Below are 243,793 nucleotides of genomic sequence, written 5' to 3'. Positions count from 1 at the left end.
AGGTTGCACTATTGTCTTATCATCTCAGTTGGCCTCTTCTCGAGTTAGCTTACTTTACAAAGTCAACCACAGTATAACTTGTGCAGTGGCTATATTTTTTTCTAAAAATCTTTTATCAAGTTATTAATGCATGTGATCAATTTAACAGGTGAACAAGAAAAGAAGGAAACCAGAAAAGAACCCAGAGAGAAAAGAAAGAGTTGGCAGAGAAAGAATAGCACATTTAACACTTCCAGGGTGAAAATGCTTTGAAATAGAGTACATATTTGACTGCTTATTTTGAACAAATATTTGAACTGCTTAGTTTCTAAAATAAGCTCTGTTTGGCCTTTGGGATTCCATACTGGTATTTTCCTGTTTCACTGACATGAAAAATTAAGAACATTTATTTCACTACATAATCATTCACTGGTTACTCTTTTTTTTTTTTCCATTGGTTACTCTTTAACACACCCTTTCTTTCCACTTGATTATTCGATACTGCTGGAGTATTCCTTGCTCCCTTGACTCAGGAAAAGCAACAGTATGCTAACGATGCATCCGTGTGGGCGGTGAACAAATGATTTTAAATCCTACACACCATGATGTCATTTAAGTAATACCAGCCAGAAACCACTCTGTGATTGGGGGCCGAATTATGTAATGGATGGGCAAGATGTTGTTAAATGGGCAATATGCTTGTAAAATCTCTCCCAGGAGCTTGTGCTGTTTGGAGTCTACTTACCACCCTGACTCCGCATAAAGGCAAGACACACATCATTCAGTAACATTCTGCTCAGTTTAAAAACACATCACTAATTACCCACTGTGGTCTGAAATACTTTCAATTTACATATACAGAAATACAGGTTGCCCTTAATCTGTGTCATAATCTGTCCTGTTCCCCACCCCGTTAAAAAAGAAAAACTACATAAACACACTACTATATATAAAATAGGTAACTAATAAGGACCAACTGTTATAGTACAGGAAGCTCTACTCAATACTCTGTAATGGACTATATGGGAAAAGAATCTAAATAAGAGTAGATATATGTATATGTATAATAGATTCACTTTGCTGTACACCTGAAATTAACACAACATTGTAAATCAACTATACTCCAATAAAAATTAAAAGCAAAAAGACTAAAACGTTATGTAATCCCAAATTCACAATTAGTACATCCAGATACTCTACAACTTGTTTAAAGACTGACCTCACCAGAGATACCCGCTTTCAGCAGCCCAGACCACATCCGGATCCTCACTGCCTCCAGTCCCACCTAAAAATCGGCCAGACGCACTTCCTTGCCCCGCCCCTTCCCTCACAGCCAATGGGACGCGCGGCACAACCGATCTGCAACAACTCCAGGGAACCGCCCCTCCATCGTTTCAGACTGGGGCTGGGCGTCTGCCCCTTAGCTTTTCCAACACTTGCGCATGCGTACCCTCACAGGGCCTTGGCAAGGCGCTTAGGGAACGATTTTCTCTGCTTTCTTCAGTCGCGCGACTCTCCAAAACCCTTCCACCGTACTGTTACTGAGGAGCCCTGTCCTAATCCCTCAGACAACGTGCTGCTGCGGCCTTCGGTGCGCCAGTACCCGGATGTGGCGCCGCTCTCGCCCGGCGGAGACTCTGTTGCTGGGCGGAGCGCGGCGGCGTGCGCGGGGGCAGAGAGAAGGGGGCCCCTGGGCCCGGGCGCTCGCCGGGCGCCGGCAGGTACCATCACTGCCCACGGGGGAGGAGGCGGCGCCGGCGCTCGGGCGTCCACCCCGGAGCGAGGGCCCAGGGGAGAAAATAGGCCGGCAGTTAAGCTTGCTGCCCGCCGCCCGCGCCGTCTCCCCGGGGTTAACCTCCCCCGGCCCCCTGTGCTCCCCGCGCTCCCGGTCGGGGGAGAGCGTGGTCTCCTGGCGGCCGTCGCTGTAGCCCGGCCGGGGAGCCCGGAGGAAGCGGGGGAGTCCCCGCCCACGGCCCCATCCTCTCTGCCCGCCCGCCGCCGCCGCCGCCTCTGAGCTGCTGCAGTCCGGCCTTCAGTCCGAGCGGGGGGCGCGGCGGCGACGGCTGGGGAGCGGCTTTGGGCTCGGAGGGGACCGCGCCGCCGCCCCCGTGAGTTATTCTCACGTCCCCCGGGGCTCGCTGCCGCCCCCGCCGGCGCCGAGAGTCCGGCCCGGGCCCAACTCCCTCACGGGTCCCCCGGCGGCGGCGGCGGCGGCGGCGGCGGAGCCCACCGCTCGGGCCCCGATGAGTAACTCCAGGAATAACCGGGTGATGGTGGAAGGGGTCGGGGCCCGAGTCGTGCGCGGCCCGGACTGGAAGTGGGGGAAGCAGGATGGTGGCGAGGGCCATGTGGGCACGGTCCGGAGCTTCGAAAGTCCCGAGGAGGTGGTGGTGGTGTGGGACAACGGCACCGCCGCCAACTACCGCTGCTCCGGGGCCTACGACCTGCGTATCCTGGACAGCGCGCCCACGGGTAAGCGGCGGCCACCTGGCCCGGGGCCTGCGCGCGTGGGGCAGGGGCGAGGCGGGGTGCGGGGGCGTCGGGAGGCCTGGGAGAAGCCCGTGGTGGAACGCCTACCGTGCAGCGCCTGGCTGGAGGGAGCGGGGAAGGAGTCAAAGGGAATTTTAGGTTCAATACCTGGTAAACAAAAACTTACAAAAAAGACCCCTCTTCTCTTCCCTCCGTCCCATCCCCAAGGGGAATGATGGCTGCACCATCATGGGGATGCTTTCAAGCCTGGAAGGCACAAAGCACCGGGAAGACCGCAGACACTTCCCCTCCTCTTTCTCCTCTAGGGAAGGGGTCTAGAGAGGCCTGTCTAATAAGCCATTGAAATTAATCAGCCACCGAGTGATGAGTGTCTGAAGGGAGGCTTGCCTTGCCATATGGTGTTTAGTTGACCGGTTACAATTGCCGAGGGGCCGTTGGTACCTCGGATTTGTTGCGATAGCCTTTTTTCCTCCTCATCTAACACATAGAAAGACTTGGAGTTCAGTAGCTGAATGCTGCTACTTAGTACCCTGTGGAATGATTTTTCATTTTGTTTCGTTGTGTATCTTTATACCAATAGAGGGAAAAACAGCCCAAGCTGTTGAACCCTTTCTTTGTGTTAAATACTCTTTTCAAGTGGAAGATAGGTATAGGGGACACCTGATATCTTTTAACGTCTCAGTTCATTTGTAAGGTTATATCAGAGACTTATCCATTAACACAGCAATGAGTCAGTGTCCTTCTTGATTCACCAAATTTCAGGGCACTGTTTGTTATTGACTCTAGGATTTTTATATAATATGATAAACTGAAAGCTTGCTCTCAAAATAATTTAATCGAGTTCATTTTCACATAGATTTATCCTTGGTACTCTGTTCAGTAGGAAATAGTTTCAAATTTAAAATTTGATAATTTTCAGAATGCTTAAATAAACTATTTTTAAAGCTTTATGATTGAGTTTGGCAAAACCTAACAAATCCTGAAATAGGTACATAGTTACTGTTAGCACCAATAAAAAGGAAATTAACACAAGGCAGTTCAGGTTTTGAATAGATAATTCATAAAATTGTGTTTCTTTGCTGGCTTTTTAAACATTGCAGAGGATTTATGTGCAGGACCAGTTTCTTGTGTGTTCTTACAGAATACTCATGGCAAGCATATGTATTAACGTATTGTAAATCTGCAACCCTTTTAAGGCCCAGTGGTAATACACTATATTCTTTTCTGTACTTTTGCTTCTTAACTTAATAGTACCTATTAGTGATTGTTCCATGTTAGCACATAGATGTCTGCCTTATTCTTTCATAGCTGCATAATATTACAGTGATTGGATGCAGTAATTTATTTAACCAGTGCTTTGTTGATGGGCATTTGTATTCTTTCAGGTTTTCTTATTTACGGTGATGCATTGAATGACTCTTTGTACATATATCCTGTGCATGTGTACTGAGTACTTTGGAAGTGGAATTGCTGCATCAAAAAGTGCACATATTTAATATTTTGAGAGATGTTGACTAAATGCCTTGGGAAGACATTTTCCCTATTTACCCTCCTACAACACTGTATGGGGCATATTCCTGTTTCTGCACACTCTTAAAATTTTATCCTGCTAGCTCAAGCTAAAGTTTGAGCTCAATAATTTGGAGGCATCTTGGGATCAGTAATTGTAGGTTTATGGGGAATTTTAAATATCTTTCCAGGGTAAAAGTAAAGTGTAACAAATCCTGTACTACAGCAAATTCTGAAGGGATATTCATGTTGTCTGTATGTTTTCTAGTATGGAGTATATCTGTCGTGTAAATAGTTTCGTTATCTTATGTAAAAACAGGTATTTTTCAGAGGTTTAAAAATCTTAGTTTACAGGATAATTTTACACATTAATTTGTTGGTATGTATCAATTCATCTTGTTCCTCTGATTCTGTTAGCAAACATTTTAAAAACACTTCTGGAGAAAATTAATGTTAAGCAAATAAAGCAAGAAAGTAAAGTTTCTTTAAAAAGAAAATGTATGGTATGTTAAAATGTAGAACAGTACTATTTGTTGTTTAGGACAAGGTTTCTCAGTTTTGGTAATATTGCTGTTTTGGACTGATTAGATAATTCTTTGCTGGAGGGGACTGTCCTGTGCACTGTGGCCAGCATCCCTGGCCTCTACTCATTGGTTGCAGTTATGATAACCCAACATTTTTCAGACATTGCCAGGTATGATTGCTGCGGGTTGGTACTCACTGGTTTGGGAATATGTACATATGTGGTAAAAGTGTACCAAAAAATAATAATAAATGCCAAGTTCAAGGGAGTGACTCTCTTTAAACTGAAGGAAGTGGAGTGTAGTAATTTTTTGGGTAAGTTTTATGTCTTAAACTGGGTGGCGGTACATAGGTGTGTGTTATATTTTTATGCCTTTTGTGTTCTTAAATTTCATAGTTAGTTTTTAAAAGTCTTCTAATATTTACCAGGACAACTGAGATTGTCTTTGCTTATCCGTTCTTTGTTCCTTACTTGTTACCCACATTATATGAACAGAAAATTTATTGCAGTCTGTTTGGGAATTAAGAAATGGGTAGCTTTTAAAATAAAATTCTGTGAAACTTTCCTGAGAATTAAGGATTCTGGAATGGTTGAGTCATTTTGAATCTTTCTGATATTTCTTTACTGTGTGTTGGAGATTTGGTCTGAGGGTTGTATGTGGGGTCTGTAACATTTTGGCACAGAAGCTTTGTTTTTTTTTTCTTTCAGGTGACACATGATAAATTTGAATTTATGGTCTAAGATAGTAAAACCTTGAGAAGAGGAGCATTTAGTGTATATTTGAATGATATAACTTCTATTTTGTATCCAGATATATTTGGTTAATTTGTCGTGAGCAAGAAGATCGTGAAAATATATATGTTATTGGTGAATTAAGTTTGGAGTTAATTTTGTGAAGTCTGTAATCAAGTAGGTATAGTTGACCTTTTATCATTTAGGTACTGATTTTATAGGATTTGGGGAGAAATGTGTTTTTACTTAATGCTTGTTTTTTGGTCACTTGACTACAGTGTTGTATTGTTACCAGAGAAAGAGTGGAGAAAATAAATGTGGGTTTCCTATTAAAGTTCTTTCTACTCTCCTGGGTATGGATAACGAAAGTTAGGAGTATAGATGATTAGGTTTATTTAAAACTAGTTTCTGGTATTTTTGGTCCAGGCTGTTTGGGGGGCAGTTCTTTGTAGTTTTCTTCCACCCCTAGCAAAGAGTGCTTCTTAGGTCATTTGTGGACCAGCTCCTTAGACGTCATTATTCAATTGAAGGTCTAGAAGTGCTGACCCTGGATAAAAAGTGAAATGGCTTAATAACCCTCAGCGTTGCCTTTCTGAGGCCTCCTCTTTCTCTTCTGATCTGTTTCTAGAACTACAGGAGAAAAGAGTGTTATCAGGGGACAGAGTCTTAGGAAAAAACAGGGCTTGTGTGAACAATGTTTGGGGAATAGGATGCCAGACCTGGAAAGGATGAGATTTTGTGAGAGGTTTTTTACTAATGGCATCTGTAAGGAAAACTTGATTTTCCTATAGATCCTATCTATTTTAAATACTATGTAAAATGTCTTCTTTTTTTATCTTCATCTGCTAAAACAATGTTTTAAGTGATGAAAGTCCATCTAGTTTTAATACTCCTTGTAAATTGCAGCAACTGAGGACCTCAAGAAATCAACTTGGAGATCTCAAGAAATAGTTATCCCTCTGTCAGTACTTCTCAAACGGACAGTAAGCATGCAGATTAACTGGGAACCTTTAAAAATGGACATTCTCATTCAGTAGGTATGGGATTCAGCAAGAGTAGTTTAAAAGTGCCCAGGTGATGCAGATGATGCTGGCTCATGGACACACTTTGAATAGCAGGATGCTAAGTGACTGCTTGTCTTTTGAGATGTCCAGGCTCTTTGTTGTTTCCTTTTCCCTTCAGCTGATTCCAAGCCTTCATTATTTGTCAGTAATATATGTCTTCAGTTTTGGAGACTGACATTATTGGGCAGGAAGAAGGGGAGGAAATAAAGGAACATGAAACAGCTTTCTTTTTTTTAAAAAAAAACAAAAAACACTACTCTTTTTTAAAAATTTATTTATTTTATTTTATTTATTTTTGGCTGTGTTGGGTCCTAGTTGCTGCGTGCAGGTTTTCTCTAGTTTCCGCGAGAGGGGGCTACTCTTCGTTGTGGTGCACGGGCTTATTGCGGTGGCTTCTCTTGTTGCGGAGCACAGGCTCTAGGTGCGTGGGCTTCAGTAGTTGTGGCACCCAGGCTTGCAGGCTCTAGAGCGCAGGCTCAGTCGTTGGGATGCACAGGCTTAGTTGCTCCGCGGCATGTGGGATCTTCCCGGACCAGGGCTCAAACCCGAGTCCCCCTGCATTGGTAGGCGGATTCTTAACCACTGTGCCACCAGGGAAGTCCCGAAACAGCTTTCTAATATATGTATTTGTTTGCAAATATAATGCTGTCTTAATATATATTCTCGTTCTAAACTTTACAGCCTTATCTCTCTGGATTAGGTATTGCTTTTGGATGTATTTCCCGGTAGCTGCCCACCAGGTTCTCTCTTCCACCTTCCTTAATTGCTAGGCAGTGTGATCACAGTGCACTCTGTGCTTCTGTCTACTGCCACAGGTATGCTGTGTTGTAACTGTCTTTTGCATGAGTTTATTAGTTTGAGAGGAAGGAGTGTGTGTGTGTTCCTTGTATCTCCGTTTTCTAGCAAAGCCATAGCTCTGGATGAATATTTTCTGAATAAAATGCTCTTTTCAAAGAACTTTGGACTCATTTGATCTGCGGTTAGATAGATATTAGCCTAACACAGATAAAAGGGAAGGCTTGGAGAGATGAAGAGACTTGTCCAGTCACAAAGCTGGTGAATGGCAGATGTAGGGATGAAAACCCAGTTCATTGCTTTTCCTCATCATTCTCTCTTCCATTTATAGTATAGTAGTTCAGAAATGATCACCATTTGTATTACTTTTCCTGAGGGAAAATTGATTAGGAAATTTAAATAATTTATTCTAGTCTGTGATATGGTTATTTGATTAACTTAATGTAACATTGTTGGAGATTAATGGTTTTTCTGTGTGTATCCAACATGACAGGTAGTTTATTACATGTAATTATCTTTAGCCTCCTTTAAGAAAACATATCAGTCCTGTGAAAGAGTTTTTGCAAAGTAATTGCTCTCAAAGCAAGTAATTGAGCTGCACATGAGGCTGTCAGATTCTCCAGCTCAGCTGGTTAGCCTTTACTATATGGTATTGTTTTTTTACTTTATTGGGGTTCTTCATCTTTTATGTTTTCTTTGTTCCAAACAGTGGCCCAAAGTCCCAGTCATCCTGCACTCTTGAAGCCAAGCTCTGCTCTTGGCAGAAGATGTGACATGGTCATATCTCTAAACTATCAGATCTTACTGAAACTCACCTTGTTCATAAAGCTTCTTTTGTTTTATGAGAAAAATTGGCTTATTAATATTTATGTTTGTATGTGTGTGCTCAGGGGCAACATAGATACTTACATTACCTGGTGTGGGAGAAAATTTTCATTTAGAAGTTAGAAGCCAGCTAGCTAGCTTTTTCGTTTAGCAATGAAATAAATGGATTATATCAATTTAAATATAAATTTCCCTCTACCTTTCAAAATTTGATTTAATGTTAATAGTAAAGAGCTAATATCTATTCATACAGCTAAATCACAGCTAACCTGGGAAATACAAATTAAAAAAAGAGACTTCACCCCATTTAGATTGATTAAAAGTCTAAAAATAGTATGCATTGATAAAGAATATGGGGAAATCAGAACTCTCAAGTTACTGGTGGGATTGTAAATTAGTACAACTACTTTGAGAAGCAGTTTGGCAACATCTTGTAAATTAAAAAAAAAAATTCATGTATCCTGCAACTGAGAAAATTTACTTCTAAATGTTATGTCACGAGATTCTCAAGCACACATCCATAAAGAGATATATATAAAGAAATTCACTGCAGTCTTGTTTATAAAAGCAGTAATTTGAAGTGACTGAAAATTTATATGTAGAGTATATTATGTTGCATGAGTCTACAATACAATATTGTATTGTATTGTATTATTGTATTGTATACAATAAAATATTATCAGTTAAAATGAAAGAATTAGCCTATATTTATCAGATATATGGTGAGTGAAAAAGTAGATTTCAAGGAGATACTGGAGATAATACTGTGTTTTTTATGTAAGTTTGAAAAAAGACTAAAAGTTCTTTTTATGGAAAAATATATGTAGAAAAAGGATAAAGACTTAGACTGAAAGGATCTAACCTCAGGGTGGTATTTTGGTATTTTTCTTTTCATCTCATCAAATTATTATTTTTCTTTTTAATGAGAGCAATGTGATTTTTCTTCATTGTTTTTGGAAATCTTGGTTTAGTATGTTAGTAAATCAAGTCTAAATTGAGTTTGTTTCCATTCTTGATTTTGTTGGACGCATTAGCTCTCAGGAGACCTCACGAAGATAGACGATAGATCCAAAGGGAAGAAGTGCATTTCTGATGTGTCCTTGCTGGTTATGAAGCTGTTGTCTCTTGCCTTCAGTTCACCCTCTGCGCTCCTGCCCCTGAGGCTGGGCTGGGGGTGGGGAGGGATATACTCTTTCTTGTTTTGCTTGCTCTTCCTTCAGGTATCATTTCACTGAGCAGGATTTCAGTGCCAGTATTTGATTCCAGTTTGCTTATTTCCAACACCATCAGAAGTAGCCTGATGTGCACCCCCCGCCCCGTGATGCTAGCACCTGCCAGTTGCAACCCCTCTTTAAAAGTCTGGATCCCAGCCCTATGAGACCCCTCCTTTAAGCCTCTTCCTTTTTTTTTAATACGCCATGATTTATTTCTTTTTTAAAATTTATTTACTTATTTTTATTTGTGGCTGCATTGGGTCTTTGTTGCTGCGCACGGGCTTTCTCTAGTTGTGGCGAGCGGGGGCTACTCTTTGTTGCGGTGTGCCTGCTTCTTATTGCAGTGGCTTTTCTTGTTGTGGAGCACAGGCTGTAGGCGCGTGGGCTTCAGTAGTTGCGGCTCGCGGGCTGTAGAGCACAGGCTCAGTAGTTGTGGCACATGGGCTTAGTTGCTCTGGGCATGTGGGATCTTCCCAGACCAGGGCTCAAACCCATGTCCCCTGCCTTAGCAGGCAGATTCTTAACCACTGCACCATGTAAGTCCCTGCCTCTTATATTTTAATAATACTATTTTTCATTGTTTCCCCATTTTTAGAAGTGGTGTGGTTTCCTGTCTCCTGACTGGACCCTGATTAATACAATGTGTTTACCAAATCTCAATCTTATTTTTCTATCCCATTTACCAGTTAAGTAAACATTTTTATTGAAATTTAGCTAGTAATTTTCCATCTTTTCTGATGCTGATCATTTCTAACAAACGAATTGGACAGTGTTTCACTTTTACATTGTGAATAAATAAATTCAAAATCCACTGAATTTAAAATGAAATAAAAGTGATTTTCCTTTATGGATGCAGATATTAGAGTTTATTGGTGATACACATTGTTTCAGCATTAAAGACCATATAATGATGGAAGAATCTCCAAATGTCAGTTTTCACGGTGCTTACTCTAGTTTCTTTTGGACTGCGTTTATTTTTTTATTTATTGTCAGACATCACCTTTACCTGGAAGGGATAGATTAAATGGTGTAATTTAAAAATATATGTATCTTCTAGGGAGCACACCGTTAACAACCACTTTTCATTCCAGAAAAGGTGTGCAATTTGGGAATACTTATTTTATTTAAAAAAAATGGAACTATTCTTAATTTTGACCCTCAAGCACTTTGTTGCAAGATAATCAACATGCTGTTTTGTATCATTAGGAGGGGCTCCACAAGACTGCTTAACTAGGCACAAAATAGGTGCAGCCTGTCTTAATGTGCAAGAAGTGAGCAACAGTGTTAGACCCTCAGGCTGTCAAACTCCCACTCACCTTTAGTACACCTTGTATTCCGTGTGTGATTTTTTTTTCTTTTTTTTGTGGAGACCCACTGAGGGTGCTAGTATCAGCTGAATAATGTACAATTAATAACCTAATTTCATTCATAGATTTTTAGCAAAATAGTAAATATAGGGAATTCCCTGGCAGTCCAGTGGTTGAGACTCCGAGCTTTCACTGCTGAGGGCCTGGGTTCAATCCCTGGTCAGGACCTAAGATCCCACAAGCTGTGTGGTGTGGCCAAAAAAAAAAAAAAGAAGAAAAGAAAAAAGAAAAATAGTAAATATAAAAGTATTAATGGAGGTCCACAACCCTTTATTCAGAATGCTTGGGACTGAATTTATAAACTTTTGTTAATGCCCACTTCCAGGTCCACAGCAGCACCCTGTCATCAGATACACCAATATTTCTGCAGGAAGCATATGAATGGTTATACTAAGGGGGTAAATAAAGACTACACAGCCTCTTGTTTGTTCAGATCAGGATTTACCACTAAATGAGTTTCCTGCTCATTTACAAAAAACTTAAGAGTTTTGGGATTTTGGACAGATAAGAGATTGTGGGCTTATCTCTTTAATTTCAGAGGATCATCTTTTATATTTCCTGGGTCATGTACTTCACTTTGAAAACCATTGCACTGTCACCAAGCAGGAGCTTATGCATTTTAAGTATCTGTAGGGAAATGGCTTTTTTAGAACACTCCTCATTCTCCTAAGCCCGTTTCTTTACTCATATACTTTCATATGTCCCCATACCAATTTAGCTTGCCTTTTTTTATCATCATGTTTGCATTACAGCGATTAAACCACCTCCTCAGATGGAACTAGGAACACAGGAACAATTTTGATCTTTGCCCATAGATTAGCTCTATGTAAATAAGTTCTTGTGAAATAGTCTGGTACCTAAGTTATCTTTAAAACTTTGTTTCTGAGGGAAAATGGTTCTGAATTCTAAACAGCGGGCTTTTAAATGAACTTGTAGGACACAACTAAGATAAGGTGGGGTTTAAATTAATGGAGGAGATAATGGAATGCAGCAGGTAGTCCAGACATTCATTTCTGGCTTTGGATTGCCTTTGGGAGCATATTTACTTTTGTAGATGCTTGCTGTGGTTAGGGTTAGTTTATATTCTCTAAGCACACTCATGATAAGAGTATATAGCTTTCTCCTGGGATGGATTTATCTTCTTGATGATAATTTTGTTCTGAAAAAATCAAGAAATGGGGTAGAAACGTTTTGATGTTAAAAATCATTATTTGAATTTTGGGAGTTTTGCAGGGCTAGTGATAATAAATCATAAAAGCTTGAGATTGTAATATTTTACATTGTGGTGCCTTGCTCGCCCCTCTTTCCCAGTCTCTTATCATGGAGTAGTGAAAAATGCACGAGCTTAGTAGGGAAGTCAAGGTATTTGTTCATTCTAGATTTTCTCACGTGGCCTCGTTAACTAGGGGAATGGACTAACATTTACTGAGCTCCCATCATGTGTCAGGAACTATGCTAAGCTTTTTATATACTTTATCTCATTTAAACTTCATAAAAGTGTTGTTCGATAACCTTCATTTTACTTATGAGAAAACAGGCTGTGAGAAATGAACTGATTTGCCCAAGATTTCATAAGTAATTGGTTGATGGCTGAGATTCAAATCTAGGTTTGTCAGTCTTTTTTTTTCCCCCTGCCTTATAACATTAGTCTCTTTAAAACTTTAATTCTTCACCTGTAAAATGAAGTTGGAGTAGGTCAAGGTACACAGGTGTTTTGCTTGTAAAATGAAAAAATGAATTTTTATCTGTTAGGAAAAAAATAAAATGGATAAAATTCTTCTTTTTGACCTTATTAATTTTCTACTCTTGTGTAACAAGTGCTAAAAATAACAAATATATTACTAAAATTGCCAGTTGTATGCCTAATTTGACACCTTGTTTCCTTTGTTTGGACTGTGTAAAGCATGATTGTAATTTTATTATGCAAGCTTATAATAATGTGGAGTAGCAGAGGCTGCAAAAATAGATGAGGGAATAACTTGTCCAACAGAAAAGATATGATGAAAGAGTTGTAGATTTTGGGTGAGGCACTTTCAAAGACATCTCCTTAACTCATAACAGGAGTTGGTTGGAAGTAGATGGTGTTTCACTCTACAACACTTTTGAAATTAACTAAGAAGTAGATAATGTTTTCAATTTTAAAAATGTATCTCTTTGAGATTTATTTGAATATTAGAATAGGATTTAATAACTTATATTTTTAGTGCAGAGGTTGAATGGGGAACATGATGCCCTAGATATGTAATTATTCTTCAAATAAAATCAGAGCTAAGGGCTTCCCTGGTGGCGCAGTGGTTGAGAGTCCGCCTGCTGATGCAGGGGACCCGGGTTCGTGCCCCGGTCCGGGAGGATCCCACGTGCCACGGAGCGGCTGGGCCCATGAGCCATGGCCGCTGAACCTGCGCGTCCGGAGCCTGTGCTCCGCAACGGGAGAGACCACAACAGTGAGAGGCTTGCATACCGAAAGAAAAAAAAAAAAAAAAATCAGAGCTAAGTAGAGGGAAAAACCCTGGTAGGGTAAAAGCGTAAGAGGCCAAGCTTTGTAATCAGCCTCCTCACATGGGTTTGAATTTGAGCCCACCACTTACTAAGGTGTGCCTTCATATGGTCAATTTCTTCATCTATAAATGAGGATAATAATGCCTACCTTTTAGTATTGCTGGGAAAGTTAATAAAATATATGTGAAGCACCTAGCTTGGTACTGATTTAAGTAGTGGTTAGTATTATTAATAATAACAATACTATTTTCACTAATTTACTGTTTCTCAAGAGTAAGGAATGTGGAGTACACCAACCAGCTGGCAGGTCACAAAGGCCTCACCCTCAGTAGCAATTTTAATTACATTTCAGCCAGTTTCTAAACCATAAGTACTTTGATGGTTCAGGGAGAATAAAATGCATACTCAAGTTGGTTAACCCTCTTTAATCTCTGTAAACTTGTCACATTGATTTGGGGTTAAAATTGAATGAATCCATAAATCAGAAATAGGAATTCTTGGTTGGCTGAGTGACATCAGCAAACGGTTATGCCACAGCAAGTAATTGCTTTTAAACACTGTTTAATGACTTGTAAATTATTTTTTGAGGTTAGGTGAAATCTTTTAATTAGGGCAAAAGATTAGAGGATTAGCTAGGCACTATACTAGTCTACTAGGAATGCTTATTTTTTATTTTAAAAAAGTTTTTAAATTTATTACATAGTATTTAAGATATCCAAGTGGATAAGTGATTAATAAATGTGAACCTATCTAGAAATAAAGCATTTCTAATGTTTAAAACACTCTCTGTACTTCTTCCCAATTTCATTCCCTTCCTCTCCTAAAGTAACCACTGTGTAGAAATTAGTAATTCCCATGGGTTTCTTTACGTTTATGCTGTGTTGTATATATCTGTAAACAGTGCATAGTACTTTATTTGCAACATTCTGTATTCTTGAACAATTTTAAAATTCAACATTATGGTTGAAGGATTCATCCATGTTGAATTGTGTGGCTCTTGAGTGTTCATTTTAGGTATTCCATTGTATACCTAATACATATCTTCACTCTCTTGTTAATGAACATTTACATTGTTTACTTTTTCTTTTGCTCTTACACAAAGTGATAATTCACATATTCTTGTTCCATGTTTAAGTGCTTCACATAATGAACTGCTTGTAGTAAGAACCTTCTCTCTTTCAATCATTTTTTTCTCTCTAGAAATTTAACATTTTACTTAAATCAGTGCTTTATGAATTTGAGCTGTTTTTCTTGGCTCTTTTAAGAAACTTGTGGTTATTGATCTCGACCATAGTGTTTTACTGGTCTCATAAAATTTGCCAGCAAAAAGACTTAAGCTATGTAAATACTCTAAGTTATTGAATTTAGGCGAGATGTCATTAAAATGTAGAGCAGATGGTCATTTGAGTATTAGAATGAGTCAAAAGCTATCATCAGGTGGTTCATTTAACGGCGGCAGATGTCTTCATAAAGCTTAGCAAAGGGGAAGAGTGTTAACTCTCTAGGGTGGTATGGTATTCTTTAGGAGGGAGAAAAAGCATTCATGAGTTTAGTTAGGGAATTAAATTTTATTGAATTTTTAAGGAATAACTCTTGGAGGTTCTAAGGAGGTTCAGAGTGGAAGGGAGTGCTTGAGAATGAATTGGGTGGATGAAGTAAGGGGAAACAAAAAAGCTGCCAGAGTAAGAGACCAGTAAAATGTTGGCCTTGTTCATTTAATTCTTTTTCCTTTTTTATGTTTTCTTTAAATGTCATCTTTTGTTTTAAAGTCAATTAATTGCATTCTCATTAAAAATTCTGTACTGCTCATTTTGGTAGTGGAGTGGGTTGCTTTGTTTACTTTTTCCAATTCTCAGTATTAGTCTGTTTCACAGCTGTTCAGTAGCTTTGTTGGCATTTGAACTGTGGGAACCAAGAAAGGATTTGGATGTGCTTTTGTGTGCATTAGTGGTTTTCCTGAAGTATTCTTTAAAACCGTGAATTGTAGAAGTTTTTTTTTTTTTTAACCAGTTATCATTGTATGTTTAAATGGCTGCTTTTAAAGAAAGCCTGTACTCAGATTATGAGCTCATGAATGTTATTGTATTTTGGAGAAAATGAACGTAGAGATGAAAAATATGTAAATAGGGGAACAGCTGAAAACTGGGCTTTTCCTTTTCTGGTCAAGTGAGGAGGTTGGGATACATTTTCCCTATGCCTTTCATCAGTCAGCACTCATTTGAAGAGCTGTGCAGATAAATTAGGATATACCTCTTAGTGTGTATTGGATACCCATTTGTTTAGTGTATTTGACTTTTTGTGATGGCATAGGAGACCTATTTTAGACCTGTTCAGAAACTTAACTACTGTGTGGACATTTACTGTTACTGCTATTTAATGTTAATTAGGATGTTTTTGGTCATGATGCTTTCCTGTGGTAAGACAAATTAGACTCTTAAGGCACGTGGCAATAAGGAGTGTACTTATTAGCTATATATTTTCTTTTCATAAGCACAGAATAGCTCAAGTTAGGGTAAGGGTTAAAAGACGTAAAAACTTCTGAGTAGCAGTGTACCACATTGCTGAAGTAACTATTTGAACGTTGGTTTCTGTAAATACTTGGAGTTCCTCATGTTTTTGTTTATTTTTAGCTTTTATTTAGAAGTGACATATACCAGCATTTCTGATGCTTATACTGCATATTAAATGCCCCTTCTCGCCCAGCTGCTTCCTAGAATTAATACATACCCAGTGTAGAAAACTTGGAAAACCCCAAAGGGCGATCCCGTCAAGCACATTTTGGGGGTTATCTTTCTAGTTTTTCTGGGCACATGTGTTATATGTATAATGTAATTTATGTACCAAAGTGCTCTATTGTAATTCTTTGCATACTGCTTTATAAAATAATAATATAGTTTACCATCTCAGTACCATTTCTTCTACAACATGGTTTAATAACTGCATAGAATTTCTATGGATTACCTTAGTTTACACATAAATAGCTGCATCCCCATCTTTTCAATATGTTATGTTAAATTTTTATTTACTGCAAACAATTTAGTATCATGAGATGTACCTTTTAAAAAATTTGAAGACAGGGTCAAAATCTTTTAAAGCATTTGAAACATTTTGCAAGTACCTTCCATAGAGATTGTATCAATTTCTGTTTCCCTCTCAGCAGTATGACTGGCTCCCTTGACACCATCTTCACGTACACGGACATATTATTTTTAATCTGTTCCAATTTAAGAGGATAAAGTTGATATCTCTTGTTTTGTATTTTCTTTTTAAAATTATGAAATTAATACTTATAATAAAACTAAACAATTGAAAATTGTATGTAATGAAGCTAAACAACTGAAAAGTGTATACAGAAAAAATGTGAAGGTGCCTTCTCCTTCCTCATCTGTGTATCCTCAACCACTGTCAGCAGTTTGGAGGAGTTTCCAGGTTTTCTCTATTTATACACTTCCTATATGTGTGTGTGACTTCTAGGTTTTGTGTCATGCTTAGAGAGACTTTACTCAGAATTGTAAAAGATGCTGTTCAACAATTTTTTCTAGCACTTTAATGGTTTTCTTTTTTTCATATTTAGCTCTTTAATTTATCCACATTTTTGCTACGCTGTACTGCAGGGAACTGTAATTTAATAAAGATTGTAACTTATTTTTAACTTGCTTTGTTCTAGTTGCAATGGTTACACAACAAATACCCCCAAACTTAGTGGTGTGAAACAGTTTATATGCTCAGGGCTTCTACCCCTCAGGGATTTGGAGAGGCTCAGTGGGGAATGGCTTGCCTCTGCTCCACAGTATCTAGGGCCCCAGCTAGGAGAGTCAAACAGTGGAGGGGGCTGCACAGCCAGGCTTCCTCGGGCATCTCTTTATACCTCTTTATGGCCTCGCCAAGTGGTCTCCTCTCTGTGGCAGCTTCAGGGTAGCCAGACTTAGTATGAAAGAACTGCCAAGGCATGTGGGGGCATGAATCCTGAGGGGCAGAGAGAGACAAGGACAGACAGGTGGCACAGAAGTCATATGGTGTCACTTCTGCCACCTTCTATTAACCAAGGCAGTTGCAGATGTCCCCCCAGGATCAGTGGGGAGGAAAACAGACCCGCCTCTTGATGGCCACTTGTCATTCATTGTCCTCTTGTCAGAAGAGCACTTGGGGTGGATATAGATCGGTGAGGCTTTCTTTGGAAAATACAATCTGCCACGTCTTTCCTCCATTTTAAGTATACACTCAGTTTTCCAGGAATGTGCCTGATATAAAATGCATAAATAAAGCAGGGGTGTACCTGTATTTCAGTATTTAAATTGATGAATTTTTTAAAAAACCTCATATTGTGATTCTTGCCATTTCTTATTAAGAAGTGCAATTTTATGAAAATTTAAAATTCATTTTTAGGCTTGCATCAGACAATTATGACAGTTCTTCAAAATCTTTGTTGATAGGTTTTAGAATTTACCTTAAAAAATATCTTTATGTGAGCTAGGATAATTTCTTTCTTAACTTTGTAGACTTTTGCTATTTGTGTTGGGAGATAATATCAGGAATAATTACAAAATTATGTTTTCAAAGTGAACATTGTAAGGAATGGTTATATATTGGTTTAAAGCAAAATATAGCAAATTCTTAGTAACCCATGGGACGATTAGCCAGGTTATGGATTATTTGGTACTTAAAAAAAAAATCCTTCTGTGATTGAAAAACACCAAACAAATCCTTCTCTGTGTATTCATTTATACACCCCAAAAGGAAGAATAGATTTGGCCTTTTGATTTATATTGTGAAAGACTGAAGCATGCAGTACTTGTGAACGCTGGTAGCTCTGAGTTGTGCAGCTATAAATTTGGTGGGTTTTTTTTTTAACTTGGTTTTTAATTTTAGTTTACAGTCTGTTAGACTAGAGTATAATTTCTTTTGGGCCTATGGCTGATGATAATTTTCATGATTGATGCAGTCAGAATTAGCCATAGGCTAGAATGAGAAGTGGTGGATGAACTACTCTTGTGTAGGACTGTGTCACACGGCGGTTGTGTCCTCTGTTGCTGTTCTGGAGTGAAAACAATTAAAGGAACAGAGAGGATAGGTACAGCTGCAGGGAAGCCACAAACTTTGGGGGAAAACCTGAGATAAAAGAGTAATTAGCAAATGGAGAGGGCAGATAATTTGCTAAAATAAAATGGGGGTAATCCACACATGAATAATTGAATATTTTCTATATGCAGTCTCTGGGAAATTGAGAAATTTATTGAGTTCTTTAATTTTTGTATAAGTATTGCTGAATTTGCCTGGGGTATGTGATGACTTTGATCATTAAATTATTTAAATAGATGACTAGTACATTTAATATATCTATATTAAGATTAAATTAATTGCAGTATAATTCTTTATACTTACCTTTTATTGTAACGCCTTTCAGAGTATGTTTACCTCTATTATATCACTTTAGCTTCACAGTGTCCCTTTCCATATTGTCTTAGTCTGCTTGGGATGCCATAACAATCTACCACAGACTGGGTGATTTAAACAATAGGAATTTATTTCTCACAGTTCTAGAGGCTGGGTAGTCCAAGTTCAGGGGGGTGGCCACTTCGGTTCCCTATTGAGGGCTCTCTCCTTGGCTTGCAGATAGCTGCCTTCTTGCTTTGTTTTCACATGACAGAAAAAGAAAGAGAGAGAGACACTTTGGTCTCTCTTCCTCTCCTTAGAAAGACACTAATCCCATCATGGGAGTCCCACCCTCATTGCCTCATCTAAACCTAATTACCTCCCAAAGGCCTTACTTCCAAATATCATCACGTTGGAGGTTAGGGATTGTGGGGGAACCTCCCAGTCCATAACATCTATGAAAGGAAGTATTTTCTCAATTTATAGATGAGAATATTGGTCCCAGAGTAGTTTAAAAAGCTTGATTCTGAACATTACCTAGCCAGTAAGTTTATGTGAGTAGTTTCTGAAATCGCATACCTTTGTTTTCCCCATTTAATGCAACAATTTAAATATACAGATCAGAGATTATGTTTTATCTTATTATCTCCCAGCATGACTCTATAAAGTTTATCTCTAAGTCTCTGACTATATTTCATAATCCTGCCAAACAAATAAAGCTGCTCCTGGTTCATTGAACACACTCTGTGCTCTTCTGAGGTTTCTTTCTTCCTTTGAAAGGTCTACTCATCCACCATTTCTAAAAAACGTTTCCTGATTCTTTTTTTTTTTTTTTGATTTAGTTTTTTGAATGAGTTTCTCAGTGGAGCCCTGAGCTTGTATTATTTGATAAGCATGTGCTTATTTATGTTTTTGTTGGTGGCTCCCTTTCTGTTTTTTAAGGGAGCAGTTCTAGGTTTCAGTTTATTGTGCTGTTTGTTCCTAAATATCTCTAATACTTATCCATTTGTATTCTCTTTAATGATCTTATTTATACTTTTTTTGTTTTTTTGTTACCTTCTACATCTTTTATTTTCTAACTCATAGCCACCAAGACCTAAATCTCTCTTGACTCTTTTTCTCTCCACTTCCACTATCATCACCCTGGCTTAAACTACCATTATCTTACCTGGACTACTGTGTAAGCTTCTTAGTACTTGACTTTGTTTCTCTAGCCCCTTTTATTTTCTTCCTTTCTGTTCTTCCTACCATAGCAAGAGTGATATTTGAAAGCAGCAGAGGGCCTGCCCACAGTAGCAGTAAAGAAATAGTTACTGAATGAATCAGTAGGTACTGATGTCTGCTGTCTTCTCTGTCTCTACAGCCAGGCATTTGTGTGGTAGGAGACTGCAGAAGGATTGCACATAAAACATATTTGGTGTTGGTGTCATGCTCTTTTGTAGTTTACTAGACATCCCAGCTTCCTTTCAGTGTTCATTCTTCCTCCTTCCCTCCCCCCCTTTTTTCTTCTTAACCATCTCAGCTAGGGTACTTTATTTAGAATCTGGTTTCCTTACTCATAGGGATTTTAAACTGGGATATAGGAAATGAATTATGTAGGATTTTTTCCCCTTACCAGGAAGTAGCAATATGTATTAGTTCTTGCAGAGTTTAGCTACAGTATTACTACTGTTGTATTCTAGTTCTTGCGTGTACTTCACATTCTCATTTTATTCTTAGAACATACCTTTCCTTTAAAGAACATATTACCTCCTCCAAAGGAAGTTGAGGTTCTAAAGGAAGTTGAGAACTAAAATGACTCATTTCTTTTAATTATTGAACATCTCTAAACTTATACAAAATAGAGAATAGTATAAGGAACCCCCATGTTACCTGTTACCCAACTTCAACACGAGCAATCTTGTTTCATCTAAACGCACCTTACTTCCCCTCCCTCTCCACCAAATATTTTGAAATAAATACTGTTGTTTTATATGTAAGTACTTCAGTTAAAATGACTTTTTCATGGACACAGAGATAGCTATTGACAGAGCCAGAACTTGATCTAGGGGAGTGTCAGTATTGTACAGACAACTTAGCCCTTGTTTGTAGTTCAACATTGGGCATGACCATACAGCATGTGTCATGAAACAGTGACACTGATGTTCACAGGCCACACATTGTTTTAAAAAACTCCTAGTTTTAATTTATTGAACAAGTGATCTTAGTAGAATAGTAAAGGAACATTATTCCCCAAACTTATTACCCTACAATGTCAGTTATTTTCATTGATTTATAGTGGAACTTTTATAGTTCTAACATGTATCTCATCTATCCATGTGAACATTTTTAGTATAGGTTATATTACCAAGTGCTTGTTTTCTTTTTCTAGTGTTAATTTCTTCTAGTTCTTTAAGGAAAAAAGAAAACCCACGACAAACACAAACGCAAGTTTGTTTCCCAAACTGGGAAACTTGCTTGCTAATCATTGTCTAAAGTTTACTGTTGATGGGGAAAAGGTTGTCAATACATAGGGATAAATGCTAAAGTTAATTGATAGTTTGTTTCTGATATCATGAGGATAAAACTGTCTTTTCTTTTGGAAATTTTACCTGGAGAATAGGTTCACATTCCTCAAAAGATTTTTGTGTGTTTGAAGTCTGAAACATCTACTTGGTGATAAAGGATTCTTCTTTCTTTCTCTGGATTGAACCTAAATTTCAGTTTGTGGATGAGAGCAAGGAAAGTGCTACTGAGAAGTGTTCTTACTAGTGAAAAAAGAAGGGATAGAAAATATTTAGTCTATAATTTGTACTGGTTAAAATATTTGCAATATGTTATCTTGCAACTATATATGGTACATTTGAAATATTATTTCTTGTTTTATTGAACTATTTTGTAAAATGCTGTGTTCTTATTTTTTCCCTTAGGGAATAATATTCAAATAAATAATACTTGTAATTAATGTAAGCGTGTATCCTTGTTTTAATAGGCATCAAGCATGATGGAACCATGTGTGATACCTGCCGCCAGCAACCAATCATTGGCATTCGATGGAAATGTGCGGAGTGTACAAATTATGATTTGTGCACAGTTTGTTATCATGGAGATAAACATCATTTAAGGCATCGCTTTTATAGAATTACTACACCAGGAAGTGAGCGGTATGGCAATCCATTTTTTTTTTTCAATTGCAATTCCTTGTTTCTATTGAATTTTTTATACCATTCAGCATTAAAAATAGGATCAGGAAATAGCTTCTGACAGCTGGTTTCGTCAAGAAGTAGCAATTACCAGGCTAGATGTGGACCAGGCCTACCACATAGCGAGAAAAGAGCTCTGTGAAGATAGAGATACATGTATTTTTCCAGGATAATCTGAGCTGTTCTTTCTCTAGTGTAGAGACTTGGCACTGCTCAGTGTTTGGAAATGAAAGGGTGGCCCAAAGGAGGCTGATTGTTTTCTCTGTATGCATTCTATCTTGGGAACACTAGAGCCCATTTATTGAATCAAGAGACATTTATTAAGACTACAGAGCATTAAGACTATACTTGTGTAAATTTGAAGATTAATAAGACGTTATTCTTAAGGAGTTTACGAATTAAGGTATTATTTGATTAACAGTGATTATCATGTGATGTTTCAGGCTGTATATAGTGATGTATATTAAGTGTCTTAGGAGCAAAGAGAGAAGGCTGTTAATTGTGAATGGGTGCAGAGTGTCAGGTGATTGAGTATTCTCATGTAGCTATGACTAATGCATAGGCGCAAGAATCAAGTCAGTGACGAGGAGGCAGCAGGAGTAATAGGAAAATGGATTTTTGTGTCAGACTGTCCTGGTTCAGATCCTGGTCCTGCCATTTATTGAGTGAGTAACTTCCAACAGATTATTTATTTTTGTCTTTTGCTTACAATTTTTAAAGTTAGGGTATAGTAAAGATATTCTGAAAATGAACAGAATAATGAGATAAAAGCAGAGCAGAAGAAAAAACCCCAAATCTTTTTGATTTTTAGGAATGAGAAGGATGTAGAAGAATAAGGGATAGAAGGCCTTGGAAAACCATGCTTGTCTAGATAGTTGAGTATAGCATCTTTTTCAAGGTCTGTAGTCTCTTGTAGGTATACACTACTTTAGAGACAGTTTAGTGTAGGTCAAATCCAGGCCACAGATGTATTTTACTTGACTTACACAGTGATCTAAAATTCTGAACAATTGCTAACCTTTTAAAATCGGGTGATTTCACAGAAAAATCAGGTTCATGAATTCTAACCCTATTCTGTTCCCCCACGCTCCAAAGACTGTCAACACAGGTTCTGCATTTTTTCCTGGCAGCAGTTGGCTGAAGCACAGGAACACCTGTACCCTTTAGACAAATCATACTCTGGAGTTCACCAAAGTCCCTACCACTCCCTATTGTTTTCCCCAGCCTGAGGTCAAGTGCCATTTGCCATTTGTCATTGCTGTGGTGCTGTCTTTCTTAGGCCCTCATTTGTAGTACTTGCCTGACAGTTGTAGGGATTTGAATTTGCCATCTCTAAAGTTTTGAAGAGTGTGGTGATACTCTGAAGTGGTTAGACTGGATTCATGTGTTGATTCCATTCCAATTTAACTTTTGTGACCTTGGGCAAATTACTTACCTCTTTGGGACTTAGTTTCCTCATTGGTAAAATGAATAATAATACCTTCATCTTAGGGACTGTAACAGACTTTATACCTCTGTAAGTGCTTTTATGTATAGGAAAAGCTAAGTAAATGTTAGCCGTTATTATTATTATTCCAACTACTAATGTCTTCATCATCATAACCTGTGTAACGTGGAAAGTGTTCCTGTACCGTGCTGTTATGGTATTAACCAGAACAAAGAAAAATCTTTTATATTTTCAGAATAACCTTTTTTATAATCTTATTTTAAAAAATAAACTGCTGTTACCTATTTTTATATAAATTTGAAAGTAAATACTTTTTTTAGGGTTCTGTTAGAGTCTCGTAGAAAATCTAAGAAGATTACAGCCAGAGGGATCTTTGCAGGTGCCAGAGTGGTACGAGGAGTGGACTGGCAGTGGGAAGATCAGGATGGAGGAAATGGACGTAGGGGAAAGGTAAAAATTGTTTTTGATTCATCATGTTATTCTAGAATATTGTATATTCAGTAGATTTTATAACTACTGTAGTTGAATTTCTTGGCCCATTTTTTTAATGCCAATAACAGTTTCTTAAGTTTTCATTTTTTTCCCCCCGGAAGAAAAAAGATTGTTCCTGCTCTGTCGTACATATTGGCGTTCCGTGAGAAGGTTGTAGGGTAGATTTTACCTTTCCACTTTTAGGCTTCATGTGGCCGTTTTGTTGCCCAGAATGCCTTTCTGAACATCCTGTTTGGGCTAGTCCTCCCTAAGCGGTATCTCATGCTCTTGATTTTCTTGTTATTAAAACTTCATTTGAATGTACTTGTTTTATATTCCATTCCCCCAAAGGTCTGTTTCTGAGGGGTAATAGGCAGCTACTTTGTTATTCAGTCCACTTAACTTACCCTTCTCAGGAGGCGTGTAGAGCTGTCTAGGGGTCAGTTATAGCAGTTATTCTGAAGGGAATTTTGTACAGCCTCTTTAACGGGCTGGGGTAGCCAGAGATATTAGGGTGAATGGGTTGTTGGTTTTACTTATTTGGATTTCCTGTTGCTTTTGCTGATGATGCATTCGTTGATTCAGTCAGTCACGTGTTAAATGTGTATTCTCTGTGTTTTGCTAGATGTACTGAAATGAACAGCATTTCACGTTTGAGATTTTGAAGTCAATTAATATCAGTTCTGTTACCTTCTTTAAGATATTGTTTTTAGCATTAAGGAATGATGATTTTAGAGTCTCTGTCGTCTGAGGAACTCTTCCTAGGAACTCGAAAGCCTCTTCTGTACAACTTGGTGCTATATAGATTCTTTTGAATTTGAGATTTTTAAACATTTTGTCAAATAGATGTTTTCTAAATTCAGAGTATTGTTATATTGATTTAATTTCAAGTAATAAGGTCTAATTTTAACGTTTGGAAGTCGGACAGAAATATTTTGGCCTATATGTTTTAAGTACTTTGATTTTTATTAAGGAAGCAATTTTTTTTTTAATTTAGTAAATATTTATTGAACACTTAGGTGAAGGATTCTGTTCCAAGCATGAGGGTTATGGGAATAAACAAAAGAGGCAAAATTCCTACTCTTCTGAAACCTATATTCTAATTAGGGGAGATGGACAACCAGAAATATAAATCTAAATTCTGTGACTATAGTGTGGCCTGTTGACCAGCAGCATTGGTGTCACCTGAAAGCTTGTTAGAAGTATAATAGGTAATAGGTCCCTTTCCTCCTAGACTTTCTAAATTAGGATCTTCATTTTTTTTTTTTTTGCGATATGCGGGCCTCTCACTGTTGCGGCCTTTCTCGTTGTGGAGCACAGGCTCCGGACGCACAGGCCCAGCGGCCATGGCTCATGGGCCTAGCCGCTCTGCGGCATGTGGGATCTTCCCGGACTGGGGCATGAACCCGTGTCCCTTGCATCGGCAGGCGGACTCTCAACCACTGTGCCACCAGGGAAGCCCCAGGATCTTCATTTTAACAAGAGCCCTAAGTCATTCAGATGTACATTAAAGTTTGAGAAGCACATTTCTAAAAAGAAAAATAGACCAGTGTGAATTTGGGAAAGGCACCACCTCTGGATGGATGGAGTGATGTGGGGACATGCTTGGCAAGCCAGTGGTAGAGAAAAGGTACCCTTTTGAGCGTGGACACAGGAACAGCCTTGTCCCCGTGCATAAGGTCTTGGTAAGTGGAGCTCAGGCTGGAGGTCAGCCTCTGTTCTCCTCCTTGGCAAGGCCCTTTGTGCAGTTAACAACTTCTGTAATCATAGCAATACTGTGTCACATAGGATGTATAAAATGTATGTTAAAGCTTAAAGAATAGTAATAAAATTTTAAAAAGCAAACTTTTTTTCCTACTCTACAGATTAAAAAATAGAATGTTATGAATACCTTTAAAAGTCTTCTGTTTACCCTTTCCCAATTGCAAGCTCTGCAAGAACTCATTAGTGAGTCCTGGGAAACACAGGGATCAGCACGGTCAGGACATCAGGCAAGGCAGAAGTATGGGCCAAGTGCAGGACACTGGACAGGAATATGGTCAGAGGACATGAGTTACTATGCATGTTTTGCTTCTAAGCTTACCATGGTCCACCTCAAAGTTTTAGGAGTGGGTCAAAGCAGAATATTCTGTGGGGTAAGATGAGAGACCTCAGTTGATTTAGGTGGCAGAGAATGGGGGGTGGAGGGGAGAGTGGGAACCTCATCATTACATAGTCCAACAAGCCAAGTACAGTGGAGAATTTGGGTCAGGCTCACTCAGGCAGTGTGACCTTAGGTTGATAAAATGGTGCAATGGCAGTGGGCATCTGGGTGATAAGAGCCTTCAGCATGTCTGGCCTGTGAATCACATGGCTACAGTTCAGACAGATTGCCCTTGATGCCTGGTACCCAGCAGTCATCCTGGCAGCTCCCTTTGATGGATGCCCTTGCCTCTTTCCTGGCTGGATCCCATGTTTTCTTTTTTTTTTTTTTTTTAAGCATTTAAAAAAATTTTATTTATTTAATTTATTTATTTTTGGCTGCATTGGGTCTTCGTTGTTGCATGCGCACTTTCTCTAGTTGTGGCAAGTGGGGGCTACTCTTCGTTGTGGTGCACAGGCTTCTCATCGTGGTGGCCTCTCTTGTTGTGGAGCTCGGGCTCTAGGCACATGGGCTTCAGTAGTTGTGGCACACGGGCTTAGTAGTTGTGGCACACAGGCTCAGTAGTTGTGGGTAGTGGGCTCTAGAGCACAGGCTCAGTAGTTGTGGTGCACGGGCTTAGTTGCTCCACGGCATGTAGGATCTTCCTGGACCAGGGCTGAAACCCGTGTCCCCTGCATTGGCAGGTGGATTCTTAACCACTGTGCCACCAGGGAAACCCGGATCCCATGTTTTCTGTATCCCATTACATCATCTTACTTAGCTTACTCTTTCCTTTGGTGGTGTACACGTTCTAGTAATGTCTTTTGCAAGAGTGCACAAGAAGTAAATTTTTTAATACTTTCATTCTAAAATTGTTTTCAACTTTATATTCTTCCTCACGCTTAATTTTATGGTCAGAGGGTTGGAAAAAATTTTTTTCATCAGCTTTTCAAAAGCAGTTGCAGCTAAAGTCTGAAGCCACATAAATGGAACTTTCTGGATTTTTGTTATATTGGCACTTCTTAGGGGGATGAAAAGTAGGCATTCTTGAAGCTTTGAGTCATCAGTATTACATTTTTGGTTTATTATGATTTAATACTTGTTACATTTTAAGAACAAAATGAAAAGTAAATGAAACCATCTTACACATGTGACTCTAAGTGAGTGAACTTAATATAATAGGAAGTCTTCAGGGTAACATTATTTAAGCACATGTTTGAGATGAAATGTAATTTTTGTCTGACTCTTTTTGACCATGTGTGTGAATGAAGAAAGTTTTTAAGCCTTCCTGTGCTGCCCAGTCTTCAGTGCTGGCTGCTCTGTCCCAATCCTCTTTCCTTATCTTTTTTTTCCCTTGAGGGTTCAAGATTCCCACCCCATTCTCATCACTACATGTTCTCAACAATATGGCTAGTATGAGCCATATTAAGGGGTATAAACCAACCTAGGCTGATGTTGTAATACTGATACAATCTGTGGCCTACCATGTGCCAACATGTACCATGGTTTTTTGCTTTGCACCATGGCTTTGGCAAGCATGATGTAAGGTCATCATGGAAGTGTGTAGTGTATTCTTAACTACCTAAGTTAGTATTTCAAGACTGTTTTCATTTTGCAAATGCTTTCGAATATATGTTGATTATTTCATACAGGTACACTAGATATATTTTCTTCTTTTTAAAAAACTTTATTATGGAGAATTTCAAACATACACCAGAATAGAAAGAGTAGTATAACAAATTCCCATGCACCCAACATCCAACTTCAAAAATTATCAACATTTTAAAAAATGCCATTTATTTGTTGAAGAAATCAAGGTTCTTTGGATTTGGCTGATTGATTCTTTATGATGTTCTTGAACTTCTTCCTCTGAGCCTTGTATTCTTATAAACTAGGTGTTAGGTGTAGAGAAATGATTAGATTCAGGTTCAGGTTCAGGTTTTTTTGTCAAGAGTACCTCATCAGTTGTGTGTGTACTTTCATTGCATCACATCAGGAGGCATATAAAGTTTGATTATCCTACTATTGGTGACGTTAAGATTGATCAGTACAGGTATTGTCAGTTTGATCCTTTACAGAGTTTCTCAGCAACCTTTTACCTAATGGTTTTAGCAGCCATTCCGCACATAATTCTTAATCAGAATTGAAAGTATGAAATTAATGTAGTTATTTTCTTATGCCTTCCACTTTCTCCTTGATTAACCAAATCATTAACAAATGAAGGAATTTCATTTAGTGATTCAGAGCTTGAGTAATGAATTTGCTTATATCCCAAGTAATTTGAAATTTAGGATGAATTTGATTTAAAGTTTGTAGTCTTTGTCTTTTAGTTGGTCACATACTTTTTTGTCCCTCTCATAAAAACACAGAGTTATTTAATCTAGCATTGTATTTTTAAAAATGAATGAAATAGAACCTGACTATATTAGAATTAGAAGGGATTTTTTTTTGCTAAAAGTTGCATGTTTCACTTTACTAGTTAGAAACTCTTGCTTTGGAAGGTTATACAGTGGTTGTGAAAATCAGAAAGCAAAGCATGGCAGTGATGGACTCTGCATTCAGGATGGTAGTTACCTCTGTTGGAAGGCAGGAGGGTGGGATTGATGAGAGGCATGCAGGGGAATTGAAGAGTACTGGTAATATTCTTTTTCTTAGTCTGATGTTCATTTTGTTTTTTTATTATTCTTTAAAATTTACATATGATATATTTTTATAATGTATAATTCATTTTAAAATTAAAAAGAATAGGGACTCTCTGGCAGCCCAGTGGTTAAGACTCTACGCTCCCAGTGCAGGGGGTATGGGTTTGATCCCTGGTCGGGGAACTAAGATCCTGCATGCTGCGCCGTTTGGCCTTTAAAAAAAAAAAAAATTAAAGAGAATAGATAGACTCATTTACTAACAATTTGAAATGTTGCTCAAATATTTGATTAAATTTTAAGCATAAGAACTTTTTATCTCTACAAAAACACCATAAAATACATAGCTTGCAAAACTATTTCTTTAGTACAGGGTGAAAATTAAATGGTCATTATGTATCTTATTTGAAATAGTCTGTTTTTTTTTTTTGTTTTTTTTTTTTTTGAAATAGTCTGTTTTTAAGGGCATGCCTTAAAAGTTACATTTAACATCAGCCTGGCATTCTAAGTAACTATGTAGCGTGGTTGATTATAAGTGTCAGGGTGGAGAAGAGTAATGAGTTGCTCATGTGCGACTTCCCATACTGAGCTGTAGACTGGTTCACTTGAGAATACCCAAGTTTAGTGCTCGTTGTGCGTCAGTTTTGTGTAGTTGATTCTTGGCCCTTAAGCAATAGCAACTCCAGTATTTTTTTTTTTTAAGTATTAAACGCTCTTACTAATCAGCCTGCTGGTGTGTGGGGCCTAGAGATTGTGTCTGGGTCTCCACTGCAGTCACAGTGTTTCAGCTTAGAAGGCCTGCTTTTTGGGGCAACTGAGGGGTGCTGCTGGAGGAGCCAAGTCACTCAAGTCTTCTTTAAACTTGGCCTTTGAGCCTCATGCTTATCAGCGTTTAGCTGACCAGAGAGTGGGTTTACCTTGAATTTTTCAGGGTATTTGGTCAAAGATTTTAAATTTTGTATCAAAGAATAGGTTTAAAAGAATACACTGTTGTTAGAGGGAATCCTTTAAGAGTGAAGATTTTAAATTTTGTATTGAATTATGTATTTTCTGATAATCCATCACTGTAATAATCACTAAGCTTCTGTATTTACAATTTCTACAGTGGTTTTAGAAATTAGCTTATAATATTCTGGAAAATTGTATAATTCAGTTATATGTTAGAAGTGACATATATTTGGTAAATAAGTATTTTTCATGATCCTGTTACACAGGATTGTAGCTGAAATATTTTTATTGATTTAAATATAATTAAAAGAACCAACCTCTCCTCTCCTCTTTCAAAATTTTTTTTTTCCTCAAAAATTTCCCTTAGGTAACAGAAATCCAAGACTGGAGTGCATCAAGCCCACATAGTGCAGCCTACGTTCTCTGGGACAATGGTGCTAAGAACCTTTACAGAGTTGGCTTTGAGGGCATGGTAAGTGTAAGAACCACAAAAGCTGAAAATATTGGACGGGTGAAAGAAGGGAAGTAAAAATAGCCCTTATTGTATTCTTCCATTTTTTCTTTTGTCATCTCCTTTTGTCAGGATACAGCCATCTGAATCATGAGTATGCAATTGGAGGGAACATCTGTAAAGTGAGAATTTAATACAATAGGTGTTAAAATTATTTTTTAAGGAGTTTTTTTCCTCTGTATTTTTATTTATTTTTATTATTATTATTTTTTGCGGTACGCGGGCCTCTCACTGTTGTGGTCTCTCCCGTTGCGGAGCACAGGCTCCGGACGCGCAGGCTCAGCGGCCATGGCTCACGGGCCAGCTGCTCTGCGGCATGTGGGATCTTCCCGGACCAGGGCACGAACCCGTGTCCCCTGCATCGGCAGGCGGACTCTCAACCACTGCGCCACCAGGGAAGCCCTCCTCTGTATTTTTAAAGTGTAGTGTTGATGATTGAAAATGACTGACCTAGAAGCACTTTGAATTACTTAAGTGCTTAAGGAGCATAATGGTAGTTTTTATTCAATGGATTGTCCTATATTTCTGCATGTCATGGATCATTATTCAAATGTTGACCTCAGCTATTTAATTTATAGAGTGTAATTAAATATTATATTAATGCTAAAATATTAATGCCTTTTATATCCTTTCCACCTTGAATACATTTTTCATTCAAAGAATTCTAAAATTTCATTTTTTTCCAACTCTTATGCTCATTAGGAGAGGAAAAAATATCCCACTGTCCCTTTGCCTTAATCTATTCCTTTTATACATAAAAGCGAGCCTTGTGAATCTAGACAGGTAGTTTACTCGCCACTTTTTACAGTTGTATACAGCATTGGTCATTAGTTTTTCATTATTATCTTCATGCCTCTCCCTGTTTTTAAATTGGGAATTTTTGTAGAATTCCAACTGATTATTAACTTGCTTCAAACGAAGCTTTACATGCTGTGTGCGCTCAGGTACTTATTGAGTAGTATACATACAGATTGATCCCATTCTTTTTTGATGGCTGAGTAGTATTCCATTATATGGTTATGCCATTGTTTATATAATGAGATTTCTGTTGATGGGTGTCTGGGGTTTTTTTTGTTTTTTTCATTGTTGCAAGCAGTGTTTCAGAAAGCATCCTTGTGCATATGTCTTTATACATTTATGGGTATATTTCCTTAAGATAGATTCCTAGAAGTGGAACCACTGGGTTAAAGTATCATATTAAAACTGCTTGACCCATGTCTCCTTGGCTAGGATTGAATTAAATGTGAGCTATAGTGGCAAAGGAGGCTGTAAAAGAGAGTTGGGTTGGGGTGTGTTTGTGTGTGTATGTGTCTGTATAAAGGAGCTCCTTTCCTTAATATAGTATGTATGTACTGATCACTTTATACATGTATATGGTACTGTTAGGCACTTTTAGGTAATCTGTTTCTGAATTTTCAGTCACCCTAAAGGTTGCTCTTCTAAGTTCACATTTCCTGTACTTTTCATTATATCACAACTGCCTCCCCATTCAAATACTTAAATACTTTCTTATAAAAGCTAAGTGGGAAGGAACTTGAGTTAACGAAGTTATGGTAAAGTAAGGACTAAAAGTGATATAAATAGGAAATTAACTGGACAAGGAATCAAAAGACTGGATTTGGTTTTTTCCTTTTCTACTTTCTGACTTTAGTTTTGGCTGATTTCCTTTATACAATACCTGCCTTGTATATCTCATAAAATTGATTAGAAAGATCAAATGAGTTGAGCTCTTTTTCGGTAAAAATATCTTTAAAATGGAATATGTTATGTACTTTTGAAATACGAGATTTTTGTTTTAGTTCTTTTTTTCCAGCATGTGTTTTTGAAAGTATGGTAATGGTAAAGATCCAGGCATTTTAATGTTGAAGTTTAAAAGAAATCTTAAAGTATGACCTATCTGAAGGTCAAGTTTATAGTTTTTGATGGGTGTTTTTGAAAGCAATGTTTAGTGTGACTGTTAACCGAGAGCTACTCTTCATTTCTGCTGAGGATATGTTCTAAATGAACATTTTTGTGTATTTTAGGTTTTATGCTGTAGTTGAAGTTTTCAAGGGTGATTTTTCTGCTTTCTTTTCCTTTTCTTAGTCTGACCTGAAGTGTGTCCAGGATGCCAAAGGAGGTTCTTTCTACAGAGATCATTGTCCTGTGCTAGGTGAGTTAACAGGCTAGAGAAAATTTCTAAATAATGGGGTCAGAGTTCATGGAATCGGAAAAGTGTTTAAATTGGGCTTTAAAAAAATTAGTTACCATTAAAGCTTTTTAAACACATACTCTTTTGGTTTTATTTTGTTTTAAAGCATTTGTTCTTTTTAATTTATTTAAACTCTGAAAGAATTGTCATGACTTGATAATTGATATACCATTTATATGGCATACTATATTTGAAACTTTTGTCTTTTAACCATAAACTTATATTGTTGAAAAATTTTGGGTTATATGATCAATGTTATATCTCTTATAGTAAGGAGAATAGGACCTAACAATTTAATGCTTATAAATTCCTTAGAATTTCTGTAAAATTTCTTTGAAAATATAAGAACAGCTCTAAGATTAAGATAATATGATAAATATAATTTCATGTATCATTAAAATAAAAAAAGAACAAGAAAACCAAAACTAGTTTGATTTTATAGATTCTTCATTGTTGGCAAGATGAATATTTACCACATTCTTCTGATTAAACCTTTAGTCTCTGAATGCTTTCCTTTCTCATGTGAATGCTCTGTTCCTTTTTCCAAATCATTTGATTTGCCTTATTGCCCAAAAACGCTGTTCTCTTCCAGCATACCTAATTTTTTTAAAAAGGAGAATGTAGAAGAAAATCTTACGGTTTTGAGGAGATAATCTCTTTCTCTTGCTTTCAGAAACTTTGTTTTGTATCTGGGTTTTACAAGGAAAGTGTAGAATCAGCATACCCATTTCAGATCCCTCAGCATAGTGTTTTATGATCATGAATCCTGTATCCCATAAGTAGTTTTGAAAATAATCTCAGAAATGGGCTTTGAAATATTTGAAAATGCTCTTTAGGCAAAAATCACAAGAACTATTTGGTAACTAATAACAGTAAGCACTTCAGAGGAAAAAAAATTCCAGGGTTCTCTTTCATATACTTTAGTTAGTTATGTTGGCTCTTCAGCAAGTCATCCAGGCAGAAAAGTGAATGTTGTCAATGCTCAGAACTTTGTGTTCTGATAGATGGTTGCCTAGTCTTCTGTAGATTCTGCCCCTGTTAGTCATTGTTGTAAATCATTACATTATTTCTGGTTTTGAGTCTGTTTTCTTTTCTTTCTTTTTTTAAAGCTCTCTAATTCTAGAATTTGATACTCATAGTATATTCTCAAAACATTTTAAGATTAGATAGTAACTAAAACTCAAATATCTTGGGCTTTTTCTTATTTAAAACAGTGCAGTTGCCTGTTGTTGCTGTGATTTTCCTTCTCCTTTGTCAACTCCCTCTGCAATTATAGGTGAGCAGAATGGCAACAGGAATCCTGGTGGATTGCAGATTGGTGACCTGGTCAATATAGATCTTGACCTAGAAATTGTACAGTCTTTGCAGCACGGTCATGGAGGATGGACTGATGGCATGTTTGAGACTTTAACTACAACTGGAACTGTTTGTGGCATTGATGAAGATCATGACATTGTAGTACAGTATCCAAGTGGCAATAGGTTGGTTATATTTTTTAATTTTCAGTAATGGCAAATAAAGTTAGTATATAGAGGAAAGAGCCTTAAAGAAAGCAAATAATGTGATATAATAAAACTTCTTACAGCTAACTCTTCAATAATAGATGAAAATCCGGAATATGTTGGTAAAGTGGAGGGAAACAAGTAAGAACAGTGTATGTGTGTGTGTGTGTATGTGTATATATTTATATGAATATATTTATGATTCAATGTTCTGTGCACTTTTTTTTTTCCTTTAGGGGGCAGAATACATTGTATCAGTATTAGGTCCAAGTATAGCTAAAAAGTTCTGTGTTCTGTTGGACTGCATCAGTCTACCCTGAATGAACGGGATAACAGTAAAACTCCTCTGGCCCATATCTCCAGCGTCATCTCATGGTAACACAGCTCTGCCTTGCCACAGACACCTGTGCACACACTAATGCTTATCAGCCACACAGCACTGCGTGTGTTTCCTCACTTCTGTAACCTTTGCACACACCACTCCTTCCATGCAGAATACCCTTTCCTCCTTGTCTCCCTCCTTCTCTGGATTAACTCCTTTGCCTCCTATAAATATTGAACTTTTATGCTTACTTCCTCTCTTCTTCCCCCCTCCCTGGTACATGCATACGCTATTTATCTGTTTAGGTCTCCTATTATCTACTAAAATGGTTATTTATTTGGTCTCTGGGTTTCGTGTTTCTTGGAGACTGGGCCTGTGCCTTTTATTTATTTGTCCCTAGGGGCCAAAATATATCCAGTTTACTAGTATGTCTACAGTATTTTAAAGAAAAAATTCGGTAGTTTAATTGAATAGTTGTCAAAGCTTTATTACTGACATGTACATAAAGAAACTAACTCTCTGAGATTCTTTAGGGGAAGGATTATATATGAAATAAGAAAAATTAACATTAAGTTGCTAACCACATTATAGAATTAGCTCTAATTGTGTTTAAATCTTAAGGATACACATGATAATATCAAGAGATACACAAAAAGCATTCGCCAAAATCCAACATCCTTCATGATAAAAATACTAGATAAACTAGGAACAGAAGGGAACTTCAGCTTGATAAAGGACATCGATGAAAGACCCACAGCTAACAGCATACTCAGTGGGAAAGACTGAATGCTTTCTCCTTTAAGATCAGGAACAAAACAAGAATGTCTGCTCTCCTCACTTTTATTCCATATTGTCCTAGAGGGTCTAGCTGGGGCAATTAGGCAAGAAAAAGAAATAAGAGAAAGGAAGAAGTTAAACCCTCTCTGTTCACAGGTGACATGATCTTGTGTATAGAAAAATCTAAAGAATCCACAAAAAAACCTGTTAGAACTAATAAATGAATTCAGCATAGTCACAGGATACAAGATCAATATAGAAAAATCAGGGCTTCCCTGGTGGCGCAGTGGTTGAGAGTCTGCCTGCCAGTGCAGGGGACACGGGTTCGTGCCCCAGTCCGGGAAGATCCCACATGCCGTGGAGCGGCTGGGCGCGTGAGCCGTGGCCGCTGAACCTGCGCATCTGGAGCCTGTAGCTCTGCAGCGGGAGAGGCCACAACCGTGAGAGGCCCGCGTACCAGAAAAAAAAAAAGAAAAAGAAAAAGAAAAATCAGTTGTATTTCTGTATACTAGCAATGAACAATCTGAAAATGAAATTAAAAAACAATTCCATTTTCAATAGCATCACAAAGAATAAAATACTTAAGAATAAATTTAGCCCAAATAAGTAAGATTTGTATACCAAAAACTATATAACATTGTTGAAGGAAATTAAAGATGACCTAAATGGAAAGACGTTTCATGTTTATGCATCAGAAGATTTAATGTTGTTTAGATGGTGTATTAGTTTCCTAGGGTTGCCATAACAAATTACCGCAAACAGCAGCTTTACAACAGAAACTTATTCTTTCAAATTCTGGAGGCTAGAAGTCCAAAGTGAAGATGTTGGCAAGACTGTTTTCTTCTGGAGATCTGAGGGAGGATCTCTTCTGTGCCTCTCTCCTGCTTCTGGTGGCTGTTGGCAGTCCTTGGCTTTCCTTGGCTTGTCAATGCATCACTCATTTCTCTGCCTCTGTCTTCACATGGTCTTGTCCCCTGTGAGTCTCTGTGCCCCTCTGTTGTCACATGACCTTCTTTTTTTTCTTCTGGGTACATAGTTTATTTTCAAATTCATTCAAGTCAGTCTCTGATTAGTCAAGTTCAGACAGTTGTAGGGAGATTATTTAATACCGAGAGCCACGTCAACAGTCCTCCAGCCCGCTATTTTAGTTTCGTCAGGCCAACATTTGTACCTTAGCCATCCATAAGGAAAGAACCCTAAGGAGGCATAGAAGAAAGTTAATTGAGCTCATGGAACTTCTAGAGTCTTTTACATAGACAATGATCAAAAGATGATTTTACGTGACCTTATAAGGACACCAGTCATTGGATTTAGGGCCCATCCTAATCTGATATGACCTCATTTTAACTTGATTACATCTGCAAACACCCTGTTTCTAAATATGCTCACATTCAGAGGTGTTGGGGATTAGCATTTCAGCATACCTTTTGGGGGGAATAATTCAACATTTAACATGTGACAGTATTCCTCAAACTAATCAACAGATTCAGTGCAATCCCTATCAAAATCCTTGCTTTTTTTTTTTTTTTTTGGTACAGAAATTGGCAAACTGAACCTTAAATTCATATGGAAACTCAAGGGACCCAGAATAGCCAAAACAGTTTAAAAAATGAAGAACAAATTTGGAGGCCTCACACTTCCCAATTTGAAAATTTACCACAAAGCTATAGTAATCAAGACAGTCTATTATAAAAATAAGCATGTAGATTGATGGAGTAGAACTGAGTCCAGAAATAAGCCCTTGCATTTAAAGTCAGTTGATTTTTGACAGGGGTTCAGCACAGTTCAATGGGGAAAGAATAGTCTTTTCAACAAACGGTGCCGACAGTATTTACAGATATTCAGTCATTGTGGTGTACATCTAATTTAATGTTAATTAATTTAATGTTATATGTCAAGTATACAACAATCTAAAAAATAAAGCTACAATTACAAAACAAAACAAATGATGCTGAGTCAATTGGGTATTGACATGCAAAAGAATGAAATTGGACCCCTGCTACACACCATGTACAAATATTAAGTTAAAATGGATCACAGGGCTTCCCTGGTGGCGCAGTGGTTGAGAGTCTGCCTGCTGATGCAGGGGACATGGGTTCGTGCCCCAGTCCGGGAAGATCCCACATGCCGCAGAGTGGCTGGGCCCGTGAGCCATGGCCGCTGAGCCTGCGCGTCTGGAGCCTGTGCTCCGCAACGAGAGAGGCCACAACAGTGAGAGGTCCACGTACCGCCAAAAAAAAAGGATCACAGATCTAAATGCAAGAGCTAAAACTATAGAAGTCTTAAAACATAGGCATAAATCTTCATGACCTTGAATTAGACAGTGGTTTCTTAGATATAACCCCCAAAGTAGAAGCAACCAAAGAAAGAGTGAATAGACTTCATCAAAATTAAAACTTTTGTGTTTCGAAGGAAACTATCAAGAAAGTGAAGAGACAACCCATGGAATGGGAGAAGATATTTGCAAATCATATGTCTGATTAGGGACTTATATCTAGAATATAGTATAAAGAACTCTTAAAATTCAACAATAAAAGATAAATAACCTAATTGAAAAATGGGCAAAGGATTTGAACAGACAGTTTTCCACAGAAGATATAGAGATGGCCAATAAACTCATTGCATTAGTCTGCTAGGGCTGCCTTAACAAAATCCCACAGACTGGGTGGCTTAAACAACAGAGGTTTATTTTTTTACAGTCCTGGAGGCTGGAAGTCCAAGAACAAGGTGCCATCAGGGTTGGTTTCTGGTGAGACCTCTTCCTGGCTTGTAGAGGATTGCCTTCTCACATGGCACCCTACCTTCATGACATCATTTAACCGTACTTATGTCCCTAAAGGCCCAGTCTCCAAATACAGTTACATTAAGAGCTAGAGAGCTTTAACGTATGAAATTTGGAGGGGCACAATTCATTTTATATCACCCTTGAAGAGATGCAGGACATTATTAGTTATTAGGGAAATGCAATTCAAAACCATGATGAGATACCACTTCACATGCTAGAATGGCTAGAATAAAAAGGTAGGATAATTACAAGTGTTGCTGAGGGTATAGAGAAATTAGAACCAAACCTTCATACATTGATGGTAAGTACGAGAAGTGGTCTAGATGGTTTGGAAAACAGTTCAGTAGTTCCTCAAAATGCTATGTATAGAGTTACCATATGACCCAGCATGTCTACTTCCAGGTTCGTACCCAAGAGAATTAAACCATGTGCCCATACGAAAATCTGTACATGTATGTTTGTAGAAGTATTATTCATAACAGCCAAAGTGTGGAAATAACCCAAATGTCTATCAACTGTTGAATGGATAAAATGTGATATATCCATCCAATGGAATATTATATTTGGCCATAAAAAGGGATGGAGTACTGACATATGCTGCAACATAGATAAATCTTGAAAACATTATGTTGAGTGAAAGAAGCCAGTCACAAAAGGTCACATATTATCTGATTTTATTTATACAGAATGTCCATAATAAGAAAATCCATAGAAACAGAAAGTATATTACTGGTTGTTACGGGCTGGGGAGAGAGGGGTGAATTCAGAATGACTGCTAATCGTTAAGGGGGTATCTTTTTGTGGTAATGAAAATGAAATTAGGTAGTGGTGGTTGGTTTATACAACTGAATATACTAAAACCACCGAATTACATGCTTTAAATGAGCGAATTGTATGATATGTGAGCTACATCTCAATAAAGCTCTTAATAAAAAAGAAGGAAGAAATCAACACAATTTAAGTTCAGAGTAGCACGTACTAGCATATTTTGTTTTAAATAGTATCTTGTTTGTTATTTGGAAATGTTAGGTTAACACAGATTAGGATTATTACTTGTAGAATTCTTCCTCCGTCAAAATTCTTTCTTGGGCAGTAGCGTTATTAGTAACATGACATTTGACTTCTAGAAAATAATCTTTTTTTATTCTTTACTCAACACCAATTTATTAAATACTTATCCTGTATTAGGCCCTGTGATTAGTGTTAGAATTACAAAGACAAACAAGACATGGTCCTCTGCTTTGAAGGAGTTTCTCTATTAATTTGGATAGACAAAGTCAGAAATAGCTGTATTAAAATGTTTTAAGTAGTTATGATAGGTGAGTATTCAGGCTATTCTGAAGGTACAGAAGAAGAGTGGTCATTTCAGCTGGGCAAATCCGAGAAAACTTAAGCGAGCATATTACATTAAGTAAAGTTGAAAGATTTGGTTTTCACCTGGGCAAGGAAGTGCTGTAGGCAGAAGGAACAACTTGAGTAAATACTACTGTTCGGACACTACACAGGTTTGGTAGATTTTGGAACTTTGGGAGTGAGGTAAATAAAGGGCACCATGACTCATAAGACTGAAAAGAAAACTTTTTGTATTTGAGTTTTATTCTTAACTGATCAGAGGCACTTCTTTCTCTTTGTGGTTGTTTTAGAAAGAAAGTTTACATGGTTATAGGAATTTAGTAAGCAGGGTTTTGTGTGTTGTGACCTCTCAGAGCCTTTTATATGCTAAGGACCATTATAATAAGGAAAGGAGAGTATAATATGCCATATTATAAAAGTTTATTTGACTAGGGAAGCTTTTTTCCCTTGGAGTACCATATGGGACTAGGAGAAATGTGTTATACACTGTGGTATGACTTTTCGATGGGATATTAAGTAGTCAATAAAATGGTGGTTGTGCAGATGGTAGCAGCATAGAAAAATGCTTATGTATAGGAAGGAAGAAATCCGAGTCCAAGTTTGTTTTGATACAGTGATTACAAGGATGTAAGATACCCATACATGGCAATTTAAAACTAGATAATATTTTTATCCATGAGATTGCAATGGTATGGGAAAATAGTGTACTCTTTGTAGAGCAGTTTGGCTCTATCAGAATTGTAAACAAATATATACTTTGATTAGGTGGTTCCTTTAAGAATCTCTAATGAAATACTGACCCCCATGTGCACGAAGTTGTACATACAGTGATGTTCTTTATAGTATTGTTCGTAATAATAGTGAAAATGTGGAATTACTTTAAATGATAGTCAATAGGAGAATCGCTAAGTACATTTGTGTATATCGATGCTATGGAATACTCTGTAGCCATTAAATCAAAATAAATAGATCTATATCTGTCACATTGAAAAATAAATGTTCCAAGATGCATCCTCTGAGAAAAAAGAAGTCACAGAATAACATATATATATATTATGATACCATTTATGGAAAACAAAACAACTCTCTTATAACCATCACTCTGCATATTAATAGAAGATCTGCAGGGCTACTCAATGGAGTATTAACTGTGGTGTCTAGTGGGGTGGGGAATGGTGATCCAGGTGTGTTTGTGTGAAATGGAACTTTCACTTTTACTTTACATGTTTATGAAATGTTTTAATTTTTAACGACTGTGTATTACTTGTTTTTTTGAGTGTGTTACTTTTTTAATAACAATTTTATAAGACATGCAAGTGCAAATAAATCTAGACAGAAGTGCTAGACAGAAGTGTATCATATTCGGGTGGTGAGATTATGGATAACTCTTTTCCCAAATCTGTATAATAAAATCATAAAAAGAAATACAAATCATTCAGGATGTAATTGTAAAGGATTGCTTTACACTCTTGATGAGTTATAAAGCTTTTTTCCCTGTAATGGTTAACTAAGAATTTGTGCTAAAATTAAGTAAACTTACCCATGTTGAATTTTGGCTTTGATTTTTAGGTGGACCTTCAATCCTGCTGTTCTCACTAAAGCGAACATTGTCCGAAGTGGGGATGCCGCTCAGGGTGCAGAAGGAGGCCCCTCACAGTTCCAAGTGGGTGATCTTGTACAAGTTTGTTATGACCTGGAAAGAATTAAACTTCTACAGAGAGGACATGGAGAATGGGCTGAAGCTATGCTCCCAGTAAGTACATATAAAATAATTTGGGACTAGGAAATATACCACGTTCATGTAGTTTTTAAAAGTTTTTAAAACTTTGATTTTAGAAAGTAAATTAGCATAATCCTTTGAGAATTGTAATCTTCATTGGCAGCTTAACATATATATGCCTTTTATTTTCTAACTTATTTCAGTTAGATTAGCCTGGGAAGGTCCAAAGAAGAGCTATAGTTAATATTTTTCGATAGAGCTTTTAGTGGAGAATGTACTGTTGGCGTAAGGCAAAGAGGCTTCCTGATACTTCACCCCGGAATGAGAGCGACGTGCTCATCCAGTCACCAGCAGTGCTGGACCACCGCTCCTCTCCTCACCTGGGGCCATGCCACTCTAAAACTTAAGACTGCAAGAGCAGCTCAGAACTTCTGCCTTCTGAGATAGCTTTGCTCCCAAAGAGCTACAGTTTAATTTTTTATTTAGTCATTCAATACATTTTTCGTCAAATGTTCAGCAGTAACAAAATAATTTGTTTGTCCTGCCCTCTTTTCATTCATCTTTCTCTTTCTCCATCTTTTCCTTGCTTCTGTCCTCCTGTCTCTTTCCTTAGGTACTACCTGTTCCATCCTGCCAACTGCCCTTACTGCCTTGCCCTGTATCCCATTCCTTTCCACCTTGCTATATCCTCCTCTTCAGCTCTCCACTTTGCCCACTCCCTGCTCCTGTCTCATCCTGTTCCAAATCCTGTCTTCCCAAATCCCATCCCATTTAAGCACCTCCTTCCTGTCCCATGTATACCTCCCCTCCCACCCCCTTCATATGACATCCAACCCACCCTGGTGTGTTGTCCAGTCTCCTGTCCTGGTCAACACCTTTTTCTCTTCCTGTCCAGCCCCAGCTCCTGCCCCATTTGCCCTCTGCCCCCACCTATCCTGTCCAGTCCCCCTTTCCTATCCTTCATGATGTCCTGTCCCTCCATCAGTCCATTCCTCCTTCCTGCCTTAGTCCTTCAGCAGATGTTTTAGCAGAAGCAGTGTGCCTGTTAGCCTTCAGGGATGTACTAGTGAACACAACAGAAAAAAAAGATCTCTGTTGTTGTGGTGCTTTCATTCAAAGACATTTCATAGTTTGCACATGATGCTGACATTTTTTATTGCTTTAGTTAGGTATTGAATAAGTGATAGTTGTATTTCAGGACTATATTTTAGAATCATTATTTTTCTCCAAAAAGTTGAGTTCTATATAATCCCTCTTTGTTTTGTTTGCTTTTGGTATTAAAGTTGGTTAAAAAAATGTATTAATATACTTCAGGCCTCACTGTAGTGTGGTGTTACTTAAAATGTCATTTTTTGACGTATTTTATAGGAGCTATATATACTATTTAAAATTATTTTATAGTCAAGATGTTTTTGTTTTTTCCCCTTATCAGTGACACCTTATAGCATCTTCCATCTGTTGAGTGCCCAGTTATACTGAGCACTGTGCTGAATGATGTATACGTACATATGCAGCACATACTATATATATGTTTACACATATATACATAAACATACAAACTTTATTTGTCTTAGGAATATTATAAATAGGTGGTGGTATGACATCCTTATTTTAAATATGAGGAAATCAGAACTAAGATAATGAACTGGAATTTGAACCCAAATCTATATTACTTCAAAGCCTGTCTCCCATATTAAGCTGCTGTATAAGCAAAACCTCTAGGTAATTTCTGGAGGGCAGTACTGGGATTCCAGTAGTGACGACGTAGATTTGAATCTTCTCAAATCCTCATGATAAAAACAGTCAACAACTAGATTAGTTAGCATAACCGAAAAAGCTACAAACATCTGTAACAAAGCCAGGTGATAGAATAGTCTTTTGAATCTTAAAATGTGAACGAGTAAAGATAAACCATTGACAGCTACAGGGTCTGCATCTGTGTGGCAGCAGAGAGAATTAATGGAGCATCAGGTGGACCTGAGAAGGGGGAAACTCCAGAATAGCTAATGAGTATTCATTGGTTAGTTGTGGTAGATTAATGTGATAACAACAGCCGAACCTGGGAGGGCTCTTGTAGACCCCAGTTTGGGGTGAGAGCAATAAGTCCATGCTAAAGTCTGAAGGGACTGGAGTAGCCTGGGGCTATAAACTCTCCAAAGCAACCAGCCAAATCTCCCTTCCAGGGCAGAGCCCTCCATTGAGGAGAAAATGCTGGGAATAGAAGCCAGATTGAGTAGGGTGGAGACAGTAGGCACAAAGGAAAGAGTAAATCCAGGCAAAAGTTGGAAGGGATCATGGTCGAATCCCTATGCACTGTTATTATTGAAAAAGGAGAATAAGGAATAGAATAACTTCTCCACAGACAGATGAAAGTACATCAGAAAGATATGCACAGAAAACTAAAATCTAATAATTCAAAATGAGCTAAAAAATTAAGAAGATGATAAAAGACATGAAAGGATGAAATAAGTCATAATTAGAAATGAGGTAGAACTGAGGAAAGAATTTTAAAAAATTCATTTCAGAAATGAAATAAGCTAGAAGCAACATAGAGCAAATAAATACAACAGATAATGCCTTAAGAGAAACAGAAGGTAAAAAGGAGGGAAAATTTTAAAATCAAAAAGATAAAATGTATTTGAGAGAAAGTGACAAATATAGAATATCTAATATATGTGTATTAGGGAATCCTTGCAAAAAGGAAAAAACAGAAACCAAAGTAATGGAATATAACAAATGCTAAAATTTGTAATTCCAGGAAAGTTTACCTGAAATTGAAAGATTTGAAATTAAATATTAAAAGGGCACGTTGCATACCTGGGAAAACTAACCCAGAACACCAAACACAGAGTCATATTCTGGTAAAATAATAGAATCTTCAAGAAAAGAAAAATTTCTTTGTGTATCTAGGAAAAAAGACCAAGTTACTTATAAAGGAAAGAAAATCAGATTGTTGTTAAGAAAAAAATGTGATCTCAATGTTTTATGCCAGAAAACAATGAAATAACATTTATTTAAGGTGCTCAAGGAAAGAAAACGTAAGCTAAGGATTTTATATATAACCAAACCGACTTTCAAGTACTGTAAAGGCTATAGACTGCTGTGAAATGTAAGAATCCAGAGAATTGAGTCCCCATGAGCCTTTTCTGAGTAATCTATTAGAGAATTAGTTTTAGACAACCAAAATGACTGAAGAAATGTCAACTGAAGGACTGGTAGTGATCATTAAATAAATATTTATTTATTGAACTAAGATTAAATGATAGTTATAAAGGAAACGGTAGAGTTTATAATGGTTATATGCTCTAACAAGATAAAGTATGACTGTCAGAAAATGGGCTGGGAATGCAGAGAGGATATGGTAAGTTTAATGAGCTGTTTGATTGCATTTTAGTTATTAATTGGGACTATATAAAGTTTAATATAAACTTTATATTTAAAAAAGGAAACAATGGAAGGATTAACCATAAAGTTAAAAAAAAGTTTTCATGTATAGCAAGGTAATATGATATGGGGGACAAAGGTAGAAGGGAAACATCTTTGAATATGTCTTATTTTATAGATTTGATTTGAAATCACATGTATTTTATACAATTAGAAAACAAAATTAAGTTCAAAAAGGAAACTCCCCAAAGTGGAGAATAAAATGAAACAAATGAACCTAAGTGTGTTTCCTGTTGGCATAATCATACAGAGAGGAAATTCCAAGTGGTTTCCAAATGAGCAGTTATATGATAATTCTAATTCTGTTATTCCCAGTGACCCTGAGGACCAGAATTATCAGAGAGGTAAAAAGGAGACGCAGATGTAGTATAGAAGAGGTTAAGTAAAGACCCTGTAGTCTGGAATTTGAATTGGAAGAGTGTTTAAACTCACGATTTATTTTATCTTTGTTTTAAAACACACTGCGCCCCCCTCCATTTCCTAGCTCTGTCCATGTAAAGACGTGGAAACAGTGACCATTCCTGTAACAATAACCAACCTTAGTGCCTAGATTATGGTCTCGAAATAGCCTTTCCCTCTGTGAAGAATCAGGGCTCTTTGGAGAAATGGCTAATTCTAGTTCTTTGGCAGGAAGTGAACAAGATGAACCTCATACCAGATAGCAAGGAAGCTATCAAAGATTTCTAGGTGATGTTAAAATGATCTGGCAGCCAATTTGAAGGGTTTCTCACCAAATACTAAGACAGATGAATCTATTAAACTGCACCAATTAGTAAAATTAGGATTGGATGAATCTTTATAAGACAACCCTGTTTCTTCAACAAGTAATTTGCAAAGAAAAAAAATGTGTAGGTTTCGTTAGGAACTTGATTTAAACAAACTAAAAAAAATTGTCATTTGTGAGGCAATCAGAAATTTGAACACTGACTAGTAGTTTATTTTATTATAGTTATTGATAATTTGGGATAGTTTGATAATAGTATTGAAGTTATATTAAAAAAAAAGAGTTTACATGACAAAATAATACAGGAGGGGAGAATGGATAGGGAAAACAAGATTGGCCATGAGCTGACAATTGTTAAAACTGGTTGATGGGTACATGAGGATTCAATATACAATTGTCTATTTTTGTGTGTTTGAGATTTTCTGTAAAGAACAGTTAAGGAGGGAAAAAAAAAAAAAAGAATGCAGCCTCAAAGAGTTTGAGATGATGGTGGAAAATCCCAGGTGAAAATGTCTAACGAGAAGTTAAAATTAGTGTGTGTTTTGGGGCGAGGAGAGGGGTAAACAGGGCTGGAGTAGTATATTTTGAAGTCTTTGGAAGTAAGATGATAGTTGTCAAGTGGATTACATTTCCAAGAAAGTAGAGTAAAAAACAAGGAATAAAGTTTGGGAGAATGAACAGACTTAGGAATCTGAAGAAGGAAAAGGAGCCAGTGAGTGGAAAAAGGGAAGGAACAGGCAGAAAGATTAGGCTGTCATCCAGAAATCAAGGGAATATTTTCAAGAGTTGGAGTCAGATGCTGTGGAGAGGTCAAAATAGAAAACAAGTTTAAGGGCAGTCTCCTCTGTGTTAGGAAATAGATATTATCAGTATCACCAGTTTTCTAGTGTTGTTATTGGCTATTCTGTTGTGCATAAGAGAATGGGTTTTGGACCTGAGTTTGAAATGGGGCTAATAAGATTACATAGCTTTCAGGATTTTATGTATTAGGTGAGTCAATACGTATAAAGCTCTTAGAACAGTACCTACCACGTGAGGGCTGCTGCTTCTGGTTGTGTTCCGTACCTAATTGCTCTTCTTACTCCATATATTTAATAAGCATGTTACTTCTACATACTCCTGTTTTGAAATCAGGCTTGATTCCAAAAAGGATTTAAACATAGATGTAAGCTTTGAGCGCTTTTTGGTTTAAATTGCTTTTTTTAGAAATCAGATTTTCTTTTTTTAGGCTAGATTGATGATGGTTTTGGACCACTTGCGTTACAAGTTCTCAGGAAGTATCTTATGAGGTTAAAAAAGGATTGGGGACTTCCCTGGTGGTGCAGTGGTTAAGAATCCTCCTGCCAATGCAGGGGACACAAGATCCCACATGCGTGGAGCAGCTAAGCCCATGTGCCACAACTACTGAGCCTGTCTGTGCTCTAGTAGCCCCTGCTTGCCACAACTAGAGAAAGCCCGTGCGCAGCAGTGAAGACCCAGCGCAGCCAACAATCAATCAGTCAATAAATTTACAAAATAAATTTACAAAAGAAAGGATTGAATATCAGAAACCAAGATTTTGTGAACTTTTATGAATAAAATAGATTGTCATGATTGTTTTATATTATTGTGGAAATGTAGTTTTATTAAAATATTTTTTAAAGATACTCTTTAAAGTTTGTCGCTAATAAACAACCTATTTGAATATGATTATCCTTTAAAGGTTTTTTTTATTAGAAGTGAAGTAAAATTAGTACTTTAAATATGTAAAAACTGGTGGTTGATTTTTACGGTATATACTTCAGACTTGAAACATGAATCTAATTTTTTTTAAGACTTTAGGTAAAGTTGGCCGAGTACAACAAATTTATTCAGACAGTGATTTAAAGGTGGAAGTCTGTGGAACATCTTGGACGTATAATCCAGCAGCAGTTTCCAAGGTGGCATCTGCAGGATCAGCCATTAGCAATGCATCTGGTGGTATGTTTTGTTTCATGTTTCTCTAAAAGTAATATGGTTTACATTAGAACCTTTCCCAATTCCCCAATTCTTGTATACAGATAATGTCGTATGTGTTCTTGATTTTCTCCTAGATCACATAACCTCACTTGAATATTAACTACATTTTAAACTTTCGCTAAAGGTTTTTTGTTTTTTTCTGCTTTTTTCATATGATGAACAATCTTTGTTCTGGCTGAGGTATGCCCTGGAAAAGTTCCATAAATATGTGCTTTTTCTTGGATCTATCAAGGGCTTCTCCACATGAAATCTGAGATACCTGAAATTCAACATTCTTACTCCTAGTCGGAAGTTATGTTTTCTGCTAAAGAACCATCACTTTCTTAGACTACTTTATTTTCTTTTTATTTCCAATATTATTGCTAGCCGATGGCTTTCTTTCTGGATATTTTTACATATCAGCTATACTTTTTCTCTTGTCATTTAATAGGAGTTATATACATGCCACAATGAGTAGAAAGCTGTGTTGAGATGTGAGTATGCTGGATGCTTGGGTAGACTCATGCCCAAAATCTTTCCTTCTTATGCTCCCGCTTTATATACACACTCACTTCATTCAACAGCAAATTACAGCTTACTGTATGTGTATTGTTGTCATCCAGAAAAGAAGATAGAACCGTAACTGTGAACAGTAAGAAAGTAAAGGAAAACATTGGGTGACCTCCAGTTTTATTTTGTACTGCTTTCTACTTCTTTGCTTCTGTCTTGTCTTTCCTGCTGTAATTTGCTAATGTATTTGAAGTTTAAATCATGTGGTGTTATTTTTACCTTGAGGTTAGATGGCATCACAGTAGGCTGACTTTTAACAAATTGAAAGAGTGAAGGATGGTTAATATCCTTCTCTCAAGTAATGTGGACTAGGTGTTGGGCCTCTGCCCCACTTTGTGACTTCTTTCCTTTCCAGTAAGTAGATCCAAGAGTTAAGGAGTAGAACTGGGTAGATTTGCTACTGATAAATGCTATTTAGAAAAAAAATTGAAAGGGTTTATGTAAACACATCTCTGGTTCTTTCTTGTTTTAGTCAAAACCAGTCAATTGGCACCTTTGAAGTATGTTATTAACCCTTAGAGATCCATTTTTACTGAAAATTGGTTTGTTCCTAAAATATTTCCCCAGACATTATAGAGATTATATTGCTTTTGAATCATAACCATTGATCTGTTGATCTAGTCTAAGATCTGTAACATTGAGCTCTGAGTGTCCATATGATATATTTAAGACCTGAAAGACAATTTGTATCATTATGATACTCCCATTGTAGTGTGTTCATTTATAATATCTTTGGTATGACTCCTAAATCTTGAATTATAGTTTGTATGTAGCTTTTCTTTTTCTGAAATGTTAACTTGAAGTACATGAATTGGAGTAAACTGGGAATAACTGTGGGCTCGAATTTAATGCAGCTTTCTATGGTAGTAATTATAATGTGCATGGGTAATATCTGTAACATAGTACAAAAATAATATTAGTGATAGAAATAATAAAAAAGGAAAAGTATGTATTATAGGCATATGGGTAATGCTTGTCTGTTAGTAGTTAAGGTTTGAGATCCTCCTATATTAACAGCTTTATTTGATGCTTTACAGAAAGACTCTCCCAACTCTTGAAGAAATTATTTGAAACCCAAGAATCTGGTGACCTCAATGAAGAATTAGTTAAGGCTGCTGCCAATGGAGATGTTGCTAAAGTGGAAGATTTGCTAAAAAGACCAGATGTGGATGTGAGCATTTTAAAAATTATTTTGAAGCATACACAAGAATGGAATAGTTATAACGAACCTTATACTTCAACAGTTATTATATTTTGCCACATGTGCTTCATCTATTCCTTCTTGCTTGTTTTTCTAAGGTATTTTAAAGAAGACACTGGGCATCATTTCTTCATTGTGCATTTCTAAAAGATATTGACATTTTAATACTGACTTTTTAAATTTTATGATTGACAAAATTTACTTTTAGGTTTTTAAGTAGTAAGTGTCCTTTTGGGAAATTCAGTGAAATTTTCTCATGTAAATGTTAGCTTATTATGTTTAAATAATATATTTTAGTAAATTTTATAAGCAATTTTCCATCTCTCTTTTCAAAACATTTAATTTAAACTTTTTCCCTCCCCTCCTTATGAAAATTGACTGTTTCATAGTTTATAATGCAGGTGAATTAGGGTTCATGCATTTTGTGAATCTTAATAGTTTATGTTGTATTTTACCATTTACAAAAGCCATATTTTAAACGGGTTCAAAATTTAAATTTTGGTTCTCGCTTAGTCATCCATTGGCTTTGTCATTGCTACTATTGTGGCACCAGTATGATGTCAGTACCAGCCAAGAGACTGTAGGTTGAGTGTCAATTTGGATCATTGTCACTGTGTAGTGAGGGCTTTTGTTGCCACATTTTTGTGTGCAAGTATGCTGGATAGTTTGACAAAGATCAGATCTGTAATTATAAGGTGTAAACATCTTATTTCTATGATCTCATGTGGCATTTTAGGTTTGTTAGAGATCAGTTGCAGCAGCATGACACAGTGGTTTCTTGATTGGTTATGAGCTATGTCACAAATAATTTGTTTCAGATATTCACGTTTTTTGTGTTTGGAAAGTAGAGTCAGACTTCTTTTATATTCAGTCAAGCAGATTTACATGTTATTGTACTTAATTTTTTCCTTTATTTAATTACTAATTTATTTTAGTTGTTTTTTAGAATGTCATACATTCTAAAAATTTCAAGGGAAAAACAGTTCTACAAGGTTTGTTATGAAAAACAGCATCTCTTTTTCAATCTTATTTTACTTTTCTTCAGAGGCAGCTATTTTCACCTCTTTCAGCTGATTTTCTTCATATACTTACCTCCACATCTTTCAATAACATATTTCTATTGTTATTTCTTGATTTTTATGTTTTAGGAGTTATCTTTTGATACCTCTCTGTGAAGGTGAGGATTCAGCTTTCTTTTGCCACCTCCAGCCCATCCCCGCTACACACATACACACCTCTTCCAGGTTCTTAATGTGGTATTATATTGTATTGTAATTTTGTTAAGATTAAAATTAATTGTACATGTTACTATTCAAATGACATTCATATCTAAGCTGTGGAGGATACTAGATTGTGTTTTCTTACACAACTTTCTGTTTTCCTTGGTGTTCATAATTGTTCTTTAAAAAAAAAACTGAGGTGTAATTTACATACAGTGAAATACATGGATCAGTTTTGACAAATGCATATACCCACATAATCCACAGCCTTATTAAGATGTAGAACATTTCCTTCGTTCCAAAGAGTTCACTTGTAGTTTTTCCCAGTCTCTCTTATTCCCAAGAGATAATCTAAAATTGTTTTCACTTATTAGCAATCTATAATGTTATAATTAATTCTTCTCCAGAATTCTCTCTAATTGTGTAATCTGTCAAGAAATTCAGGCACATCAGGTATGTATTCATTTTATCTTCTGAGAGAGATTTCTCTCAGTGCCTTCTGACCTCTTCCATTTGGCCAGGTTGCTCTCTATGCCTGATGCCTGTTTGGAATGTCTCTCACACATCATCCTGGAGGTGCCCTTCCCCTCTCTGCTGTGTTGGATTTTTTGTTTTCTGTATCCTCTGTCCTTCTGTTTCAAAGTTTATTCCCTCTTTTGTGAAGTATGGCTTTTAGTAGCTTCTTGAGAAAAAGAGTGCATGGGAAATAGACCTTCAATATATATATTTTTTAACCTTACTATTAGGTTTTAGATGGGAATAGAATTCAAGGTTAGATATTATTTTCCTTCAGAATAATCCCATTTTCTTCCAGCATTCAGAATTGCTGTTGAGAAGACTTACTAAGCCATTCTGATTGCTGATCGATACTGCATGTGAGCTGTTTTTTCTTTTTTTCTTTCAAGCATGAACATCTCTTTTTGTCACCACAGTCTGAACTTGTACAATGTTGTGCTTTGCTGTGGATCCGTTTTCATCCATTACTTTTAATGCTTGATCTTTATATTCTGGAAATCATGTCTTTCATATTTGGGAATTTTTGATCATTTTTTATTTTAGATTTTATCTTTAGAGCAGTTTTACAAACTAAAATTGAGAGAGGTACAGAGATTTCCCATGTATTCCCAGTCTATCCAAATGCATAGCCTCCCCCGTTACCAACATCACTTGCTAGAATGGTACATTATTTTACTAAGGATGACCTATATTGACACATCATAATCACCCAAAGTCCATACTTTACCTTAGAGTTCACTCTTGGTGTTGTACCTTCTGTGGGTTTGTACTAAGGTATAATGATATGTATCCATCATTATAATATCATACAGAGTATTTTTACTGCCCTAAAAATCTTCTGTGGTCTGCGTATTCACCTCTTTTCCCCACCCCATCTCTGGCAACCACTGATCTTTTTATTGTATTCATAGTTTTGCCTTTTCCAGAATGTCATATAGTTGGAATCATACAGTATGTAACCTTTTCAGCTTGGCTTCTTTAACTTAGTAATAGGCATTCAAGTTTCTTCCATGTCTTTCTGTGTCTTGATAGCTTGTTTCTTTTTAGTGCTGATTAATATTCCATTGTCTGGTTGCATCAGGGTTTATCCATTCACCTATGTAGGACATACTGGTTGCTTCCAAGTTTTGTTAGTTATGAATAAAGCTGCTATAAATGTCTGTATGCAGGTTTTTGTGTGGACGTAAGTTTTCATCTTTCTTTAGATTAGTACTAAGGAATGTGATTGCTGGATCATATAGTAAGAATGTGTTTCCCTGATGATATATATTGTGGAGCATCTTTTCATATGCTTATTTGCTATTTGCATGTCTTCTTTGGTGAGGTGTTTGTTCAGGTCTTTGGCCCATTTTTTAATTGGGCTATTTTCTTTTTTCTTTTTTTTTTTTTTTTGTGGTACGTGGGCCTCTCACTGCCGTGGCCTCTCCCGCCGCGGAGCACAGGCTTCGGCCGCGCAGGCTCAGCGGCCATGGCTCACGGGCCCAGCTGCTCCGCGGCATGTGGGATCCTCCCGGACCGGGGCACGAACCCGTGTCCCCTGCATCGGCAGGCGGACTCTCAACCACTGCGCCACCAGGGAAGCCCGGGGCTATTTTCTTAATGTTGAGTTTTAAGAGTTCTTTGTATATTTTGGATAACAGTACTTTATTAGATATGTCTTTTGCAAATATTTTTTCCCAGTCCATGGCTTGTCTTCTCATTACCTTGATATTTTGTTTTGCAGAGCAGGAAATCTTAATTTTAGTGAAGTTCATCTTATCAACTATTTCTTTCATAGATCATGTCTTTGGTGTTGCATCTTAAAAAAAAAAGTCATCACCATACCCAAGGTCATCTAGGGTTTCTCCTGTGTTATCTTTTAGAAGTTTTATAGTTTTGTGTTTTACATTTAGGTCTGTGATCCATTTTGTTAATTTTTGTGAAAAGTATAAGGTCTGTATCTAGATTCATTTTTTGCAGGTGGTTCCAGCACCATTTGTTAAAAAGATTATCTTTGCTCCGTTGTATTGCCTTTGCTTCTTTGTTAAAAATCACTTGACTATATTTATGAGAGGCTATTTCTGGGCTTTCTGTTCTTTTCCTTTGTTCCGTTTGTCTATTCTTTGGCCAGTACCACACTGTCTTGATTACTGTAGCTTTGTAGTAAGTCTTGGAGTCAGGTAGTGTCAGTCCTCCAGATTTGTTCTTCTTCAGTATTAAGTTGGCTATTCTGGGTCTTTTGCCTTTCAATATAAACTTTAGAATCAGTTTGTCAGTATCCATAAAATAACTTGCTGGGATTTTGATAGGGATTGCATTGAATTTATGGGTCAAGTTGGGAAGAACTGTTAGTCTTTCTATCCATGAACATGGAGTATACTCCATTTATTTAGTTCCTTGATTTCATTCATCAGAGTTTTGTAGTTCTCCTCATGTAGATCTTATACATATTTTGTTAGATTTATACTTTAGTGTTTGATTTTGGGGGGTGTAATGGTAATGTGATGGTATTGTGGTTTTTTTATACATTTCCTTGATTATTAGTAATGTTGAGCATCTTTCTGTGTACCTGTTGGCCATCTGTATGTTTTCGTTGGAAAAATGTCCATTCAGATCCTCTGCTCATGCTTTAATCAAATTGTTTTTCTTGCTTTTGAGTTGTATGGGTTCTTTATGTATTTTGGATATTAACTTATCAGGTATATGATTTGCGCATATTTTCTCCTATTCAGCAGGTTGCCTTTTCATTTTGTTGATGATTTCCTTTGCTGTGCTGTGATACTATGTTTTCAGTTTCATATTCTACTTGTTTGTTAGTATATAGGAATGCAATTGACACTTGTGTATTAACCTTGTATCCTGCAGCCTAGCTATAATTGCTTATTAGTTCCAGGAGTTTTTTGGTCTCTTTCAGATTTTCTACGTAGATGATCATGTCATCTGTGGACAAGGACAGTTTCCTGTCTTCCTTCTCAATCTGTATACCTTTTATTTTCTTTTCTTGCCTTACTGTATTAGCAAGGATTTCTAGTATGATGTTGAAAAGGAGTGGTGGGAGTGGACCTGCTTGCCTTGTACCCAATTTTAATAGGAAAGTTAGGAGTTTCTCACCATTAAATATGATGCTAGCTGTAATTTTTTTGTACCTAGTCTTTTTCAAATTGAGAAAGTTCCCCTTTATTCCTTGTTTACTGAGAGTTTTTATGATGGGTGTTGGATTTTTTCACGCGCTTTTTCTGCATCTATTGATACAATCATGTGATTTTTCTTCTTAACTCTGTTCATGTGATGGATTACGTTAATTGAGTTTTGAATGTTGAACCAGCCTTCCATACCTGGGATAAATTCTACTTGGTTGTGGTGTATAATTCTTTATGTACTTTTTGGGATTTGATTTGCTAACATTTTGTTGAGGATTTTTGTATCTGTGTTCATGAGAGATATTGGTCTGTAGTTTTCCTTTCTTGTAGTGTCTTTGTCCAGTTTTCGTATTAGGGTAATCTGCCCTCATAGAATGACTTAGGAAGTTTTCCTTCAGCTTCTAGCCTCTGAAAGAGATCGTAGAGAATTGGTATAATTCTTCCTTAAATGTTTGGTAGAATTCACTGGTAAACCCATATGGGCCTGGTGCTTTTGGTTTTTGAAGTTAATTATTGATTCAGTTTCTTTATTGGACAGAGGCCTTTCACGTGGTCTGTTTCTTCTTGTGTGAGTTTTGGCAGATTGTGTCTTTCAAGAAATTGGTCCATTTCATCTAGCCTATCAAATTTGTGGGCAGTTTCCAGAATATTCCATATTATCCTTTTAATGTCCATGGTATCTGTAATGATATCCCCCTTTTCTTATATTAGTAATTGGTGTCCTTAGCCAGTTTTTATAAAAGGTTTTATGGATGGGAGTGAATGTAGTGGGATTAAGGAATTACACTTAGACTTGGGTGTATCCATGAATAAGTAATGCATTTACACAACATCTGAAGTGAAGAAAAGGTTGGTTGAAAATTACTGCTTTATATTAGAACAGTTGTGTATAGCTACCCTGGTAACTCATTTATGTATGCTTCATGGTAGTTTGCATTTGTCAAACTACCATTAGCATTTGGCTATATTGGCTGAATTGAATTTCTTTATACTGTAGCAGACAGTATCTTTTCTAAAGGTTTTTCCATTCACCTCATTGCTTTTTCTTCATTGAAACAGACTCTGAGATTTAATAATTCAAGTAGATATATACATGCAAAACGAATGTAACTTACTTCCCTTCGTCCCTTCTTCCCCTCCTTCTTTTCTATTTTCACCTTTGCAGACTGCCTAAAAGTTTTCATAACTCTTTGAACAATGGAAATTTCAAGGTTCCTGTATCCCTCCCTGAATTAGAGAAACCAGTTTCTGGTGATCTATGCTAGGATATATAGAACACCAACCTAAATTGTTTTCATAGAATCATACAATTTGCTGGCTTTAAACCTACACTGTATGTATATATTGGCTCTTTCTGATTTGTGACATTCCTTCATCCTTTCTTTTTTTATTTAGGTGAATGGACAGTGTGCTGGTCACACAGCCATGCAAGCTGCTAGTCAGAATGGACATGTTGACATTTTGAAGTTACTTTTGAAGCAAAATGTGGATGTAGAAGCAGAGGTAATTAAAACTAAGCTTAAAGAATATTTTAAGTAAAAATTAATGTCCTAGAAATGGTACTTCTTATCATGAGATGGATTTTTTTCATTTTGAAATTTAATATTAACCTAAGGCTCTTCTGATTGAAAAGAAAAATTTGACAAAAGACAGCTTGAAGCATTTCGTGTTTTTCTGTGATGGCTCAATATTCTAGGCATAACCCTAAGTGAAGATAGTTGAGTTTCCCTTTGCTATGGTAGAAGCACCATGTTGTTGGGAGCCCAGTTGGATTTACCCATGAGTCATGCTGGGGAAATTGAGGGAATAGGAATATAAATCATGTGCGGCAAGATTTTTCCTGATATGTGACACTCAGAGGCCTTTTGTTGTTGTTGTTGTTGTTTGTCTCCTGAGGGAAAAAGTAAACTAGAATTTGTTTAGTCTTTTTGTTTCCTGATCTTTATATGGGTTTTTGAAGATTTTTATAATGCATGTTTATCGCTCTGTGTGTGTATATGTGCTTAATTTAGAGTATATTCTTATTAAAGGAGAAATAAATGATTTTTACTATCATTGGAATTTCATTGTATGGCTGGTATGAGGGATGGCTCCCTTTGTTGTAGCTAACTATAACCTCATCGCTTAAAGAGTATATTAGAATTACATTTGTTTTAGTCCAGTATAAGATTATTTAGGAATAAGCCAAATTCTATCAAAGTTTAACTAGGCAAAAGGTTGCAATTTTGTCCAAATGACACTCTCATCTGAGGAAGCTATTTAATATGGATTTGAATTTCTGAGGGCTAAATTTGTTGACCAGTCTGTTCTTACTAATTATAAAATTTTAATGACATATATTTCAAAAGAGAAGTCTTACATTATTTTTGCTTTTTTTCCCCAGTTGTATATATCTTGAGTTGTTGGACAGCTACTAAAGAGCCATTGGTTTTGTAGCTGTAAATAAGTCATCTTTGATGTTGGAATTTTTCTTTTGCCTAGAGCTTGAATTTTAAATTAGTATATTATACGTTTGTAAACTATATGAGACGTTGTGTAGAATAGGGATGTAGCTGTGGGGTGGGGAACGAAGTTAGCACTATTTCTCAAGAGTAGGTTTTTTTTTTTTTCCGTAATTGAAGTCAGATACAAAGCAAATGGTTAGTTATTACCGTACACATAAGCTTGGAGTTGGAGTGAAGCTCAGTAGGCTAGGTGTTTGTAAATAATTTATCTTTCACTTTGGAAACCACATCCCTTACTAAAGCAGTAAGGTACAGGTGGACTTGTACCATACCTCCTCCTTTGGATTTCCATTCTGTGCATTTTCTGTTTCAAAAACCATTGTAGGCAGATGTAATTTGTAGAAATAGTGTGAAAAAGGAATATTTACACATCAGGTTAAATTAATAACACAGTGTCCCAACTGGTAGAGGAAAAACTACATTTAAAAATTGGATTGAAATATAAATATAACTCATTGCCTAAGATTAAAACAAAAATTTATCAAAGTTTCATTTTTCTAGAATGTAAAAATTAACATTGTCTGTCATAAACAGCAATATAGTTTGTTTAAAACAGTGATTCTTAATTGGGGCACATTTTTGTCCCATGGGGGCATTTTGTGGAGACATTTTTGATTGTCACAACTGGTTGCTGGGGAGCAGGGGAGTATTACTGGCATCTAATGGGTAGAAACTAAGGATGCTACTAAATATCCTGCAGTGTACAGGACAGCTCTCACAACAAAGAGTTATCTGGTCCAAAATGTCGGTAGTGCTGAGGTTGGGAAATCCTGGTTTAAAAGTTGGAGAAAATAGCTAATTTTACGAATGCACTTAAAATTGTGATTCATCATGCACTAGCTTGTTTGTAAGTTGATTGGTTGCTATTAATTTTTTTATTATTGGAAATTTTAAACATGTATAGAAATAGAATAGTATAATGAATCCTGTGTAACCATTATTCTACTTCAGTTATTTTTCCTGGTCAATTTTGTCTTATCTGTACCCTCTTGCCTCCCATTTCCTCCACTGACTTACTTTGAAGCAGATCCAGATATCATATTATTTAATCGGTAAATATTTTAGTATGTATCCTAGAAGATAAGTACTCTTTTCTAAAAACTTTATTGTACCTTTAGCACATGTAGGCACAATAATTTAACAATGATTTTTTAAAAATCTAATTTTATTAAAAGTTTGGAGGTTAGCTGAAGAATAAAGAGAATAATATATTTTGTTGTCTAGTTATCTCATTCTGTATCTGTATTAATTTTTTTCATCTCCATCAGGAAGTGAGCTCAAGATAGTACAGATTACATGTTGCAAACTATAGCCCGCAGGCCAAGTCCAGCCCTTCATTTGTATTTTAAAGTATTATTGGAACACAACACACCCATTACTTAATTTTATTGTGTATGGCTGCTTTTGTGCTACAACTGCAGAATTGAGTAGTTGTGTAGTTGTGATGAGAGATCATATAACCTGCAAAACCTAAAATATTTACTTTCTGGCCCTTCACAGAAAAGTTTGCTGGCCCCTAATATAGATGACTGTTACAGATTTTAGTTGATTTAAGCTGTTAGTAAGCTAAATTATTTGCTATATATTATACCTTTCAAATATGTGATAAGGTTACATTTTTTCCCTATTTCTTTTTCTTAGGGAAAACTCAGAGCTATTTTGGAAAGTTGGTTGTCTCTATGTATGACCTACTGAGTACAGTAGGATTACATTCTATTTCCTTCTTAATGTGTAGTCAAAGGCACTGAGGACTGTGAGATCTTAGGTATGTTGATATGGGTGAGCTAATGTTTGATCCGGGACTCAGTTGTTTTTTCTTCCCCCCTACTGATGAATATAATAGGTAAAGGTGTGGAGGATTTATTTTAATGGAAAGGAAGCCCACTTTTAAAAAGTGTGTTCTTTACAGTAAGTTTTTCAAATATAGTACAAATATATACTGAAGATATCAGTAAACTTTAGGTGGTTTCATTATTTAAGGTTAATGAAAACTCTTTTAATGGAGAATATTAATAGTAGGGAACAGTACTCGACATTGTCAGAAAACCCAAGTTTTAATGGTATTGTTGCTGTCTAAAATGATATTGGGCAAAAAGTTTAATTGGTATAAGCTTCAGTTTCCTCATCTATGAAAATAACTGAAAGGGTTGGGGAATAGAGTAAGGGAAATAATTAAGATACCATTTATAATGTAGAACACAATGGGAATTTAAAGTGTTATTATTACCTGTGTTCTTTTTTTTTAAATTGATTTATTTGTTTCATTTTTGGCTGCGTTGGGTCTTCGTTGCTGCGCATGGGCTTTCTCTAGTTGCAGCAAGCGGGAGCTACTCTTCGTTGCAGTGCGCGGGCTTCTCATTGCGATGGATTCTCTTGTTGCAGAACACAGGCTCTAGGCACACGGGCTTCAGTAGTTGTGGCTCGCGGGCTGTAGAGCGCAGGCTCAGTATTTGTGGCGCATGGACTTAGTTGCTCCGCAGCATGTAGGATCTTCCCGGACCAGGGCTTGAACCCATGTCCCCTGCGTTGGCACGTGGATTCTTAACCACTGTGCCGCCAGGGAAGTCCCTGTTCTTATTAAAGATTTCTTTCCAACTAGTGGGAGTTAGCAGAGTTTCTCAAAAAAAAAACCCAGATGCTAATTCTGTCTGATTCTGCTTATCTAGTTAATGAAAACAAAACTGTATAAACTTTTTATTTAACTGTAATCTGAAAAGGAACAGGCAAGTGGACTTTAAGACTGGTCAGTTTAAGGAAATTCTTTCCTTAAAAACAAGTCAGAACTCAGAATAATAACATCCAGAATGGCTCTAGGAATTGGTATATGTGGTTCCTGGGGATCCATGTTAATTCAGGTTGTGACTAGAGGCTTTCCCACCTCCCTACATGCCCCCCCCCCGAAATACTGGCACTATTAAAAACATGGGATGTCAAGAGAAAGATTTGATTTATAAGACCCAGAAAACAGTCGTTAAGGTGCCTTTTACAGGAAGGCAGACTGCAATCTAAGATTGCCCAAATAAAAAAGGTCAGGTTTTCAAAGGGGACATATCATAGTTTTATAGTTCTCCCTTATCAGTAAATTTAGTTGTGCAGGTTGGGTCTTAAGAATCGTCATTCGTTGATTCCTCTTTATTTTCCCCATATTCCTCATTTGGTCTATCACTAAATTCTGTTGGCTCTTTAAAATATATCCAGAATTTAAACAGTTTTCATCTTTTCTGCTGCCACTGTGCTTGTCTCCTCACACTGCTCTTCTCCCAGATATCTTCATGGCCTTCTCTTTCACTTCTTTCAGGTATTTACTCAAACCTTCCTTGGGAGGGGCCATCCCTTGGCTGTCTTATCTAATCTTTTTTCCCTGCTGTTTTTTTCTCCTTGGCACTTTCTACTACCTAACATTTACATTTTATTTACTTATTTCATTTATAATATTCTGTCTTCCCTACTAGAATGTAAACTCCATGAAGGTGAACTTTATCTTGCCCATTGTTGTTCCCCAGTGTCCAGAACAGTATTGAGCTCATAGTAGGCACCTAGTAAATACTCATTGAAGGAATGAATAAATGAATGAACGAACAAACCAGAATACACCATTTCCAGACAATCTAAATGTTTTAATATGATCACAATACCAGCATCTTGATTAACTGAACAAGTTTTAAGGAAAGTAAGATGAAGTATAATATTATATTTGAGAATAATAAAATATTGACATAATAATATAATAGTTGACCTAATTTACTGAAAATATCAGTGAGTTCAGGAAATACTTAATTTCATTGATGGCAAAAATCATGGGGACTTCCCTGGTGGTGCAGTGGTTAAGAATCTGCCTGCCAATGCAGGGGACATGGGTTCAAGCCCTTGTCCGGGAAGATCCTACATGCCGCGGAGCAGCTAAGCTCGTGTGCCACAACTACTCAGCCTGCGAGCCACAACTCCTGAGCCTGTGAGCCACAACTACTGAAGCCTGTGTGCCTAGAGCCTGTGCTCTGCAACAAGAGAAGCCACAGCAATGAGAAGCCCACGCGCTGCAATGAAGAGTAACCCCTGCTCACTGCAACTAGAGAAAGCCAGCGCGCAGCAGCAAAGACGCAGTGCAGCCAAAAAAAAAGAAAAAAGTCATGATGGTTACCAAGAGGATTCTGGGACGGTGGTGGAGTAGGAAGTACTAGGAATCCATCTCCCCATCTAGACAACAACTGCAATGGCAGAATCTTTCTGATGTAACTATTTTAGAACTCTGGCTTCTGTTGAAGGCTTGCTACTTCCAAGGGAAGGCTTGGGGGTTAATTTTGGTCAATTTCAGCTCTTAGCTCAGCAGGAGCTACACATACCCCACCCTCCAGCCCAGTGACAGGCAGCCAGGTATGTGTTCTTAGATCAGCTTGCAAGGTGTCCTAATCCTTGATTGCTGCCTCTGATTATGGAGGTGCAGGCACAGAGGTGGGTAGCCATTGTTGCACCCTCCCATTGTTGCAAACCCTTCCTCATTGGCTGAAGTTACTTCCAGAGGATTTAATGGTCTGTGCTTTTTTCTGCTTCCCCTCCCATTTTTCTTTTTCTCCTTTTGGGAGCCTGGCATTAAAGACTACGACATTCAAAAGCAACTGCATATATGAGGGAAATTAGAAAGGCATTGCACATACCTGAGGAAAGGTGCAGGCTCAGAAAAGACCCAAGGAGACCTTAAGTTTACACCTCAGGCTGTAAGCATGAAGACAGGCTAAAACAGTCAAAACCAAACCAAAACCAAAACCAAACCCTGCAGAAGGAGAAGGCTCCTGATTTCCAGACTTATGGCATTATTAGATTCAAATGTCCAGTTTTCAACAGAAAAATCACAAGGTAAACAGCGAAATAGGAAAGTATGGCCCATTCAAAGGAAAAAAAAAAAACCAACAAGTAAATGTACCTGAGAAGAACCAGATGGCAATCTACTAGACAATGACTCTAAAACAGTTGTCTTAAAGATTCTCAAAGAACTAAATGAAGATGTGTAGAAAGTCAAGAAAATGATGTGTGAACAAAATGGAAATATCAATGAAGACATAGATCACCTAAAAAGAAACTAAAAACAAATTCCAAAGCTGAAAAGTATAAGAACTTAAATGAAAAATTCATAGGGGAATTCAAAGAGAGATTTAACCAGGCAGAAGAAAGAACCAGTGAACTGGAAGATAGGACAATGGGAATTATCAAGTCTGAGAAACAGAAAGAAAAAAGACTGAAGAAAAATGAAGAGAGCCTAAGGGACCTGTGGGGCATCATCAAGCGGACCACCATATGCATTGTGAGAATCCTAGAAAGAGAAGGCAGAAAGAGAGAAAGGGGCAGAGAGGTTATTTGAAGAAACAATGGCTAGAAACTCCCCAGATTTGATGAAAGATGTAAACATCCAAAAAGCAGAATGAATTCCAAATAGGATGAACTCAGCCCCACATTGAGATACATTATAATCAAACTTTCAAAAGACAAAGAGAGAATCTTGAAAGCAGTAAGAGAGAAGCGACGTGTCACTTATAAGAGATCCTTTTAAGATTTTCAACAGATTTCTCATCAAAAACTTTGGAGGCCAGAAGATAGTGGGCTGATATCTTCGAAGTGCTAAAAAGGAAGAAACAAAAAACAAAAAAAGGGGCTTCCCTGGTGGCGCAGTGGTTGAAAGTCTGCCTGCCGATGCAGGGGACACGGGTTCGTGCCCCGGTCAGGGAGGATCCCACATGGCGCGGAGCGGCTGGGCCCATGAGCAATGGCTGCTGGGCCTGCACGTCCGGAGCCTGTGCTCCGCAGCGGGAGAGGCCACAACAGTGAGAGGCCCGCGTATGGCCAAAAAACCCCCAAAAAACCAAAAAAAAAAAAAAAAACAAACCAAAAAACCTGTCAACCAAGAATCATATATCTAGCAAAACTGTACTTCAAAAATGAGGGAGAAATTAAGACACTCCCAGACAAAAGCTGAGGGAGTTTGTTGCCACTGGACCTGCCTTGTAATAATCCCAAAAGGGAGTCCTGCAGGTTGAAATGAAAGGATATTAGACAGTAACCCGGAGCCATATGAAGAAATAAAATCTCAGTAAAGGCAAATACAAGGGCAATTATAAAAGAAAGCATTATTTTAACAACAGTGTGTAACTCCACATCTTATTTTCTACATAATTTAAGAGACTGATGGATTTTTAAAAAACAGTTATTAGCTTGTGTTTTGGGGCATACCGTGTACAAAGAAGTAATTTTGTGACATCAGTAACTTGAAAGGGGTGGGGATGGAGCTGTAAACAAGTAGAGTTTTTGTATGTTGTTGAAGTTAAGCTGGTATAAATTCAAATTAGATTGTTATAACTTTAGGAAGTTAAATGTAATCCCTGTGATGACCACAAAGAAAACAGTTATAGCATAAAGGAAATGAGAAGGAAATTAAAACATTTCACTACAAAAGAGCAACTAAATACAAAAGAGACAGTAATGTAGGAAATGAGGGGGAAAAAAGGCTGTATGGCATATGGAAAACAAATAGCAAAGTTATGGAAGTTTTTCCTTCTCAGTAATTACTTTAAATGGATTAAACTCCAAAAGACAGAGACAGCAGAATGGATTAAAAAGAATATTCTAACTGTGCACAGTCTATAGGAGACATTTTAGATGCAGAGACACAGGTATGTTATTTGTATTTTACCACAATAAAAAATCATTAAAAAAAAGATTGAGAAAAAAATGCATGATTGTTATTAAGGCATATTAAGGATTCAATTCAACACGCATTTTGGTTCTTACTAGTAGTAGGTACTATGATACGTATTGGGAGTAAAGATGATTAAGATGCAGTCATAGCCCGCACGAAGCTCACAGTCAAATAAAAATGACAGACTTGCAAACAAATTATTATTCTGTAGTGTGATAAGTGATATGACAGAAGAAGAGTTAAAATAATTTTGTGAGAGGCAGGGCAAGTTTCATAGGAGAGGAGTTACCTGAGCTGAGTTTTAAAGAATGTGTATTTTCAAACCAAAAAGGTAATGAATAAGAGCATTGAAGTCTGAGAGCAGCACATGAACATATGGGGTGAAGTAAGTTGGTAAGTTAGTTTTATATATGAGGGAACATGGCAGCAGATGAGTCTGGAATGGTCCACAGAAGTAGGCTTTAAAAGAGGTTTGTTCTTTATATAATGGAGTTACATTAAAGAGTTTTAAACATAAATTCTGTGTTTTACAAAGAGAATTCTGTTTTTTGTGTGAAGAATAGATTGGGGTAAGAATGCTGGGTGAGCTGTGGCAGTAGGTCAAGTGAATGAGAATGAAGGAAGGTCTGAATTAATTAGCTGTAGAACTGGACAAGAGAGAATAGATAGCCATAGAATTTGGTGTTTGACCTAGGGGTTCAGGGAAAGGAAGTAGGTGAGTATGACCTACAGATCCTGATTTTGTTGACTGTAGTCTGTGGATATATCAGCTAAGGGAAGAGTGGAGCAAGAGGAGGTTTTGGAGGCTGAGAGGAAACAGAGGAGCAGGAGGATAGATAGAACCAAGATCAGTTTAAGATTTAATTTGAGGCCCCTTTGCAGATCTTTTTAGGTAACCATTTGGAAGTGAGCTACTGTGTTGTCCCTCAACATCTCGTTTGTTGGCAGTATCAAAGACAGGATAATGACCTCAATGTTTGAGGTTTTTTGGAATATTTAAGATAAATTCGGAAGAAAGCAACAAAACCTGTAAGTTAAGGTCTTTGTTCAACTGAGATTTTCTAATTTAGAATAAAAATCTGGAAATGAATTGTTGTTTTCTAGTGTGTATATGTATTTTACAAAATCTTTAAACTTTCCTTGTGTATTTCCCTTTGAAATATATTTGGATTTTAAGGTTTTTTTTTTAATGTAAACAAATTGTTGACGGAACCTGCATAAAAGTGTTTCGGTAGCAGTTTTCTAACAATCATAAATATATGGTACACTTCATAAATAGCTCCTGTTTTTATTCAGTGAGTGTTAGTGGATTCCCATTTTTAATGGTACGAGTACCACTAGATAGGCTTAAAAATTTTAACAGAAAAGAAATCCAGATTGGAGGTTAGGAAGATCTTACATCTAAGATTCTGAATACTGAAATGTGTTACTAGAGAGGTTAACAATACGTACACACAAACATATTTTTTTTTGTAAGAAGCTTGTTTTTCTGGAATGTTTAAATATAATGCTACTCAGAACAAGAGTTGAATCTTAAATCTTTCCTGTGGTAGTTTGCCAGTTCCTTTATGCTTAATGTTAAGAGGTAACAAAAACTCCTAACCTTGTTTAGCTGGAATGTTAGTAAGGTAGAAGTACTCCTGAGTCTTGGATTCCTACCTTTTCAAGAATGGTTGTCAAGTCGTCATGGACTTCTACTTGAGCGGTTTTACTTTTAGTATCTGTTTGAGAAAATATGCAAAGACCATAAACTGTTTTGAATTCAGCAACTGTTTTGTTTATTTGTTTTAAATATATTTAACCACAGTGGTATTTATCTGTGTTATCTTTGAAAAGTAGTTCAGATAAGCTCGAGTGCCATGTGGAGTTTCAAACCACTTGCAAAAACTAGAGTCCACCAGGGGCTACCATGGGTTGGAGAAAGTCTGAGAGTATGCTTACATCTGGGTGTTAAAATTTGAGATGTGTATGGAATAAAGACAATACCCTTATAATATCCTTCTCCATCTGCATCTAGCAAGGTAATGAGACTCTTTTTGGTATGGACTGTGTTTATTATCTTTATGGTGTAGTACAAGCATTTTTTTTTTTAAGCAGTTTCTTGCATTTGAAAAAAATTAAAGCAGTTGGGTCTTTTTCTACCTCTCGTCTCCTCAGAAATATGCCAGCAGAAGGTGAGGCATTGCTACTGGATTCCTCTGAAATAGTTTTGGAATTTTGGATGTATAGAATTGTACTTGTTTATGTTTCATTTTTATCTTTAAATGAAATACTTAATTTTTTTCTGTTCTTAAATATACAGAAAAGTGTATGCTCACCAGCCAGAGATAACCAATGTTAACATGTTGATATATTTCTCTCCCTTAAAGCTAGTTGAGATCAGGGCTTCCCTGGTGGCGCAGTGATTGAGAGTCCGCCTGCCGATGCAGGGGACGCAGGTTCGTGCCCCGGTCTGGGAGGATCCCACATGCCGCGGAGTGGCTGGGCCCGTGGGCCATGGCTGCTGAGCCTGCGCGCTCCGCAGCGGGAAAGGCCACAGCAGTGAGAGGCCCACGTACCGCAAAAAAAAAAGAAAGAAAGAAATTTAGTTGAGATCATACTGTTTGGCATTCATTCTTTTTTTTTTGAATTACTCAATCGCTAGCGTAATTTTTATGTTATTAAAAAATCTGTAACATTTTTTTAAATGAAAAAAACTTCATATAGTTGTGTTGTGATTTAACATTTTCTAATGTTGGTTTACCATCATGGCTGATAAATTAGGAGTACTGAAGAATCAAGCTACTTCTGATATAACTATTGGTCTGGTATATGTGTGCATGATATAATGATCCAGATCATCATTTATCTTTGGAGTTAATCACGATTCAAGCGAATTTCTAGTTATTTTGTTGGCTCCATTCTGTTTTCTGTTTCCTTTTCTCACATTAATATGGTTCTTAATGAATTATTATAGCTTCGAGTTTTATTTTTCTTTCTAAAATATTCACTGACTCAGATTTAAATGCTGCTGTTTAGGATAAAGATGGAGATAGAGCCGTTCACCATGCAGCTTTTGGAGATGAAGGTGCTGTTATAGAAGTGCTGCACCGAGGCAGCGCTGATCTGAATGCACGAAACAAGCGCCGGCAGACACCACTTCATATTGCTGTCAATAAAGGTCACCTTCAAGTGGTGAAGACTTTATTGGACTTTGGCTGTCATCCCAGTCTTCAGGTAAAACCTTTAAAGGAATATATTCTGCAGGTATTGCTAGGATTCTGTTAAATGGAAGTGTACTAGGTTTTGTGGTAAGCATTCTTTTGTTTTCAGTTCTTTTTTGTATGATCGATCATAGTAAATGATACTGAAGGTATAGACTGTCATGAAATTGGCAGTTATTCCTTCTTAGAAAAGCCTTTTTTAAGAAAGTGTCAGTAAATCGATTTTGTTTGGGGGAGTTGGGGATGGGGACTTGTGAAAATATCAGCTCTGAGTTGATTTGATTTAACTTTATTGATCATGATAGTGAGCTTCACCATTTCATTATAGTTACTTCAGAGGTATCAAAAGTATTTTAATTGTAGCTTAATTTATCTTAGAGTCTGGGTCTAGTCATTAATCCAGTCTTGGAAGATTTTCTGATTTGGAAAAAATATATAGGGTTTTAGGATTGATTTGTAGTAGGACCTAATTTTTGAAGAGTCACCTAAGGAATGATTCTTCCCATCTAAAGTTTTGGCAACCAGGTGAATTAAATTGGATAGATCTCAGAGAAGTAATGAAGAAGAAGAACCAGAGTAATGGGACTGAGGGTTTGAGAAGAACTGAAAGAATCAGAGATTTTGTTTAGCTAGATGGTTACTACGGACTGATATTTCAGAGGTATATCCATTTTGGAACTGATGGAGTCGGGAACCGACAGCTTCTGAGTGGATGGCTGGATTGGAGGATAGGGGGAGGAATTGAGGGGAGTTAATCTGTTGAAGGAGTGGGAATTTATACCTGCTAACTTTTTTTGTCTTGGATGGGAGGCAGACTTATCTGTTGAGAGTGAGTGGGGATTGGTAGGTGTAGAAAGGGTGATTGAGAAGAATGATGAAGGTTTGGAATAGCTACTGTGGGGAACAGAAGGCAGGATAGATGAGGACCTGTAGAAGCTTATGCCAGCCATGTTAAGAGCCCATCTCAAGTTGGAGACTGTGAATTTTTAGTGCCACCAGATAGGCGGATAGAAGTTGGATTGTTGGATTGAACTTGTATTGGGAATTTTTTATGTGTGTGGATGAATATATCACCTGAGATTGGCAAACTTTTTATGTAATGGGCCGGATGATATTTTAGGCTTTCATATGATTTCTATCACAACTGTCCAGCACTGCCATTGTAGCCTGAAAGCTGCTGTAGATAGTACATAAATGGATGTGTGTGGCTGTGTTCCAGTAAAACTATTTACAAAAATAGGTGGAAGACTGGATTTGGCATCTGTGGTATATGCCGTAGGATAGGCTATATATGGCTTTACTGAGAATAGTGTTTATGACTGTGATATGAAAAAGGTCTAAATTACCCATTTATCCAAATGACTGATAGTGAATAACAACTTATTGCTAAATCATTGATTAATGAAAAAAGTACCTTGAGAAATAGGTAGACTGAGACCGTCAGATTTTCTTTTTCATTTGTCTTCACTTTGAGTTAACTAGCCACTTTCCTGCCCTTTGAAAACATTTGGATTAATGATTTTCAACTGTGACTGCACAACATAATCATCTGGGGAGCTCTGAAAAACTATTGATGCCTGACTTTCACCCCCAGAGATTCTGGCTTAGTTGGTCTGAAGAACAGCCTGGGTATTGGGATTTTTTAAGAACTCCCCACAGATTCTAAAGTGCAGCCAAGATTGATAACCACTGACTTTAAATTCATTACTATGGGACTCCCAAGACTGGTGTAGGTTTGGTGTGGAATTTTAGAGTATAACAATTAATGGTAGGAATGTGGTATAGCAGGCCATTGTAAGCTAATGAATTGCGGTGGGGGGCAGCTTTTCCACCTCATTTAATTTTGTTATTTGCTAAATTATATTTGAGGGTACTTCTTTGATTTTCTTTTTTATTTTCTTTGGAAAGCTACAGCATGTTTATTGTCTTTTCCATCTAGACTGAGTAGGAATTTCTTTACTATAATGAGGCTAATATTTCTTGCCTGCATTTTAAAATTTAACACACAGCATGTTTTATTAACGTGTTGTTGGATACGGCTTCTGCTTTTGTTTCTTTGTTCAGTAGTTCATTATAAGTATTAACATTACATATAATGATTAATTGAAAAAGAACTAATGAAAGTCTCTTTAAACTTTTTTTTTAAAAAAAGGATTCTGAAGGTGATACCCCTCTTCATGATGCAATAAGTAAGAAACGTGATGATATCCTGGCAGTTCTTCTGGAAGCTGGAGCAGATGTTACCATTACAAATAATAATGGATTTAATGCTCTACACCATGCTGCACTAAGAGGAAATCCCAGGTAAAGATGTCACGTTTTACTATTTTATATGCAATTTAAAAATATTTTCCTGTTGCTGGTTCTCTTTTTCTGATACTTATGAGGAAATAATTTTGGTTTACTTTAATGTTGTAAATTGTTCTAAGGTCTGTGGACGTTATGAACTTCATTAAATAGATCAGTTTTATATGGTTTTTTTTTTGGTTAAACTAATACAAGTATTATGAAATGACTATTTAAATATATATTAAATATGGATATAAAGTATCAGGAATACTTGCTTATATTCTAAAGATTTAATTAAAATACATTCCATTTGGAGATTTATGTTTCTTCAAGATCATTCTCAGGTGTCCTCTAGCCCCATGTTATTTATTTGCATGGTAATTATTTTTTTAAACTTGTGGCTAAATAACATTTATTAAGTTACCTGATTTCTTTTTAATAATATAATTACCTATAAACTTCTAGTATAGAGGTCCTCCAATCATTGTTATAGTAATAGGTGGTCTACTGAAAAAAGTGCTTGCTGGTTAAAGCTCGAGAAAGACTTCTGGGAAGTCATAGAATTCATAAAGGATCTGTGAAGTCTCACAGAAAAGGAAAATGGTTATTAGCTTTGCTTAACCTAGAACTTTCTATGAGTGAATTTTTTGGAAAAACTTTACCTTGAGAAGCATTTTAGAAAATTCTACATTAGATGTCTTCTGTTTATAGTTGAATCAAGCCCATGTATATTGACTGAGGGAGATATTTACTTAGAAGTTTATTTTCATAATTTAATCTACCCTAAATTTAAAAAAAATGAGATATAGTTGACATATAACATTATATTAGTATCAGGTGTTACAAAATAACGATTTGATATTTGTATATATTGTGAAGTGATCGCCACAGTAAGTCTAGTTAACATCCATCACCACGCATAGTTCCAATTTTTTTTCCTTGTGGTGACGACTTTTAAGACCTATTCTCTTAGCAGCTTTCAAATGTACAATGCAGTATTATTAACTATAAACACCATGAATTCTTATTCATGATGTATATTGCATTTTTACATCATGTTTCCTTTTACTTTTTTTTTGCTCTTTTTTAGCTTCTTAGGATCACCACTAGAGGGTGAGCACAGAGAACAAAAGGATTTTATTGTGATTGGTAGCTGTAACAATTGGTGTATAATCTAGGATGAAATAAATGACAGTGTTTTAGGTTATATCTTGATTTGTTTTTTCAAATTACAAATATTTGAACACTTCATACGTTGGCACTGTAAAGGAGACACAGTAGTATTATATGTTCCCTGCCTTTCAAATAAAAGATGATAATGACAGCATTTACATGCCTGGCCACTAGTAGTATACATGCATTATCTCATTTCAGTCCTTTGAACAGCTTTTTGAAGCAGGTGTTAATATCCTCATTTTATAGATGAAGCATATGGGGCTTATAAAGAGATGAATTTACTTATTCAAGATCATGCAGCCGACTAGTGGAACAGTTGGAACTTGAGCAAGGTCTATTTGACTTTAGATTCACTGATCTTAGCCACTTTATATTATTTTCTGTGTATTACGGTCTGTATGTGAGGCAAGACTGGAACACGTGGACAGTGAATGACTTAACTAAGAATGTATTAATATATCAAGTTCACTTCTTGTGCTTCATGAGCCTGTCTTTCTAACTTTATCTCCTGCTGATTAAAATCCCTCTGCCCAACTTGCCCTTCAGCTACATTATACTACTCTCTCTCCCTAAAATTGTCTGCTCTCTTCCTTCATTTATTAAGCATTTTCTTTCACTAAGATGCCCTTATCCCTTCTTTTTCTTAACCAGCTCTCTTCCAGAGCTCCTATGTATCATCACTGAAGTTATTTTCTGTTTGCTCTATACTTCCTTGTTCTGTGTTTTTGTTTTGTTGCACTTATAATCTGCTTTGTGCTGTCGCTTAGTATGTGCATTTTTATGTTTCTTTCTGTTAAAATTGTGGGCACAAATATTTATCTGTGTATCTCCTGTAATGCCTTGACTATACTGGGGACTCAATACATGTTAGCCTTAATTTGACAGCCAGGACAGTGTTAGATATCACAGGAGTATATGATCAATTAAAATATAAATTCTGTAGAGAAACGGTCAAGAGTTGAAACAAAGCAATTATTTCAAATTAGGATGGTCAAAAAGAGATTTTATTGAGGGAATTTAATTTAGGTTATAATATTTTTAAGTTATAAAGTTTAAGATAGACTGAAAATTAAAGTGTTTAGGAAGTAACTTTTAAATATTTTGAATTGTTTAACTTTATTGAGAATAGGCATAGTATATTTAATAATGTTGAGCCTATACAAGGAGGAAAAAAAATACTACTTCTGTTTCTTTAATTCTTGAGAATTCCTCTGGAAATTTATAACAGTGACTCCTCCAAACAGATAATTGGTGTCAGGTGACACAAAAAAGAAAGGAAAAAAAGCTTCCATTCTACAACAAAGTGGTGCTTTAGTTAAAGGTACACACTTCTTTATTCCTATTTCCTTAAGACATTTTATGCAGTTTTGACTGTACATTGCCCAATAAAGTGTGATTTTAATTGGACACAAAAGAATATCAGAAGATAACACAAGTTATATATTGGTTGTAATTGTAACTTGGGTTGTTTTGAGTTCTTTTTTTTCCATATCAAGTTTCGTATTCTTAAAATTGGCTTTTCTATCCTGGTACTGACCAGTGATGTTTTAAGACAGAAAAAACCATTTTAACTCAGAATTAGGAAAAAAAAAAAAAGTCTTCTCATTTTACAACTGAGGAAACATGTTTGGAGAGGTGAAATATCTACATAAGTAAAAAGGTAGCAATGCTTATTAGTATTTTGTTTCTTTTTTGAGGATTAAAGTCTTTTGGTTCAGGGTCAGAAGAATTAGATACCTTCTGTTTAAGTCTGTCTATAAGATGCTCTGCAGTGTCATCATCTCCTTTTCCACCTTACCTATCAATGTTCTATTAAATAGCAGTAAAATTAAATGCTAGTCATATGGAAGGTAGTGACTCAACATTTCTGGAGTTTTATTTTATATAATGTTACATTTTTCTTTAATTTAAAAATGTACGTGCCCACACTGTGACATTCCTGTTATGGTTTCAGGTGACCTTCCCAGATATTTTCTTCCTTTGAAGGAAGTTTTGTTTTTTTAAAATTGTGTGGCATAGTCTACATTTCAATACCATTTCTCTTCTGAAGGATAAGAAATTTAATACCAAGAGACCATAAATGAATAAAATAATTTTATTTGAAAGCCTTATGTCATCCACACATTTTTCATAAAGCTGTTTATAAACATTATTTACCATTATGACTCTTCCAAGTAGAATTAACAGTAACAAATTATTTGATTTAAACCACAATCTGAGTAATTTAAATAAGTTGAAATTAGTTGATGTGATTGATATTGATAAATGAAAACGCTGGCTGTCCTGTAGTAATCAATGCATAGCTACAGCTGGTTGAAGGGGACCAAATCCATTGAAGAGGCGATTTGGTTCCATTTTACCAGCTCTAGCAAAGCATTGCAGTGCCGCTAGTTTGGGACCCAGAACAGTTAAAATGTTCTTTATTTGAAAAATTATGGTTATGTTCCTTCCACAGATGTTAAGAGGTTCTCATATCAGTATTTCAGCCATTGAATGTAAAACTTTATGTTTTGAAGGCACTTTTCCTACTATTTCCTACTCTAGTCGTGCAGAAATCTTTACCCTTTAACACATCTTTAGTGCATTAAGGAGTTATCAATGTACGTCTTTATTTTTAACACTTTTGCTTAGTTCTTAAATTCAGACAGTGACCTGTTTCAAAACCCACACCATGTAAAAGAGCAAATAGATCTTGATGTGTATCAGAGTAATTTTATCTATTTATCCTTGGGCAGTAAACCAAATAAGTAAGCGAAATAGGTTAGGGAAGAGCACTGCTTAGTCATACTTTTCTCCTGCCGCTGCTTTTTTAAGTATTATACTTAAGGACTAACAGCAGGTTGCTGACGGGGTGGAGGAATGAGTAGCCTTAAGAAAGTACCTCTGCGCTTTGGTTTATAAATAGATGACACGTATATTCGGTGTATTGCTTAGACTTGTGTTGGAAGGAACTGCCATGCATGATAGCTTATTTTTCTTTCTTTTTGCTTATGTAGTGTTACTAATCATAGGTTAATAATTTAACCCTTTTAAAGGTCTAGTTCCTTGACTGAATTCTCTGTCATTTTGGGTACAGCTTGCCTAGTTACTTCTCATTATCAGCTTAATAATACATTGACTTGTGGTTAGTAATAATCATGAATTTGAGTATTAAAACTACCATTAAAACTCAGTAGAACAAATTTTTGTTATAAGGGGATTTCAGTATTGGGAAGGTATGTCTTCTGAAAATACTTGCTTGAAATAAAAGTTTGAGCAATTTATAGTTTGCCTATAAGTGCTCTCAGTGAAATATAAAGAAATAGTTATCTGTTTTGAACCAAACTGGGAGAAGGTCAACACTAATTCAGGCAATATTCAAACAATTCTCATATTAAGTATATTCTCCATCTGTTGGTTGATGAGTATCATGCTGCGGGTGAAATTAATGTGACTACAATTATTTCCATCATTTATTCTAATAGAAATGAAACAGGTGTTAAATTGCGTGGACTTCAGTGCTGATGATAGTAATAAAACTGGCTTCTATTTTTACTAGTTATATGGGAGCCTTTTAGCAGATCCAGTTGCTCAAGTGTGCTTTTGGATGGCAGTTCAGTTTCATATACTGGCCATATCGGGGCAAGGAGAGGCCGTGGAAAAAAAATAGTACAGCATTTGATAATGTCAGCATCTGTTATCCCTGTCAGCGAGACAGTTGAAATGTTTGAGTTACACCAGTGTCAGCAGATGCCCAGAGTTTAATATGTACTCAGTTAAAAATGAACAGCTGATCTAAGTGATAGATGTGACATTTTAGAGTGATTGAAAATACTCTTAGGTATGTTAAGTTAAACTTGTAAGCACTAGAATCAGTGTATAATTTTACTTTTTCAAATGAATAACAACAGATGCTATAATTTTATTTTCTAGGGATTATATACTCTTAATATTGTAGCAACGAGATTCTTAGTTGCTGGGATGTTTTAAAATAATTATTAAAAACATTTATACCTATAGAATGAGGAATATAATTGTTTATTATAAAACATGGGTGTAGTAATACCCTTTGAGTAGTTTTATAGAGGAACCTCTATTTTTGAGGTATATATTGTCAGTTTTTGGTATTTAGGGCATGTGTAATTAAACTTAACAAATGGAATATGCAGCTTTGCCATTCTCTTTGTAGAAGATCAGAAAGAAGGGCTATTCTTGAGTGAGTTAAGCTTTGAACTGATTTTTTCTTTGAAAATGTGGAATTTTAAAATTATGAATTTTTGTAACTTCCAATAAATATTCAATAATTTATATGCTACCATATCTAATAGTCATTCTCTCATTCTTTATAATCTGCCGATAAAATGAAAATCATCTTTTGACAATTATCTTGTTGTCTTATTAAACAGAAAATTGGATAACCTTATAGCCATTTCTATTCAACTGTGACACAAAAAAGTTATACATGTAATACATGTCTGAATACTCCAGTCAAAATAAAACTTTTAGTAAGAAATGATTAGAATATATGAATATTAGTATTTCTTTTTTCAAAGTCTATTATAGTAGCTTAAAGTAGGTACTACTTATAAATTGTTGCTAAGAGCTATATCATGTATAATTTATTAGTATATAAATATAGTACAAAATAAATTTTATATAAAATACAAAAAAGTATTTTAATTATCTAACATACTATAAATAGTAGGTCTATCATATTTATAAAAAATTGAATTATAATTGCATAGTACTAATAAAAGATGGTTATTCTTTCTGTATAAATTGGTTTCTTGACTATAGTGTTTTCATTTTATGTGCCCTCTTTGGAGAAAGCAAATTCAAGGATAATATAGATAATAAATTAATTTATTTTAAATATTTGGCAGTCTGTGACCAATGTGCCCTGTTGACTTACAGCTATTTCCCAGAATTTTGTCATTTTTTATGAATAAATCTTATGTCTTGATTCATTCTAAGTACTTACACAGCATTGAAAGTGGAGACTGGATTAGGGAGAAGGACAAGGACCAGTTTTTTTTCTTCTGAGAGCAGAATTTTACTTGAAAGCTAGCCTTTTAAAATCATAACTATGTCTATAGCTTTCAAAAAGAAAACCTAAAACAGCAAAACTTGCTTCAGAAATTCCTCTAATATTATTAAATTATAAATTTATCAAAATATGAAGAAGAGCTGTTGAAATGCAAATGAAGTTGGCTTTTGTTAAATCAGTCAACACTACTAATATGATATTAATTTAAATTAATGTCAAATTGTGGAAACAGAAAATAGGTCATGTGTATCCCTCATCGTTTCGTACTAGTAATACTCTTTTTTGTATTCAAATTTTAATCATGTGAAACTTAATTTAAAAAATGTAAAATGTATGCATAACTTAAAATATTTAAAAGGAATTTCATGATAATTTTAAATCTACTTCAGTAAAACTTTTTTTCTTCACAGAATATAAATCTTAGCAACATTTAGTTTCCATCTGTAAGTAGTAGGTACATTTTTCTGGTGTTAGTATTGCCAAAGGTCATCTCTTTGATATTAGGTTAATTTACCATATGAAGGTCATTCACATAGCTGCATTCTAGTTCCCTCTTGGCGGTTTATTGCCTACCAAAAATACATACTTCTTTACATTCCATAGCATTGTATGTTCATATGGGTACATAAAGAAGTATGTACTCTGAGTAGGTATTACTAAGTTGTTAGCTGTAAAAACACGAAATGTTTTATTTTCCCATTTGTTAGTAAAACATTCAGCTTACTGATGGAGAGAAATGGTAGATCATTTGCAGAGACTATCAAAGACTAAACTTTATAACAAATTTACCTGAGGCATGGCATTAGTGCCATTCATGGTTCCTTGTTTTTGGTGGACATACACTTTTAAACTTTGACCAGTTATCTGTTGAACTTTGTCCTGGTTTGGTTCTGCAAGAGATCCATAGTACCAGTGGGGATTTACAGAGTATATTTCAGATATTGGTAAGATGAGCCTAGTGTTTCTTCATAGTCTTCAGAGGAAATTTCTTCTTATTCTGTAGTTTGCTTCTAGATCCTACAAGTAGACAATAATTAATTTGGTGCAAATTCTTTTTACAAACTAAATGTCTTATTAAAAACTTAACAGCCAATTAGTACTTCTGATATTAACTCTAAAGTTGAAAAGACAAGGAGAAAAACCCGATCTTTTTAGGGTGTGAATGAACTGAATTTTTAAAGATGATGATTTCTTTTGTTAGTTTTTTTAAGGTCATAGATAAGAACTCATGATCATTTGAAAACGTCTTTGTTGTCCCTTTTTTTTTATTAGTTACTTACCTGAATTTTGCACTTTGGTGCTCCTTTTGGGTTAAATATAAATTTAGATAGATGAATTAATATCTAATTTTGGTGAATTGAGTTGTTTTGATTCTTTGATTTTTTTTTTAATATAAAGGATAAGTACCAGAACAGTACTGTCCAAAGTCTCACTTAAAAACAGCCGAAAGGTATTAGCCTATGAGCAGTTGAGTTTTAGCTTGATCATTGAGCATGAAAAGAAATTGTAATTGGTGAGTTGCCTTTTATTATTGTGGTATTAAAAGGTTAATTTAAAAGAAAACCATGAGAAATTTTCCTATTTGAGAAAGGAAGGGAAGAAAAGACACAGAAAGTAGAATTTCTGCAGCCTGTGATAAAAAGCTAGTGCAGCTTAGAGAGAGCAAATCAGAATGTAGCAGCAGATAGCCCAGTACTACAGCAGTTTCAGCAATGCAGAGTTAGAATTTCACCATGCACATTCTGATTTATTTTTGTGCCCAACTATTAGAGTTGGCATTAAAAAGTATTTTGTGATCTACCAAGTATCTTGGTTGACTAAACCTTGAAATAGTTAATAGTTTTTAAACGGTAGTATACTTTGGAAGCAGGATGTGATTTACTAGGGATGCAAAACCACCATTTAATCTGAAACAATAAAAACGAACTCTTTAATAACGTAAATGACAGGAATGGATTTGTACAAGTTTGAGATCAAGAGTTACCTGTCATGATATTTAACAGCGTTCCTTTTTATTACTACATAAGCTCTCTACTTGAACTGTGAAACTAGGCTGTGCCCAGATAGAATTTAATCTAACAATAAAAACATGTATCGAGTCAGTAATAGGTAAGCATGCAGAAAGTCATAAGCATCCTTAAAAGTACAGGCCTGTGGTGCTGTGTTACCTGTAAGCTTAGTGTCATGCAGCGTTAGCAGCAGGAAGAGAGATAAAGACCTAGAGAGTCACATCAGCAGCAGCCATCTCATCTTGATTGTTTCTTCACTCTATTTGCTGAATTAGCGCTTCTTTTCATGAGCCGGGTGAAGTAAGGGGGAAGAAACAGTGAACACAGAACCTCACCTTTTAAGATAAATTTGAAAAACAAATGAACAAACAAAAATAAGTCAGCCATCTTTTCCCTCTCCCTTCCCTTATGCTTAAGGGAAAAGAAAAAAAACTACAGTAAAATTGAATCAGCGTTGGCCATTTGATTTGGAATGTCGTATTACTAGTATTGCACAGTTATAAGCACCTTGTATCTGCTGGACAGAAAGTTAAGCTACGGAGGAAGGTTGCTACAACAGCCAAGAAAATGAACCTCACTTATTTCTCAGATGGAATGCTTCAGAATTGGGGAAAAAGTTGCAGAGGAGGTTAATTTTATAATCTAAAAAAGACATAAAAACCCAACAAAAACCAAAACACACCTTGCTCCCCCCAAGTAACTGTAGACATTCACCCTGTTTTCTTTGCGCACCAGAATACATTGGGGTCTTCTGACTTCTGAGGAAATATTCTGCATCTTTCTTGCTGTGAGATTTTGTTTGTTTGTTTTAGTTTCCAGGATTAAATGGTAGATCTGTATTGAAGCTACCTTGTCATATCCCGAGGTCAAGTCTGCAAGCAAGGTCAGGACTTCCACATGGTCACTACAAAGGTTAACTTATATTCTTCCCTCAGTGGCCACAGGCTGAACTGTTACAGCTTTATAGGCAGCTAAGCATTTGAAACATGCACTCCCAGGCAAACAGACTCTCTTGTGCCTCTCTCTTCCCTGACCATATTTAGTCAACCATAGCAAAAAATAGTCTCTCAGCTGTCGATTGTCGATCCAGAAGCTGAGGAAGCCTCTATCTTGCTTTCTGCCTATTGATTGTTCATCCTGCGGTCCAAACACTGCCTTGCCATTTGTCCTGCCTTTTTTTTTTTCCCAAAGCACTGCCAAATAAAGCGGTCTCTCATGTTTCCACTTACACATCCCAGATTTTCACTGAGCTTGCGCTGAGACTAGGAAAGCCTGATGCGGCTGTCACTAAACTTAGATGCACTGCAGAGAAAAAAAGAAAGAGGAAAAATATTACCCTGGTTAGTAGCAAGACAGTCTTTAGACAGATATGGAACAAGTAAAATCCCTCTGCTGCCAAAATATGTTTCATGACCTGATTTTTTTATTGGTAAAAAATCAGGATAATGATATTTTATACAGCTAAAGGCCTGAAGGGATTTTGTAATGTTACCTTTTAGAGCTAATTGTTGCTATACACTCTTTTTAAATTTAATAAATAATATTTGAATGGCAAATTCGTAAAAATGGTAAGTAGAACCTATATATTGAGGGTGGAGAGAGATCACTAAGGAAGAAAGGAGTAATGTGTAAATGAAATCTTGGAAATGCTACTTAAAACTTTTAATTCATTGTCAATTTGAGTAAATTGTTTTGTAGTACTTAGGTGAGAAACAGTGTCTGGAATGCTTTTGAGTAATTGTGTACTTCTGTATTGAAACTATATATACTTATATAACTATTAAAATGCATTAGTTAAATTTTATTTTATGCTCAAATATGAAGTGGTTTTTTCCTCCCTTCTACATTGCCATTCCACTTTTATTTTCTGAAATAGCATGTAGGCATGATCATGACACACTTTACTGCAGACTTAAATAGTCATTAACCTATATGTAACTTTGCCACATAGTGTATGTTGCAGAGGAAAAATACTTTTGCTATAAATTTAATGGCATATTTACCATAAATTTTAATATTGAAGTTTATTTTTTAGCCAAGGAGAAAAAAATATAACATCAAATTCCACAAACCTATGGAGATACAATTTAAGATCTTACAAACCTAAGAATGCCCAAGAGAAACCAACTATGCCTTGTTCTTAATTCAAATATAGTCTCTTAAGTATCGATTCAGTTAAGAATCAAGAAAAACGGTTATCAGTTTTCTGAGCTTATTCTCCTAGAAGGGAAATTTGTCCTCGACATTCTTTTTGTCTTTAGCATTTAATAACATAGCAGTTTAATTTTTTTGGATGGCTATTTTAAAACAGTGACATAAAGAATGCTTCTATAGATATTTGGCAGTTTTAAAGAGTCAGCTTTTCTAGATATTGAAATAATTTTAGACACATTGTGATAAGATGACACATCTCAGAGTGTTAAGATAGGTTAATTTTCGGGTTTCTAAATTACCCCATATTTGCTGACCATTTTGTAGCAGTAAAAGTACCCCCCCTCCAAGCAAACACTCATATAGTGTATGAAGGTCCAGGTACTCTTCTAAGCCCTTTAAAATTTTCATAACGATCCTATGAAATAGGATTTGTGATTCTTCTCACATTTTATAGATGAGGAAACTGAGGCACAGAAGGTAAGTAACCTGCTCAAGTCATTAGCTCTTCAGTTTGCTGGTGCCAGAATGTGAGCCCAGGTAGTTTGGCTTCAGACTGAGATCTTCACCACTGTGCCTGCTGTTGCTCTGGTTTCTGAAAATGCAAGTAGTTAGGGAATGGACTCTTGGGGACTGGAACATAAACCAAAAATGTAGCATGGTGAGCATTCTTGCTCAGAAAGATGGCTGTTCATTTGATTGTTTCTTCTTTTGTTCCATTCAGCTAAACTTTGAGCACCTAACACTGGGTGCACAAAGCGGATATAGAGATAAGTAAACTACGCTTCCCTGCCTTACATCATAGAAGAGATCATTTTGGTTGTCTTATTTTAGGAACGATCGAGTACTCACCTGTACAGCTCTCCCATAGGCTGCATTGTCATTGCATATGTCTCTCATTTTGAGCTAAATTCTACTACATTACCAAATTCCTAGTTAATGAATTTAAGCTAAATTAATGAACCTTTTAATTACTGTCTGTCAAAAAAGAGTTTGTGGGAAGAAAATTAAAGCACACCAAAAAAAAAGAATTAAAAAACATTTGAGTCATGTCTATCACTATAAATAGATGAAAGAAAATAAAAATTACCCATACTCATTTACTAAAGTGATGATCACAGATAGCATTTTGGTATATACCCTCCTAGACTTCTTGTCTCCATCCATTTAGGTAGGGGTGTGTATTGAATAAAAATGTATTCAGACCGTTACATTCTAACATGGTTTTAGCATGCCCTACAGAACTTCTACTTGGGATTCATCAACTTTTTTATTAAGTTTCTTTATGGATTCTGGACTAACATGCTTAAACTGTATTTGAGGGGTTGTTCTTTAACTCAGCAAGCATTTTTTGAACACCTAATATGTGCTGTTGTGCCGTTCTAATGTCTTTTTACATTAAGTAATACTAATATGTAAGGCCTCCTCAGTTTAGCTACTGTGGTTTATTTGGAAAAATGTTGCCCATCTCTGAAGAAAGATTGCAAAGCATGGCAGGTCCTAAAAATGGACCCAGCGCCATTTGACTGTTACATACCATGCAGACAGCTGCTTGTCCCCTCTGCTTCTTAGAACTCATTTGTTCATCATTCAGCAAACGTTTGAGTATTACCATGTGCCAGGGATTATGCTAGGCACCACTATTAGTTGTTCCGGAACTTAATGCTTCTTTGGCAGTATTCACAAATGCCTGCTTAACTGGTAGTAAGATCTTATCCTTAAATTATCCATGTCCTTAACCTTTGGAAAACAACCAGACTGAGAAATAAAGAAGAGTGTTTGAACGTTAGGGAAAGTATCTTCAAATCTCATACTGTGCTCCACAAGTGAGAGTCTATTGGCTTAGTATAATTATTGATTTATTGAGCTGTAACACCCTTATCCCGGCAACTCTATGGGCCTCAGTTCTTGCAACCTAACAACAGAATCCTCTTAATTAACTAAGGTTCTGTGGGGAACAGCTGACCTTTGGTTATATTGTGGGTTCCTCAGATTGTCTACCCCATGAGAAGAAAGGAGACAGACCCCTCAGAGCTGCTCTGGACATGAGGGTGAGGGGACCAGGGGCTATTCTGTTTTTTTCTTAACTCATCTTGCAGGCTAGGCCCAAAGATTGGCTTTTTTCTTGAGGCATCATATTATTTGTTTGTGTTTGTTTGCTTTTTGTGGGGGGAAGATCAGGAATGAACATTAATTAGCAACTTTCTAATTAAGATGAGAGGGTTATAGGTCTCTGTTAAAATTAATCTACCTCAAATCTCCAGTGTAGAAGAATTCTAAATAATTTATGTGGATATTCCACCTTCAAGGAAGTGGAGCATAACTTTCCACTCAAGTTTAGGCTGCGCATAGTGACTTCTTTCCAAAGAGTATGTGGTATATTTTAGTGTTCTATAGTATAGAAAAGGGGAAAAAGAGTAATTCTGTGATGGAGAAACCTCACAAACACTACCTCAGCCAGATGATCAAGGTTAACATCGACAGTGATAAGTCATGTTTATAGTGTGTACCCTTGATGTGACGTGATGAAGAGGCACTACCTTTGAGACCTTCTTCTTCAAAACTCATAACCCCAGTGTAATCATGGGAAAACACCAGACAAATTCCAACTGAGGGACAGTCTACAAAATAACTGATTAGTACTCCTCAACATTGTCAACATCATCAAAAACAAGGAAAGTCTAAGAAACTGTCACAGCCGAGGGGAGCCTAAGGAGCCATGACAACTAAATGTAATGTGGTATTCTGGGGCAGAAAAAGAACATGAAATAAAACTAAGGAAGTTGGAATGAAGTAGTTAATAGCAGTCAGTGCTGGTTCATTAATTAACAAATGTACCATACTAATGTACAATATTAACAGTAGAGGTGAGGAACTCTCTGCAGTATCTTCACAATTCTCTGTAACTCTACAGTGGTTCTGAAATAAAAAGTTTATTTAGAAACAGCAAAAACAAAAATTTACCCACTCCTGGCTAGTTGACCATTGACTTTTACATTAATTTTGATTTGGGGCTATCTGCAATATTTTATCACAACTTAAACCATTTAATCAGGAGTTGATTTTGTTATAATTCAGTTATCAACAAAATAGTAAGTTTAGTCTCATATTCTTTTAAAAGTATATTAGAACAAAAAGTATATATCAGAATAAATTTTATCGAGACCAATCATATCTTAAAAAGATTTAGTTATTTTAAAGGAAGCCTTTTTTTTTTTTTTTTTTTTTTTTACGCGGGCCTCTCACTGTTGTGGCCTCTCCCGTTGCGGAGCACAAGCTCCGGACGCGCAGGCTCAGCGGCCATGGCTCATGGGCCCAGCCGCTCCGCGGCATGGGGGATCTTCCTGAACCGGGGCACAAACCCAGGTCCCCTGCATCAGCAGGCGGACTCTCAGCCACTGCGCCACCAGGGAAGCCCTAAAGGAAGCCTTTTTAATTTGAGTGCTGATAATTTTGAATTTGTGAAAATTGTGAAATGATTAGATTTGTGTGGAAGGGGTATAGAGGATAGATTAGGAAGGGGGCTGTTACAGATGTTCAGAGGAAAGGTAATGAAAGCCTATATAAAGAATATTGGGGCCCCTGGGAAAGAATAGTTTAGTTTTAAAAGGGAAAACCAAGAGAACAAATTGAACACAGGAGTAAGAAGGGAGGAAAGGGTCTAGAATGATTCCCAAGTTTCTGACTTGGGTGGCTGGTTAAATGGTGGTAAGAATAACCAAAATCAAGAATACAGGAGGAATTCTTGGGAAGGAGAAAAGGGAAATTTGTACTGTGTACTTTATAGGTCTATAATCTTAGAACTGTAATAAAATAACACTATTATATTGAAGAATTTTAGACTCTACTAAAACATTTACCTACATTATATCATTTAATTCTTACAGCAATCTTATGGTATTTTACAGAGGTTTCTATGGAAGTGTTGGTATTTGTTCAGTTAGAGATATGAGATAGAGCTGTTATGGGTGAGAGTGTTTAGTTGAGGCTTCACAGGGCCCGAGTATGGACCTTGGCTTTATTGGTCCATAGAGATGACTAACACTAATTAACACTAATAAAGAATGCCAAATTACTGTTTACAGAAAGAAATATTGCTAAGTGGATTGTAGTACTTACACCATCTGATCAGTAGATTTTTTTCCCCTGCAGTGGGGAGAAAGAAATCTACTATGAAAAGCTAAGTTAAAATTGGAGATTGATTGGTGAGCAAGACAACTGGTTAGATGATCTTAATTGACAGTACCATCAACCTGTGATGACTTTGCATATGACGATGGACTGAAAACTGATAGCATTCTCCTGATTCTACTGGAGGGTAAATTAGAATACTGGGATTGCTCATCAGGGAGCTTTGTCTATAGATAACGCTGGTGATACACTGACAAATTATTTTTCTCATTCTTTCTCCAGGCTTTGTACGAACCATTTCTTCACTCTCTTTTTAACCAATCATTATTTTCCAGAAAAAGACATAATTTTCATCTTTTTAATAATAATTCCATCCTGGTGATTTATCTATCTATCTATCTACTTATCTATCTATCATCCTAATTTGACTTCTGGATCTCCTCTTATAAAAATCTCTTTTTCTTTAGTTATTCATTTGTTTTATTTACTTTATTAACTATTATCTGCTGTATTCACCTCATTTGCCAATATAACACTGTTACTATGGGAAATCAAAAATTACCATTTCTCTTTAAAATATGTTGCTAATATTATAATAATTTAATCAGTTTAAAATAAAGCATTTGGATTAATTCAGATTTCTTTCAATTTTTATTTTTAATGATATATTTCTTAATATTTCAGGATTGTGAGGAAAAAATATTTTAATATGGTTATTCTATAGTGTAATATACAACATTTATGTCAGTGAGACTAATTAACAGAATAGATTTATTCTGAAATAAAAACTTTCTCCTTGAAAATGTTGAATTTTGCATTTTAATATTAGGATTTGATATACTTTGTAGAATGTGATCTAGAAGGGACTAGGGTTGTTTTTGTCACTGCCAGCAGTAGCCTGGTACTGCCTTTCCCTTGTTCTGACAGTTCAGTTATATATACTGTACTAAGAGAGGAAAAAGCAAAAAGACACAAAGTAATAAGAGTGCAGGGAGGCAATGGGCTTTCAAGAATACATACATACCTATTTATTTTTATTTTTGTTTATTTTTATATAATTTTTTTTGGCTGTGCTGTGCGGCTTGTGGGATCTTAGTTCCCCGACCAGGTATTGAACCTGGGCCCCGGCAGTGAAAGTGCCAAGTCCTAACCACTGGACCGCCAGGGAATTCCCTCTATTTCTTTTTAAATGCCTCAGTAACTTTCTGAACCATTGGCTCTTTTTTCTGAGGGACCTCAGGTTTTCTACCTTGTTGACTTAATGAATGCAAGAAGGAAGAACAAGTAAGTGAAAGCTATTAATATCCTCTATTACCACCATTTCTCTCAACACAGTTATAGTACCATTTTTCTTTTCTTTGTATCAATAACATGTGTTTGGGACTTCCCTGATGATCCAATGGTAAAGAATCCACCTTAGGGCTTCCCTGGTGGCGCAGTAGTTGAGAGTCCGCCTGCCGATGCAGGGGACCCGGGTTCGTGCCCCAGTCCGGGAAGATCCCACATGCCGCGGAGCAGCTATGCCCGTGAGCCATGGCTGCTGAGCCTGTGAGTCCGGAGCCTGTGCTACGCAACAGGAGAGGCCGCAAAAGTGAGAGGCCTGCGTACCGCAAAAAAAAAAAAAAAAAAAAAAAAATCCACCTTACAATGCAGGGGGTGTGGATTTGATCCCTGGTCAGGGAACTAAGATCCCACATGCCACAGGGCAACTAAGCCCACACGCCACAACTACTGAGCTCACGCGCCTCAACTAGAGAGCCCGCGTGCCGCAAACTACAGAGCCCACACGCTCTGGAGCCCATGTGCCGCAACTACAGAGCCTGCCCCCCACAACTAGAGGGAGAAAACCCGCGGGCCACAACTAGAGAGAAAAACCCATGCGCCACAACTAGAGAAGAGAAAACCGCACGCCACAACTAGAGGGACGCCCACACCTCACAACGGAAGATCCCACGTACCTCAACGAAGATCCAGCGTGCCGCAACTAAGACCTGACAGAGCCAAAACTAAATAAAATAATTTAAAAAATGGATTTATCTTATATATTTTTAACATCTTTATTGGAGTATAATTGCTTTACATTGTTCTGTTAGTTACTGCTGTATAACAAAGTGAATCAGCTATACATATACATATATCCCCATATCCCCTCCCTCTTGCATCTCCCTCCTACCCTCCCTATCCCATCACTCTAGGTAGTCACAAAGCACCGAGCTGATCTCCCTGTGCTATGCAGCTACTTCTCACTAGCTATCTGTTTTACATTTGGTAGTGTATATATGTCAGTGCCACTCTCTCATTTTGTCTCAGCTTACCCTTCCCCCTTCCTGTGTTCTCAAGTCCATTCTCTACGTCTGTGTCTTTATTCCTGTCCCGCCCCTAGGTTCTTCAGAACCATTTTTTTAAAATTTTAGATTCTATATATATCTGTTAGCATATGGTATTTGGTTTGCTCTTTCTGACTTAACGTCACTCTATGACAGACTCTAGGTCCATCCACCTCACTACAAATAACTCAATTTCGTTTCTCTTTATGGCAGAGTAATATTCCATTGTATATATGTGCCACATCTTCTTTATCCATTGATCTTTTGATGGACACTTAGGTTGATTCCATATCCTGGCTATTGTAAATAATGCTGCAATGAACATTGTTGTGCATGACTTTTTATTTTTAAACGTCTTTATTGGAGTATAATTGCTTTACAATGGTGTGTTAGTTTCTGCTTTATAACAAAGAGAATCAGTTATACATATACATGTATCCCCATATCTCCTCCCTCTTGCGTCTCCCTCCCACCCTCCCTATCCCACCCCTCTAGGTGGTCACAAAGCACTGAGCTGATCTCCCTCTGCTATGCGGCTGCTTCTCACTAGCTATCTGTTTTACATTTGGTAGTATATATTAGTCGATGCCACTTTCTCACTTTATCCCACCTTACCCTTCCCCCTCCCCATGTCCTCAAGTCCATTCTCTACATCTGCATCTTTATTTCTGTCCTGCCCCGAGGTTCTTCATAACCTTTTTTTTAGATTCCATATGTATGTGTTAGCATACAGTATTTGTTTTTCTCTTTCTGACTTACTTCACTCTGTACGACAGGCCCTAGGTTCATCCACCTCACTATGAATAACTCAGTTTCGTTTCTTTTTATGGCTGAGTAATATTCCATTGTATATATGTGCCATTGTATATATGTGCCACATCTTCTTTATCCATTCATCTGTTGATGGACACTTAGGTTACTTCCATGTCCTGGCTATTGTAAATAGAGCTGCAACGAACATTGTGCTTCATGACACTTTCTGAATTATGCTTTTCTCAGGGTATATGCCCAGTAGTGGGATTGCTGGATCGTATGGTAGTTCTATTTTTAGTTTTTTAAGGAACCTCCATACTGTTCTCCATAGTGGCTGTGTCAGTTTACATTCCCATCAACAGTGCAAGACGGTTCCCTTTTCTCCACACCCTCTCCAGCATTTATTATTTGTAGATTTTTTGATGATGGCCATTCTGACTTGTGTGAGGTGATACTTCACTGTAGTTTTGACTTGCATTTCTCTAATGATTAGTGATATTGAGCATCTTTTCATGTGTTTGTTGGCAATCTGTATATCTTCTTTGGAGAAATGTCTATTTAGGTCTTCTGCCCATTTTTAGATTGGGTTTGGTTTTTTGATATTGAGCTGCATGAGCTGCTTGTAAATTTTGGAGATTAATCCTTTGTCAGTTGCTTCATTTGCTAATATTTTCTCCCATTCTGAGGGTTGTCTTTTCATCCTGTCTGTGGTTTCCTTTGCTGTGCAAAAGCTTTGAAGTTTCATTAGGTCCCATATATTTACTTTTGTTTTTATTTCCATTTCTCTAGGAGGAGGGTCAAAAAGGATCTTGCTGTGATTTATGCCATAGAGTGTTCTGCCTATGTTTTCCTCTAAGACTTTTATAGTGTCTGGCCTTACATTTAGGTCTTTAATCCATTTTGAGTTTATTTTTGTGTATGGTGTTAGGGAGTGTTCTAATTTCATTCTTTTACATGTAGCTGTCCAGTTTTCCCAGCACCACTTATTGAAGCGGCTGTCTTTTCTCCATTGCATATTCTTGCCTTCTTTATCAAAGATAGGATGACCATATGTGTTTGGGTTTATCTCTGGGGTTTCTATCCTGTTCCATTGATCTATATTTCTGTTTTTGTGCCAGTACCATACTGTCTTGATTACTGTAACTTTGTAGTATAGTCTGAAGTCAAGGGAGCCTTATTTCTCCAGCTCCGTTTTCTTTCTCAAGATTACTTTGGCTATTCGGGGTCTTTTGTATTTTCATACAGATTGTGAAATTTTTTGTTTTAGTTCTGTGAAAAATGCCATTGGTAGTTTGATAGGGATTGCATTGAATCTGTAGATTGCTTTGGGTAGTATAGTCATTTTCACAATGTTGATTCTTCCAGTCAGGAACATGGTATATCTCTCCATCTGTTGGTATCATCTTTAATTTGTTTCATCAGTGTCTTATAGTTTTCTGAATACAGGTCTTTTACCTCCTTAGGTAGGTTTATTCCTAGGTATTTTATTCTTTTTGTTGCAGTAGTAAATGGGAGTGTTTCCTTAATTGCTCTTTCAGATTTGTCATCATTAGTGTACAGGAATGCAAGAGATTACTGTGCATTAATTTTGTATCCTGCTACTATACCAAATTCATTGATTAGCTCTAGTAGTTTTCTGGTAGCATCTTAGGATTCTGTGTGTGTAGTATCATGTCATCTGCAAACAGTGACAGTTTTACTTCTTTTCCAATTTGGATTCCTTTTATTTCTTTTTCGTCTCTGATTGCTGTGGCTAAAACTTCCAAAACTATGTTGAATAATAGTGGTGAGAGTGGGCAACCTTGTCTTGTTCCTGATCTTGGTGGAAATGGTTTCAGTTTTTCACCATTGAGAACGATGTTGGCTGTGGGTTTGACATATATGGCCTTTATTATGTTCAGGTAAGTTCCCTCTATGCCTGCTTTCTGGAGAGTTTTTATAATAAGTGGGTTTTGAATTTTGTTGAAAGCTTTTTCTGCGTCTGTTGAGATGATCACATAGTTTTTATCCTTCAGTTTGTTAATATGGTGTATCACATTGATTTATTTGCATGTATTGAAGAATCTTTGCATTCCTGGGATAAACCTCACTTGATCATGGTGTATTATCCTTTTAATGTGCTGTTGGATTCTGTTTGCTAGTATTTTGTTGAGGATTTTTGCATCTATGTTCATCAGTGATATTGGCCTGTAGTTTTCTTTTTTCGTAACATCTTTGTCTGGTTTTGGTATCAGGGTTATGATGGTCTTGTAGAATGAGTTTGGGAGTGTTCCTCCCTCTGCTATATTTTGGAAGAGTTTGAGAAGGATGAATGTTAGCTCTTCTCTGAACGTTTCATAGAATTCGCCTGTGAAGCCATCTGGTCCTGGGCTTTTGTTTGTTGGAAGATTTTAATCACAGTCTCAATTTCAGTGCTTGTGATTGGTCTGTTTATATTTTCTGTTTCTTCCTGGTTCAATCTCGGAAGGTTATGCTTTTCTAAGAGTTTGTCCATTTCTTCCAGGTTGTCCAGTTTATTGGCATATAGTTGCTTGTAGTAATCTCTCATGATCCTTTGTATTTCTGCATTGTCAGTTGTTACTTCTCCTTTTTCATTTCTAATTCTATTGATTTGAGTCTTCTCTCTTGTTTTCTTGATGAGTCTGGCTAATGGTTCATCAATTTTGTTTATCTCCTCCGAGAACCAGCTTTTAGTTTTATTGATCTTTGTTTTCGTTTCCTTCATTTCTTTGTCATTTATTTCTGATCTGATCTTTATGATTTCTTTCCTTCTGCTAACTTTGGGGTTTTTTTGTTCTTCTTTCTCTAATTGCTTTAGGTGTAAGGTTAGGTTGTTTCTTTGAGATGTTTCTTGTTTCTTGAGGTAGTGTTGTATTGCTATAAACTTCCCTCTTAGAACTGCTTTTGCTGCATCCCGTACATTTTGGGCTGTTGTGTTCTCATTGTCATCTGTTTCTAGGTATTTTTTGATTTCCTGTTTGATTTCTTCTGTGATCTTTTGGTTATTTAGTACGGTATTGTTTAGCTTTCATGTGTTTGTATTTTTTACGTTTTTTTTCCTGTAATTGATACCTAGTCTCATAGTATTGTGGTAGGAAAAGATACTTGATACAATTTCAATTTTCTTAAATTTACCAAAGCTTGATTTGTGATCCAAGATAAGATCTATCCTGGAGAATGTTCCATGAGCACTTGAGAAGAAACTGTATTCTATTATTTTTGGGTGGAATGTCCTATAAATATCAATTAAGTCCATCTTGTTTAATGTATCATTTAAAGCTTGTGTTTCTTTATTTGTTTTCCTGTTGGTTGATCTGTCCATTAGTGGAAGTGGGTTGTTAAAGTCCCCTACTATGATTGTGTTACTGTCGGTTTCCCCTTTTATGGCTGTTAGCATTTGCCTTATATATTGAGGTGCTCCTATGTTGTGTGGATAAATATTTACAATTGTTATATCTTCTTCTTGGATCGATCCCTTGATCATTATGCAGTGTTCTTCTTTGTCTCTTGTAATAGTCTTTATTTTAAAGTCTGTTTTGTCTGATATGAGAATTGCTACTCCATCTTTCTTTTGATTTTCATTTGCATGGAATATCTTTTTCCATCCCCTCACTTTCAGTCTGTATGTGTCTTTAGGTCTGAAGTGAGTCGCTTGTAAACAGCATGTATACGGGTCTTGTTTTTGTATCCATTCAGCCTGTCTGTGTCTTTTATAGTTAGAGCATTTTATCCATTTACATTTAAGGTAGTTATCAATATGTATGTTCCTATTACCATTTTTGTAGTTGTTTTGGGTTTGTTATTGTAGGTCTTTTCCTTCTCTTGTGTTTCCTGCCTAGAGAAGTTCCTTCAGCATTTGTTGTAAAGTTGGTTTGGTGGTGCTGAATTCTCTTAGCTTTTGCCTATTACCATTTTTGTAGTTGTTTTGGGTTTGTTATTGTAGGTCTTTTCCTTCTCTTGTGTTTCCTGCCTAGAGAAGTTCCTTCAGCATTTGTTGTAAAGTTGGTTTGGTGGTGCTGAATTCTCTTAGCTTTTGCTTGTCTGTAAAGGTTTTAATTTCTCCGTCGAATCTGAATGAGATCCTTGCTGGGTAGAGTAATCTTGGTTGTAGGTTTTTCCTTTTCATCACTTTAAATATGTCCTGCCACTCCCTTCTGGCTTGCGAACTTTATGCTGAAATATCAGCTGTTAACCTTACGGGGATTCCCTTGTATGTTATTTGTTGCTTTTCCCTTGCTGCTTTTAATATTTTTTCTTTGTCTTTAATTTTTGATAGTTTGATTAATATGTGTCTTGGTGTGTTTCTCCTTGGATTTATCCTGTATGGGACTCTCTGTGCTTCCTGGACTTGATTGACTATTTCCTTTCCCATATTAGGGAAGTTTTCAACTATAATCTCTTCAAATATTTTCTCAGTCCCTTTTTCTCTTCTTCTGCTGAGACTCCTATAATTTGAATGTTGGTGCATTTAATGTTGTCCCAGTGGTCTCTGAGACTGTCCTCAATTCTTTTCATTCGTTTTTCTTTATTCTGCTCTGCGGTAGTTATTTCCACTATTTTACCTTGCAGGTTACTTATCCGTTCTTCTGCCTCAGTTATTCTGCTATTGATTCCTTCTAGAGAATTTTTAATTTCATTTATTGTGTTGGTCATCATTGTTTGTTTGCTCTTTAGTTCTTCTAGGTCCTCATTACACGTTTCTTGTATTGTCTCCATTCTGTTTCCAAGATTTTGGATCATTAACTATCATTACTCTGAATTCTTTTTCGGGTAGACTGCCTATTTCCTCTTCATTTGTTTGGTCTGGTGGGTTTTTACCTTGCTCCTTCATCTGCTGTGTGTTTCTCTGTCTTCCCATTTTGCTTAACTTACTGTGTTTGGTGTCTCCTTTCGCTTGCTGCAGGTTTGTAGTTCCCTTTGTTTTTGGTGTTACCCCCAGTGGGTAAGGTTGATTCAGTGGCTTGTGTAGGCTTCCTTGTGGAGAGGACTGGTGCCTGTGTTCTGGTGGATGAGGCTGGATCTTGTCTTTCTGATGGGCAGGACTGCATACAGTGGTATGTTTTGGGGTGTCTGTGAACTTATGATTTTAGGCTGCCTCTCTGCTAATGGGTGGAGTTGTGTTCCTGTCTTGCTAGTTTGGCATGGGGTGTCCAGCACTGGAGCTTGCTGGTTGTCAAGTGGATCTGGGTCTTAGTGTTGAGACAGAGATCTCTGGGAGAGCTCTCGCTGGTTGATATTACGTGGGGCCAGGAGGTGTCTGGTGGTCCAGTGTCTGGAACTTGGCTCTCCCACCTCAGAGGCTCAGTCCTGACACCCGGCCAGAGCACCAAGACCCTCTCAGCCCATGGCGTAGACAACTGTGGTGAAAATCTTACTGGTGTCTTGGATTTTTCTTTGCTGGGCGATTTATCTGAGCCAAGTTCCCTTTGTCAGAAACATAGCAAGCCAAAATGCTAAGATATCCGAGGTTTGCAGTGAAGACAGGCCTTATTCACACGGCATCCAAGGAGAAGACAGGAGAACAAATTTCAAATCTGTGTCCTATCTTATTATTTTTAATGATTACATTTTGTCTTTATTAAAACTTTTTTCACATGATTTAATACTTGAATATTCAAAACTCTCCAAAAGAATCATAAAGCTAAATTCCATTTATCACATGGTCAAGTGTGTAAGGTAACATAATTTATGGCATTAGCATCATGATTATGCTAAATCCAAACAATCAGTAGTATATTGTTGTACCAGTACTTTTCCCCATTAAGAATTTGAGTCAAAATCTACAGAATTTCTAGTATTCTATTTTAATCCACTGAATGAGGAGGTATAGAATCTTTATAATTACAGAAAATGAGCTAAAGCAGGAATCTTTAGCTTTGTATGAGGTCCATGAATGGAACCTTAGGGGGTTTGGACTCCCTCAAAATTGTATGTATAGATTTTTATGTGTATTTTCTGGGAGAAAATGGTTCATAGATTTCTAAAGAAGTCTTGTTACCCATAAACAGTGATTGTAACTTCAGTAACAACCACCAAAGGCTGTCTTAAAGTTTTGATTCTCAGTACACCTTGGGTCATAAACCTGTTTAAAAATCTGAGAAAAGCTATAAACTTCCAGATTTGAGTACAGTTTTGGAGATTCTTGAATCCTCCAAAGCTTGTTCTCAGATGTCTTGGATTTCCTGTTTGGGATTCATAGACCACTGCTGTTAAGGAAACATGCTCTGGCTCATGTTAGGCCTTAGTCTCATTATTTTAGAGACTTACAGTTTCATTTACACACATTCTTATTCTGCATCTTCAGACTGTTTCTCCATACATTTATAACATTTCTCTATTAAAAATTTTTCTCTCATATGTATCACCTTACGAAAAACTATCCCGATATGTATCTTCGTGTTATTTCTTGCCCTTTTATACTCTATTGGCACAATTTTAAAAGCTTTTCTTTTCTGTGTTTACTGCCTTTTTTAGGTGTGAGGGAAGATTCAATATCTAATACGTATATCAGTGTGTCTGTGCCAAGTCCAATACTCTTTACGGGAGCAGTTATCTTAGGTCTCACTCCTAAAAAAAAGCAATTAGTTGATAGCTGTATTAAGGGAGATTTTTTCCAAATTACGTTATGAGTTTTCCACACAAAACCTCTATGTTAAGAAAAGTTAGACTGGTTAGGCTTAGGAAAGTTGCTTCTGATTTTATTTTCCTTTTTGAGTGGTAGGCTAGCTTTTTCTCCACAAAGCATGATTTCTTGATAATTAGTTCCCCTGATTTTTTACGGTTTAATCTTTGGTGCTCTTTAGGATAACTTTGTCTTTTTTGCTTTGGAGATACTTTGTTACCATATCTTAAATTTTAAATACTAGATTATAGTGACCATTTTGTGTGTTTTGATATCAACTGGATTTAGCACTGCTAAATGACATATATCACATTTTTAATTCTGCAGAGTTCATGATAATCTGCCAGCTACCTAAAATTTGTCTTATCACTATTTTTCCTTCTTAGCTGTTGTTACCTGGTTGTTCTTTATTAACTCTTCGTTAATATATACTATTCCAGTTGAACCTAAGAGATTCCACAAGGCCAACATATATCCTTATTAGGGTATATTTCTTTTACCTTTGGTATTTTTCCTCTCATGTTTCCCTTTTGTAGCACTCCCATTCTGTTTTGATTCTGTTCTCCAAACAGCAATAATTTGTTTACCTCTTACAATATCAAAAGGCTGTGTATTTAAGATTTAGAATTTTTTTTTTTTTTTTTTTTGCGGTGCGCGGGCCTCTCACTGTTGTGGCCTCTCCCGTTGTGGAGCACAGGCTCTGGATGTGCAGGCTCAGCGGCCATGGCTCACGGGCCCAGCCGCTCCGTGGCGTGCGGAATCTTCCCGGACCAGGGCACAAACCCGTGTCCCCTGCGTTGGCAGGCGGACTCTCAACTACTGCGCCACCAGGGAAGCCCGATTTAGAAATTTTGAATTTCTGTTTGTCTCTAAGGGCATAATTTTCTTTAAAGAGAAGTATATTCATTTGATTTTAAAAGTTTCTTTTGAATAGTTTTTCTAAAGAAAATATTTAATTAAATATTTGACTTTCAGTGCAATGCGTGTTTTACTGTCGAAATTACCAAGACCGTGGATTGTGGATGAGAAGAAAGATGATGGTTATACTGCCTTGCATCTGGCTGCCCTCAATAATCATGTAGAAGTGGCTGAACTGTTGGTACATCAGGTAGGAAAAGCAGTTCAGTAATTTTTAACAATTTTGGGTCATTGCTATCTATTTTTTACTTCATCAACTACTTATTAGTTAATAAGTAAAATCCCATGATGATGGGATCTTACAGCAAAATCCCATGATGATGCAAATTCAGATATAATATGAATTTAGTCTTCCGCCTAACATTGGTTTTTGTTTTTATTTTTGTTTTCCCTGGCTGCGCCACACAGCATATAGAATCTTAGTTCCCCAAGCAGGGATCGAACTTGTGCCCCCTTCAGTGGAAGCATGGAGCCCTAAACACTGGACCACCAGGGAATTCCCCTAACATTGGTTCTTAAATGGAGGGAGTTAGTGGTGTGTGTGGGGAGAAGGGGGCGGGGGGGGGCGGGGAATCCTTCAGTCTCCAGTATTCTCTCTGCACAGTCTTCCTGGTTTGGTCCAACAAAATAGGCATCAATGAAAAGGGATTTTCCAGAATCACTGCCGCTATTGTGGAAGTATCACTCTGCTGTAGCACCAAGAACCATCATGTTGATATCTAAGCTGGTGTGGGCAGTTGCCACCAGGTAACACCAGGCTGCAGCTAGGATCTAGGGATGCAGTTCATGACTACTGCTGGACCCCTTGGATAGCAGCATAGGCTCACCTTCATCATTTCATTCATCTCAGGAATAAGATGCTCTACATCTTTATGAGATTGGATTTTGGGGGAAACCCATTTATTGCAATTTTATGATATTTTGGTGTATTCAGCAAAATTTTTAAATGCTTCAGTCAAGCATATGCCATAGCTAAGCACTAAAGTTCCCAAAGAATTATCTGTGATCCCTGACTTCAAGGAACTTACAGTCTAGTTAAGAAGATGAAACAGCAGAAAAATTTAGTAGATAGTACATTATGTGTAATTAGGTCATAGATCATAAGATAGACATTCCATAAACTACGGAAGTTTAGGTAAAAAAATAGTTCAAAAGTTAAACAAACCTTTCCCCTGCCATTGTAAGCCTTTATTATTAAAATTAATTTTCTTAGAAGTGTTGTTAATTATGATAAATTCCTTTTCATCCAAAATCCAAACGACTGACCTTAAGCCAGTACCACACTGTCTTGGTCATTGTTGCTTTATAGTAAGTCTTGAAATCAGTTAGAGTAAGTCCTCTAAATTTGTTTTTCTTTCTCAGAACTACTTTAATGTTCTAGATCTTTGGAATTTCCCAGTACATTTTAGAATCAGGTTATTAGTTTCTATTAAAAGTCTTTGGGGGAGTTTGATTGCTCTTGCACATATTAGGTTTATCTTTAAGTAATTTTTTTGATCCTATTGGTAAATTGTATTGTTTTAAAATTTCAATTTCCAGTTATGTATTGCTAATATATAGAGTTGCAGTTTTTAAAATATATTTACCATGTATCTTGTGACCTTGCTTAAATTACCATTGGTCATTAGGAAAACAGAAATTACACCAACTACAATGACTAAAATTAAAAATGCCAACAAAACCAGGTGTTGATTAGGATGTGGAGCAGTTAGAATTCACAAACGTTGCTGGTGTTTTTCCGGGTAGCCATGTTGAAAAACAGTTTAGCAGTTTCTTATAAAGTTAAACATATATTCATCCCAGCAGTCTCACGTCTAGATATGTATCCAAGAGAACTGAGGGCACATTTCCACGAAATACTCCTACTAAATGCTTGTAGCAGCATTATTTGTAATAGCCCTAAACTGAAAGCAAACCAAATGTTCATCAACTAGTGTCTGAATAAACAAATTATGGTATATCCATACAATGAATACTACTTTGTAAATTCTAAATGATGGAAAAAAGTTCAGAAAACTTAAAAGGAGATCCCTCACTTTCTGCATTTATATGAGAACAGACATGATAAGAAAACAACCTGAGGGAATTCACTGGTGGTCCATTGGTTAGGACTCAGCACTTTCACTGCCATGAGCCATCGCTGGTCAGTTGCTGGTTGGGGAACTAAGATCCCATAAGCCACGCGGCACGGCCAAAAAAAAAAAAAAAAGGAAAGCAAGCTGAGATCAGGAGCCTAATGATTGCACTCAAAGAAACGTAAATAGTAAAAACAATCCAGAAACTCCCACCTTCTCGAACATGTCATAGCATGTTCAGACCAACCAAACTCCCATAAGTGAGTTTCAGCTCTACCTGATGCACCAAGCAGGTGCACAGGTAGGGGTGTCAGAGTTGTGATCATAGGGCGTGAATGGTTCTAAGACACAAATGGAATGATACAGTTTACTTTTTGACTCTGTAGCCCTCTACTTAATTTTAGTATTTTAAAAAATTTATTATTATTTTTTATCATGCCAGACATGGTGCTAGGCATTTTGACATTGTTATTTTTCTTAATCCTCACATTGACCCCTGGAATAGGTTGTGCCCTTACCATTTTGGAGCTGAGGAAATAGGCATGAAATGATACAGTGCTTGCTTAAACTCACAAAGCGCGTAGCTGACAACACTTGAACCCAGGTCCACTGACACTGTGTTCATTGCTTTTGCTTCTCCGTCCCTTTCCTCTGTGCTTGGCATCAGCTGTTCTCATGGTCCTTTGTCTATCTCAGGGCCCTGGTGGGACTTCCTGCTCTTCCTTCAATAAGTGTTTGTATGTACTAATTAAGCGTTATCTTCTTCTCACCCTCCAGCAGAGTTCCTTTTCACTGAATGAGGAAGAGCTCAATTATGCAGCAAGAGGAACTGACCTTATTAGGTCATTAAAAGAAATCTAGATCCAATGTGAAGACTCATTAATATATTTTCAGGAAATATTTACAGTTAAAATGAGCTGATTATGTCCATTGCTCTATAATGGAGATTAAAAGGGAGCTGTGTTTGTACTGTACTTTGTCCTTTAACTGTTCTTAGATGGAATCACCATAATAAAAATAATTATTTTAAACTTGCTGTTATACTTCAGAAAGTTTGCTGCCCTATCCACTTCTTCCTGTGTTACCATATGAGAACAAGGTCCCAGCCCCTAGGAAGGGGGTGTGGTCAGTAGTGTCCAGTGTACTGATTCTTTGCCAAGAGTTAGTTTAGTATGCTTCCCTCTTGTCACATTCAACTGTGTGTGCCTTGTTCTTCTTCAGGGTAACGCAAACCTGGATATCCAGAATGTGAACCAGCAGACTGCCCTACACCTTGCTGTTGAGCGGCAGCACACCCAGATTGTGAGGGTAACGTGTCTACTAAAGTGAATCTTTGCTTATTAAATCATACTTTGTTAGATTTCTCAAAAGGCATAGCTGGAGGTAAAAAATTACGATTTTAGGCTAATATTTTACATCAGTTGAGTAAAGAGTTTTAATTTGTAATAAGGAAAATCTTAAGATTCTGATATTCAAAGTCTTTATAATTTTGTTGCCAGATTTGTAAATTGCCAGAATATTAAATCAGAGGATTTCAGAGTAACTTACAAATTTGTTTTTTTTAAAAGTATACTCCCTTTTAATTTTTATAATTGAGAGTGAACTGTAATTAAAGGCTTCGGCTAGACATTTGCCGAACAGATTCCAAAAAAGCTGACATGTATATTTTTATTTTACTAATCTGGTGATTCCAGTCAAAATACTTGAAAGATTATCTGTTTACAACTTTTTTGTAGAGCAGTGATTCTTAAAGTTTGGAGGCTGAAGCAGCAGCATCAGCATCACCTGAGACTTTGGTAGAAAAGTCAGTTCCTGGGCCCCACCTCAGACCAACCAAATCAGAACCTCCAAGGGTGGGAACTAGCAATCTGTGGTTTAACAGGCCCCCAGGTAATTGTGATGCATGTTCAAATTTGAGAAACTGTCCTGCAGAGACATTATATAATCTTTTTGAAACAAAGCAAGCAAAACAAAAGAAAACAGTAATTAGTCAAGACAGGTAGGACCATGTGCTTGAGATTGGTTTCTTTGTATGGTATCTTTCTAAAACTCTGATAACATTTACAGAAATGATTAGGGAACTTGTTGAAGCACTGTAAGCAAAGTTTTATGTTCACCACTTAAAATATCGATTGAGGGCTTCCGTGGTGGCTCAGTGGTTAAGAATCCGCCTGCCAATGCAGGGGACACGGGTTCGAGCCCTGGTCCGGGAAGATCCCACATGCCGCGGAGCAACTAAGCCCGTGCGCCACAACTACTGAGCCTGCGCTCTAGAGCCCGTGAGCCACGACTGCTGAGCCCATGTACCACAACTACTGAAGCCCACGTGCCTAGAGCCTGTGCTCCGCAACAAGAGAAGCCACTGCAATGAGAAGCCAGTGCACCGCAACCAAGAGTAACCCGCACTCGCTGAAACTAGAGAAAGCCCGCGTGCAGCAATGAAGACCCAATGCAGCCAAAAATAAATAAATATATTTAAAAAATTGATTGAGATATATCGATTATGTGTTATATGTAAGAGATTGCAGTTTAGCAAACACTTCACGTTTATTATTATTTAAAATTCCCCTTGCCAAAAATTCTTCATTTCTCTGATATTTGGACTTATAACCCTTATAACCATACATTTGGAGAAAATTAACCAAAGAGAATGGAAATAAATAACTTGCTTATTTAAATAATAGAAGAATTTTGAACGTTATGATTTGGTCCTATTGGAAATACTTAAAATATCCCAACTCACATATCTGAAATTAAAATGAGAAAAAAAATGTCCTAAATTTCCCCCAGTTATCTTGATCTTAGAGTAGATTAATTGAGCAACATTTTGGTTCTTATTTCTTTCTGCTTTCTCTAATTCAATATATTTGAATAACCAGGTTCATCATTATTTGTAAGGAGTCACAGGGTTGGGCATAGAGTAATTTAGCAAGCAAATACATAAGAATAATTAACTTTCACGGCAACCCTGTCAGATAGGTCCAGGGCTCTCACACTGTTACTTTAGAGATGTTGTAACTTCTTGTGGGTGGAATACTTTGGCAAAATAAGATGTTTTTCTCTTCTAGCTTTTGGTCCGTGCAGGTGCCAAATTAGATATTCAGGATAAGGATGGGGATACTCCTTTGCATGAAGCTCTGAGGCATCACACTTTGTCTCAGCTACGTCAGCTTCAAGATATGCAAGATGTGGGGAAGGTCGATGCTGCCTGGGAGCCATCCAAAAACACCGTGAGTAAAGATAATCTTTAATTCAGTGCCAGTGGGAGCATCTTTTAATGCAGAGGCTTATATTTATGGCTAATTTAACTTGCACCTGATAAGATATTTCATCAGAGCTACAAATGTACAAATTTAGTTTATGAGCTAAATACTAGTCAATGCTAACTGTATTGTTTTGCATTCTTACTAAAAGTTGTTTGGTTCTCCTTTTATAACTTTAGCCATTCAAACAGGAGTATTGTGGTATCTTTTTGTGGTTTGAATTTGCATTTCCTTATGACTGCTGGTATTGAACATCTTTTCATTTGCTTGTTCACCACTCATGTATATTTGATGAAGTGTCTCTTCAGACCTTCTTCATTATTTTGTTGAGCTGTTTTCTTACTACTAAGTTTTGAGGGTTCTTTTTATAAACTGAATACAAGTTCTTTATCAGATATGTGGTATGCACATACTTTCTCCCAGTCTGTAACTTGTCTTTTCATTCTTTTTAAAAATTTTATTTATTTATTTATTTATTTTTGGCTGCGTTGGGTCTTCATTGCTGCACACGGGCTTTCTCTAGTTGCAGCGAACGGGGGCTGCTTTTCATTGTGGTGTGTGAGCTTCTTGTTGTGGTGGCTTCTTGTGTTGCGGAGCATGGGCTCTAGGTGTGTGGGCTTCAGTAGTTGTGGCACACGGGCTTAGTTGCTCCATGGCATGTGGGATCTTCCCAGACAGGGGCTCAAACCCGTGTCCCCTGCATTGGCAGGTGGATTCTTTTTTTTTTTTTTTTTTTTTTTTTTGCTGTATGCGGGCCTCTCACTGTTGTGGCCTCTCCCATTGTGGAGCACAGGCTCTGGACGCGCAGGCTCAGCGGCCATGGCTCACAGGCCCAGCTGCTCCACGGCATGTGGGATCTTCCCGGACCAGGGCACGAACCCGTGTCCCCTGCATCGGCAGGTGGACTCTCAACCACGGCGCCACCAGGGAAGCCTGGCAGGTGGATTCTTAACCACTGCGCCACTAGGGAAGCCCTCTTTTCATTCTTTTAACAGTATTTTTCAAAGAGCAGAGGTTCTTAATTTTAATGAAGTCTGATTGACCAATTTTTCTTTTATTGTTTGTGTCCTGAGAAATCTTTGCTAAATCCAAGGTCACTAAGGTTTTCTCCTATTTTGTACTAGAAGTTTATAAAGTTTTAGCTGTTACATTTAGGTCTGTGATTCATTTTGAGTTAATTTTTATATGCATAATATGAGGTATGGGTCAAAGTTCTTTTTTGTTTTTTGTTTGTTTGTGGATATACAGTCATTCCAGCCCCATTTGTTTGAAAAGACTTTCTTTTTCTACTGAATTGCCTGTTGTGCCTTTATCTAAAATCAGTTCTCTTCTATTGATCTGTGTCTTTATCTATGTGATGTCAACCCACTGTCTTGATTACAGTAGCTTTGTAATAAATGTTGAAGTCAGTGGTATAAGTCTCTTCTTCTTTTTCAAAGTTGTTTGCCTATTCCGAGTCCTTCATGTTTCCATATGAATTTTAGATTCATTTTTAAGAATGTAAAGTGTTCTGAGACCAAAGTGTTTGAGAATTGCTGCCTTTCTATATGACCATCGGTAAATACTCTAACTCCTATGTGCCTCATTTTTCTCATTTTGAAACGAGGGGAAGTGAGTAACTACCTCCATAAGGTTGTAAAGATTAAATGAGTTAATTTATGGAAACTGCTTAAAATAGTTCTTAGTCCATTGTAGATGCTCCATAAATATTAACAATTATTATGACTATTATCAGACAAGATGTGTGAGTCAGAAGCTCAGATGACAGTAGGACCTGATCTGTCTCATTCTCCACTTCGTGGCTTAATTCCTGGTTGGTTCATTTCTCAGTTGTCTCTCCCCTTTTTGTTTCACGTTGGTTGCTAGCAGTTCCAGAGACAAATTGAGTAGAAAAGGGAGACTGTCTCCTCAATATCTCAATCAGAAGTCTTGTTCTTGAGTTTTATTGGCCTTAATTGACCTGATTTAGGTTATGTGTCACCCCTGAACTAATTACATAGATGAGGTGGGTCTCTGAGTGGTTTGAGCCATCTTTGGTTCATCTCTAAAACTGGAGATGGGTCAGTCCTCATACAATACACCTGAGGAAATTGGGGGGTAGGTGTCATGGAGGAAGGATGCTAGGACTGCAACTCATAAGTGTCCACCACATCTATATAGTCTTGCCAGACATGTTTTTTACCACACATACATATTCCTATATACATACATATATACGCAAGCACATGCACACCACACACATATACACACACATTCTTGCATATATATACATACATATATATATATATATATATATGGTGATAAGAATTGATAACAGATTCCTAAAGGGAAAATAATGACTTTTTTTCATTTGATTTCAGTTAATAATGGGACTTGGTACCCAGGGAGCCGAGAAGAAGAGTGCAGCATCTATTGCCTGTTTTTTGGCTGCTAATGGTGCTGACCTTAGCATTCGAAATAAGAAGGGTCAGTCGCCACTTGATCTCTGTCCTGATCCAAGTCTCTGCAAGGCACTGGCAAAGTGTCATAAAGAAAAAGTCAGGTTTGTATTATTATCATAAAACCTAATATTCTGTACATAAAGTATCATGTGGTTCCACAGTTATAGGGAAATTAATATAATGAGGTATATACATTTCTTTTTTATTCTATTCTATTTTATTTCTTATTGAAGTATAGTTGATTTACAATGTGTTAATTTCTGGTGTACAGCAAAGGGATTCAGTTATACATATATATACATATTTTCCATTATGGTTTATTACAGGATATTGAATATAATTCCCTGTGCTATACAGTAGGAACTTATTGTTTATTTTATATATAGTAGTTTGTATCTGCTAATCCCAAACTCCTAATTTATCTGCCCCCCCCCCCCACCTCTTTCCCCTCTGGTAACCATAAGTTTGTTTTCTATGTCTGAGTCTGTTTCTGTTTTGTAAATAAGTTCATTTGTATCATATTTTAGATTCCACATGTAAGTGATATCCTATATTTGTCTTTGTCTGACTCTCTTCACTTAGTATGATAATCACTAGGTCCATCCATATTGCTGCAAATGGCATTGTTTCATTCTTCTTTATGGCTGAGTAGTATTCAAGTTTATATAGAGGTATATACATTTCTTTAAGTATATTCTTAAGGGGCATTTTATTAGAGCAAGGCAGAATGCATCTAAAAATATATAAATAGAGGCACTGTAATTACTGCAGCAATAACTTAAACACTGGGGTGTAAGGGGAAACCACTTTGAATGTGTACATGTGAGCCCGCGTATTCATGAGTTTCTGAAGATCCTAGTGGAAACAGAGTGTCCCTTTTCTATCTGTACCTGTAGTTGGTTGTGCATATGTATTTTTATGTCTTGTATATATATATTTATAGACGTGTTCTGTCTTTCTGTAATAGAATTTTATGCTCCTTAAGTGTAAGGATACACTTAAATGTCAAAACAGCAGCTGCAGTGACATATTTTCCAAAGTGCCCTGTCAGTTGTGGACTCTGATAAAGCTTCATTCTGTCTGTAGTTAACATAACTAACATGGGCTCTAGTTAGGATTTTTGTTTTATTCCTATATCCTGTGTCTTCCTCAAATGGTCCTATATAGATAAAACAGTTTCTGAGGGAAACTTTATGTTAATTTTTAAAAACTAGGGTGTTTGATTTCTTTGTTAGAAGAAGATTCACTCTTTTCCATTGGGTGAGGATTTGTTGAATTGAAATTTGAATTGTACTAGAAGTATGTAAAAATGCAGAGAAGTAGAAAAATATAGTATACAATGTTTCATATATAGATGTTAAAGCTTAATTTTTAACATAACTAAAGTTTTTTACCCATACTAATGATGCTCTAGATGTTTTAAAAAATATTTAAATTAATGAATTTGTAATATGAATATTCTCAGAGGCTTGATTAGAAATATTTTCTTTTATTAGTGGTCAGGTGGGTTCTCGAAGTCCTTCTATGATTAGTAATGATTCTGAAACCTTAGAAGAGTGTATGGTGTGCTCAGATATGAAGAGAGATACTCTTTTTGGCCCATGTGGACATATTGCTACCTGTTCTTTGTGTTCTCCACGAGTCAAGAAATGCCTCATCTGTAAAGAACAAGTTCAATCCAGGACAAAGGTAATATGTTTTTAATATAGCATTTTATTATTTTTTGAAGTTCTTTAAGACTACAGTTAATGATAAATAAGATTATATGATGCCACGTGTCTTTTAATTTTGTTCTTCCTAAGACTGATCTAAATATGAGAATGTATGATTTATACATTTATCAAGACACCAATTGAAATATGTAAACTACAGTACTAGTTAAAAATAAAAGTAATCTACTGTTTTACTTTCAAAGCGCCTTATAACCCAAAGGTGTATTTAATTTCACTCTGTGTTGTAGTTACTTGTATATTGCACCTTGAGTACATGTGGGTTGTTTTGTATTCCTCTTTGTAAAAGACTAGTTGATTTTCGGTAGAATATCACACATTCTGGATTTATTTGATTTTTATCATGGTGTTCTTTAATTTGTTTCTATATCCTTTGTGTTTTTGTAAACTGGAAGTTAGATCTAACTGCTTGATTAGGGTCAGCTTAGACATACTGGGCAAGAAAACTTCATAGACAATGCTATTCATTTCGTACTGTATCCCACCATTAGGCAAATAAAGTCTGATCATCCTGCAGTTTTTGGTGGTCAAATTCTGTATCTCCTCTGAACTTTTTATCTTATCTGACTCCTTTTGCTTTTTGAGAAGCAGTATTCTTTTCTGGGTTTATGGTTTCATTTTTTTTTCCCATGTAACTGAGTGCTTTTCCATCTTACTCATTTTGCTTTACTGAAATAATTGAAAAAAGCAAAGCTCAAAGAAGTACACTGACAGTTGGGTCTTCAGTGCAGTTTTCCTGATTCTTAAGTCACTGTTCTTTCCTCTGTGTTATGATACACAGACAGAATTAAAACCAATGTCTGCAAGGGAGGGTTGACAGAACAGGAAGGTAGAGAGGAAGGATTATGTTGTCACTCCTTTTTAGACCAGTTCTGAATTCCAAGAATTAGTAAGGAGTCTGTTTGTATTTTAAGTTATGGAATTTTCAAACCTGTACAAAAGTAGAAAAACTTACATACCCACCAAAGAGATTTGCCAGGTTCGTTGCAGAGCCTTCGAATGTAAAGAAATAGCGACCCCAAGTGGTTAAAGGATTGTGAACATCTTCACTGAAGATAAAACAAATTGTAAAACTAGTATTTGGAGAGAGGGAGAATAAACAAACTTGGTCTCTTTAGCAATTAAAGAAATACAAATTAAAAATTATGAACTATTATTAGCCATTCTTGTCCAATTAGCAAAAATAAACTTTAAATAATGCTAGCTAGGAAAGAGAAATGAGTACTCTCTTAACACTGCAGTTGGCTGAATAAATGGGTTTACATTTTTTTGAGAGACCATCCTGACAATATATATACAAACAGTTACAATAAATATGCTTTGATATAGTAATTCCACTCCTGGGAATGTAATCTGAGGAAAAAAATCCAGAAGGGGTAAAAGTTATGCTTAGAAAATTTTTTTTTTAATAATAGCTGAATGGGTAAGTAAATGATTATTAGATTGGTTTGCTAGATAATTTTAAACTCTTTATCAGCAATTCAGATATGTAGACAGTTGCATCGGGAATCATTTTAAAAACCAACACATCTTTTATATAGAGAGGAGAAGAGAATCATCATGTATTAAGCGCTGATTTTATATTAGGCATTGAACTAGACACTGTACACATAATATCTAATTTACTTTTTTTAATCGTCACATTTTAATGTTTGACCAGTATTTAGCACATACAGTTCTTAAAATATTTATATGAAGATGCTCCTTACGTACAAATAAATGGCTAGATCAATCAGAGTTTCACCTCCGTGTCGTCATTGCTCTTGAGACTTTTGTCTGTCTAGTTGCTAAAGTTTGGGATTTTCACTTCTTTCACCCATACTGTGCCTACTTTTCTTTTTAGCATATTAGCCAGCCAGATAGCTGACTCACACACCTTTGAAATTTAGCCATGGTCCTCAGCCCTTCCTTTATTTTATTTTGTTTTTAATTAATTTTCATTGGAGTATGGTTGCTTTACAATGTTGTGTTAGCCTCTGGTGCACAACAGAATGAATCAGCCATACACATAGAGAGATCCCCTCCCTTTTGGACTTCCTTCCCTTTTAGGTCACCACAGTGCATTAGGTAGAGTTCCATGTGCTGTACAGTGTGTTCCCATCAGTTGTCTATTTTATACATAGTATCAATAATGTATATGTGTCAATCCCAGTCTCCCAATTCCATCCACCCCACCCCTTTCCCCCTTGGTATCCGTGCATTTGTTCTCTACATCTGTGTCTCTGTTTCTGCTTTGCAAATGAGATCATCTGTACCATTTTTCTAGATTCCACGTATATGCATTATTATATGATATTTGCTTTTCTCTTTCTGACTGACTTCACTCTGTATGACAGTCTCTAGGTCCATCCACGTCTCTGCAAATGACCCAATTTCATTCTGTTTTATGGCTGAGTAATATTCCATGGTATATATGTACCACATCTTCTTTATCCATTCCTCTGTTGATGGACATTTAGGTTGCTTCCAGGTCCTGGCTGTTGTAAATAGGTCTGCTATGAACATTGGGGTGCATGTGTTTTTTTGAATTATGGTTTTCTCTGGGTATATGCCCAGTAGTGGGATTGTTGGGTCATATGGTAGTTCTATTTTTAGTTTTTTAAGGAACCTCCATACTGTTTTCCATAGTGGCTATATCAATTTACATTCCCACCAGCAGTGTATGACGGTTCCCTTTTCTCCACATCCTCTCCAGCATTTATTGTTTGTAGATTGTTTGATGATGGCCATTCTGACAGGTGTGAGGTGATACCTCATCATAGTTTTGATTTGCATTTGTCTTAATAATTAGTGATGTTGAGCATCTTTTCATGTGTTTGTTGGCTGTCTGCATGTCTTCTTTGGAGAAATGTCTATTTAGGTCTTCCACCCATTTTTTGATTGGGTTGTTTGTTTTTGTGTTATTGAGCCATATGTGCTGCTCGTATATTTTGGAGATTAATCCTTTGTCAGTTGCTTCATTTGCAAATATTTTCTCCCATTCTGAGGGTTGTCTTTTCGTCTTGTTTATGGTTTCCTTTGCTGTGCAAAAGCTTTTAAATTCCATTAGGTCCCATTTGTTTATTTCAGCCGTTTTTTTAGAGAGAGGAAAAACTTTGTTGGGAGCTATGAAAAGTTAGTGTACCTACCTCCAGGCTATGGGTTCCTTAGTCGCCCATTTCCGGGGTCTTCCTATCTCTGCTCCCCACTGTGTTTCTGGTAGTGTACTGCTTAGTGTTTGCAGTTTGTGGGCTGGATTTGTGTACTGAAGGTAAACATTGCCTTTGTTATAGTCTGACCTTGAGTAGGTCTTAAAGCCTGTATGTATAATCCTAGAGTTGGAAAGAACACCCTGGTCTTGCATCCTATAAGCTGTAGGCGACTGAAATGTGTTTCTTTCAACTGTTTTAAATCAAGTCAGAAACTTAGCAGATATCTTAGATCTCTTCTTCACCATTCTATACATTTTATTAGTTACCAAGTCTTCTTAAATATTTCTCAGAACTCTTTCTTCTACTCTGTATTGTTATGTCTTACTTAAAATATGCCCTCCTATCTCATAGTTAGAATTGTTCTAGGATATACTTGAATAAGGGCCACCTGAGTCCTCTCCTTGTCTTCTAATTGACACTTTAACACCTTGTGAAGAAGGATTGTTCTTTATTGTTCAGATTTTTTAAAATCTGCGGCTCTACAGTGTTAGGTAATTTGTTAGTATTGGAGCTGGAATTGGAATGCAGGAACATAAAGATCCTGACTAACCATGTCTTACTGCTTCCCACTAGATTACTACGACTATGTAAATTCTATGTACATAGCAAGGTCTAAGTTGGGAAGGTCCAATATTTTGGTTGTTTAGGTGAAGTGGTGGTCATCATTTTTGGTCATTAATGTTAAATGACACAGATAGGGGTGAATGTGTGTCAGAAAGGAGGAGAATCAGTGAAAGATGGATGTGGGGCCAAGGGCAGTAGGCAGATGGGAGTCAGAGAACCAGAGCAAAGTTAAGAAATAGTTACACACGCAGAACTCAGATTAAGTGGAGAAGAGGAGGAAAAATTGAGGGAAATTATGAATAGGTTGTGGAGGACTTGTGGAGATCAGGCGAAAAGAATAGTCCAGAGCTCTGGGCTTCAGCCAGTGTGGGGGAATTCCAAGTCCTGGGAAAGGATGAGTTAGGTGGAATTCCTCGGATGTGGGTAAACAGAAAAATCCCCCTTAAGCTTTAGCTGTCTGGCTAATGTGGCTAGAATTTTATGAATATTAGAAATCTATCTTAGTCATTTGTTCTTTTGATTTTTCTCTCCAAAGTAGTTTTTTTTTTTTTTGACGTGGACCATTTTTAAAGTCTTTGTTGAATTTGTTACAATATTGCTTCTATTTTTTGTTTGGGTTTATTTGTTTTTTGGCCCCCAAGGCATGTGGGATCTTAGCTCCCTGACCAGGGATCAAACCCACACCCCCTGCATTGGAAGGCAGAGTCTTAACCACTGGACTGCTAGGGAAGTCCTCAAAGTAATTTAAAAAAAAAAAGAAAAAAAAAAGAAAATTGAAGTCTAGTCTGTTCTCCCTGACCTCAGAAGAAATGGAGTTTTTCTGTATCATTTTTTAGGACAGGTAGGGAGACTAAAGTGGAGCTAGACCAGTTTAGCTGGGGTCTTCAAAGATGTGAAAATGAGTAACCAAGAAAGTAGAGGACAGAGAAGTGTGTGTTAAATTCTTCTTTGCAGGAGTGTTTCCTTATAGAGGAGAAATACATTCGGATACAGAAGGAACTGTTAGAGTCACTAGATGTATTTGTAGATGTTTACGCTTTTGCTGTAACCTCTTTTTTGCAGATTGAAGAATGTGTGGTATGTTCTGACAAGAAAGCAGCTGTTCTTTTTCAGCCTTGCGGACACATGTGTGCTTGTGAGAGTAAGTAGCCCATACAGAACTTCCTCAGAATTATTATAAAAGTAGAAAGTGAAACAAATTATGTCTTTGAATTACTTTTTTAATAACTCACGAACAGAGGAGTTGGTGGGCCTCTAGAACCCTCCGTCTGTTCTCTGTACAAGAGTGTCACCTCTTTCCCTCCTTAGTCCTAAGTGTTAGGGAAGACTCGATGTACTGCATTCTCCCAGCTCAGCTTTTTCTTTTCTTTTCTTTTTTTTTTTTTTTTTTGGAGTATAGTTGATTTACAGTGTTGTATTACTTTCTGCTGTACAGCAGAGTGGGTCAGTTACACACATATCCACTCTTTTTAGATTATTTTCCCATATAGGTTATTACGGAGTATTGGGTAGAGTTCCCTGTGCTATACAGTAGGTCCTTATTAGTTATCTGTTTTATATATAGTAGCGTGTAGATGTCAATCCCAGTCTCCCATTTATCCCTCTCCCCCTTCCTTCCTTCCTGGTAACCATAAGATTGTTTTCTACATTTGTAACTCGATTTCTATTTTGTCAATAAGTTCAGCAGTATCAGACAATACTTGTCCCTCTCTGTCTGACTTACTTCACTTAGTATGATGATCTCTAGGTCCATTCATGTTGCTGCAAATGGCATTCTTTCCTTCTTTTTTATGGCTGAGTAATATTCCATGGTATATATGTACCGCATCTTCTTTATCCATTCCTCCGTCAGTGGACATTTAGGTTGCTTCCATGTCCTGGCTATTGTAAATAGTGCTGCAGTGAACATTGGGGTGCATGTATCTTTTCAAATTATGGTTTTCCCCAGGTATATGCCCAGGCATGGGATTGTGGATCATATGGTAGCTCTATTTTTAGTTTTTTAAGGAACCTCCATACTGTCCTCCATAGGAGCTGTACCAATTTATATTCCCACCAACAGTGTAGGAGGGTCCAGCTTAGCTTTTTATTTCATTTGTTGTATGAGCACAAAATGACCACTTCTCACACGCAGGAGAAATTTATTTCCGAAAATGAGTGTTGATACATTTAGTCTAGCCTTTTTTCACATGTGAAATTAACACATCTTCACCTTTATGTTGCCTCTCCTGTATACTTTCCCCCTGCTGAACCACCCACAGCAACCATTTGGGGCAATAATTTCTGGCCTTCTTAACCTTCCTTAACCTCTATGTCAAGAGAGCTTATAGAAATCTTCTTTGTGAGGATGATATTAAAGTTTAAGAGGAGTTTTAAGCTTTGCTTTTATATATCTCCCTTATTCTTTTCAAGTTAATATACTTAGTATTAATATCCTCCTTTTTGCTTTTTACTTGTCAGTGAAGAATTTTAAATAAGTTTAACAATTTATATTTCACTTAAATGGACCCAAAGTAAAGCATGGTGTTTCAGTCAGTTAGGTGTTGGTTTTTCATATAACATTTGACTAAAGTAACAAACTGTGTAATAGATTAATCTCATTGGCACAGATTTGCTTTAAGCATTGGTGTTTTGTTTGTTTATTTGTTTTTTTCATTTTGATAGACACCTCGTCAACTAAGAAAGGATCGAGGTTTTCTACTGTAACATTCTGCTCCACGTAATTGTTTCTGTTTACCAAAGACTGGTATAATGGCTATTATCAGCTGTCAGAGGGCATGAAGAAAGAGAATTCTGTCTTAAGTAAAAAAGAGCTCAGGTTATGTAAATTTTCATAGCCCAGGAGTTAGCAAACATTTTCTGTAAAGGGTCAAATAAAACATATTTTTGGCTTTGTGGGCCACATGATTTCTGTAGTAACACCTCAACTCTTTCCAATTGCTTACCTCTTCCATTGTAGTGCAAAAACAACCACAGACAATATGTAAACAAATGGGTGGGACTGTTTTCCATTAAAACTTTATTTATAAAAACAAGTGACTGGTTGGGTTTGCTGACCCTGTCAGAGACCACAGTGACTTGAAAGCTGGTTATAGTTAGTAGTTGGTAATACAGATTCTAGAGCCTTAAAGTAATATTTTCCCCCAGGAGTTTCCCAACGTTTTTACATTATTTTTGCTTTAGAATGTAACAAAAGCAACAGCTAACTTTTATTGAGCTCTTAATTTGTACCAGGCATTTTAATCTTTTTCTGAGTGTTTCCTCTTTTATCTTTACAAGAAACCTAAGAAGTAGAGTTTCCTCCATTTTACAGACCATTGGTAAACATTTATTTGCTAGGGAAGATGAAATTGAGGTGGAAAATGTCCCTTTCTCAAGGAGTATACAGTACAGCAGGTGGTCCAGTCCCCACATCACAGTAATCAAAGGAAGGGGAAATTACATCCCTTTTGGAGGGATGGAAGAAAGATTTTATATAAACAATATAACAACCTAACTTAATAGCTACAAGAATTTAAAATAATTGTGGTTACATATTATATACTCAGGCAATTAAATTAATTCTTTAAATTCAAGAAAAAACACCTGCCCTCAGATTGAAGACAAACCCCAAACCAGGTATCTACTAACATTAGCTCCTGCCTAGTGCATCTTGCCTAGGCCAGCATCAGACCCATCTCTGTTTAGGCCTCAGCACGGGATCGGCCTTGACAGAGAATTGTTATTCTCCGTCCACCAGCATAAGTACTGTTGGGAGTATGTGACCCCCTTGTCCACATTGGTGGTTTTGTGCTTTGTTAAGGTTTACTGTCTTGTCATAAGACATCCTGCCACAGTTTTTGCTATTTTTCCTGTTTTTGAAATGACAAAGACACTTGGTATATAGGCTAAGATATGGAGTATACTTTTCATAATAAATGCTAATGGGAAAGAATGTTGAAACACTGTGTTATTTTATAATTAACAACTTTAGGTGTAGTAGTAATAATCCATAACATCGAATTGTGCCTGGGTATTCCTTCTTGGAATGGGGAAGCATTCTACCGATATATAGGTATTAGAAAGATAGTCCATTATGATAAATTTTTGATATTTTCCTGACTGCTACATTAAAAAAGTAGTCACTAAGCAATTTCCTTGTTAGATTACATCAGTCTGATAGAAGGGAGAGAATTGTTCAACATATTTTAGGAATTTAAGAGAGAAGCGATTTACAAAAGGAAGTATTTTTTAAAAAAGTATCATGTGAGCAGCCTTATAATTCTTGTTGTAGTAGTTAAATTTATGAAAGGTATCTCCCTCCTTTATTCTCAAGCCTTAAGATCTTGAAATATTTACGTTACATATTTTTTAAAAACTTAGAACCTCCTCCTCCTCACAATTTATTCCAATGTATTAGAAAATGTCATTAGTTTCATGATGATGGGCTCTGTATTCTAGAGGCTACCAATCAAAAATATACATTCTTAGGTTGATAACATTTTAAGAAGGTAGAATTGTGTATTGATATAACTTAGTGTTTATCTCAGTGTTAAATTTAAGTTATGAAAAATGAGCAGAGGAAGGCAACCCTGTTCATGTTCTCTTTTGTGAGAAGTGTCCTATTGCTGTTTCCAGACTGTGCTAATCTGATGAAAAAGTGTGTGCAGTGTCGGGCAGTAGTTGAACGAAGAGTGCCCTTCATCATGTGTTGTGGAGGGAAAAGTTCAGAGGATGCCACTGATGATATCTGTAAGTGGATTTTCTTACTTCGCTTTCTTATTGAGACTTTCATAGACATGTCTTCTCATAGTACACTGTCTCCTTGTAAAACAGAAGGTATGTGACTTGAATCTACAAGGAACGGGTAGGGTTTTGCTCTTGTTACATGATTAGAAACCTGAAATTGTATTTTTCTAACTTGTAATATGATTATGGACCTTTAAACATTAGTCTTTTAAGAAACCTCCATGTGTGTTATAAGGAGCATTGTAGTATTCTTGCTTAAAGAAAATCTGCTGGCTATTTTTCAGATGAAATTTATTGTGTCTTAGGGTGGGAGGACATCATATTATAAATTATTTTCTCAATTTACACAAGTATTAACCTCATTATTTAATGAAATAGGTTTACCTCATTTGTTTAAGTATTTTATGGAATAGTAATTCTTTGTGACAGAGTAACTGTAGATAAACTGAAGTGTAACCCAGTGAACAAGGGGAAAGATGAAAAGTAAATTATTTACCTTCAACCTTTTCAGTACAGTTGACCCTCGAACATCGCAGATTTGAACTGCCAGGGTCCATTTAAACTTGGATTTTTTTTTTTTTTTTTTTTTGGCCATATTGCACAGCTTGCGGGATCTCAGTTCCCCAACTAGGGATTGAACCTGGGCCATGTCAGTGAAAGCCTGGAATCCTAACCACTGGGCCACCAGGGAACTCCCAAAACTTGGATATTTTTTAGTAGTAAATACTACAGGACTACACGGTCCGTGTGTGGTTGGTTGAATCTGGGAATGTAGAGAAACCATGGATGTGGAGGGCAGACTATGTTATTTGTTGATTAACCCCTGCATTGTTCAAGGGTCACCTGTAGTACAGCTGTATAAAAATATTTTTCATCTCTGCACTAGACATAAGCTGGATGGTCTCTTTGATTTCTTTGTTCTGTGTGCAGATGAGGAAGAACATTAGCGTAGCTACTTATGCCCAGAGCTTTTTTTCTTTATCACCGATAGGGCAGGATAAAAGTCCTGGGGACAGATTAACTAGAGTAAAAGACCAAGAATCTAGAGAGTAGGAAAAGGGAAATAAAAAATTTCCTTCCATTTAGTAGAGCATGACCTTTCTTTCATGGAGTTCCTAATCTCAGATCAATAACAAAACAAGGAGAGCCTTGGAAAACCCAGTACTCTGTGTGTGGACTATTGTCTAGCTGAGTTAAATATAATTAGAAATTAATGTGTAAACCTATTTGTTTTCCAAAGATTATAAATGAAGGAGTATAACATGGATGTCACTGCTGTTTCTGTTGTCCACGTGGGAAAATAAATTTTTTAAGAGGATTCTAATAATAGTCTTGTGTTTTTAATAAATAAAACTAATGATTTTAGAAATAAAGAATCATTCTTGCTTCAAAACAGTCAGTAACATTAAGATTCTTTATCTGTACTATATAGCAAGTGGGAATATTCCGGTGTTACAAAAGGATAAGGATAACACCAACGTCAATGCAGACGTGCAGAAGCTGCAGCAGCAGTTACAGGACATTAAAGAGCAGGTAACAGTGATTTCTTCATGGTGAACAGTGACTCGAAGAACGGCATTTCATCTTTTTCTATAAAATTACTAGTGTTTTCTGTAGTAAGCGTGGTTCATATTAGTGTATCACTTGTAGTGTTTGAATATTTGCAATCAGCAAAGTCTGATGAGAAGATTTCATCAAGTACTTTACAAAGTAGGAAACGCACCAGTGACCAACATGAAAAAATGCTACACCACACTGAGGTATCTTTTCCTGCCTATCAGATTGAGGGGAAAAAAATGTTAGAAACTGTCAATATCAAGTGTTTAGGCAAAATACTTAGCAGCCATAACTCATACAGTGCTGGTGGGAATATAAATTAGTAAAAACACCTTGGGAAAGTTTGTCACTGTCTCGTAAAACTAAATAGGATATTGTTTGGGGATGTAAACTTGGAAGAAAAAAATCACACAGATGGTGATTGAAATCAAGGGTAGTGGTTTTTTTTGGCTGAGATGGCTGGGAGGGGGCACGAGGGAAATTTCTAGAGTATTGATAGTTCCATTTCATGATCTAAGTTGATTACTTGCATTTGATCGGTTTGTGAACATTTATTAAACTATACATTTATGATCGTGCACATTTCTGTATAGATGTGATACTTCAGTAAAAAGGAGAAAAGAATGCGCGCGCGCGCACACACACACACACACACACATAAAGAAAAGCAAGAGAAAGAAAAAGAAAACAAGAGAAAGGTAAATAAATGCAAAATTCAGAATAGTGGTTATCAGTGAGGGGTGGAGGAGGATATATATTCATGTGTTAAGGTGGGTGGTGGTTATATTGTTCTTTATATCTTATACATACCAACAGAAGTACTCTTTCATATCTGCTTAATATTTAATAAAAGCAACAGTAAAATGAAGTTACCTAAAATTTTTAGGTATCTGGTAATAAAAAAGTCTTTTTTTCCCCCTTAGCTTACCATTTGACCCACCAGTTAAATCTGATTTGATTCAAAGGATTGAATCAAATGAAAAGATTGAGTAGCAAAGGGTGTTCTTTCTCTAGTTTGGCAGTCACATCAGTGTTGCCATGTTGTTAAGAGTCTCACTCTTGTCTTTTCTATCTGAAGTGTTTTCTTTCTTAAATAATCTTCATGGCCATATTTCATCACTAAAGTATTTAAACAGTTAAAACTTATTTTCTGTGGAATGTTGGAGTTTCTTTCAGGGACCCCTTCAAGGTTACCAAGAGAAAGCATCTGAATAAGTCTCTCTTTAAATTTTAAATCTCCAATCTTTCTGTTACCCCAATGTCTCTTTAAAAGACAAAAATTAATTTTATGTGCTATTAAGCATATATTAATCCAAAGTAACTTAACCCAGACTGCACAGATGTGTTTACTTTTGGAAGTTATTAATTAACTACATAGACCTCTGGAAAGTTTAATGAAAAAGAAACTAATTTAATTTTAAAAAGCTGCTTTGCCTTTTTAAAAAAAAAAGTTACGATTTTTCTACAAATTTGCTTCTCAAAACTTCAAGGATAAATGTGAAAATTTACTTTGGAAGAATGGAGCTAGCAAGTTAGATTATGGTTCTTTTTTTCTGTTGTTTTCTTCACAATGATTTCTGGTATTGTCAGAGTTGGTTACCACATTTTCATATAGGCTTTAGGCCTGGTTTATTAATCTAGACATTTTAATTTAATTATTTCATTTCTATGTTATTTGGGAAAGGTCTAATTCAGCATGAAGTATTATGATATATTAAGGTAAAATATGTTTTTATGAATATAAAATGCAAAATGTGCTTTGTAAGTAAATATGTGATTTTCTAGAAAACTTCACAGAAGTGTCCTCCTTAATTCTTCTAAGTTGATTAAGTTACATTTAACAATATATAACTAAGGTTAATTGTTTTTAACTAAGGGGGTCTACGTTGAAAGTACTACAGTGCAGCATCATTTTTAAAAGCAAGAGCTCTGGGGCCACACGGAACTGAGTTCACATTATAGCTTGCCCTGGGAAGTCTTTAACCCCACTAAGCCTCAGTTTCCTCTTTTTTGAAGTGGGAGTGATGTAGGCCTTGAGACTGGATCATATCCAGCATGGTGCTTGGTATGTGTGTGTTCTCAGCAACATCCCTTCACTGCTCCCCCCCCACCCATACATTGTGTTATTTTCATGCGAGAACAGCATAGTACCTAGAGTTGGAGAATCTGAGTCAGACTGAATGGGGCTATTTTCATCCTTTTCCTATTAGATTTTGGCATTTGAATTTTTAATTTTATATACTATTTGTTTTATGTAATATTTATTTTAGATAGTACCTTTTATACTGACCTGACAGTACAACCAATATTTCTGTTTTATAAGGATATTTTAACTGTTTAAAAATTTTAAAGCAACAAAAGATTATTTGACTAAAACAATAAAAGAAAATTAATGATGTTACAGAGTTGTTACATTACACTTTTAAAATAGAAAATATCTCAGCATTTATTACTTTATTTGTTATCTCACATTCCAGACAATGTGCCCTGTGTGTTTGGATCGTCTGAAGAATATGATTTTCCTTTGTGGCCATGGAACGTGCCAGCTCTGTGGAGACCGAATGAGTGAATGTCCTATTTGTCGAAAGGCTATTGAACGAAGGATTCTTTTGTATTAACTTAAAAACTCAGTGTGTTTTGTTAGCTAAAGTATTTGGTCATGAGATCTTAGTGAGCTAGTTGGAGGTTCTAATGAATTAATTTTTAATATCATAGTTTCTTTACTAGAGTGTTATTAGACTGTAAATGTACCAGAACAACAACAACAAAAACTCTACAAAACAGTGTTTGAAGCTGTGTTTTTTGTTTTTTTCCTTTAAATCTGAAACATCAAATCCATGTAATTCATAGGTGATTTACCTTTGACTTCTAAGGGGGAAAATCCTTTAAGGATCTCCTGTTATTTTTGTTTTTATTGCATTTTCTCTTATAGTTTATAAGTTTGTTAGACCTCAAAAGATATACTTCCTTATGATCAGCTGTCTTTCAATTTATCATGATTTTACACAGTGAGCTGATAGAGGTACTCAGAAAAGTCATGCATCAAATGAAAGGGGGAAGTCAAACCATTATGTCATGTATGTTAAACGATAAAATTATAGTACAAGTTCTGCATGGTTAAGGGAATACTGAAGAGAGGAGTCTCTTTTTAAGATAACATAAAGTTATCAAGTGATTGTTTCTAAATTCTTAGAGTACATGGAAATATAGAATGAGAGAATATTAAGTTTGCATTTAACTTATTTTCTGGATTCAAAGGAAAATTGTTTAACTTGAATCAACTTGCCAGTTTCAAAATGACTGATAGACATGAAAAGGAAAAATAAGCAATCATAGTGGGGAACTGAAGGGGGTGGGGGGAGTCATCCAATAAAAGAGCACCTATTAACTGACTGTTAACGGTTGCCTTTCTTTTATTAATTTGTACACTGTTTTGTTCAGCCAGCTTTTAAAAAACTGTCTGTGGGAAGTGTGCCTCAGTTTCCCCAGTAGTTACTTATCCAGGCTTGATCTGACCAGTGAAATGTTATTGCCCTGTTTGGGTCTCTGAGGTTCAGTTTAGCTTCTCTAACGTGCTGAGTAGCAGTGATCTGAGAAGGGTAATGAACTGTCCAAAGGCAGCAGTCCTTTCTCCTCCGTGTCTGTTAATTCTGCCAGTGTTACTGATTCTACCTTCATCATAGGCCTCGCTTCCGTTCTCTCTCAGACAGTAGAGCTTACTATAAAGAACAGGGTCTCTTCATACCTAACGATGGGGATGTTATTTCAACTGCCAGCAATATCCAAGACCTAGTAAATAACCAGTTGATAGATACTTACTTTAGAAAGAATGACTAGGACATTTACAGAAATATGTCTGATTACCTGTGGTTTTGTTTTGTTTACTCTAGAACATCTAATTATTTTTTCTCCTTAGAATGAGTAATCTTTCAGCGTCTAAAATGAATATACACATAAATAAGTGTTTTGCGGTTCATTACTGCTAGATTATAAATAAATATATATTTATAATTATATAAATAATCAGCTGTTTACAATAGTATCTACTATATACTGTGTATAAGTTAACTCCTAAGGATAGTTATCTTTTTTGTCAGTTTTTTCCCCTTTGAACCTGGTTCTTATTTCAGTTTTCCTGCTGCAACAGCTAAATTTGAAAGTACGAATTCTCTAGCCCTCACAGCATTGTATTTCTGGCTAATTAATGGCTGCCGCCTCTGCAAGTCCTGGTGAGAACAATGGTGTGCTTTGCTGCCTGGCTTTACAGTCTCGGTAATTCCGTATCTGTGTTTAAGCTGAGTGGCTTATTTAGAACAGTAAAATTTTTATAAATTTTAAATTTGAAAATTTATATCGTCTCTACTCACTTATCAAATAATGAGCCACTGAGGCTGTTGATTAAGGCATATTTTGAAGTTATGAAAAGATAGAATATCTGTCTGATGATGTTCACATAAAGAGACAGACAGACTGTTTTCTTTCAGATCTGAAAACAATGTAAGTCAGGGTTTTCTTTCTCTTCATGCCAGAGGCTGCCCATCTCTTTTCCAGTAGATCAGCTTGTAAGGAGGGAACATCTAGCTGACTCATGCATAGCTTGGCCAAACAGAGAATTGTATGGTCAGGAGCTTCACTTCACTTAAATTCTTATTGTCTGTCTTCTGAGCTGCAGTGCTTAAACTTACATCCCTAAAAGGCAGTTTCATCTTCCAGACTAGTTTATTTCCTCCATACTAAAAATGTAATAACTTATAAACTATTACAAAAGTCATAAAGTCACTATAATTATAGTGCTTCTTTGTTTGTACCACATTGAAATTTGTCTAGTGAAAAGAAAATGTTTCTCTATTCATGTTTTCAAGCACCTAAAAAATTATTTTAAACTTATTTTCAGTTTGTGAGAGAGAATAAGATTAAGAACTTAATTATTTAATGACCTTGCTCTAACTCTGTGAAACTGCTACCTCAGCAGTACTTTCCCAATTAGGATGTTTCCTTGTCATTATCATCTCTTTACCTTGTGCCTCAAAAGAGCTTTTTCTTTTCCTAGATTCGTTTAAAAAAAAAAAAAAACTGACATGCATTCATTCAGAAACATATTTATTGGGCTTCAGGGGCAAGGTACACAACAATGAAAAAATTGTCAGCTTCTAAGCACATACAGAGTTTATCATGCAGCCATTGTATATTTGAAGTATTCCCTTCAAAAAGAAGGGATCTAAAGACACTGATAACATTTCTTCCTAATGTTTTGGAAGACTTGTCATTAAGTAGTATTTGGATTCCCTCTCTGTACCCCCTCACTCCTACCACATTTTTTTTTCTTCTATTCTTCTAACATTGTCAGCTCTGTTACCCAAAACATAGATACAACTTACCAGATGGTGCTATTCTAATAGTTTTTCTTCACATAATTTAACATTCTTACTGTTTATACTATATACATATTTAATTTTATTGGGAGCAAGAAAGTTTTTCAAGAGAAGATCATTTTGTATTAGTGTAGGAATATTATATTACACAAGTGTTTTAGTTTAGCTGGCCAAATTATGCTCGGTTATTTGTAATTTTAAACATTGCAGATTAACTGTCTAGCTCCCGAGGCATAAAATTAATTGATAATGTTGAAAATAACTTTCTTAAATTTATATATTTGATGGCTTTAGCCTGTAAGAGCATTTTAGCATATTGCAATGCATGCTGCTTAAGATTTATCCAATTCAAATTTCAGAGCTTTCTAGGTCATTTTTACATGGTAGAAATAGACTGTCTAGTTATGTGTTGCCCAATTGCTGTTGTTTGTTTGTTATGAGTTTTGGACCTTTTTGGACTAAGAAATGTTTAACCTTACGAACTAGGACAATTGGTGATGGAGTTGGATAGGGAGGATGGCAGGGGTTGCGGTAAGTAAGAAAGAAAAGTCAGTTTCTGAGTTTAGAGAAAAATGGGGATCATGTAGATTTTATCAAAGCAGTAAGTGTAGAGAGTATATTCAATTGAATGAAGGGTCTTTCAGGCAGTTTTTAGTGTAGTTTCATTGATAATTGCTTTGGAAATTGTAGACTTTAGAACAGCTTGCTTAAAAAAAAAGATCCGAAAGGAAAAGCATTTATCCACTTACCCTCTCAGAGTATCTAAAATATTTATAGGAATAATTTGTGTAAAAATTGAATTTCAGCATAGAAGTTTTTGCATTTTTAAAATTGTGGTTAAAAACACAAACCATAAAATTTACTCTCCTAACAAGTTTTAAGCATACAGTTGAGTAATGTTAAGTATATTCACGTTGCTGTGAAACAGCTCTCCAGAACTTTCTCATTTTGCAGAATTGAAACTCTGTACCCATTAAGCAACAACCCCCCTCTCCCTCCTCCAGTGGAATAGAATTTTGATTAAGTATAAATCAAGAAACACCTGAATTATCTTAAGAGTTTGTTTGTGTTTGCAAGGTCTAAAGTGATGGTAAATATCAAATCTGAGGGAGACAGAATTTCTCCCCTCCCTCCCAATTATCATCAGTTGTAATTGAGTAGGTTTTAAATATCTTTTAATTAGAAGGGTTTGTTATTTCATTTTGAGCCAGAGGGGAGAAACACATTTTAAACATTAGAATTAGGTTAGCTTTGAATTTGTACTAAATTGGGAAGGTAATAGATATTCGCAAATTTTGCGTGCCTCTTTGTTGAAAATGTCAGTTTTCTTTAAGTCTACTTGTAACTGTTTCAAAATGTATTTTTCTCTCAAAAAGGCAACCTAATTTTATTTGCTTGAATATTATGATAGGAATGCTTACTGATATTACTTGATAATCATGTATAGCCTTGGAACTTTAACATATATATAAAACTATAACAGTATTAATTACAGTTGTACTTCTTCAAAACATTAAATTTGAAGAAAAACTATTTAATGCTGTCTCATGTATACATTGCTTTGCTGCAGTGAGGGGGAAAATTTTTTAGATTGAGCCTCAATTTGCTGATAAATGGTTTGTAGTGGGTGCAACTAGAGTATAAAAATATTAACTAGTTAGTAGAACTGGTGAATTAAAATTGTAAGTTGCTACCTTGGAATTTTCTACCTCTTTTTCTGTCAGAGTATTAGTTTTCCAGCATTTATTCATATTTGTGACTAAGGAGGAGATGGAAACCTGAGGTTAAAATTGAGATTTTTATTTTGTTGAGGAAGCAGTAGGTACAAGAAAGGTGACTTGCCACATCAATTTGGTGCCTAAATCCATAACTACAAGTTACAATTGACACAAAATGTGTAAGAAAGATAATATTGCTGAATATTTTACTTTTCTTGTGCAGTCTGTCTGATTTTGTTTCATAAACATTACTTCTTTCCTCCAAAAAGCAAAATGGTCTTGTAATTTTCTATACAATAAACAAATGTGCCATTGTGTCTGAAATCTGTAATTTCAGGAAGCTATTGAAAGTTCTGACTCAGGGCTTTTTAACAATTTAAGCAATTGTTAGTTATATTTTGGAAAATCCATCTACATAATTCTTCAGTGCCTTGAAGGAATTATTAACTTGGCAACACTACTAAAACTTTATAGAAGGTGGTCTTTAGTGTGCGTTTATCATCATACACACGTTCATAAGTTGTACTTCTTAGCTCGTGTAATAGCGATCCTGCTTGTGTGCTGGGTTTGGGTAATTCTTTAAAGGAAGTTTTCTTAGATTTGCACTTGATCATTTGTTTTTTTTTTAAATGGATTATTTATGGCCATGACACTGTTAACAGGAAAGTACTTCTATGTTAAGTCATTATGCAAAGTCATGTATAAGTAGCACCTGGGAAGAGGAGCTAGAGTTCATACAGTTTGCTATTTTAGTATAAAAGGAGAATCCGTTTGGAAAACAGATTGTCTTCACCTCAAATGAAAAGAAGACCTTTTGTTCAAGAGATTTGGTTTAAAAAAAATTTTTTTTCAAAGAAAATCGTGAATTGCATGACACTCTTAACGCTGGTCTTACTTAGACTGAGTCCACAAAATTGATTTTCTGTTCAATCTGCTTGTGTCATTCTAAATATATTTAGCGATAGAAGGCGGTTTAATCGACTCAGCAGTGTTTTGTATTTTTTCCAGTGTTTTTTAGTTTTCACTTGATTAAAGTCTTGTTTGTGAATATAGTTTTTCGTATGGCAAATGATTCTCGTTTATTAGCTTTTGCTTAAAAATGCTTAGCAAGAGCTAAGCTTTTAAAAATGAATGCAAACATTTACCATTAATAAAGCCTATGATGTATCATTATATAATGCTTTTCTCTGATCTTTTGAAACTATTCTTTATAGATGTATACGTGAATTTTGATTGTTATGGCATTTGAAAACAAATCTCAGTACATCAGATCTTTTATTATTGGGAAGGAGATTATCATGTCTTTGAGAAACAAGGAAATACATCTCCAACTCTATATAAGACATAGGTGCCCACATCTAGAAGGCTCTCATTGCAGTTGTTTACATTTAAGGTACCTCTCTATCTATAGGGCCAAAGAAGGTTTTCCTATTTTAACACCTCACATTCTTTCAGGATTAAGAGATATTGTGAAAGTAGTCTGAATAGGGTGCACTTGATAGAAAATAAATTGACTAGTCATGAAGGCTCAACTTCTATAAAAAGTTTATTATGCTTCACAACTCAGATGTAGATTTCATTTTCAAGAGGTACACATTTTAAAACAATGATTTACTTGGCTTTGTTAGCATTTTGTGACTAAATCAGTAATTGAAGGGTTTGGGGGTTATTTTCTTTTATAGGTTAATAGAAACACTTATTTGTGAAGTTACTGAGAGGTTGTCTGGTTTTAGTTCAAAAGATTAAGTATGTGTAGCCTGGATATTTTAAGATGAAAACCATCTGAAACAGTTTTAAAATTGTTTATTTGAAAAAAAGCATGTGTATTCCAACTTTAAAATTGTGAATTTATTTTTGGATAACCTCTAATTAACTGTATTTGGGGGTTTATTTCTGTTGCTGTATAATTAGATATTTCATGGCAATATTTTTTATTAAATCAAAGCTGTATAGGTTTTTAAAATAAAGCCATTTTAGAAAATCTGCTTTCTATTTTTTTTATCATTGATAGTTATTCATCCTTCACAGAAGTTAAAACTGTTAGTCTTATAGTGTAGCATTTCCCAGACTTAATTAATAATGAAAACTTTTAAATGGTGCATTGCAGAGCAGTAATAGGGGTTTATAAGACAGAATGAGTGCACGGATTAAAGTAGAACACCAAAAATGATCTCTCAGATAAATTAATTGCTAAAGAATGATCATTTGTTTTTCTCTTTATAACAAAACTAATTGATAAATTTATTTTTATTTTAATGACAAAAAGATGATAAACATGATATGAAAAGACAAGGCCTGAAACAGTGACCATCAGTCCCTGAGTTGATGACGCATCACTGCGACCTCTGGGCAGTGCTGCCTTTGCACTGATGCTCTAATCAGATGTCACATGCTTAAAATACCCCTTCATACCAGGTCCTCACATTCTTAGATACGGCAACTTTCTGAAAGGCAGATTTTCAATCAATATATAAATATTATTTCTCATATATTTAAGACTATTGACGTCACTTCCTTTCTCTTCCACAGAACACCAATTTATATCTTGAGTGGAACACTGACATACAGTTTGGGAAAAGCTTTTACAGGTGAAGTTAACCCTGATTTAATACAAAAATAGAGAAACAGTCTAATCAGAACGCCTTTGGCTGCTGACCATGGCCAACCCATACTGAAGAAAGACTGAAGTTCACAAAGATTATATGCCCTTAGTATGTATGCAATAATACAGGAGTATTGTGTTAGTTTCCTATTGCTGCTGTGTCAAATTACTGTGAAGGTGGTGGCGTAACACAGTAAGGACTTTGGAGGTCAGAAGTCTGACGCGAGTCTCCCTGGGCTAAAATCAAATTGCTGTCAGGGCTTTCTGGATGATCTTGGGGAACACCCATTTCCTTGCTCTTTCTGGTTTCTGGAGGTGGCCCATTTTCCTTGGTCCCCTTTCGTCTTCAATGCCAGCAATGGCCAGTTGAGTCTCACATTGCATCGCCCTGACAATGCCTCTTCTGCCTCTTGAAATTTTCCACTTTTTAGGATCCTTGTTATACAGCATTGGGTCCATCTGGATAATCTAGTATGATCTCTTTATTTTAATTTTAGTTGATGAGCAACCTTAACTCCCCTGCAACCTTGATTTCATTTTGCCATGTAACGTAACATCTTCATAGGTTCCAAGGTCATCTTTTGGGGGATGGGGTATTATTCTGCCCACCAAGGTATAGATGGGAATTTGGGCCTGTATTTACTACATGTTGAGAAAAATGTTCTCAACAGTAGATTTAAAGAACTGATAAGATCTCATTGAAAGGTTAACTTAAATCTGCCACGATTAACAGAATTGGTATACAGGCAGTTCCCATATGGGATGAATCTCAAAGGAAATAATTTGCTCAAAATTCTGAATGTTCTCTAGAGGAAAGCGTTAATGATAACCCTAGTTTATGGAAATGCTGATAGGTTACATGCTGTTCCTTATTCATCTTCATATTCTGTATCAATGATCTCATCATTACTGTGGCTCAGTTACTATCGATGTTTGGAAGATTCCTGATTCTATATCCTAAAATTCTTATTTTCAACTTACTTTGGGCATATTTTAATAGATATCCAGGCATCTCAAACCTAATATGTCCCAACCTTAAATTGACTATGTGCAAAACACTTGTGTTAATTAATAGTATTATCTTTATTATCCAGTTTCTTAGACTAAAAACTTCAGTCATATTTGACTACTTTTATCATATCTAATTATTTGTTGGATCCACTGCTTTTGTCAAGGACTCATCAACTCTTCATGGATAATTTCAGAAGCGTTCTACCTGGTGTCACTATGACAGCCCCTTCCCACTTCAATCTTGCCTATGTGTTACCTCAAGTTACTTTCCTTTAAAAAACAAGTTTGGACTTGCTGTTTCCAGTCTGGCATGTAAGGAGCTCTCAAGTTGACACCCATGTCTTCACAACAAGAAAAAAACTGAACAAACAGTAAATTAACAGCTCTTCTTTGATCCACCAGAGAATTGAGGTCACAGGACAAGCCACTGCTCCGAAAATGGTAGACAGGAGGCCGATGCAGAGAATCACAGCTTCCTGAAGCAGAAAGCCAGGTGCCAAAACCACTGCTGGACCCGGTGTCAGGATGGGAAACCCTAAACTCTAATTGTTGAATTGCTGGAGGCTCAGTGTGGACAAACTTAAGAATTAAAATTCCAGGATGGTTCCCATACTTTTGTGAATTTTACCACCAGGAGGCCTATCAGATTTTCACAATGAGGATCAGAGAAAAAGCCTCTTGGGCTTCTGGTAGGGGGAGGGAGGAAGTAACCATACATCCAGAACATTCTGTCAGCCTTAACAAGGCCTGCCCTTAAGTGAAACTATTTGCCAAAGCCTAACTGACAAAATACCCAACTCCAATCCACTCTGGGCTTCTACTTGGGGGAAGGCAGATAACCAACTCCAGCCCACTGTAACCTTCCTGGCTCACCTAAAGGGAAAAAAAAAAAAAAAAAATACTGAGAATCACTTGAGATGACAGCTTGGGGCAGAGGCTCACTGAAAGATTGAGACCTAATCATAGGACTGTCAAATGCATTCTACCCCCCACGCATCAAGAGGGCTCCTGTATAATAGCAGGACTACAATGGAAAGAGCAGCATATTTCAGACCTTATTTAATAAGTCTCTAGGGAAACCCAAAGACAATAATGGAGACAAAAGCAAGGACACCAGAAATTTTAGCCTCTGGTACAGCCACAGCAAACAGTAAACACAGCCTAACTCCTAGACAAGGGCTCTAATGGAAAAAGTAAATAGCATCCAAAAAGATAAGTAATGTAAGCAGGGAGATGCAAACTCTAAAAAAGGATCAAAAGTAAATGCTTAAAAAAAAAATAAAAATAAATGCTAGAGATAAAAGCACCAACAACGACAACAAAAAAAAAAACCACTGTGACAGAAATGAAGAATGCCTTTAATGGGCTTATCAGTTGCTTGGACATGGCTGAGGAAAGAATAATGAGCTTAAAGAGAGGTCAATAGAAACTTCCAAAACTGAAATGCAGAGAGCAAAAGAGAATGAAAAAATGGAACAGACTATCCAAGAACTGTGGGAAAATTTCAAAAGGTGTAACATGTTTAGTGAGAATTCCAGGAGAAGAGAGAGAGGAACAGAAGAAATATTTGAAGCAATGATGACTGAGAATTCCCCCAAATTAATGATGGTCACAAAACCACAGATGCAGGAAACTCACCAAGCGGGATAAATACCAAAAATAGACATACAGCCATATAATATCCAAACTGCAGGAAATCAAAGATGGAGAGAAAAGTCTTGAGAGCAGCCTGGGGAAGGAAGGGGAAACCTTACCTATAAAGGAGCAAATATATTACATTAGAGTTCTCTTTAGACACCACTCAAGCGGAACAGAATGAAGTGTTGAAAGAAAAAAACCCATCAACCCAGAATTCTGTATCCAGTGAGATTATCCTTCCAAGTGAAGGAGAAACAAAGACTTTTTCAGAGAAATAAAAATGGAGGAAATTTGTTGCCAGTAGATTGGCCTTGTGAGAAGTGTTAAAGGAAGATTTTCAGAGAGAAGGAATAAGTGAAACAAATACAAAAGAAGAGAAATCATACACAGTATTCTCACAGACCACCATAGAATTAAGAAATCAATGATAGCTGGAAAATCCCACAGTTCTTGGAGATTAAACAACACACTTCCAAATAACATGGCTTAAAGAAGTCTCAAGAGAAATTAAAAGATATTTTGAACTAAATGAAAATAAAAACACAACTTATCAAAATTTGTGCGATGCAGTGAAAGCAGCTCAGGGAAATTTTTTATAGCATTGAATGTATACATTAGAAAAGAAGATCTAAAATGATTAAGGTTCCATCTTAGGAAACTAGAAAAAGAAGAAAAAATTAAATCCAAGTTAACCAGGAGAAAATTAACAAAATTAGAGCAGAAATCAGTGATACTGAAAACAGAAAATCAAGGAAACCAAAGCTGCTTCTTTGAAAAGATAAATAAAATTGATAAAACTCTAGCCAGGTTATCTAAGACAAAGAGAAGACACAAATGACTAATATCACAAATGAAAAAGCTGCCATCATTACAGATCCCATGGACATTAAAAGGATAATTAACAACACTATGCCCACAAACTTGATAACTTAGATGAAATGGACTGATTTCTTGAAAAGCAGTCTACCAAAACTTACAGTCTACCAAAACTACAAAACAAGGAGAAATAGATAGTATGAATAGTTTCATATAAATTAAAGAAATCATATCAATACCTAATAGCCTTTCAAAACAGAAAGTAGTAGGCCCAGATGGATTCATTGGTGAATTAAAATGTTCAGAGGAGAAATTATACCAATTCTCTACAATCTGTTTCAGAAGATAGAAGCAGCCAACATTACCCTAATACAAAAACCAGAAAAAGCCATTACAAGAAAGAAAAACCATAAGCTAATATCTCTCATGAACATAGATGTAAAAATCTTCAACAGAACATTAGCAAGTAGGACCCAACAATGTGTAAAAACTATACACCATGACCAAGTAGGATTTATTCCAGTTATGCAAGCCTGATACAACATTTGAAAAGTAATGTAATCCATCACATCAATATTGCTAAAGAAGAAAAAATTATATGACCATATCAATAGATTGATAAAAAGCATTTGACAAAATCCCATATATGATTTAAAAAAAACATTCATGATGAGGGAATTCCCTGGCAGTCCATTGGTTAGAACTCAGTGCTTTCATGCTTTAACAGCCGTGGCCCAGGTTTGATTCCTGGTCGGGGAACTAAGATCCCACAAGCTGTGCGGCAGGACCAAAAAAAAAAAAAACCACCATCTAATTCAAATTCAGAACCACTGCCTGTTTATTTAGTCTTATCGATTTTATATCTACATCTTGCTTCAACCATTTAATAAGTGTATTTGCTTTATTGCACAATCACAGTGTTATCACCAACAATATGATTGCTAAAAACAGTTTAAAAAATGCAGTTTTTTTTAACGTTAAAAGTATGTTTTCAACGTTTTTAAACGTTGAAGACCTTGTAGTAGCTTTCTCTGTGTAGTTATGCTACCAACTGGGTACACAAGTTTACTTTCACTTTTGGATATTAGGAATTGCCTTATTCATTAATTTATTTAATTTCATTTTAAATTATGTAAAATATGTACATTTTTCCAAAGTCAGTTCCACAAAGCAAGATATATTAAAAGAAATCTAGCTTCCATCCCTGTCCCATCCTCCATTCCCCTAGAAATAATATTATGGTTTATTTATCCTCCACTGTTTTAATTTTAATGCTAGAAACTACCCACACGTATTTATTGGTACCCGCTTTTTTCACAGGCTCCGGACACGCAGGCTCAGCGGCTATGGCTCACGGGCCCAGCCGCTCCGCAGCATGTGGGATCTTCCCAGAACGGGGCACGAACTCATGTCCCCTGCATCGGCAGGCGGACTCTCAACCACTGCGCCACCAGCGAAGCCCTAGTCTCCACAGTCTAATCCAGGGTCTGTTATCCTCCAGTCCTCTCTCCCCTGCTCTGGGAAGAAAGGGAAAGAGTAAGGAGACATTGTTCAGCCCCTCGTACCTTCTGCGGGGAAGAGCACACCCGCTTATGTCCTGCACCCCCTTCTCCCCATCTCATTACCTCCTGGGAATGCTGAGGGCTTCTTAGTCCAAAACATAAGGAACCTCAAACTGCAGGTTGGGAAAATAAGAATTGTCTCCTTCCGTTCTCAGCAAAGAGTATTTACTTCTGAGTGGGACCTTAGGCATTTCCTATGGGAAGATAAACAAAGACACACACCAGAGCCCAGGACGGTCCTGCCGGCCCCTCTGGGGACGGGGTGTGGTTTCTCTGTGCCCCCTCCTCTGGAATTCTGCTCGCACAAGGGAAACCAAGCTTCCTGGACAAGAAACGTTTTCTGTGTGCATTGTCAGGCTCTGGCAGACCTGGGCCCAAATGAGGAAATTGATCATTGAGGAGAAACTTCTAGATTTTTTTCTCTTTTTAAAAGATGTTCTTGGGCTTCCCTGGTGGCGCAGTGGTTGAGAGTCCGCCTGCCGATGCAGGGGACACGGGTTCCTGCCCCGGTCCGGGAAGATCCCACATGCCGCAGAGCGGCTGGGCCCGTGAGCCATGGCCGGTGAGCCTGCGCATCCGGAGCCTGTGCTCCGCAACGGGAGAAGCCACAACAGTGAGAGGCCCGCGTACCGCAAAAAAAAAAAAAAGATGTTCTAGGGGACTTCCCTGGTGTCACCGTGGCTAAGAATCTGCCTGCCAGTGCAGGGGACACGGGTTCGAGCTTCTGGTCTGGGAAGATCCCGCATGCCACGGAGCAGCTAAGCCCGTGGGCCACAACTACTGAGCCTGTGCTCTAGAGCCCGCAAGCCACAACTACTGACCCCACGTGCCACAACTACTGAAGCCCACGTGCCACAACTACTGAAGCCCGTGTCCCTAGAGCCTGTGCTCCGCAACAAGAGAAGCCACCGCAATGAGAAGCCCACGCACCGCGATGAAGAGTAGCCCCTGCTCGCTGCAGCTAGAGAAAACCAGAACACAGCAATGAATACCCAACGCAGCCAAAAATAAATATATAAATAATCAATTAAATTTAAAATAAGATGTTCTATACAGGAGCGTGAAATAACTGTCCAATGAGCACCAAGATGATGAGTAAAATGGCATCCTTATGTTTAATGATAGCAACATAAACACTAAGCCCCTAACATGCACATCACTAACAATGAGTTTCATCTTACCTGTGAGGATGGCGAGACTCAGATAGATTAAACAAATTGTTCACAGTCTTTCATTTAGTCAGTAGCTGTGCTAGGATCCAAAATTGGTTTTCTTTTTCTTATCTTCCTTCCCTCCCTTCCTTCCTTCCTTTTTTTTTTTTTTTTAAACAACCAAAGGCATCACAACCTGACATCACACACCTCCTGCCTTTGATGAGAGCTCTGAAGTGTGTCAGGAAAAAAGCTGATGTGAAAAATAATTGTAAATGAGAGTTTCAAGTTGAATGGGAAGAACCCCGGCAGGTAATAACATACCTCACCTTTCTGCTCCTTGAATTTTCCCCTGAAGGATGGTAGAAAAATAAGTATCCCTTCGTTGGTGCACCAACTTCGCTCTCCCACAAGGGGTCAGTAAAATCCTCTTAGTGAATTGAAGACCCGTTACTGCCATTAACCACTCCATGGCTTAGCACTGGGACAGGAGGATCATTCTGGTATTGAAGGGACCTCTGACCTTCACCCCCTCAGTATCTTGACAGGAGAGCAGACCATTGACTAGGTGTCAATGAGAAGCAAATCTTTGGTTTACCATTTACATGTCTGATGATTGGAAGAATTTTTCACAGGCCAGCTTCTGACTGCGTTCCTATCAAACCTCTTTTCTCCTCCACAACCCATGTATTTCAGGTACCAGGTGCCATAGGACACAAGCATACTGAGATACTCCTTTTGGTCCTGTCTTTTCCCATCACACCACCAAGCGGGGAGAGTGATGGGAGTGGTCCTAGAAGCCATGTCCATACCAGGATGGCTCAGCAATAACTTAAATATACAGAGAAGTAACTGCAAGCCACCAGGACGTATCCAACTAAACTAAGCGCATCCTTAATGTAACCTCATCTGCCTCATCTCAAAAATGCGGGGCTACGCCATCGCCACCTGACACAGAGAAGCGAAAGAAAAGTGGGAGTGGAAATACTAAGTGTTGTTAACTGATCGCACTTAAAATATATTACTTTTGCCTATTTTACAAACAACGTGACCGTATGAACACACTCCCAGACCCTTGCCAGGGCTTGGAAGGGCCTGTCTGGTGGGGCCTGCAGCTCAAGTTTCTTCAGGATTAGGAGATTTAAATGCCCCTGTAGACGTCCTTGTGGAGCTGACTCACGCCCAGCCTTACCACAGCTGGAAGAGAGTGTGCCAGCAGAGGGTGAAGAGTGACCACAGCCCGCTGCTGACAAGGACAGCTTCCGCATCAGTGACAGGGCCTCTCCAGGGGTAGGCAGGCAGGTTACAGGATTTTCCGATACCCCGTAATATTGCAGTCTCTGCTTTGAATAAAATATAATTTGGCGGAGACCGTGGGTCACTGTATCAGTAAGAAAGATCAGGAGACACCCACAGCATGACAGAAGTGAGTGTGCAACGGAGACCCAAGATATGCAGCCATCTTGCATCGTCTACTTTCCCCAGGGCTCGTGGTGTAAAAGCTTTGCTCACACTTCTCCCTTGGCCTGAAACCTCGATCCACACACCTCCCACATCCTGACCCTGAGCTCCAGAGCCTCCCAGGAACTCCAAGGCCCTCGAATCTCTCCTCTCTCTGAACTCCTACAAGTTTTAATAAGCAATTCCCACAGCAACTATTTGTTAAGGACCCATTCTGGGCTAGCCTTCGGGTAAACCTTAGTGCATTGCTTACAAAGCATTTTATGTGAGTCCATCTCTGTTGAGCCAGATTATAAACAAATTGGTGACAGGAACCAGGATTTCTCGCTGGCATATCCCAGTTCTGGGCATGTCAGCACTGGATACATGCTCATTTGATTGATGCAGTTCTGTCTTCTCTCGGAGGACCGAACCTCTTGGCAGCGTCCTCCGAGGAGACTAGAGACTCCCTCGCTGGGTGGAGAAGGTGGAGTTATCTCCTGCAGAAATTCTAACGGGATTCCCCCATCCTTGCTAATGGGCCCTTAGATACTCCGCAGCTCAGATCTGAAGCAACTGTTCTCCAGTAAACTGGTGAGAGGTTTGATTTGGGGCAAGATGGCAGTCCGAACCTAGTTACTGACGCCCCCTGACCCCAGATTTCTTTGTGAGGTGGGGAGTTTGGGCAGGGGGCGCTTGAAGCTGGATCAAATTCAGCGTCCCCTCATGCAGCGGTCATGCTGCGTCTGGGCACGCCCGACCCTCCCTCGTCCCGGGTCTGTCCTGGGAGGCTGCATGGAGGTGCCCCCGGCCCTGCTTTCCTCCCGTGGAGACGGGGTGGCGTGGGGAGCTTGAACATAATTCATGGCGCTGGGGGCTGTGAGGATTCCACACGACTGTAGGAGCTGAGTGGATGAGTTTGTTCTCTGTACAGCTTCTCTTTTCCGTCTCGCAAATCACGGGCCTGAGGGTTTCCTCCTGCAGAGAGACTCCTGCATCCCCACATCCACCCCACCAGAGCCCCAGAGCTGCTGAGCTTTCTCCTTGATCCCAGCGCCAGGGCTTTGGCAGCCTGGCTGGTACAGGAGTCCAGGAAGGGGTCTGGTGTTTTTAGGAAGACGCTCCATCGATTCCTTTTCCACAATGGAAGAGTGGCCCTGCCAGGAGACCAGCAAGTGCCAACTCTCAGGAAGTTACCTTTCCTCCCAGAAGGCGGTGGGCAACTAACAGCAGCGAGCAACCTTCAGAAATTGAACAGCGTCGCCTGCTTTTTAAGAAACTTAATTTTAAAAACTTTTACTTTGCCAATTTAATTTAAGGTCTGATCTTCTGAGGCCCCGCCATTTGCTGAGTCCTTATCTATGTCTTAAGGCGGTGAGGATCCCTTTACCTGGAGCTAGTCAGGTTTAAACTCTCTGTGTCTCAGCGTCCTCATCTGGGAAATGGTCCCATTCGTGATATCTGCCTGACAGAGGAGTTTTGAGTCAATGTCTTCCCATCTCGGTAAATGGCAACTCTACCTTCCCACTGTCAGACCCTAAAGTGCGGCCTCCATCATCCTTGGTTTCTCTTTTTCTCTTTCCTTAACCCCAACTCATCAGCAAATCCTGTCGGCTCTGCCTTGAAGGTTGATCTAGAATCTGACCTCTTCTCCCTGCCTCCACTGCTAACCTGGACCAAGCCACCCTTTCTTGTCTGGATTCTGAGGCTGGCGTCCTTCGTTGTCTGGGTCTGCTCCTGCCCCACTTCAGTCTATTCCTCTCATACAGCCAGAGTGACCTCTTTAACGTGTAAATCAGATCAAGTGTCTCTGTGCTTAGGACCCCCCAAAGGCTTTGCATCTCATTCATGGTAAAAAACAGAATCCTTCCATGGTCCAGCCCCACAGCATCCTCCCTCCCCAGCCTCTCACTACCCCCACCCCCTCGCCTGGCTGCAGCACATGGGCCTCCTTTGTCTTTCTTGAACATGCCATCACCTTTCTACTCCAGGGCCTTTGCATTTGCTGTTCCCTCCACCTGGAATGCCCTGCCCACGCACGTCCACGGGGCCCACCCTTCACTTCCTTCAGGCATCTGCTCAAATGTCTCCTTAGTAGAGAGACCTTTCCCGACGAATCCACATATAATAACAGATCCTCATCCTTACCTACCCTGATCCCCTCACCGTACCATATTTTCTTGTTTACTGTTTTTCTCCCCCCGTCGGAACATGCATTCTGGGAGTGTGTGGCCTCTGCCAATCTCGGTCACTATTGTAGTCTCAGAGCAGAGTCTGTCACATGGTGGTGGGCACTCGTTAAATATGTGCTGAAAGATTGGATTAAGTGCAATAATATGAAATTGCTTCATAAGTTAAAGGGGATTTTCAAAAGTGAGTTGCCACTGATGCAACAATAGCTAACTAACAATTATGGATTGTCTACTACTACCAATCACTGTGTCAAGGGTTTACCATTCATTATTATCTCATTTAATCTGCACAGCAGTGTGAGAGATACCTATTATTGTTTACGATTTTTAGTCTAATAAATTGTTTTCTTAGTAACTTAGGTATGGATAAGGGAGAAGGAAGATAGAGTTCCCAGTGGGTTAAAATGCTACAAACCCACACCTGGAGTGACTTGTCGTTTCTTTTTTTTTTAACATGACATTATGATGTCAAACTTGGGTCTGTTTCCCCAAGGCATCTCCTCTGAACTCAGCTGGGCTCTGCATAAGGGCAAGACATTGGGTAAAGGAAACGAACCCCTCAAATATGCACTGACCTGTCATTTTACTTGCCCTCCTCCCCTCCTAATTTTCTAATCACTTTATTGCTGGGAAAAGGCCAAGTAGGTAAAACCCTGCCGGCAGGCTGTGAATTCTTGCTCCAAGGGGCCTTCAAGGTCATCAGCCTGCCCCCTTCTTTTGACACAGGAGGAAATTCAGTCCTCAGGACAGCAGTCTCCCCTTGGGACGGCATTGCTTTTCTTAACCAAACTTGTAGAAAATCAGAAGGTGAACCGTACACTTCATCACTACATCTTGAACATCGCGAGGTACATGATGATTTTAAGGGAGAAGGGACCACACGTGCTCTGTGTTTGCTGACTTCTTCCTGCAAAACTGACCCCAGGTGTTCTACTTGGATCCTTTAAAAAATATTTGGGACCCCATTATTCTCTCGAGTGATACATGGGCATCTGTTCTGATGACAGAAAATAATAGCATATTCGCCTAAATGCAGTGCTGGGGTTTCACCGTACGGTAGAGATATGTCTTCCCCAAACCTGCTGCCAGAATCTATCACCGCAAATCTGAAATCCCAACCTGGAGTGGAAAGTATTCCTGGAAAGACTTGTAAGCGACGGCAAGATAGCTTTGTTCAGAAGAGCGGTTAAAAAACTTTCTTCTTGGGGCTTCCCTGGTGGTGCAGTGGTTGAGAATCTGCCTGCTAACGCAGGGGACACGGGTTCGAGCCCTGGTCTGGGAAGATCCCACATGCCGCGGAGCAACTGGGCCCGTGAGCCACAAGTACTGAGCCTGCGCGTCTGGAGCCTGTGCTCCGCAACAAGAGAGGCCGTCCGGGATAGTGAGAGGGCCGCGCACCGCGATGAAGAGTGGCCCCCACTTGCCACAACTAGAGAAAGCCCTCGCACAGAAACGAAGACCCAACACAGCAAAAATAAATAAATTAATAAACTCCTACCCCCAACATCTTCTTTAAAAAAAACATAAAAAACAAAAAAAAAAACTTTCTTTTTCCTTATTTGTGAATTGTATAAGAAAGCAAGAAAAGCAGAGTGAAGACAAAGTTCTAATATTAATTTCTTGTTTTCTTCATTTTAACTCAAGAAATATTGTTTTATTTCAAAATATGTGCTCGCCATTGCTTTCATTGAATACATGAAAACAATTATAAAATGTAGCCTGTGTCTTTCCAGAATTCTTGCTGATCGTCAGAAACAGGAAGATATCCTAATTTCCCATGAAATGCCAACGTCAGCCTAATGGGGTTGGTACCACGCCGTACCACGCCATTGTGCGTTTCCCGGGCCTCTCACTACAATGTTATTTTAAAAAGACATTCTGAATGCCTCTAGTGCCAAGTGGCTGCTGCCTGGATATTCTGTGATGATGATGAACAGCATTCTAAGTGCTTGTACTGAATTTCAGAAACACAACACCACAGCACGTAAAATCACACGCCAGATCTCACACAGCCGCCAAATCACATCCGCCTCTATCTCTCTGGATGATCCTTCCCCAAAATATAGGCCTGGCACCTCGCCCTGAACATCAGCCAGCTGGACACTAGCAGACCAGTGGAGAGAGGGAAATCTAGCTACGTTCCCCTACAAACCTCAGCCAAAGCCAACCCTTGATTGTCTGTGGTTGCAGGCAGCAGAGGAAGGGTGCCGTGGGGTGTGAGTAGGTAGAGTTTGCAGATAAAACTCAAACCTTATTTTAGGCAATCAGAGAAAAAAATAATTTCCAAATTCTCTGTGTTTGAATGCACTGATGAAAAGGGTAACAAGTCACAACGATTATACCCGGAGTCTTTTCAATCTAAGCACTTGACTTTCTGGGTGAGGCGCAGATGAGAGGTAAAATAGGCAGAACACGGGACCCGAGTAGAGTTGGAGAAGCAGAGAGGGCTCAGGAATTCTAGACTGGAAATCGAGAGTTAACTGCAGAGCTGATTTCTTTTGTAATTAGTTAGCTTCTGCTGTGTAAATGGCACAAACTATCGGCAGAGATTAAATTTTAATCTGGAGATTCACGTTAATATGTTAAGTGCCTCAGGTCAAACACCTTAATCCTTGAGTAAGAAATTGTATATTTAAAAGTCTGATAGTATATGCACGTATGCACGCAAATGCCCTGAACACGGCCCATCAGGACACACAGCAAACAGGTAAGAGGAATTACAATCGGGAAGACAGGAACGACCGGTAGAAAAATAGGTATGGGAGCGGGGAGTTTTAAAAAAACTTCTTTGTTTAAATTTTTTAAATGAGAATATATTCATACACATAAAATACCATTATGCTTTGTGACCACCTAGAGGCGTGAGATAGGGAGGGTGGGAGGGAGATGCAGGAGGGAGGAGATATGGGGATGTACGTATGTATGGCTGATTCACTTTGTTATACAGCAGAAACCTAACACACCATTGTAAAACAATTATCCTCCAATGAAGATGCTAAAAAAGAAAATACCATTATGGAAGTGAGGTATCTTTTTTTTTTTTTTTTGGCCCCATGGCTTGCAGAAACTTAGCTCCCTGACCAGGGATTTTTTTTTTTTTTTTTTTTTGTGGCTGCGTTGCTGTACACAGGCTCTCCCCAGTTGTGGTGAGTGGGGGCTACTCTTCGTTGTGGTGTGTGGGCTTCTCATTGCGGTGGCTTCTCCCGTTGCGGAGCACAGGCTCTAGGTGCGCAGGCTTCAGTAGTTGTGGCTCGTGGGCTCAGTAGTTGTGGCGCACGGGCTTAGTTGCTCCGAGGCATGTGAGATCTTCCTGGACCAGGGCTCAAAGCCATGTCCCCTGCATTGGCAGGCGGATTCTTAACCACTGCGCCACCAGGGAAGCCCCCTGACCAGGGATTAAACCCGTTCGCCCTGCAGTAGAAGCGTGGCATCCTAACCACTGGACCGCTAGGGAATTCCCCAAAGGTGGAGTATCTTGCGTTGAAGCTTCTAGAGGGCAGGAATGTGTCCTGCAGCCCCATGTCCCTGGCACATCAATATATGTGTGCTGACCTAGCCTGAAAGCCCTCTTTACAAATTTCCTTTTGAAGTTGTATTTGTCTAACTCGGGTAATTTTATTTGCTGAGAAATAAATCATTTGCAGTATCCTTTGTGATCTGATATTTATGCAATCCTTAAATTATGACTATGCTTTAAAATTACTTCCTGTTTCAGTACTCTTGAGTGGAAGCTGCAGCCTTTGCTCTTCTTTATAGGTATTCTGACAGAAAGATGAAAAGTATCTTTGCAAGGTCTTATAACAGCAAAGAGTTAGCAAAGGATAGAAATTGTTTACGATTTCAGGTTCTTCATAATGTATTGCTTTTCCAAAAGTCTTTACTGTTGTTTATTGTTTTGTTGTTGTTTGGTTTTTTGGCCGTGTTGGGTCTTCGTTGCTGTGCGTGGGCTTTCTATGGTTGTGGTGAACAGGGGCTACTCTTTGTTGCAGACCACGGGCTCTAGGCACCTGGGCTTCAGTAGTTGTGGCTCGCGGGCTCTGGAGCGCAGGCTCAGTAGTTGTGGTGCGTGGGCTTAGTTGCTCCGCCGCATGTGGGATCTTCCTGGACCAGGGCTCGAACCTGTGTCTCCTGCATTGGCAGGCAGATTCTTAACCACTGTGTCACCAGGGAAGTCCAGTCTTTACTGTTGTAAACCCTGACGGGATCTGGGTAAATCTTTAATTTCCTAAATGTTCCATAATCTAAAGTAAAACCTCTTCATTAGTCAGGACTGGGGACAGAGTCATGGAGAAGTGGGTCCTTCCTTCCTTCCAGGGCCTTCTCAGAAAGATTCCCTGTGATTTCCTCTGGGTTCCTCACTGGAGACTGACTCAGGGGCCCCAAGGTCACAACCAAAATTGTGGTGTTAGGGACTTGGGCAAGCATTTGCAGTTACATCTCGTGGGTACAGAGGAATGACTTCCACTGTGGGGAATATTAGAGAGAACCTGTTGAATTTTTGGAGGGGCCAATTGATACGTCTCATTTCTTGACAACGTGGACTTTGCTTCCTCTCTCTCCTACCCAGCTCAAATCTGGAATTTATGTTCCAAGAGCCGCCAACAATGCTTATAAAGTTAAAAGAAATTGAGTTGATATGTTTTCCCCTCAGCTAAGTGGTCTATATTTTCTTTTATGAATTAGGGTTTGGAATAATAGAACAGCGATAATAATATGCAGAGGAGGTTATGCCAGTCAAATGAAGAGGATACATCTTCTTCTTTTTTTTTTTTTTTTTTTGATTGCTCCATTGGAGGAGAGAGAATCTCGGTGGAGAGTCTTTGACAGGTACAGTATAACTTATCAGGCTTTCAAGTAACGAGCTGAGGTTAGCCTTAGTTCAGATACGTCAGAGCTGTCAGAGACCAGCCCTGAAATCTGTAAGACATTACAGACTGAAAACCCAGCGAGGACGGCTGAAGGTCTCAGTGGGAATTCCAACGAACAGAAAGAGTCTGGAGTGTCTCCATGCTTGGGCCTGACCCTTGATAATACTTGGAGTTCGCTTTTTTTGTTGTTGTTGCAGGATTATTGAGTTCCCTGGGTTTTTGTTCTTTTGGCTCCTGAAATTGGCCCATTGCACCTCTGGGACAATTCATCATTGTGTAGGGAGAGGCGAGGGATCACCTCGGCAGGGTCCAGCCCCGGGGCAGCTTGAGTATTAGAGATTAGCAAGCGGAGCAGACACAATCCTCCACGTTAGCAAGGGAGAGAATGGATGCATGAAAGCAGGGATAAAGTTTTCAGACGCCTTGAGTTGTTAGTCCTGGTGTTAGAGAGGTTCTTGGAAGCCAACAAATGGTAACAAGACGAGATTTGTGAGACGCGGCTTCTTTCTCTACCCTGATCACCCCAACGTGAGTGAGAGAATTAAATGCTCCCCAAAGAAGCAGAAAAAAAAAATACTTTAGTGGAGAGAAGGGAGATTTAGAATGGAAACTTTGTGCCAAATTTACCAGTGGGCTTCAGCCATCCATGTAACCTCTTTGACCCTTGGTCTTCCTGCAGGTAAAATGGTGAGATGAGGATGCTTTATTCATAAGGTTACTAGAGGATCCCGTAGAGACGTTGTCGCCTATGATGTGAAATTCCAGTGCCGGTTATTAATAGAGGCTTCAGGGTGACCTACAAATTAGCACAAACTTTGGGAAGTAAATGAGGGATTGGACTGCCAGTGGGTTACTTTAATCAAAGTGCAATGATAGAAAAAAATGCAGACAGCAGGAGAGGATGGTCGAAGGAATGCAGATCACCAACGGAATGAGTGTCTCACAGGGACATATGCTGGTTCCCTCCTCTCCACCCCTTGCCCTGTGGAGGGTCTTACACGTTGAAGGAGCCTGGAAAATCACTGTCTAACCAACCAGGAAATGCCTACCTGTCTAATCCAGCCTTGTGTTGGGGGGTTGGTGAGGAGAGAGACTTGGGTTTCCCTGCAATAAGGCTCAATGAAGCATTTTTATCTTAAAAATCCTCTGGTGTGACATGATGGGTATATTTCCTGCCTCTATAATCTTGGCTTTTTCGCAGTTGTTCCATTTCTAGATAACACCCCAGTTCGGTTCTCTCTGAGAGAGAGAGAGTCTGCATTGCACGGGGCCATGTTTTGATTTTATTTTTGTAACTTAAAATCTAATTATCTCTCTGTCTCTGTCTCTCTCTCTCTCGGATTGTTTTTCTTTTATCGTTGTTTATCCAAAATCAAAGTGAAGGTTCCAAAGTGCTGCTTCCAGGTTGATGCCTGGAAACTGGCTGCTGGTTTTGTAGGGAACACAGCAGAGAGCTGCAGATAGGAAAGGCAAAATGGAAGGAACTTACTCAGATCCACTCTTGTGTCATTTTCCATGGAGTTTCACTGCAGCTTGCTTTATGAATATAGTCAGTTACACAAAGCCTCATGAAGTGAAAATGTAGGTCGGCCTGTTCGTTTATGCCTAGGAAGCCACACATTTTTTCAGTTTAAGATAAAAATGTTCCCTTTTTTGGGTGAATGTCCCTTTCAATAATACCTACAGGCTACAGAGGACAGACTTGTAAACTACACATAGAACAAAAACAATTTGCTTTACATTTAAATTTGTTCATTCTTCTATTTGTCCCCCATCCAAATGTGCACACTCTACCTCCAGCACTGAAATTCTCTCCTTTGCATCATGGAAAGCCCTGCTTCTTTTTCTTTCTGAATCCCACCATCCTTCATGGTTCTACCTCAAGTTCATCCCCAAAGAAGCCATCCTGGACCAAACCAAGTCATGGAGCTCTTGGTACAACACTCAAGACATAACAAACGCTCAAAAAATCTTCACTGCTACTCTGTGACTGGGTATTGCAAAGGCTTCACAGCCTATTCATGTACCATTCACTGACGGGTGAAACACTTTTTTTATTCATGTTCTGTGTTATTTGCCTTACTCCTAGAAAGTCTCATTTAGTTGGTAAGTGGTAGGTCCCGTATTTTCTTCTAAAGTTTTTCACATGTTTCTGATATGTAGTCAGAGTTACTAAGCACTGATTTTTTAATACTCATATAGTTCTTTCATTTCCAACCATGAATGTCTTCCATCCTCCACTTACTGTAAAATTCCCAAAGTTTTTACATGGTTCATGCTTTCTCATGTCTTCCTCAGTGTCCTGCATCTGGTGGCCACTTAGTGAGTTGAATGAATGAGGTGAGTGTTTTGTGGACTGAGCTACATCTACAGTGAGAAAAATCACTATAAATGAAATGGTTACGTCAGAAACACGTGGCTTCTGTGGATTGCAATAACACATAGGACTTCCTCTTGCCAAGCACGTAACATATACTGACTCATTTAATCCTCGCAGAATCCGAGATAGTAGTTACTTTATTATCTCCATTTGATAAATGAAGAAACTTGAGGCTCAAAGAAGCTGGTGCTGTACTCAAGGTGAAGGCAGGATTATAATCCCAGTCTGTGCATCACTATATTACAAGCACCTTGAGGATACCGGCAGAAACCACAGTGCCTGACACATAGCAGGGGATCAATAAATATTTGCTGGAGGAAGGGATGAAGAAAAATTATAATTGTCCAGGGCTTCCCTGGTGGCGCAGTGGTTGAGAGTCCGCCTGCCGATGCAGGGGACGCGGGTTCGTGCCCCGGTCCGGGAAGATCCCACATGCTGCGGAGTGGCTGGGCCCGTGAGCCATGGCCGCTGGGCCTGCGCGTCCGGAGCCTGTGCTCCGCAACGGGAGAGGCCACAACAGCGAAAGACCCACGTACCACAAAAAATAATAATAATAATAATAATTGTCCAGTCCTGGACATATTGAATTTTCATAGAGAAGAGGAAAACTTGGAAAAGTAGTCTAGGTTAAGTTGTGTGGGGCATAACTTCTAAGGGCTAGAAATCAGTGTCCCAGGGTCCTTTAGGTGTGTTGATAGGGTGACCAGATGTCCTGTTTGCCTGGGCCAGTCCTAATTGATGTCTGCTGTAATTACTAATAGGGTCCTCGTTTCAAATACCCTGTTTGGATGATAAATTATATCAGCACCCTAAGTCTAGAAATGGTGTGGAAAGAGACAAACCCTCTGGATGCAAGGAGGAGCATAAGGAAATAGTATTTGATTAACTGGTACTCCCACAAGGTTGACTTCTTTCTTTCTTTTTTTTTTTTTTGCGGAACGCGGGCCTCTCACCTCTGTGGCCTCTCCTGCCGCGGAGCACAGGCTCCGGACGCGCAGGCTCAGCGGCCATGGCTCACGGGCCCAGCTGCTCCGCGGCACGTGGGATCCTCCTGGACCGGGGCACGAACCCGCGTCCCCTGCATCCGCAGGCAGACTCTCAACCACTGCGCCACCAGGGAAGCCCTGATTTCTTTCCTTGTTTGATGCATGAACATTGTGATGCTTCAGTACATGAGTGTGTTGACTTCCCCTGTGTCTCTGCTCTGTGGATCCCAGGATCCAGCTTCCAGGAACTCCTGTAGTTTTGATGACTACATGAGATGGCCCCACGCAGTTGGGGTTTTAGCTCTTCTGTCCCCTTGCCCTCAAAAGCACATCCATGGTCATCACAGCTCATGGCTAGTTTTGGTTTGTATAAGATTATCACCCATAAGACCAGAATCCTTGCCTTAGTATTTGTTAATTTTGTCACTTCACTTGCTTTTCTCTCTCTCTGGGCGTAAAATTCTTTCTTTGTAAAAAACAAAAAAATCACAAGTAGTATTAACCATAGTGTTGTTGGGGAAATGTAGACTTATGGCAAAATGATGGAAAACCACTTTACAAATATAAAATTCCACATAAATGTTCAAGGGAAATTGCTGGCATGGAGCATGTACCGGGTATAGCTCCAAAGACAGGTTATTATCCTAAAACCCAGTTTCCCTAGGGATGACCTTGCTTCCTATTTATCTCCTGGGTTGAAAGCGCTTGAGTTCTTTTGCAAACTCATCTGAAGATACAAGTCCCTGAATATCACAGTGGCCAGGTGTTTTCCACAGAGCAGTGGAATTTCCCAGCTAAAAAACTTCCTTCCACTCTTGTGCTGCCAAAGCTCTAGGTTACTGACCTGCAGGAAGACATCTTAGGGGTCAAACCTCATTGGAGACTTGTCCAATGTGCAGGGAGGGGCGAAGGGAGAAGAGGGGAAATTTTATTGTCATCCATGTGTTGGAGGCTATTGTGAAAACCGATATCTTAGTGATGTAGGAAATAACCTACTGTATACTTTGCCCTGACCTATAAGATAACCCACTGCGGTAATTAAATGTTATTTTAAAAAATGGGTGAGAGGAGCTTAGGAGGGAATATGGAAAAATGCATTTTAATGGAATCTTTTCATTTTAGACCTGAAAAGACACCTGAATGAGCTTTCAGTCCAATTGTCTCTGCTTTCAACTGAAGAAAGAGAGACCAGAGAAGTTATAAGCTGTCCCCAGGGACGGCCAGCTAGTTAGAGAAGGCTGGGACTAGAACCCGCGCCATGAATCCCAGCTTCAGGCGTTTTCCGCTACTGCACGGGAAGCGTATCTTCAGGTGTCTCACAGGTGAATGTCCTGCTCTGCTGAGACCAGCTCTCCATTGTTTTGCAGAATTATAGCCTCTCCCACCGAGGTGCTGGCTGCCACAGCCTGTGGGGATCGCTGTGGGCTCTGGACTGGGGAGGCTGGAGCGCAAGGGGTTGGGATTGAAGAAGCCAGTAGTGATTGGGTGTGTCAGAGCATTAAACGAAAGGGCCGTAGGAATTAGACTTGAAGCTTATTAGCAAAATCCCATGGCTCCCGGTTCTTTTTAGATGTCTGTACCTTGCCTGCATTTATGATGCTGGTGGAAAGAAAACCAGAGCTGACCATTCCCAAATCCTTTAAAACCGGCCCTTTGGAGTTCTCTGTGTTTGCAGATGTAAATGCTAAAGGTCACTAGGGCTTAAAGCACCCTTTTCCCTCCAGTGTCTTCCTCACCCCCAGGTGTCAAAGCTGGTTCGGGAGAAAGTCTTATTCCAAGAAAACCAGGGGGAAGGGCCTGCACCCACCTACCCACCCCCGAACCCTCACCCCCAAATAAACCAGCTGCCCGGAGCTGTGGCGTTTTGCTGCTCACTGAGCCTAGCAGGTTCGACTCTGGGTTTTGGGGAGGCCTTTTTCCTGGCTGGTTGCTAAGGCCGGCACAGACTCCAGGCCTGTTATCAGGAGGAGAACAGTTTAAACAGGCCTTATCGCTATGTGTTCAATCAAGGTTTATGAGGGCTGATAAAGATGTCACCTAGATGCTTCGTAGGTTCATTAAAACTCTATTCCCTGGTGGGATGGAAACGCAAGGGCGTTTGTTTAATTTTATTTTTTTAAACACAATTTTGGGGATAAATACGTGTTGTTCTTGTTTAAATATGGCACTTGTGGACAGGCTCATCTGTGTAGTCAAATCCATTTGTGCCGGCGAAGAGGGGGTGAGGGTGGCCCTCTCAGGCAGTGCCCCCTGAAAACAATACACCAGGCTTTACCGACACAACAGTCTTTAATATCATAGGTTATCATAATTGCTCATTTAATAATTCAGTAAACGTCACTACCCCTGGCTTAGGGGCACCAATAAGCCATTGTGTGCTTTGAATTTTGTGTCTTTTTATGTTACTGAATCATTATAAGAAAAAAGGTGTTTGCTTTAGTCTTTCATTTTAATAAGAGATTTCTAACCAAATGCGTTTGACATCATTCCTCTTTCTATGAGTTTTTCCACTTCTGTTAGAAAGAAAAAAAACAAAAGCAAGGGAGCCTGTGTTACCTTTATTCACCTCTAATTGTGTATAAGTAATCAGAGCTGCAGCAGCATAAAACAAGCATAAGAAACAGTCCCAGCTCAGAAGAGCTTCGTGCTCTGTGAGCTTTATTACTGCTTCTACTGAGACCTAAACACTGGCCCAGAACTTGCACAGAGAGCACCTCATGGCTCATTTAATATATTTTCTGTCTATTAATACTAGAGCAGAATTGCAGAGTACAGGGTGAGAAATGTTTTAACTTTTCATGTCTCCCCTGCCCCCACTTCCAGTTCAAAAAGTGCCACTGCTTTTTTATTTTTATTTTAAATCGTGGTGAAATACACACAACATAACAGTTACCATCTTAACCATTTTTAAGTGCACTGTTCAGTAGTGTTAAGTGCATTCGTATCATTGTGCAGCCAACCTTCAGAACTCTCTTCATCTTGCAAAACTGAAACAATAACTCCCTATTTCCCTCTCCACTCCTGCCCCGGTAACCACCATTCTGCTCTCTGTTTCTGTGAGTTTGACTATTTTAGACACCTCACAGAAGTGGAATCATGCAGTATTTGTCCCTCTGTGACTGGCTTATTTCACTTAGCATAACGTCCTCAAGGTTCATCCACGTTGTAGCATGTGACAGGATTTCCATTCATTGTAATGCTGAATAATGTTCCACCGTATGTACATACCACATTTTGTTTATCCATTCATTCACTGATGAACATTTGTGTTGCTTCCGTGTTTTGGTTATTGTGAATAATGCTGCTATGAACATGGATGTACAAAATATTTGTTCTAGTCCCCACTTTCATTTCTTTTGAGAACCCAGAAGTGGGATTGCTGGATCACATTGTAGTTCTATTTTTACTTTGTTGAGGAACCATCATACTGTTTTCTATAGCAACTGCACCATTTTACATTCTGACTAATGGTGCACAAGTATTCCAGTTTTTCTACATCCTTGCCAACACTTATTTTCTGGTGTTTCTTTTTTGATAGTAGCCATCCTAATGGGTGTGAGGTGATACCTGCTATGGACTGAGTCTTTGTTCTCTTCCCCACCCCCAAATTTGTATGTTGAAACACCTAATCTCAATGTGATGTTATTTGAGGATGGGGCCTTAAAGAGGTAATCAGGTCATGAGGATGGAGCCCTCATGAATGGGATTAGTGCCATTCATAATAAGAGGCCAGAGAGCTAGCTTACGCTCTTTCTACCATGTACAGATCGGATGAGAAGACAAACATCTGCAACCTAGAAAAGTGAAAACCTCACTATAACCTGACTATGCTGGCACCCTAATCTTGGACTTCCAGCATCTAGAATGGTGTGAAAGAAATATTTGTTGTTAATAAGCCACCCAGTCTGTGGTATTTTGTTATGCTAGCCTGAGATGACTGAGACAATACCTCTTGTAGTTTTGATTTGCATTTCCTTAATGATTAATGATGTTGAGCATCTTTTAATACACTTGTTTCCCATTCTTCATACCTTCATGCCTTTTGATAACTCTGACCACTGAAGGAGATTTGTTTGCTAGCAGTCTGCACGCATTCTGAGATGTTCTGAACATCTCTGCTGCATGATGACCATTTAACCTGAGTGTCTTTGGGATAAAATCACTTGTTCATTTAATATTAATTAATAAAATTTAATACTTTTTTAAAAAACTTGTGGACATATCTCTTCTCCACCGCAGAGGGTCAGACTCTATATAGAGAATTTTCTACACATCATATCCCACGGTGCAGTTTTTGGAGGCACTGGAGGGAAAAGAAGCAATGTCGAATTTGTGATGAAGTGGGATGAGAAGATGGCGGTGGTAATGGGAAAGAGAGGGGAGAAGTTGAGAAGTCAAAGGGAAGACTGGGCAAGGAACGCAGGGACAAGGTAGGAGGAGGTGACTTTCGGGTTCAAATCCCAGGGAAGAGAGATCTACTCCTGGTGAGGACTGGGGAAGGAAGCTCGTTAACTTTTTGTGCCTGATGATGGCCACATGCTACAAGGTTTTTGGATAAGATTTGTTCACTCTCTTAGGTTGCATCTGCCTAGAAGCAGGCACTGAAGCGAGGGTTTGAATCCAAGTAGTTTATTTGGGAGGAGATCTCAGGAAGCATCAGTCAGGTGGAGGTGAGATGCAAAGAAGAAAAGGAAGCCACTCTCAAGGGTGTTTGAGCAGGCTGCTGCTGGAGCAACTGGACCTCAAGCTCCCTGGGGAGCTCTGGGAGACGATGAAGAACCAGCCTCAGAGCTACTCCCTTGAAGGGTGAGGAAGCTGAGCTTCTTGTCCTCTAACGTTTTTGGCTGACAGCTGCTCCCAGGAGTGTGAGCCTGTGCTCCGCGTAGGGAGAGGCCGCAGCGGTGAGAGGCCCGCGTACCACAAAAACAAAACAAAACAAAAAAAACTTCTACGGATGGGACTTCTCTGGCGGTCCAGCAGTTAAGACCCTGCACTTCCACTGCAGCAGGCGGTGCAGTTCCCTGGTCGAGGAACTAAGATGCCCACACGCTGCATGGTGAGGCGAAAAAAAAAAAAAGCTTCTACTGAAAGCTTCAAAAAATTTTTATGTTATTATTATATAATCATATTATTTCTTAATTATTAATATTTTACTGTGTTCATCAATTCTAAGTAGACACCCCCCCACACCATTCTAACACTTCTAAAGTTAGAACCCCACTCATCAACCATGGGCCATCTTTCAATTGCTCTTAGCCAGCTGGTGGTTGTGACAGAGTTTTCCTTGCCTGTGCATGAATGACCTCGAATATTATTCTTGGTGGAACGAATGGACAGCTGCAATCTCTTGATGATGCCAGTCAAGAAGGTATTTGAGAACCACCTGAAAAAGTAATGCCCAGATTACTGTCTGGGGAAAAAAAAAACCCTTCCATTGATCTCTTCTGGGGAGAACAAGAGAGCACCAGTGTCAAAACTTGCAGAATGGGTGTCAGCAGTTTGGAAGAAAATTCTGGCTCTCATGTATTGGGTTGCATTGTATGAAATTGCCATTTTTTTGGTCACAGTCAAAGGTCAGCAATTTCATTTGGTTCCTTTTATAAGAAAAGTTGCATCACTAACATCTTTGATGAGGATGAAACTGTGTGCAAAAGTATGGGCAGTGATGAGTCTAAATTAAAAATCTGGAAGAGTAACCAATTTATTTCACTTATATTTTCTTTCTCTTTATATATGACAACGATAATATTTGTTTTCGAAAAATATTTAATTAATTAATTAATTTGGTTGCACCGGGTCTTAGTTATGGCAGGTGGGCTCTTTAGTTGCAGAATGTGGGCTCCTTTATTGCGGCTCACCAGCTTCTTAGTTGTGGCATGCGAACTCTTAGTTGCAGCATGCATGTGGGACCTAGTTCCCTGACCAGGGATCGAACCCAGGCTCTCTGCATTGGGAGCAAGGAGTCTTATCCACTGCACCACCAGGGAAGTCCCAACAAGGATAATATTAAAAAAAAAAAATCATAGGGAATACTCTGGTGGTCCAGTGGTTAAGACTTGGGATTTCACTGCCGTGGACCCAGGTTTGATCCCTGGTCAGGGAACTAAGATCCCACAAGCTGTGTGATGTGGCCAAAAAAAAAAAAAAAGAAAAAAAGAAAAAAAACATTGTCCCAAGTAAGTCTAAAAGCACTTGCCAAAATATAAAATAAAATTTTACATGATAAAAAAACATTGTGTCCTAACATAAATTGGTAGTTTTCCTTTCTTTTCATAAAATGTTGGGACATCTTACAATCTAAAAGTGTCTCAGATTTGGTGAAATATTATATTTTTTTCCCATGGACGTCAGATGCAGAGAGTGAGGTTAATCATAATTCTCAGTTCATGTCACATTTTCACCAATGGTTTGTAGTAGGCCCATCTCTTATTTTATTATCTAATTCTTCCCTTTTATCATCTCATGCTTACAGATATTTATCCTTTGTTGGTTTTAGACATTGCAAATATCTTCTCCCATTTTATCATTCTTTTAACTTAGTCTATGGTAACTTTGAGCAGAAATTCCTAATATTGAGGTAATTAAGTTGATTTTTTTGTCATTGCCTGATAGCTCATGGTTTTGAAATTTTGTTTAAGGAGTGCTTTCCCTCTAGGTTACAAAGATTTTCTCCCATATTTTCTTCTGTTGACTTTATCGTTTTACCTTTCATACCTAGGCTTGTGAATCCACCTCTGTTTGTGGTGTTAGGTGGGGAGTGAGTTTTGCTTTTCTCTCATAGTGAGCAAGTTTTCCCCAGGTATCTACCTAACAATCAGACGTTCCACCAATGATTTGTGGTGCCACATTTATCATATAAGTCCCCACATATGCATCGGTCTAATTCTGTTCTATTGGCCAGTTTGTTCATGTATACATTACACTGCATTTACTATATTGGCATTTAAATATATCTTAATATATGCTAGAGTAAGTCCCCCTCTTTAATTCTTTATAAAGTCAATTAGCTATTTTTTGTGGATACTTCTTCCATATAAATTTTTGAATAAGCTTATTGAATTCTTTAAAAAGTCCAATTGGAGGACTTCTCTGGTGGCGCAGTGGTTAAGAATCTGCCTGCCAATGCTGGGGACATGGGTTCGAGCCCTGGTCCGGGAAGATCCACATGCCGCGGAGCAACTAAGCCCATGCACCACAACTACTGAGCCTGCACTCTGGAGACCGTGAGCCACAACTACTGAGCCTGTGTGCTGCAACTACTGAAGCCCGTGCGCCTAGAGCCCATGCTCTGCAACAAGAGAAGCCACCACAGTGAGAAGCCTGCACATCACAATGAAGAGAAGTCCCCACTCACCGCAATTAGAGAAAGCCCGTGCACAGCAACGAAGACCCAACACAACCAAAAAATAAATAAAAAATTAAAAAAAAAAGTCCAATTGGAATTGTGCTGAATTTGTAGGTTAATTCAAGGGAAAATTCAGGCGATCCTTCCAAGAGCATGGACTATCTTCCTGTTAATTCAGATTATTTTGTACATCCTTTATTAGAGTTTAGATTTTTTCCCTACAGAGCATTTATGGATTCTCGATTTAGTTAGTTCTTAGATATTTTATAATTTTTGTGGCTATTGTGAATTGTGCTCTATTTTTTAAAGTTAGACTTTTCTAGTTGATTACCCTTGGTTTAGACCAGAAATAGGGACACTTTTTCTATAAAGGATCAGATAGTGAATATTTTTGGCTTTGTAGCCACATAAGGTCTTTGTTGAGTATTCTTTGTTTTTTCTTTAACAAGTTTTTTTTATTTAACTTTTTTTTTTTTGGATGCCTTGGGCCTTCGTTGCTGCGTGTGGGCTTTCGCTAGTTGCCGTGAGTGGGGGCTACCCTTCGTTGCGATGTGCGGACGTCTCATTGCAGTGGCTTCTCTTGTTGTGGAGCATGGGCTCTAGGCGTGCGCGCTTCAGCAATTGTGGCACACGGGCTCAGTAGTTGTGGCTCGCGGGCTCTAGAGCGCAGGCTCAGTAGTTGTAGCCCACGGGCTTAGTTGCTCCATGGCATGTGGGATCTTCACAGACTGGGGCTCGAACCCGTGTCCCCTGCATTGGCAGGTGGATTCTTAACCACGGTGCCATAGGGGAAGCCCTACAAGTTTTAAAAATGTAAAAATTATTCTTAATTGGTGGAGGCTTATAAAAACAGACCTTTGAGTGGATTTGGCTCTCAAGGTCTTAGTTTCCAATTCCTGACATAGAACAATGCATTGATTTATGTAAGCTGCTCTTTTATTCTATAACTTTGTTGAGCTCTCTTATTCTAATGGTTTTGCTGATTATTGTGTTAGTGTTTTGATCATCTGCAAATGATGATAGCATTTTTTTATTTTCCCTTTTCCTTTTTATCCCTCTTACTTTTTTTCTTTTTTTCTTGTAAAGTTGGGTAGGACCTTCACTGTAATAATCAACAGCTCTAGTGATAGTGGGCATCCTTATCTTGTTCTTGTCTTAAAGGGAAGGCATCTCAAGATTCTCTCTTAAGTATATGTTTAGTGAAGACTTTAGCATATAACCTGTACAAAGTAAAGAAATTTTGCTTCTATTCCCAGTTTGCTAGGGTTTTTAAGAAAACTCATAAATGATGAATTTTCTCAGAAGCTTTTCCTTCATCATTTGAGATCATGTAATTTGCTTCCTGTAGCCTACTAGTGAGGTGAATGAATTTGATAAATTTCCATATATTGAATCATCCTTGCATTCTTGGGAGAAGCCTTATTTGATCAAAATTCAATTAGCTATTGTTTTATTTAAGATTTTTCATCTACGTTCATAAGTGGAAGAGGTCTATGAATTTCTTTTCTTATCATGTCCTTGTCTGATACTGGAATCAAGATTGCACTTTATTCTTGCTTTTTAAAGTAAAATTTGTTCTGTTGTGCTTTCTCCAATTTTTTGAGTTGAATTCTTATTTGATTTGCTTATAACCTTTCTTATTTTCTGATAAATGTGTGTAAAAATACACATTTCCCTCTAGTGCTGCTTTAGCTGTGTCCTCCAAAATTTGACATATAGTACTTCATTATAATTTAATTCTAAATATTTATTAATTTTCTTTAAAATCAATTGTTACTTAAAACTTTGTGGGACTTCCCTGGTGGTCCAGTGGTTAGGACTCTGGGCTTCCACTGCAGGGGTCACAAGTTTGACCCCTGGTTGGGGAATTAAGAGCCTGAATGCCATGCAGCCAAAAAAAAAAAAACTTTGCAAAAGAAGTTGCAAAACATAGTATTGGGGCTTCCCTGGTGGCGCAGTGGTTGAGAGTCCGCCTGCCGATGCAGGGGACACGGGTTCGTGCCCCGGTCCGGGAAGATCCCACGTGCCGCGGAGCGGCTGGGCCCGTGAGCCATGGCCGCTGAGCCTGCGCGTCCGGAGCCTGTGCTCCACAGCGGGAGAGGCCACAACAGTGAGAGGCCCGTGTACCGCAAAAAAAAAAAAAAAAAAAAAAAAAAAAAAAAAAAAAAAAAAAAACATAGTATTGTTTTAAAATATGCTTTTTAGTTCCAATACATATACTATTTTTAAGGAAATATATTGTTTTTAAATTCTAATTTTATTACATTATGGTTGGAGAAATAGAATTTATTGAGGCTACCTTTATGGTCTAATAAATGGTCTTGTTTTGTAAGTGATATGATGTCCTGTAATTTATTTATGCATTCTCCTACTGATAAACATGTTAGTTTTTTCCAGTTTTTATAAATATAAAAAATACCGCAACAAATATCCTTGGATCTGTTGGTTGCAATGAATGGAGTCCAGAAGTAGCTCAAAGAGTATATTGCAACCTGATACCACCTAAAAGTAATATTTTGATTCAGGGGAAAAAGATGATTTCTTTGATAAATAATGCTGGCATAATTAACAATTTTATATGGGACAAAAAGTCATATTCCTTTCTTATGTCATGTATAGAAATAATCTCTAACTCCAATGACTTAAGTGGAAAAAAATTAAAATATTAGGAGAAAAGTTAGTAGAATATTCATGTAATGTCAGAGTTGGGAAAAAAATTTTAAGACATTTTGGAAACCTGGAAATAATAAAGGAAAAAAAAAGTGAAGAGATTTGAATGTATAAAAAGTTTTAATGTTTTACGTCTCCATATGACACAGATAATGTTAAACTTTTTCTATGTCATCCTAAGGTCACATAAATGTTTAGGTCCTGGATCTTGTCTGGTGAGGACTGGCGAAATCAATACAAAGTCTACGTAACTCTATCTGTACATAACTATACCTAACTATATAGCTATATCTACATAACTATATCTGATGTTGTAATGGGATTTTCTTCTAATAATTATGTCTCTTGAAATCACATCTCTGCAGTCTGGAAATTTAACAGACCCTATAAAATAATTCTTTATTGGAGATTATTGTGAGGAAAAAGTTTACATAGTTCATACTGCTCCAAGTTCTAAAATGTTTATATGTATGTGTGTATGTTGAAGTTTCTTTTAGAGAGAATTGTGGAAATCTCATTAAATGAGGGATGGAGGTGGTATGATGGCCGAAAAGAATTTAAGAGTATTAGAGTTCTTTGGTTTGACATTTAGGTAGCAAAATATTTAGCTGTGGCTGACATGCAAATACAGATTTGGATATTTCTTTTAAAAACGTACTTTGTTAACAGACACCAGATTTTTTCTTCTTTGCTCTGATCAGTTGTAAATGGATCAACAAAGTATTGCTTTGCCCCACTGGCACAATAAAGGAACAGTCACTCTTTTAAATCACTGGAAAGACATTTATTGCCCTAATTCACTAAGATCAATGGTTATAAATTAGGATGTTTCCTCCGAAGTTAGCTTTATAACCAGAATCTCATTTAATCAGGAAAAGATGATCTAGCTCTAGTCCAGTCTTACCTGTGGATGAAGGCACTGGGGCCAGGAGGTTACGTAACTTCTCTGAGTTATGAAAAGCACAGCTGGGGCTGGAGCTTCCTCATTGCTGTTATTGCTGTTATCTTGATAGTGAACCAGGCTGCCAACGGTAGGTGGCAGAAGAAGACAAAGGCCAAAGACATTGTCTCAAAGGCACTTAAATTGGGAATGTAATACTTGTCTCCCTAAAGATTTCATAATGCCCTAATATATGATATTTTATAGGCAATACCCACTTCCTGACACTTTCTTTTGCTTCCTGGGAGAGTCCACTGAAAGCTGGTGTCTGCCAGAGAACATCCCAACTGAATATGCAGAGTCCTGACACTTCAAATGTCAATGTTTGTGTGCATTTGGGGAATTGTAGAGTGAACAGATAAGGGCAGGGAGAAGTGACTTATAGGATTTGACTGGACCGCATAAAAAGAGGGGGATGCTTGTTTCATATACCCGTGTTGAATCTATCCTACATGGATCATTAAATTACCTACTTAATTTTACTAATATTGTTATCCTAGTGGAATGTACTTGGGCTTCCGATTCAAGGTTAATTGTGATTCCTTCACACATCAAGCTCAAGAGGTACAAAACGGAGATGAGGAAGTGGAAAAAGCAAGTGGACACTTTTTTTTTTTTTTTTTTTTTTTGGCAGTACGCGGGCCTCTCACTGTTGTGGCCTCTCCCGTTGCGGAGCACAGGCTCCAGACGCGCAGGCTCAGCGGCCATGGCTCACGGGCCCAGCCGCTCCGTGGCACGTGGGGTCTTCCTGGACCGGGGCACGAGCCCGTGTCCACTGCATCGGCAGGTGGACTCTCAACCACTGTGCCACCAGGGAAACCCTGGACACGTTTTTATAAAAGTGAGTTGGCTGTGAAGATGAGAGGGAGGATAATTAGGAGGAGGTTTGTGTAACTTTGCATGGGGTCTAAGAGGAAGAATTATACGATGCGTATTGGGTCTCCCACAGATTGCTCCATTCTTTCTCGTAATGGTATACGTTGGTCAGAAGTTTTCAAACTCACACGATGTTGGGGCAAAATGATATCCTGTCGATTCAGTCTCTGGTATCTGCCCCTTGCTTTCTGTCCGTGCTGTTATATCTGTATTTTAGTCATTCACATCTTTCGCTTGGAAGATTTCAGTAGTCTTCTTGTTAGTCTCACCACTCATCACACCTCTTCCTATCCATTTTCTATGCTACGTCCAGTATGGTATTTCAAAAAATGCAAATCCTATTCCATTATTTTTTGAAACCCTTCCAGGCCTCCCGACTGCCTAAGGATAATGTTTAAAATTCTTAGCCTAGTAGTTAATTTCTGGTCCCTGAACTCTCCACCTGTATCTCCCATTGCACTCCTCTGGTTGGCCCCATACTTCATTCAATCATTCATTCAATAACTGTTCATTGAGTGTCCACTGCATCCTTGGATGTCATGGGAACAAGACAGTGCCCCCAAAGGAGGAGGATAGCTGATCCACTCTTCTGGTCCATACTGTGAGTGTAGTAGAGCCAACCCAAATCACACACCTTTATACGATCCCATATCATAACTAATGTGCAGTAAAAAGGCCCTTGTTTAACACAGTTAAGGAATGAAAAAATATTTGCAAGTCACATGTCTGATAAAGGACTTGTATCCAGAATATACAAAAGAGTCTCAAAACTCAATAATAAGAAAACAAACCAACCAATTTAAAAATGGGCAAAAGACTTGAACAGGCACTTTACCGAAGAAGATATAGGATAGCAAATGCGTACATGAAAAGATGTTCATCATCGTTAATTATTAGGGAAATGCAAATTAGAATCACAATGAGATAATACACCTATTGGAATGAGTAAAAGTAGAAAAAAAAAAAAAACAAAATTAAAAAAAAACCCTGACAGTACCAACTGCTAGTGAGGATGGAAAGCAACTGGAACTTTCATACATGGCATGGGGTGGAGGAATGCAAAACAGTGGAGCCCTTTGGAAAACAGTTTTGCAGCTTCTCATAAAGTGAAACGTATTTACCATACAATCCAGCAATCATACTTACGTTCATTCAAAAACCTTTATGTAAATGTTTATAACAGCTTGATTGGTGATTGCCCCAAACTGGAAACAAACCCCAAATGTTCTTCAGCTGGTGAATGGCTATACAGACTGTGATACATCCACACCACGAAATACTACTCAGCAAGAAAAAGAAATGTGCACAATAACATGGAGGAATCTTAAGTGCATTAACCTAAATGAAAAATGCCGGGCTTTTGAAACTATGTACTGTGAGATTCCATTTGTGTGACTTTCTGCAAAAGGTAAAGCTATATGTTTAGGAAACACATCAGTGGTTGCCAGGGGCTGTGGGGAGGGAGGAGTGGCTGTCTACAAAGGGGCCGGGGAAAGTATTAGGGGTTGATGGAACTGTTCTATATTTTGATTGTGGGAATGGTTACATGACTATATACATCTGGAAGAAGTCACAGAACTGTACACTAAGAAGGGCGAAGTTAATGTAGGTAGTGTCTCAATGAAAAACCTCTTTGTTTAGATATAAGAGCCAATGAGCTGAACCTGCAGTTTCAGCTTCGAGTCAGTCTCTCTCTCTGCCGTTTTTGTTGGGCTGTGGGGTTGCTCCGGCTCGTGGTCCTCTCCTTCCCTGCAGGGGGAGGGGGCAGCACACTTAGGCAGCTGAACGAGCCTTGAAGGTGGAGCCCACATACTCCCAACCAACTTTGTACCCACTGTACCCTGACCCCAGGTGCTGGAGCCTGTTGAATAATCTGATGGGTAATTTATTAAATTTGAATGATAAATTAATGTCATCTTTTTTTCTTTAAACCCACTAACTTAGTAATTCAGATGCATTTTAGGGATTACATTTTCTATCTTCTGCATACTAATGACTGTTCCAAAGGAAATGAGGTGCTCCTTGGAGCCCTTAGCTTCCAACATCGTTCATTGTTCTATCAGGGTTTCCTTTCTTTTTCCTGGGATTTCTGGTCTCTACCGAAGAGTCCAGGGGAAAATGCAGATGTAACTAATAGGAGAATTTCTTACCCTTTCGTTCTTCTATCCCAGTGCCTGACGTTGGTCCTGAGTTTCGCCTTGGGAGCCGTGATCATCTTACCCACAACTCCTTTGGCTTCAAAGCTGCGTAGGTGGTTCCAAGGACATCTTGATTCCAGAACAAGCAGCTCATTTGCCTTTTCCTTGAATATGCTTCCCATTGTCTGCTGTCAGGTTTGAATTTAACAGGTGTTAGGAACCAGTACTAAATGAACGAAAATATAATTCTGACCTAGAGAATTACATTGATTAAACAAGGACATTTCCCACATATCCTGGGCTCTTTCTCAATTAAGATGAAAGAGGAGGGGGCTAGTTCTTGGACTCTACATGATTATTTTTGTTTCAATTTTCTTGGTTTAATCAAGTATCAATATAATTTTAATCTATTTTCTCCAAGTTGAATTTTAGCATTTCCCAAGATGCATCTGGATTCAGTTCTACTGAAACAAAATATTTCCAATCTTAATTCTTTCTACATTAAAGTAGGACTCAGATTTCTCTGTGAGCGTAAACAAGTGTGTTCACTGTCCAGCGCAGCACAGAAGAGAAAGCCGAGGGGCCTCCTTCCCACCCGCTCCCAGTTTAATGGCATGGTGAGGGGGCGGGCAGAGGCCAAGACACAGCGTTTCCTGGAGCCCCGAGCCCTCATGGAAGTGGCTTTCGAGCACTTTCCCTTCCTGCAATGAAGGCCAGCATTCTTTCACAATTCCACAGCTGACCCTGCTGCACAGATTAATTTATTTTTCCTGAATCCATCTTGTCAAAAAATTCCAGGGCCAGGAACCTAGCTATTTCCAAATCAACTTTTCACCCTAGCGTTTCCCAGTCATGTTCTTATTTATTTATTTATTTATGGCTGCGTTGGGTCTTCTTTGCTGCACGCGGGCTTTCTCTAGTTGGGGCGAGCGGCGGCTACTCTTTGTTGCGGTGCATGGGCTTCTTACTGCGGTGGCTTCTCTTGTTGGGAGCATGGGCTCCAGGTGCGCGGGCTTCAGTAGTTGTGGCTCATGGGCTCTAGAGCGCAGGCTCAGTAGTTGTGGCGCACGGACTTAGTTGCTCCGCGGCATGTGGGATCTTCCCGGACCAGAGCTCGAACCCATGTCTCCTGCATTGGCAGGCGGATTCTTAACCACTGCCCCACCAGGGAAGCTCGCCCAGTGATGTTCTTAAGGCAGAGAGAAATATGGTTTGTTTCAGACCACGTGACTCGGTTGACCCAGGGCAGGTTGCGGGTAATTGTCCTGCAGCTGCTGCCTTGAGTGGAGCACTCTGTGAACCAAAGCTTTCTTCAGCTAAGCCAGTGACATGGCAGCTCACAAGGAACGTGCCAAGTGCCCACCCGAGCATTCTTCCTGGTCCACCATCTTCCCTGGCTCAAGGTCAGCTTAATCCTATCTTCGCCAAGACGTTTTCTCTGAGAAATGACGTCACGGGTGATGGCATGTTTCTCCTCTAAGGTTGAAGCTCCTAGCTATATATCTTCGGACACCTCACATAGTGCTTAACATAATACCCGACACATACATTTGCTCACACATACTTGGGGTCGGTCCGGTGGTCTTCTGTAGCTTGGAGCTGTTTCATCTTTTTAGGATCATGGATCTACTTTGTGGGCAAGTAGGTGCTTCCCAGGCTTAGAGGCCCCGAACTTTCTGGGAGGCTTGCCTGAGTGTGTCCAGATTTTCACCTCCACTACTATGGTCTCCTGGACGAACTTAAAGCTCTTGTTGTCTTTGCCCACCTATGTCTGTCTCTGCCTCCTTCAGTTTCAACACCATTGAATGGTATTGACACTGATCATGAAAATGATAAAATGGCAACAAGAGAACTGGGAGACTGCTTAGCTAGTGTGGGTTCTGCAGGCGGAGTGCCTAGGTTTACATTCCGTCCCTGCTGCTTAGATGCGTGACCTTGGGCAAGTTGCCTGACCTCTTTGTGTCTCAGTTTCCCATTTGTAAAACAGGGATAATAGTCTCTATTTCATAGGGATGTTGTGAATGATGAATTAATGTATGTAAAGTTCTTAAAATGTCCTCTGTTCTCTATCATTATTGTTGGTTGCATAGCTACCATTCCTGAATGCTTACAGAGTGCCAGGTCCAAGTAAGGTCATCTCACATATTTTATTTAAATCCTTACAATGACCTTGTGAGATGAATATCCTTACACCTATTTTGTAGGCCAGGAAACTAAGGTTCAGTAACTCACTTAGATCCTTCTGCTAATAAGTGGTAGAGCCAGCATTCAAACCCAGCTCTGGCTGCATCTGAAGCCTTGATCCTAACCAGGTAGATAATACATCTTCTCATGTTAATGTGGTTAATCATGAATGAAGTACATGTATTCTGGTAGTTAACTCTCTTTTTAATCTGGACTTGGAGGGAAATGCAGGCTCCTATTTTTTTTTTTTTTTTTTTCCCTCTCTGCTTCCATGACCTCTTGTTTCCCATCAGGGGTGGCGAGATACCTTGCCAACATCTTAGAGAGAAGTGGAAATTGAGACAGCCATCTCTATCATGGCTTTCGAATTCTTCAGGATGGCTGGATGTTTGTGAAATCTAGACGGCCTGGGCTGGGGGAATTCTGTGGTTGTACTTTTGTTTTTATTTCCAAATTGCTCCTATGACTGGTTAATCCAGTTGTCTAGAGTTGAGGCGGCAGACATACCTGACTCATTTCTACTATCTAATTAGCTATGGTATCTGACACAGGTCCAGTAGATCTAGGCTTGAACACTTCTTTCTGCCTTACGGGGTAAGCCTAGGGAGTCATTTAACCTCTATGAAGTTCTCTGAAAAGAAATAGAGTAACACTTGAATGTTTTGGAGGGAATTAAAAATATATGTGATGGCTCTTAGTAGGCCCTCTGTTAACTATTTCTTTCAGTCTAGAGCCAACAAGTATTGGCAAGACTTTTGCAATGAATGTCAGAAGGGCTTTTTAATGTATCAGACGTATCACTAAGTAGAAAACATTCCAGTATTCTGTGTATGTCCTCCAGACCCACATTATATCTAAGCACTAGCCAGCCACTTGTCTGAAATACATATTCATCCTCTCAACACCCATGTAAGATAGGGGTTGTCTCTGCTTGGCACTTGAGAAAGCTGAGGTTCAGAGAAGTAATTTGCCCAAGGTCCCAGGGCTGATTGATCAAGAGGGTCAGGATTGACCCCTATGACTCTAAAGCTGTGTCATCTTTCTATGAAAGGGAGAGCACAAATGTCATTCATTCATTCATCAAATGTTCGTTGATCATTTGCTATTTGCTTGGCACAGTTTTGGAGGCTCTGTGTATAATACAAAGAAATATATGTGGGACCTTATACTTTAGTCGAAGAAACAATCACACAAATATTGCAAACTTAAGAGCCCGAACTCTGCCCCTCCCCCTACCTCATCACTAAAAAACACTTGAAAATTCTGGATAAAATAAACAGAAATATTTTTTTAAGTAGATAATTATTTTTTAATTCAATAATTTTTAAAAAATCAGAAATTTACAGAAAAGTTAGAAGTACAGGATAAGTAATTTTTTCCCCTGGACCATTTGAGATTAAGTTGCTGACCTGATGCCCTAACATCTCTAAGTATTGGGTTGGCCAAAAATTTCATTTGGGTTTTCGCATGAGATGTTATGGAAAAATCCGAATGAACTTTTTGGCCAGCCCAATGCTTTGGTATTTAGACAAAGAAATTCTCCTATATAACCAAACTACAACCATTAACAACAGGAAATCAACGTTAATACATTGCTACCATTACTACTTTAAGTCTGTGATGATAGAGCACCTCACAGCACACTTTGGCTTTTACTGGGATGGGGATGAAAAGTTTTACTTCTGGCCTAGAATTAGAACGACCACAAGGAAATTCCTGGCCACCTCGAGGATCTGACTGTCCCTTCTTTTTTTTTTAAATTGAAGTAACATTGATTTATAAAATTATGTGAGATTCATGTGTACAACATCATATGCCCTACAGTGTACTCACCACCAAAAATTTAGTTTCCATCAGTTGATCCCCTTTACCCATTTCACCCTCCCCCCAGTCCCTTTGCCTCTGGTAACCACTACTGTGTTCTCTGTATCTACGTGTTTGTTTTTAAACAGAAATGTTTAAATTGTATAAAGTAGCTCATAGAAATGTAAAGGAAATCCCCAAGGTCCAAAAAAAGAAGAGGAACTGAAAACCCCAAGGTCCAAAAAAGGAGAGGATGAAAAGCAACATTAACACTGGCATTGATGTTGGGTCTCTCCTGGGGACAGGAGGGCTGGTAGTGTCTCTAACCTAGAAGCATGGCTGTTAATGCCCAAGAAGTAGAGGGGACCTGAGATCTGCATAAATCTGGGACACTCAAAGGGCCACACTCTCAATGAAAGGGTGAAATTGAGGAGGGGAAATTAACCTACCAGCAAAGTAAGACAACAAGGGCACTTGGCCTAGAATCAAGGTGGAATAAGATGTGTTCTGAATCTATAGCAATAGGTCCCTCACACGAGTTTGGGGTTTGAGTTGAAACTACCCATGTGGTCCAGGAGCACCCAGACCCCCCATGCCAGCTGCCTAATGCAAATATACTGCTTCTATGATACGACCCCTGGGGCACCTGGTAGAAGTAAATGCAAAATGGATCTGGAGGGAGATACCGTCAACCCGGGTTACACAGGGTTCCTACAGACAAAGCCCCATAGAGTATGAGCTCACCACGCCAAACCCCCAAACACACACACACACACACACACACACCCTACACCATGAGCCAGCATCAGCACACACAGTGTCTGTGGAAGATGCCACGGAGTAGCATGAATCTGAAGACTCTGTGAGTTGGACCTTAAAGGCTGAAGTGACCTGGGCCTGGCAGCAAGTGGACGGCTGACGTCCTCTGCGTGAAAATCTGGCTGCACAAAGACAAGGAGGCAGGTCTTGGCAAGTCCTAAGGCTTAAGGATGGTGAATGTTTAAGACTAGCAGGAGGTGAAAGTTTTGTTTGGGGGTCAGTGAAAGATAAAACTGGAATATTAAGTTAAGGCCAAGCTGTGAAGAACTTTGAAAGTCTTACCAAACCTGGAGGGGTGACATGATGAAAAATTTAAAAGAAGTCTTCTCGGAATGTCTGGTGATGCTTAGAAAATGCAAGGAAGGAGTTACAAAGGGGGACCAGGACTTGTGTCTGGTGGGACGCGTGGCAGGTTGGGAAAAGGGGTATGGGAGGAACAGCCTGACTGTGAGGGCTGGAGAAAAGCTTGTAGAGACCCTGCCTTTAATCCAGAAGTTTCAAACTGAGTCCTGCAGTGCAGAGCACACCTGAGATGCCTGGGGGGGCCCACGAGGGAGAACAGGTTGCTTATTTTATTTCATGCAATTTGGCCCTACATAAGCTTTCATTTGGAAAAATAATTTTGCAGCTTTGAAAAAATAGTAGAGCTTTAAAAAAAAAATTATTTTTAAGTAAGCTAAAGTCTTAGGCCAAAATATCCTGGGTGGGAATGTATTGAGATGGAATAGCTCTCCCTGTAGAGGATCCTGTACAAATAGGTACTTAATATGTAATCTTCTTTGGGGAAGAATGTGATAACAGTTGGTCAGCGCCTCCAGATAACTCTGTCCAGCATATCGTCAGCTTTGCGGAGGTCATCCCCACCCCTCTCAGGTCCTCCAGAACCTTGGCAAAATCAAAAGGAAACGCCCAGGTGTGGTGACACCTGTCCAACCACCCAGACACTGGCTGACATCAAAACTAGGACTCTCTTTATTCCATGATATCAATGGAGAGCGGAGTTCTGCGTTAGAGGAGGCACGTGTGCAGGTCGGGAGAAGGGTCCCTGCGTCTGGATGAACCATCTTTTCAGCCCTCCGCCTGGGCTGTCGTTTCTGCTCTGCGGCCGGGGGTGGCCAAGCAGTTTGAAAGGGCGCAGGATGAAGAGTACGGGGCTTGCAGGAACTTCACGTTGGGGGTGCCTAAGCCAGCTTCGTTAAGCCCTTGGCAAAGGAGGTAAAAGGAGCCGGGACACAGGGGGAGTTTGGGCCTCGAGTTGGCTTGAAACTGCTAGAAGATGCAAATTGATAAATAAACATGAAAACAATGAGGCTCTGCTAATGCTCTGGACAAAGGACAAATTGCTAATCTAACCTCCCTGCCAGGCCGGCTGCCTCAGTGGAACAAAGGCGGCTTTTATAACTTCTGTTTTATTTGTAAACCGGTCCGTAAAATGGATTTATTCTCACCTGCCTCCGAGGGGGAGGGGAGGTGGCAGCTAATCCTTTCTTTCTCTATGAGGCTCAGGGAAACGGTCACCTGATCTGAGCAGGAAAGGTCTCGGAGAATGCGCCAAACTGTAGCCACCTTAGAGCGACCGCCAAACCGCTGGTGGACAATGGGTTCAGTGTCTGCGGGAAGAGGGCTGGGGAGAGGCCAGCCTCTCCGGCTCGTAACTCACGAGAGGTAACTCACGAGAGGCCTTGCCCGCCTCTCCCTAGCCTCCCAGCGCCAGGGTTCGAGGCCTCTCCTGAACAAGAGGCTGTGAGCGCTCGCTGGCGCTCCAAGAGGGGATCGGTCACCAGGCTCCTTCCTACTGGAGGCAGCCTGCTCCCCGACTTCCCTCTGGAGGGCTGTCCCCCAGGCTCACAGTGTCACCTCATTCATTATTCCACTTGACCGCTGGAGGAGAGAGGCTGACACTGAGGCCTGACAGCCACGCAGATGGAGCTGGCCCAAACCTAACCCCACGGGAAATCACAGGTCAGGACGGGTCTTCAGTGGCTTCTGGACTCCTGTCCCCGCCCATCACTCTGCCCCCTGTCATCCCACTCCCTCCACCTTAAATGTCAAGGTGAGGGACTTCCCTGCTGGTCCAGTGGTTAAGACTCTGCACTTCCACTGCAGGGGGCACGGGTTCAATCCTGGTCAGGGAACTAAGATCCCATATGCCATGTGGGAGGCTTTGGGGCCCTCCCCCTCTGTGCCAGTAGCCCGCAAGCCACAACTACTGAGCCCATGTGCCACAACTACTGAAGCCCACGAGCCTAGAGCCTGTGCTCTGCAACAAGAGAAGCCACTGCAGTGAGAAGCCCGTGCACCGCAATGAAGAGTAGGCCCCGCTCGCTGCAACTAGGGAAAGTCCGTGTGCAGCAACAAAGACCCAACGCAGCCAAAAATAAATAACTACATAAATAGATTTTAAAAAAAAAGAAATCTTCGAAGGGAGAGGAAATGAACCATTGTGAATTAGATTCATGTCATTAACTCCCCGTTTTCAAATGGGAAAACAATTTTAAGTGACTTTTATGTAGTATGTTTATATTTAAGGTTAGGTCCATTTGTATTAGACAGAAGGTTACTTTGGGGATCTTGGAGTTAAGTTCTGCTGCCTAAAACGCCCGTGAGAATGAAAATCTTTCTGCAGTGCCTCTGTAATGAGGGAATTTATTAATTGCTATTTGTTTTTACAGTGATTCACCCACACTTGTAAGAAATATACAGCTACTGAGACAGGATGCCAGATACGAAATACAGCAGCTTTTGTGATGATAGGAACAATCTCTCCTGGGGCTGATGTGTAGAATTATTGCAAAGGGTGGTGCTGGAGAGTCTCCCCCCAGTGCTGTGCCCACAGGTATCACAGTAGATGCCAAGAGAACATGGCAGACAGCAGAGGTCTGAGGGATGGACAGACCTGAGACAGCACCCTGGCTCTACCACTCATCAGCCGTTTCACAGAACACCTGACATCTGTAAAAAGGGAAGGATGAAACCTCCGTCTCTGGGCCATGGTGAAGATTAACTGAGACAGAATGTGTGAAAGCCCCTCACACAGCACCGGACACATAGTGAGTGCACTGGTTAAGATGCGTTCAACTGTAAACAGAAGAAACTCCAACACACACTGACCTGAATAACAAGGGAGTTGATTGCTTCATGTCATTGAAAACCCAGAGGGCAGGCTTCGGGGTTGTTTTAATCCAGTCGCCCAGTGATGTCGCCAAGGCCCTCATCCCAGACAGTCTCCCTCCTTCTTGCAAGGTGGGTACCCTCGCTGTGCAGGACTGCATGCTTCCTCATCATAGTCAGAAAGAAAGAGAGAATGTCTCCCTCAGCCATGGATCCAAAATCCTGGGCTTCCTTCTAATGAAAATGAATTTGGTCATGTGCTATCACGCCCTGAACCAGTGGCTATGACATGCCAAGTGTTGATTGGCTCAGGTCTGCATTGGGTGCTTATCCCTGAACCAATCACTGTGCCAAGGGGATGAAATAACTGATTGGCTCCAACCAATCAGGGCTCACACCTTGAGCTAGGGGTGGGTAAATCCTACCCAGACTTCATGACTGGAAGGGGTTGGAATTCATGCTAGCAAGATACCCACAGGATTACTGCAGCAAGTGCCTAATAAATATTGTTATTTTTCTTTTTGTATGTGTGTGTGTGTGTGTGTGTGTGTGTGTGTGTGTGGCCATGCCGCTTGTAGGATCTTAGTTCCCCGACCAGGGATCGAACCCGGGCCCCCTGCAGTGGAAGGGCGGAGTCCTAACCACTGGATCGCCAGGGAAGTCCTGTTATTGTTCTTATCAATAATGAAATTCCACCTTCTGGAGAATGTTTCCTTGAGGCTGATACTGAGTAGTTCCCCCTTTAAATAGTAACCATTGTCTTTGGGGTTCTAAGAAATATTACATTGCTTTATTCAGACCTATCCCCCAGTCAGAGATCCACATTCCTCAATGCTTCCTCAATGAATGGTAAGTGGATTTTTATGTCATAGCTGGCCGAGATCCAAAGCTGTCTTTTCTCTGAAGGTGGTGATAGTGATGGTGGTATCCTCATCCATCTGAAGTAGAAAGAGCTGGAAAAAATTTATACGCCATCAGCTCTTTGGACCTGCCACCCAAACTGCTGTGGGGTCTTTTATCATGCGGAGTTACCCTCTGTGGGCCAGCTTCACGGAGTGAACATATTACACGCATTAGACGTGAGGCATATTGGGGGCTTTGAAAGAGGATGGACATGAAGCAAAACCACATGCAGACATTTCAGCTGATGAACGGCCTGTGGCTGGGCAGGTCCTGCCAGTTCCTGCTGAGCTCTGGGAAAGGGGTCGGGAGGTGGAATGAAGCAGGGGGCAGCTTTAAACTTCTCGGCCTTTCAGCTGCCACCTGAAGGTAGTAACGCTGCCAGTGGGGATAAGAAAGAAGTCTGTGGGCTTTGGTTTCTGCAGATCTCGCTCAGCCTCTGCGAAGGGTAATGATGTCTTACGTTCTTTACAAGACTTTCGAGTCCTTTCTGTCATGTATCTTTATCCAACAGGACTTAGAGCTCAGTATTTCCTCTGGAGGTGTGTAGGAGACAGGACAAATCTTGGGTTACTTTGCCACCGACATCTGTTACACCTCACAGGACAATGAAACTCTGCCATCTGTGGTTCATTTCCCTCCTCAGGGATTTAGAAGACATGTGAGGTGCAGCTGTGTTTCCTGAGCGGGAAGCATCGATGAGGAGGTTATTAGGCAATACTTTGTACTGGAGGGAGAAGCACACTTCGGCTGTATTAGTTTCCTACGGCTGCTGTAGCACAAACTCAGTGGCTTAAAATAATACCAGTGTATTATCTTATAATCCTGGAAGTTAGAAGTTTTCAAATCAATGTGTCGCCAGGGCTGTGTTCCTTCTGGAGGCTCTAGGGGAGAATCTGTTTCCTGGCCTTTTCAGCTTCTAGAAGCTGCCTGCATTCCCTGGCTCAGAGCCCCCGTCCTCCATCTTCAAGGCCCACACTGTAGCATCTTCAAGTCTCTCTGACCTTTGCTTCCCTCATCATATCTCCTTTCCTTTTTTTCTCTTTTTTAAAATTTAACTATTGTTGATTTAAAAATTGTGTTAGTTTCAGGTGTAGAGCAGTGATTCAGTTTTATACATATACATATATATGTATATATATATATATATTTTGAGATTCTTTTCCATTAATAGGTTAAGATATTGAATATATTTCCCTGTGCTATACAGTAAGTCCTTGTTATTTATCTCTTTTATATATAGTGGCGTGTATCTGTTAATCCCATGATTCCTCTCTTCCCTTTCCCCTTTGGTAACCGTAAGTTTGTTTTCTATGTCTGAATCTATTTCTGTTTTGTAAATAAGATTATGTGTATTATTTTTTAGATTCTACATATAAGTGTTAGCATAAGATATTTGTCCTTTCTCTGTCAGATTACTTCAGTCAGTATGATCATCTCTAGATCAATCTATGTTGTTGCAAATGGCAATATTTTATTCTTTTTTATGGCTGAGTAATATTCCATTATACATACATATATATAAATATATATATGGTGACATAAATACCACATCTTCTTTATCCATTCATCTGTTGATGGACACTTGGGTTGCTTCCATGTCTTGGCTAGTGTAAATAGTGCTGCGATGAACATAGGACATATGAACATATCTTTCTGAATAAGAGTTTTTGTCTTTTCTGAATATATGCCCAGGAGTGAGGTTGCTGGATGTTAGGGTAACTCCATTTTTAGTTTTTAAAGGAACCTCTCTTCTGTTCTCCATAGTGGCTGCACCAATTTACATTCCCACAAATGGTGTAGGAGTGTTCCCTTTTCTCCACACCCTCTCTAGCGTTTACTATTTGTAGATTTTTTGATGATGGCCATTCTGACTGGTGTAAGGTGATACATTATTGTAGTTTTGATTTGCATTTCTCTAACAATTAGCAACGTTAAGCATCTTTTCATGTGCCTGTTGTCTATCTGTATGTCTTCTTTGGAGAAATTTCTATGTAGGTCTTCTACCCATTTATTGATTGGATTGTTTGTTTTTTTGATATTGAGTTGTATGAGCTGTTTGTATATTTTGGAAATTAAGCCCTTGTTGGTCGCATCGTTTGCAAATATTTTCTCCCAGTCCATAGGTTGTCTTTTTGTTTTGTTTATGGTTTCCTTTGCAGTGCAAATTCTTATAAGTTTGATTAGGCCCCATGTATTTATTTTTGATTTTATTTTGTTTGCCTTGGGAGACTGATCTAAGAAAATATTGCTATGATTTATGTCAGAGAATACTTGCCTATGTTCTCTTCTAGGATTTTTATGGTGTCATGTCTTATATTTAAGTCTTTAAGCCATTTTGAGTTTATTTTTGTGTATAGTGTGAGGGAGTGTTCTCACTTCACTGATTTACATGAAGCTGTCCAGCTTTCCCAATACCACTTGCTGAAGAGACTCTCTTTTCTCCATTGTATATTCTTGCCTCCTTTGTTAAAGATTAATTGACTGTAGGTGTGTGGGTTTTTTCCCTGGGCTCTCTATTCTGTTCTGCTGATCTATATGTCTGTTTTTGTGCCAGTACCATGCTGTTTTGATTACTGTAGGTTTGTAGTATCGTCTGAAGTCTGAGAGGGTTATGCCTCCAGCTTTGTTCTTTTTTTAAGCATATCTCCTTTTCTGACTCTGACCTCCTGCTTCACACTCATAAAGTCCCTTGTGATTACATCAGGCCCACCCCAATAATCTCCCCATTTTATGGTCATTAACTTAATCATGTCTGCAAAGACCCTTTTGCCAGGTAAGATAAGATACTCACAAGTTTCAGGAATTGAATGTGGACATCTTTGAGGGCCATTATTCTGTCTACCGTGGTGGTAGACAGTGGTCTAGTTTCTCCTTCTCTTCTGCCTGATCTTTACTTTTTTCCTTTTAAAATACATTTATTTATTTTGTTTCAAATAGATAATATATTCATAGGGTTTATAAAAAGAAAACAATACCAAAGAAGATACACAGATGGCCAATAAACACATGAAAAAATGCTCAAGATTATTAGTCATTAGGGAAATGCAAAGCTGAAACACAAGATACTATTATACTTTACACCCATTAGAATGGCTATAATACATTGGCTATAAAAAATACAGAATTTTTTATAAATTTTTTAAAATTTATAAATTTTTATGGCTATAAAAAATACAGAAAATAACAAGTGTTGACAAGGATGTGGAGAAATTGGAACCCTAGCACATTGCTGTGGGAATGCAAAATGGTGCTGCCACTGTAGAAAACAAGTTTGATGTTTCCTCAAAAAGTTAAACATAGAATCATCATATGGCCCAGCAATGCCACTCCAAAAATGGCATATACCCCAAAGGATTGAGAGCAGGGACTCAAAAAGATACTTGTACATGGATGTTCATAGCAGCATTACTCACAATAACCAAAAGGTCCATCAACAGAAGAATGAATCAACAAAATGTGGTCTATACGTACAATGGAATATTATTCAGTCATAAAAGGAATGGAGTATTGAAACATGCTACAATGTGGATGAAACTTGAAAACATTATGCTAAATGAAAAAAGCTAGACACACACACACACACAAACAAATATTGTATGATTACATTTACACAAAATATCCAAAATAAGTAAGTCCATAACGATGGTAGCAGATTGGTGATTACCAGGGTCTTGGCACAGGAGGAATGGGGATGATTGCTTGATTGGTACAAGGTCTTCTTTGGGGTAATGGAATGTTTTGGAACTTGATAAAGGTTGTGGTTGCACAACACTGTGAATGTACTAAATGCCATTGAGTTGTACACTTTTAAATGGCTAATTTTATATGTGAACTTCACCTCAATTTTTATTTAAAGGAAAGCAATAAACAAGAAATACATCAAATAATCTTACTCCTACCTCTGCCCTATCTGCCCCATTTTCCTCCACCCATATAGATAACTACTTTACTTAGTTCCTTGTGTATCTTATTGGTGATGCTTTATGCAGAAATAAGCAGATGTGAGTAATATGTCCTATAATTTTGTCATCTCAAGAGTGCTATATAAACAGAATCGTATAAGCTTTAGAGATTGGCTTTATTCGCTCAGCATAATTCCCTTGAGACCCATCTAAGTTGTTGTGTGTATCAATAGGCCATTCCGTTTTTGCTGAGTAGTTTTCCAAGGTATGGATATACTGTAGTTGGTTTAACCATTCACTGGTTGAAGGACGCTTGGGTTGTTTCCAGCTTGGAGCTATTATGAATAATGCTGCTAAAACCATTCACGTACAGGCTTTGTGTGGACATAAGTGTTCATGTCCCTCAGATAAATGCTACATCCTTTTACTTTCATCCTTTCCTATACCATTTTGATTCAAGTGAGTTTCTTATAAAACAGCACGTAATTTTATCATTAAAAAAAATCCATTCTGCCAATTGATTTGTTTAGACTATTTGCATTTAATGTAATTATTTCTATATTTGGATTTTTATAATAGCTGCTTTAAAGTCTTTGTCAGGTAATTCCAACATCAGTGTCATCTCAGCATTCCAGTTGAGATTTTCCTAGTTTTTCATATGACAAGTAATTTTGTATCATATTCTGGACACTTTGAACATTATGAATCCCAGGGTCTTATTTAAATCCTATGGAAAATGTTGATCATTTTGCTTTAATAAGCAATTGACCCAGCTGGGTTCAGGCTGCAAGTTCCAACCAGCCTTCTGTGGGTTGTGGTTTCAGTGCCAGTTCCACTTTCAAAGTCTCTGCAATGCTATTCAGATCCTTCCTGCACGTGCGCCACCTGGTGGCCAGTGTGGGATGTGGGTGATGGTCTACCTCAGTTTATATTTCCTTCTCAAAGATTTGGGGGTCAAGTTCACACATGTGACACTTAAGGGTGAGCCCAGGGATTTATCAACAACTTTATCAGGTCACTCCTCAAACTCCTTTCTCTCTTCCATGTCCCCAGTACTTTCTGGCTCCTGGAGTTCCCTTTTCAGTCCTCCAGCCAGAAGAAAAACAGAAAAGAAAAAGGAAAATTCTCCCATTCTCTTGGAAAATTCTCTTTCCTGATCCTTGAGCCAGAACCAGAGGCTTTCTCCTGGAGCCCATGTCCAGCTTCAGACTACCTTATGTCCAGGCTGGGCAACACCGAAGCTGACAACATGGTAAACTCGCCCTTGGTTCAGAGGTAATTTGGTCTCTGGTCTTCCTTCCCAATCCATCTGCGACTATTTACAGTGTCCTCACAGGGCTGCTCCATGCATTCTGCGCAGGTTATAGCTGCGTTCAGTGGGAGAGGTAAGGTAGATTATGATTATTCCATCTTTCCTGAAACCTGGGGCTGAGTTTTGAGTCACATAGTTAATTTGATTAATACCCTATTAATGGCCACTTGGGCTATTCTTCTTGCCTTTTAAATTGTGGTATTTCTGAGAATTCTGTCTTCTCTTATTTCTTCATAACAGTGGTTTTCAACTTGGCTTCTCCTTAGAATTACCTAGTGAGATTAAAAAAAAAAAAAACAGAGCTCAATGTCTAGACTATATCCCAGACAAATTAAACAGAATCCCTGGGAGTAGGACCCAGGCATCAGTACTTAAATTTTTTCTTTTATATTTTACACTCTTTACCCTGTTCCCCAATCCTCCAAACCTGCTCTTCCTATCAATGCCTTATTTCATTTAATATTGTCACCATCCACCGGACTCTCAAGTAAGACATTTCGGAGTTGGCCTGAACTCAGCTCCCAAATCCTGCATGTCCAGTCTACTCTCCATCCTGACAATGCTGACTCAGAAATGTTTTCAAATGTGGCTCCATCTTCATTCCCTTAAATCAAGCCCGTCTTCCGTCTGGATTACTACATAGCCTTGTCAGTTCCCCTCTCATTTCTCTCTCTCTTCTTGGCAATAGCTCTCACTGATGCCAGGGGATCTTCCTAAAAGAAGAATCTCATCATGGTACTTCCCTTGCACAACCTCTGTGGCACCTCCTTGCTCACAGTATAGAGTCTAGACTCTTGTGCAAGAGACACAAGGCCTGCCATACCTGGCCTGGACTTCTCCTAACTCTTCTCCTATCACCTGTGCACCTCTGCTTCCTGCATCCCAGAGTCACAGAGACGATTCCTGAAATACTCCAGGCCCTATCATGCCTTCTTCCTGTTGCTCCTACTGAAATGCTCACACCCTACCTTGATACCTCACCAATACTTCCACGTTGATGTCATTGCTGGATCCTCCGGGTTTCTCCAACTTTGACCAGAAGTGTATAATAGTGGCCACAAGCGTGTAAAACTGCACCGAAATTGTCTGTTTGCATGACTGTCATCCCCACTAGACTGGGAATACCTTGAGAGCTTATTAATATTTATCTTTCCAGGGAAGAACACAGTCCCTGACTCAGAGCAGACCCTCAATGGACATTCAAACGAATGAATTTATAGCAGATAGTGGCCAAGGCAGCAGCTTTGTGAGTTTAGAGAAGCCAAAGAAAGAGGGTGAAATGTACATATTAAAAAAAATGCAGGAGTGTTTACAAAATGCAATGAGATCACCGAAATATCTTAGCTAAAAGAGAGTAGTCATTTCTGATGTAGGTGAAGGTGTCAATACTATTTTGAAAAGCATCTTGGACATTTTCTTATCTGAAGGAGAAGGAGATACCAGGGAAATAGAATAAGTTTATAAAACAGGTATAAGCTAAAACTCTAAGGGGCTGAGGAAATGCCTCTAATCTGGGAAGCAGCAGCATCTTGCCATATTTGAATTCAATTCCCAGCTCACCATCTGCTGCTTGGTGAACTTGGGCAAGTTAACTAACCTCTCTGAGTCTTAGTTAACCTGTGTAAAGAACACAATATTTCCTAATATATAGGAGTATTTTGAGGGTTGAATGAGTTAACACATATTTCTGGCATGTAGTTAAGGCCCCAAAAAAGTTTTGTTTTCTGGTGATTTAGGGAACAAGTTGGCAGAAGTAGATGGAAAGCTCCTTGGAGAGAGAGCCTCTGGATTCCCAAGTCCTGAAGTCCAGGGATGGGCTGACAAGCCAGTGGTCCTCCTCTGGCTTTGGCCATGGCTCTTGGTCTAGTTGGACTAGTCCTTCACTTAAAGAGCTGCAAAGCTGACCAACATCCCGCACAATCCCTTCATACAGGGAGAGACTTTATTTCTCATCTAAGTGTCCTTGACACCTGAAATAATAGAGCAATATTGTAACATGCTTTACCTGCACAGGCCCTATTTGCCAAGGACATTCTAAAAATATACTGTTGGGATTAAAAAAAAAAATCTCTCACAGGTTCTAAAGTTCTCTGCAAGTGCTACCTTCTAAATTTATGTCAACAGAAATGGCCAGATTTGACATGCCCATTGGTAGTGTATGAAACATTCAGTTACAAAGATCACTAGCTTACATTTCCAGCATACAGCTCTGATTATATTATTATTACTGTTCCTTCTGCTAATTTTATTTTTTATTAATAGACCATCATTGTTTACCACTTGAGATAATTATGTTCTCTGATAACTGTGAAAAGTACTGAGCAGCTCAATAAATCAATCAAATCAAAGCAATCAATGTCCCTGAAGACAATCTTATTGTATCTGTCTGTCCATAATTTCTTCTCTTACTGGGCAGGAGAAAAGAACCTTATCTTGTCAGCATCTCAGTTTCAACAGAAAGAAAGGAAGAACAGAAGGAAAGAAAGAAAATGGACATTAACGGAGACCTTACTATGTGCATTTTCTGTATCTTCTCATTTAAATTCCAGAAGAGAAGTCTTATTATTCCCATTCTTACAGGTAAGTAAACTGAGACCAAGAGATTAAATGTCTTTGCCCACTCAAGAGGCAAAGCTGAGTTTTGAATCGCAATCAACCCACCCTGAAACCTCTGAAACTGACTTTCAGTCCAGCCCCAGGCAGCAATAGCAATTTAATTTTCACCTACTTCTCATTTGTCCCTCTTTAACATCTCCTCCATCTGCTTTTCCCTGCTACAAGCTTCCCCACTGTGACTTTCAACTGCGTGATAATTCTCCAGTTCCCAGGCAACAATACATCTATAGGAATTAATGGAGGACAGACTTGATAATGCATTTAATCCATCTGCAAACTCCACTGTAATGTACATCTGTGTGTGTGTGTGTGTGTGTGTGTGTGTGTACCACGGAGGCACACAACTATATTTCAAATTAGCAAGTCAGTCATGAGTTACAGCTCCATGCCAGGGACGTCTTTAGATAGCCAGACACACCGATAATCAAGGCATAGATTAACTTGCTCTGACTGTGCAGTAATTTAAAGCTCTCAGCTTATATGGCCAGTTTGTGGTAGTGAAACATTCCTATGGCATATGGTAACCTTTAGTAGAAAGCTCGCAGTGAGAAGTGCAGGATCCCCGTCAGACATGCAGAGAACATGTGGTTGGTATTAGAGTGTGGAGTTGCCCCAAGGGTCCATGGGACTCGGCCCGTTTTCTCTCCTTTCCCAAGACCAGCTCAGGACTGGCTTCTCTGTATTTAAACAAACAAGCAAGCAAGCAAGCAAGCGAACAAACAACCCCAGACCCATGAGACTCTTGGAATTGTAACTACTTGTCAGAATTTTCATGCTGATTTAAATTAAACAGTAGCAAAGGGCTTGAGATTGGGAGCGAGGAGGCTGGATTCTCATCCCTCCTGAGTGGCCCTGGATCAGTCACAGTGACCCCTCAGGGATGTGAACTCAATATTTTCTGAAGGATCCCCGCCAGCTCTGAAAACAGTGATTCTAATCATTAGGATCTGAAGGAGTGAAGCTCCTGGGCCGGGGATTCGAATTCTCAGGCTCTTACGTGTTTGCGCTCCCTGAGGAGCAGAGGCCACCAGGCAAAGCCTTCTGTCTTCCTCGCCCCACCACACTCCTCTCCTACATCTCTTTCCCCATCCTTCTTAGAAACCCTGGCAAATGTCCTCCCAGGCAGGGCTCCTCAAACCCCTGGGGATCTTGTGAAAATGCAGATTCTGGTTCTAGTGGTCTGGGGTGGAGCCTGAGATTCTGTATTTCTAACAAGCTCCTAGGTAATCCTGATGCTGCTGGTCTTTGGATAGCACTTTGAGTGGCATTCTAACCTGCTAGGGCTGCCACGACGGAACATCATGGCCTGGGGGGCTTAAACAACAGAAATTTATTTTCTCACAGTCTGGAAACTGGAAATCCAAGATCAAGATGTCAGCAGGGTTTATTTTCTGGTAAGAACTCTCTCCTTGGCTTGTAGATAACTGTCTTCTCGCTGCGTTCTCACATGGCCTTTTCTCTGTGCACCTGCATCAGGTGTCTCTTCCTTTTTTTATAAGAACACTGGTCCTGTCAAATCAGGGCCCCACTTATATGATCTCATTTAACCGTAATTACTCCTTTAAGGCCCTATCTCCAAATACAGTCACACTAGGGCTTAGGGCTTCAACATATGAATTTTGGGGGAGAAACAATTCAGTCCATAACAGAGTACAAGTGTCTAGAGCAGCTCTGGCCCTAGACATAGCATGCAAGCCACATATATAATGTAAAAGTTTCCAATAGCCACATTAAAAAAAGTAAAAAAGAAATAGGCAAAATTAATTTAAATAATTTATTTTATTTAACCCTATATACCTAAAATATCATTTCAGCATACAATCGATATAAACATTATTGAGGTTTTTTAATGCTAAATCTTTGAAATCTGGCGTGTATTTCACACTTAGAGCACATCCCAGTTTGGACTAGCCACAGGTCCAGTGTTCTGTAGCCAGTTGTGGTTGGTGGTTATGGTATTGGACCATGTAGATCCAGAGGTAGCCGGTGTGGAGCCTGGGAGGATGCATACATGGCTGAGGTAGATTCTAGAAAGGATATTTGACCATTAGAGAAGACCCACTTTCACCAACTTCACATATTGGTCACAGGTCTACCCCTGTACCTCCCTGACCTCTATGTTTTCCACCTAGAACAGTGTGATGGTTCAAATTCTCTGACTTTTCCACCTAAAAATGTGTGATGGCTAATTTTTTGTCAACTCAGCTAAGCTATGGTGCCAGTTGTTTGGTCAAACGCCAGTCTAGATGTTGCTGTGAAGATATTCTTTAGATGTGACTAACATTTCAATCTGTGGACTTTGAGTAAAACAGATTTCCCTCCATAATGTGTGTGGGCCTAATCCAATCAGTTGAAGGCCTAAAGAGAAGATTGAGGTCCCTGGGAAAAGAAAGATCTTGTCTCCAGACTGCCTTCAACTCAAGACTCCAGCGTCAGCTCTTGCTGGAATTTCCAGCCTGCCCATCTGCCCTGCAGATTTCAGAGTTGCCAGCCCTCAGAGTCACAAGAGCCAGTGCCTTAAGACAAATCTCTCTCTCTCTCTCCACTTACACACATACACACACATGCACGCACACTCTATTGGTTCTGTTTCTCTGGAGAGCCCTGACTAACACAAACAGTGATTCTCAAACTTTATATATGAATCACCTGGGGATTTTGTTCAGTTGCAGATTCTGATTCAGTAGTTCTGGGGTGGGACCTGAGATTCTGCATCCTAAGTTCCCAGGTGATGCTGATGCTGTGGGTCTGTGGACCTCACTTTGAGTTGCAACAGCACCTTCCCTGAGTTCTCAGAGCATTTGGGAGTGAAGTTAGTTCTTCTAAGAACTTTCTAAAATTAAGGAGCTATTTCATTCCTCAGGAGCAAGGATTGGCAAGTATTTTCTATCAAGGGCTAGCTAGTAAATATTTTAGGCTTATGGTCATATGGTCTTTGTTACAGCTACTCTACCTTGCCATTGCAGCATGAAAGCAATCACAGACAATAATAATGAGCATGGCTGTGTTCCAATAAAACTTTATTTACAAAAAACAAGACGTGAGCTGTATTTGGCCCAGGGACCAATGTTTGCCAACAAATGGTTTATAGAATCACTTGAGAGTGAGGTTCCTTGGGAAAGAGTTTTTATTCATCTCGGCACCTCCGGGATCTCACACATAAAAGGCATTGGATAGACGCTTAATGAAGAAATGAATGCATTGAATGAGGTCATTAAGATTTGACTACTCAGGGACTTCCCTGGTGGCACAGTGGTTAAGAATCCACCTGCCAATGCAGGGGACACAGGTTCAAGCTCTGGTCCGGGAAGATCCCACATGCCACGGAGCAAATAAGTCCGTACGCCACAACTACTGAGAGTGCACTCTAGAGTCCACAAGCCACAACTGCTGAAGCCCACACACCTAGAGCCCGTGCTCCACAACAAGAGAAGCCATTGCAATGAGAAGCCTGAACACTGCAACAAAGAGTAGCTCCCGCTCACCACAACTAGAGAAAGCCAGCATGCAGCAATGAAGACCCAACGCAGCCAAAAATAAATAAGTAAATAAATGTATAAAAAATAAAACGATGTGACTACTCATAATTTGCAAAGTGCAGATCCTCTGTTACCAAGTAACTATCTTTTATTGTCTTTTCAGTTTCCGTTTCAGATAGGAAATAAGGATGTGTCATAATTTTTGCATAAGTGAACTTTCTGGCACCTGCTTGCCACCTTCTGGTGCCCTATTCCTTAAGCCAGAGAATTAATAAGAAAATAAATTGAATTCATCAGAAAATTCACTAGTTCGGGGTATGATATGGAAATGTGTAATGGAAATATTTTGGCCGAAAAAATAACAGTGTGAGAATAGCTAACGCATACAAATTAATTCTTAAATTTGTGAAATATTTTACACATATAAAATGTATGATGTAATATATGTGGCATAAAGATTAATATGACCACCGATGCAAGTGGTTTTTATATGTTAAAGATGATTCAAATAAAATGTGCTACATTTGTTTCATTTAAAATATAACATATGTTCACTTGAAAAAATGGAATTTAAAACTCTGTGTAATCCAACAAGCCAAGATCAATAAAAGGTTGTGAAAATTGCAGTTTCGAGTGGGATTAGAAAGTCCCATGTGTTGGCATTATTGAATGATCGATGGTGTTATGAGGTCACTGCGGCAGGTTGCCAAGCAGTTATATCACCTGGGTTCACCTTCTTGGGGATCAGCTGTTATGTGTTGTGCTTCTCACCCTACTGTCCTCTTACCACTATAAACTCTAAAGATTTCGGGGAGGACATGGAGTGGAGTCAGTGAAGGCTCATAGCTCTTAATGCCATCCTTTTGGACGCCATGGTCAGGTACAATGGACCACATTCTAGCCTCAGGACTATGGCTTTGCTCAGAACAGCAAATTTAACATTTATGCTTATTTCCCAAGAGCAAAGCAAGTTTGGTCTCTATGGTTGCACCTATATTTGCACGTACACCTCACATGAAATTGGCTCCCTCACTAGCCAAATACTCCATTTCCACATACTGGGTGATGGCTGGTGATGATGGAAAAGATCTATTAGTAAATGATTATAAAGTACTTGGCTAATCAAAATGAGGGCTAAATAACCCTTTGATAACCCGGGCCCTTCATGGCCCTTCTAGCCATGGCCAGAACCCATGTTATAAGTGTAACCTGTGTCCCCAGCAGTCTGTATTCATTGGCTGTACTCCAGGTGCTGAGCACGATGGAAACGGAGCAGAACCCAGAAAATGCACGGTCCTTGGCTCCTATCTTTTTTTTTTTTTTTTTTTTTTTGTGGTACGCGGGCCTCTCACTGTTGTGGCCTCTCCCGTCGTGGAGCACAGGCTCCGGACGCGCAGGCTCAGCGGCCATGGCTCACGGGCCCAGCCGCTCCGCGGCATGTGGGATCTTCCCGGACCGGGGCACGAACCCGCGTCCCCTGCATCGGCAGGTGGACCCTCAACCACTGTGCCACAAGGGAAGCCCGTTGGCTCCTATCTTAAAACTGATCATTATGATGGGGTATCCTAGGCCGTTGGTCAGTTTTTAACTAGCCTTTTAGATAGACACAAGGTAGTTTGTGCATTTGGAGAAAGACATAATTTTATTTTTTTAAATATTTATTTATTTATTGGCTGTGTTGGGTCTTCGTTGCTGCGTGCGGGCTTTCTCTGGTTGCAGCGAGTGGGGGCTACTCTTCGTTGCAGTGTGCGGGCTTTTCACTGCGGTGGCTTCGCTTGTTGCAGAGCACAGGCTCCGGACGCGCAGGCTCAGCGGCCATGGCTCACGGGCCCAGCCGCTCCGCGGCATGTGGGATCTTCCCAGACCAGGGCTTGAACCCGTGTCTCCTGCATTGGCAGGAGGATTCTTAAGCACTGCGTCACCAGGGAAGCCCAAAAAACAATGTTAAATGTTTAAAAACACTACTCATCAAACAGATATTTGTATACCCATGTTCGTAGCAGCATGGTTTACAATTGCCAAAAGGTGGAAACAACCCAAAGGTCCATCAACAGATGAATGTATAAAAAAGATATGGTATATATGCACAATTGACTATCATTCGGTCTTAAAAAGGAATGAAATTCTGATCCATGTATAACATAGATGAATCTGGGAAACACTTTGTTAAATAAAATAAGCCAGACACAAAAGGACGGGTATTGTATGGTTCCAGTTGTATGATGTACTTAGAATAGTTAAATTCATAAAGACAGAAGGTGGGATGATGGTTGCCAGGGGCTGGAGGGAGGGGAGAATAGGAAGTAGTGTTTAATGGGGACAGAGTTTCAGTCTGGAATGATAAAAAAGTTCTGCAGATGGTTGATGGTGATGGTTGCACAACATTGTGAATACTTAAGGCCACTGAACTGTGTACTTAAAAATGGTTAAAATGGGGGGATTTTCCTGGTGGTCCAGTGGTTAGGACTCTGCCCTTCCACTGCAGGGGGCACAGGTTCAATCTCTGGTTGGGGAACTGAGGTCCTGCAAGTTGCGAGGCATGGCCAAAAAAAAAAAAGATTAAAAAAAAAAGGTTAATTATATGGTATGCATGATAAAAAAATGTACACACACACCACTACTCAAAGCATTTTCTTCGATGATTTCCATTTAAAGTTAGGAAAACCAAAGACTCCATCTTCAAGTTGAGCCTCACCTTCCCTTTTCCTCTTGATGGCTCATGTCCATCCTGGGTGGTCTTTGACCCAGTACACAAGACCTAAGTCAAAGCCAGGTCACCCTGACCTCACCTCATCTGTGGCCAGAGAGACAGGCTGATGTCAGGTGTTAGCCAAGTGGGGAGGAATGAGAATGGGAGTCTGTGGGGCCAGGATGGGGAGAAAAGCCTCTAAGGTCATAAGGAAGAAATGAATTGATAATTAAAGAAAGATGGCGGCTGGTAGACACGACTGGGACAGGAGATCTCGGGAAGGACAGGAAGTGATCCCTTTGGATCCTGATGAGGACTGCTTCGGGGGAGGCTTTGCGAGGCCCCTGGAAGCATGGATAAACGGCAACCACAGAGTGGGCCGAGGGGGAGATTGTGGTGCTTAAAATGGTTTGGTCTAGAGCAGAGCTGGAAGCGGCCATACATAGACGCAGTGTGCTCTGTGCTTCCCATGTATTTGTCTCCTCTTGAAATTCAGTCTATTTTCTTAAAAGAACTGGGCCTGCAGTTTCCGAGGTATGAATTGGAAAATTTGTGTCTGTGTAGATTCTTCCCTCACTCCTCAGAAATCTCTGGAAATTTGTTTCCTAAAGGCTGGAAAGCGGAGCTACAGTGACTGCGTCGGTTGCCAAATGACTTGGGTAGTCATCTGAGCCTGTGGTTCTGTTCTCTCCGGAAGCGACACCAAACGTTAGGTGCTGAGGGCTCCTGGCAGGTGCTGCGGAAAGTGCGGGAAGCCCCTGGCCCAGGGCACCGGAGATTTGCTGCTGCCGCAGGTAGCAAGCAGGAAAGGGGAGAATTTGACAGCTGGTGTGAGCTTCCAGCCCCACTCACCTCCTGGGGTCTCTGCTGCCTAGGATTTCATGCTCAGACTTTTGCTGAACTCCCTCTACTGAAAACCGGCCTCTTATGGTTCCTTATGTCCCTCCACCCCCGTCTCCTGGCAGGTGAAACCGAGTTTCGTTTAAAAATGTTTCCCCTGGAATTTCCATTTCAGACACCAGCAAGGCTGACTTAGACCACAGACAACCCAAGAGAAGCATCTGCAAAAGACACAAGCAGGCATTTCACAGAAAATACATGTGGCCAAGATCCAGAAGCCACCGCAATGAGAAGCCTGCGCACCGCAACGAAGAGCAGTCCCCGCTCACCGCAACTAGAGAAAGGCCGTGCGCAGCAACGAAGACCCAACACAGCCAAAATTAATTAATTGATCAATCAATTAATTAAAAAAAAGAGATATCCAGTATCCTCAGGGGTCAGTGAGATGCAAATCAAGTTCACCGCGACCGCCTTTCAATTGGCAACAATCAAAAAGTCTGACAATACTAAATGCTGGAGAGGATTCAAATCTAAAGAGAGATCTCTAACGCTTGGCTAGTGGGAGTAGATTCGTACAACTTTGAAAAGTTGATTGGTCCCTAAAGTGCACCGTTTACAGACTTTATAACAGAGTTCCACTCCATGGTATGCACCAAAGAGTGATGCCTGCATAACAACAATGACGACGACAATAACAACAGTAGAAGGCATGCACAAGAATGATCAAACAGTCCTTCTCACAATAGCAAAAAACTGGAAACATCAGGAAAGTGCATGAATAAATATTTCACTGCAGTCAAATGCACGAACTAAACAATATACAACAATGTGAATGAATTTGCACATATATTAAGTGAAGAAATAAGTTCCAAAAGACTACAAACAGCATAATACCCACTCCACTCCCTTTTTTTCTGACCACGTCAGGCGGCTTGCAGGATCTTAGTTCCCCGACCAGGTATTGAACCTGGGCCCCGGCAGTGAAAATGCCGAGTCCTAACCACTGGACCGCCAGGGAATTCCCATAATACACTTAAAAAAAAAATCTTTATTGGAGTATAATTGCTTCACAATACTGTGTTAGTTTCTGTTGCACAACAAAGTGAATCAGCTATATGAATACACATGTCCCCGTTTCCCCTCCCTTTTGAGCCTCCCTCCCATCCTGCCTATCCCATCCCTCTAGGTCATCGCAAAGCACTGAGCCGATCCCCCTGTGCTATGATGCTGTTTCCCACCAGCCAATACACTTTTTTTAATAATTAAAAATAACTAGGGCTTCCCTGGTGGCGCAGTGGTTGGGAGTCCGCCTGTCGATGCAGGGTACATGGGTTCGTGCCCCGGTCCGGGAAGATCCCACATGCCGCGGAGCGGCTGGGCCCGTGAGCCATGGCTGCTGAGCCTGCGCGTCCGGAGCCTGTGCTCCGCAACGGGAGATGCCACAACAGTGAGAGGCCCGCGTACCGCAAAAAAAATAAAAATAAAAATAAAATAAAATAAAATAAAATAGGGACTTCCCTGGTCGTGCAGTGGTTAAGAATCTGCCTGCCGATGCAGGGACACAGGTTCGAGCCCTGGTCCGGGGAGATCTCACATGCCCGCGGAGCAACTAAGCCCGGGCACCACAACTACTGAAGCCCACGTGCCTAGAGCCCGTGCTCTGCAACGAGAGAAGCCACCACAATGAGAAGCCCGCGCACCGCAAGGAAGAGTAGGCCCCGCTTGTCGCAACTAGAGAAAGCCTGCGCGCAGCAACGAAGACCCAACGCAGCCAAAAATAAATAAATAAATTTATTTTTAAAAACCAACTAAAATAAAGCTATATACTTTAAAATATACATATACAGATCATCCTCGACCACCGTTAAGTCAGGGACCATCCGCAGAGTCAATACAACTGTTTATAAAGAAGAGTGAGGATGTGGTGATCAGGAGAGGAGGAAGGGGTCGAGATTGGGGTTATCTGGTTAAACTTGGGTTATTGTCCAGTCGCTTGCTTTTATTCTGGGTGGTGGGTTTGAGGGTTTGAGGGTGCTTGTTATATTGGCCTGAGAATATCTGCACATTTCACTCATCAAGACTCACTTCTTGTTGCTTTGCACATCCTTGCCTTCTGTTAACATGCAAATAGTCTAACTGCAGGAGCAGAGTATGACTTATGAGTCTTGAATGTGTTTTTAGAACCATCTCAACTGTCTTTCCGTGTCTCTCTCTATAGATTTATTTCATTCCTTGTAAGAGCTGCATAGATTTATCTGCACCATAGTTTATTTAACTTCATTCTTTTATGGGTAGGCATTTAGATGGTTTCTAGCTTTTGCTTTCGCAAAACGATGCTACAGTAAATAAAAATGCTGTCGGGAATATTCTTACACACATAGGTGAGAATGCTGGTACGGTGGCTTTCTAGAAGAATTGCTAAATCAAAAGAAACACATATTTACATTTTGGTAGCCATGGCCAGATTGCCTCAAAAATGGTTATACCCGTTTCCAGACTTACCCAAAGTGTGTCATAGTGGGTATGATCGGGTATGTCAGGAAGCCAGATGTTTATGGCTTTCTTTGTTCTCCCTGAGCTGGCCCCGTAGGAGGAATGGTTCTATGACCAGGGACCAGAGGAGAGTAATGCTCACTCCTGACCTTTAACCTCTCCCCTCTGTGTCCTAATTGCTGACGGACAGAGGCTTGGTGCTTCCCTTTGGCAACAGTAGGGGCGCTGTCTCTCCTCGGCCCCTGGTCGCAGGCAGGGCCTTAGAACTGGGAACCTGTGTGAGCACTTCTCTTCCCTGGCCTCAAGGGATGCTCTTAGGATTTGTGAAAATGCCTTTGGGATGAAAGATGCAAACATACATAAGTTCACACTTACAAGCACAACTCCGTAAATAATGGCACTGAGGGAGAGGCCGGAATAGAATGTCACAATGTCAATAAAAGCTTCGTCACTCATTCAGAAACATCTCTGCTTTTGGATTCAGACTTCCCAGGTTTGGTTTTAAGCAATGTGTCCCTCCTCCCCTCCTCCCCCGAAGGTCACATTCATTTGTTCAGCCTTGTTTGCAGTCTGATGACAGAAAAGAAAAGAGTCTCTCCTCTTGTCCCAACTTTACCAGTTTCATCAAGGTCCATTTTTCACACCCACACAGAGCTTTGCTTTTCTGAGGGTAAAGTTTATTTATTTATTTATTTATATTTAAAATATATTTTTTATTATAAATGTATTTATTTATTTATTTTTCGGCTGCGTTGGGTCTTTGTTGCTGCACGTGAGCTTTCTTTAGTTGCGTTGAGCAGGGGCAACTCTTCCTTGCGGTGTGCGGGCTTCTCACTGCAGTGGCTTCTCTTGTTGCGGAGCACAGGCTCTAGGCACTCGGGCTTCAGTAGTTGTGGTTCGCGGGCTCTAGAGCACAGGCTCTGTAGTTGTGGCGCACGGGCTTAGTTGCTCCGCAGCATGTGGGATCTTCCCGGAGCAAGGATTGAACCCACGTCCCCTGCATTGGCAGGTGGATTCTTAACCACTGTGCCACCAGGGAAGTCCCACTTGGGGAAAGCTTTATTAAGATTCTGGGAGCAAATATCCTCAGTGCTGGCCAGTGACCCCACCTGACTGACTTGCCTGGACCTTGGTTAGGCCCTAACTCCTCCAGGACCCAGTCTCCTGGCACCAGCCTCTGTGGGCTTGAAAGCAGGGCTGGTGCCAACATATTGCCCCACTAGCTCCGGGGGCTCCGACCTGGGGCAGTTGATTCTTCGCTCTTATTTTGTCCTTTCAAAATAGAGTAATACAAATTACGGCACTTGGTTTTCCTACTGGTAAATAAAAGTCTAATAATGCCCAAAGTCAGGATGCAGTTGTGTGAGCCATTGGTACCACATAACCCCTGACAAGGTGGATACACAGGCCACCGAACTGTGCGTTGGCTCCTCCGGCCAGCTTGGACCCGGTGTGGCCTACGGCTCACCTCCTGAATGACGGCAATTTCTGCCCTGTCACACCAGGAGCCACAGGCAGGCTGCCTTAGAGGTCAATGACACACCAGAGCCCGGGTTTGAGAATCACTTTTCAAAGCCTAGAGGCCTGTGTGTTGGAGGTGTGGCTTGTTGAAGGAGATTTGAATTATGTCCAGAGGTGACTCACACCCTTAGTCTCTCTAGCTTGTTAAACAATATCTAGAACTGATCTGGCCTTGGGTATGATGAGGGTTTTAATTAAGGAGGTGCTATGCGCGAGGACTTTGAGTGGCATGGAAAAGCAGTGTGTGTTCTTTGGTATTAAATATCACCTTTTTGAGCATAAAAGCCCAGCATGATTAGCAATAATGTAGAATAACATTAAGAAAGGAAGCTTGATAATATGATTAGTTTTTACGTTTAATACTATAAGTATACAACTATAATATCATGCCATTATAGTTTAAAGGTTATAGCTTACATGATACAAGCTACAAGGATATAATATGATATTGAGGGAATTCCCTGGCGGTCTGGTGGTTAGGACTCTGTGTTTTCACTGCCGAGGGCGTGGGTTCAATCCCTGGTTGGGGAACTAAGGGATTTGTGGGCAAGCCTTGTGGTACAGCCAAAAAAAAAAAAAAGATATTGAGTGCTTACATGCCCCTGGTACTAGAAGTGCTTAATATGTATTATTTCATTCAATCCACAAAGTAGTCCTATGAGATAGGCAATAAAATTTACCCATTTTACATGGTATGCACATAGTAAAGGTCAATAAAGATAAGTCTAGTAGTAATAATTAAAGTAGGGCTTCCCTGGTGGCGCAGTGGTTGAGAGTCCGCCTGCCGAGGCAGGGGACACAGGTTTGTGCCCCGGTCTGGGAAGATCCCACATGCTGCGGAGCGGCTAGGCCTGTGAGCCATGACCACTGAGCCTGTGCGTCCGGAGCCTGTGCTCCACAATGGGAGAGGCCACAACAGTGAGAGGCCCGTGTACCGCAAAAAAAAAAAAATTAAAGTAAATTACACTTATTTAGTGGTTATTATATTCAGGGAGCTAAACTAAGCACCTTTACACATATTATTTCATTTATTCCTCCTTATCCCTTGAGGTAGATATTATTATCCCTACGTTCTATTTAACTTCTCAACCAAGGAGGAAGTTAAATAATGTACCTAAGGCCACTGAACTATTAAAAAGCTGAAGCTGGGATTTGAAACATTAAGACATGGGGTAAAGCAAAAGCCATCATTCAGTTAAGCAGTGGGAAGCTTAATTTGTCTTTTTGGACAAATAGAAATAATTTTCTTTCAATTTCCATTGTATTCATAGGTATATAAGGCAAAAACACAGTACAACTGAACATTTTATGTTCAAGGGAGCTGCTCTCTATCTTAAAGTGACCTGTTGGAAAGTAAATCACGTTTCCCACAGGAGCAATGTTGTAATGAAGGGCCTTGTTTTGGCCAAGAATTTCAGATTAAATAAATCAAACCGATAACCAATAATACGGTGGAAGAGCAGAACCGAACAATAAAATTATACTATTCCAAAGTCAAAGGATTTTTGAGCTCAAAGGAGCCTCAGAGGTTCTATAATAAATAGTTTTAAGAGTGTTTGTAAAGCAGAACCCGTTTTTCAGCAAAACCTTATTGGTCCCATGTATGAAACAGCTAAAAAATGAGCCAGGCCATTGGTACAGGATGGGGGATTTTATATATACACTTATATAAAATATATATACTTTTATGTGTATAAAACACACATATATTATAATATGTGTCATATATTATATATTATATCATATATATACACACTTGAGTACCTCTTAGGGAAACCAAGCAAATGGTGGCAGTGAGTGGGTTGGGCTGGAGGAATCCTTACATGCCTCTCTATTCCTTTATAGTGTTTGAATTTTTAAACAACAAGCACACATAAATATATCAAGTTGCTTTGCTCTGTTCTTTCTTGCTTCCTTCCCTACCTTTCTAGCTCTACATTGTCCAGTTGGAAACTACCAACATGCACTGAACCCTAGAAAACTTCCTCTTTCCTGTTACTTAAGCAGCTGTGGGCTGTAGGCACAGGATTTCACTTTACTAGGTCTTCACTTTCTCATCTGAAAAATGAAGATACAAAACTCGCATGGCTGCTGGGAGGATTAAAGAGAGTCTGTGTACAATGGAAATATAAGGGGAGATACAAATGTGAGACACATAGGTAATTTCAAATTTTTTCGTAGTCACTTTAAAAAACAAGTGGACCATTGTAAATCAACTATACTTCAATACAAAAAAAAAAAGAAAAGAAAGTGATAAAAAGTGACCCATTAGGAGAGTTAGGATTTTTAAAGTACTTTCTGTTTATGTAGTAAAAAGCATTTGTGTGTTGTTAAAAAAAAAAAAGGAACAGGTGAAATTAATCAATAGATCTTCTTTATTAATTTATTAATATCTAATTCATTAGATTTATTCTATTAATAAATAGATCTTCTTTAACCCACTGTGTCCAGCATGGGATCATTTCAACATGTAATCAATGTAAAAGTGATTACTGAGATATCCTGCATTCTTTTTTTTTTTTTAAATAAATTTGTTTTATTTATTTATTTTTGACTGCATTGGGTCTTCGTTGCTGTGCACGGGCTTTCTCTAGTTGCGGCGAGCAGGGGTTACTCTTCTTTGCGGTGCACGGTCTTCTCATTGCAGTGGCTTCTCTTGCGTGCAGAGCACAGGCTCTAGACGTGCGGGCTTCAGTAGTTGTGGCATGCTGACTCAGTAGTTGTGGCTAATGGGCTCTAGAGCACAGGCTCAGTAGTTGTGGCGCACGGGCTTAGTTGCTCCACGGCATGTGGGATCTTCCCCGGACCAGGGCTCGAACCCGTGTCCCCTGCATTGGCAGGCAGATTCTTAACCACTGCGCCACCAGGGAAGCCCCCCTACATTCTTTTCTTTAAACTAAGTTGTTGAAATCCTCTGAGCTTTAACAATCTCAGTTCAGACCAGCATCCTTACAACTGCTCAAGAGTCTGGATTTTAGTACACACTTAATAAATGCTAGCTATCATTAATGTTGTACCTTTGCGTGTCTTCACCTCCCACTTCTCTGCTGAACCCTTGCTTATACCTTAAGACCCAGCCAACTGGCCACATCCCCTGGAAGGTCTTCTCGAGACATCCTGTCCTGATCCCTCCTCCACTCCCTGCTCCCCCAGTGCCTATCTCTCTTGTAGATACTTTATTTGTTTATCTTCACAGACTCTAAGCTCCTTAAGAATTATGACCCACTTTTTGTTCTTTATAGCCCTGGGGCACTTGGGAGGGACTGAATAAACGTCATTTGAATGAATAAATGTCATTTGAATGAAGGAGTTGCAGGCATACTCCTTTGCTTTGATGGCAGGATGGTGATGCGCTGCTTGTTTGTTTCTCTTTCTTTTTGTCATTTAATTTTTATATATTAGCTGGCAGAGCCAGCTCCCCCTTCCTTCTCAGACTTCCTCTCAAGGTCATTTCCCTCAAGCTGGGCCTGGTTGCAGAAAAGTCACGATAAGAAAAGCAAACGTCTTCGTTAAACAGTGGGCCCAGAGGGAAATCATGACATGTAAGCAGGATCGCCCAATTACACAAGTACCTTTCGTGGACTCTGCTACTTACATATTATAAACCTTTGTGAAATGGAAAGAGACACTTTTCAGTTTCCATTTGGTTCAGGGATTTGAGGCCATAAATAAGAAGGTTTGTGAAATGGTTCAGAAGACGAGAGCGCCTAGGAGAGCGGGAGGTATTTTACTGAGCGTTCTCTCTGGGAGCCGACCTTTCTGCCCGGGGAGTTGGGGGCGGGGCACCAGCACGGGAGGGCGGGGCACCAGCACGGGAGGGAGGGGCGATTTAAGAAGCAGTGTTGCTGTGTCCTTTGCTCACGTTCTCTTTTTTCTGTAGCCCAATTCTCACGCTGTGTCTTTTCCATCCGGTTTCTGCCCCTGAGAGTGGAGTTGAGGAGTGGGAATGGATATTGAGGCATCCTGACCCAGGGCTCATTTTCACCTTTTGTCAAAGCCGGGTGTCAGGTTTGGCTGCCATCGGAGCCCAGCCCATCCACGTCTCCTGTAACTTTAAGGAACTGCAGAGTTTCTGTGTTTGATGTGTCTTAACTTTAACACAAAGCACACCAGAGCTGGTTAATGATCATGAACTGTCATGGCAGCCACTCTGCAAAGGTGACAGTGATGGATGGGGCCTGCAGCACCGAGGGAGGTGGCTGGGTGCAGGGGCAGAAGGTTTATTTAAGCCAAGGCTGATAATAGAGGGGGCTTCTCAGTCCCTGAGCAGCAGGACTTTAATGGGATAAAAGGGGATGAGAGCCCTCTTTCTGCACCGCCCTTGGAAGGGACAGTTCTGGCTCTCCTCATCTGCTCTACCAAATAAAAGCATTCCTTGGAGATTCAGATCTATTTGAAATCTACTAGGAGGGAGAAAAAAGCCCATTTCTGTGATCAACCTTGTCATCTTTCTTGATTAGGCCTCATTTATCTAAAAGCCCATGTTTGCTGTATTTAACCATTGGAAAAGGAACTGTAAGACTGGGCCTGAGTAAGAATGAATTCAATCCTCTGAATAGGCTTGATCCCCTTGGGATTGCCATTGAAATGTGAACAGGAGTACAGAATTCTACATGTCAGGTGGTAACTCCTTAAGTGATTATTGTATCTGGGAAAATAAAATCTATTAAAAAAAATTTAGTAAAATTTTAACACTCATCCTTGTTTTTGGATTTATTGATCATCCCTAGTGCCCAAACTAGGGACAACATTTATGTCTTCTTTTGGTAAATATCAAGATATCAGTATCACGTGTAAATCTAGTCCTAGCAGACAAGCCACAACATGATGCTTAGCTTCCCTCTTGCCTGAGATGTGGCTCATTAAAATAAGCTCTATGGGGGGCTCCCCTGGCAGGCCATTGGTAAGACTCCACGCTTCCACTTCAGGGGGCTCGGGTTTGATCACTTGTGGAGGAACTAAGATCCCGCATGCTGCATGTCACGGCCAAAAAATTTTTTTAAAAAAAGAAAAAAGGTCTAGGGGAAAGGCCTGACCGCGGACCCCTTCTTTGGAGACAGCAAATTCAGATCACCTGGGAATCTTTAATCTCCCGGGGAGAGACGAACTATCAGGGTCTGCGGATAATTCTGTAGTGGGAGGGCTAATGCCTGATGGAGATGTTTAGTTGTCTCCCCAATTACTAAATTCAGCAGCCCGTGGCCCTCCTCATTGCTGAACAGCATAAACATCAGGTTTTGGTAAATAAACTCAGGCTATCATGCAACTGTCCCACACGCACTTAAGCTGTGACTGACAGCTCGCTTGGGAAGACTTGGAGCCTAGAGACGAAGCTTTTGGGTGCAGAGGCTCCAAGGTTCCAAGATAAACAAACCTGTCGGTGAGAGTGACCAGAGTGTTAGGTCAGTCCAAGGGTCACTTATAGGTCATCCTGCTGGGAGCTTGGTCTCTGCTTTGTGTTTATCCTGGGAGGGGAAAAGCAGGAGGGGCTCAGGGTAGTGGGATTGGTCTCTATTGGGAAAACATCCCTGGCCTGCTCATCAGAGCCTTTGGAAGTGAATCAGCGCCCATCCCTCTCTGAGTAATCCAGTAAAAGGAATGGACGCAGGCTTCTGTTTTTTTTTTTTACTGGAGTTAATGAACAAGTTCTTTTGGAAATACGGATTACAGGATATTCAGGGCCCCACTCACCTGAGCAGCAGGACCAATCAAGGGATTTTCAGAGCCCAGAGTGAGTTAATAGTTTACTGTTATGAAATTGTAGCAGTCAAAACTAGAAAAGTCAGTTGAAGGAATGGAAAAACCTTCCTGTTCCTATCTATTCCTCTTTTTGATCTTACCAACTTTCCTGGAAAATATTTCCTCAGTTTTACATTCCTTACCAACTGGGGGCTTTTCAAAAGAATGATCCTACACTTTCTTATTTCCTTCATGGCTCTTTAAGATTGATAGAGCGGTGAAAGTGGGGGTGTGTATTACGACCTCCTTAGTTGATATTTAGCAAAGTAAAGACCTTCACCTTCCCATAGATCCCTCTGTTTGGTCACCTTCCAATTCTCTCTCATTTGGAGGACAGTCTGGCATAGGAGGAAGATGTGACATCACACGATGGACATTGAGAGCTGACGGCACTTTTTTGTTTCAAGATTGCAGATGAAAAAGACTTTAATCCAAGATTCAGTTTCATTCTCTGGAAAAAAGCCTTATCTAATAAAAAGTCTAAAGGGATGGTATTTTCAGATATACAGAATCCTGGAAGTACTCACAAATAAGCTCTTGGGGATATTGATAGACAGCATTTAAGTAAGCTCAATTTACAAAATATATAATACATTAAAAGATGCATTTAAAGATACACATAGAGACACAGATAAAGACATTGGGTTGGCCAAAAAGTTTGTTCAGGTTTTCTGTAACAGCTTATGGAAAAATCCGAAAGAACTTTTTGGCCAATCTGATACGATCAAGAGAACTGAAATCCTATGGAGTATCTATGACCACAATGGAATCAAACTAGGAATCAATACCAAAAAGATAACAGGAGACTCTCCAACCATTTGGAAACTAAACACAAAGATAAAAGTCCTTTTTTGGAAGTCTCAAAAACAAAACAAAACAAATATATTGAACTGAATGAAAATACAATATATTTAGATTTGAGGGGTACAGCTAAAGCAGTGCTGAGAGGGAAATTTATAGCATTAGATGTTTCCATTAGAAAAGAGGAGGGACCTCCCTGGTGGTCCAGCGGTTAGGACTCCACACTTCCGCTGCAGGGGCCATGGGTTCAATCTCTGGTCAGGGAACTAAGATCCTGCAAGCCATGCAGCACAGCCAAGAAAGAAAGAAAGAAAGAAAGAAAAGAGGAAAAGTCTCAAATTAATAATTTAAGCTCCCACCTCAAGGAACTAGAAAAAGAAAATAAACTCACAACAAAAAGGAGGAAGGAGGGACTTCCCTGGTGGCTCAGTGGTTAAGAATCCGCTTGCCAATGCAGGGGACACGGGTTCGAGCCCTGGTCCGGGAGGATCCCACACGCCGTGGAGCAACTAAGCCCGTGCACCACAACAACTGAGCCTGCGATCTAGAGCCCGCCTGTGAGCCACAACTACTGAGCCTGTGTGCCACAACTACTGAGCCTGTGTGCCACAACTACTGAAGCCCGCACGCCTAGAGCCTGTGCTCCGCAACAAGAGAAGCCACCACAATGAGAAGCCCATGCACCACAACGAAGAGTAGCCCCTGCTCGTCACAACTGGGGAAAGCCCGCACACAGCAACGAAGACCCAACACAGCCAAAAATAAATAATAAAATAAATAAGTAAACAAAATGTTTAAAAAAAAAAAGGAGGAAGGAAATGAGCAGAAAATAATGAAATTGAAAATAGAAAACAATAGAGAAAGTCAATGAAACAAAGAGCTGATTCTTTAAAAAAAATCAATAAAATTGGCAAACCTCTAATAAGAGAGACAAAAAAGAGATAAGACACAAATGATCAATGTCAGGAATAAAACAGGAGCTCTCACTACATCCTGTTGGCAGGTTGGAAAGAAAAAGAACCTATCAAAAGGACAATAAGGGGACTTCCCGGGTGGTCCAGTGGTTAAGACTCCATGCTCCCAATGCAGGGGGCCCCCCGATTCGATTCCTAGTCAGGGAACTAGATCCCACATGCCGCAATTAAGACCTGGCATAGCCATATAAATAAATAAATTTTTTTTTAAAAAGGCAATAAGGGAATACTATAAACAACTCTACACCCATAAATTTAGATCTGTGACAACTTAGATGAAATGACCAATTCCTCGAAAAATACAAACTACCACAACTCATCCAATATAGAATAGATAATTCAAATAGCCCTATAATTATTAAAGAAATTTAATTCATAATTAATTCTCCAACAATAACAAAAATCTTTAGGCAAAAATGGTGTCACTAGAGAATTCTGCCAAAGTTTTAAACAAGAATTAACGCCAATTCTACACAATTTTTTTTTCCAGAAATAGAAGTGGGAACACTTCCCAATTCATTTTATGAGGCTAATGTTGCCATGTTACCAAAATCAGACAAGGACAATAGAAAACAAAAAACTACAGACCAATATTTTTTATGAATACAAATTCAAAAATTGTTAATAAAATATTAGCAAATAGATTTCAGCAATATATGGAAATAATTATACACAATAATCCAGTGATACTCCGGTGATGCAAGACTGGTTCGAGGGGCTTCCCTGGTGGTGCAGTGCTTAAGAATCCGCCTGCTAATGCAGTAGACACGGGTTCGAGCCCTGGTCCGGGAAGATCCTACGTGCCATGGAGCAACTAAGCCCGTGCGCCACAGCTACTGAGCCTGAGCTTTAGAGCCAGCGAGCCACAATTACTGAGCCCACGTGCCACAACTACTGAAGCCCACGCGCCTAGAGTCTGTGCTCCGCAACAAGAGAAGCCACCGGAGTGAGAAGCCCGCGTACCGCAATGAGGAGTAGCCCCCGCTCACCGTAGCTACAGAAAGCCTGAGGGCAGCAACAAAGACTCACCGCAGTCAAAAAAAAAAAAAAAAAAAAGACTGGCTCGATATTTGAAAAATCAGTCAGTGGAATCCACCATGTTAATAGACTAGAGAAGAAAAATCACATGATGGTATCAATCGATTATATCAGTGAACATATTTGACTCAGTTCTACATTCATTCTTGATAAAAATCTTTCAGAAAACCAGCAGTAGAGGAGAACCTCCTCTTGTTAAAGAACATCTGTAAATACCTCCAGCTGGCATCATATTTGAGTGAAAGCGTGAATATCTTCTCCCCAAGATCAGGAACAAGGTAAGGATGTCTGCTGTGACAAGTCTCATTCAACATAGTGCTGGAAGGTCTACCCAATGCATAAGGCAAGAGGAGGAAATAAAAGGCATACAGATTGGGCTTCCCTGGTGGCGCAGTGGTTGAGAGTCCGCCTGCCGATGCAGGGGACACGGGTTTGTGCCCCGGTCGGGGAAGATCCCACATGCCGCGGAGCGGCTGGGCCCGTGAGACATGGCCGCTGAGCCTGCGCGTCCGGAGCCTGTGCTCCGCAACCGGAGAGGCCACAACAGTGAGAGGCCCGAGTACCGCAAAAAAAAAAAAAAAAAAAAAAAGGCATACAGATTAAAAAGGCAAAAATAAAACTGTCCCTATTAGCAGACTGCAGCCTTCAAGGACTGACCCAAAGGACTCCTCCCTGAAGAAGCTTTTTCTGATCCGTTTACCTCCACTCAGCCGGAAGTCATCTCTTCTCTAAGCTCCCAATGTCCATGTTTGCTCCTCTCTTAAGACACCTAACACTTTCTATCACATGTGAGAGTCTAGACTTCACCTCTGTTGCCTATCTGTGCACTATTCTGAATTGGGTCTAAATAGATAATCTAGAAATTCTTGTGTGAGTAAATGAATTACAGATGGTACCCATCAAGCTGTCAGCTGGTCCTTGCGGGTTTGGTGGCAGCCCTTGTAGAAATGGCCTGGAGAGACTTGGAGGTTAGAAGGCTATGTTCTTTTTCTTTTCAACCTGTCAACAGGAAACGTAAGGCATTGGGCCTTGACTGGGATTTCACGAGATGTGGGCTGCCCAGTGGGGAGGTATAGTCAGTCCTTCCATATGGACCTGTGGATCTCCTAGGTTCAGCCCAGCCGCAGAATTAAAAATTGCACCTGTTCCTGTCCCAGTTGTCTTATTTAGGAAATGCTTTTAAAATCCCACCAACTCCCTGATTTCACACTCTCGGTAGCATACGTCCAGTCTTGGAAGGGAGAGTGGGAGTGGAGAGAGGGACTCAGGTATTCCCTGTTCCAGTGGAATTGGCCCCAAACCTCCCACAGCATCGCCTCTAGCCTCTTTTCAAGAGGGGTGGCAACCCTCTCTTAGCTGGGATCATCGGCTGCTTAAACAAACGCAACATTGAGGTATTATCCTTTGGAAACTTGGCCTGGGACACTTTACCAAGTGTCTGCAAACATTTAGATGCACAAAACTACACTGTAAACGTGGAGCCATTGTCTTGCCTGAAAGTGGCTTAGGGTTGGGGGGGCGGGGAGAGGAGGTGGGGAGAGTGGGCCCAAGGGAATCCCTCAGCTGGGGCTCTGGGCTGGGGAATTGTGCTGCTGTTTGTTTAAACAACCTGAGTGTAATTGGGATTGTTTGAGATGCCCAAGATGTTTGGGAAAGTGGGGGAAGGGAGTCAGCTTGCTGGGGGAGAGAGTCACCAGCAGGGACTTTGACGGGTGGCTGGCTTGGTGGTTGTCAGCCTCCTGATTGCAAAGCCAGTGGGAAGGGTGGCCCTTCCGGCTTGACGTGGGCACATCAGGACCTGGGTCAATAGGTCGGACCTCTAAGTCTACAAAATATGAAAGCTAGCCCTAGAGGGCTGCATAGGATACAAGGAATATGTAACTTAAAACCAATTGTCGGGGCTTCCCTGGTGGTGCAGTGGTTGAGAATCTGCCTGCTAATGCAGGGGACACAGATTCGAGCCCTGGTCTGGGAGGATCCCACATGCCGCGGAGCAACTAGGGCCGTGAGCCACAACTACTGAGCCTGCGTGTCTGGAGCCTGTGCTCCGCAACAAGAGAGGCCGCGATAGTGAGAGGCCCGCACACCGCGATGAAGAGTGGCCCCCGCTTGCCGCGACTAGAGAAGGCCCTCGCGCAGAAACGAAGACCCAACACAGCAAAAATAAATAAATAAACTCCTACCACCAGCATCTTAAAAAAAAAAAAAAAAAAATTGTCTTTTTTTTTTTTTAACAAATTTTATTTATTTATTTATTTTTGGCTGCACTGGGCTCAAACCCGTGTCCCCTGCATTGGCAGGCAGATTCTCAACCACTGCACCACCGGGGAAGCCCCAGTTGTCTCTTTTTAATCATAACAATTCGAGGGCAGCCCAAACACATAGATGTTTGTTTATTTGTTTTCAGGTCTGATTTTTTACAATCCCATAAAAGTAGTTGTAACGACCAACCCAGGTTTCAGCAAGGGAAGGTTAAGAATGCTGGCCGAGGAATTCCTTAGGAGGTGTGCTTACGTCATTTCTCAGCACACAGAGGGGCAATTCGGGAATATTCGACTGGCCAGCCAATCAAAATGTCTGTTTTTTTATTGTAAAGATCCTACCCTTTCCTTTGACCTGGGGTAAAGGACAGAAAGCCTTAAACAATGAGAAGAATTTGGGAATAATAGAAAGCATCTCTGCAATGCGGGGCCTGGCCAGCGCCACCCTGAGTGATCAGGCCTCACGGGAACCAGCTTCTCTTTTCAGACGCACGTGGGACTTGGGGAGACTCAAACAAGGTGCGGCTACTTGTTAGGGATGTTTACCACAGGAAAGGATTAGAAAAATTGGGGGGCTCCTATTGCATGGCAGTCCCCAGCATACGTTGTTTTATTTTACTACCATTATAAACCTGTGACATCCATTTGTAGAAAAAGAGACAGTGGCTCAGAGGGTTGAAATTAACTGGCCCAGACGACAGAGAGTGAAATGGTCAAATATGAACGTGAATTAACATCCTTCTGTTTTCAAAACCCTTCCTCCTTCCACTGCACCCTCCTCAAAATAGCTCCCCTCACAAAGAATGAAAAGGTAGACTTCATCACCGCAAGTTAGAAAACAAATGACTCTCTTTGGATATGCTAACGAACATGACACACGTAGGCCTTCAGCTAAATAAACAAGCATTAAGGAAAGGATAAAAATGTTAATAACTATAAAACCTACTGATCTTTCGATTATTTGTGGTTAGAGTGCTTGTCACCTCCTTTTTAAGATGGCTCTTGGTTTTCATTTTTTTAATGAAGGTTTTATTTATTTATTTTTGGCTGCATTGGGTCTTCGTTGCTGTGCCCGGGCTTTCCTTAGTTTCAGCGAGCCGTGCTACTCTTCGTTGCGGTGCGTGGGCTTCTCATTGCGATGGCTTCTCTTGTTGCGGAGCATGGGGTCTAGGCTCGCGGGCTTCAGTAGTTGTGGCTTGCGGGCTCTAGAGCGCAGGCTCAGTAGTTGTGGCATACTGGCTTAGTAGTTGTGGCTTGGGGGCTCTAGAGTGCAGGCTCAGTAGTTGTGGTGCATGAGCTTAGTTGCTCCGCCTCATGTGGGATCTTCCCAGACCAAGGCTCGAACCCATGTCCTTGCATTGGCAGGCAGATTCTTAACCTGTGCGCCACCAGGGAAGTCCTGGCTATTGGTTTTTGGATTGCCCCTTACACTTCCTTAAAATAAAGTTACAGCCAACTCTTTGGTAACAGATTTAGTAGAGCAGCACTTTACAGAATGCAATGTTCTTTCACCGTTAGCATGAACGTCTCTGTAAGGTGAAAATAGCTTTGTAAAGTCTAAAAACTTCCTAGTGGTATTTTGATGAATACTTGAAAACATTGCTTTCAGGGAAAAAGGCTTTGTGTACTTCCTGAGCAGCTCGGTTTTGTGCACACCTGAAGTTCGGCCACTTTTGTTCCTCTGGGTGGCCGGGATCATTTCATGGGCACAGCGAACCACAGAGCAAACAGTGGTGTCACGGAGCACAGAACAGCCACTGTTCTGATTCCATTTGGCAACACCATGCTCCTAGGCTCTGAGGGCTTCTTAAGCTGTGAGCCAAAGAGCTTTTCAAACTCAGACCATGACCACGCTTGTTTCAGTGGAAGCTGGGAGCTTCTTCTAGCACTTCAGGTCTTTGACACCGGAAGGCTGCCTGGCTCCAAACACTTAAAAATGAAAGGTCTCAGCTAAGTCAAGGGGGTATTTACAATATGGATAAAAGTAAACATGACAAGGCTGGCAATAGTGTACAAGGGAGTCAGACGGTGTCTTTTTATCAATCTGTGCAGTTTGTAAAGGATGTGGAGAGTGAGTCTTGGGGACTTAAGAGGGTCTGTGACTCTGAGCACTGCTGTTGGGTGGACACTGCTGGCCTCCATCTGTGCCACGGAGATCACATGGACACCGGGAATGCACCTCCCATTGGCCAAGCTGCGGATGTGAGCTGTGATGGGTGAGCCAGACTTTCCATTTCTTTTCCCCGTGTGAAAATGTCATACTGATAAATTTAAAATAATAAATTTTTTGCATTCTACTGTTCTCACTAAGGCGTACATGGATCCTTAAAGGTTAGGAAAATTTCCTTAGATTAGATGGAGGTCCCTTCCGTACCCTTTTAAGGGATGCTACCTCCTCCAACCTCCACCTCAACTCCCCAGATTCTAAACTCCAAACGCTCGAAAGGTTTAAACTTTGTTGGTTTTAATGATGGCCATTTACAATGGGCAAATATGTTGGTAATGGGTGTTCTTTCCTGGAGGTTTGTTTAGAAGTGAAAACAATGTGGCTAGTCATAAAAGTTTCTATTTATTTTAGGTTGGGTAGCTCACTTGTTCAGAGGAGGGATGGCCCTTGTCAACAGACAATTAGATTTCGCATGATGTGTTCAACGAATTTCATGGCTGAAGACTGAATAGAGACTAATGTCTACAGCTCAGGAAGAATAATCACCACCTTAGTGGATTCAAATTCTGTTGCACAGAATAATTGTGGGTTCGTTTAAATAAGACTCTACTTCACAGTTATCAGAATATGTACTGATATATGAAAATATACTGAATCAAGTGGACTCAGATATCTGGCTGCAGCAACTGGGTAGATGGTGACGCCGTTTCCCCTAGAAAGGCCCTGGGAAAAGTTTATTTATCATGTGATTCTTCCTTGTTTTGATCGTTTCCAAAATGTCATTCTCCTGTTACTAGTGAGCATTTTAAAAATTATTAAGGAAATAGAGAGAACAGGTTGGGGTGTGTATGCATGTGCATCAAGTCCAGTGCTTAACACTGCATACCCTGGATTGGAAGTTCACGGGATTCAAATCCCACTTTCACCCCTGAAAAGGTGGGATTTTCAACTACTACCCCTGTGACGTTGGGCAAATGGATTTATCTTTCTGTGTTTCAGTATCCTAAGCAATAAAATTAGGATAATTATAGAAGTAAACAAGATCATATATGTAAACTCATGGGCTGAGCACACAGTAGATGCTCAGTAAATGAAAGCCATGTTTCTTAGTAGTTGTGGTAAAGGTAGTAACAGTTCTCCTTGGGAATAGCTCAGGGGACAGTCTAAAGAGGTAATGATAGGTGTGCCCTGACGGGCAAACACAGCAGGAGGGAACGTTTAGTACAAGTTCCCAAACGTTGCGCGCGTGGCTATGAAAAAAGCCGGAAGCAAGAAAGCTTTGATTTTGGTGTCTTGGACAAAATGGTGGGCTGGGCTTGGGAGAGACTGGAGAACGAATCCTGGAATTTGGAGCAAATTCCCTGAGCCCTAATGTCATCGTTTTTTAAAATGAGGATTAAAAATATCTACATGACAGGGTTGTTGTGATGGTAAGTAGTGTAATTATGCAAACCACTTGGATGAATATGCAGGACATGTTTGTTTTCTAAATAGAATCTGCCTTGTACTGAATAATGTATCGTTGAAGGCTCACGGGGCTCTGAGCCTGCAGGCCAGAGCAGCCTTTGAAATCTACCCGGGAGGAGCCGGTCACGCCCAGCCTGGCCACAGAACTTTCTTCCCGCTGGCCTTTGGTTCTTGTGCTTTGGGGGCAGGAACCTCAGGCTCAAGTCTTCTCTGGCCCAGCCCTCTCTTAAACCCATTGTTCTGAGAGCCCTTGTGCTATTTGTCCATCTAATCCATTAGCAAGAAGACAAGCTGAATATCCTTCTCTTGGATCCCTGGCTTGTGTCCCATAAAGAAAAGAAGTGTTGTGCCTGCAGTGGCCAGTTGCTCTGCCTGTCCTTACTCCTCTCTGGCCCCTCTGGAAGGCCCTGGGCAAGGAGCGGTGGCAGGGGCCTGGGGAGAGGTCCGGTGTCTCTGCCTCTTTAGACCTGTTTGGACTTGGTTCCTTCCTCTCTGATGCCAGGCAGGGCCCAGGAAGGCCCTGGGACAAACGTGTCACTGGAGAGCTTGTCGCCCTTCCCTCACCCCTACCCTTGGGGATACACTGGACCTGGGACAGCTGACCGAGGGTCCCCTGGCCCAGCTCTGGGACGGGGTTGTGAGTTGCCACACTGAAAATGACCTGTGGGTCAGAGGAGGCAGGGGGCCAGTTGCCTGTCACCCACCCTCCTCCGTGCCATTAACATCCCCTTCACCTAATTCTTTTTTTTTTTTTTTAATTTATTTAATTTATTTATTTTGGCCGTGTTGGGTCTTCGTTGCTGCGTGCAGGCTTTCTCTAGTTGAGGCAAGCGGGGGCTACTCTTCATTGCAGTCCGCAGGCTTCTCATTGTGGTGGCTTCTCTTGCTGCAGAGCACAGGCTCTAGGCGTGTGGGCTTCAGTAGTTGCAGCATGTGGGCTCAGTAGTTGTGGCTCACAGGCTCTAGAGCACAGGCTCAGTAGTTGTGGCGCACGGGCTTAGTTGCTCTGCGGCATGTGGGATTTTCCCGGACCAGGGATCGAACCCGTGTTCCCTGCACTGGCAGGCGGATTCTCAACCACTGCACCACCAGGAAAGCCCCACATCTAATTCTTTTATTCATCATTATTTTTAACCAAGACCAGCAGAAAGAATACTATGAGAAACAATTATGCCCAAGTTATAAAAGTATGTAAGGCTCGGGAGTTCCCTGGTGGCCTAGTGGTTAGGATTCCGGGCTTTCACTGGGAACTGAGATCCTGCAAGACATGCAGTGCAGACAAAAAAGAAAAGAAAAGAAAAGTATCTAAGGCTCACACAGGTGTGCTGGGATTCTTCTCATTTTTTACATATTAAATGGTGAAGCCAGGATCCAAAGCCACTTTTCCTGACTGTAGGCGCCCCGTTTACTACTCATCACCCTGCCTGCTGCTTTTCCTAAGCCAACCCCTACTGTACGGACACCCACGCTCTTGGCCTGTCTTGCAAAGACCCCAAGGTAATCAACCCTCCACCTGGGACCCCACCCAGGTTTCTCTGCTCCGTCTCCCGGGTGGGGGTCCCTCTGCCCTCTCCTCCCTGAGGACACACTGCATTCACTCCTCTCTTCCCTGGGCCTTTGTCTGGAGCATCATTCCCTCCAAATCCCAATATTCCTGAAGTCCTGCTGATTTGGGCTCTTGCACCCTCTAGACTGCTGTCCCTTGGTAATTTTTTGTGTATTCATTGCTTTATCTTTTGCGTTTTCTGTTTAATTTGTATCTTCCTGTTCCTCCCTTTCACTCTACACACATATTGAACTAGATTATCGGGCCCCCGAAGGCATCCAGCATCGGACTAGCTTATGGTCGCTACAGGGGTTTCCCCTCCTTAGAGCTGCAAAGGCTGCGTCCCTTTCTTGCTAAGTCTACAACATCCTGCTTTGTGAGACAGCGGGGACTCACCATTCATGATCCCCATTATTTATGAAAAAATCTTACTCTGGTAATCCACATTCATGATGAAATGTCTGTCTCTCTGAGGTTCTCTATGGGACTGGGTTGCTTGAGGAAAAAAGGTGTTAGAGCCAATAAGTTTAATCAGTAACACAAGTAATGTGTGGTGCTCCAAGGAAAAACTCTGGAAAGGCCTCCCCGGGGTCTGCTCATAATGAAAGGAACAGGCCTCCCGTGTAACAGGTCCTCAAACATTCCTACTCACACCTATAGACTTAATGTTTATTAAGTGCTGACAACGGGCAGGGCTGAAAGTTTTCTCCTGCCGTTTATGAGTGTTCATGTTACTGAAATGAGATGGACAGTTAAATATCTTCAATATCATTCCACATATACGCATTGATACACACACACACACACACACACACACACACACACATGTTTATCTGTTTTTCTTTTCTTTCCTTTTTTCTTTTTCATTGCATGAAGTCAGAAAGGTCTGGCTAGTTTCAGATCCCTCCTCTGCTACTCACTTGCTCTGGGACCTTGGGTCCTTCTCTTCACCTGTCTTAGCCCATTTCTCATCTGGAAGAGGTGGACAATATGCCTTCCTTGAAGGGGTGTTGAGAGGCATAACTGAGATAAGGTGTGTGGTCAGGGACCTGCGGCATCTCCAGGAAGTTTGTAGAAATGCAGAATCTTAGGCCTCACCCAGAGCCACAAATCAGAACCTGCACTTAACAGAATCTGCATTTCACAAGATTGCCAGATAATTTGCATGCACATTAGCTCTTCAAGAATCCCTGTCCTCAAGGAAGGAATAATCAGCGTATGGATCTGTGTGGAGAGGATTAGAGCATGGTAGAGTTCTTTTCAGCCCTTTCAGGTGACTTTGGACTCAGAGCGGTGTTGGTGGGAATTAGGTCTTGATAAGGTTCAGAGAAATAGCCCTGGTGGCAGATAGATTCTGAGACAGGTCTGGGGGTAGGTATGGCAGAGACAGAAGGGGAGGGTGTGTGGGCTTTTGGTGAAGGGAGAAGTGGGGAAGGCAGGAAGGGAAGGAGAAGGGGGAGGTACATGAGCTGGAGGGAGAGTTCTTTGGAGGTTTTGGGAGCAAAGGGAGGAGAGACACAGACAGAAATGAAACTACTTACATAGAATTTGCTAGAGCAAAAACGTTTATAAGAGTCACAATAGCATATATTAAACTCAATCCAATATGATATATTCACATATACAGGAGATGGTAATAAAGTGAAATTATGATCAGTTTAGAATCATAGGTGTTGGAGCTGGAAGGAAATTTTACAAATCATCATCGGTCTAATCCTTTTGGCCACAGAAGCCCGGTTTTAGGACTTCCCACATTTGCCACGTAGAGTGTGATCTAGATTAAGTGATCTCCTCTCATGAATCCTTTTTTCTGCGCTGTGAAAATGAGGAAATAAAAGTACCTGAGTTCGTAGGTTGTTATGTGGATCCAATGTGGTAATGCTGGGACGGTACCTAGCACAGGCCTGCTCCTAATTAAATAATAACACATAGTTTTATCACAGCTAGTGACCCACAGGAGGTAGAGAGGGGAAAATCTTCATCAGTACTACTACTAGGACTAATAAATATTAAGACAGTACGTTTAAGATTCAAGGACTTGAATAAATTTCTTGTTGCTATCAGTCTGGATAATGGTGATGATTATTATAAAACATCAACAATAACCGTAACAATAATTATAATGTCATAACTACCACCCAGAGTCAACATTACTTGGGTGCTTATTATATGCCAGGCACGAAGTAAAGCACTTCACTTGGATCACTTCATTTGATTCTACAAACACATATGTTGTTGCTAGTACTACCCCCAGTTTATAGACGAAGAAACTGAGGCCTAGAGAGATTAGTAATTGGCCCAAGGCCCAGAGCTTGCAAATGGAGCTGGAATTTGAATTCGGACGAACTGCTCCATAAACCATTCTCTTAAGCACTGCATTAGCTCCACACTAAAAAACCCAGTGAACGAAATGTTCTTTCCATTGGGTGGCAACGTATGTACGTGCTGTTTGTTTTCTGGCCTGATTCCCTAATAGGTTTCAAAGAAAATGCATTGGTGCAGGTTAAAGAAGAGGGTAGCTTAAAATCAGAAGTGAGAAGGAGAGGTTAAAGAAGAGGGTAGCTTGAAATCAGAAGTGAGAAGGAGAGGAACATCTGTTAACCCACTGTGTGCTGGGCCTGGTGCAGTTACATGTATGAACTCGCCCATGTTCATGGCTCTCCGTGGATGTGACCTAAATATTCACAGGGGTACAACTAAGACTCAGAGGGATTCAGCCACTCGTTCAACTTTACATAAGTGAAGGAGCTGGGATTTTAGCCTGAGACCAAAGCCCAAGCAAGCTCAGAAAAGGCCTGGATTCATGACTTGTATTTGTACTTAAAGGAAAATTACAGCCCTCCAAATTTCCCAGAGTCCCTAAGACCTGGTTGTACTCCCAAACTCCTCCGTCATAAAATCTACAAATAGTTTGAAGGAACTTCCCCTAGAATTGTCTGAAATCTCACCCTGGAAGGGCACCCACAAAAAACTCCTTTCTAGAAATATTTTATTCTTTAATATTCATTTTATTTATTTATTCATTTGGTTGCACTGGGTCTTAGTTGCGGCAGGCAGGCTCCTTAGTTGCAGCTCACGGGCTCCTTAGTTGAGGCACATGGGCTCCTTAGTTATGGCATGTGAACTCTTGGTTGCAGCATGCATGTGGGATCTAGTTCCCTGACCAGGGATTGAACCCGGGCCCCCTGCATTGGGAGTGTGGAGTCTTAACCACTGCGCCACCAAGGAGGCCCCTAGAAATATTTTATTCTTAACTTGTGGTTCATCCCTTTCCAATAAGAATTTCAAGTAGCTTACATATGATCAGCTGAACTATAAGAGAATGGGAAACTGAGGTAGGAAAAAGAAGTTTAGGCTAAGAATAAAGTTAGTTGCTGAAATATATGCCAAAGGGCCTTGAATCAGGTGAGGCGATCTGTGAGGCATGTTTAACTGAACTGGAGTATGTGTTACTCCCAGAGAGACTATCAGCAGAAAAATCCAAGTAGCTTCCAGGGGAATCCCTCGCAAATCCACGGGTCATGTGAATTACTACAGGAACCGGGGGTTATTCCAAGGCATATCCTTGCCTTCGACCTAAAGTCTAGGGTGGCTATCAGGCCCTTCCCTTGTCTGGTAGGTCTCATGATGAGCTGCGGGTTTGGCTGAAAGCCATAAGCCCCAAGTTGTGTAGCAGTTCTTAAGTTCTTACTTCCTTTCTTCTTTGGTACCAGTTGTATGTGATGTTTCACTAAAACACCTTTTCTTTGTAATGTGCTCTCTCCACTGACCGTGCATGTCATTCCACTGGAGGGTAAGGCACAGATCTTCCCAGGATGCACAAAACCTCATCTCCAAAAACATGTAACTCCCAAGCTCTGGGCAAAGGGGCCCACCCATAGTGCTTCCCTCATTTACGGCTATCAGCAAAATAGGGCGGGAATCAGCCTACATCCCATGGACTCCACCTTGTGTCAACAGCCCTCATAAACAGAGGGGCCCAGCAGCAGCCTTTGACACCACCTGGCACTGTACACTGGAACCAGCTTGTACGCTCAACAGAAAGGAAAACAGGTGCCGGCCCTGTTCCGATGGCAGGCCGATAACGCTGCCCCACCAGTCAGGGCGCTATTGTTCTTCCCCTCTGCTCCTTCCCTCCTTCATTCCAAGCAGCCCTGATAAGTTTGTGCATGGGGCAGGCTTGTGTTTGAGTTGGGGTGGTCAAACCCATTACTCAAAGGGAGGACGTGGACTGGCTTCGGGAAGGGCAAACTCTGGTCTCAAGGAGTAGGAGAGAATAAAGATGATTTATGATTAACTAAGTGGCCACACTGTTGAGTTGGGTCTCACTGACCGCTGTTTTGAGTCATGGCTCCTCTGTGTGGTTGGTGTGTCTCCGTCGGGGTGCGAGTCAAGAGCGACCACAGAGAAAGTCAGGCAAGACATTAAAATACGATGAGCATTAGGGCAGCCTTGCATGTTGTCTCCGAGTGAAGGGAGAGAGGCTTTTTGATTTGATAGGGACCGATTAAACAGGTCTTGTACTACTTGAATGGGTCTAACTGGGTTAGATCCTGTGGGTGTTGCCGGAGATGCAGGGAAGCTTATCTGTAAAAGAGTTTGAGTGAGGATAATATCCTCCTTAACTCTCTCCACTATCGAAACTTTAGGCTCCTTTGTGAATTTTCACTAGGAGTGAAGAAAAATCAAAAAAGAGGGTTTTTCCTGGTACCAGCTGGTATTAGAGCAACAGAGGGTGGGAGCTGGCAGAGGTGTGGAGGTTGGCTGTGTGAATTGCCAAGTGCCCTGGGACTTACATAACTTTTTCTGTTTTGGCCTTTTGGGGGATGTTAAAGTTTAAAGAGTTAGTTTTCCTCCAGAGTTGGCAAGCTAGTAAAATGTGTGAACACATTAAAAAAGCTAAAGTATTACACAAAAAGAAGGCAGTATTATTATTTCATTTTGTGCTGACCACAGCTCTGTGAGGATCCCGTATCAGATGTTACTGTCCTCATTTTTAATTTGAGTAAATTAGGCCCTGGGAATTGAGGGTGCCCATCCAAAGCCACACAACTGGCAAGGAGCTGAGCTGGGAGCAGGACCCAGCTCTCAGAGGGGTCAGCCTGGCTGGTATGGCAATAATATAAAATTTAGGAGCAAATGTAGGGAAGGTAGGAATTGACTGAAAATTTCCTCTATCATTTAAGAAATGAAATAGGCTTTTTCCTAAATTAAAAACCCCTGTTGTGGATACATCCTACACATGAGAACCATTAGCTTTTCTCCCCCTGGAATCCCCCAGAACAAGAAGCATTCCCTGAGTGGGCAGGTTCTGCTGTACCATATGGAATGTGTGTGTGTGTGTGTGTGTGTGTGTGTGTATGTGTGTGTGTGTGTGTATAACTTTCTCCCAAGTTCCACATTCTAAGATGGAATTCCAAACACCTTTGGCCTTGAAAACACTTTAACAAGTTAATTTCTCAGCCTTTGTAATTTTACTTCAACTGTAACCCATAGTTAAAACATCATAATTTGCCAAGAAGTCACTTCTAATCTTACATATTTTTCATTGCAAATTCATACACAATATTTAGGAACTTTATTAAATATGTTTTATGAGCTAGTGCTGGGACCTAAAGTCTATTTGTAACACTGTTTCTATTACAAGAGGTGTTACAGGTTCCAGAAAGCTACCCATTTTAAGAGCACAGATGATTGCCACTACAAGTCTGTATAACTGTCTGTACTGACTGTACTGTCTCTGAAGACTAACTTCCCTTATTATAAATTTCTCTGGTACCCAAGGGCATTATCAGGGTGGAGTGTGCTAACATTTATGATAAAAGATAAGCAACAGGAAAACACATCAAATGTAAAAACAGATGGTACATTCCAAACTTTCTGAAGTCTTGTTCCTGATTATTCTCAATTAGTCGGTCATCTTCTGTGCTCTTGGCATCCTCTCTTCTAATTTTCCAGCGCCTTAGACACCAACCCCAAGCCCTCTCTGAGGTCCTGCATCCTCGGAAAGTGAAGAGAAGAAGAAAAGACTTCCAAGAAGGCTTGTGCATTAGAAATCGAAGAGTTCCAGGGACGCAGAAGCCCTGTTGTCAGGCATGACTACTCACTTCTCCATCCATCTGGTGTCGCCCAGCCTGTCAGAGAAGAAGAAACACATAGTGGCAGATGTGACATAACATTTGATATTCTTTCCAATACTGACATTTAATTATTTGTTACATTTTGATTCACAAACTCTACAAATAAAAGAACTGGCTCTAGTACAACAACAAACGGATTAGTTGTAGTTGGAGAGTTTAATCGTTGCTCATTTTTGCTATTCTGAACATTTATCTTTAAAGGTGACCTGGTTGATAAGACTCTCCAGCATTTTACTCTTGATCGTCTTCCTTACTTCATTGAAGAACACAGTATTTGCAAACTAACTTATTTTTTGCTGTTAGAAATTGCAGATACACTTTCCCTTTGATCTGTTATTTTAGACACTTGAATTTACATTGAAGACCAAACATCTCTTTTGTTACCTTTAATATTACTTTCGATAATTATTGCAATGATTCTTCCTAGGACTCCATATAACATGTAGAAGAGTTCTGTCAGAACTTTTTTCAGTTGAATTTATTTTCTGTGCTTTATTTATATTTGGCTTTTGAGACTTTAAAGGTGATCAGCCTACATTTACATAACTTTGATAAAGAATGATAGTTATAACTCATGGCCGTCGTGAGAATTCTCCCAGTCACCGCACTAAGAGTGCAGCAATTAATATTTTGGCACTCACAAAATATTAAAAGATGGAGATTTGTCTATATTTTTGAATCCCTCAACATGCTTGTTTTCTCATATTCTGCTCTGTAGACTGAATTTCAAAACCAGGAACCAAATTTATGTAGTTGCTCACATCTGACTTGAACAAATAAATAAAGTCTGAGTTATTGCTTCGCCAGCTAACTTTAGCCCTGCATCCATCTTCCCATCATAACTTTCCCTTCTGCTTTCTTTGTGAACCCCTCCTCCATTGTGATCGCTGTCTCCCCTTTACTGCTGTTCTCATCCTTGTGGGACAAGAGCCTATTAATTAGGAGCTGGTCCACGGGCCCCGATGGGAGCTGCTTTGGACTCGGCTCACGAAGCATTCTTACTCGAGTTGATTCATGACGTGGCCAGGGGCCAGTGGTTCCGTCTTGCTGCAGCCTTTCTGTGATAGGAGCCCGAGCCCGGGGCTGGGGACCACTGCCGGCTTTTGGCTCTGCTGAGCCTCCCTAACGTGTTTGTAAATCTTTTGAGCTCTGTAAGTAGCCTAGCTTACTAGATGGCTTAAGCACAGACCTGGAAATCAGCCACTCTCAAGTTCTGATTCTAATATTCCTCATCCAGACCCGAGTGTATCCATTTATACAACAGTTGTGAGTATTAGTCCCTTCCCAAGGCCCCTAATCAGGTATTTTCCTATTAAGCCTCTCTTTGGAGCCTACGCTTATGTGGAATACCTTCACTTTCTTCTTACAAATCTGGCGTTTCAGGGTCTCTCCCACCTGACTCCAACCCAGTTCTTCCTATTTTCATGCTTCTGTATTTTGTTCTGTCCTAAAGGGACTTCACTCTATTTCTTGTGTGTGTGTGTCTTTTTTTTTTTTTTAATTTTTTTGGAGTATAGTTGATTTACAATGTTGTATTAGTTTTGGGTGTACAGCAAAGTGAATCAGTTATACATATACATATATCCACTCTTTGTTTTAAAAATTCTTTTCCCATATAGGCCATTACAGAGTATTGAGTAGAGTTCCCTCCCTGTGCTTATAGCAGGTTCTTATTAGTTGTCTATCTTATATATAGTAGTGTGTATATGTCAGTCCCAATCTCCCAATTTATCCCTCCCACCCCTTCTTCCCTGGTAACCATAGGTTTGTTTTCTACATTCGTGACTCTACTTCTGTTTTGTAAATATGTTCATTTGTACCTTTTTTTTAGATTCCACAAATAAGCAATATCATATGATATTTGTCTTTTTGTGTCTGACTTTCTTCACTCAGTATGACAATCTCTAGGTCCATCCACGTTCTTGCAAATGGCATTATTTTGTTCCTTTTCATGGCTGAGTAATATTCCATTGTATATGTACACCATATCTTCTTTATCCATTCATCTCTTGAAGAACACTTAGGTTGCTTCCATGTCTGGGCTATTGTAAATAGTGCTGCCACTCTATTTCTTGACACTGCTCTTTTTTCTGGCTCAAAATCTTGACTCTCTGGGATCTGGACACACGCTCCAGTAAATGCCTTCTTGAACCTCAGGCTGTTGGAGACAGAAGGAAACTGGAGGACCAGAAAAATTTCAAGGAAGGGGGGTGGAATGATCTGGGACAGTGAGGTCACCCACCTCAGATCTCTCGCTACTCTTTGAGGGCTTTTCTTAGGACCACACAACAAACTGCTTTGGGATGTGCTATTGCAAGTGACTCTGTGGTTTCTTCTTTTGTGTATGTGTCTTATTCATTCCCCTGCCCCCATTATGCTATGAGTCAAGACATTCTATGCTTATACTTCGAAACAAATGACTCCTGAAAGAAAACTATTTCCTCCCTAGAGAGGGTCAGATCTTTAAAACATGAATGAAGTGAAGGTGATATTTATAAAACCCTTTGGAATGAAGGGTGAAAGGACCTTTAAGCAAACACTCAATAATGGAAAAATCAATGAAAATGTTCTTAGGAAAAGAAACTGGCCAGTCTTTCTCTGTGGGTCTCACATTTCTTTGCTCAAACAGCTTCTCTTCCATCTGATATTTGCAAGGTCTGCTGTTGGAAAAGGTAACATTAAGATGGCAGAACAGTGAATGACTTTTCAGCTTTGTCAACCACTTGTTTTACGTGTCAATGGATTTCCACGTTACCTTGTTTTTGAAGATTACATCTATATTAAGAACATTTTTACTGATGATCATTTTAGAAAGTTATCCCATAAATATTAAATTGCTGGTTAGCTTACTTTACCAAGCTTCACACAACAGTCTCAGATGCAGCCCATGACCTAGGACAGGGACAGAAAATGGCACAGATGTAAGACAGGTGTAAAAAGAATTTATAAATGGGCTTCCCTGGTGGCGCAGTGACTGAGAGTCCACCTGCCGATGCAGGGGACACGGGTTCGTGCCCCGGTCCAGGAAGATCCCACATGCCGTGGAGCGGCTGGGCCCGTAGGCCATGGCCGCTGAGCCTGCGCATCCGGAGCCTGTGCTCCGCAACGGGAGAGGCCACAACAGTGAGAGGCCCGTGTACCGCAAAAAAAAAAAAAAAAAAAAAAAAAAATTTATAAATGGTGGACAGTAAAATGGATTGGGGATCTGAAAAGAACTTCACTACAACTGCAGCCCATGTGCACTGATTGGCACTATTAGTCTCCAATCCTGGCCTCAGTTTTGGCTGATACTACACCAGATTGACAAAGAGCATTAATTATAAGGATATTCATGTGTGTGCAAGGCTATTCTTTGTAGAATTTAAAATAGTGAAATTTCAAAATAATCTAGGGACTTCCCTGGTGGTCCAGTGGTTAGGACTTGGCATGTTCACTGCTAAAGGCCTGGGTTCAGTCCCTGGTGGGGGAACTAAGATCCCACAAGCCATGCGGCATGGCCAAAAAAAAAAAAAAAAAAAAAAAAATCTAGATGTCCATCAATAAGGGTTAGTTAAACAGATAACGGTGCATCTACACAGTAGAATAGTATGCAACTGTTAAAGAAAAAAAGGGCAAATCTTCATATATTGATATGGAAACATTTCCAAGATATATTGTTTGGTTAAAAATAAAAAAGCGAGGGGCTTCCCTGGTGGTGCAGTGGAATAAGAATCTGCCTGCCAATGCAGGGGACACGGGTTCAAGCCCTGGCCCGGGAAGATCCCACATGCCACCGAGTGGCTGAGCCCGTGTGCACAGCTACTGAGCCTGTACTTTAGAGCCTGCAAGCCACAACTACAGAGCCCATGTGCCACAACTACTGAAGCCCACGCTCCTGGAGCCCGTGCTCCACAACAGGAGAGGCCATGTCAATGAGAAGCCCACACACCACAATGAAGAGTAGCCCCTGCTCACAGCAACTAGAGGAAGCCTGCACGCAACAATGAAGACCCAACACAGCCAGAAATAAAAAAACAAACAAATAAATAAATAAATTTATTTAAAAAATAAATAAAAAAGTAGGATGTTGATCAATGGGTATAGTATGTGACCTTTTGTGTAAAATAAACCATGTGCTAGATATTTGTTCATATTTGTATGTGCACAGGATAATTCAGAAAGAAAACACAAGAGACTGATACCGATAACCAGTTGTTTGGGTGAGGGAAATGGAAAGACTAGGGTGTAAGGGCCATTTTTCAGTGTGAACTTTTTGTATGGTTGACAACTTTGTAGTGGGTCAGCTTGGCTAGGCGGAACTACATTTCCCAGAATTCCTTTTCCTGTCTGTTCCAATTAGAGTAGGTCCCCAAAGGGATAACTGTGTGAGCTTTGGAGGGTGGAAGTGAAGCAGAAGCTGTTCTAGAGCTCAATATATTGTCTCTTCTCTGCTGGCAGCCCTTGTTGGTGGTGGGCAGCAGCTGGACCCACGATGAATCAACTTCCCTTGGATCCTTTTTCAGCTTTCCTGACTTCTGAATCAATCTGAATCCTGTGTTTAGCTGTGTGATGAGGGTACCAGATTCTCCTGCAAGACACCAACATCAGAGGCAGCGCGAATTGACACGTTTCAGTCCATCCTCGTGGGTTCTAGCACATACTTGTGGGTTCCTGCCTGTCTTTGCTGTCCCCTACTTTACATCCATCTTCCTGTGGACCTCAGACACTAGCATCAGATATGAAGACAGACAACAGTCCTACGGAGACTACTTAACTAGCTCCTGCAATTGCGTATAACAAATCCTTTAGTGTGTGTGTGTGTATTTCCTAATGGTTCTGCTTTTCTGATTGAACCCTAATACAGAATTGTTAGATTTTTCAACATGTTCAGGCATTATCAATTCAAAAAGTAAATAAAAATTTTAAATAGAGATTTAACTGTCAGAGACTGAGCGTACTATTCAATTCATGTTAGGGACTGAAGGGAGATAGCCTGGATTTAAGTTGGGAAGGTTTGAAGCTGTTACAAAACTGCTGGGGGAAGTCACATATGGTTGGGTTAATATGAAATTTAGAACCTTCTAAGAGAAAAAAATGGGGCTCCAAAGCATGCTGTTTTGTTCCTGTGATAGAAAGTTGATTATGATGTGCCTGGGTGTGATTTTCCGTTTTTATCTTGGTTGAGGTTTGTAGAGATTCTTGGATATGTAGGGTGACTTCTTCATCAAATTTAGGAAATTTTTGGCCATTCCGTATTCAAAATTTTTTTTCTCTCCTGATCTCTGTTCTACAGCTGGGGCTCCAATTACCTGTGTTAGATCACTTGATATTGTTCAACAGGTCATTGAAGCTTTGTTCATGTTATTAAGTCTTGTTTTCTCTCTGTTCCGTGTTGATAGTTTCTAATGACCTATCTTAAAGTTCACTAATACCAACGATCTAATTTTTTTTTTATTTTTTATTTTTCAATCTAATTATTTATTCTCCTCAGCTCTTCCTTGTTCATGCATGTCCTCTTCTTTCACGTTGGTGCAGCACGGTAACAGAGACAAAAAAGAAAAGAAAATGAACAAGCAAGTAAATATCCAATTACAGAAATAAACACGATGGAGAAAATGAACATAATGATAGGACAGAGAGTAATGGAGTGGGGGGTGGATGGGGAGGTATTTAGAAAGGGTGGCCAGGCAAGGCGTCTATGAAACAATTGACTTTGAGACTTGAGAAGGAGTTGGCCTTTGAAGAGGAGGAAGGGGTGTTTGAAGAACTGAAAGGAAGCCAGTGATGCTGGAGTGACGTGGACAAGCAGGAAGAGCCTGTCTCTGGATGAGACTACACAGGTGGGCGAGCCAGTCCTGCAGGGTCTTTTTTTTTTTTTTTAAGATTTTTTTTTTTTTTTATGTGGACCATTTCCAAAGTCTTTTATTGAACTTGTTACAATATTACTTCTGTTTTATGTTTTGGCCTTTTGGCCGCGAGGCATGGGGGATCCTAGCTCCCCGACCGACCAGGGATCGAACCCGCACCACCTGCATTGGAAGGTGAAGTCCCAACCACTGGACCGCCAGGGAAGTCCCCTGCAGGGTCTTTTAAGGCTGCTGAGATCTTGAGACTTTATCTGAAGTACATGGAATGCCATCAGGAGTAGGGGGTGGGGAGAGTTTAAGCGGGACAGGGACATAGTGCCTGTAGCCCCGCCTTGTAAATCTCACTGCCCATGCTTCGTGTAAAATGGATTAGGAGGTGCAGGTAGGAGTCGAGGTAGGGGGACAGTCAGAGGGCTGTTGCAGCTGTTCAGGTGGGGCATGCGGGGTGGTTTTGACTGGAGGGGGCAGCAGTGGAGCTGGAGAGAAGTGGATGGAGTCGACGTTTATTTGGGAGGTAGACTAGACAGGATTTGTGCAGGACTGGGAGTGAGGGGAGAGGGAGAAGGATGAAAGACACACGGCGGGCTGTAATGACCTCCCCCAGCCCTCACAACTTGCAGCTGAGATGCTCATTTCCTTGTATTGGCCGCCCTAGGATAGGTCCACACGTCCCTGTGCTGAGGGATTGGAGGGCCCTGTGCCACTTAGCCAGGCAATGGGGGTTTTGAAAAGAGGTCTGCGCTTACGTCAGGGCACTGCTCCCAGGTTGTGGGGGGAAGATGGTAATGATGAAAGTGATGACGACGGCGACGACGACAACAGCTAGCATTCGTCAGGAACAGACCGCACTCTACGAGAAGTCAAGGATCTTGTCCTAAGTCTTGAGGTAGCACATGGATAAGGTAGGATGCGACCCCAGACAGCCTGACTCTAGAATTTATTGCCTTTCCCATTCTACTATTTAATTAGCTCTGAGTGTAGGCAGACGAATCTTCCCCGAAATTGCCACCCAGCACCCTTTTTGGGTGTGGAACCGGTAAGATCAAGTTCAAATTCAATCAGTATTTGAGACAGAGCTTAGAATTGTGAAGCCAAAATTTAAAACCACCACCACCACAACAAAAGCCAAAAAAATCGGAAAAGGGCCTATCCTGGCCAGCCTCAGAAGCGAGGATCCCTGTCAAAGCCCGGGGTTCCCACTGGCTCTTGCCGAGCTGGGTCACCCCCACCCCGGCATCTCAGGTCACTCCGCCTCCCACTCTCCCCCTGCCCGGGGATGAGGACGCATCAGCCTCGAAACCTTCAGCTGGGAGCTAATCATTAACTGGCCGGACTTCTGCGCTCCCCAGGCCTTCTCCCACCCTGGCGCAGACACAGGACAGTCTGGGACGCACCCCCCAACCTTGGAGATGGCAAGCCTGTACGGTTTTAATTACAGGGAGATACCCTTATCTCTGGCCAGTCCTCTTCTCCATTAATTTACACCTTCCCTTATCTTTTCTATCTATTGTCTCTGCAATGACCGGTCTCCTCGAGGTGCTCCCGCGCTGTCACTGCCTCAGTCTGTAGGCAGCCTGTCCCTCGGCTGACCCCTCGGGCAGCCTCATTTGTCTCCCTGCCAGCACTCCCTTCCCCGACCCCATCCAGGCCCTCTTTGATCTACCTTTGCTCCCCTCTGCCTCCGCCTAGAGCTCTCCTTTCTCTGGTTCAGGCGAGGTCCCTGCCCATTCCAGGAATTCTCCTCACTCTAGGAGACAGGGTTTCTGCACGCAGAGCCCCTTGGTCCCCCACAAAAGGACGGGAAGGCGAGAAGGGGAAGTGGTCGTTTGCGTCGCCCAAGGAGTGGGCCTTGAGAACACAGAAGAGGGGGGCCTGGGTTCCTAATCCCAAGTAAGGCGTTGGGCAGAGAGGCAGGAAGCAGAGCCAGCTGCAATTCACGCTTCCCACAAGCAGGCGCCCGTGGAGCACCTAGTGTGTGCCCGTGCTGTGTGCTGTGGTTCAGACACGAGCCCAGAGGAGCCCCGGGCTGCCGGCTGACTGGGCCTTCCTTTCCCGGACACTGAGAAGGAACTTGGCCTTGGCGGGCTGAAAGCTGCCCGGGCACCCAGCTGTCGACCCCTGGTGGGGCTGGCCTGTGAAGAGCGCCCAGCTCTCTGTTTCTGACTTGGCTTTGTTTTGGCCTGAACCCCCCCTTAAAGCCGTCTTGCTAACCTCCCCTGTTTCCAGTCTCCTTCGAGCCGTAGGATTTCCATGCCCCCTTTTTTCTCTAGGTGTCTCTTCAGTCTGGAATTTCTCCCTGGAATGCCAGTGCTGGGCTGGTCCTGGGCATTCTGCCACCTCCAGCAAATTGAAAAAGAAAGTGTGTCCTTCCTGTCGCCACCAATGTTTGCTGTGGCCTGCAGGGGAGGGGCGGGCTCGCCTGCTTGCTGGAGGGGATCCTCCAGTACCCCAGCCCCCCTGCTGGGTATGTGAGGGTAGTCAAGCACTTGCCAAGGTCTGTGAGGACCGCTGGGTGGCCCTTGGCTGTAACCCTCTGTTCATTTACTGGTCAAAAGCCTGAGATTAAAAACAACCCCCCAAAAAAACCCCAAAACCTGAACTCCCAAAAGATATATACACAGCTGCCATCAGTGGGTGGCAGCCCGTGTGGCTGGAGCCAGACTGGGAGTGGAAGTGAAAGGTAAGGGAGGTACAGGCCTTCCCATGGCCTTTGGCTCTTCTCTGCATGAGCTGGGGGCCATGGGAATATTTGGAGCAGAAGAGTGACATGGTCTAAAAGTTTAAAAGAATTGCTCTGATTATTGTTGGAGAATAGACTGAGGAGGCCTGGGAAGGAGGAGGGGAGCCCCCGGGGAGGCCTTTGTCATAATGTAGGAGGGTGATGATGGCTTGGACCAGGCGTGACCATGGACATGGTAAGAAGGGATGAGACTCTGGGTCTGGTTTTTTTTTTTGAAATTAATTAATTAATTAATTAAATCTTGGCTGCATTGGGTCTTCGTTGCTGTGCGCGGGCTTTCTCTAGTTGCGGCGAGCGGGGGCTACTCTCATTGCGGTGCGTGGGCTTCTCATTGCGGTGTCTTCTTTTGTTGCAGTGCATGGGCTCTAGGTGCACGGGCTTCAGTAGTTGCAGCATGCAGCCTTCAGTAGTTGTGGCTTGTGGGCTCTAGAGCGCAGGCTAAGTAGTTGTGGAGCACGGGCTTAGTGGCTCCGCAGCATGTGGGATCTTCCCGCACCAGGGCTCAAACCCGTGTCCCCTGCATTGGCAGGCGGATTCTTAACCACTGCGCCACCAGGGAAGTCAGGAATGACTTTGAGAGCTTGGCCTGAGCATCTGGAAGGATGCAGTAGCCATGTGCTGAGAAGGTGAAGATATAAAACCATCTCCTGTGCCATGTTTGCATTGGCTTCTGACTCTACAGCAGCTGCATTCACGAAGGGATGGAGGGAAGAACGTGCCTTTGGTGCCTGGCATGGAGCTCATGCGTTGTCAGCAAGCACTGTAGAGGCAATGGAAAAAAGTGAAAAAGAACAGGAAAGGAGAGCAAATATTTGCCTAATGGTGAGCAGATCTTGGGCTCGAGGGCCGAGAGCCCTACAGTTTGGGAAAATGAGTCAAGGAAATGTTGAGGTTAGTATGAGCATACAGGATTCTTGTTTTGGTATTTGGTGTCACTAACTTTATTTAAAAAGTTGTAAAGCGGGACTTCCCACGTGGCTCAGTGGTTGAGATTCCGTGCTCCCAATGGGGGTGGGCCCAGGTTCGATCCCTGGTCAGGGAACTAGATCTCACATGCATGCCGCAACTAAGAGTTCACATGCCACAACTAAGGAGCCCATGTGCTGCAACTAAGGAGCTGGTGAGCCTCAACTAAGGAAACTGCCTGCCACAACTAAGACCTGATGCAACTAAATAAATAAATAAATATTTAAAAAAAAATTGTAAAGCTGTCATAATAATGTCTACTAACAAGAGCTTATCACAGAGATGTTGTAAAGATAAATAAGGTGCTCACTTATAAGTATGTTTGTTTCTGAACAAATTCTAGGTTTGATGCTGTGTAAAAGCAAATATTATTCCAGGGAGAAAAAAAAAACAACACCTTAGCTAGCCAGCTTTACTTTTTCAGCAATCTTAGCTATTTCAACTATGTCGAGGACAGAGAAGTCAGCAAAGAAAGGACATCCACTAACCCTCAGGGACTTTACAAATCGAAGAGCTTCATAGGTCCTCACTTGGAGCCTAGGAACTCTTAGTTTAGAAACATTTGTAACTGACTGTAATTGTCTGGTAGACCAGGCCACAGCAGGGGTCAGTATAGCAGAGTGGTGAACAGCATGGGCTCTGAATTCACACAGCATTATCCCCCCTCTTGCCTCCAGCTGTGTGAAGAAAGGCAAGTTAATTTCTCTCTAAGACTCTGTGTCCAAATCTGTAAATGGAGACTAATGACAGTTTCTGCTTCATAGGGAAATAATGTCTTCATTTAATCCTGAAGTGCGTAGCACAGTGCCAGGTATATATACCTGCCTAATAAATAGCTATTAACATTAGGATTATTTGTTATTATCAATAACAGCAACAAATTAAGTGCTATAAATTGGAATGCTAAAAGCAATTTTATTTATGTATTTATTTCTTAAAATTAATTTTTATTGGAGTATAGTTGATTTACAATGTTGTGTTACTTTCTGTTGTACAGCGAAGTGAATCAGTTATACATATACATATATCCACTCTTTTTCAGATCCTTTCTCCATATAGGTCATTACAGAGTATTGAGTAGAGTTCCCTGTGCTGTACAGTAGGTCCTTATTAGTTATCTGTTTTATATATAGTAGTTGTATATGTCAATCCCAATCTCCCAATTTATCCCTCCCCTCCCCCCACCAGCTAAAAGCAATTTTTAAAAGTTACAGCCTAACACTGAGGGAAAGAGGGAAAAGATTATTCAAACATAAGCATAAAATTAAAAAATAATAAAAGCAGTGTCGATGTAAAGGAAAATAGCTCAATGCACTTCCATAGCACTTGGAGGCATTATGTTGTACAATACTTGCGTAATTAATAATACCCTGAGTCATCGAGGTAATGTTCAAGTAGGGAAGAGGCAGCACACTGTGTTATAAGGCATATTTTAGCTAAAACAAAGTTTTTGTGCAGGCACTTGTGTGCAACAGATTGTGAACCAATAATGCCAAATAAATGAAACTCCCTTTTTTGAAAATTTCCAGGGATTTACCTCATGATGACTTGAAAAATTATTACACATGGGATATGACTGTTTTTGGAAAAAGACGTTTAGAGTACATCACAATCTCCTTCATAAGCCAATGAAGTCATCTCATGTTTTAAATATGTCGGGTACAGAACCCTTAAAACTTTACACAGAGAGTTTCCCATGAGATGGATAGAATTAACTGAAGCGTGTGGCGAATAAACTTCTCAGGGTGTAAGTCAGAGACAGAACCGGTTAGAGGCAATAGGTTTTCAAGTATGTTAACAACACACACCACACACACACACACACTGTCACATGACACTTATCTCAGGAAAACATTATTATCAAACCACAAATTAGGATCTATCAGATGAGAAGTCCTGAAGTGGGGAGTGGAATAGAATATTTACATTATAGAACTTCCTTGGACCACGTCCTTGCCTGGTGTAGCTCTTTCCCATTATCTGGGCAAAACTTGGGCTTCCCAGGGCCACGTGGTCCCTCCAGTTTGGGCTCTTGGGCTCATTTCTTGCTCTTTGTCTATTCTAGTAATTCCCTTCCGGGAACTATACTCAATATCTTGTAATAACCTATAAAGGAAACAAATCTGAAAAGAATATATATGTATATATATATACACATACATATATAATAGCTGAATCATTTTACTGTACACGTGAAACTAACACAACATTGTAAATCAACTATACTTCAATGTAAAAAAAAAAGAAAAAAAGAGGAAAAACAATTCCCTTCTGATTCCCAGGCAGGGCCCCCGTTGCTCTCTGTCAACCCAAACAACCACGTGTTGGCTCTTTTGTGGCTGGCAGGGACATGTCACTCCTCTTCAAATCCCAGGTCCTAGCAGAGAATTTGGTCCGTGACAGGCTCTCAATAAACGTGTGTCGAGTGGGATTGAATTAGCACAGCTGAGAATTAGCCGCAACTCCTCACTTCCTGAGCCACCTGGGTTAGTACCTCCCCGCAGACGGCCTTATCCTGTGCCCCGCCCCTGGGGGAGCCAGGCCGGCTGCCTTCTCCCTCCTAGGGACGCAGGGCCTGGCTGCTTGAAGGCCACAGAGCCAGCTGAGCACATGTGGATTGCCCTGAAGCCGTTTTCCCAAGGCTTGGCTGTGCTAATTATTCCTTCCCCTGCTGGTGCTAAAACCTTGGACTAGAAAATGAAATCAAGGGAGGGGGTGGGAAGGACAGAGGGGAAGGAAAGCAGTTACAAGTGGAACAAGGTCACCCATCTGCGGACGCTGTCCACACTCCTTATCTGTGACGCCACCAGCCCCAAGGTCCCCTCTCTTCATTAAAACAGTTGAATCACCTAAATGATAAAATTAACTAAATTCCGGCCTTCTGCCTTAGACATAACAGAGCTTGCCTTGATATGGAGGCTGCCCTGCCTGATGGGATGCGGCTTCTCTCCTCCCTGCAGCCCTGAAGTCGGAGAGGAAACCCAGCTGAGGGTGGGGAAGCTAGTGGGATGCATGCACCGGGACCGTCTGCACCATTGAGGGGCTGGTGACAGTTTTCCTGCCTGGGCAGTCAGACTGCATGTCTGCAAGGTTCTGTTTCCTGGGCAGGTGAGAGACAGAGCTGCCGGCTCCTGCTTTGTGACAGGCCTGTGACAATACCTCATCATTCCACACCTCTGCAGGGGACGAGGAGGGAGCGGCGGGTGAGCGGCCAGGTTCCTCTAAGCCAGGAAGCCAGAGCGCCTTGCAGGCCATGATCTATCTGTATACCAAGAGGAGACGCAGAGAAATGCATGGGCAAACTCTGCCCTTGACAGAGGGACTGGGACGGAGGGTAAGGTCCAGGAAAATCCAGGAGTTGTGTGATCCTGGGCAAGTCATCAAGTCTCAATTTCTCCAACGGTGAAATAGGAATAGCGACCACTATGTCCTAAGATTTAAGGGAACAGTGTATTTAAAGGTTCTAGGACCTGCTTGGCATATTGTGATGCTCAATTAATGTTTGGTTGTTCAATTATTGCTAGACAAACCCATTAGATAACTATTAATGCAACCACCAAAACCCAAGCAAAAAGTTGGGAATTTCCTGGCGGTCCAGTGGTTAGGACTCAGTGCTTTCACTGCTGGGACCCGGGTTCAATCCCTGACTGGGGAACTAAGATCTCGAAAGTTGCAAGGTGTGGCCAAAAAAAAAGCAAAAAGTTAAAGCAGGGGCAAGACTGATGTAGAAACGCCTTGAGATTTTTTAAAAAACAGGGAAGCATGAGCATGATAAATGTTATATGCACTTTCCATTCCTCCCCCAACTTTACTGAGCTATAATTGACATATAACATCGTGTAAATCTGAGGTATACAGCGTGATGATTTGATAGACGTATATATTGTGAAATGATTATCACAACACAGTTAATTAACACCTCCATCACCTCACATTATTAGCTTTGTGTGTGTGTGTGTGTGTGAGTGCGTGAGTGTGTGTGGTGAGAATATTTAAGATCTATTCTCTTAGCAGCCTTAAAGTATATAACGCAGTATTGTTAACTAGAGTCACCGTACCACGATTAGATCTCCAGAACTTACTCAACTTATAACTGGAAGTTTGTACCCTTTGAACAACATCTCCCCATTTCTCCCACCTCAGTCCCTGGTAACCACCACTATAGTCTCTGTTTCTGTGAGTTTGGCTCTTTTAGATACCACACATAAGTGAGATCATACAGTATTTGTCTTTCTCTGTCTGACTTATTTCACTTAGCATAATGCCCTCAAGGTCCATCCATGTTGTTGCAAAAGATGGGATTTAATCATCCATAAAAAGAAGAAAATTCATTTTTTAATCTAATGATACATCTTGGAGATTATGTGAAATCAGTACCTATACATCTGTCTCATTCTTTTTAAAACATGACTGCATCAGAGTCTATCATATGAACCGATATCGATTGACAGATGCATATAATCTTTTTTTAAATAAATTTATTTTATTATTTTATTTTATTTATTGTTTCTGGCTGCGTTGGGTCTATGTTGCTGCGCACGGGCTTTTCTCTGGTTGTCGCAAGCGGGGGTTACTCTTCGTCGCGGTGCGCAAGCTTCTCATTGTGGTGGTTTCTCTAGTTGCAGAGCACGGGCTCTAGGCGTGTGGGCTTCAGAAGTTGTGGCACGTGGGCTCAGTAGTTGTGGCACACGGGCTTAGCTTCTCCGTGGCATGCGGGATCTTCCCGGACCAGGGATCAAACCCATGTCCCTTGCACTGGCAGGCGGATTCTCAACCACTGAGCCACCAGGGACGCCCAAGATGCATATAATCTTTTGCTACTTCCAAACTTGTGACCATGAACAGACTTGTACATATTTCATGGAGCACATGCATCAATATACATACAGCCCTGCACTTTCCAACACCTTAACTAGCAACTTGGGTGAAAACATAGAAGGCACACTTTTCATTTTGCTGAAAGGGAGAGACAGTATAATTGGGCAGAATTCCATGTCTGTCTCCACTAGACTATCATTTATATAGTTATATATATATGTATGGAAATTATATAGATATAACATATATGTCTATAAGTTATCTCTATCCTTTATGTATTGAGTACCTACTATGTGCCAGATACTGTTGCAGGTACTTGGGATCCATCAGTAAATAAAACCAATCAAGGTCCCTGCCTTCATGGAGGTGATAAGCTAACAGGAGGAAGACTGTCACCCATAAACATGATAAATAAGGAAATTACATAGTATGTCAGAAAGAGATAAGTGCTGTGGAAAATGGGGAAAAAGTAGAACGGGGTAAGGGGGATTCTAGAATCCAGGTGTGACCTTGACGCTCCCTAAGTTTCATGGTGTATTTTTGTTATTTAAAGCGTGGCACATAATGGCTGAAGACATTTCAGTTGGATTGAACGGAATTCAAACAAATGAAAGTTCTCTAACTGGCCAGGTCTGTAGACTCTCACTGGTCTAGCCACACTCTGCTGGGAAAATGTCAGGATGCCAGCATTCCACTTAAGATGTGTCACCCACAGGGCAGGACGGGGTGGTAGTATTCTTGTGGATGGTGACATCATACTGTTGTCACAAATGAATTTACAGTCGTCAGAAACCTCTAGGGTAGCTGTTTTTCAGCAATAGTTATTAAGTAGAATAAGCTATCCTTATTCTGTTCCACTTAAGCTTATATTTTTCAAATTTAATGCAGGACTTTTGTGAGTCTTTTCCCTAATAATTTCCTATTTTATAATTTCCTATTTTAGTTTTATTTCATGTTTCTACTCTGTTGAGATGCTGAATCTCAACTTTTGTTGTTGGGTTCTGGAGGCCTATTTTTTCCCCCAAACTAAGGATTCTGGACTTTATTCTGAGAGCTATAGGGAGTCATTGATGGGCTTTGAGGAGGGGAGTAATGAGAGCAGATTTGTCTTCTAGAAACATCACCCAAGGAGCAAGTGGGAGGGTTGGTTAGAGGGATGCATGGTGCCCGGGAGGGAAGCCAGGTGCACTGTGGAGAGGAGAATGGGGGTGGGTCTTAGCCAAGGCAGCAGTGGTCGGGTAGGGAGAAGGGGGGGCAGAGGACATGTGGGGAATGGGACTATACGGCTGTAGAGCTGCGGAGACTGCCTCCCCCCAGAGGGTGACTGGATGAAGCCTTTTACCAAAATTAAAAATATGGTGGAAGAGGTTGACGGGCTTGACTTTGGGTGTGATGATGGTGGGGAGTCTGGACCAGATCTAAATGATGCTGTCTCCCGGGCCTGGGAGATGGGTCTGGCCTGGGGATTTAGAAGTGGGAGTTTCAGCTTACTGGGGGAACCAGGAAGGTTACATGCATAAAAGCAGCTTTCAAGGGCTGTCACATGGAAGAGAACCTAGAAGAGCTCTGTGCAGTTCCTGAGGCCAAAACTGGCAGTGAGGGTGGAAGTTGTAGGAATGTGGCTCTCAGGTCAACAGCAGAAGAACTCTCTAATTAGAAGATTACCATCCTATTGCAGGCCATGGCTGACAACCACACAATAGGCAGAGATGACCAGATTGGTCCCTGCTCACGGAGCTCTTAATCTTGTAGGGGATCCCCAAAATGAGATGACCACCGAATGGACTGTAGGTCCACTAGGAGCTGAGAAAAAGCAAAGATTAGCATGAACTAGAAAAAGAAAAAACAATGACTCCCATCAGGATGAGTAATGTTGAATGAATGAATGAATGAATAAGCAAATGGATGAACCAACTTGTGGTCTGCACCGAGGGGCCATAGAAAATGAGACCGCATAAAGCATGCTGTCCAAGTGTGGTGCCCGGCGTGGAAGTTTGAATTAACACAGGTCAAAATATGCAGCCTCTTTGTGTTTTTCCCTAGAGAGACGACATGAAAATTGTGTTTTCGAAGGCGAAATCCATGAAGGAAAAGAAAGCAAGTCTCCAAGGAGAACTGGGTTCTACTTTCTCAGTCTTGGAGTAGCCAGTGAATTGACCAGTTCTATTTCTCCAGTCAAGTTTCTTACAGTCAGCAGCCTAGATCCAGTTACAAGTTTTTCCAAGAGCCCGTTGCGTTTTAAACCCTACTGCGTTTTGTGGGAGGCCTCCAATATAGAGGAGTGTGTAAACCTTCAGCCAACAGTGGGCAAGGAAGGGAGCGAGGCCACTCACAGCCCCAGTCATGCTGCCAGAGGAGTCTGGAACACCTATACAAGGCTCCCCCCCACAAAGTCTTTCAGCACAAACATGGGTGCTTTGCCAGGAGGGCAAGACCTGATGTCGCAGCTCCGAGACTGCCCGTTGGAAGGCGGTGGCCTGGGAGTTCTATCCGAACGTGGAAGGACTCTCCCTGAAGGGGACCAGCCCCGCTTGTGATTCTTCCCTTCACCAGCAAGATGCTGTGGGAGGCGAGGGAAGGTGTCAGGATGCATCACCCCGCCTTTATTCCTGTAGTCTCTTACCTGTGGGTCCCCTCTAAGATCTGAGGAACGCGAGGGCCTCTGCTCCCGGGAGCTCTCGGGCACACAGACAAATGTTGCCAGCAGTGTCTGCAGGTCACGGACCTAGGGCCCATCTGGTGGCCTCAGTTAAAAACCCACGCTGAATCTCTGTCCCCTTTAACACCAATTCCCCATTCCCAACTGAATCTCTGTCCCCTTTAACACCAATTCCCCATTCCCAACCCCCTGGCCCCTGGCACCTACCAATGTACTTTCTGACTCTGACTTTGACTCTTCTAGGTACCTCGTGTGAGTGGAATCAAACAGTATTTGTCTGCACTTAATGTATATTGGAATGCATTTTTAAGGTTAATTTAATATATGTCCTGCAAACAGATGGTACCTTCTTTTTTTTCCCCCTGTGCTATACAGTAGGCCCTCATCAGCCATCGACTTCATACACAGTAGTGTACATACGTCAGTCCCAATCTCCCAGTCCATCCCATCCCCCCTCCCCCCTTGGTGTCCATACATTTGTTCTCTGTGTCTCTATTTCTGCTTTGCAGACAGGTTCATCTGTACCATTTTTCTCGGGAGATGGGTGACGGTGAGAGTTGCACAACAATGGAATGTCCTTAGGGCCACTGAACTGTACAGTTAAATGTGGTTAAAATAGTATGTTTTATATTGTGTGACTTTTACCACAATAAAATAAATAAATAAAAGTAAACAAGGAGAAAAAAAACCCAAACACCTGTGCTGTTGTGATAACAATTTCCCCTGCCTTGTAATGTTCATGTTTGCACAACAATTGCAAACTTTTTGACAATGGGCACCAGGGCTTAAATCATGGTATTCTCCCTGATCTCAACAAAGTTTTGGGCACGTTCTAGAAGCTCATTATTTGTTGAATTGAATTCTACTTTAGCTACAGGGACAACTGCTTTCTTGTTAACATAGAGAAACTGGGCTTCCCCCCCGCCCCCAAATGGAATTAATATACCTCAAAGGGAGAAAAGTACAGATCTACAGAAGAAAACAAACATGCCTTAGGCGGGACACGTAGCGCAATAATGGTTCTGCTTCTGCCCTTCCTGATGCAGGCGAGCTACGAGGAAACGCAGAGCACAGTGGATCTAAAACAAGGGGATCTTTACATGTTTTTTTCTTTCGCCCCACACCTGAGCTGTGCACTTGAATAATCCTGGTTTCCTGAGAGCAGACTACTGTAATGATAATCCAGGAAGTAAACTGCCCTTTGAAAAGCAAGGAAGAAACCAATCGACTAAGTATTTATTTATATTTAACGCTCCAGGGCTTCTGTTTCTAGCTTTGAAGAGTTCCTGGCCAATGCTTCTTGAAGTCGTTAATCCTGGGGGCAAATCTAAATGTATGTCGGGCTGCTCCTGGCCCCTGGAGCCTGGCACACCGTGTTTATAACCCGTGGGCTTTCCAGAAAGACAGGAACATGCTGAGGGAGGAGCTGGTGGCAGTGGAAGAGAGAATAAGGAATAGACCTGTTTTGAGTCTGTGCTGGAACCTTTGGTCAGAAGTGAATTCTCCAGAATGGATTGATTTGGTTTTTTTTCAAATGGGGTTGACCTGTCCACATCCTTCGCCCTGAAGTCAGGCACCGGCACTCAGACTCGCCACTCCTGTCTGCCTCTGGTTCAGTCTGAGGGTCCCTGTTGAGTGACATCAGCTCTGGTCCACTTCAGGGTGACTGACTTCAAAAGCACTTACCTTTTTTTTTTGTAATGTGCAAGCAATCGAAAGAAAAATTCTACGTGTACGTGATTCTCTCAAAGATAATCATGCTTCCCACATTTTAGTTATTTATATATACACAGAGACATAAACAAAAAAGTATTATCCTATGCATACTATTTTATAGCCTGTTTCCCTCACTTTAATGATATTTTATTATGCATCATTAAATATATACTGAGACCATTGTTTTTAAAGGCTGTGTAGCTTATCATTGAATGGCCGTATCAAAATACATTTAACCAGTTCCCCTATTTGGTGATTTAATGGCTGCAGTCGTTTGCTAGGGCTACTGCAACAAAGTACCATAGACTGGGTGGCTTACACAATGGGATTTATTACTTCACAGTTCTGGAGGCTAGAAGTCCCAGGTGAAGGTTCTGGCAGGTTGGTTTCTTCTGAGGACGCTTTCCTCGGCCTGTGGACGGCCGCCTTCTCCCTGTGTCCTCCCACGGTCTTCCCTCTGTACCTGTGTGTGTCCAAATCTCCTCTTCTTATAGGAACACCAATCATACTGGATCAGTGCCCACCCTAATGACCTCGCTTTAACTTAACTACTTTCTTATTTTTATTTTCTAAGATTTTTTTCTTTTGATGTGGACCATTTTAAAAGTCCTTATTGAATTTGTTATAATATTGCTTCCGGTTCTTTTTTATTTATTTATTTATTTTTAAGTTTTGGTTTTTGACCTCCAGGCCTGTGAGATCTTAGCTCCCTGACCAGGGATGGAACCCACACCCCCTGCATTGGAAAGCAGAGTCTTAACCACTGGACCGCCAGGGAAGTCCCTTAACTACTTCTTTAAAAGCCCCTATCTCCAAATACAGTCACCTTCTGAGATACTGAAGGTTATGACTTCAATATACAAATTTTGAGGGACATCCTTCAGCCCATTTTTAGAAGGCTTGCCGTGGGCCAGGAACTGTGCTGATTGCCTCACATACGTCATCTCATTTAAACCCTTAACAACCCTAAGATGTAGGTACTATTATTAACCCCATTTCACAGATAATGAAACCAGTGGCACAGGTTCAGTAACTTACCTTAAGGTCACACGGCTAGGACGTGGTGGAGTTGCATTCAAACCAGCCAGTTCAGCTTGAGTCTGTGTTTTTAGGCATTTTGATACCCTTATAAGGTATCAGCTTGTAAGTTACTATTTTTACTATTATTTCCTGTACACTTAGTTGATTCCCTAGGATAACATTTCAGGGTGAATGTGTTTGAGCACTTTTAGCACTTTTAACACAAAAATGCCTTCCACGACACTTGTCGTATTTACATTTCCAACAGCAGTACGCAAGAGGGGCTGCAAAGACTACTCTTGGTGGTTGGGTCCAAATCACCTGTGGGGTGTGTGTGTGTGTGTGTGTGTGTGCGCATGAGTGAATGTGCACATGCACATCTGAGGCTTTATAAAACGCTTTACTGAGGAGAGGCACAGACCTGAGAAGAGTGAGCTATGATCAGGCTCTTTGAAGTTTGTCTGTTAGACCTTCATTCTCAGTTTGTTCATCCTGTCGTGCAAAGAAGAATATAGAACTCTGTTACAAATGAAGTGGGCGGTTCTGATGAACAATGCACGTAAACATTATCTTGGAAGTGAAAAGGGAAATCCCATAAAAGTGCTTTTTGGTATATTATTCCCCTTAAGTTGAGTTTATTGATGTACACCTTACAGACACTAAAATTCACCTGTTTTAGTTACAGTTCTGTGAATTTTGATACACACATACAGTCGCATAATCACCACCACAATCAAGATATAGGACATTTCTACCAAAAGTTCCTTTGTGCACGTATGTCATCAAGCGCCTACCCCCAGCCCCTGGCAACTACTGATCTGTGTTCTGTCTCATAGTGTCGCCTTTTCCAGGATGTTTCCTAAATGGAATCTTATAGCGTGTGGCCTTTGGAGTCCGGTTTCTTTCACTTAGAACAATGCATCTGAAATTCACCATCCTCTTTATTGCTCAGCAGGGTGGATGGAGTAGCGTGGCAGTTAGCCTGGAAATACCACAGGCACATTTTTTTATCCATTCTCCAGTTGAGCAGTGTTTAAAGCTTCTTAATATTGTGAATAAAAGCCACTATAAACATTCCGGCACATGTTTTTGTGTGAACACATTTTCATTAATCTTGGATGTATATCTAGATGTAGAATTGGTAGGTCATATGTTAAGTGTATGTTTAACTTTAACTTTTTTTTTTTTCTGGCCGCGCCGCACGGCATGTGGGATCTTAGTTCCCCGACCAGGGATCGAACCCGTGCCCCCTGCAGTGGAAGCACCGTCTTAACCGCTGGACCGCCAGGGGAGTCCCGTATGCTTAACTTTAAAAGAAACCGCCAAACTCTTTTCCGAAGTGGCTATGTCATTTTGCATTCCCACCTTCAATGTGAGAGTTCCAGGTGCTTTGCTCTCTCATCTGCACTTGACTTTGGCAATTTCCTTTCCTTTCCTTTCCTCCCTTTCTCTCCCTCCCCCCACCCCTTTCTTTCCGGTTCAGCCATTTAAATAGGTGTTTCTGTTTCATACATAAGTTCATTTGTACCACTTTTTTTAGTTTCCACATGTAAGCAATATCATATGATATTTGCCTTTCTGTGTCTGGCTTACTTCACTCAGTATGACAATCTCTAGGTCCATCCATGTTGCTGCAAATGGCATTATTTCATTCTTTTTTTATGGCTGAGTAATATTCCATGGTATATATGTACCACATCTTTATCCATTCATCTGTCGATGGGCATTCTTCCAAGACAGGTTGCTTCCATGTCTTGGCTATTGTAAATAGTGCTGCTATGAACATTAGGGTGCGTGTATCCTTTCAAATTATAGTTTTCTCCAAATATATGCCCAGGAGTGGAATTGCTGGATCATGTGGCAACTTTATTTTTAGTTTTTAAAGGAACTTCCATACTGTTTTCTGTAGTGGCTGTACCAATTTACATTTCCACCAACAGTGAACATTTTTAAAGTGTTTTTTTTTGCCATCCATATGTCTTCTTTGGTGCAGTGTGTGTTCAGATGTTTTGCCCATTTTAAAATTAGGTTGTTTGTTTTCTTATTACTGAGTTTATGAGAGTTATATTTTGGAAACCAAGCATTTATCAGCTATGTCTTTTTCTCCCAGTCTGTGACTTGTATTTTAAATTTTCTTAACCACATCTTTGGAAGAGAAGACATTAAAATTTGATAAAGTCCAATTTATGAACTTTAAAGAAAAATGGCTTCATGCTTTTGTGTCCTACCTAAGAATTTTTTGCCTAACCCAAGGCCAAAAAGATTTTCTCCCTATGTTTTCTTTTAGAACTTTTGTAGTTTTAGTTTCATGCTTAGGTTCGTGGTCCTTTTAGAGTTAATTTTTGTGTGTGATGCAAGATATGTGTTGAGATTCTTTTTATTTATTTTTTGCTTATGACTATTCAATTGTTTCAGCTCTATTTGTTGAAACATGAAGGCATCTTATGACTGACCTGGAGGCAGTTGCTGAAAGGCTCTAGTTCCACAGAAGTCGTACTGACCCCAGCATCCTTCCTCCTGCTCAACCCTCACATGTGACCTAAAGGATGCTGAGAGGGCGGACTCCCACCTGGAGCACCTTTCAGGGGCTCATGAAAGAAGGCACCTGAGGGCTTCCCTGGTGGCGCAGTGGTTGAGAGTCCGCCTGCCGATGCAGGGGACGCGGGTTCGTGCTCCGGTCTGGGAAGATCCCACATGCCGCGGAGCGGCTGGGCCCGTGAGCCGTGACCGCTGAGCCTGCGCGTCCGGAGCCTGTGCTCCGCAACGGGAGAGGCCACAGCAGTGAGAGGCCCGCGTACTGCAAAAAAAAAGAAGAAGACACCTGAGATTGAGCAGCCTCAGGGGTTCTGGGGGCTGGTGTGGGATCCAGGGTTGGTATCAGGGCTGGGTGGGAACTGCACTGGCATCCTGAGTGACATGGTACCTTCAGGCCTGCTCCAGGGGCCTGGAGATGGGTGTCTGGGGCTCTGTCTCATGAAAGATACAGTTGGAAACACTCTTCTGTGTGGCGCAGCATAAGAAGGGTTTGGTGCATCTGAGACCTCCCTCTAATGTGAGGGAAGCCTGTTTGCAGCCATCCTCGGCCCCCCAGCGATGCACTCTCTGTGCTCCCAGAGTCATGTATGAATCTGCTCCTTCCTTGTTCAGATGGAGACTCCGAGGCTGAGAGAGGCCAAGGCACTTGTTCAAGGTCATGCAGCAAGTGAGTCCCACGGGCCCTGATTTTGTGTCCTGCTGTCTGACTATCCAGCTGCCCCCCAGGCTCGCCATTGACCGGCATCTCAGCTCCTCAAATGCACTGTGTCCAGGTCGGAAGTCCTTCTCCCTCCTGCCCTTCACTCCCCCACTCTGCTTCCAACTGCTCTTTGTCTTTTTTTTTTTTTTTTTTTGCAGTACGCGGACCTCTCACTGTTGTGGCCTCTCCCGTCGCGGAGCACAGGCTCTGGACGCGCAGGCTCAGCGGCCATGGCTCACAGGCCCAGCCGCTCCGCGGCATGTGGGATCCTCCTGGACCGGGGCACGAACCCGTGTCCCCTGCATTGGCAGGCGGACTCTCAACCACTGCGCCACCAGGGAAGCCCATGCTCTTCCTCTTGAATATCCTCTCTTGGTAATGGTTTACCAACCACTTGGTTGCCCAAACAAGAAACCAGGAAGCCCCTTGACACACCGTCCTGTTCCTCCTGCACCAGCTCAGCACTGAGCTGAGCCGCCTTCTCCTTCCAGCCCCTCTTACCTGCGTGCCATCCTTTTTGTCCCCTCCCGGTACTCCATTGGTTCAGAAAGACACCATCTATCATCTGGACTTTGGAAATGTCCCCCCATCTGGCCTACCTTCTCCCCAGTCTTAGTCTATCATCTGCTCCGCCGCCAAAGTGATCTTTCCAGAATGCAGTCTTGATAACATCCCTCCTCAGCCTCGAACTCCGATCTTGCGGCTCCGTTTCACCTCTCTGATGAAGATCAGACTCTCCAGCTTGACACCCAGGCCCCAGTGTAGGCTTGGGCTACACTGTACGTACATTAGCAATAAAGGGCTCTTATTATACGTCTGCTTCTCCTCCTGTATGACCGCAATCTCACTGCAATCGTGTGTTTACACACCTGTCTTCCTCACTAGACTGTGAAGTGCTTGAGGGCAGGGACTGTATTTTGCCTGTTGGAGCACATTGCACAGGGCCTGGCACGAGGTCACTGTGGTCATTCACTTGATAAACATTTGTTTAATGTCTGCCATCAGGTGTCAGATTTATAGCAAATATTAGGATGTCATTTTGTCCCTTTGCCAGAGTCTCTTAATAATTTTATATTATTTTATTTTTAAATTAATTAATTATTTGGTTGTGGCAGGCAGGCTCCTTAGTTGTGGCATGCGAACTCTTAGTTGTGGCATGCATGTGGGATCTAGTTCCCTGACCAGGGATCGAACCCGGGCCTCCTGCATCGGGAGCACGGCATCTTATCCACTGCACCACCAGGGAAGTCCCCAGAGTCTCTTTTTTTTTTTTTTTTTTTTTTTTTGCGGTACACGGGCCTCTCACTGTTGTGGCCACTCCCGTTGAGGAGCACAGGTTCCGGACACGCAGGCTCAGCAGCCATGGCTCACAGGCCCAGCTGCTCGGCGGCATGTGGGATCTTCCCGGACTGGGGCACGAACCCGCGTCCCCTGCATCGGCAGGCGGACTCTCAACCACTGCGCCACCAGGGAAGCCCCCCCAGAGTCTCTTAATAATTTTAAACTGAAGATTAGGAGGGCCGTGTTTTAGGACAGTTCCGAATCCTGACCACTTTGGAGTCATTTTCCAGAGCGAAGACTGGTTGTCAGTGAAAATGCCATCAGTGAGAATAATCCTGTTTCGCGCTCAACTGACCATTTTGCAGTCTGGAAAATGTGGTAGATCAAGTGACAGGGCTTTGGGGGGCTTTCACACTGCTTTGGGAGGAGGGTGAAGAGCTGGGTGATGACAGACAAGCCTGTCCCAAACAGAATTCCTCATTTTGCCACCATCTCTCCACCCCATCCGGGTTGCTTTCCCTGGGTCCCCATTGTCCGATGATGGCTTCACAGGACGGCCAGTCTGCTCCCTGGCTTCCCCCTCACACCTGATGTTCCAGCCTTTCAGAGCTTTTCGGAGTTCTCTGAGAACATCCCAGACACTGTCATACCCTCCTGCTTTTGTATGAGCCATGCCTGTGACCTGTAACGCGCTTCCATGTATCCTTGGCTTGGGGGGTTCTGCATGCACCTTTGGGGTGTGTGTGTGTGTGTGTGTGTGTGTGTTTATGTGTGTTTATATGTGTGTGTATGTGTGCACACGTGCACATGTTTTTACCCTCCTCGATCTGGCACAAATGTCTCCTCGTCCATAGAATTTTCCCAGTTCCTCCTGGAAGAATCAACCCCTAGTTCTTCTTTTCTAGGACCTTTCACATTGTGGGGATTACCTGTCTTCACGTTTCTTCACATAAACTATGGGCCAGAGCACAGGGACTGTTTTTGCTTCTTCTTGATGGTTGTTCCCGGCCCAGCAGTTAGTGGTGAAGCCGCTCCCTCCCGCCCTCCCTCCATTCGTTCACTCCATTGGCCACTACCAGGCTGGTGTCTGTTTTTCCTAATCTATCTCCCTCCCAGTACAGGGACTTCACAGACAAAAACCACTCCTGGGGGCTGGGCCAAGGCTAACGTCTTAGCCCCTCCCTTGCTTGCCATCAATGCCCTACATTCCTTCCTGACCACCTCCTTGAGTGGTTTCTTTTCCCCTTTCCTTCTTTTTTTTTTTATGTATTGATTTTTGGCTGTGTTGGGTCTTCATTGCTGCACGTGGGCTTTCTCTAGTTGTGGCGCGGTGTGTGGGCTTCTTATTGTTGTGGTTTCTCTTGTTGCGGAGCACGGGCTCTAGGTGTGCAGGCTTCAGTAGTTGTGGCTTACGGGCTCAGCAGTTGTGGCTCATGGGCTTAGTTGCTCTGCGGCATGTGGGATCTTCCCGGACCAGGGCTCGAACCCATGTCCCCTGCATTGGCAGGCGGATTCTTACCCACTGCACCACCAGGGGAGTCCCCCCCTTTCCTTCTTTAGAATGCCCTTGTCTCTCCTTTGATGAGAATTTCCCCTGTTCAAAAACCCAGTGTGCACAATGAGAGGCGTGTGTAATGAGAGGCCTGTGCAGCGCAACAAAGAGTAGCCCTCGCTCACCGTGACTAGAGGAAGTCTGTGCACAGCAATGAAGACCCAGCGCAGCCATAAATAAATAAATAAATAAATTTAAAAAACCTCCAGTGTGCTCTGAGGGCTGGCCTTTCGGAAACAGACCACTGAAACTTTCACAGACAAACCTCCCCATGGTGTCCAAGACTCAGGCTTCCATGCTGAGAACAATCTTATGGGTGCATCTCTTTTTCAGCAATATCAACTCTTCCTCAAAAACGAATAACCAGACATTTGAAAAGCGAGAAAGATTGAGTAGGAAGGAAATCTGGGGCAAAATGAGGCTAATTTGAGAACCAGGAGAAAAGGAGATCCTGAGCCCAACAGTAGGGGAAGCAGGAGTGGGGAGTCTCTCAGAGGACCCCAGGGGCCGAGATTTCAGCAGGTTGCTGGTGACCTTCCCTTCTCTTCTGATCCTGTGTACGCCCCAGCCCATCTCTCCAGATAGAGTCAGCGCCATCCCCTTCCCTCTCGCCACTACCTTCCACGTCCTGCCTGTCACCATTCTGTCTTTTGCTTCTTCAAAATATCTCTAAGATCGGTCCTTTCTTTCTTTCTTCTGCATTGGTTCTGCATCTGGGCCACCGGCCAGTCCTCCAAGCACATCCCTTTAATGGCGCCCCTCCCCGGTTAAAGAAACGTGAGCGCCCTCAAGGCCCTCCGGGGTGGAGTGTATGTGTTTCCTCCCCTCTGCACACTGAGTTCTTCCTCCAGCCTGAGAGAAACACTTCACTGCAGCCTACGGAGCTGTCCTGTCTCTGGCAGCTGCCCCCTCCACTGCTTCCCCTGATGCTTGAGATCATCCTTTCTCCTCTCCTCACACCTGCATCCTGCCATCCATGAACCCATCCTCCAGTCTCTTCCTTTGCTTGTATGTCTGCCATGGCTGTAGATCTGTCGCCATCCTGCTACTGGTTAGAATTGTATCGCTTTCGATGGAAAGCCTCTGCAAAATTCACAGAGCCCTGTGACCTGTAACATCAATTGCAAAGACCCAAATGGAACCCAAATTTCTAAGTGCAGGGATGGTAGTTTAGCGTAGGGTTGTTTCAAGTGATCCCACGGTTGTTAGTTTTGTCCGTCGCCCCCCCCCCCGCCCGCAATCTGTCTGCAGCTGCTGGAGGGGCGTCAAGTCTCCCACAGAGCGTGACTCAGGGCGGGGCTCAGGGGGCCTCACTAAACACACCTTAATTGATTTATTGATTTCTTCATTCTGCCTTCTACAAACATTTATTTACTGCCTGCAGAGAACTCCCAAGTAGACTCTTACTTCTCTGCCCAAACTGCGCTGAAATGCAGTGAAAGCCCCCCAGCGCCTGCCTGAAAGGGGACTTTGACAAACGGAAGCAGCGGGAGAGCAGGTCTCGCTGCCTCTAGCTCCCCTGGAGCAGCTCCGTGGGCTGGGACGCACGGAAAGCACGCTTGCCGCGTGCTGTTTGCTCAGCAATAACCTTCCCGAAGCACATGTCTGTTGGTGAGAACTCAGCCTGAAAAAGTCAACAGCTGGCTTCTGGCTGCTTCTCCAGGAGCACAGGGCCACTGCTGCCCTTAGCACAGATCCAGAACTTCCTGTCCTCGGTTTAGCAATTGCACAGAACAGGGAGTCCTGGCTCGGCCTCCCCCTCTCACAGGCCACTGAGGGTCAGGGCTCATGCTAGCTGTCAGGGCTTCCTTGAGGGAAGGAGCCTGGAAACCTATTTCTAGAAGTGGATCCTCTAGTTGCTGCCCCTCCCCACCTGGCTGCAGCTCCCAGGGGCTCAAGCCAGAAGCCACATCTGAGTGGATAAGTGGACAGTGGACACTGAAGGCTACGGGGTGGCTGCTGGGGCAAAGGAGGGGACAGTGGGAATATTTACTGGCAACAGAAATGCACACGTATCTTTGGTTCATGTGGAAAGGACTAGTCAATGATTACATATTTTTATTATTTACCTGGTAAAAATTCCCTGGGGGGAAAAAAAAGGAGTGAGAGAGGCAGGAGGCTTGATGTTTCCCCTGAATTTTAGGCTGTGTTCAGTGCCTTTGTGGCCATGTTCGTCCCTCTGAAATCTCTGGCTTCTGGGCTGGGCTCAGAGCGGGGAAATCAGTTTGGAGGTCTAAGGCTTGCCGGCTTTGGCCTGGAAGAGGGTCTGCTCAGAGCAGAAAGTTCGGAGCCAGAGGGAGGTTGCAGCCCAGCAAGGTAATTCTCCCAGCCTCCAGATGACAAAGGTTGCATTTACACCTGGCCAGGAGGTTTAATCATCTACCATTTCCAAACACAGCAGGCTAACAACCGACTGGGCTGAAAATCATAAATTAAAAAAAAAAAAAAAAAAAATCACCAACAAGAGGAAGCGTAAGAGGAAGGAGGGAAGCAGCGGGTCAGTGTCTTTGCTCCAGAGGCCCCTGGGTGGGGGGCCCAGGGTCAGGGGGTCGTGAGTGGAGAGCCACGGGTGGGGGCCCTTGTGAAGGCCCAGGGTGAGAGGCTGAGTCAATGTTCTCCGGACAAGCACGAGCGGCCCAGTTGCTATGAGCCCCATGAGAAAGTGGCCACCTGCCCACGGGCTGTCTTTCTCACCGTGGCTGTGAGGAAAGACGTCTCTGCCAAAAAGATCTTCCCTGGGGGGCTGGCAGAGGGGGCTGTGCCATGCTGCCGGCTCTTATACGCCATCGCCTTCTTCTTAGAGGAGGCCCAGTTGTCTTTCAGACACCAGATCAGGCAGTCTGGCATAGGGTTGCCTGCTCCCCACCTTGTGCCAGACTGTCTGGGTTCAAATCTCAACTCCAGCACTCACTTGTGTGGCTTTATTATTATTTTTTTTCGGCCATGAGGTGTGGCATGAGGGATCTTAGTCCCCCCCCACCCACCAGGGATCGAACCCGTGCCCCCTGCAGTGGGAGGGCGGAGTCTTAACCACTGGACCGCCAGGGAAGTCCCTCACTTGTGGCTTTGAGGAAGTAACTTCAGCTCCCTAAGCCTCAGCTTCCCCACCTATAAAATGTGAATAGTAACTGTCCTTGCCTCATAGGGCGTTGCCGGGGAGAAATGAGATCCAGTGGGGTTGTTACTTCTCGGAAAAATGTAGTTCGGTGGACCAGTGGTCAACTTAGGTGTAGACTGATGGTGGCTGAGCTCAAGGTGTGTGAACCAAAATGATGGTGAATTTCCAGGTGGGGGAGACTTGGAGGCACTTGTGCCCATGGGATGGTGGTTATGTGTTGATTTTTCATGATGAATAGGAGCTTCATAGTGAAGTTTTTATTGCAGAGGAAAGATCAATGTCTTCAGTGATTAGCAGTAAATATTACTGAACGTCTGCCATCTACATGACACACTGGGTCGTTAAGGGGACGTGGCAGAATTGATCCAGGCCCTCCACCCTCAATAAGTTTACTATCTTGATAGGGGACAAGACATACATGTAAATAGATAACTAACAACTCAAGATAATATATGTCAAATGCCTAAAGAGTTGTATTGTAGACAAACGAACCTGTGTCTTATCTTCTACTCACTCCTCGAAGACCAAAACCACATCTGTTTTTTTTACCACAATATCCCTCTGCCCACATCTGCATTATTGCTAAGATTTACTGAGCATTTACTATGGCCCAGGCACCTTTGCCCTTTCTAGGCATTAACTCCTCTGAGCTTATAATACAGACTATAATGGAGGTACATCAACAACCCCTTTTTTTTTTTTTTTTTGGCTGTGCCTTGTGGCATGTGAGATCTTAGTTCCCTGACCAGGAATCGAACCTGCGCTCCCTGCAGTGGAAGCTTGGAGCCCTAACCACTGGACTGCCAGGGAAGTCCCAACAGCCCTATTTTTAAGGTGAGGAATGTGAGGCACAGAGAGATGGAAAACTTGCTTTTGTAATGTCAGACACAGACAGCTGCTCTCTCTCCGTGTCTGGCCTTGTGCCTGGTGCCCTGTCTGGCACAGGGAACAGGAAAATGCGTTCACAGGGGGCCCCCAACATTCCAGGCACTGTGCTAGGCACTTTAGGTATGCTACCTCACTTCGTCGTCACAAAACTCCCTGCAGGAGGATCTCGTGATGTTCATGTTAAGGAAGAAGCAGTTCAGGGAGGCTAAGGTCACAAGTTACAGGCTGATAAGGGGTACTGCTTGAATCTATTCCTGTACCAAGGGACTGACCTGGACCGGGACAAATGTTTGGAGTTCAGAGGACGGGTTGGTGAAGGAAGTCTTCTCCAAGAAGGAGTGGATGGATTCTCCAGGAGGAACCAGATTCAGATCAGCAGGGAATGTGAGAGAGAACTGGAAATGAGGCCAGAAGACTGCACAGAAGCCTTGTCATGGGCTTGTGCCAGCAGGCCAGCTGGAGGCAATGACATGTGTGGGTCGGTAGGGGCTGAGACTGTGCAAAAAAGGAGAGCAGGGACAGATTATAAAAGGTCTTGAGTACCAGGCAAAGGCAGGGAGATCCTGCAGGGCAAGACTCCACAGAAACAAGCTGGCCACATTTTGAGGGCTTAATGTTTCTGGAGCTCTAGCTGGGTCCAAACATATGATAAGCCTGGCATGGCCTTTAATTTCTTCAAGCTTTAGTTACATTGAATTACATAACATCTTTAATCAAGGCCACTGGAAAATTACACAAAACGTTTGTTTCATATGGCATGGGAAAATTTAAAAGCCTTGTAGAGAAATGCCAGCACCCGCCCTCCCTCCCTCCCTCCCTCCCTCCATCCCTGCCTCCCTTCCTCCCTTTCTTCTTTTTGTACTTTTCATTTAATGGGGGCTCTGCAGTTGTACTGCCTTATGATGAAACGGAGTTGGCAGTGAGGCGCAGGGTGTGGACTTGTAAGGTAGCAGGAGAGCTCAGTGCTGCTAGAAACTGGTCACTTCAGTGCCAGGGGCCCTGGGGTTCTTGCCCCACAGCTCTCTGTACCACTGCCACTAATTTGGATTCTGACTGTGTGTGTGACCTTTGACGACGCCAAGGTTTTTGTTTGTTTTTAATTTTATTTATTTTTATATTTTTGGCTGTCTTGGGTCTTCGTTGCTGCGCATGGGCTTTCTCTAGTTGTGGCGAGCAGGGGCTACTCTTTGTTGCGGTGCACAGGCCTCTCATTGCAGTGGTTTCTCTTGTTGCGGAGCATGGGCTCTAGGTGCGCGGGCTTCGGTAGTTGTGGCTCGCAGGCTCTAGAGCACAGGCTCAGTAGTTGTGGCACATGGGCTCAATTGCTCCACAGCATGTGGGATCTTCCTGGACCAGGGCTCGAACCTGTGTCCCCTGCATTGGCAGGCGGATTCTTAACCACTGCGCCACCAGGGAAGCCCGACTCCAAGGTTTTATTTTTCTAGCTGTGGACAGATTCTGCTGCCTTTGCTCGAATGAGCGTGGATATGAATAAATCGGTGTTTGCTGAAGGCCAGTGGGAACCCAGACATCACACAAGCACCTCAAGTTATGACTCTGGGTAGAATCCCGATGGTGGAAGTGCTTCTCTAGTTGCTCTGATATGAAAGCAGAATCTCACTCAACACCCAGACCCCTCTCTGTCTGTTACAGGGAAGCCGGGATGGGAATGGAGACAGGGGGAGGAGGGGGAAGTGACAGAGGAAATGAAGATACCTAGACTGTTCTTTGCTCTTTTGTTGGCTTTTCTTATTTTGTTTGCTGTGTTTTCCAGACCTTTGGAAAGTTAAAAAAAAACGTGTGTAACTTCGGTATCTGACAACCTGTACTTCGATGAAAAGTGTCTAAACTTTGCCAACATTAAAATTCAGAAAATGGAGGTGCTGGTATTTAGCTCTCTAATTTAGTATATAACTCTTTGTATTTCTTTTCCTTTCTTTTCTTTTTTAATTTTTTGGTCACATCCCAAGGCATGGTCACACCCCAAGGCGTGATCCTAATTCCCCCACCAGGGATCGAACCCGTGCCCCCTTGCAGTGGAAGCATGAAATCTTAACCACTGGACTGCCAGGGAAGTGTCTGTATTTCTTTTTCATTCCTTTTTGGAAAACACATTTTTTTTAAGGGAGAAAAGGCAAAAATATCTCCTTAAATTACCAAAAAATAATTGTTAAAATGTCCTTCATAGCTATTGTGGATCTTCTCTCACTTGCTCTAAGCCTCAGAAAAGTCAAATCTGAGGGGGACACGGTGTTGATTGCGGGTCACGTGGAACTTACAGTGGAGGAGCAGACTCTGCTGAAAATAGGTTTGGGATTTTCCTCAGAACTCTATTTTCCAAATGGATATTTGAAAACCTTTGATTAAGCAAGCCGGCTTTCTTGTTTTCCTGTCCTCTTACAAGATTCAAACTCAGTTGGCCACCCACCGATATGAATCTGTAAATAGACGAAATCCTCCCTTTGAACACACTCGTCCCTTGCTTGCTATCTTATGAAGATGTTTGGGGGATGACAGCATCAGAGGCTCAGCAGAGACCAGTGTGTCTGCCCTTTGCTAAGGAGACCTGGAAAGCGATAGGTCTCTTGAAGAGGACGGGAGTGCCAGGGAAGGACAGACCACAGAATATTCCTGCAGAGGGTCTGGCTCCCTGACTCCTTCCTATATCACTGTGTGTGTGTGTTTGTGGGGTGTGTGTGTGTTTGTAGTGGAAGATACTGATTCTGTAGGGATCTATATTTTCATTTAGATGTGTGCCTTGCGCTTTGTGGTGGAAGGTGAGAAATGTGGAAAACAGAATTTTAAAACATATTATTTTTATCGAGATAAAATTGACATATAACATTATTTTAGTTTTAGGTGTACAACATAATGATTTGATATTTGTGTATATTGTCAAATGATCACTACATCTGTCACCCCACATAGTTACAATTTTTTTTCTTGTGGTGAGAATTTTTAAGATCTGCTCTCTTAGCAGCTGTCAAATATACAACTCAGTATTATTGATTATAGTAACCATGCTGTACATTACAATCCCATGACTCATTAAAAATTTTTAATAAAATTATCACACTATATAAGCCCAATTTTTCTTTCTGCTCCCTTTTCTCACCTTCCCATGTTCCACATTTTCTCTCATTTCTTTATTTCACTTTTTTCTTTAAATGGATCCTTTCTGCTCCCATTTTCTTTCGTTTTTCTCTCATCATCTCCTTCTTCTCTATTTTTGAATTTTTATTTTTTCCCCATTTCTCCTCATTCTACTAGTAAACTTCCTCCCTCCTATCTATTTTCTCTCTTGCTACTCTCCCTGGGAGCTGTAAGTCGGAGAACTTGAACTTGACCTAGAGCACAGCCAGAAGCATCAGTTATACTGCTATCACGTTTCTTTAAAATAAAGTCTGCCAGCACGAGACTTGTGGAGTTTATTGTAGTACACGTGCCCAGGTTCTGCGTTTGTTCTGAATTCTGAATTGACCTTTTGATTTTAAGAGCTGCTAATCCAATGGAGGTGGCTGACTTTCCAGCAGGTGGTGAGCTGACGAGCAAAAGAGACAAAACGGGCGATGAGGAGTTGGTGAGAAGACTGTGTTGAAGCCAGTTCGGGCTGACTTGCCCTCTCTTCACCCGATGGTTACAGTAGGAATCCCCAGAGTTTATGAATGTGAAGGGAAGCTTTAGAAGTAATTTGCAAAAGATGTCACAACTGCAGAAAACTGGCAAAATAATCAAGTTGGGGGTATGGGAGTCTGGAGAAAAGAGCTAACCTAAGCTAAGAACCGTCTGAAAGTCTTTTCCATAGTCAGCCTTCAGCACCTCTGAATGCCCCCTACCAATCGCTATTTTCTACCTGCCTCTACATTTGTGTTCTTGTGCCAGCAAAGTCGGGGCTTCAGCACAGTAGTTAAAGCTCAAGGGTGAGACTAAGTTTGAATTCCAGCTAAATAACCTCTCTAAGGCTCACTTACCTCAACCGCAGGTAGGTACAATAGGGCCTGTTGTTAAGGTAGGTGATCCAAGGAAAGCGCTGGGTGCTGTGTCGGACCCTAATACGTGCTCAGGTTGTAATCATTATTCTTATCCACTACTGAGGAAGTCCCGAGTCTCAGAAGGAGTTCATGTTCCTCCCTCCTCCGGGGAGAGTCACAGAAACTCAAGCTCCACCCCAGGCCCGACCCCAGACTAATTTTGCCCACTTCATCGTGAGCCAGGAACTATGTTGAAGGAAGACGAAAAGAAGTCTTTTACTGTTGAGATAGACTCTTCCCCCTTTTATCAGTTCTCTATTCCTGGGTAACAAATCAACCCCAAATGGCCTAAAACATTACCAATTTTTATCTACTCATGACTCTGTGGGTCAGCAATTTGGGTTGGGCCCAGCCGGACAGTTCTGCTGGTCTCGCCTGGGGCTGCTGGTGGGTCAGTGGGGCGAGGGGTCCCTTCACGTGGTCCATCATCCTCGAGGAGGCAAGCCTGGGCTCCTCCCAAGGGGGCAGGCTTCCAAGAAGAGCGGAAGCTGCAAGACCTTTTGAAGCCTAGACTGCAACGTCGTCGCCCTTCTGCCACAATCTACTAAATCAGATTCAGATTGTGGGTAAATAGGCTTCAACTCTTGATGGGGAAACACAGCCAACTCCTCCTGAAAAGGGATGTGCGTGCAGGGGTGGGAGAAATTATTGTGCCCATTTTTGCAAATCATATACCGAAGTCCACCTCTGGCCATAGTCAGTCACATCTCTCCTCCATAAAAAAGCACTTCTCCCTGGGAATTCCCTGGGGGTCTAGTGGTTAGGATTCGGCGTTTTTACTGCCATGGCCGGGGTTCAATCAAAACAATAACAGCAAGCGCTTCTCCCTATAGAATTCATTCCATTAGGGGATTAAGCTTGAAGTTCAGAATCTAGTCATTAAAAGTAGGTCCGCATCTGGATGAACCTCCTCTGGTATATCACAAAAAACACCATAGTATGTTTAGGGGCAGAATGCTGCAGAGAACTTGTATTTTTAATTTACAGGGATCTGCACCATTCTGCCCCTAAATATACTATGATGAGAGACCAGACAACCACTGTAGACATTTCCATTCAGAAAAAGGGAACAACAAGAGACACGTAGCAGTCACTGGTACATGACAATTTTGAAACCCAGCTGGATACATGCTTTCAGCTCCTACTCTAAGGAAATATTCTTGATTAGAAACCAGTTTTTTGGGGTTTTGGTTTTTGGTTTTTTTGGGTCACACTGCATATCTTGCAGGATCTTAGTTCCCCAACGAGGGATTGAACCCGGGGCCCCAGCAGTCTATTTTTCCCTAGTCCTTGACTCATGGTTCTGTGCAAGCACATACTGGGCCTTCTATAGTCCCTCTAAATTCTACTTGCAAACTGGGTAGCTCTTCCTTTAGCTTATCTCTCTCTCTCTAAGACAGACTCTCCTTACTCAGATCCACAGTTCATTAGGTATGCTTTCTATCTTCCAAGTTACCACAGGCAATATTTGACCAATTTTTGGTCACTATTGAACACGGATTGCCTTTTCTCCAGTCTCCTTTAGCAGTTTCCTCACTGCATTTCTAGTGCAGTTTGTTCACTAACAATTTCCTTACCATTTTTCCAGCCTCTGCCCTCTATCTGGTCCTAAAGCAAATGCCACTTATTTTAGGTTAATTATCCCAGCATCCCACTTCTAATACCAACTTCTGTATTAGTTGTTTATGGATACATAACACACCTTCCCAAAATATAGTTGCTTTAAATGAGAACCATTTATTTGCCCACATTTCTGTGGGTCAGCAATTTGAGCTCAGTTGGGTAGTTCTTCTGTGGGTCTCACCTGGGGTCACTCATGACTGCAGTCAGAGGGCAGGTAGGCTGGGATTGGCTGCTCTTATGGCCTCACTCACATGGCTGGAACTGGTGTTGGCTCCAGCTGGACCTTTCTCTCCACGTGGTCTCTCATCCTCAGAGAGGCTAGCCTGGGCTTCTTCAGAAGGCCAGCACGCCAAGAGGGCGAGAGTGGAAGCTGCAAGTCATCTGGGCCCAGAAGTTGTAAATGTCACTCCTGCCACATTCTGTTGGTCAAAGCAAGTCACAAGGCTGGCCCAGGTTCAAGGGGTAGGGAAACGCACCTCACCTCTCAAAGGGAGAAGTGGCAAAGTTGCATTACAAAGGGGTATAAGACAGGGATGGAGGAATTATCTCAGCTATTTTTGCAAAAAAACCTCCCATAACCTTAGTCTTAAACATAATGTTCCTCTTTCCCCTCCCGATCCTCTGTGTCACCTAAAATATTATTCCTCCCCGTATTTATTAACCTGTGTATCATGACCTGAGCTGCTTCCACCATCCGATTCCCCATTGGCTGCCTAGGCTAAAATGGTCAGGCATCTACTTAAAGCCAAAAATCCTCTGCGTTGCTCCCCATTCCACACCTTTTTCACGAAAAGCCAATAAGAAGGTAAGGCCTGGCTGTAGTAAAGGCTCTCTCAGGTGCTCCTGTCTACGTTTCACAAGAGTGCGCACACACAAGTCACTGTTTCACTTCCCAGGTATTGTATTTTATTGTCTGATGTCTTAGTCACTTCCAGAGTCCTGGGGATAAAGTTGGGGGTAGGTGAGAATTACTATCCCTTACATTCTGCCCAGTCTCTTGCTTAGTTAGAAAGAAAACCAGCCGTTCCCAGTTCCCCATTGCCTCCCCTGTTTGAGTTCGAACGTGGATAAAATGTTGTATTCAAACGTTCCTTCAGCGTTTCATGGATATTCTGATCATCATAAAGTTTCTCAGTCTACCGTAGCTTCTCAGTCTTTGTTAACAAAGCTGGCTTACACTGTGAAGTCATTTTCTTTTCTTTTTTTTGGAAGCCATTTTCTTAAGGTGTAAAAATAAATGAGTTGTGATGGTTAAAAATGCTTATAAAAAAATCCTTTTCCATAAAGATGAAATGATTTCAAACCTTTAGAAGTGACCAGAGATCAAGTGGGAAGTTTAGAGCATTACAAGGGAATCATGAGAAAGGCCCATTTGACTGTGTATTAAGCTATTGTGCAATTTTCCTACCAAAAAAGAAGAAAACCCCAAAACACTTTCTATCCAAAACAGCCTCAACAATGCTGAGTTTTCTTCTGCACCCTGACTGTCCTTGGTCCGCATTCCCAGCTGCTTTTTGTGACCCAAATGTCTGTTTACTTCCAGAAGAAACATGTAAAAGGAAACACTCAAGGGCACCTCTTTCAGCATTGACCTTTACAACATTTTGACTCATTCAGCTCAGCTGCTCTTTATTAAGAACTGACCAGACACCCAAACTCTGTAAAGGGCCCGGAGGAGGCAACAGGAGTGAGAAGGATTAGGAAGCACTTGTGCACTTTTACAAGCACCTCTCACAACCCTACACAACTCTGCAAAGCCAAGAACTTATTCCGCATCGGCGTGATAGCCTCTAACATTTCCCAGGCAGCTGTACCGTGCGGACCAGGTGACACCGTGTCGTGGCCAAAGTCTGCACTCAGGAGCCTGACTGCCTGCCTTTGAATCCTCTGGGGTCACAACTTACTAGCTGTGTAACTCTGGACAAGTCGTCCGACCTCTCTGCGTCTCAGTTTCTTCATCTGTAAAATGGAAACAAGAATAGTACCACCCTCTTCGGGTGATTGCGAGGATGACATCATTAGAAGCTTGCCTGGTGCTCAGAAATGTTATATGTATTTAATAAATTAGTTCAGAATGAGAAGAAATTTTAAAAATCTCTGATGAATCTATGCATAGAAAAGGAATATTAATACATTAAAACGTCCAATCAATGTGAAGGGGTGTTGTGAAGAGAGGCTTTCTTTCCAGTAAGTGTCCTTGCTGAGAAAAACTCCTGTTTTCTGGGGTGTAAGATGAGACGGTATAATTATTATAATAACTGTAAAATATTATGTAAATACATAATATTTTAGGACCCTCCTTGCGGAAAGAGCACATATTATTCCATTTTCTTAGGCATTCCATTCTCCCACACCCATTCTCCCATGGACGATCATTAACGTTTTTTATTTTTTAGGTCGCACAGTGTGGCATATGGGATCTTAGTTCCCTGACCAGGGGTCAGACCCTTGCCCCCTGCAGTGGAGATGCAGAGTCTTAACCACTGAACCGCCAGGGAAGTCCAGATCATGAATGTTTAAGTGTAAGAGCTTTGGAGTGAGATACACATGTGTCACTCAGGCTGTGACCTCTGAGCTGGTCTCAGTTTCCTCATCTGTAAAATGGGTGTGGAGTTCAGTGAAAGCATTAGAAGAGACAAACAGGTAAAGCTTTTAACAGTTGGCTTTAAAAAAATCTATTATTGTTATTATTATTATAAAGTTTTCCCCTAATCTCAGGTCATGTTCTCCAGACTGAAGCTCTGTGAAAGTGGTTACTTTTTTTTTTTTAATTTATTTATTTTATTTATTTATTTTTGGCTGTTTTGGGTCTTTGTTGCTGCGCGGGCCTCTCATTGCGGTGGCATCTCCCGTTGGGGAGTACGGGCGCTAGGCGCGCGGGCCTCAGTAGTTGTGGCACGTGAGCTCAGCAGCTGTGGCTCGTGGGCTCCAGAGCGCAGGCCCAGAAGCCGCGGTGCACGGGCTCAGATTCTCCGCGGCACGCGGAATCCTCCCGGACCAGGGCTCGAGCCTGTGTCCCCTTGCACTGACAGGCGGATTCTCAACTACTGCGCCACCAGGGAAGCCCGAAAGTGCTTACTTTATCTCACTCTTACAAAGGTCATTTACGATAATCAGCAAGAGATAGTTGTTGATAACATAATGATGACTGATGCTAGAAATTCTGGAACTTTTTTGGAGGGCCAAAGGCAGAACAAGAAAAATCCTGGGGGCTTCCCTGGTGGCGCAGTGGTTGAGAGGCTGCCTGCCAATGCAGGGGACATGGGTTCGAGCCCTGGTCTGGGAGGATCCTACATGCCGCGGAGCAACTGGGCCCGTGAGCCACAATTACTGAGCCTGCGTGTCTGGAACCTGTGCTCCGCAACAAGGGAGGCCACGATAGTGAGAGACCCGTGCACGGTGATGAAGAGTGGCCCTCGCTTGCCGCAACTAGAGAAAGCCCTTGTGCAGAAACGAAGACCCAACGCAGCCATAAATAAATAAATAAATAAAGTAAGTAAGAGTCAGATCACTGGAAGACAACTGATACTTTAAAAAAAGAAAGAAAGAAAGAAAGAAAAATCCTGGCCTGGAAGAGCCCAGAAGGTCCATTCTGAGGCCAAAAGGGAAGTGGAAGATATGGATGAAGCCTGTGCTTTCCATTTCCAAAAAATTCTTTGGTCAAGAGCCCCATTCTTGGCAGTTACAGATTTTGTGATGTTGGTCAGCTTTTAAAATTTGTAACTTGTGATTTCTTTCCTCGGTTGAAATAAATATAATTTTTCTATCAAAAATAAAAAAGAGCCCCATTCTTGATCATAAGGGGCTATTCATTACTTGATTCATGTTACTGTTGAAATATCGACTCTGTGATGTTATATTTAAACTTAGTTTTTTTCAAGATCCCATTTTCTAGCTTTACGTGAACAATAATTAACGTTAATAAATGAACTCATTTAGAAGAAAAAAACCCCTATCCTTGGCTTTGCCACTGAGTTGCTGGGAAAACCATCTGCCTTCTTCTGGGCCCTGGTTTCCTCATTTAAAAATTGTGAGGTTATTGTGAAGGTCCTCTTTACCTCTGAGATGCTTGGGGAAGGTCCCAGATGAAACTGGTTCCAGCCAGGTCATCCACTACTCAATACTGGAAAGGAAACCAAACATTCAAGACGAGGAATTTCCTTTCAGCACATATCTTGTAATTATGCTGATCTTTAAGCCACATAATCAGTCTGAAAGCAAATCCCATCTCAATGGAATTTATAAAAGGATTAGGAAATGGAGAAAATGGGGGCATGTTAGCAAAGCTCATTTGATTTCATTTCCCTTCCTCCTTTACTATTTTTTAACGGAATAG

At 40.3% G+C, this 243,793-nt stretch overlaps 1 protein-coding gene across 1 annotated transcript; it reads left to right on the top strand.

The window, feature by feature from the left end:
* The first annotated feature begins 1,399 nt into the window (after positions 1–1,399).
* On the top strand, positions 1,400–119,861 carry MIB1 (MIB E3 ubiquitin protein ligase 1). Its single transcript, XM_030842663.3, has 21 exons — positions 1,400–2,451; positions 21,342–21,513; positions 23,320–23,449; positions 29,547–29,651; positions 31,776–31,842; positions 33,158–33,362; positions 40,190–40,373; positions 46,323–46,467; positions 48,093–48,226; positions 54,507–54,614; positions 65,319–65,516; positions 67,656–67,807; positions 92,963–93,095; positions 96,202–96,288; positions 98,049–98,210; positions 100,604–100,785; positions 102,181–102,373; positions 107,232–107,310; positions 110,787–110,900; positions 112,330–112,430; positions 114,932–119,861. Exons 1-21 carry the CDS (start codon positions 2,223–2,225, stop codon positions 115,070–115,072), a joined length of 3,021 nt encoding a protein of 1,006 aa, XP_030698523.1. The 5' UTR covers positions 1,400–2,222; the 3' UTR covers positions 115,073–119,861.
* The last annotated feature ends 123,932 nt before the right edge of the window (positions 119,862–243,793 follow it).

This window comes from Globicephala melas, chromosome 13 (genome assembly GCF_963455315.2).
Source record: "Globicephala melas chromosome 13, mGloMel1.2, whole genome shotgun sequence".
NCBI lineage: Eukaryota > Metazoa > Chordata > Mammalia > Artiodactyla > Delphinidae > Globicephala > Globicephala melas.
Note: the sequence above shows the minus strand (reverse complement) of the source record. Positions and strands in the feature narration are given on the sequence as shown.

Excerpts from the sequence above, each read along its gene's own strand:
- MIB1 (XM_030842663.3), top strand. The coding sequence starts at position 2,223 with ATGAGTAACTCCAGGAATAACCGGGTGATGGTGGAAGGGGTCGGGGCC. Across the intron at positions 46,468-48,092 it reads CATTAGCAATGCATCTGGTG|AAAGACTCTCCCAACTCTTG; the intron begins GTATGTTTTGTT and ends GATGCTTTACAG. Across the intron at positions 93,096-96,201 it reads CTGAACTGTTGGTACATCAG|GGTAACGCAAACCTGGATAT; the intron begins GTAGGAAAAGCA and ends GTTCTTCTTCAG.